This window comes from Notothenia rossii, assembly GCF_949606895.1.
Source record: "Notothenia rossii genome assembly, chromosome: 5".
Classification (NCBI taxonomy): Eukaryota; Metazoa; Chordata; class Actinopteri; order Perciformes; family Nototheniidae; genus Notothenia; species Notothenia rossii.
The window spans coordinates 16,843,605-17,131,962 of record NC_136903.1 but is presented as its reverse complement, the minus strand read 5'-3'; the positions used below and the strand labels follow the sequence as shown (position 1 = coordinate 17,131,962).

At 40.0% G+C, this 288,358-nt stretch overlaps 12 protein-coding genes and 1 long non-coding RNA gene across 18 annotated transcripts in view; 7 read left to right on the top strand and 6 right to left on the bottom strand.

The window, feature by feature from the left end:
* The window catches only part of sema4ba (sema domain, immunoglobulin domain (Ig), transmembrane domain (TM) and short cytoplasmic domain, (semaphorin) 4Ba), a 54,070-nt gene extending 458 nt beyond the window's left edge, over positions 1–53,612 (bottom strand). The window contains exons 1-16 of one of the 3 annotated variants that reach the window (XM_079682797.1): positions 53,476–53,612; positions 50,354–50,433; positions 22,963–23,368; positions 11,834–11,994; positions 11,585–11,647; positions 10,879–10,977; positions 10,251–10,362; positions 9,909–10,025; positions 9,466–9,623; positions 5,136–5,317; positions 4,588–4,738; positions 4,052–4,262; positions 3,841–3,956; positions 3,294–3,451; positions 3,099–3,190; positions 1–2,886 (exon numbers count right to left, since the gene is read on the bottom strand). The exon at positions 1–2,886 is cut by the window's left edge and continues 458 nt beyond it. In XM_079682797.1, coding sequence (XP_079538923.1) covers positions 2,114–2,886; positions 3,099–3,190; positions 3,294–3,451; positions 3,841–3,956; positions 4,052–4,262; positions 4,588–4,738; positions 5,136–5,317; positions 9,466–9,623; positions 9,909–10,025; positions 10,251–10,362; positions 10,879–10,977; positions 11,585–11,647; positions 11,834–11,994; positions 22,963–23,080 — 2,511 coding nt within the window. In that variant the 5' untranslated portion in view covers positions 23,081–23,368; positions 50,354–50,433; positions 53,476–53,612 and the 3' untranslated portion in view covers positions 1–2,113. Of the gene's footprint in view, positions 2,887–3,098; positions 3,191–3,293; positions 3,452–3,840; positions 3,957–4,051; positions 4,263–4,587; positions 4,739–5,135; positions 5,318–9,465; positions 9,624–9,908; positions 10,026–10,250; positions 10,363–10,878; positions 10,978–11,584; positions 11,648–11,833; positions 11,995–22,962; positions 23,369–39,500; positions 39,807–46,884; positions 47,264–50,353; positions 50,434–53,475 lie in introns of those variants that run through there. The other 2 variants (XM_079682796.1, XM_079682795.1) reach the window with 2 other exon arrangements.
* A 30,971-nt stretch (positions 53,613–84,583) lies between these two features.
* On the top strand, positions 84,584–91,584 carry znf710a (zinc finger protein 710a). The gene is made up of 5 exons (XM_079682338.1): positions 84,584–84,716; positions 86,680–88,236; positions 88,953–89,144; positions 89,231–89,405; positions 89,810–91,584. The coding sequence occupies exons 1-5, from the start codon at positions 84,672–84,674 to the stop codon at positions 89,977–89,979; spliced, it is 2,139 nt and encodes a 712-aa protein (XP_079538464.1). The 5' UTR covers positions 84,584–84,671; the 3' UTR covers positions 89,980–91,584.
* Positions 91,585–91,630: 46 nt separating this feature from the next.
* On the bottom strand, positions 91,631–103,141 carry idh2 (isocitrate dehydrogenase (NADP(+)) 2). The gene is made up of 11 exons (XM_079682340.1): positions 102,897–103,141; positions 98,493–98,584; positions 97,769–97,934; positions 96,089–96,249; positions 95,805–95,948; positions 94,931–95,067; positions 94,531–94,682; positions 94,263–94,375; positions 93,903–94,000; positions 93,730–93,822; positions 91,631–92,012 (listed from the first exon to the last, which is right to left on the bottom strand). Exons 1-11 carry the CDS (start codon positions 103,009–103,011, stop codon positions 91,928–91,930), a joined length of 1,356 nt encoding a protein of 451 aa, XP_079538466.1. The 5' UTR covers positions 103,012–103,141; the 3' UTR covers positions 91,631–91,927.
* A 42-nt stretch (positions 103,142–103,183) lies between these two features.
* LOC307039899 (retinol dehydrogenase 13-like) lies at positions 103,184–114,601 on the top strand. Of its 2 annotated transcripts, none has more exons than XM_079682342.1 (7): positions 103,184–103,312; positions 112,012–112,152; positions 112,234–112,425; positions 112,498–112,659; positions 112,786–112,902; positions 112,993–113,197; positions 114,023–114,601. In XM_079682342.1, the coding sequence occupies exons 2-7, from the start codon at positions 112,041–112,043 to the stop codon at positions 114,117–114,119; spliced, it is 885 nt and encodes a 294-aa protein (XP_079538468.1). In that variant the 5' UTR covers positions 103,184–103,312; positions 112,012–112,040; the 3' UTR covers positions 114,120–114,601. The 2 variants fall into 2 exon arrangements, with proteins under 2 accessions (XP_079538468.1, XP_079538467.1); XM_079682341.1 differs by lacking the exon at positions 103,184–103,312 and adding an exon at positions 111,028–111,249.
* A 146-nt stretch (positions 114,602–114,747) lies between these two features.
* Positions 114,748–118,074, bottom strand: ankrd34c (ankyrin repeat domain 34C). Its single transcript, XM_079682339.1, has 2 exons — positions 117,845–118,074; positions 114,748–116,932 (listed from the first exon to the last, which is right to left on the bottom strand). Exon 2 carries the CDS (start codon positions 116,880–116,882, stop codon positions 115,302–115,304), a length of 1,581 nt encoding a protein of 526 aa, XP_079538465.1. The 5' UTR covers positions 116,883–116,932; positions 117,845–118,074; the 3' UTR covers positions 114,748–115,301.
* A 34,409-nt stretch (positions 118,075–152,483) lies between these two features.
* LOC307041304 lies at positions 152,484–154,182 on the top strand. The gene is made up of 2 exons (XR_013808721.1): positions 152,484–152,637; positions 153,123–154,182. It is a non-coding gene; the product is annotated as an uncharacterized lncRNA (long non-coding RNA).
* A 4,905-nt stretch (positions 154,183–159,087) lies between these two features.
* rasgrf1 (Ras protein specific guanine nucleotide releasing factor 1) lies at positions 159,088–181,074 on the top strand. Its single transcript, XM_079683235.1, has 27 exons — positions 159,088–159,774; positions 163,884–163,990; positions 164,262–164,409; positions 166,364–166,456; positions 166,543–166,796; positions 167,559–167,638; positions 167,731–167,924; positions 169,442–169,551; positions 169,985–170,103; positions 170,616–170,776; positions 171,644–171,707; positions 172,012–172,154; positions 172,289–172,371; positions 172,457–172,705; positions 173,733–174,103; positions 174,199–174,315; positions 175,286–175,456; positions 175,631–175,737; positions 176,138–176,250; positions 176,341–176,401; positions 177,023–177,126; positions 177,220–177,304; positions 177,395–177,592; positions 177,687–177,766; positions 177,845–177,962; positions 178,049–178,117; positions 178,661–181,074. The coding sequence occupies exons 1-27, from the start codon at positions 159,499–159,501 to the stop codon at positions 178,751–178,753; spliced, it is 3,768 nt and encodes a 1,255-aa protein (XP_079539361.1). The 5' UTR covers positions 159,088–159,498; the 3' UTR covers positions 178,754–181,074.
* A 1,519-nt stretch (positions 181,075–182,593) lies between these two features.
* ctsh (cathepsin H) lies at positions 182,594–186,179 on the top strand. Its single transcript, XM_079682337.1, has 12 exons — positions 182,594–182,947; positions 183,106–183,137; positions 183,323–183,428; positions 183,524–183,594; positions 183,687–183,791; positions 183,998–184,084; positions 184,203–184,258; positions 184,351–184,432; positions 184,535–184,603; positions 184,690–184,796; positions 185,572–185,697; positions 185,786–186,179. Exons 1-12 carry the CDS (start codon positions 182,881–182,883, stop codon positions 185,853–185,855), a joined length of 978 nt encoding a protein of 325 aa, XP_079538463.1. The 5' UTR covers positions 182,594–182,880; the 3' UTR covers positions 185,856–186,179.
* Positions 186,180–186,364: 185 nt separating this feature from the next.
* On the top strand, positions 186,365–194,505 carry blm (BLM RecQ like helicase). 2 transcript variants are annotated; one of them, XM_079682333.1, is made up of 22 exons: positions 186,366–186,770; positions 187,753–187,813; positions 187,904–188,462; positions 188,567–188,693; positions 188,883–188,986; positions 189,098–189,212; positions 189,292–189,944; positions 190,346–190,522; positions 190,626–190,744; positions 190,833–190,946; positions 191,057–191,155; positions 191,247–191,395; positions 191,476–191,582; positions 191,745–191,905; positions 192,018–192,213; positions 192,467–192,657; positions 192,754–192,898; positions 193,025–193,224; positions 193,305–193,500; positions 193,590–193,712; positions 193,815–194,013; positions 194,129–194,505. In XM_079682333.1, the coding sequence occupies exons 1-22, from the start codon at positions 186,676–186,678 to the stop codon at positions 194,319–194,321; spliced, it is 4,083 nt and encodes a 1,360-aa protein (XP_079538459.1). In that variant the 5' UTR covers positions 186,366–186,675; the 3' UTR covers positions 194,322–194,505. The 2 variants fall into 2 exon arrangements, with proteins under 2 accessions (XP_079538458.1, XP_079538459.1); XM_079682332.1 differs by having other exon boundaries at positions 186,365–186,770; positions 187,753–188,462.
* Positions 194,506–198,177: 3,672 nt separating this feature from the next.
* frmd5a (FERM domain containing 5a) lies at positions 198,178–256,733 on the bottom strand. Of its 2 annotated transcripts, XM_079682334.1 has the most exons (14): positions 256,368–256,733; positions 213,340–213,444; positions 212,257–212,299; positions 212,003–212,081; positions 210,238–210,335; positions 209,363–209,486; positions 208,019–208,106; positions 207,782–207,870; positions 207,127–207,190; positions 205,512–205,603; positions 204,515–204,589; positions 203,573–203,641; positions 203,267–203,373; positions 198,178–199,723 (listed from the first exon to the last, which is right to left on the bottom strand). In XM_079682334.1, the coding sequence occupies exons 1-14, from the start codon at positions 256,467–256,469 to the stop codon at positions 199,143–199,145; spliced, it is 1,716 nt and encodes a 571-aa protein (XP_079538460.1). In that variant the 5' UTR covers positions 256,470–256,733; the 3' UTR covers positions 198,178–199,142. The 2 variants fall into 2 exon arrangements, with proteins under 2 accessions (XP_079538460.1, XP_079538461.1); XM_079682335.1 differs by lacking the exon at positions 203,573–203,641.
* A 2,394-nt stretch (positions 256,734–259,127) lies between these two features.
* On the bottom strand, positions 259,128–266,741 carry malt3 (MALT paracaspase 3). The gene is made up of 15 exons (XM_079681701.1): positions 266,597–266,741; positions 266,297–266,367; positions 266,068–266,192; positions 265,363–265,501; positions 265,047–265,222; positions 264,791–264,887; positions 264,328–264,363; positions 263,991–264,194; positions 263,061–263,238; positions 262,815–262,889; positions 262,516–262,643; positions 261,184–261,333; positions 260,481–260,635; positions 259,818–259,934; positions 259,128–259,692 (listed from the first exon to the last, which is right to left on the bottom strand). Exons 2-15 carry the CDS (start codon positions 266,337–266,339, stop codon positions 259,369–259,371), a joined length of 1,947 nt encoding a protein of 648 aa, XP_079537827.1. The 5' UTR covers positions 266,340–266,367; positions 266,597–266,741; the 3' UTR covers positions 259,128–259,368.
* A 1,030-nt stretch (positions 266,742–267,771) lies between these two features.
* Positions 267,772–279,913, top strand: alpk3a (alpha-kinase 3a). Its single transcript, XM_079680785.1, has 14 exons — positions 267,772–268,075; positions 268,373–268,646; positions 269,226–269,347; positions 269,683–269,800; positions 269,922–271,221; positions 273,824–276,242; positions 276,629–276,776; positions 277,275–277,402; positions 277,503–277,538; positions 277,623–277,897; positions 277,995–278,083; positions 278,182–278,399; positions 278,513–278,561; positions 278,647–279,913. Exons 2-14 carry the CDS (start codon positions 268,507–268,509, stop codon positions 278,972–278,974), a joined length of 5,370 nt encoding a protein of 1,789 aa, XP_079536911.1. The 5' UTR covers positions 267,772–268,075; positions 268,373–268,506; the 3' UTR covers positions 278,975–279,913.
* Positions 279,914–280,462: 549 nt separating this feature from the next.
* On the bottom strand, positions 280,463–287,099 carry slc28a1 (solute carrier family 28 member 1). The gene is made up of 18 exons (XM_079680786.1): positions 287,024–287,099; positions 286,707–286,786; positions 286,559–286,632; positions 286,115–286,206; positions 285,828–286,017; positions 285,452–285,593; positions 285,074–285,187; positions 284,417–284,491; positions 284,239–284,319; positions 284,051–284,131; positions 283,751–283,876; positions 282,381–282,511; positions 282,132–282,300; positions 281,576–281,773; positions 281,367–281,448; positions 281,187–281,285; positions 281,009–281,108; positions 280,463–280,834 (listed from the first exon to the last, which is right to left on the bottom strand). The coding sequence occupies exons 1-18, from the start codon at positions 287,025–287,027 to the stop codon at positions 280,717–280,719; spliced, it is 1,956 nt and encodes a 651-aa protein (XP_079536912.1). The 5' UTR covers positions 287,028–287,099; the 3' UTR covers positions 280,463–280,716.
* Positions 287,100–288,358: the final 1,259 nt, after the last annotated feature.

Here is a 288,358-nt window from a genome sequence, read left to right as displayed (position 1 = left end):
TGATTATAGCCGACCAGTCTTTAAAATCCACATAGTTATATCTGCAGTGCCATTTACAAGAAATGTAACATAATACTAATACCTACCTATAATTCAGTATTTTTATAAATCAGCCAGTGGTTATTCATGTGCTACAGTTTTAGAATAAAATGTAGTCCCTGACTAAAGTTGAAGCCACTGTGAAATAAAAAACAAACAAACCTCATGACAGTATTAAATCACATGTATTCAATGTTTTAACTCTTTTTTCTGATCATGGCCAGTCCTGTCACACCTACAGTGTAGCATTTGACTCACAGCACTACTACCTGGTTAGTTTATCATCCCAAGAGGCACGTCTCTTGATTATTGTCTCAGAAGGCATTATCCGTTTCAGATTTATTATCAAATCCATAACCTGCATTGTACTAAGGCTTTTCAACATCATGTGCAAATCCTCTGCATTTTGACTCGAGCAGTATGCCTTCCTGCATTTTGTGGAATTTTAATTTTGCTGCCCGCATTACAACACTTGAGCCAAACTCAAGTATCATATTGTATAAAAATGCTTTCAAGTTTTTCCGACATCTAGCTCACAAATTTGGTGGATCATATGGATTATAATTCATTATTTTGGATTAAGAAAATGGCTAATCAAGATAATTAAAAAGTACAATTCTACTAGTTGAAAATGAAAATTATTACTTTTATGTTTGTCTTTCAAACCATTTAAGCAAGCAGAGGGAGATTTTTTCCATTCATTAACTTCCATGAATGAATATGTGTATCAACTTGAGGCTATACAGATGTGTGTTATTTAAATCAGATTATGAATAGTTGTGATATTTAAATATGCTTTATTATTTCCCTTTAGGAATAGCGATAGATATTTCTAATATTAAAGAATGTCTATGAACATGTTCTCTCTTTCTCTAATAAAAAACATTTGACCAATCTTCCGCACTAAAATACACAAAAATGGCTAAAATCTCTTGCATACTCAGATTTAGTGTGATGATGTGAGTGTGTGCCTGGGTGGGTGTGTGTGTTTGCAGTGCCACTGATCCTAAAGTAATGAACAGCGGCAACACCTTTGTGCTTACTCAGTCTCGAGGTGAGGTTTTCTTGGTGTTTCCCTCACTTCACATTATTTCGTTTGCATAGACTGCCTATCTCATGAACAGCATGAAAATACCTGGAATGAGATTTTTCCCTTTTTCACATTTGGTGAAAGAACCCCCTGCTGAAAGTCAAGCTTCCACAGAGAAATATTTGTATCCACTAATAATACAATACTTTACAATAAGAGCATAATGTGTCTTTATTTATGACTATATAATATTAATGTTTTTGGTGTGAAGTGATTGAGGTGGTAAGAGTTTCTACAATATTTCTATGAGGTGATTCCTTGTTTGTGTTTTCTTTCAGTTTCATATAAAATGGGTGCTTTTTTTTATCAAACTTTTCAGTCTATTAGTACAAGTCTCTTTTAATGTTTTCTCACTTTCTGTTATATTCAAGCCTTAAACAAGGAGTATACTTCTGTGAATGCACACTGACTTCTTTATCTTTTTTCTTGCCTGCTACTGTATAGTTGGTGTATACTCTGGTGTGTGTTTACCTTGCTACGGTACAGTACATAGTGCATAGCCTCTGCAAAGGGTAGGCTTTTACCAAATGAGAATGAAAATATAACAGCAAAAACTGTTAGCTGTTTGTTAGTGGGAACATTTCTGAATATCTCTGTACCTTCAAAGCATTACCAGTAGATAATCTGGACGGACTGTGGCAATGCTATGAAATCTAATCTGAATTATACTTGTGACGCCTCCCCCATGCTTATTACATTCCTGTGAGCTGTTTGTGAAAGCGTCAAAATCCTAAAGGCAAAATAGTACTTCTTCAGTGTGTTTCAAATGCACTTCAATAGGGGGAGTGACAGGAAAATCAAATGAACGTGGACCACAGGGACAGAACGAAAAAGAAAAGTGCAAAATCTGTGTAATGAAAAGTCTCTCCACGAAGAGTCCGATGAACCTCAGTTTTCCCTCGTACAGGGTTGTGTCTCTCTCAGCAAGTGCACTCTTTTCCTTAAGGTTTAAAATGAGTCTCTCCGCACATCATGAAGCCCGCCTCACACTATAGAGTCTTTAATCTCAGAGCCCAGTCTGACTCGTGGTCGTGGGCAAGTTGGAGAAATCTCTACTCGGCTTTCTTTCAAGTTCAGAAGCCTCTTCTCGGACTCTGAGAAGCTCTTGCTGTTGTCGGGCGACGAGCACTCGTGCGGGGGAGTGCCGCAGATGTAGTTGTCATTGAGGGTCTGGTAGCCCTTGTGATCTGACGCTGACGGTGTGACTGCGTTTCCGTTTAGCGGCAAGTTCTCCGCCGGTTTCCCCACTATCCTGGGCTTCTTCTGCTGCAAGTTAGGGCACTCTCCCTCCTTGAGTATGGACTTCATGTGGTCGCGGTTCCTGTAGACGACAAACAGAGAGAAGACCACCAGGGAGAAGGCCAGGAGGGCACACACTACTATCAACTCATTCCAGTAAGTCTTGGTGTTGATCTGCGGGGAGCGGGCCTGTCCTGGCAGGATGATAAACTCCTCCTGTGAGACCTGGGGCGTACGTGAGTGGCCTCTCAGGGTGGTGCTCTCCAGCTTGGCCTCGCCCCTCACACAGTAGTTTGCCAGCAGCTGTCTGAAGCCTTCCTCCACTGACCAGCACTCGTAGGTTTCCTGCTTGTCAGCCTGAGCTACCACTACCAGCCCCCCCTCTGGGCTGGGGTAATGGAAGTGACCTGAGCCCTCACTGAACTCCCACTTCCTTTCAGCCAAATTAGAGCGCAGCTTGCAAGGGAGTACTTTGAACGTGTTGGCTGGGATAATGATCACCTGGCATGAAGACATTTCTGTGGGAAGGCAAAGCAGAGACTTAGATAGAGTCAGACATGGCATGTAATAAGCTGTGCCGCCTTATCTTGAGCAGGATTCCGAATAATAAGTGTTTGACGCAATGAACACATTTGTAATCACGACTTAAATTGAAAGGCATAACAGAAAAAATCCAGTGCACAGTTGCTGGTCTGTAAATCTTTGACAGAGAAAAAAGGAGTTCACTTACTTGAAGGTGGAGATTTAGCAAACCTTGGGCTTGGCGATGCCTTGTCGCAAATAGCTGATGTATCTGCATCGTCTACATCCTGCTGCCAGGCACTAAAACACATATATTTTTTTATGAGAAACCATCCAAGAAGAAATAGATTGTCTTCAATGAATAAAAGTGTTTGTCAGATTATTGTGCAGAGGGGATGCATACCTGCTTGGTGGAGCCTGTCTAACATCTACACACTGCTTCCCGTTCCAGGCACAGTAAGGATCCCTGGAGAGGATGCACTCCCCACAACTCTGATAATTAGTGCAGTTAGCTACTGGGACCTCCACCAGTTCAGAGAAAGAGGAAACATAAAGCTGACCCTGTGGAGAAGAGATGACAAAGCAGGGAAGTCCCCAAATACAGGTGGGTTACTAATTTCATCCAGACTCTTCCTTGTTTAATAGTTGCACTTTTCTTAACAACAACAACGTAAAAGTTATTTATTTGCTTTAATGTACTAATCCAAGCACAGAAACAAAGACACGTTATGATTCAAGAAGTTCACAATTAGCTGTTTGCAGATCCCCTGAGAGACATGCATGTAATTAGCTGAGCATGAGGTCTTCTTTAGGCTGTGACTCTTAGTGACAAATGGAATATTTAAACAGCCAATAAATGCATTTCCAGAGCATGTTTTCAGTTCACACAGTGAGAAAGCTATGTGGAACAAACCGGTCTTATTTATTCTTCTCTCATCACTCCACTATACCTTTTCAGTGTCCAGCTCTATGTGTTGCACTGGTTGGGAATCACGGAAGAGCGTCATCTCCTCAATGATGTGCATCTTGTTTTTGACATTAATGGCTTTGTGAATCCTCCCATCATCTAAAAGACACAGAATCACTTGCAATTAGATCAACAAATTACACAGAATGCTACAAAAGGGTAGATGAGTTAGTTTGTGTGCAGGAAACCATTACCTGTGCCAATGAAGAGCACATTATATGCCTTTTTGGCTGCCTGGACTCGATGGACAGCGATCTGCGTGTAGCGAACGTTACGTTTCAGCAGGAGAGGCTGACTTCGGATCACGCTGTCCATCAGGAAATGATCTTTGACAAAATTCAGCACCTTGTCTGGCATGTGCAGCGACGACGAGATGCCCTGTTCTCTGGCAGCATTTGTAATACACTGTGGAGGAAAAATCACGAGTCATTTAAAAACATTCACACACATACTGTAGGACAATGTCTGACACATAATGCAAGGGCTTCAATGTTTCATTTTTTGATTGAATCAACTCTGATGAGCTTGCCAGGAAATGAAAGTGGCAGTCATTTGAAAATAATAAGGTGAGAGGTGAACAAGCTCAACAGATATCTGCTTGAGCCTTAATCGTCAGTAACACTCAAGGACGTGGCTGATGAGCAGGCAGTCACGTATGAAACTCGTTCATGCAGCTGACATGGATGTTTCTAACTGTTTCTCCAGCAGAGGGCAGCAGGTGGTTACTCACCACTCCAGGCCGAGGCTCAGGGACCGGATGATTGTAAGTGTACCACTGTTGAGTCTCTCGGTTGACTTCGCGGTATCGCCCGTTGAAAGCCTTATCCACCTGGTCCATAGTGAAGGCACACACTGCAGAGCTTCCAGAAGCACCTTTATACCTGAGAGAACATCACATTGGATTTAGAGGTTGGACTTAAAAGTTGTGCAATGGGTGCATCAGTAGCTGTGTCTTTATATATACGTGTATGCAAACTCTGTGTGTACGCAAGACACGTGTTAACATGTTAATGTGCATTTTTAATATGCAGTATGTATGATTTTTATACTCTACAGAACTTCAGGACAGAGTTCAGAGCAAATAATTTAGAACACTTTCATCACCTCCTATGAAAGTAACCCCTCTATTATTTTGCATTTGCACTTTTGGTTTTAATCATTTATAGTATACCTCAGATAAAGACTCATTTTATTCCTCACGTGCCATATTTGTTCAAGATATCTGACAGTATAACAACATTAATTTTGTGACATGTTGCAGTGAAAGTTGGAGCTTACCACTGAGAGGTGAAGACTCCATAAAACACAGTGTTCTTCCAGTCGTCGGGGCTGGGTGTCAGCACAAACATGTCTTGGATTATGTTGAAGGGGAACCCATCATCAGGCAGAGAGCAGAGCAGCTGAGCCTTCAGGAAGGTCGTCCATTTCTTCTGCAGAACCCTCTCGCCTCCCATGTCGCCCTGCAACACAGATATCGCAGGGATGGAGCAGTTTAACATGTGGGCAGTAGAGGGTGCAATAATATAAGATTGACATCTGTCTGAGCTGAGGCGGTTGACAATGCTTCAGGAATAACGGTTTGATGCACAGCTGTGATTTGATGGGATGTGACAGGCTTGTAAAAGGCATGAAATAATGATGTGCACCGTATGGCATGTTGCCACGGGAAACCTCACATACCATAACATACAGTATATTGTATGATATATTATATTAGGAAAATAGTTCTGTCATCTACTTTCTCCATGACTAAAAACAGAAACAGAAAAAAAGCGCTGTGTCCAAAGGTGAAGCACTTTGAATTGAGGTAATTGGAAACGTTAACCTCATGTAGTAAAACCATAATGAGCTCAATCACTTGTGCGTGTTACACAGATACACCCGGGGGCAGCAGGCTTTTAGGTCATGAAAACAATATGCATCATCACAACTGGCTTTGACAAGAAAACAAGAAAAAAAACACTTGGGGCTTTGAAGAGGGCAAATGCTTTTAAATGAAAAGAAAAAAGAGGCTTTGCTCCCCGTCAATTCTTCTTCACTAACACTATGGCTCTGATGCAAAGCCTTTGGCAATAGCCTTCAAAGTGATGTGTTGCATAGGACCTCCTTGGCAAACAGACTCATTTGGCTACATCTTTTACCCTCAATGATTTAAAGTATGTGATGTATGGCGGTATATTCCACAAGGAGTTTTGGGTCTCAGAAAAGTACACTAACCAGGGGCTGTACTGATTTTTACAAAAAAGACATGACATTTAAAAGGAGGATAATAATCATACTGTCTATTTTACATACAGTTCATAGTAACAATTATTCCAGTCTTCTCCCAGGCTTAGATCTACAGTAACAAGATTAAAGTTGGCTGCCGGAAGAAAAAGCATTTTTTTTTAAAGTGCAGAGGACCAAAGAGAAATACGAAATGATCTAAAATACATAGGACCTTCTAACATGAAGCTTCAATTGATTCCACTTAAGTATTACATTAATCAGAGTAAAAGGCAGCGCTGGATGGGGAAATGACACATGACCAATACTGAGCTTCTGAAGCAATTACTCTTTGCAGTAAGCCAGGCAGATGATTAGCAACATACAGTACAGTATGTTCTCTTTCTGCCGAACGCTCGTTTCATAATGTAAATGCCACTCTGTGCTTAAACTGACTTCTGAATAATTTAACTAAATGCATCCCATTTATTAATCCCTTGTTAAAAGCATCCCTTGTTCAAAAGGCCGTTTAAAACGCATGAACATGGCAGGCAGTAATGGCTTCTTTCTGGGAACTTTATAATCCGGCTAACTGAGAACATGCTTTGTTCTGTTTGCTCAGAGCAAAAAATGGTTTACCATTCCATAGTTAGCCTCTATGAAGTGGAACTTGTGTACTAAACACCTGAATAAACAACAAAGAGCGGACTGCTGTAGACACAGTACGTCAAACAAGGGACTAGGGAGAAACGGATTGGATTTAAAGCAACTATTTATTTGAACAGGAATCCCTGTATGGTATTACTTACAGGAACTGACACTATCTACAGGACTGTCTCAGAAAATTAGAATATTGTGATAAAGTTCTTTATTTTCTGTAATGCAATTAAAAAAACAAAAATGTCATACATTCTGGATTCATTACAAATCAACTGAAATATTGCAAGCCTTTTATTATTTTAATATTGCTGATTATGGCATACAGCTTAAGAAAACTCAAATATCCTATCTCTAAATATTAGAATATCATGAAAAAGTATACTAGTAGGGTGTTCAACGAATCACTTGAATCGTCTAATTAACTCGAAACACCTGCAAGGGTTTCCTGAGCCTTGAAAAACACTCAGCTTGGTTCAGTAAACTAAATCACAAGTATGGGGAAGACTGCTGATCTGACTGCAGTCCAGAGGACCGTCATTGACACCCTCCATCAGGAGGGTAAGACACAAAAAGAAATTTCTCAAAGAGCAAGCTGTTCACAGAGTGCAGTTTCAAAGCACATCCACAAAAAGTCTGTTGGAAGGGGGAAATGTGGCAGGAAACGCTGCACAACCAAGAGAGATGACCGCAGCCTTAACAGCATTGTGAAGAAGAGTCGCTTCCAGAATTTGGGGGAGCTTCAAAGACAGTGGACTGAAGCTGGAGTCCAGGTATCAAAAGTCACTGTTCACAGACGTGTCCGGGAAATGGGCTACAATAGCCGTATTCCCATGGTCAAGCCACTTCTGAACTCAAGACAACGGAAGAGGCGTCTGACTTGGGCTAAGGAAAAGAAGCACTGGACAGTTGCACAGTGGTCCAAAGTCCTCTTTTCAGACGAAAGCAAGTTTTGTATTTCATTTGGAAGTCAAGGCGCCAGAGTCTGGAGAAAGGCTGGAGAGGAGCAAAATCCAAGTTGCTTGAAATCCAGTGTGAAGTTCCCACAGTCAGCGATGGTTTGGGGAGCCATGTCAGCTGCTGGTGTTGGTCCACTGTGTTTCATCAAGCCCAGAGTAAATGCAGCTGTGTACCAAGAGATTTTAGAGCACTACATGCTTCCGTCTGCTGAAAAGCTCTATGGAGATGAGGAATTCATTTTCCAGCATGATCTGGCACCTGCCCACAGTGCCAAAACCACCAGTAACTGGTGTACTGACCATGGCATTACTGTCCTCGATTGGCCTGCAAATTCCCCTGACCTGAACCCCATAGAGAATATGTGGGGTATTGTGAAGAAGAAGCTGAAAGACACCAGACCCAACAATGCTAATGAGCTAAAGGCCGCTATTGAAGCATCCTGGGCATCCATAACACCTCAGCAATGCCACAGGCTGATTGCCTCCATGCCACGCCGCATTGATGCAGTAATCCGTGCAAAAGGATTCCCAACCAAGTACTGAGTGCATTAATGGACATTTTCAAATGTTTGATTGTGTTTTGCTGTTATAAATCTTTTTTTTTTACTTGGTCTGAGGAACTATTCTAATTTTTTGAGATAGGATTTTTGAGTTTTCTTAAGCTGTATGCCATAATCAGCAATATTAAAATAATAAAAGGCTTGCAATATTTCAGTTGATTTGTAATGAATCCAGAATGTATGACATTTTTGTTTTTTTAATTGCATTACAGAAAATAAAGAACTTTATCACAATATTCTAATTTTCTGAGACAGTCCTGTATATTCAAATATTTTAGGAAGCACACTCCCAAAATTAAACATGTTAATTACCTCCTAACTAAAAACGAAGCATGAGTCAATATTTATATAACTGCGTTTTTAATTGGATGTATAGAAAAACTGAGAGTATAATTTCATAAATATTTGGAAACGTAACCCTTAGGCGGTCCCGACTGAACCATGTCTGTGATTCACGGCTGGGCTTTCTATTATAAATGAATATAAAAACTATACTGGATCTCTTCATCGGAGTACAAAACAAATAACTAAAACATTATCAGTTTGCAAAAAAACAACAGGTCTTTAGAGACTCTGTTTTTTTATGAGAAAATCTCAAAGTCTCAGTGAATATTTGTCATTCTTGTACCTCGATAAACATGATTAAAAGACAGCAGTCTGATCTGGAGAACGGGTTTTGCAAAGTTAATGATGTTTACAGAAATGAGAAGACCCTCAACGATGTTAACAAATGCTGTGTGAGGTCTGTATCTCAAAAGCCCTGGGTTTAAGTATTTCAGCAGGTGATAATCCACTTCTGTGCATGGATCTTGAGCTACAGTTATCCAAAAGACATTTCGACTTGGCTACAGAGTCCTGTCTGAGCACAAATATTTATCTGAAACGTGATAAGATTTGAGGGAGGAGAGGATCTGGAGAAATAGAACAAACAGGGAAACATGCAAGAGGAATGTTTTTCTGAAACAAGAGATCCTGCGTCACTGCAGAGAAAGACTGTAAGCTACACTCATCATAGTCAGGCTGTAAGAAGCTTTCAGAAGGATCCTGCTGTGTGCTTCTGTATAGGAGCATGTACTGTCTATAAACACATGAAATGCACAAACACACAAACAAGCCCTCTCCCTGGTCTGATAGACCCCTATAGTAATGTGAAGGGGTGTCAGGATGTATAGCTAAAGGGGGAAAAGGCCCCTTTAGATGGACTATCTCCCTTCAAGCATCACTCACCTTACACACGCGAGCGATGCGTGACACAATGGTGTTGTCAAAGAAATCAAACTCCTTTCCTGCTTCACTGAAGAAGAAGTAAATCTTATCGTCGTCGCCCACGAGGTTGCCCTTGGGCAGGCTCTCCTGTATGTAGGCAGAGCCAACAAAGGCCGGATCTGAAAGAAAAATGACGCAAGTCAACCGACAGTAGATGAAATTCAGGCGTCTAGAGACGGACGTTCTTATTTCCTCTGACATCAAAATACTAAATGGAAAATTCAATTGCGACAAGGACACTTTGCATCTGTATAATCTCGAATGGTGTCAAATACTATTCGCATGCAGCATATCTGGCATGAACAGTTTGAGAATGTCTTCTATCTTATACAAGATATGATATCAAATGATATATTTCTTTATTAAATGACAATTTAATGAAAAGTATTGCCTTCCAATTGTACCTTGAAGCCAGTTGAGTGAGTTTTCTGTTTTCAGAGCAGTTCCTTGGCTTAGACTCTTGTAAATGATGGGTTCATTTCCTTGGAAATTACTGACTGTTCCGGCATACAGCTCCCCATCTGCAATGCAATGAAGAAGACCAGAATAATCACAGTGTGTTACCACAAGGGAATGGGCTTCTGCGTCACACACAGTAATGAAATACAGAGGTTTTACCCCAATTTGTACATATTAGGCACCTGTATCTATTTACAATACTGGTTCTCACAGTGGTTTCAGTTAATTTAACAATTAAGGCAAAACATTAAAAAAAATACTCATTCTATCAACATTCTTGGACCTACCAGCCATGATGGCAGTGGACTTGTATTCAGGGTTAAATGGACAACGGCTTCTTCCATCTTCTGTCACAATCTCACCGGTATCACTTGTGACAAGGGAGAAGTCTGCAGAGTTCTGGGGAGCAGACACACATCACATGACTCTTACAGTAGTTGAACAGTAGAGCCGTAACCTGCTCTGACAGTGACCGCTGCCCGTCCTCACCCTCCTGAAGTGAGGAGGAGCACCGTCAGGCTTTGGGCAAAGTTGAAGCACAGGCCATGCCTGTGTGTTTGTTATGTTTGTTCTAAGTCTTTGAAAGATTTGTAGAAAAGGAATGCAAACTGGGTCCATTCTTACATAATCTGATTACATGCATTGAATATTTCCCTTCGGCACAGGAGATAATAAAATAATGTACAGACATTATACTGTGTCTAGCTGGGCATGGGCCTCAGCCAGACTGCTAAGTGTGCTGAGAGACAGGAAGCAGCATGCGTCAGAGTTTAGATGCTCTTGAATTTAATAAACAAAAAACCACAAAGGCACCAGGGTAATCAACTTTTGTGGAAAAACACAACATCTAGAAAAACTGTGAATGACACAGCTTTTTAGATCCCCAATACAGTGACTGATCACACAAACACTTACTATGTAAGCACATGTGGGGCTGAAGGCGTATGTTCCACACACGTACAGATGAGTGCTGTTCATTTGTAGTAAGATCTTGATGTAGTTGAAGCAATCCGTCTGTTTGGGAAAAGATTTGGGAACATTTTCATTAAAAAATTTGTAATTGTCTTTACAGCATACAACATACTTTAACAATCCGGCTGTGTTCTCTGCCATAAACCAAGCTGATTAGGCACTTTCTCCAAAACAGGTTGTATTTTTATCTTGTCATTCAAAATGTATCTTATTTCCTGTCTAAAGACACATATTAAGTAATTAAGATAAACATGACAACAATTGATCTGCAGACTGCAACACAGTACAGGAATTAAGTTTGAAAAACTAGTGTGTTGGTACCACAAAAACTTTTATTAAATAAATAATGTACTCCCTCTTAAAATATATATCATCAGAAATGTACGAGGTTCTGGTCCGTGTGTTTGCATATTAAAGTGGTAGTGGAGTAAGGTAACAAAGAAAGATGGTTATATAGGAAGTTTGTTTGAAAGGAGGGAGAAATCCATTGTAGAATGGAAAGTTTTCACTTGACAGGAAATTTCCAGGGCTGTGCCCTCAGCCTGTTTCCAAAGTGCCCTGCAACAATGATCAACTTGAGAACCTGCAGTCATGTAAATACAGTTAGAGCCCAGAGTTACGCTACTTGAGCTTTTACACCAACACTTGCCTGCAGGTCTTTTCCTTTGAAACTGCACTCGTCTCGCTTCCTCTCTGGAGTTTTCCACGTGAGCTGTGGGAGAGAAGCACAGTGAGACTCATCCTGAGGTATAATTCATGAACTTTTGGGATCTAATCATACTCATATAACCATATTCATATTGTACCCCTGGGATTTTATTATAACTCCATTCATATTGATACAATATACTGTGAATACTGTATATTAATCTGCAGTTTACAATAGCTTGGCTCTTACATTTCTATGTAGCTTGACTGCATTGATATCCGTGAGGTTGAGAGCAAAGAGAATCTCCCGAGCGCCGACATATAGCGTGTTGTCTTCTTTACTGAGGAGGATTGAGGTATAGTTGAATACTCCCGCAACGGAAAAGCTTCTGGTTGTCCTCTCCTTCGCATCTGGACAAAAACAGACAGATAAAAGACTTAGTTCATGAATCACCCACAATAAGTTCTTGCAGAGAGGAAATGCTAAAAAATAAACATTTTGATGTTTTGAGTGTGGTCATAAAATCTAATGCACGCCAAAGGATTTAGATATTCTGAATTAATTAGACACATTAGCACCATATGATAAATGATGAAAATTGAAAATTACACAGCTCAAATACATATTATGTGGTTTATTGTTTATAAAATGGTTTGACGAGTTTGGATTGGAATAAAGATAAACCCAATAAACGTCTTCCCATCATATTCCTATTCAGAAACCTTTTCAGCACCTTTTTCTGGCCTTCATCAGACATTACGCAGTACAGAGCTGACAGTAAACAAGAACATTGGGATGGACGTACAACTAAGGTCCCAGTTGAACTTGAATAAAGGATGTTGCAAGTGCACAGCCAACTTGTCAGACCTCCAAACAACAAGGATACTCCAGAAACCTAATTTCTGTTGAATATAAACACTGAGGTCATTTCAGTTTGTTTCATTACTCACACTGTTACTGGACTTTGACTTTGGAGAGCAATATACCTCCAACAGGCGAGCTACCACACAGCTAAGGATCTGGGTCTCATGCAGAATGCAATATACCCCAGAAATCAAATCCAGATGCCTGTGATCCTGTGTGTGTGTGTGTGTGTGTGTGTGTGTGTGTGTGTGTGTGTGTGTGTGTGTGTGTGTGTGTGTGTGTGCAACATCAAGTTCTAACTCCTGTCAGCTCCTCATTAGAAAGAGACAAATAGGATAGAACATGAAAAGAAATCTCCCAACATTTCAGTACAGTAAGTAAATGATTTGCTCTGACCACATTAACGCTGCAGCCAAGGGTTAAATCATCCACCCTCCTAATCACTGCTTTAAAGGCCCATGTGCATCTCAGAGTTGCAGCAGCCTGAGGCTCTCACTGCTGGCCCAGCCTGAACAACTTGCCTTAATTGCGTGCCAGCATAAACAGAAGCAGCAAGCTGATGGAAACTTAAAGCCACTGAAGCTCCATAACAGGAGCTTGAAAAGAACAGACCTACATTACTGTTATTGAGGAAGCTCTGCTAATATTTGTTATTTTTAATGATTTGATTAGATTTTTATAGAGGAACGTTGTCTTTTATATATTATTTACTGCATAGCTCTAAGAGAAGGCACACAAAGGACTGAGATGGGTTGCAAGCTGAACAATTTGTTTACATTTTATTAAAGAAAAAAAAAGAGCGCAAGGCTTTCTCCAGAGATCATGATATTTTCTTCACACCTGCCCTGGGTTGGAATAAAAAACAACAATCCCCTCCCAAATATTTTTGAAAAGACTGCTCAACTCTTTTAATTGTATCATATTTAATATAATGAAAGTACACATCATTTATGATAGTAGAAAGAAGATTTATACCACAATATCTTATTGGAACAATAGAGCCTAGCATAAAAAAAAATAATAAAAGAAAAATCCCTTGCTTGCTTTTCCAAACAAAATCAGAACCAGCTTACCTTCAGCAAAAAGAAAAACACACACTACCCTCTCCTGTTTCCAACTTCCCCCAAATCATTTTTTGTAAAACTAAATATACATAAAACTTGCGGTTCTTCCAAACTGCAAGTCAACAAAAACATTGCATAAAGTCAAAGTAAGTTTGACTTTCGTAAGAAGAATATTCACTTTTAAAGACTCAAAAGATCCTCAGGCTTGGCAGATTCACACTGGATTACAACAACCATGCTGGTGGTAACTTCAATTATGGCACTTCCCGGCATAAAACTAGTCCAGATAGAGTAAGGTGTCATTAAATGGACCTGGTAATAAGCACATCATGTGGTCTGTACCCTGTAGTACGTGTGACCTGGTGTAACCTCAACAGGGAGGAACAGGAGGCTGAGACTTCCTCTCCCTCGGGAAAACATCATGTTAATAGCAGTCCATCACCTTGGCAACAGAGAGCCAAAGTGTAGTTAAATCAGTCTGTAAAACCACAAGAGGCTCTGCTCTAGGTACTGTACATGGACCCACTCTCGCTCCTTCTCACCATCATCACAGGATAAATGGAGAGATGGTAGCGCTCCCCCTCCCCTTTTTCTTTCCCCACTGAGTCTTAAGAACTTTAAAGGTGATTTACAGAGAGAGAGACACAGACCAAAGCCTGAACCGAAACAAAAGCTTTGGGGGAATTTTCTCAGGGGTGGATATCTACACAAATGTTCTCCGGAGATGATCACCACCGTCATACTTAGCGACCACAGCTGATGAAGAAAAACAACAAGGCCCCTAATTGAGTATCACTTAATGTGCTGTTTACACGGGAACAAAACGGGTTGTATCTGCTACTTTTCTCTTTCGTATAGCCCGTTCGTTCACACGAGGCCGTAACGGAACCGCGGAAACGGACCCCTAAAACGATAATGGGTCAAGGTGGAGAGATCTGCGGACGGAACTCTCTGGGGGGCCTAACGGCTCCGTGTGTACGTCCTATACGATAATTTTCCTGATAACGATGAAGCCATAGCCCCGCCTCTCCCCACCTCTGTTGCGGCATGGTCAGTAGCTACTGCTACAGATGTTAGTGCAAAATCTACAGCTCCTCTACCACAACCATCAACAACAAGTGGACATGGAGAACTACATGAACTGCATGTTGCTAAATCCACCGCTGAGAATAAACAGAAGGGGAACCAGGCAACCATGGCAACCATGCTTGGGGGTCTTCTTCGCTGCTTTTGGTGTATTTTGTGGTGGAAGTACAGCGCCACTTACAGGCCCAGCATATGTACTACAGCCTCTCCAGCGGGTCGAGCGGTCTCGTGTGAAGGGACACGTTTATTCAGCCGTATCTGTGTGAACGGAATACTTTTTTGATATCGAATTCGGTTTGTTTGCGTTTCTGTCTAAATGGGGCCTAAGATCAGGAGGAGTTTTGCAACCACACAAACCTTTCCATTCACAATTTCAGGAAAACATGAATCTTATCTCATTAATACTTATTGGTTTACAATGCGTTATTCCTCCGAGGAGCAGGTTATTGTCAAATAGTATATTTAACATATTTGCCTGTGTTCTCTATCAATAAAAAGGTATGCTTAAATAATGAACTGGTCAGGCTTGAAATGACAAATTGTAGCAGGTGGTTTAAAGCTGCTCTAATCAATATGTTATAGCTTCAGTCTAATGTGATTAAGGAAGAAGCCTTCACTAAGCCTGTCCTACTCATGTTGGAGATACCATGATAATTCATTATGGGTTTAGAACAGCCTGACTGGCTCCTTCAACTTTTAACAATATTAACTTTTGACTCAACTACGAGGTAATTCATGGAATTAATACAGCATTGTATGGTTACTTGGAACATACCAAGAAAATATGTCAAACATACACTTGATTCAATGGGAAATGTTTCAGAAACGGAATTTGTAGACACTGAATACCTGAGGCAGCAACATAAGCTTAAAGCAATGGAAGCAACACAGTCCCGAGACCACAAACCCCAGATAGAATAACTGCTAGAGTTCGAACAGCGTGCAGACTGTAAACGATAGAACATCACGACCTAATGAGTGTATCCTTGGTGAACTTCTTCTACCCTCCTCTCCAACAATGCCACAGTCTCTGAAGAAACCCCGCTATTGTTGTTTGACTGTCTGAGGTTGATTCCTTAGGGGCCAATTCATGACAATGCAGCCCTAGAAATGTTGTGGTGTTTCAGAAACAAGCGGAACCAGACAGGACGGTTCAGAGGAAGCACTTAAGAGAGGAGGAGCAGCTGGTATCTGCTGCAGCCACAGAGACAGGCTGTCAGGGAGGGCAGCCAAGTGACCATCAGGTCAACTCCTGAGGAGAGGCAACACACAGCAACACTACACAGTGGGTCATCTTCGCTTTGTAAGACCATCTTGTAGATCTTGATTTTTGTCTTGTAAGGGAGAATTCAAGAGTTTGGGAGATACCGCTTCAGGATGCCATGAGTCTTTTCACAATGACCATAGAGGATATAAGTTATGTGTATGTAACTTTGTTAGTTGTGGAAAAAAGATTACTTTATTTGCGTAGTCACAAGAGACCTTTTAGTATTGTTTAATGGTTATATTACCCAAATTACAAAAGCATAAACAGACAAAACATAGGTAGAAATGGATAACTTCCAACAATAGATGCCACAAGGCTAAAGTAACATATTATTGCATAACTTTTTTTGGAGGGACATTTTAAATGATAGAAACTTTCCATAACCCTAGCCCTACACTTGGAAAAACTCAACAGGAGCCTAACTTTAAAATAACCAAAGACATTTGATAATCAACAGACCTTGATGTCTACATTTTTCACTGGAACTTCTTCAAACGTCTCAGTGGTCCGTCATGTTTCTAGATTATCTGTACATTTTCTGGAAAATTATTACCAACTGTTCAAGAGTAATTTCTATTCCTCTGAACACCATAAATACGATTTTATTCATCTCCATTTTATTCGGGATTTCTAACAACTTTCAGAGGTGGACATCATAAAAAATCAGTGCATACAATTGCAACTATCTACATGAACATACAAATAAACTATTATAAATAACAACAAAATAGATAATTACAACTGATGTCTATCTTTTTGTTCTTTGGATAGGCAGGTGAATAATGCAGTAAGTAACTTTAGTTTAGACAACGAAAAACTAAACTCCTGTTCACTCTGCTGTCTCTGCCTGATTGATGTTGAAACGCATGTCAAAGGTTAAGCAGGTAAAGGACCCTCTGTTTACACCTCACAAAGAGGGGGCCAGCAGGCAGAGCTGGAGGACTTTACACCTCTATGTTTAACCCTTTTAGAGATCTCTGATCCAGAGAGGGCAGCTCTGTCTGGTTCAGAGCACTCCTTTGACCCTTTTTTTAGAAGTGAACACAAACAGCATACTAAGTGGTTCAACCTCTGGCAGCCGTAAGCAATAAGAGATCATTGCCATTATTATGTAATTGGACTAATTTCTGCAAATGATCCTGCTAAATGGATTGGAATACTCGCCCGGACTGGCTTGCTAATCTATTGAGGGGGAAATTAATTATATTTGGCTTAAAGGAATCCTTCTACATGTTTTCAGCTGATTTCCTGATCGGTCTGAGTCTAAAAAAAGTAGAAGGATAATTAAAAGCGTGGAACATCCCCTCTAGAGGGGAACTGTGGAGTAATTTGTTCTTTGGTGACAGAGATCTAAGTGCCTTCTTTTGTAGGGCAGCTATAACAGGCTGATTCAATCAGTTCCCCCCTTAAGAGGGGTTTATCAGCTTGTACAGCTGTATGTTTAGGAGTTCAGACAACTGCATACCTCATTTAAAGCACCTGTTTTTTTTTTGCTTTCTGCAAAACTACAAGAAAACACTGTCACAACAAATGTACTGTGGGAGAGGAAGATTACTCTCCACATAACTGAATATAAGTAGATGACCTGGAATAAATGACCACCCCTTTTTATTGAGATCAAGAGCAAGTACTATACTCATTATGTGTCATCTTTAAGAGACGTTAGATGCCCCATTTCCAGTCGTCTGACCATAAACATGACCTACATTTCCATCCCTATAGGATTATAGGAAGAATGCCGGCAGGGAAGAACATAAACTGATGCATAAACTGCACCTTCATCTATTTCATTAAACCAATAAACCTGGCAATCGAGACGACATTATGTAATGTTTATCTGACTTCACAATATCACATTGGGAGTAGTAGTATTTTTTAAATAAACGCTTCAGGACCATTTTTTTGTACCTTTCATGAAGGCATGCAGAAAAACACTACAATTCATGGTAACATGGAGTGAGTAATTAACATACAAATTATAATTTTCAGGGTAATGTATTCCCATACAGCCTTTGGGTATTCCTTTTGGGGAAAACTGTTCCTCCTTAATTAAAGCAAATAGCTAATTTTTTTCCATGGCACCAGCATTCAGAAATGTATCCCTATGATCCATACACATCTGAACAAATACCTGAAGAGGTGATGTTGATTAAAAAGAGTGAGGATTAATAGATGACCTGGGATAACTCAAAATTAGAGTAAACTTGAGACAATAAAGTATTAGGAAAGAAATGATATATTAATGCTGTAAGGAAGAACCTGCATAGTCAGAGTGAACTGACACCAGGGAACCTTCTCTTTTTCAAGGACTTTCGAGATTGAAAAGATGAGCCCTAATAATCCAATTGCTTTCATAAAAAGGGATTACGACCCTCTGCAATGAGGGTGAATGAATCTCATTGGGTGGGCGTCAGATCCACGCCATGGATATCTGGTGACATCAAGACAGAAAGCAGGCCACACCGGAGCGCTCACTCAATTATCCCAAGTCATTTTAAACTATAGCTATTAAGAGCTGCTGCTGAATGGGTAATTGTGTGGGAGAGTAAATCTGGGAAGCTGAAGGACAGAGACTGAAGCATCTGGAAAGCATTAAGACAGCAAGCCATGAGGGTCAATTCAACAGGAGATTCATTAGGCAAGCTGTGAGCCTGCTGTTTGTATTGGTAACTGGCGGGGCTGCATCTTGTTAGCAGGATATTGTCTCCATTGCACCATGCTGATGCTGAGATTGGTGGCAATTTTTAACACAGCTTCAGGAAACAAGAGGCTGGAAAGTCATACTGTAAATCGTGCACATACTGTAAATGCCTAGGAAATTGTAAAGAGTGGAGATGAAGTATGTGCATTACGCATCCACACAGCAGGGAAGAGCTATAACAGGATTTGGAGCTGCAATTTATTGAGGGGGGTAGAAGCTAATTAAGTGTTAAAACACCTTCCTCCAAATCTATTAAACTGGTGGTTTGTAAAAGAGGCTGCACCTCAGCTCTAAAAGGACCATTTTCCCATGAAGGAGGTTGACACTGGGCAATCTTTTGGTCAGGGAGCAACACAAGCTGACCTCGGATTATCCAGAATAATGTAAAGCGGCTGTGGGTTTATCAGGAACTCACCATGAACCTCTCGTCTGAACAAGGCAGAGCATCAAGAGGTCACAACATGTTTCTGTGTGTACAGCAGCACTCTGACCTGACTGACCCGACTCCATGGTCTGTATTTACACTCGGAGTGTCCTCGCAACACCTTGAAAATAAGCGTGGAGGATTAGACATGGATGGGTGTCTTACATTTCTGCAATATCAGGATCAATGAACTGTCATTTCATGATGGATTGAAAACAATCACTGAGATGGGGATCAGTCGGTTCCAGATACAGAACAGCCCATTACTGAGTATTAGAAAATACATGGTGCAGCATTGTTAAATATGCACCTGTTGAATTTACTACTGCATGTTTGAATATAAATATAATTTTTCACAGGTGGAATCTTTACATTACTGTTTTGTAGCAAAATGAACGGTTGAGTAATTGAAGGATAACGTATGTTTGGTTTTGTTTTCTGTTTTACATTTTTATTGAAATACTTTTATTAGCCATTTGGCAGTAAGCAATCCACGTTTGGCTAAGAAACTACAAATATTTTTCTTACAACCAATTATTAATAAATAGTTTTGACTGATTTGTGATCCAAAACTAAGATATATTAACTTTAATATTTAATTTACAAAGCAAGAAATAAAATGTCAAAGGTGGATCGAGAGGATTTTCTTTACATTTTTAGTTGAAAAAGTGTTTTCTACTATTAGTAGATAATTCACTTATTTTTGTATCATTATTATTGTTTGGGCTCTGTTGAATTCGGATAAGTCTCTGTCTTTTGCAAATATATTGTTCAATTGAGCAAAACAATAAAAAACAAACAAGTCATCAAATAATATCTGTGACAGCTACAATGACTTTCCACTTTAATAGGAATTTAACAAGTGATCTAGTCAAGTGTGTTGAAGCATGCACACCATCAAGAACTGCTGTTTAGCTATGTGGCTACAATATTGAAAAGCTGTTATCTTAGAGAGTGGTTTTGTGTGGTCCGAACATGAAGGCCTTTTAATTTAAAAAAAGACTTTGCTTCTATTATGGCTTTGAATATAACTCGTAAATAAAATTAAAGCAGCACTGTCCCCAGGCATGTTTAACTGAGGGCTACACGGATCAACACGCTGCACATAAACGGCTTAAAGGTGTGCCTTTAAACGGTGTCCCAACACACAAAGCCATTCAACATGGTCTGCATTAAAGACTGGAACAAAAGCGGAGAGAAAAGCAGATGCAGACTCGACTCCCTGAATCCATGATCCGTCCTGATAGGCGCATAATGAGAACCAGACAAGTGTTCACACCATAACACATACAAATCCCCATTCATTATTCATGGGGGATTAGGCTCTTCATTAAGGCAGAGGCGGGGACCAGGGGACACAGAGAGCAAGAGAGAAGCAGAGGAGAAGTCGGTTCACCAAAAGTCTTACAGGATGAGAAGCAGTTAAGCAGCTCCCGTCCGCTTACACTGCCGAGGCGTGGAAACCGTCAAGCTAACTGGCATCCAGAGAGGACAGATGACCAGAGACCATGACGAGACCAGGCGGATTCTGCCGTATAAAAGTTCAGATCCCTGAGGCCAGCAGCTCTGCATTCTGCTTTGATACAGTACACACAATGTGACAAAGCCCTTCTGAGGGAGGCTGGAAAATGCAATGTAGCAGAACTGCCTTTAAAACAGAAAGACATCTTCTACCACCAGGCCCAGCTTACCTTCATCAGAAGGATGAAGCTTGTTTTATCGGCCTTGAATCACATTGTGAAACCTAAGAAATGGTCTTTAAAGCATAAAATCTGACACGGACTACAGTCTTTTTAGATATAATTGCCCGATTTAATAAACGGGCAGCTAGTGCAGAGGTGGAATGTACAAAGTACTTATTTATTGCACTTAAGGATACATTGCAGTTACTTGCACTAACTTGTACATGCGTTATACTTTGAGTCCACTATATTTCAGAGGGAAATGTTGTACTTCTCTTTCCACAATATTTGCTTAAAGCTAAGTAGCTTTGGTTTCTGTTGCAGTTTTGAAGGATGAAGTGTTCCCTTATGCTTTGGGTTGAGAATATGTTCCTACTTCTCAAGCTCAAGAAACTATTTAAAAAACATCTTTGACCACCTGGGAAATGCTTTGTCACAAAACTGAAGACACAAGTAGGTTTTTTGAGCTCATGAAATGTCCCGGTTCTCACAGTACAGCAACCTAACACACATATGAGGAAAATACATATACAAATGCATTTTGGAGATAATACTTCAATACTTTTTACTTGAAGTGGAGTATTTTCACTTTTTCAAGTGAGGTATTCGTACTTTTACATCAGTAAAAGATCAGATTGCATATTACAGCACTGCTAATACGTTCAAAGTTACTATGAGCACTTAGCCGTGTAAAGACCAGGTCAGATTACCTGATAAAATCACTCCCTGGCTCCTAACTACCTCAGTTGTTAAAGCTGTGTTATTTCCTCAATGACCCCATCCCCATGGAAAGGTCAAAGCTTATCAATGTGGTTAATGTTACAGCGACATAAATGCTATTACAACAAGCTGATGCTTCGCTCCTTCCTTGCTTAGCCTCAGCTATACTAAATCAATACCACATCTATCTGGTTAGTCTAGTATACTAGGCTTCTGACAAAGGGGTGTTGCACGTTTTATGGTGGTGTTAACATTGGCTACACACCCTAAAAGCAAATCTTTCCATCAAAACAGGGAGAAGTGTGAACGTGAAGCTTCTTTTCAGTGAGCGATTGATGGTGTGTTGTTGAGAAACGCTCCACCAGGGCCCGGGCTGTGGGCTTTGTTGAGGCTGGCAGGTGAAAGAGATTACCTGTTGGTATAGAGGTCCAACATGAGGGAATGCACAGGCTCAGACAGGAAAGATGGAGGACCTACTTGAAAGCTTGCCTGGCTCAAAATTAGCACCATACTGAAAATGTTATCCATGTCTATAATAGATTAGTAAGAGAGATCAATCAACGCAAACCTCCATGACATTAAGACTCTAATGATGCCTGAACATGAGTCAGTAAACGCAGTTTAATCATTGAAAGCCGGCATTGATCTCATAATCCATCATATTTTTTCATTATTCTATTGACATGCTAAAGCACAATTCACCTTTAAATCCAACTTGACATTGGTACATCTTTTCAGTAATGATACAAAATATTTCTTGGCACTAGTGGCCATGGCACCATCTTCATCTAAGAGAGCACAGAAAATATTGATGCACAAAAGACCAGCACGAAAGTCTAATTGAACATAATCCCCAACGTATTTCGAAGGGGAAACATTTATACATTTTTTTTGTTTATTTTGGAGGAAGATGGAGGGTGTAAAAAAATGTTGCAAGAAAAAAATAAAAACAGATTAGGATATATAAGAAAAAACAACTCGTCACACTGCCTTCGGTAAGTCTGGGCACAATAGGCCTGTTCATTTTGTAATTATGTCTGACCTGTAGGTACTTGACAGAGCCACCCCGATGGAGCTGCCATTCACAGTGCGGATTTACATGGATTTTAAGTCATTATGCTGGAGACAAACAACATTTCACCTAAATCCTTTTAGCTCTTACAATGGACACATATGAAGTGTATTGATTCGTTTCACTGAACTGACTAAATGAACAGGGACACCACTGGGAATTACATAATCAGTCTTGAAGGCAGGATGTTAGAGTAGGAAAGGTGTTGTACACTTTGTTATAATCCATAACTACTCAATAGCTGCTGTTTCTTCTGACTGTTCGTGCGATATACAAATTCCTAGATTATGGAGTTGTGTCAAGTTTTACCTTTGACCTGTTTTGATTCACTGGAGCTTAACCAAAGAGCTCAAGAAAAAACACGTTTGCCAAGTGCTACTGTTCATGAGGAAGGATCTTAAAAAGCCTAAACTGGACCCCCAGGCACCATTAAAGCTCACATCACCCTTACTGCAATATAATCTGTAATTCTATAGTTTAGAAGTTAATAAAACTTACTGTAGGAGAAGGCGAGGCGTGGAGTGACATCACTTTCCGTGACAGCTGTATGAAAGCAACCAACAAGGAGGACAGTGTAGGCTGGGACACAGAGCCAAGCCATGCTCATTGTCCACATGCCTCCTCAGGACCGCCAGCCAACTTGCAGTATTTGCCTTTCAGGTTTTTGGGGAATTCATGAAGAGCGTCTTTTTAAAAGCTGTGTTTATTTTCTCTCTCTCTTTTCCTGTAGCTCCAAGCTCCTTCAATGTAAAGCCTGTGCACTGTGGTAGAGTCGGGGCACTCTTTTGGGCCTGCAGAAGGTGATGCTGGTTTATAAAAACAATCTGTGACCTCAGAACAAGATGGAAAGTCTCCACCGATCAGCCTCCATGCAAACGCAGCACCGCCGGGTCTCAGCTGAGATCTGTGAATAAGAAGAAACAATATTCAATTTAGTGTCATGTATAAGCACATTGCTGGGGTTTTGTATTGGCCTGGAAGGCAGGTGGATAATGTGATTTAACAGTTATTAAGAATTTGGTTTATTTTGCTGATTTTCTCTGTCATATGCATTAGCAACTTTGAACAACCATACAAAAACGACTTAAGATGTCGCTTTTGAGAAATGAGGTAACTATATTGTGGGGTTTTAAAAAAAAATCTGATTCCATTAAAAAAAACATGATTGCAGATCAATAATTACAATTATTGTTAGTTGATCGTTGGTTACCTATAATTAGTGTATTTTACACACCAGCCTGTACAATAACATCTGTGATTCAATGATACAAGCACTTCTTTAAGAACATGCCATTGACACAGGGCAAAGTCTCTATCTTGACAACAAAAACCATAAGGCTACAAAACAATCATGCAACATTTCATTTGAAAATGTGTTAAAGGACAACATATGTACTTTCTCCATGTATTTGGCTAAAGCTGACCCCTGAGCACACTGATCTGAGGTTTTGCTTTTGTTTCTGTTCAGAGGATTATACTGTTATCAGTGTGGTGATCATTAACAGAATACTACATGAATGAGCCTTGATAGGTGACGTGTTTGAGCACAATGCTCAGGTCAGGTTCATTTAATAGTGTCAGCTATTCACAAACAACCTAACACTCCCAGAGCTCTATATCTGAACTGCTCGGACCTGCTCTATTGTGCAATGCACAGGAGAGAACAGGAGGGAGAGATTTATTGATAAATCTTTGTTAAAGCTTGCAAAACAATGAAAAGGGGTGACACCCCTGTAAACTCATATTACAGGAATTACAGTTTAGAGTTTCTCGCCCACAGTTCTCCTTAGTTGAACTTTAGTTGACATGACTTAATGGTGAGATTGTGTTTGTTCATTGTACTCACAGATACTTTAAGTGTTTTGATTCCTACAGGTCAGAGGGTTTTAGTTCTGCCTGCTCGTAGTTCAGCGAGGAATTTATGGAGATAAGTTTCGAAAGCCATATTGGTTAAATATTTACATAGTTTTACTGTACACTCTATAAATCAATACAGATCACCACAATGAAATATGTTTTACTGTCTTTGCCACTTTCACTAGAAAACCCTTATCCACAATGTCTACAACAATTCTTAAGAAAACCTGAGAACAAAGCCACAAGACAACCATCATACCAATAACGCTGATTAACTGGACGTAGTGAGGCATGAAAGGGAATTCAATACGGACATGCCACTTACAACTGCAAACGCTCTATTACAGCTGCCACAGGGAGCTCCTCATTAAATGCAACCAGCAGGAGATTCAGTTTCATGTGAGCTATTGCAATCAATAGCAACAGATAGCAAGGGAAGCTATTTCTGGTTTCTATCAAGGGGCTCCTGACTCTTAGTCAATAAGCAGGCTGACGCTTGTTGCAAACATAGACATCTTCAAATCTGAGCTGGGAAGATGACATTTGAAAGAGCAGGAAGAGAACAGACACACACAATACATGAATATGATATATTCACGCATGCTTTATTCTGTGGATTTAGTTCCAAAAAGGTGTTTTAAAATGAATAAAACAAAGCACAAAATTTAGTATTTTTCCCCGAAGTAAAGTTGTCTGAAATAGGCTCATCGAACGGTTTGATTTAAAGTCTGAACAAATTAAAATAGAGCTAATACATCGTAATCCATCACTTCTCGTACCACGGGTGCAAAGTTAGAGTAAAAGCAGTAAAAGGAAATATAATCAAGGATGTCTGGGTTGAAGATGTTCCACCTACAGCAGCTGGACGATGACTCTTAATTACCGCGATGACAAAAAGCAGACGAGGTTATGAGCTTCTGTTTATTTAACTCCGGGATGTGTCACCTTCTGAAATATTTGGGTCAATGCCCCCTGCCAGCAGCTGACAAGTCATGTCAGTGGACTGTAACATGTTATCGAAAAGCAGGGCGGCCTTACGCATCATTAGCCTCCATTGTGTGGAACAATTGAAAGAGATACACCACTCGTGAAGGTAACATTAATTCTGGGTTTGTGTGACAGTCTGAAGAAGAGCCCTGCATGCATGAATCCAAATCCATCTTAGGAACGTAGAGAGAGCTCGACTCAGCATGAGTGAGAGAACAAGGGCCCCTCTGACAGCTCAGAAATCTATATGCAACTCTGCACTTCACTGCTCTCTCCTGCATGATGCATAAAATGAATCCTCCCTTTCACTCCCTACACAGACCTGATAGTGTGCTCTGGTTCTGGATGATACTCTCCCATCCTTCTGTCTATGATCTCCTCTTAAATCTAGCCTTAGTCTCTTTTCTATATCCCCTCTAGCAACATATCTGCCTTATCAGATGGGTTTGACATAATCATTGTGCACATCAAACTTTTAAAACAGATCATTAAAAATTGAGGGTCTAATAAAAGGTTTTGTTTGGTGGGAGGACAGAATAAAGACTCAGGTACTTTGATCAGACTGAGTGAATGCTATTTTACACCATGCATAAACTACTAATTCATCATTGAAGGCAATTGACACATAATGAAAGCATTCATTGATGGCAAAGAAGTTTACCGGGCACTAACCATTGCTGACAAAGCTTCATGTTGCTGTAAGTGATGGGTTATAATAACTGAAGATTGTATTACTAATCGTACCAAATAAGGACTTCCTTTACCCAGATTATCAAGCCTGGAAAGGAAATGTGTGTGTAGCTGACAAATTAGGACTTCCCTAGTAGAGACTGAAGTTTGAAACTGAGTGTTGAGCTTTTGGGTAGGAAATAAGTGGCACAAAAGTTGTCACTTTTTGACATATGGGATTTGCTCACAAGCCCATCATCCATATAAGTATCAGCAATAGTTTTGACAGCTCATGAAGTAAGGAAGGGAACAGAAATGTAAAAGAGAAGTAAGAGACTCTGCTTGGGAAATAACACCTGAATCACACATGTGGTTGTTATATGTTATAAGAATAAAAGTCCCATGAATAGGCAACTCTGTCAAAACGAAACTTAGTTCAACTCAGTTCAACATGGTGCAGAGTCAAATTCACTTCATAAAACTTTAAAAGTAATGAGCATTTCCTGTACTGGAACATTAATCTTTCAACACTGTAACAGTTCTTCACAGTAGAGTAGAGCATGTCAACAAAGAGGAAATGCGTTTTAGATTTAACCAAACTGGGAATTCCCAGCAGTCTTCATCAGTCATTTCCTGTAATCCAGCTCCTGGTATACAGTCAGCTTTCCATTTATATCACTGAATGGCAAAGACTGACCATTGACAGTACTACTCATAAGACTGTGTGGGCATTATAAATAGCATCCCTGCGTATGCTGCTGTAACAGGTGGCAGCAACATTAGCATTTGCCATCCGACTAGAGGAGGAGGGGTCAAGGCTCCCTGGATGCCCCACACAGCCTGTTGACTAGAAAATAGGACTTCTTGGCATGCCTGTCATCTCAGCAAGCCACCTGTACACACACACACACAAACACAAACACAACCTCTGACAACTCAGGTCACATGCTCCCAGATGTGGCCTTCAACCTGACTCGACACCTCCACGCTGCTTAAGGGCTCTCGGAGGTGAAGGAGCAGATGTGCAATGTGGAGGACATCATCTGTTATGAGAGGCTTCACATGGAGGAGCACGCTGGCACATATGCAAAGAGAGACTGATTCACCAGGTGAGTGGTGTGGGAGTACAGTGTGGACACCGTTTCTACAGCCTCTCAGGTTTTATCTCAACAGCTCGTCCAGATCTAAATATACCCATCTATGAGTAAGACATTACAGCACTTCCCTCACAGTGACAAATCACAGCCACTTAAGGTACGTTAGAATAACTCAGTATATACTCATCCCCACATTAAAAAACAACCTCTAGTTATTTCCTAGAGATTCATTCTCAGGAAATGTTGCTAATTATTTCCCAGTAACTTTCAGGTGTAACTGCTACATAGCTTATTTGACTTACTGCCAAACTACAGTTGGCTTGCGAATAAACGTATGATTGGTGTAGACTTTAGTGTCATCTAAAATAATGTCTGCGCATAAAACTTCACACAATTTCTTTTTGTAAACTGGGAATACATCATGCAAAAAACAGACAATGACCAAATCCACTAGTTAAACAAAATCTGATATTTCCTACTCACCCTAAAATGTTATGAATATTAATAATTCAGAAAAATATATTAATCTATAGATTCAGATTAAAAGTGATACCTCAGTTGACCAAGAATTGGAAATTAAGTTTATTGATGATGACTTTATGATTTGCGCTCGTTAATAGGTGACTTGATTTATTTTTAAATTGTTTAAATTATTTCCTAGCAAGATATGTTCTTAATACTGAAGTCTCTATTATAACACATTTCATTTTGCCAATGTAATACTTGCTAGTAGCTATGAAAAACTTAGGAAGGACTTTAGGCACAAACTCAGTAATGGATTTAAGAATAGCCGGTGTAACCCGGCCCGGTTCCCCAGCTAATGGGAATTCAGAGGTCTGTATTTCTGATGAAGTGACGGTGAAGTGTGAAGAAATACCCTCTCTTTCCAACTCGACCCATTTTAAGCCCAATCCCCAGACCCAGCAAAGAGTAATTAATGGCTCATTCATCCCTGAGTGAACCATACAGCAATAATTATGACCATATGCTATTCCAAAGACTTTTAATTGCCTAATTAAAATCTTATTAAACTATTGAACAGAGATAGGGGACATTTTGAACTCAAGGTTCAGGGGAGTTCAATTCATCAAGCTTGCTTTTCCTCTGGGGCTTGTGACACACGGTCAGAGGTTGTGAATTTATCACAAGTTCTGACTTCTTACATTTTGGAGCCATCAGGCGCTAAGAATGTATTGATAGATTAGGGTAATATGTGGCTGTGAAAGTAGATGAGAATATTTCATAACCTCTGTCTTTGAAACCTTTACAAATGCCTAAATCAAACCCGTTTCAAAAGTGAAAATATCTGAAATGATATTCCATTTCATTCCATTTCCCTTTAGTGCAAATTTCCATAACAGATGTGGAGCCAGCAGAAGCAGCTTGCTGATGAAATGTAAAGTAGCAGAGCAGGTTCTGTCGTCGGGCCTGCTATCACTATCAAGGCCGAAGTGTGTGAAAGAAGAGCAGCAGGGGCTCTGCGACAGACTGAAAGGTGCTTTAATACTCAGAGGGGGAAAGGATGACAGCAAATTGAAATTCTGCAAATTGAAAAAAAATGAAGCAAATTGAAGGGCAAGGGGACATTTTTCCTCACCTCATCAAAACTCAAAATGTAATGTAAAATTAGAATTTATATGAAGATGGAAATCACCTGAGAATCACTAATCTTGACTAACACATGATAGATTCAATGAGATCTTTCCTCCTGTGTGAGTCATTTGGCTTTGGGCCCTTTTATTCCTGGCACTTCAGCCAAAGCTCCCTGTCAAAACACATTACACAGAGCATAAACCCGGATTAAAACTGTTCATGTGTTGTCGTTAATAAACCCTCAAACAGGGTAAACACTGAGTGATTGAGGAGAAACTGGCAGTTAATTGTACTTTTCTCACTCTCTGCACTCTTTCAGTTTCAACAATCCAGTGTAAGCTGATCCACTTCTAGGAAGCAGCCTGCCCTGTTGGTTCTTGCTGAAATGGCCTATTTCTTCTCTACAGTCTGTTGTACTTTTGTCACACCCTTTGCTGAGGAAACAGAACACCTTTGAGAGTATTATCATTCGATACACCTTCCGACACTAATGTGAAAGGCATTTTAAAAGCTTTAAATAAATGACTGGAATGATCTTTTTAATCTACGGTAAAGCTGTATTTTTGATAAACTGTCTAGATATTCTACTGTTTTAGTGGTCTAAAGTTGAAAGGAATTTGATGGTGACATTAACAACTGCATCTGCTACTGATCTTTATCTCTGAAAGAAAGAATGTCTTCTTTACTGGACTACATAATAGATCCTGACATTTGCTATAGCAGCAGAGCAAGAGGCGTGCAGGTCTCTGCTGCTCCATGATAGTTTTCAGTATTTTTTTTTTTTTAATAACAATTTGTACTGTAAGAAATATAACATATACAATGGTGAACAAAAGTGCTCTGTAAGCAATGGCAGAGATTCATCTTTTAATACTGTTGAATGTTTTTACAAGAGTAAAACAATGTTTCAAAGATAAATAAGTGTCTCCATAGTCCATTTATAGGTTTTACCCAAAGACTTGTTTACTTTTTTGCAAAACCCCTGCCATGTAAATGTATTATAAACTCTAAGTGTTGAACGAAAACTTGCTGATCTAACATCACCTGATGCAGGTTAAATCTCTCACATTCTCAGCTGCTACTGGAAAATTCAAATCACCTCATGAACAAAAAGTGACCATCTCACATGTGTTTAAGCTGTCCATTAGGATCAGGGGGCCTTTTCGTAGGCTTTCTTAAGTCAAAGTCTTCTGTTGAAAACGAATACTAGTTTCACAATGGGTGATAATGAGATTAACATATGATTCTCTTGCAATGAAATAACAGTATGTGAGCAATTTTCCATTTTCTCTTTTCCATTTTCTCTTTTCCATTACCCACATGGAGCAAATGCTTTCAGAGGTTAGAAGAGGTTGCCAACGCTGTCTTTTAGGGAGAAATAACATTTAAAATATATATCAGTGACAATTTGTTTAATTCATGTAAAGTTGTTACTCGATTATGTAAAAAGGTAGATTTTTAACAAAGAGCGTTTTAAAAACTCTTTCAACAATGAGCTGATCCTCTACTAACGCATCTCTAACTATAGCATATTATACACATAGTGTAAATGGGCATGGTGTCTTGCTACTGTGAGTATAACCTACATCTGAACAGAGGGATTAGTGTCACATTTACAGTATATAGTCACTTGGTAGTAAGTGGTGCAGCAGCTTGGACCAGAAAAGACAGTGTGACCATTGGAGTCCATTGCAGTAAAAAGCAACTATTTTACGAGAAATAAAAATCATATAATATAAAGCAATAAAATACAGTACAATATTGTTCAGATCACTGTTTAAAATATCGTGGGTCTGTGTTTTACGAGGAGTCCTGGCGTCTGCCAGACAGGTAAGGAGCTGTTTGAGGCCTGGCTGCTGTAAGTAGGTCATGCCTGTTGAAACACTCACTCCCATTATAAATGTCTCCACTTGTTTGCCATAGTGAGTGAAATATTGACCCTGATAGAGCGAGCTCTGATAACACAACATGGACACAAGGCGCTTTATCTCGCTTGTTCTTGTTTTTTATTTGATATAATAGATACGTCTACAATACACACCTACCATGATTGTTTTTTTTTTATTCCAAATATTATGTTAATGTGTTATCTTAAAGGTGGGGTAGGTCATTTTGGAGGAACCAGCTTGAGTGTGCTAGAATTTGAAAATACACAACCGGAAAAAAATCTGTCACTTCCTGACAGAGCACCTCCTCCAACACACACGAACGCGCACATGACCAATGAGGGCACGAGATAAATTTGTGCACAGATGGAAGGCTGACAGGCAGGTAGGCCATCCAGTTATTTTAGCCGGGCCGGCTAAAATGATTGGTCGTGCTTTTTACAGCGCTACGGCTTCCACAGGTGACATTTTTGTATGGATTTTTTATCAAAGCACTTCAGATATTCATTGCCATCGGGATGTTAAGAGCATTCCATGGAATACAACAAAAAGTGTATCTCGAGTCGGTTTCTCAAACTTACCTACCCCACCTTTAATTTCAAACTCTGAATTTGAAAATAAACCGTTAAATCAAGAAAAAGCTGTCATTCTACGTTTTGCTGAAAAAGTCTGAGGGATATAAATGAAAAGCAAAGATAAAAAGTCATCAGAGCATTGTCAATTCACACAGAAATAAATAATGGTGTGCATTAAAATGTGCTGCTCACTTAGATGCATGGACCATTCAATCAGTAAAATGCATTGGAATATTTATCCTCTTTGAAATTGATTAGGCTGGTGTGAAATCCATGAAAGGCCGTAAACAAAGCAGCGTGGCTGTTCTCCCTTGATGTCCACAGCAAGAAGCTGCACGCATTCCAGTAGCTTAGAGGCTTAGACAGCAGCTCCGGCTATAGGCCAATGGGCAAAGAGCCACACACATCCATCACTGTGTGAGACCGATAAAAGGCTCAGAAGGTCCACTTCTGCACATGTCCATCAATGACGCAAACCCTAGACACGCCTTAATCACAACTCGAGGTTTTCGAGTGTAAAAGCACATTTCAGACCTCAAGATGTAAGCAGCAGGCGAATAACTGCTCAAAGTTTCACAAGTCTCACTGTGGAGGTGTACTCTGGAGTTAGTATGCAAAACATGTCGTTTACATTCAGTGTTACTCACCAAAACAAATGTGATGAATGTATTTCCTTCCTTATTATATAAAACACTTGCCAATGTTAGACATTAAAGAGGTGTAACTTTATGGAATAGTAAAACAACAATATTAATTGTGTTACCCAAATGCAGGTGTGCATGTGTGCCACAAACAAAACCACCGCCCACTCATGTATTTTACTCTTTGAAAATCACAAACAAGGATCAATGACCCCCAGAGTGGTGTGTTCATCTAAGCAGGTGTAATCAGGTTCATGGTCAATCTTCAATCATTTAAAATGGCACCTGTCAAAACTGTTTAAAGGCTAATCCAGGTATGTTCAATAGCTATTTTTAAATGACGATGCCTCAGGCTCGAGTAAATGTCTAGGATAAAGTGCAAGACCACAGGGAGCAATGCGAAACTTTTACTGTAATATTGTGTATTCAGTCAAATGTGAATTTTTGGTTTGATTAATTAAATTGCATATTACTGAAATTCCATTTTGTATGCCCTTCAATGTAGACGTCTCTTGATGTCACATCACACTCAGTAACATTGGATCCTTCTAAGGGCTGCAGATGGCATGCCTAGGTTTTTCAGACATTTCAAGGGAAATTCGCAAAAATATTATTACAATGTAAAGACTGGCTTTCTGATACTCTCTAAATCTAGTTCATGAGATATTGTATACCAATGATGAAGAAATGATCCTCAGGCAACACATATAGCACAGACACTTTCTTATGCCTGTGAACTATTGGTTCATCTACTTCTCATCTCTAGCTACGACCCTCAACATGTCTGAAAAGTCGATATCATGCCAAAGAAAAATCTTCTTTATTTGACCTCTTTTTTTGACCACATTAAAAATTCTTTGTGGGGGTAGTCCGACCCCTCTATGTGGGGTCTTAGACTGGGGCAGCTGCCCCCCACACACACTGACCTCACTTAGTAAAGATCAATAGTGAGCTGCACATTCCTCAATCCAAGTCCTCAGGAGTCACTCAGGCCTTGGTATCCCAGCCATGCAAGTCATCTTGTGAATCCTTCAGCAAACTGATATTTGGGTTGAATTCCAATCATTGACATCCAACATCCAAGACGACCAGATTTGACCTGCTAGGGCACGATATGCGGTAAACCATACGGGGGAGGAAAGCTCTTGTCACTCAGCGGTATCCCCCTATAGACCATGCTAATGCAGTCACTCAAGGGCAAATTTGTCAAGCTGGCATTGCTCAGTTGAGATCTAATTTTACGTGTTTATACTTCACATTTTTGCCCATGCCCTTTTTCATTTCCCCTTTAAATCACACTGTACACGACCTAGTGCACAGCAAAATTATGGGGCCCACATTGATCCCAAGGCTAGATGATTTAATGGTTGACTGACTGTTCTATTTAACCAGACAAGCATAATAAGGGGATTAGCAACCTATCAGATGACAGAGTTCAGTGTGCTTGGCTGCAGCTATACATCCTATATCACATGATTTGTTAAACACTTTGGAGAAAGTATAAATGAGTCCAATTTTAGGTAAGTAAAATGTTTGAAAGAAACTATAAACAAGATTGAAATCCAAGAAAGTGTATGACATTGTTACTGCAAAATTGTTAGTTAAGAGTTTCTTAGGCTATAACATTGTGAGGAATTGGAAAGGACCCCTGAGGTTCATGTACCGCTTTGTTTGCAGTGTAAAACCCACACTTGTGTGTTTGAGATGCAATCACAGTGCTGACACGTCCATACAACGCCCCGGCCCCCACAGCTGGATGTGTGCAGGTGGGGGCTGATGTCATGGAGAGATGGAGGTGAAATGATGTGTTACTAGAAAGCTGAGCCACTTCACTGTGATATCACAATGCATGTCAGGCATCTTTACATACTTTAACAACTTATAGGAAAGAGGTTATCATTTTGCAACAAAACTGAAAAAGAACACTTTATTTTATACATTTAGATGTAATTTATAAATACAATCTAAAACCCCAAAGGGTAAGACATATTCCAAGAACAGGCCCATTAAGGTTTATTTGTATGAGCCTTGAAGAGAGAAGACAACATTAAAATCATGTTGGCAAACATCTGCTTTCCGATTTCTCTCAAAGTCCCTAAATTCCTACCATCCCAAAAGGCTGCTCTGACGCTCGCATGGTCTTCTGGCGTCACATGGTTACAAGTGATGATCACAATATTTATAAACTATAAAATGTAAGGTCAGTGATTTGTCCCTTGAGCAGGGACACAGAATAAATAACACTTGCTATGATTCTATCAAAAACTAAACATGAGGAAAAGCAGACAGGCCGGAATCCAAAAGCTGAACCCTCCGCAGTGAGACTTGTGAAAAACAACAGAAACGTTACAAAGAAACTGAAAGGCAGGACATTATTATTTCATATACAGCATATTTTCTCTGTCAAAGTAGAGGCAGGCAGGATAACATTTTCTGAGTTATCAGAAAGCATTTATCCTCTCTCTCTGTCAGCAAACCCAGTAAGCCCCACTGACCACATCAGAAGTCATACTGGGGAGGAAAAAGCATCAACAGCCTTGGTTCATGTGAGCTTAAACGGCACCTGCATGCTGAACAGTTTCATCCCTCCAGATGTCTGGAGGCCTCTCTGGACCCGGAGCCAGCACATCTATAACGGTCTCCTCCACAGCCCGGGCTCAGGTGGATAACTGCCAGAAGGAAAGCAGAGATGGAGGGGATCTGCGCCCTGCAGCCACTCACACTGAACAAAAAGTGCTGAAAGAGGCCATAAGATGGCTTGTGTGCTGCTGTGTCTTAATATATCACATCTTCACTCCCATCTGATGAATTATTCAGACGGTGCTATCTACTGTGCCTCTCACCTAAAACATCTGCCCTGCCAGCCAGCCTGTCTGCCAGCTCTGGCTTCCCTCCGTCCTGCCACAGGAAGCTTTTAGTCTGCTGCTGTCCTGTGGTCTCTGTTACAGTTAACCCCCTTCCTCTATCTCCATTTCCATCTCTTAGACTGCAGGTATAAAGGATTGAAGCAAAGAGATTGCGTTACTGTGTCAAGGATCCATTTTTACAAGTTTTGGAAAAGAAAACATTTAGTTTTTGCTACTACTGTGCTAATCTCTGTGTTGTCAAGAGTGGGGTTAGCTCGAAACATACGAAGTTCGTACTTTTGTAACTGAAGGCAACAGTGTAAGTTGTTCTCAAAAGAAAACCTTGGAAGGCACAAGAAAAGATTGTCTTCCCAAACATACTTGAAGTTAAAACTCTGCTTAACCTCTACTCCCAGCACAACTGGCTATGTGTTTCTTCAAGAGTTTAGAATGTTGGTTTCATAAAGTTACCCACATTTTTGGAGGCTGCCTCCATTACTAGAAAGGTATGGGGAGGGGGGAGTTTCAGACGCTGTTTGACTTCCTGACAGGCACTTCAGATAAAGTATACAGACCCATACGGTGTCACATGGACACCAAACACTAGTCAGACTTTTCCTATTTTATCATAAAAAAGTCAGATAAAACTCTTTCACATCGGGGGGATAGTTGCATTCCAACTCTGGGCTTCATCATCAAGGGGGAGACGCCAAACAGAAAACACAGACCAGAGCATGTTGCACTAAATATGTTCAGTCCATTAAAGTAATGAGTGTACTTGTAGGATAAAAGGTGCATGCTCACCTCCCCTTGTACTGTTTAGATCTTAGCAGAGCATGAAATGGCTAAATACCAGCATTGCTCCTCCTCCATTCATTACTTTCAGCAGGGATGTCTGATTGAAAAAGCACCCATCCCTATTTGTGTCCAAGGTTACAGAAGAAAAACGTTGTCTGCCAGTCAGAAGAGTGAAAGGTGTTTTATGAGACCAGGAAAGTGCATCAAAGATCTCACTGCAACCTACGTCCGAGTACATTTTGATATAAAATGAAATATCATGTTGTTTACAGTCAGGCAATTAGACGTGTCTGATGAGAGAGTTACGGCAGGAATGTCTGAAAGGGTCCGCAGCACCATTAAAGAGTAAAGGGCACAACCCGGAATGCTCAGAGATATCAAATCACAGCGGTGGGGGAGGGACAGGCAGCTAAACAAGGCTCGGTCGGAGGCTGATCCCATTAATCAGTCCACCTCTCGTACTCATGTCAGGAAGCAAACAAACATATCCGACCACTACCAACAACCTGATGCACGTTAGCTGCGAGTGGAACTTTAAAGGCGACCCTTAAATCCCGTGTCAGACGTACACATAGCTACGAGTATTGAAATAGAACTTTATAATTAAACATGCGAGAGGGACAGGTGTGAGGTGAAGGGTGATGGAAACACACCCTGAAAAGACAACTTTGCGATTCTCACACCAACACATGAGAAACGCTGACATACGTGTAAACATACTCCACATGGTTTGCCAAAGCGGTTTCACAGGCTTGTGTACAGTTAAAATAAGATACTGGAAGAACAAGGCGATGCCGCGGAGCGCTTCATACGCATGTGACGTGTTTTGAGGCATGTTTCATACTGGTTAAACTCAAGGCCTGTGGGACACTGGAGGAAATACAGAGATCTGGCCACGTTCCATGTCCGCAGTCATTTCCCACATCGTGACACAGTGTTGGACTGGGAATAAGTGGAGAAGCCTGCTGTGCTCCCAGAATGCCTGTTTGCAGAGTTCCCATCAGTGAGTACACAGTAATAGGACTCCCTGAAGGCCTGTATTTAACCTTTAGGTTACAAGTGGCTGGCCACACTAAATCCAACCCCTCCTCTGCCTCAGCAACACTGTTAACCCTTTTCTAACTCATTATACTTAGCAGAAAGAGAAACACTCAGATTACTAGATCTAAAGATCGTGATTGAACAACTGATGATGGAAAAGTCATGTGATATGATGCAAAGCTCCTTGTTGTCAGTCTCATTCTGACCAAGCTGACATAATGACAAAACTCCAAATCCCACTACAAACAGGATGTGAAAACATTATCAATGGAGCTTTGTAAGTATATCACAAGTGGCTTTAGGCGAACCAGGTTGTTTACATTTGTTTTCTATACAAAAAATGTACTATTTCGATCAATTTGAATATGGTGTGGAGGTTCCTACAAAGGTTTTTACATTATCTGGCTCATTTGTGTATTTCAATAAGCATGTATCTTTGAGAAACTGAAAGCACACAATGTTTGGGCTAAAGTTGAAATACGTTCCTTGGATTTATTGAGAGAAATACAAGCTCCAACTCTAACAGCTATGCACTTGTCACATCAATTATACTGTATCTGCACACAATCTTTGTTTGAACTTGTGTATTGGCGGGACATCTAAACTAACATAAGACACGATACCACAATATGGAGAGCAAAACAGCCCATAAAAGAACATCCAAAAAGGAATACTACTTCTTTCTTCACATACTGTACAATGACAGGGAGAGAGTCCTGAAGAGAACCTGACTATACAAACAGATGAAGAAGAAGGATCAGAGTAGCCTAATGCTGAGAAAATGCCCTTGGGATATGCTGACAAAATGGAAACATGTGCATATGGGGCCAGCATAAGGGATTAAGCTGTGATAAAACAGTAAGGCGCAGTATGATTTATTTCTTCTTTGTCTCTTCCGCTCTAAACAGATTTAGTCATCTGCAACAGGTTGCTCACTGCTTTGAGCTGCTTTACAAGAAGAACCATTTGATCCTTTTGCTTGTATTCATTTCGGCAGACTTGATGCAGAGCAGCACTGCATCAGATAAGTGATCACTCAGCAAAGGAATGTTTCAGAGATCCAGTTAAAGTCTGCAACACTGATATACTCAGGCTTTCTCTGCCAGTGACTGTCACCCTGTTATGAAAGATATTTTTGTGAAGAAAGCTGGATTTGAGGTATTGATTTTACAGGCACCATGCTTTACCAACCAGCCAAAGCTTTTCTGACAGCATCATACAGGCAGTTCATTGTCATGGCCGCCGGTAGCCAGAATGCAACTGCCAGCTGTTTTCTTTGTGGATCAAACCAAAAGAAAACAGCAGGCCAAGGTCAGCACAGACAGGCTTTTCTCCTACAGCAGACAGATGAATCTCCATATACAAGGCCAGAAAACAAAACCTCTCTCTGTCTCAAATTAGATAGCGCAGGCGATTATATTCCACCCTCTTGTGGAAAAAACCAACCATCCTCAAAAATGAATGAAAGCTCCTATTTATTCCCATTTATCCCCCGTGTTGAATGTTTGTTGATCATTGTAGGAAATGTCTGTAGGTTGGATTCCATTCACCTGGTTTTATATGCACATTTTCCACCTTAGTGGATAAGTAACATAAATCCTGCAAATAGCTTGGCAGATGTAGAAAAGTTGGGGTATTGACAAAAGCAACATTTAACAAAGTGCAATGTAACTGAGACTTATTCAATGATTTACGACCTAATGTACAGTATATGAAGCTTGTGACTTGATTATCCTGAAATTCTATTGCATATTCATGGGTTTTAAATAAGGTGGAAACATTTGTATAAATATATATGCGGATCTTGAAATATAACATAAGCAAAAAAAGACTCTAATGGTGTAAATAACATTTTACTGTTGCTATAAAAGCACTTGCTTTGTCAAACGCGTTGTTGTGGACAGAGCTTGAGAGCTATCCAATTAAAAAGGTAGTTGGCAGTGCACACTGAAAAGTAAGCAAAAACATTCAAATACATCTTAAGTTGACCTCATTGACTTTTAACAAACTTTTGCATTTATGGTTTCTAACCATTAACTACCTCCCACATCTATTTGGCATTAGAATTGATTCTACTGGAGGCGGTGTGTGGGTGACAAACTTGAATTTCACAATAACACCTGATGCTTCTGTCTTACTGGCAGCATCACATCATGAACCGCTAAAATACTCCTCAACTACTTGACTGTGCTGACTCTCAGCTATCACAAGCTGACGCACCATGACAATTAGGACTTGTTGATATTTATGTTGCTGTTCTCGCCTCTCAGCTTTTCCTCAATCCTCTGGGTTCACACACAGTGTGCAGGCTGGGAGAGGATGTGTGTGCACTGGCTGCCACATTCACTAACTCCTATCTGTGGAAAGAGGCCCCCACTCACAGTCACCGGCTCACTCATGATGAGTTGTGCCTCAGCTTAAAAACTAGGAGCCATCCTCTTTTTTTTCCTCCTCTGCATCATTAAAGACACTCACACATATGCCAGCAAGCCTTAAAATACGATCACATCCCGGTAAATAGCTTTGTTTCTATAGGACAAAAGTCCAAGACAAACATCTGTTAATGCAAGGGTAGCTCCTACACATACAACATCTCCCACGAATACAAACACAAGACACACACACACACACACACACACACACACACACACACACACACACACACACACACACACACACACACACACACACACACACACACACACACACACACACACACACACACACACACACACACACACACACACACACACACACACACACACACACACACACACACACACACACACACACAAGCTTGCACTCAGACTGGGTCTTTAATGACCCCCTTTGCCCTGCTATCACCTTGCGATAAAGACCTACTGGAGAGGGCGGAGGGCTGTTTCGTGTCTGCTCACACACACTTTTCCCTTTAAAGAGAGAAAACTAACAACAAACTCCACACAGGCTTAGTCATAAAAAGTTTTTTATACAATTCTCTAAAAGGGAAATGATAGGGTTATTCTGGCATCTTTTCAATAGGTAACCAGAACTGCGGCATACTCACATCAATGATTCATGAAGCCACGGCACCACACAGTTAATGAACACAGGGGTTGTCTCTATAACAGCCCCACTTGCGTTCGGACCCACTGAGCTGGAACAACAACTTCCTTCAGATGTAGGAACAAAGGTTTTCTTTAGGTGACAAATATTGATCCAGGAAGTGCCAGAAGAAAATCCAGAGAAACGACAGAGTTTAAAGCTGTAGTAGATGACAGCTGGTCCGCAGGTCCATAGTCTCTCTGACACTGTGTCATACTACAGCCTGCCTCTGGCCGCACACACTCTGAAGCTCCTCCCATCACACAGCCAGAGAGGGAGGGAGGGAGGAGAGGGGAGGGACATTTCATGATGATCTTGACTCATTTTTCGACTTTAGACAACAATGTGCAAGTTTCACTATGACTCATTTGAGAGTAGCGGAACAATTACATTTTATGGAATAGTTTACACATTGAAATTAGGAAAGGGCTTATGGCTGGGAAGCAATATACTGTAGACATTGACTTTATATTGTCCTTTTGTTGTTCTATTTATGTTTTTATGTTTCATGTGGAACTACTTGAGCAGGTCTCCCTTGAAAAAGAGATCAATGATCTCAATGGGATTCATCTGTATAAATAAAGGTTTGAAATGAAATGAAATATGAGAAAACAGCAAAAAGAAAGACTTTTATTTGCTTTTTATGATTTTAATTCTAGTGACAATAATATAAAAGCAGGTTAGGGCTTTTTTCTTTTGATTCACATTGATTTTTAGTGTTACCTTTGGGAAATGCGCAATTTTCTTGATTTCATTTCCACCTGTGCAAATAGATTTAAGAAACCTAACTTAAATGTGTTATGTTGTTTCAGGTCACAAAACTGCAAATGCGCTTTTGGAAAATCAATCCCACCAAAGCAAAAGCAACTTGTTGAGCTTACACAAGGAAAACGTTTTTGCATCATACCATGACTAAAGTCAGTATCATATAGAACAAAGCTTTAGAGCACTTCATAGAGTTGTTTCCTTCTTACGGACTGCAGATGTTTGCCTCTCAGCCAACTGCTTGCATCCATATAAAGACTGCCTTTAATGATTGTAATTACCAGTAACTTCAAGCTACCGGAAAACCAACAAAACGTTATATACCAAATCACAGTCATCAATTAACCGCTTTTTATGTATTCAATGTCTGTGAGAAGTTCGACATATTGAAAGTTCAACTCAAGGCTAGAATCAAATCTTATTATTTTAAGTGTATGTAAACTTATCACAATGGTAAACTTCAAGTCTGCTATCAGATGCTACTCACTTATTTACTAACATGTCAAATTCAATGATGCTCACCATTTCTTTTACTCTCTGAGGTACAACAATGTGTGCCTTCAAAATTACAATAATGTTGTATTATTTATAGTAACTGGAAATATAAAACCTACAACTACTGTATACATAGTGACAGAGGTAAGTTTGCTACATTAGTGTATATTTCAGGCTTTAACCATCATTAAAATATTATTTTTGATGGATCAAATTATACATCCTTTATGTGCCCATCATGGTACATCTGTGAAAAATGTTCTTGTAACTATAAATATGCGCTTTAGCAGTATGCAGTTTGAGCATCTTTTCATTTCCAGTAAAACAAACAGTGTATGTCCCCAATGTTGCAACACTGCCCCCCTGCTGGCATTAAATACAACTAATGCTTTAATATGTTTTCAATGACAAATCCAGCAGAAAACTCTCGTAGTGAGAGCCGGATGGTGAACAAGGGCCTACGTTTTTATAAACAATACACATTCAATTGGCAATGAAAACAGTTTTCAGGCTGTGACACTGAAAGTAGAAAGAAATCTCAGAAGGAGCAGCTTCATGATATGGAATATTAAAAAGGGGGTAAGCGGCTCGCATGAACCTTATACTGCTCTTGATGTTTAATCAAAAGGAGTCTGTATTTTTTTGGTTACCAGTAACTTGATATAATTAAATCTCAATGATGTTATAAGATGTAAAACATGTATTCAAATAGCAATATAGAGAGAGAAAAGGAGACATGATTGTTTGAGTATATTCCAATGAATGTACACCAAAAAGTGCTGTTAAAGTGTTACCAAATAACTTCACATGCCTTCTCCAAAAATAGAGAGAAGTGTAAGATAGAAGTGTTGAGACGGGGACGACAATTTCTAAAATAGCAGATGCTAATTATATACTTTAGGCAACTGCTAAGGACTGAGGGAGACACGATGCCAAGTTTGAGGTGTTGGGATCCTGAATGTCGGCTCAGTGTTTCTGTGCAGAGTCAAGATTCCTCGCGGTTACCTGAGACGTACTTATGCCAGCACAAGGGTACTCAGTGGATGTCTTATTTACAGCCCATGTCATTCAGATATTCCCTTCCCTGTTGGACGGGGAGCACACCTCTTGTTGAGCCGGACCATCTGCCACTGCCATCCAGATGACCTTTTGTAAACAATTCATAGAACATAGAGGAGTCCTGCAGCAGACGTCCAAACACGTGGCTCACACCAGTCAAACACACTGCCCTTGTTCATTGCTTGTGACCCTGTTGAGGTGGCTTTTCTTAAAGTGTCGCTTCTTATTGCCTCCATTCTCCCTATCTTTACACAAACTACAGCCGACTAGTCACAATTAAAACAGAAAAGGAGAAATACTCTTTTATAGGAAATTATGGAAGGGGTCAATCAGACATTTTAGATGTTAATCATACGCTATTTTTGTAAATCATTCATGGTTATCCGTATATATTAAGAGAGGTAAGACATTTTAGTACAGTGCTTAAAAATGTGGTTTGAGAGTGTCCAGAATTTGTTGTTTTGTATTGAACATGTAATTCAACCTTTTTATGCAATTATAAAGTGCTGAATAATATTCTGAAAAGACGGTTTTACTCTTTTTATTTCTGTTGCAATATCCATATCATCTCAAATGTAAAAGGAAATGATATTAGAGTAATTGATGATGATGTTATTTTGTACTGTATGGTGATCCAAGTCACATGATGACAACATGTATATAATCCTTTATATATCCTTTATATATAGTCTATGATATAATCACACTGGAAAAGCAGCCAAGACACCAGCCTGATAAAGTCAAACATGTTTGGACCACATGAGAAAGTTGGATTGTTCTGCTCAGGATGTTTCACACTCAGCTGGCAGAAGTGTTGACAGGTCATTCTATAGAAATGAATAACAGTCTGGGCATCATCTTCTTGTTGTCACTTCTGTGTTCAGCTGTTACTCTGTTTGACTGTGTCATCCAGACCAATCTAGGTATTGCCGCAATAACGTTTGTGTTACAGTAACACAGCACTGTCCAATGTGTTGAAACGCTGTTATTTTGTGATTCATGTGACATCTGACTGATAATAAACAACATAGTTCCTTCTTCTTCTTCTTTATCATATGAGCTCTTTATTATAAGGAACTGCCCATTTGATATCAGAATCAGAATCAGGTTTATTACCAGGTAGGTTTACACGTACGAGGAATTTGACTAATAGAAACAAGAATTACAAACACAGGTAGAGAACTAAAAAAATATAAAAATAGTTAAAAACATAGTAACATATAACAGTAGAGGGTACCAAGATCTTATTAAGTTTTCAGCTCTAAAAATCATTGTTTACAAGAAGTGAAATATATTTAACCTTTTAGAAAAAAATGCTGAAAGGCACTTAAGCATATGTTCATTACTTAGGTAAGCATCTGTTCATTGTAACAGCAAAAAAAAAGAATCCCAGTAAGCAAACCATCTCTTAAGTTCTAAAAGCAAAATAGCTACCAAAGTCATAACCACTCAGTCAAGGTCGCACCTCGTCCTCACTGCACTTATGTTTGTCCTTTGGCCTGATTTTTCAGCCTCAATGTGAAACCAGGACACTGTAAACACTCCCACTTCTGTTTCGTTATACGTATACAGTGATTGAATGTGAAACCCCTTTATATACAGTTCTGTAAAAGTTGGTATTGGGCAATGGCAAATTATAATGTCATCATGATGTGTTCAAATCTAATCTTGTGAAATGTCATTTATGATGATAAACTAAATACAGTGGTTTAAGGGACAAGTTTTCCTGGAGCCTTGTACGCCAGCTTATATTGTTTGCTGAACCGATGAATGATCCGAGCTGTGACTAAGAACAAGGACCGGTCCTTAACCGGAATTTTGTAATCCATTGAACCCCTAGATTCAGACCTAAATCATGGTATGTCTTATAATTTTGATGAACAAAACCCTGAATTTACAATGAATAAGATACATGTTTAAGCTTAATTCAATTATTTGTAGTATAGGTGAATGATTTCTCAATTACCATCTGAGGTGGCAGTGTGACCCACATTTGAGCTGAGTGACTCATTTTGGCATTGAGTGTGACTGGTTCAGCATGTTGGATGGTGTGTAATAGACCCAGCATATGATCAATCACGCTCTTGTCAGATGGGCTGGGGTATGCATGTGAGATGATGAGGCTTTTCATCCTGAGCTCTCTCTGTTTGGGAAAAATTGAATCTGATGGCATGACTAGAGCAAAGGTTTGGAGCGATGAGTGCCCTCTGGCAGGGAGGTGATGCCAATGAACAATCCCTGGAGAGTGTGTTTGTGTGTGTGAGAGATAGGGCTGTATAGCCATCTACATGACTCACCCCTGGTCCTTTCATTAGACTGTTGCATACATGCTCATTTTTCACCTTACTATCTCTTACTCACTAGTTTGAAACTGCATACGTTCCCAGTATCACCAGTCACATGTCTGCTACATCATCATGCTGTGTGTGCAATTGATCACATCATGCCCTTTGCCAGGTGTGCGTGTTCTGCATGTGGTGGTGTTTCCCTCTGCCCTTCCTAACCTGTGTTATCTTTATAAAGAGGAATATGTTAGTGGTCAGTGTCTTTGACTGCCAACCTATTTATTGGATTAACGATTTGTCAGACCAGAGCCAATGGCACAGCTCCAAAGAAAGTGGGCCTGCTTGATATTCACCATACAGAGCAAGAGGAACAGCTTGATGCTCCTCAGGTGGCCCTCTATATCCGTGGCAGCAGCTCAACTTTCCTGGATTTACTACCTTAAATCCCCCTCCCCCACGCAAGCGCCCCACTACCACATACAGCTACAAGCATGTCATCTGTGTAATAGAGAGGGAATTTAAATCAAGCAATTATTTATTTTTTAATTGGCAAAAAATGTGATTCACCAGTCCAACAACATCTACTGTATACACCTTATCAAAGCTTTTTTCAGAGTAACATGGTGAGCAATAGGACTGTGATTTAATATTTCACTTATGGATAAATAATAAAAAGTAAATAATAAATTGACTTGGTGTAATAGAAACAAGAATTACAAACACAGGTAGAGAACTCAAAAAATATAAAAAATAGTTAAAAACATAGTAACATATAACAGTAGAGGGTACCAAGATCTTATTAGGTTTTCAGCTCTAAAAATCATTGTTTACAAGAAGTGAAAGAGATTTAACCTTTTAGAACAAAAATTGAAAGGCACTTAAGCATCTGTTCATTGTAACAGCAAAAAAGAATCCCAGTAAGCAAACCATCTCTTAAGTTCTAAAAGCAAAATAGCTACCAAAGTCATAACTACTCAGTCAAGGTCGCACCTTGTCCTCACTGCACTTATGTTTGTCCTTTGGCCTGAGTCAATAAATAAAATAATTTATTATATTTGTAGGAAAAAACACTGTTCTCATATTTGAGAACTTTCTGGATTGGAGTAAACTGGAGGTAATTTAACATCTTGAGTGTTTTTAGAAGACAAAGCAATGCATTTAAGTCGCCAATGGCTCCAGGAATTTTGAGGGGCATTTTTTTTTAATGTTCTAATGCTTAATAAACCAATTGATTAAATTATTTAACAAAACATGTAAATTGTAAGTTGCAGGCCTATATGATACAATAATATATTACATATATGAGAAACAAATCAACCATCACCACAGGAGATATTCAAGCCACTATACCCGAAAAGATCTGACCAGATTCAACACTTTACACTTAACCTATAAAATAAGTCATTTTGCAATTACTTTAGATCTCACAGCACATTTAACACAATTTATTACTTAGGTAGTTATAGTAGACCTTAAGGTCAAACACAATCTCGCCCAATGGGCAGTTTCATTCCTTTATAACACTTCACTGATGAGGGGACATTACCTCGTCCTCCTTGAGAATATCATGAAAGTAAAAAATCACAGCAGGAGATTTGCTTTCAGTTTCAGGCGTAAATTAATTACAGACATGCTGTGGCTGGATAGCCTATTTTTCAGGAAATGCAGAAGAATAATGGCCTCAAGGATAAAATGCTGTGTCTGCTGAGTCCAACAAACCAATTACCTTCACTGTAAACATGACCCCTTCCCTATGGGGAAATCCTAAAAATGACCCTTAAAGTATCACATGGTTTCTGTTGACTTCATCCAAGCTAGAGAAATGTTATAGTCTTAATCTACTGAAGGACATGGACTTATGCGATGAGTGGATAGCATTAGACAAAAGGAAGTGGAAATGAGTGACGACTCAAACACAGGGAAAATCCTGAGGATGAATTAGTGATAAGCCCATCTACATGTGGGGCAGACGAGCATGAAATATTAAGTTAGCATCTGATATAGAGCAAGAGCTAAGGTTAAACAACTCCTAAAAGAATCAGCTGTTGTAGATTTACAAACAACCCTCTGTGGTCCTGTGCTAGAACTACACATCCCATCAAAAGACAATGACGAGGAAGAAAAAGAGTTTGACTAAGCATCTACGTAACGCACCGTAAAACCCCTACATTTCTGAAGCACTCCAAAAATCTGCATGCAGATAACACCCCCCGCATCATTCAGCTCGTCGACATCACTGTCATTGTACACGCCCAGTTTTTTGGGGAAGTGAGACATTTGTTCCAGGGAAGTCAAATAATGATATACCAAATGAAAATCCATACTTTTTTCAAATAAAAAGTATAACAGAGCTAAAGGATTATCATAGAATTGAATACAAAAAAAAGATTACTATAATCTCTAATGAAAGACGCACAGAAGATGAGAAATCACTTCACACCAAAAAGGTAATTGCAGCTTTCACGACACATGCTGAATTACCCCTGAGCCAGCACGCGATCCGTCTCATCTTTACCATGGAAACCAGCACCATACTACAGTTCATGCACACACACTGAGAGAGCAATTATCATGGCATCCAGCGCTGTGGCGGCAAGAAGCTTTCTGCAACCAGACCAATTGACTCCACTGGACACTCAGTCAAACCTCTGCCCATCACTCCCTATTACACTCCTCCTCTCTACTACCTTCCTGCTCTCTTTTTTACAAAGAATGTTTTTTGTCATGAAACAGAATAATTACCTTTTATCAGCAGAGGACAGGGTCTTGCAGTGCCCAAAAGGAGCGGCTCTCTGTCGAGTGAGGACAGAGGAAAAGAAGCTCTGCAGGGATCCCGAGAGATGCCCAGGGATGCAGCTGAACCGGCACCGCACGCACGCATCCACCACCACTATCAACACCAGCGAGGGCAGCAGCAAAAATCGGAAGGGGAGGGGAATGAAATATAAAAAGGCAGGAGAGGGGGTTGCTCTATCAGCAGCAGAAACATTACATCATAGGCTGGATGTGGAAGGGTGGGAGACGAGTGGACGGAGAAAGGGAGGTGCTCCTTGTAGCTGCACTCTCTCTGTCACTGCTGAGCTTTTCAGTGCATGTACAAGTCCAAATTAAATATTTATGATCTGGTAACTGTAAAATGCCCTCAGTGGTTAGAGCCAGACCTATGAAATAATTAGATAAACTGCTCTTAATTGTGTGTGATCTCTGGAGTTTGGTGTCAGAATGGATATAATATGATGGGCTCTAAAATGTGGCTTATCCTTTTGGGGCGAAGGCTGTGTGTGTGTGTGTGTGTGTGTGTGTGTGTGTGTGTGTGTGTGTGTGTGTGTGTGTGTGTGTGTGTGTGTGTGTGTGTGTGTGTGTGTGTGTGTGTGTGTGTGTGTGTGTGTGTGTGTGTGTGTGTGTGTGTGTGTGTGTGTGTGTGTGTGCGTGTGTGTGTGTGTGTGTGTCCAGAAGAGCCCACAGAGTGTGTATTCTGTTTGGTAATTCAATTGCACACCAAGTGCTTTTTTTACCAGTACTCAAAAAGCATGTTGATATTCAACCTCTGAATAAGGTCATTGGAGATTCCTTGGGGCAGTGTTTGGATACAATTGTTTGGACAATGATTATATTTAGAATTGGCTGTCACAATACATTTGGCAAAAGTGAAGATGCTGATGCTTTGAGCACATTTGGGTGACAGAGTCCGACCATAATGGGACGGATGTAACAGCTGCTTTTTCATCCAGTGGTCAGCCACCTCCACGCTGGAGACCCACAGACCACCACCACGGCCAACAATACCTACAACAATGGTTAGTCAGAACCACATGATCCCAATGCTTCCTAACACATGCCTACACACACCCGCAAGTATGAACAGTACATGGTGTCAAAAGGACACACATTCCTGAACTCAGCTGAACTAAAGACATTCAAACAGCAGTAAATAAATACCACATGTTTTTCTGCCCGTTTTTGTGAGCGGAGTACAATGTTTCTCCATCTCATTTGGACTTTCCCTCCTAAGAGAAATGTGTTTTTACTTTTTCTCCTGGGTGTTAACAAAAACATATATTGTCTTTAAATATTACATATCTGGATTTTATTTATCAAAAATCCCATTGTATATATACTTTGTGATGCACCAAATGACTTTTTGGAAGAAAAGAAAAGATTCAAGAAATGCATTTCCTCCATATCGCCCAGCCCTGCCAGCAGGGCACCAAAGAGACAAACTGTGGCCGAGCTGAGACAAACAGTTCTGTAATGGATGAAAGTCTGAAACCCATCGTGAATGTAATTACTGTGAAAAACTTGCTGTTATTACTCCTGATAATGATAATTATTCCATCTACAATGTATAATGTATTCAGTGGCACAGCAGTCGATGGATAAAGTAAACAGACTGTAATACATTGTGTGAATGGACTGCAGCTGTGTTCTCTCATATCGTGTGACATCTGTCACAACCCAAACAATTTACACTAGCTATTAGATAAATGTGTTTCAAAGAAGATGTAGATATGTTGTTCATAGCAAGCAATGTGTTTAAGTAAACAAAGAACATCTTACTCATCTGTATATTACTGTAGCTCTCTGTAAGTGTTAGTTATACTGTGAGTCTAGTTCAGGTAAGCAGAGTCTAAATAAGCTTTTTTAAGAGAAGACTTTGGACAAGCTAGGCAGGGTTCTGGTGAACATCCAGTCCAGACTCTAAACTAAAGCTGACAGGTCAGGAAGAAATACTGTTAGGAGCTTTAGAAGCTAGATACCGATTAAATTAGCATCTTTAAAAGCTCCTCCCTTACTTATTTAGAATTGACATGGGCTACAAATATATACAACAAAGAAAGAAAACAAAGTTATCGGTTCGTGCAAGTTTGCACAGTGACAGCTGTCCCAGCGTGAGTTGGCAGTCCAGCCCCGAAAGGCAACAATGACAGAGCACAGAGAGCTTTAATGTAAGGCCTGGTGGCAAGCTAAAGAATGAAGCCTGACCCTTATGGCCAGTGACAACTCACATCCACCATCTGTAAGCTGTACACCGCGGTCTGCACACACAAGAAAACTATCAAGAGGTTGTTGTGACTGACATCATGCAATGTGTGTAAGCCTTCCGATTGCAAAATAAATAATTAGGCCTAAATCACAGACCAGAAACTCGGAACAAAGATCTGCCATTACAACTTGCAGATGTGACGTTCAGTAACAATTTCACAATACACTCAAATAGAGAGAGAGGAGATAAAGAAGCACTGTACTGTATGTGCGGCAAAGACCTTAACAAGTGTGACGGTGAAAGAAGAAAATCAATCCAACTGCTCTTTTGTCCGTCTCTCTCGTTTTAAAGCGGAGCGTACAAGATTCCTCACATACCAACTATTGTAGGTCGGCTGGAATGCCGATTGTACTCGAAGCAGGCTGTGTGATTTCCAGTGTGTGACAGTATTCAGTGGATGCGGCCTGAGGAAGGAGGATACCCCAGAATGTAAACAGCACTCCAGATGGATCTGACCTTTGCTAACACAAATTGGCTGAACCCCTTATGGCCACAGGGGACAACAGCATTGAAATATTATTGCTGCAGCACACAGAGCATCATTCTACTTCCAATGAAAAGCCCATGAGCTGTTCTCTTTCACTTTTGCAAAGCAGTATAACAATACAATGACAGTATTGAGAGAAAAGAGAGTGACCTTGACTTGAGACCATAGCGCTGTGGTGGAACACAAAAAGTCATTTCTGTGGTTGCAAATATAAATTGTAGACGATATGATGAATGTAAGCACTATAAAACAACCGAATGTGAAAAATGGAAAAACCACTTATAAAGAAGAACAGATGTGGTAACTCTTTGATTGATGTTCACAAGTCCCCTTAGGAGCTCCATTGAATATATTTAGAAAGTATTTATAATTTATGTACTCAATCCGTAGCTTCTACTAGCAATGCAAGCTTTGAGTGAAAATGTCAAGTTATAGAATATGTTGCCAGACTTCTCTTAACACTGCTCCTAGTCACAGCACTATCATAACTACTACGAAAAATGTACACTTATTACGAACAAATCCAGTTTTACCTCTTATGCTATTGTATATATCCAAGCAAATACATGTTCGACAGCCATAGAGATAATTTTCATAATCCAATTTGAGAAAATATCCCTTAAAAGGGTTAGATGTCAATGAATTATTAATATTTCACACATGCAGGAATAGACGGTCACCTGTGGTAGACGGTGCTGATTGATCACACTTGCTGCAGCATCGTCATTCCTTGCTCCCCCGTGGGCTCCAGAGACTACTTCTGAAATTAAAAGGTCAGAGGTGATTGGCTGTTTCCCTCTGAAGCAAATGAACAGCAGCAAGATAATCAACTATCATGACATACATGCTCATAGTACCAGTGTGTCACATGCAGTAATAGAGGGTGTGGAAGTGAAATTAGCATTAGTGTAGCAATATGAAGCTCACACAGCCGTTACTGGTTTACACAATGCCATTACTGGTGCGAGGGTTAATGCGATGCTCAAATTCCACTGCTTAAGTGAGAGGGGTCTAGGAAGTCCAAGATAAAGATATAAGTGAAAAATCTCATATTAGCGACCAATCCAGTTTTTTCATTGCTGATAGATTAAATCAATGTACCCTGACACTATACACCTACATTCATGGGCGCGGGAAGGGGGGTGCTGAGGGCGCTGCAGCACCCCCTAGCGGCAGGCAGGGGGTGCGGAGCTCTCCTGTCTGAATTTTTATTTGACGGTTATTGCTGCTCCCGCTGTGCATAATCTGTGTAATATGTAGCCAATAAATTCCACATTGTTGGTAAAATGATATTTTGGCCTGCCCCGAATGTTTTTTCTGTAGCCCCGGACAATTCTACCTCAATAATATAATACATTAACACTAGAAAGGACGGCAGGCCTGTAATTTCCCGTGTTCAGTGAATGCAACAGAGGCAAGACACCAGACCAATCAGAGAGTTGGATGGAAATAAAAGTGTGCTTGTGTCATTCAAGCTCGCGGCTCTGTGTGTGTGCGGAAATAGCACATTTAGTGTGTGTGAGAGAGGGGGAAAGAGAGAGGGACCGGTGCCAGCAGCAGGGACCGTGTTGTTAGCATCTGGTTAGCTAGCTGCACTAACGGACATACGGAGCTGTTTGTTCCACAACAAGCTGGAGGAGAGCTCTCCTCTCAGACTGAGAGGCTCAGGTGAGCTAAAGGACTCTCTGAGTGTTTAGATAGTTAACTTTAGTCTAAGTTATCTCAGTGGGTCTCAAACGGTTTGGTAAAAAATTATTCAAAATATTATTTCCGCGGCACACCTTCATATGATCATTATAGTTATAAAAAAAATAAGAGAATAAAGGAAAAACAATTATGAAATACTATATGGCAGTAAAACAAGAATACAGTTTGAAAGGGGAGTGATTTGTAAAATATCCATAAAGAAAAAGAACATCTGCTTACAGTTGTGTTTCATCTGGGTGTTGAGAGATGTGTCCATAGATCTCTTAATGTTGCTCTCAAAGTGCACCAGATTGATGCTTTTAACTTCAATATTTAAAAAAAATCTTCCCGGGGGAGCATCCCCCCGGACCCCCCTAGAGGAGGTGAGGTCCGCTCCCCACTCGTAAAAAATAGCACTTTGCCCCTGCCTATATGCCGTGAGCTGATTATCGAGCCTTCATTGTAACAGTCGCGGGTTTACTGTGTGTTTGCGTGTGGGGAGTTTTTTTATGCGTGCTCTATAGTGCCCGTAATAGTGTTCACTGGAGTCCAGCACCTCAGCACCCCCACTCAAAATACCTTCCCGCGCCTCTGCCTACATTGTACCCTATATTGGTCCATTTTGAAACCAACAAAAGATCGAATATAGTCAAGATATTTTCTCTGGTGATAAATGTTAGCTATCTCAACAGGTGATATTACTCTGGCTTTTGTCCACTAAAACCATAAACACATGACCTGTTAAACGTCATAACACATAGGCAAACAACCAGGGCCGGGCCTAGACTTTTGGGGGCCCTAAGCGAGCTTCGGCAACCCCCCCCCCCCCCCCGCACGTTCTCACTACACACAACACGAAACCAACTTTTGTCTTATGATGTTAGCATAAGCACACATATTGTATAAATAAATGGTAAATGGTAAATGGACTGTACTTATATAGCGCTTTATCCAGTCTTTAAGACCCCTCAAAGCGCTTTACATACTACATGTCATTCACCCATTCACACCCATTCATACAGAGCAGTGTACCTTACTCTAAAGGACCTAACATTCACACACATTCACACACCGTTGGCCATGCCATCGGGAGCAACTCAGGGTTAAGTATCTTGCCCAAGGATACATCGACATGTTGACTGCATGGGCTGGGATCGAACCCACAACCTTCTGGTTGAAAGACGACCACACTTCCTCACAGCCACAGTCGCCAAATAAGCATGTAAACACAGTGGACCTAACCTCCTCTAGGGGGTTCCGGGGGCATGCTCCCCCGGATTATATTATATTATTATATTATATTATTGACTCAAGTGTGTTTTTTAAATATTGAAGTTAAAAGCATCAATCTGGTGCACTTTGAGAGCAAAATGAAGAGATCTATGGATACATCTCTCAACACCCATATGAAGCAGAACTGTAAACAGATTTTTCTTTATGGATATTTTACAAATCACTTAAACTGTATTATTGTTTTGTCATATAGTATTTCATAACTGTTTTTCATTTATTCTCTCTGGCTGTCCATCTCATAATGTTCACATAGAAACTAGCTGTCAATAGGAATATCATTCAGAAGAAATATAATTTCTTGCAAAAATCTGTCACAAAAAGAGGTTGCACATTTAAATTCAGGTGTTGTTATGGCAACGTCAGTGGCCAAACAGCCACATTTACTGCTGCAAATACTTTCAAACATGCTGTTGACACGCAGTGGCAACTATGCCACCATTTCAGCTGACTTTTTCTAAGAAATACTATCACATAACATCCATATATTTCAGTGTTAGGTTGATGGTTAGCTAAGCTAACTATGAAACACTTGAACTGACAGGACTCCGGATCAACTGTGTACTGTAAGGTAGCTTCTAGCTTCATGCCGAACAGTAAGTCAACATTTCCCAGAGAGCTTTCTTTGAAATCACCAGGTAACGCTAAAAAACATAACATTTAGATTGTATTGTATGTGTTTATTAAATATATCTGGCTAGCTATAGCTACTTGCTAACGGTTTAGCTTACCCCCGCGATTCAAAGTAACGTCAACGTAGCTGTAATTTATGCTTTGCTTACACGTTCGCATAACTTGGAAGTTTACTGACATTTACATACAGTACCTTGTTTACCTGGCTCAAGTGGTGGCTCTGGGGTTGTTGTGTGAGCTACCACTTGAGAATTGTCATATTTTGAAAGAAAAAATGTTCTTATGTCCATCTTCAAAATCTCTTGAGTCCGACTGACAGTTTATTTTAAACATTGTCACAGCTCACAAGATAGGTACCTGTCAGCCAATAAGACAGATGTTTATTTCCATTCAACTCTCTGGTTGGTCTGGTGTCTTGCCTCTGTTGCATTCACTGAACACGGGAAATTACAATCCTGCCGTCCTCTCTAGTGTCATGATGAGGTTCAGGTAAAGCACGGTTAATGTATTATATTATTGACTCTATAATATAATACATGACTTTGAGAGTAGGCAATCTAGGCATATTAACACAATTAATTAAACATACTTATCACGGCGACGGTGTATTGAGATTTTGTTTTTTTGTTTTTGCTAGATGGCCCCTAAGCGGCCGCTTATGTCGCTTAATGGGTCGGGCCGGCTCTGCATACAACAGCATGAGATAGAGTACCACTAGTTTAAAAAACAGTGTTACTCCAGTGGCCTCTGTGAATATACATGCTTTATCTAAACCTCTTGTTTTTCTTAACTCTGACCACATCCTTGTGCACATAACTATACTTCCTTTCTTACAGAAATATTACAAACGGACATAAAGTGTTCGTTTGTTTATTTTAGCTCTATAGTTTATTTCTAAAAGGGTATTCTGTGCAGATGCCGCCGTCAGTAATGAGATGAAGTGCAGCAGTTGCATCTTAATACTTTGTCTTTGAATAGTGATCTTAATCCCCGGCATATAGGGTTTACAGCTGAAAGATAACAGAGCCCCGCCCTTGGCACCCTTCTCCAGTCCAGGGTCTCAGGGGGCTTTGGTACGGCTGCTCTGAAAAAGCTCTGGCAATGTGGAACATTCAAAATATCCCTTCATGCCACTCTTTGGTATTTGACCATGTGCTTGAGTAAGTATCTGTAGAAAACAATCTATAAACATGAATATAGGGCTGGTGTTTATGATTCATATCATTGGTTTTCTCTTTTGTGTTGCTTAAACATTTGAAACAGGTCCCTTATTTCTGATGATGGTATATTGTCACATAAGTTCAGTTATAAGTTAGCAAAATCAATCAAAGGTAAATTATGCTTGTGAGTGTTGGCAGCTTATCCCTTAAAACAGGAGCCTCAGATTGATTATAATGAGGAGAAATAGGAAGGGTGTATTTCAAGCTTGTTATGTAAATAAGTCATTGGGCTTTTTTCTTAGCAACTAAGATATGTTAGAAAATGTTTCCAACTTGAATTGACTGAATTTATTTTAAAAGTGGTCTTACTAAAGGTGGGGTATAGGTAAGTTTGAGAAACTGGCTCGAGATACACTTTTTGTTATATTCCATGGAATGCTCTTAACATCCCGATAGCAATGAATATCTTAAGTGCTTTGACAAAAAATCCATTAAAAAATGTTATCTGTGGAAGCCGTAGTACTGTAACAAGCATGACCAATCATTTTAACCGGCCCGGCAAAAATAACTGGATGGCCTACCTGCCTGTCAGCCTTCCATCTGTGCACAAACTTATCTCGTGCCCTCATTGGTCATGTGCACGGTCGTGTGTTGGAGGAGGGTCTCTGTAAGGAAGTGGCAGATTTTCCCGGCTATGTATTTTCAAATTCTAGCGCACTCGAGGTGGTTTCTCCAAAATTACCTACCCCAACTTTAACACATGAATACTACTCTGTAATATATTTAAACATTTATATCTAAGAAGTACAATATAAGACAAGCACAGGTTTCATTTGTGGGCTAAATTCCACTATACTTTTTGAATTTGCTGAGGACCGATTCAAAATGGGCCGCGAGCCGCATTTGGCCCCCGGGCCGTAGTTTGGACACTCCTGGGCTAAGAGAAGTAATGACACACTGTTATATGGCACTAGACTTTGAGGCAATGAGAATTTGCAGACGGAGAAAGTGTGTTAAAGAAAATCAACATGTGGAAAGTTACTTTTTTTGGGTGTAAAATATGTATTAATCTCCACCCATATATGGATTGAAGGAAGTGAGAACAGCTATGACACAATTGTGGAAACCCCTGATACTACTAAAACTTTACAGTAGATGCATCTCCTGTGCTGCTGATCAAAGAGGCTACAGGTAACCACTTTCCTGTTACTCCTTACCAGTCACCTTGTGTACCGACTCTCACTGCAGTATCATGTTCTACGTTACCGTGGCAACACAGCGATTAAGTTCGCCTCTCTTATTCACGGCCGACTTTCGTCCCTCCAAGAAAAAAACACTCATCTTGTCACCACACTGAGTTGACAAAGCCGGCATGATACAATAGGCATTGTTAGAGTTATCTAAAGAAATCTCGAGCCCCCAGGCAAGGTGAATCAGGCAACTTCAAACAGATCACTGTGTCCGTGGATTTAGAAAAATATGCAGAAATTGAAACAGATTTTTTTAAATTTAAAGCCACATGACTGAAAGGCTTAAAAGTTCCTTTAAACATTAACATGTGAATACTTTAATAGAGGTTTGCTTTTATAAACTATAACCTCATTTTTGAGCCTATATTATAACTGATGGAAATGTGAAAAAAATACCCCAAAATACACAATTACAACGCCCTACTTTTCTATATACAAATACACAGCATACTACTATTACTACTTTACTGAATAAAAACATCAGCTGTTTTTCACATAATGTGTATACATATTTTGATTTAAAAGTTCATAAATGTAAAAAATGTATGCAACCATTTCAACCAATCTAATTACACCCAGAAACAGCTGAAATATTATGTTATGCAATACATAATATGTCATGTGAATCTGAAAAAGAAAAAGTGATGACTATTTGTATCTATCCATCATTCCCCGGCATGAATTAAAACCAGTTAGTATCCTGTAGTGTCACATTGTTTTTTGGGATGTCACTATCCCTCTTTTTTGCGCAGAGGGATTCTGCACTTCTCACTGATAGCTCCTGCACAGACTACATGTTATTCTATTTTTTCTGTCTCTGCCTAAGGTGAGCTGTTTGAGCAACGATAATTTGAGGGCTGTTTGTAAAAAGCAGGTATGTCAGCGCCTGTCTGCCGCACTCCTAACAACAGGGTGTAAATGCAATAAAAAAGCAGACCAGCAAAGCAAATTTTGAGACAAAGATCAGAGGGGGCACACTTGTGATCCACACCTAGGAAGTTTGCTATCTGCTGTTTGAAAAGTTAAAGTACACTTATCATAATCTATGTCTGATATAAGGATAAAAAAAGTGAGCAGCTGTGTAACTAAGAATCAAAAGCTGAGTTTAAATACACATCTGTACTCAGACCTGCAGAGTGACATCTCCTTTTGCACCTCTTAGACAGTTAGCTGATCAACTGAAGGCAAGTATAATTTTCACATTAAAGGAAAGTTGATTATTATGAAGCTTGGCAATAAGTTGTCTAGCATCTCATCTGTTACCAAAGGGTCTTTGCATTTTACGATAATAAAAGTTATAGATACTCACAGTAGTTTACAAGTAGCCATTAGGCTCCACAGCAGAGGCGTGACCCCTACATAGATCTTTAATGACTGTGTACCTACTTTGGACTCACACCTGCACATTGACATGTTTATTTATTGATCATATTCATAATCTATATACACTTAAAACAGTTTTACATATTTATATTGTTGTCATTTTAATGTATAGCTTTACCTGTATTTTCGGATGGTATTAATAAAGGTTTATTTTATCTCATCTTATCAAAATCAATCAAAACTATGGTCAATAACTGTCCTGTCCAACTTCTATACATATTAAACCCTGTCATCCATTCAATAAAATGTGTCCGGGAAAATATAAAGGTTCATAATAAGCAGAGGAAAAATGATATAATGATTCAGTATATAAAGCAGCAGAGAGCTGTAGGACTCTTCAGAGGGCCTGAATAAGCCGTAGAGTGGCGTCATTTCATGAAATATTTAGGATATGATGCATGCTTACAGAGGTGAAGGCACAAGTACATACTTCAGTCACATTAGCTTAGCTTGGAGTTGCATTTGAGAAGAAATGAGGGCATGTTTCACATCACTAATTCTGCCGACTGGTATGTTTCTGCTGTCAGGCCAAACATTTCAGAAGTAAAAATAAAATCCCTTCAAAACTACAGATATGATTTATAATAATATGTAGTTAAGCAAAAGATAACACATGTACAGTAGATAGCAGAAAGCACAAGATTAACAATTGGAAAGGTGTAAAAACAATGTACCTTAGTGATGAAATGTCTGTCTTCGCCAATTCATTTCAAACAATGGGCTCAATATTGTTTTAGTGTGCAGTACAGATTTATCTCTGTTGAGTTGTTGTATCAACATTAATGTTATGTCTGCACTCTGTGTATCAACACCATAAAATCTGTTAAATGCACTCACAATCGAATGAGCTCAGAGGATGGACGATTGAATAAGAAAAAAAGCACTTAAGAGATCCAAAACCAATCTCTATTTAAAAAGCAGCCCTTCCACTTCATGTCACAAACATTAAGAACAACATAGTGATAGCTTGCTCAGCCTTAGAAATGCTGATAAGCCTTGCTGCCTTTAAGCCATTGAATGGAGTTTTTGAGAGTATCAACCCACAACATTGCATGGAAATCTGCATACATTCCTTGACATGTTTTGATTGGTAACAATATTATCAGCTTAGTGTTGTTTAGCAAACACACAATGCTGAAGAAATGTTAGATGTATTTTGTTAGTGCAAAACTGACTTGAGTGGAATATTTAGTTAATGACACTACAGTTTTTAATGTACTCTTCAACACTGGGGAAAATAAATATATGGTTCTTATGCATCATAAGAAGAACTGATACGAGATTATCCTGACATTTGCTGTAACCATTACAGCCTCCTATTACAGCATGATGGCGACAGAAGTGCAGCAGTGAAAATAGCTCCATGTAGTACATGACAGTCATTCCAGAGGATTACAGATTTAGAAACTATATCCTGTTCTAGTATGTCCTTCATTCATGAAAAAAAAACAAAGCTATAAATCAACATTACAATTTTATTTTTCAACTTGGGAAATTACCCAAAAAATTCCATAAACCTTTCTTTTCTGATTTGCACGCACAAACCAACAGTAATTGTATATTTACCGAGGTTAAGCCTGACACTAAGTTGAACTATGCGCAAACTTCAGTCCAATGCGGGGCCTAATAATACACTGACAAGAACATGAGGCCTTCCTTTCTGTGCCTCGCCCAGAAATCCTCTCAGGTCACTCCTCTCTGTGGGCTCTAAACTTAGCTCGGCCCAGAAACTGCCCAGATCAGAGGCTGTCTGCCTGCCACTGGGTCGCGTGGCAATCTCTCAAAGGGTCCAAAGATATGCGACAACTGCTCACTGATCACCACGGACCACGTGGAACCACAACAACAGTTTAAATACTCACCCTGTGTTACCTTGAATTATTGAGAAAAACGTAGCTTTTTTTAAAAAATGCCTCCAAGGCGAACATCAAAAACAGAAACAGCAGAACTATACCAAAACATCTGTTCACACTCTCTCACACAACTTGTAAACTATAATCCAAGACTCATTATCCAGTCATGTGGTCACTGCCTCAAAAAAACATGCCATCTATATGCAAAGATTTATTTTAGAATTCAAGGTTACACGGGGTCAGTCACTATTTTTGTGGGTGAAGTATTTCGTTAACCATGGCATCCCTGTTTTAAGGAGAACTACAGCATACTGAGGTTATCATAGCTTCCAGGCTAGTTGAATACCTGGTCAATACTAGAGATTTGATTGTAACACAGTTTCCAGCAGATGAATGGGCTTTTGCATGCTCACTGACTGCTGGTTGACATTGATCCCGCCATTCTAATTAATAGTGAATCATGTATCTAGCCACGGGGAATTGTATTGGTTGTTGTGTGTTAAACAGAGTGCATGACTCTGTAGTAGAGGGGAAAGATTTTTGGGCACATGATACTGTAGGTCAGATGTGTGCACTGGATAATGTGCTAGAATATCAATGGTGTTGCCCAGTTACAGCATCTGTATACATCTCCAGGATCAATTATTATGCAACAACAAATTAAAACGGCTGTGCACATGTTATTTCAGGACTCCTATAGTTAATGCGTCAATTGAGCAACTGGGAGATTACAAGTTGATATTTACTGTTCTAAGCAATGAAATGTATTTATGTAGTAAAGAGTGTATTGTACATACGTTCTCCACAGGATTACCACTAAAGATATCAGAAGGAGATTGTCTGCGTTATTTCAATCACAATGGTCAAGATTACTGAAGTCTTAGCTAGGAATGATCTTGCCAAGGGCATCAACACTGCCATGGCGACCGGGAGTGTGTATACTCAGCCTTAAAACAGTAAAGGAGCCCTAGATTATGAGTTCAGACAGTGAACATGAATCACGCAATTAATTATAGAGACTTTGTCTGTAAAACCGAGACGCACCTGAATGGTGGATGGATTAAACAAAAAATAATGACTGTTCACATACAGGTGATATCCATTGAAGTGTGACAACAGAAAGCAGACGGCACCTTTTCCTCTGCATTTATGGTGAGATGGAGCTGCAAAAAGCAGTGCATGGCCCGAGTCTGACCTCTCATTGGTTGTTAAAATAGATGCACTTACTAACAGACAAACATTAAGAGTTTACAGAAAGGTCAACAAGCAAGCTTTTCCTTGTAGTACAACCAGAGATGTATTATCATCAACTACGCCTCCACTAGGACAAAACAAATGAATAACCACTGTAGGTTTAGACATATGTTTAGGTCTTAAGTGGTTTTTCTGTACATCTTTACCTGACATACATAGTAAAAAGGACTCTCAAGGGATTACAAATGTAATCTAATGAATAACATGCTTTTGTGATGATTGAATCAAATAAATCAATATTTGCTTAGAAAAGCCCCTGAATTATGTTTGTTTTTTTATTAGTACATTATCAGGGCACAATAGTGTACAATAATTGAATAGAAATAACAAAACAAGGAAAATAAATAAATAAATTAGGAAATCAATTAGTTGTTTTATTTTTCAAGCACTTGCCTACGACGGGAGACCATCAAACGGATCCACTTTAGTTATACATTAATCTAACCAATTTGTTCAGCTCTGATGCACAAATAAAAATGCTCCTCTTTTTCTTTCTATCTAAACTGTCATCATAATTAAGACCTGTCAAGCCTTATGGGGATCTTGGGCATACATGTAAAAATACAACAGTGATTTACTGGAAATAGCCCAGTGCCTCTGAGTTTGAAAACGTCTGATCCGATGAATGCTACATCATTTGACAGAGGGGACAGTGGAAGCCCCGAGCTGGCATGCTGTGATTTAGCCTGGTCAATCTTGTTCATGACCATCTGTCGTTGAAGCTCCTTCTGATTTTAGCACCTCCTGTGCACATTACCTCCGGTGTTTATTAAATCCCTCTAGGATGCATTCTTTGAAAAGATGTATTTTCACAACACAGGACTCAACCTGCATGGATTACTTCAGAGGATTGTCAGGAGGAGCCTGGAGAGATGATTTCCGAGGAATCCTTTTTCCTTTTTTTTTTAGCACCACACAATCACTCTAATGACGCTGCTGCAGTAACTAATAACTAACTAACTAACCCTAATACATACAAGCCAATCTTTTCTTTCTCATTGTCAAATATTATACTTTACAATTTAACGTAACTCTACACCTCAAGTCTTTTGAACAAGGTTCAAGTAAGGTCTCCCGATCAAGTAAAGTCAGATATCTTCCAATTTGTCAATGCTTGTGTAAGAATTAAAAAGGGACAATGGCCAAAACACACTAAATACTTATTTTTGCTATTATTCGTAGGGTTTATTATTAAAAGCTAAATTCCTCTCAATCTGAATTTAGGGTTTTCTCCATTGTATGCTGTTGCCAACACTTGGTACTAAAAGCATTATGTTTTGGAGCCGATGTGCGCATCCTGTTTCTGTTTTTAATCATTTATGTTTGTTTGGCAGGCCACCAAAAAAGACACATTTTGTCAAAATGTATGTGTCACCAAGTCAGGCCTAGACAATTTCAGTGACTTCAAGTGTTACTTTGGAGTATTCAAACATGGATTCAAAAATCTGTTTAAAAAACTAGTAATGACACAAACGGTCTAGTCTGCTACATACTATCAGATCTACTAACCAGTCCTGAATGATGTCAGACCATAATTTCCAAATAAGAAACCTAAACCTGGAGCCAATTCCATAACAGACAGTATTTCTACTATCAAGTCATACATGGGAAAGCCACATAGCCACAACTACTGTACCATGGTCAAACCAATTTGTTTTCTCTTCTCAGGAACACCTTGATAAGTTGTAAAGTGAGAAGAGGGTAAAGTCTAGCAAATCTTTGATAATACCACATCAATCACTAAAGTGAAGCCCAAGTGCATTAACTGTACAAAGGCCAAGCACGGATCCAGCTGTGTGATCAGATAGGGGTAAAACAGGCAGCCATGAAACCAAATTCACTTCAGGTATATGGGCTCTTCTCTTTAAGTCCAGAAATAAAGAACAGGTGTCTAAACATCTTTGTTCCTGTGTGAAATAGTGGAACAATAACAACTCTCTGATAAAAATCTCAGTAGCTATATGAAAGCTTATTTCATACTCTTAAGCTTATCCATGAAGTGGCTTTAAAAGTAAGCTACAACATCAACAGCACAGCATAACATACTCCAAAGATTTAAGAAAGGTCTAGGATTTAATAATCTTTGGCAAACCGCTTGACGGAATAAATAAGAAGATGATTTATATGAAAATAAATCACTTATCGCTGAATTATATCGTCCTCTGGGCCACCTGCAAATCCAATGAACATTTAAAAAGGTTTCAAGTGATCCAAAAAACATTTTATATGTAGGCCTACAGGCAGACAGATATTATTAATTTCCAGCCAACACGATGAGGCAGGTTACACCCCTGTTAGTAAATTACTCAATGTGCATCATACAAAAAAGGCTTTGCTTCAATTTGATGTTACATATATTTAACATTTATATAACTGCCAAAACTGAGTCATATACAATCAACAAAAAATGGAAAAACATTTCACTGAATGTACAAGAAAAAGAAAGCAAGTAGAGTGCAGAAAACTGAGATGTATACTTAACAATGAAAACAAAAAGCGTTAACATTTTATTTGCAACTTAATGATTTGCCAGGAGGGTACTACAATTGCACAATCAATACTTTATAAACAGGGATTAAACAGGATTAACACGGTACAGCAGTCCCATTTAAACAGAGCCATCTTAATCCTGCATCATCATTGTTTTTAAATGTAAGTGCTGAACACTGTCCAGGTTGCTCTGTAATGTGTCGTAAATCGAATGGACTTTTATTCTTGTGTCCTAAGGCTATTGCAGACTGAAGTTATATTTCACAGGTTAAGATCAAATTTCTCCCTTCAATGTACATTTTATGACAGTTTTCCTTCCATGAAAAAGGACCACTGTTACCTTTAAAAAGACTGTCAATAACCATCAAGAGGAAAAAGGGGATTTTACTAAGGATGACAAAAAGTGAAACCGATATATTCTGAGGTAACTGAACACCTTATCAAAGCCGAGGATTAGGCCCGCAGCACAACATCACACATGGCACAAAGGCCTATTGACTATCAGTAGCCTGAAGGGGCCCTGTGATGGAGCTTTAGTCAGAACCATAGTACAAAGTACAACCCAAGTACAACACACTGGGGGACTTTTGCCTTTAATCTCTGGTTGTGGATTTTGGATACAGCACTTATCCACTTACAGGGTTGCATTCAGATCAAACAAAATCGTTTTTGTTTGACCAGACTTCAGGCACACTGACAATGGCCAAGGTAAAGGGAGTTGAAATATATCCTGACCTTCTTAGCGTGTGCCAAAAAACGAAACAACTATACGTCTTTCATGCTTCTAGACCTGCCTGTCTTTCTAATGAGAACATTTACAAGATGAAATGTGTAGTGTGAAATTAGCACAAGGCAATTCAAAGTGCTTTACAAAAATGAAAGACATTAAGAGCATTAAGGAACATATTATGAAATGACATTTAAAAACACTCATTTAAAAGCAAAGAAAAATGAATAAAAGTTACAGTGCAGTGTGAGATACACACATCTGAAATGTTTAGGTCTGACTCTCCATCATTGCTATTTATTATTATTTCAAGTGTGTCATGCTAAACTAACCCCCCTTTGGAAAAGTCCTTTTAGTTTTCGCCGAAACTATTCCTCTTAGCTCTTGCACTTTTTTTTAAATGCACATGTTAAGTGTACCTTGTCTTTCTAGGACTTTTTAAGTTTAAAACATTTGAAAAAACGAAAACTAAAGAGCACTTATAACTGATGACTAGATATTATCAATTCTTAAACTAAATCTTAAAATCAACAAGCAATTTATACGTTTTGCTCTATATTTAGACTGAGATTAATCTTCACACGTTGTCCAAAGATACAATATTCTTTTGAAGCCCACAGAAAAATAATCTTGATTTGAAGCGTCCTAGCTGTGTGATTTATTATTTATTATTTTCAGGTCATGGTCTGCCTTACACACAGCAGGAACAGACTAGCGTGATCCAGTTTAAATGTATCCATATAGCTTCTCCATACTATCTTAGGAAATAAATAAGCTAAGTCAAATACTTATGGCTACCCTTGGAGCACAGATTAGAGAGTGCATCAAAGTGATAGCATCAGATTTTGCATCAGTGTTAGACACACACACATGCACACACATACACAGACCCGTATATCAAAGGGCCCTTCTTGAAGCTTTGCATAGCAAACAGGTGCTAGATTAAATCAGAAGGGTAGAAACAAAAGCTCTGTGTCTGTTACTTGGCTTTTCACCACAGCAATCAAGTCAAAGCCTGAAACGCTTAAAGTTAGACTCGTGCTTAAAAGCATGAGAAGAGAAAAGACACACGTGATTGCCAAACAAGTGTAGCAAATGTGATTTATAGCGCTCCATCAATTTGAAATACGCCAAAAATATATTGCGTGGTGTATTGTGTATGGTACTCAAATAGCAGTAAATATAATATTTGATTTGATTAATGTACAGTTTTGGTACTTGCAGGTATTTGAGGCAGGAGGACAGAGAAAGCGGGTTCATGGTAATGATGATGGAGATTTTTGGCACAGGTGAATCAACTATATCAGGCTTTGGATTTACAAGCAATACTTGCTATACATTTACTTTTGGATATGATCTTTTCATGGTATTTGTTTGCATTAAGTATATAATGAACAGCTGTATCATTTTAAGGCACTTTAAATTAATGTTTTAATAACTGTATTACTATGATACTATCCTAAATCAACACATTGTTTTCTGCCAATGATAGAAATATGTTGGTACTTACACATTAGATATTTCAGTATATATATTATTTTTTTATACATTTATTTTATGTCCCATGCATTTACAAAGATTTAGCAACTAACTTTCCTTTTTTAAATGATTAAGCATTCAAAATATGATTAAGTGATCCTTATAACACAAGATTGCACACCAAGCTTGTGATATTTGCTGTGTTAAATGTTGATATGGCCCTACCTTACCTTTTTGCATGTGGGTTCACTAGCCCTTCTACCCTGATGTGTGTAGTTGGAAAAAAGTCCCTGACAGTGTGATCGTAAATATTGCATAAGGTTTAAGGCACTATCTGTTCTGGGAACAAAAGAAGTAAATCAACAACAACGTCATGTGCAGGACGGGCCTGCACCTGTGCAGCTCGGTGCTGCAGGCCATGACATCACACACAGAAACACAATCCCCAGACAGCTCAGTCATGAGCAATATTCGCCCACAGAGGCATGGTCATAACAGCAACAGTAAACTAAATATTCCCATTTTCTTAAGCACAACATGTTTTCTGTTTCCTTGTGTCCAGTGCTTTTCTGTCAAGGTTATAGTCACACTTTCATGCAGAGCTGCATCTAGAGAGGGGCCAAACCAATGCATTTTCTTCTATATCCTGCCTCATCTGTTCAATGTCAGTCTCATAAGAAAGCCTCCCTAAACACATCAATCATGAGAAGCACACAGAGGTTATCTATGACTGCCTGTATTTGTAGATGCAGCTAAGGAAAATTTGAATTATTCACCCCTGGTTTTCTGGATAAAATGAATAGGACGTTTCAAGGATAAAGCAAGCACATGCTTTTATCCACAGAGTTACAGAGTACCTGGAATATGTTTAAAGGACTGGGTGACTGCAGCCATCACGCACTAAAAGCACAAAAAAACCAATGGCTGAGGTAAAACTTAGATAATTTAGAAAAAAAATTACTCTCAAACAAGTCTGAGGCAGGAAATTAACATTTTGACATTAAAAATGGCTTTCTAAAAACATTCAGGATAAAGTAGAGCAAAATGATTAACTCTAATGTCTTACTCCAAACTGTTCCAGATTATCAATTTCATGTGCAACATCCTCATCCTTACCATAAACGAGTGACATTGGTGTCACCTTTAGGTATAGATGGAACAACTTTGCAATGTCAAAATCATAGCGCCAAATTAAATACAAGAAGGATGTAAAATCTTATGGTGAAGTCTTTGTCAGTGAGGCACTTTTTAACTCTGGGGTTCTTAATTGAATTCAACATTTGCATTAGTTGTGATTGAATTGCCTAAAGATTTTGCTTTTATTGTGTACACTGCGAGATCTCACCATCTTACTGTGCACCCACATCCCAAAGTAGACTGCAGTAGATGTTGCCATATGATGATGGATGGGGTTCCCCCTAGTGGCCTCCTACACACACCTCCGTCAACATTCTGGAATACTTTGTGGAATGAACCAGATCCTGCAACACTTGAGAATAATACAAAATATATCAGATCAGTGTCATGCACTTATCAGAAGTCAGAAATAAATAAGATGTTTCTTCTCCACATAAAAAGGTGTTTAGTTTACAATCCTCAATGGAAGTTTTTTTTAATTCATAGCACTTGTTGCACTTACATATATTAAACCCAGGAACAAGAGGAACATACAAAACAATTAACAAATGTATGTTTTAATTTGTCTCACTCACTTTATCCACAATGTTTATGATAGAGTGAAGTTATCTTTACAACCACTATCCAGTAATAAAAACCACGCGCGGGCAGCTTTTCAGTAGCTCGCCGCTCGCGGTCCACAGACCGTGTAGAACAAATCTGACGACAATAAATGCATCTGAATCAGTCCGTGTCGCTGCGGCTCAGACACACATGGATTTATGTTTTAAAAATACTCGCGTTACCACCATGTCAGGTTTTTGGTGGATTTAATCAAGTCTTGGATTGCAGAGTATGAATGTCCTCTTGCTATTTTCAGTTGATAAATACGTCTGTAAAGTTTGTGAAGGCAGGAGGAAAAAGCTTCCGCGATCACCTCTGTTCCTCCGATCACCGTCTCCTCTGTTCCTCCAAACCCCGCCCCCTCCCTAAAAATAATGAGTGACAGGCTGATAGTAACCTTCTAAAGAAGAAGATGGCTGAACTGTTCAGTGTCAATCCTGTGGAGATGGAGATTGAGGTTATAAATCTCCAAAATCATGTTCAGTTTAAGTCTCGGCAAAACTCACAATATTTCTGGAGCCTTGTAGACCCAGAAAACTATAAGAACATCACCAAGCAGCACTGAAAATGTCTGCTTTATTTGGCTCTACCTTTGTGAAGCAGCTTTTTCTAACATGAATGTCATGAAATCTAAATACAGAACAAGACTGACTGATGAAAATGTAAATGACTCTATTAGAGTGAACCTAAGTGGGTACACTCCAGCATAAACCTCTGGTGGACTCCATGCAGTGCCAGTCATCTCACTAACTGTGAAAAAGAGTGAATGCCACTTATTTTACACGTGCCATAAGATTCTTGTAAGGTGGTGATTAAGGTGTTGTATTTTTTTCTTGGACCCTTGTATTGCAATTTCATACGTTTACGTAACTTAATTCAACTGATGAGTGCTCGTGAATAAATGTAAGCGATGTGATGCAGGTAGCTCTTGGCCACTTTCATTTTTTCAAAGTAGCTCTCAGATGAAGAAAGGTTGGAGACCCCTGCTTTAGACCATTGGTGAAATAAAAAACACCAACGACATAGCTGTGGGCTCTTACATTTCTCATTACAAAAATTAAATGGTTAATCACCTATTTTAAAGAATAATCAAAAGATTAAATCAATAAATATCAATGTCACTCATTATACACATTCTCAAATGTTGTGTAATTTCAAAGGTATAAGGTCTATGAAGCTAATTACATACCAGATCCAATGTATTAGTTTGTAATAATAATACCAACTGACTGCTCCACTTTCTCTCACTTAATTAGCCTATTAAGATAAAAGTGAGGGGGGGTAAGTGGCTGACCCGCCTGTCTTACTTCCCACCACACACACACACACACACACACACACACACACACACACACACACACACACACACACACACACACACACACACACACACACACACACACACACACACATAGAAAGTTGACTGCAGGCAATCCTAACAGCACAGTTGAATGTACAGTATTCAATTAATCAAAAGATATTCATCAGGAAATTAATTAAAGCAAAACGTCAACTATTTGCATGTACCAGCTTCCTAAAGGTGGGAATTTCGTCTTTTCTGTGTTTATATTTCATTATAAATTGTGCTTACATTCTTATTTTTGGAAACTAGGCAGCTTTAGCTTTGTTTATTGGTGGAAATCCTTTTAAGCAACCATGCTCGTTTCACTACGTGTAAAGCACACGTCATGTGGCAAGACTACATTAACGTGTTGTGTTCGGGTCTCCCGTGACCCGTTTCAAGTTCAAATTATATAATAACTACGCTCTAGTTTTGTGTATCGGAACAAGGCTTCATGATATCCCCTATAACAGCTATATAAACACTACAAAACAGATTTTGACCATTTTAGCCAAGTCTGAAGCAAGGTCTCTAAAAGAAAAAAATGTGTAATTTAGCAGAATTGTTTTGGGTGACTCTGGGTCAAATTTGGCCCAATCAAGATTCATCTTTGACTTTAGACTTTAAATTACAACAGGATCGGTTATGAATGCATAATAAATTAGTTATGATGTAACTGAACATCCAATATTGGATGATAGTCATTTTCTTTGTGTGTTTTGAACTTAAATAAATCATGGGTCAAAATTGACCTACGGACACCATGAACGGTAACAGCTTTTGAACACAACACAAAGGACAAATGTTGAATGCAGTCGGAAGGCACGCCAGTCAGGAATTGAGGTGAAAACACATCCTCGGGTTAAAATGGTTTAATTTAAGTGAAACATTTACTCGTGTTCTCACAGTAGGCCTATTATGGCTCATATCTAGGTAGTGTGCTAGCAAGTTAGTTCAGTGAATGGCTAATAAGTTACATCTGATATGGATTCATTGGGGAAATAGGCCTAGGGGTGAATTTTAAGTTTGAATGTAAAATCAACTAAATGTTTTACATAGAGAGTAGATAAAGGTAACATTAACAATACCACAGCAGGCCTACATGAGTTAAGAGTTAGCTAAGTTATAAAACGGGAAAATATTGATCAAAAATGCTTTTAGCACAGTTAAAGCCTACTACCTACATTAGCGTTATATTTTACGTTTTGCTTCTCTGTTGTTTACGTTAACAACAGTTCAGAGTTAACATTAAGCATCTGCGACATTTTCAGGATCCTCGTAGAATCTTCTGTCCCACTGGCTGGAAAAATACTCGATATTAGAGGGCATCTAGAATACATTCTTTACTCTTGCCACGCTTAATCTCCATCTAATAATGGGATCAAGGGGAGTAGTTATTAATTTTGTTATGTTGCATGCTGACCATTAAGATGTGCATCCCCTAGTCTGCCGAGTGCCGTTTTTAAAACAGTGCACCAGTGCCATCTACTGAAATATGTTTGAAAACGCATGATCACATCAGGCCCCAGTACAGTGACTCAAAACTGAGTTCAGGCCAGTGTGTGCTGCCTTCACTACTGTCATCACAGACAAAGATAGGCCCCAGTTTATTTTAATCATTTTTTTCCTGGCCCTGCTGAAAATAATTTAACTTGTCCTACAAATTAAGTAAAGATGGGTATTTTAGGTGCTATGTAAATATACCACTGGCAAATTATGGAATTGGTTTGGATTCTGCATGTCCTTCAAAATATTTGTCGACTGTCATTATCTTTTTATATGGATATACACATTTTTGTCAGGGTAAAATGGCACTTATAGTGGCTTCATGTTCAAAGCTGAAAACATAAGAACATTTGCATATACCTTTTACTAATTATTGCTTTAATTGAATTCGGGCTCCTTTAATACAAAGCCTGAGAATAACAGCAGGGATGGTGGAATTACTAATTCAAAAAATCAGAATGAGAAGAGCGGTGCGTTGAATCCAAACAAGCTACGAAACATTGAAGGTCGACAGAATGTAAGATGTATATGATCCAAGGTGTACAGAATAGGCATCTTTATCTCTGTAAAATCATAAATAGCTTACTATAAGGTATGTTCAAGCTCTTAACATCTCTTTCAGATCTAACATAGCAGCAGACCCATGTTACAAATAATCATTTTGGAGCCTGTGTGTTTTATCTTGAGGGGGAAGCATGTTTGCAGTTCTTCAAAGAACTAATCTCCAAACCCCCCTTCATCATTACTTCATAGAGTGAATGACTACACCCACTAAGAAAATGGCTAAAAATGCACATGACCCTCCTGGAAACAGGAATAATGCACACTGCACCTTCCTTTGAAGAGGCTTGTGTTTCAGTCTTATTTCATTGGCTTACAAATTCCCAAAAATCTCTTAGCAAAATAATAAACATTATTTCTCTATATTGAATCGTATATTAAAAAAAGAAAATGTAGCAAAAATGACTAAACAATTATTTTAAATATGTATATATATATATATATATATATATATATATATATAAGAGGATAAATGCTTGGGACTTGGTACAATAATAGGGTATGCATTTTAATTTGGAACATCGTTATATATCATTTTCAAATAAAATACTGCAGTCCCCTATATTTTGTGATTCTCTGCATGTACAAAAGGCAAAGAGCATGAGTGGGGGATCTAAGCCGTTTGGTGTATCTCACACTCAGTGGGTGAGAGTTGGCAGCCCTGTCATGTTCAACCAAAAGTGGAAAAGTTTTTCTCTTTTTCTTTCTTTGTGTGACTCCTAAGGGACTAGCACCTCTCTGAGGATGCATTGGCTAAGCGGAGAAGCTCTGGAGGGCATCCGAAACAGATTATGCACGGACAGCGCTTAATGACCTTTGAAAAGTAAATCAAAGAGAAGGTGGCGCTGGTGATTCAGTTTCATTCATTAGGCTTCATGCCAAAGAAAACAATCTTTACTGCACCTGAACAGGGCTTGCTTAAACACTATTGTTAAGTGCCAACGTAGTTAATGCGTGTATTACCTGTTGAGTGCTGATCATCATTCCTTTATCTCATGCACTCATGTTGCTTTCCTTTGTTCAAAGTAAGATCACAGTAATATTAACAAATCAATCCTTTAACTGCATTTAAAGAATCAAATTAGCTAATGAAAATGTAATGATAATATTTGAAGTTTTTCTTTATCTGGCTCACATCATGGAGAGCCATGCAGTTCCCGAAATACTGTTGGTATTTTTTGATTGACATGATAATTATTTAATGGCTATGCCACAGTGTTGTTGTGTAGAGTCAAAACCAATATGTCATAGAAATATGATGAATCATGCGTCAACCTGTGGCTCATGCATAGTTCAAGCATTTAAGTATACTGTATTGGAGAAGACTGTAAGGGCTTGACAAATAAAGGTCAATGTATACTTAAAGTGAAAAAAAATTAAACATTTTAAGACATCAAACATCAAAACATCTTCGCAATTTAGCTGGCTGGAAATACGTGAGCTCAAGTGGAATTTATTTATGTTGCTAACCAGGCAGAGCATTTATTTCCACAATCCAATCATCCAGTCAGTTCTGTCATGGAAAAGGTGTACAGGATATTCTTACTGCACAAGACTGTTCCAATACAATTGAATAATTCTGGGTTTTGCATACTAAACTCATTCACATTGTAGCTTTAATTTCTATTTGCTCCTTTCGTGCTCTTTGGTTCTCCTTTTTCCTGTTGGTGGGTATTATTGACTCCCTGTGTTGGTTCCCTAAACTGTTCTGTTGGTCCACGGGCCCAATAACATGTTAAAAAAATCCCCAGCTGGGTATTAAATGGGAATGTTGCTGTTCATAGTTGTGCCCTAAAGGTGAACTCCACCAATTTTATGCAAGAAATTAGGGTTATCATTTCTTAGGGTGCATTGCATTTGTGACATAAAAAGTTGGCTAAAGCTTTTTGTGGCTCCAGATGAAGCTGCAAGCAAGCTAATGAATGCTTGGGCCGGAAACATAGATGAGTTAGAAAGAATTTCGGTTACCGTACGTCTGTTGCCTGCTCCTCTTTGCTTTAGGCTATATGGCTCAAGGCTAAATTAGCCACTACGAGCATTGAACATCCAATTCTATGATCGTAATGCTGGCAGTTAAGTTGCATTGTAGATAATGTGGAGTGTGTTTTGAAAAAGTAGAAAAAGTCCAAGTTTGAAATTCTACTAACATATTATTTGTCTATTAGCCTACGTAAAATCGTAATGTTTTCGCATTGCGAAGTATGTGGATTTTATTGTAAATTGTGAGTCTGAAAATGTTATTGAAGTGTATTACCAAATTGGTGCAGTATTATTTTAACCCTTAGGCCACAGGGGCCCCCACATACTATCCAATCTTTCAAAAGTGCTTGCTGATTTTTGAACTTGAACTTTATTCTTTCGCTTCAGAGAAGTCTCAAGTAGCATACGGTACTTCATCTTCTCGCTAAACTGAAGAGCCTGGGTTTCAGCCAAGTATGAGCAGTAATCAAAGCATCTTGCCTGCTAACCACCCGAGGGAGCATAAGAGGGAGTACGTCTTAAATCCTCATCAACCCATCATAGGGACAGTATCCTGCACAGTTGTGAGAACTACACAGACACAGCATAGCCTATGTAGTTAGTCTGAACTAAAGACTTGGTATTGTGGCATACAGGGCATTTTGTCTGGTAAAAGGACCAGTTTGACCAGTCTCTCACTCAGTTTCAGTCTTCACTGATTTTGTTGCTGATGAAAGATTTGAATAGCTTGCATTTGAGCCTGGCCTGCAGTCAATCACCCGAACAGGACCTGCAAGACTTCATATCCTTGGTCAGCTATATCAGGTTACCCCCTCTAGATATTACATGTATGTTGAAATCACATGTCAGTTTGGTCTGGTTGCAGAAAAACAACACCCTCATGTTCCTCCTTTCTGCTTCCTGTTTCCAAGACTATTTCTGAGTTCCCCTCTCTGGGGTTCCTCCTCAGTATATGGAACTAAAAAAAAGTGTTTTCAAATCTCTAGCCACACAGACCATTAACATTCTCACGGGCGCATCCACGACTCATCGGGAACCTATGTACTGCTGCCGTGTGGTCTCCGTGAGAGTTCCCAATGGGCCGGACCCCCCAACACAATTGTCTCTTGGTTTTTTAGTGGCCACCAATGACTAACCAGGCATCCAAGACCACAAGGAGCATTTTATCTCAGCCCCTGTCCTGATCCACTTTGGTCCAGCTGGCCAGTTTGTGGTCATATGTGATATTCCGGATATGGGTGTGGGAGCTGTCTTTTTTTATTATTGGATGCTTAGGCAAAGTGGTCCATCTATGTTTTTCTTTCCTATGAATTTGGAGAAGGAGCACCTCATGGCTCCAGCCTTACCTATCTGAGCATCAATTGCGATATCCAATCGGCAATTTGAATTGAGTAATTGAGCACCTTCCAAACATTGGGAATAAGGGCGTTGTAGGGTTTTTGTAGCTTACAACAATTAGGCTTTCAGTACTGTTAATCCACTGTTGGCCCCTACTTTATACAGCATCTGGCAGGTGTACACGGGGGGAAAAGTAGGCATGGTTTAAATACTGAAAGTATCCTTTTTCCTTCTTCACACAATTAGCCCTCTCCCATTTGTGTGGGAACAATTGATAACAACACCAAAAACGCCTTAAGGAAGGGACTTCTGAAAGTGTGAACCCTTATTTATATCAACCCAATTCAAAACACGGTGACTATTTCTGTCTTTATCTTCTTCTGCCTTAATCTTCAGGAAAATGCAGGTGACGTCGGGGTAAACCACAATATGCCATGTCTCCTGCAAGCTACCTAGGCGCCACTGCCTAAACCAAATGGAATATTTCCACTAATAAGAAGGCATCTGACACGGACAATCTCTTGTTGTGTGCTACTTTTGTTGAAAGGAAACTCCGGATAATGTCAAGACCTGATTCTCGGGACATTATCTGGAGTTCATAATAGAAAATATAATTTTTGCCTCAACTTCCTATGTGGTACATTGGAAAAGGTATAAACACTTCCAACTTAGACCTAGTTTGACAACAAAATCCATCAGCATACTGAATAATCTTTGGGTTAGTATAGTCACTAATCTATTAAGTGAACTTGATCCTGCTATGAAAAATAAAAGTGAGAATAAGCTCAACATTAATGTCTATTATATTAATAATATAATTCAGAATGCATACCTGCTTTGTATGAATTAATAGTGGATGATGTCACATCACATAAGATCTGGAGGTAAACTTGACCTTCTGCTAACTATTGCCCAAGATAATGCCAAATCCTTTCAGACCCAGATGAATCCTCATGGTAACTTTGCTTCTGGCTGTTAAGCCAACTGGTCTCGATGAAGGTCACTGTCTGATTACAGATAAATGTAGGATTGGACTATGCTGTTTTGTTTTGTTTTGTTTTAATTTTAGCTGCAATCATTTAGAGGCATGTTACAGTTTTCAATGCGAATAATAGGATACAAAATGTATAACTTACTGGCCACCAACTCCACTGGCTGAATGTCTTTTTAATACAGATGTTGGTGAGATTAATTATCAATTCTGGTGTTACTAGTGTATTGATATACTCCTTTTGGAATCAAACAGACAAATGGGCCAATTGTTGTTCAAGTTCCCTGAAGTTTTGTAAAGTCATGAATGTGTGTTGGCTATCCAGTTGCACTAACTGCAAAATGCTAAAGCTTCAACTTGCAAAAATGGCATCAAAATCCAATAATTTAAATTGATCTAGTGTTAGCAGTTACATAAGTTTCAGCAATTTATGTGATAATATAAAGGTAGGATTGGCCCTTTTACTCTCATTATCAACCACTGCTATAGATGTTAGAGAGGATTTTTATATGTTATTCTGCAAAGTGATAGTTAAACTCTAAGAACCAGTTAAATGCACTAGTACAAAATAATTGCAATTCAATACAGCAGACCTTTTATTGTATTCCCTTCTAGTGCAGTCATTTGTGGAAATGGGAAAGGAGTTTTAGTCTGGAAAAAGATGATGTACACCAATGAAGATTAAGGTGAGGCCACGGTGGGTGTATGATAACCAACATCAGACAACAAACCAGGCAGTGGAAGACCCTTTACAATGTAAACAAACATTCTGTACATTTCCGTGCGCCCTTTGTTCCTTTAAATAAAGAGTATGTGGTATGCACTGTCTATTGCAACCAAGATGAAACAATCTGAAAACTAGGTTATTTGATTTAAGGTCAATTAACAGAGTTTACTTGTCAATCTCTCAAATTAATCTTGACATGTTTATCCATTAATCTGGTTTCTTTGTGTGTTCTGATTTGTGTCACAAAGGTAACAGAATCTGTATTTGAAAAAAGAGCAGCTAGCTAACACTAGTAAGGAAACAATGAGCTTTTAGGAGGCAGCAATGAAACAGCATACATGCTTCAACTAATGCCTTAACCACACTTACATTAGGGTACAAACAAATCAGAAAAGATACAAATAAACAAAAAATATATATATCAATTGTTTGTATTTTACAATTATATTCACAATTATTGGAGGCTAACACACACCCTACCACTCTTGTTACTTGATATTATTATTGCACAAGTCCATATTTGATCAAATACATGTAAACTCAGTTGGGTCAGGTTAACCTTCGTCAAATTAATATTTATTTGGTTTAAAAAACAAGCATATACCTCAAAATATTTCAAAGAGCATGCCAATCACTGAGTCCAATACGGCGTCCTTTGTAGCGCCTCATCCCTTTTTGGATGATGTCATATATTCTTCAAAGTGGATAAAAATGAACGTTAATGTCTGAAAATAAGTCTGGATTTGACTTCCAGAACTCATTTAAAAAGCAAACAAAGCAGCCTAATCTTTACCTTAAATACATTCCTGATCCTCACTTTACTATGAATCTATTATTTATAGACAGACTAGCCTGATGTATTACAGTAATATCATCTGTTACTTTTGATATTCTTTTTTGTTTGTTCATGAGTTTCATTAATTAAGTTAAGGAATGCATGAATCTCATATTTATTCTGAGATGCCATACAAATATGAATTAAAGTAATCAAGGCGTTATGTTGGACAAAAAAATCTGATTTGAATGCAGAAAGTGCAGATAGCTGAAGCCACTCATTACCCGATCTTTCATATTGGCCAACACAATTATTATTGTTTGTCACATGCATCTTTGCTAGAGTAGAGCTGGAAGGTCAGTGTTTTCAATTACAGATCGTATTGCTGATAGCTAGTATCAGATCCTTGATCATGACATCACTGGTGCCAGTGGACAGAATTAACCTCCTGCTGGCCACGCTAACTGAGAACTAAGCGCCGTTACTAAATCCATCAGATGGAAGGGCTGTACTCATTGTAGTATTGTCAATTAGGGAAATTATTTGTACAATTCCCCAAAAGCTTATTGTAAGTCAAATCTTTTCAATTCCGTTTTATGCGTTTTCTGTTTTATAAATTGCCCATTCTAATTGTTGTGAGAGAATAAAGGAAAAATCACCCTTTTGTTCCAGCCCAGAAATAGATAAAGGTTAAAAATGTTTGTTGGTGTAACCTTCAAATGTACAGAATACATCTGGAATATTTTTTAAATTAAAATTTTAATAATTATATTTCATGGGAAAAATATATATATGTGATTAAAAAGGAATTTAAGTTTTGATGGAATAAATAGATTGATATTCAAACAGTTTTTGTTTTTTTGCAGAGAGCTCAATGAAAGACCAACTATTGTATGTCTACACACTAAAGATACTGTCAGCAGCTGCTTTGCTTAGCACAAAGAATTGAAACAGAAAAATCACCTAGGCTGTGGTCAAAAGGTATTTTTTACTTAGGAAGGACTAAGAGAATAGACCCGTGGCAGCCATGATAAGAGCTGTTCAAATTCTGTGAATGCTAAGGAAAGGTGCTTCAATGTTTTCTTTCTTATCTCCTTTAGATATACCGGACCATCCCCAAGGAAACGGAGATAATGCTGTACCAAATGTCCTTGCAGCAGCTACATTTAAAGTGATGCCCAATCTGCTGTAGCTGTTTAATTGAACTCAATGGATAAATACCAAATATCCTTCTTAAGAGGCGTAATTGTGTTTTGGATAGGAATCGTTGACTGGAAATTTAGTTTTTCAAGTGCTATAATAACATGTGCTAAAAAATGATTAAATTGTATTAAAAACCTCCGTATGCCATCACTTGCTTATAGTTGCTTTTGGCTGTATAGCTTTATATTTCATGTATAGAATAATAATATAAATGTTGCCATCTAACCCTCAGCTACAAAGCAAATAAACACATTTGAAATATATTATGTTATTTAAATCTTGAAATGGACTCTAACCAATTGTGGATTTCATATATTTTGAAAGTTGTAAAAGGACTGATTGCCTACTACTATCACATTTACATATATCCAAGCAAACACAAGTGTAATCTATATAATATGATGTTTAACAAATGCTTCGGCAAGATAAACTACACAATTGGGTCCAAACGAAACCGATGCAGACATTATGAAAATGAGGATTTTGTGTACGATTGTGTTCAGTAAATGACGGTTTACTGTTTTAAGTACTGTAGGTTAATCTTTCGAATGCAGTAAGTACACGTTTAAACATTATTTATTTCCTTTTATTTCTGCAAAATACACAGTGCCAGACATCCTATAGTGTAAGCCCTCCTTTCTTCAATAATAATGATGATGATATCAACAGAGTTCTGGCAGATACACTGATGAATAATGTGAAGCAAAACACAGGGAGGTCAAATTAGTAAATTGAAAAGGTCAAATCTGTTTGGTTCTCTGTTTGAAACGAACAGTTTCTAATGTTTAAAGCATGTGTATATATGGTTTATCTGCTCTTTGTAAAAAAACAAGATATTCAGCTAGTCTGATTCAGTCTTTAGTATTTGCAAAATCTCTTCTGTAATTAGTGATTTTTCATTTCCACATAAACCTTTTCCTTTGCAGTATACTGCTTCCCTCATTTCCTTCTTAGAATTTATTTCCACTGAAATGTTCCTGTCTTTCAGAGCTTTCAGTGTTTTTTTCTCTGTTTTTTTTTTGCGATGCTTTTCTCTCCCTGCTTTATGCTCCTTTTGCTCTGTATCTTTTCCTGTCTCTCCTCCCTCTCGCTGTCCTTCTTTCTCTCCTTCCTTTTTTCTTTGCCTGCTTTTCATTCTGTTTTCTTTCATTGTTTTTCTTTTCTTTCTCGCCTAGGGACCCCATTTTTTCACTCTTCCTCTATTCAGGTTTTCTTTATTCTCTTTTCTGAATAGTTGTGGTACTTTAAGGGGAAGGGGAAAGGGAAGGCGAGGGGAGGGAGGTTAGTTTCAGTCAAAGCTGCAGAACAAAACTTCCTCCCACACCACATGCAGTGTCTCTTGGAATGAGTTTGTCAGTGACTTGAAGACACACTCCCCCTCTTATGTATAACGCCATGGATGACAACCCTACAGTGAATTGGTGTTAGGCCAACAGACACACACACACACACACACACACACACACACACACACACACACACACACACACACACACACACACATGTTCTATAGTGATGATTGTCCTCTTAAATATCAATGGAGCATGCTGGGAAGAGCCTCTGCGTCCCAGCCTCTGTTTGTGGTTGAGCGGTGTTGGTACTGTGTGCAGTATCACATGGTGACACATGATGTGGAGGTGCGTTAAACCAACCACAACTGTGTGTGAATACGATTATCTCCCAACTGAGGTGCATGGAGGGAGGCATTTGTGTTTCACAGGAACATCTTCATCACTGCGGAGAAATGACATACAGGCTACCTTACAGGAGGCAGCCCCGTGTCGAGGAGCACTGCCTCCTCAACGGCTTCGCTCTCAGTGGGAGTCCACTCAGATAAGCTCAGTGTTGTCCACCATTAAATCAAAAAATCATAAGCGCCAGTCTGTATATGTGTTGATTTGGAAATAGCAACAACAAATATATGTGGGGGGAAAAAAATCCATTACTGCACTGCTGAAAAACAGAAGCACAGCAGCCAGTTAATCTCCACATATCATGACAGAAATCATTCCTCTTCCTTTATGATAGTAAGAAGACTACAGCCTCCTGCACCTTTCAGTCTCACACACACACTCACACACTCTGCCCAAGACAATTTAATGCATGAGTCAATGGCATTGAAAGTGGGTTGGATAAATTGGAAATGATTAAAAATGCAGAGTTGACAGGGAAACCGATAAAACTTTCTCTCTATAAGTAAGAACCAAAACCAGCATGATGGAATGGCAGGCTTGAAGGGGAGAGAAAGGTGAAAGACAGATGAAAGTGAAGAGAGATAAAAGCCGGAGTGAGGAGGGTGTGGGATAAAGCAGGAGGAAGGGAGGCAGAGATGAAAGCAAAATGAGAAAGATAAGAACAGAGTGAGAGAGACAGAGAGGGAAACGGAGGAAGAGATAGATAGTGTACAGAGCAGAGAGAGAGGTAACCATGGAAACAGGAGGAAGGTACAAAAGAAGAGATAGACAAAGGGTTTGATTTAAAAGAATGAAACTTGGACGAAAGAAAAGTAATTCCGACTGAAATGTGTTACCGGGAGGTGGTGGAATAATACAAAGGAGTGACGGCCATAGAGGGACAGTGGCTGTGTGTTGTGGCCCAGGTTGAATGTGGTCGCCTCTAAGCAGCACATAAGGCACTCCAGAGACCTCTAGTGTTAATAGGCTTCGGAGGTTCATTGTGGGCCTCACCTTGAGTAAATCTGGGGCCATTTCACTACATAGGACACTTGCATCCACATTGCGTGTTTTTTGTATATTTACATCTGTCTGTTGCACACATACCCCGGCACCTACACATTGGAAATATGCATGCTGAGGATGTACATTTTATAAGCATACTTTTCTATGAATCACAGAGCAGGAAGAGACTTCAGAGCGACTAAAATAGGATAAAGTGCCTTGGTAAAATTCCTCTCCCACCTTACTGCAATGAAAAACTGCATTCCTGATAAGAAGATATGAGTTCTCCGTGGTCCTACACTGTGTTCGCTGACTTATTGAATGAACTTGAGGTGCATGTTGAATTCTGCACTGTTGACTATCCCTTTTCCCGTTGAATAAATGCAATGCGCCCATATATTAGTATTCATATTTGTATATCTATATAGAGTTACAGACAGAGGCTTTTTATTCTGTGGTTTTTGAGTCTCTTGTGGCTATTCCTCTTTCTCCCTTCCCCCTCTCTGTTTTTCTCTCCTCTCTGTCTTTCTCTTTCGTCCTCTGTCTCTGTTTCTTTCACTCGCTCCCCCTCCCTCTTTCTCTTGATCTCTCTCTCCTCCTCTCTCTCTTGCTCTCCCATGCCCCCCTCTTTTTCTCGCTCTCTTATGCTCTCTCTCTTTCTCTTTTTCCTTCCATAGCTCTCTGTCTCACTCCCTCGCCCCCCTCTCTGTTCCTTTTATATCCTCCTTGCTGAATGCTCTTCTCCTCTCCTCCCTCAACTCTGTCTTTTCTCCTTTATATTCCGTCTTCTTTTTTTTTCAAGCTCTCCCCACACTCCTTTCTCCAATGTTGTCTCCAAGCAGAGCTATTTCATTGCTAATATTCTGTCTTTCCATTTAGTACCCCCACTACAAAATGGGGGGGGGGTAATCTTTTATTTAGTTTTTTTTTTGCTTTGGCCATCTCTGCATCCTGTCTTGAGGCTTTTGTTAGTGTGATTTGTTGAGTGAATTTAAGACTTGATTTGATTAAATATACAGGGAGGAAAAACAAACATGCAAAGCCAACGTGGAATGCATTAATATCGAAAACAAATGCAGAATATGCTGCAGATTAATGTTTGTTTATTTGCTTGAAGTTGCATGTGATTCACCTATAGTCTACCTTGTCTAATCATATATGCCTCACATCTAAAGTTGCTCTCCTTCAGCAGTGACTGAGGCAATGCTGATAAAGACTGAAGCTTTGTCGTTGTGTTTTTTACTTTGTGTTCTCCTGTCTGTGTGTCCAGTCTGTTCTCACTGACCTTAATGGAAGAAGCTGGAGGCGGGCGACTTGGGTGTGGCTGCTTTTATACAGTTGTGTTATTTTCCATCTGCATTTCTTAAATGTAAGCAGTATGAGTGTGTACTGTCAAAAAGCCTGCTGTTGTTTTGTTTTTTGAAAGCTTAATTACAGCAGCTAATCATGCTTGAGACTTACTATTATATCAGCATGCCGTGCAGAGGTGAGGCGGATCCGGATCTGGAAATAACAGAAGGTGTGTGGGTTTGCTGCCTTAGACACGGGTCTGAGAGGCATGGCCGTCTAAAACATCAGTGCAATAACTCTAAGTTCAAAACGCAGAGCAAACCGATTCCTCTCTTTCCTTTTCTCCGTTTCTGATCAGAAAAAAAAAACCCTCACCTGAACGCTGTAGCTATAACAACCCTATACACACACACACCTACAAAGCTCCCGGTTTGCCTGACAGTGAAAGGATGTTGAATTATAGCCATCGCCTAGCACAGCGGCTCACACACAGTCAGGTTGAACTCGGGCTGTATGCAGGCTGTCACTGGGCTGGATGAAGAAACAGCACTGACAATGTGAGGGTGTGTGGATATAGAGCAACTTGCAGAGGATATACAACTAAATGTACCAGGATTATTGTCATTTTGCCTTCCTAAAAGTGTGTTGTCACCTTTGTTTTAACCTAAAAAAATCAAGAAAAAAGGGAGTTGTCATCAGCCCTGCAGTTTTTTGATTCATTGAGCTTTTCTCAGGGGTAAAACAGACAGCTGTAAGCTAAATATGTCCCCCCTCTTTCTTTTTCTCTCCCTCGCTCTCTGTCTTGCTCTCTTCCTCTTTCTGAAAAAAAAGAAGTTATAACTTTGACCTATATCACAGAGAGGATGTGACACTGCATGGTTGTCCTCCTATAGATAAACAACACACAGAACAAGGCCGGGGTTTAAAAAGCGGTCAGGGTGGTAGAAATACAGTAAGTCGTACGGACACGGGTGTCAGTAGTGTGTTGTTTCAGGGCTGGGGGGACTGAAAGCCTGTTGGTGTCAGTGGTGTGTGTGTGCTTGTCCCTGATCTCAGACATCAGACGAATGCGCACATGCAACCGCGCACAAACACTCATTTGAAATCCCAGTTGAGGGTTATACTCTCGAGAGCATGGCAATGGTTTACTTCCCTTTTACTCTGTCTCTTTCTCTATGCTCTTAGGAACCTGTATAATCTAAGAGGTGACATTTAACGCTCATTATCCAGCGTAGCCTTTCCCGCTATTAGTTTTCCGTGCCCCCCCCCCCCCCACCGCCACACAGACACACACACACACACACACACACACACACACACACACACACACACACACACACACGCAAATGTACCCCAAGTAAATGGACAAGCGAGCAGGTTTTTGCTGTTATGAAGATTCAGGCCTGGAAAGGAGCCAGTGTATTTCTTCCCCAAACTTTTGTTGTCTGTGTCTTCTTCATTTCCCCCATAGGCTAGTTCTGTGTTGTTTTATGTACGTGTCCCTTGTTGTTTCTTCCATGTGGTTTCTTTGTCTTTCAGCCTCTTATCTCTTTGTTTCTTCCCTTGCTCTCCTTCTATTTTCTCTCCCATTCTCTCCCTCGACTTCCTGCTATCTCTCCCCCTCACTCACACCCTCACTCAATCTTTCTCTTTTCTCTCTGCCTCCCCTCCCTCACGCTCACTCTCATTCCCTATCTCTCCCTCCTCCCCCCTCTCCGCTCCCCTTTCTCTCTATCTTTCTCATTCTCGCAGCACTCCCAGCCGCTGATGATTGATCAAGGTTTTCAAGGTTTGCCCTTTCCTGTTATTTAGTAGGAAATGTTTATGCACAGTCCTCAGCCTTACAGTCACAGTTGGCATGTGTCCACACAGTGTTTGTCGCGCTTGCCTGCACCTATACACTCGTTTCTCAAACACACTTTCTTTTTGTGTTTCTCCCCTCACATGTTTACTAGTTAAAATAGTAAGGTGGGCTGTGGTACAAAAGAATACCTGTCTAATGATCAGGATCATCTTCAGTACTTAAGCACACAACCTGTACTTAGCCCGCAGGTACTCTGCCGCACTGTTCCTCAACACAGGCTGAAAGAAATCTGGAAGTTCAATAGTTAATGTCTCCCCTTGCTGTTTTTCCCTTTCCTCACTCTCTCCGTCTCTCTATCTCCTTTCCTCTCTTCATTCCCTTTACTCTCCCTCCCTCCCTCCTCCTCCTCCTCTTCTTCATTCTGCACCCCCCTTCCTTTTTCTCTTTTCTCTTGCTGATGGACTCTTCTTTTTTATTTTCACACTCCACCATCCCCCCTTTTTTTTCTTCTCTTTTTCTCTTCTTTCTTTTCACTGCATTTTCTTTCAAACCTTCCTCTATCTCTCTTGCCATCCCCAACCAGCCTCCCCCGTCTCCACCAGCCCCCTCCCCTGCTCTTTCTTTTCTCTCTCTTTTATTCTTTCTTTCTCTTTCTTTTGCCACATCCTTTCTTATGCCTCAGCCCCCCCCCCTCCCCCGTCTCTCCTTTCCCTTCTTCCTCCTTTTTTGCTGCATTCTCTTCTTCCCTCCCCCACACCGGCTCTCTTTCCTCTTTCCCTTTTTCTTTCTGTCTCTCTCAACCCCCCCACCCCTACCCCCCCTCCTCCTCCTCCTCCACCTCTTCCTCCACTCAGCTTCACTCCCCCTCCCTCTGCTTCTTTCTTCCTTATTCTTTCTCCCCCACGTCTGTCTGTCTCCCTCCCTCTCTCCTAACTGCTTTTCTCTCCTTTCTTTCTCCTTCTCTTTTCTTTTGTCACTCAATTTTTGTTCTCTTCTTCTGAATTTCTCAGACAGTATACTTCAGGCTGTCTCAATAGTTAATTAGTTTGAATCAAGAAATAATGGCAGCTAACTACACGGTCTCAAGAAAGTTAAAATGTTATTTCTCCGAGATTATCTGTCAGACTGTTGTGCTGCTGACAGACACACCCCCACCCATAGTCTCTCTTAGTGTTTGTGTGTGTTGTGAAAGTGTGTACGTGCCTCTATGTGTGCCTGCATACATACATATAAACATGTTTGTGCGTGCGTACATATCCGTGTGCACGCACAGCGAGAAATTACTGATTAGATTTTTATGGCTGTTTGTGCGTTTGAGCACACGCTCGTAGAAAAAAGGAAATGCAAAGTATAAAGTGTGATCAAGAAAAGATAGAGCTTGTGTCTCTGTGCGCCTTCAAGAGAAATGTGTGTTGAAGGGTCATGCTGAATTGTATGTAGTGAGAAAGGGAGATAAGATGTGTGTGTGTGTGTGTGTGTGTGTGTGTGTGTGTGTGTGTGTGTGTGTGTGTGTGTGTGTGTGTGTGTGTGTGTGTGTGTGTGTGTGTGTGTGTGTGTGTGTGTGTGTGTGTGTGTGTGTGTGTGTGTGTGTGTGTGTGTGTGTTTGTAAGAGAAAAGAGGAGAGAAAGAGAAGTGAGATGGGAAGGAGAGGGTGGGAGGAAGAGAAAGAAATGGGGTGATGCTGTGTGTGTGTATATGGCGGGGTGGAGGGCTGGTGGAGGGAGGAGGGGGGGGGGGCAGGCATAGTCAGTTCTGATAACAGCAACAGTAGGAGGAGGATGAGCCGTGGGACCGCCCCACTCTCTCACAGATATAAATAGGAGGAGGATTTTTTTACTCCACTCATTTCTCCTGAAGGATGAGATCCCTGAAACACCTCAAACATCACTCCAGGAACAATGTGGTGAGTTTGTAACCTAAAGATGTGTTGCTGCTGAGGGTCTGGAGGGGTTGGTGGCTACTTGTTGGCAGTTTAGTTAGTTAGGTATTTACACACATTTGTCTGGTTGCGAGTGTGACGGGAAGTGAGATTACTTTTCACATTCATATAAGTGGTGCTGCAGTGGGAACATCTTTTCAAAAAGAGATAAGAGTTGTGTTTCTTATTTCTGCCGCATGTCTTCTGCCGCTGATCTAATTGTTTGTCCTTAGGTGTCTCTCAGATGCAACTTTAAATGTGAAAGTACAGACTCTTGCAATTACTACCTTCTCTTTCTCCTTGTCATTTGTCTCTTTTTCTTTCATTTTGTCAGCCTTTCATTTTGCTGTGCTTTTTCTTCTATCTCCGGCTTCCTCTCCTTCCCTCCCTCCCTCCTTCCCCTCTTTCTCTCTCACTCACTCAGTCACTCTGTCTTTCTGTCTTTCTCTGCCCCCCCTCCACCACCCCCCCCGGCACACCCCCTCCCTCTCCTTTTCCTTTCTCTCTTCCCTCCTCTCACATGCTCACTCAATCTCTCCTTCCCCTCCCCTCCCCTCCCTCTCCTCCCCTCTTTCTTTATCTTTCAGCCCCTCCATCTCATTTCTCTCTCTGTCTCCCTCCCTCCACTCCTCCCCCGCCCACAGCTCTTTCTCCTTCTCTCCATACCTCCCTCCCTCCCTCTCTTTTCTCTCTCACACACACATGCTTTCAAATACACACCCAGTCTCTTTCCTTTTCTTTCTCACAAACACACAGTCTGTCTCTGTCTGACTACTTTAAAAGCAGTAATTATAAATGACGTGGTTATCAGGGCATCCAGGTCTACTCTCCTCTCCCAACACAGACACACACTCACACCTTTATTCCTGCTCTATCTCTTCTTTTTCTCTTTTCTCTATCCACTCTTTCTCTCAGTATTGTGTCAGAAAAAGGAAGCAGTTATTGCTGGTGCCTATTGCAAAGAGTGAAGATCAGAGTGTAGTCTGACAGAAAGTAGGGGTCAGAGAGGTTCTCTTTATATATTTCCTATAGCTCAGATCCATGCTAAGAAATAACCTGAAACAAGTGGACTACAATATTTGCTTCTCCTTTATCACAAACAGACAGACATGTTGTATAAAAATGTCTTCCTCTTAGTTTCACTGTTCCGCTTTTAAAGGCGGTGGTGTAAACATGTGCATTTGGGTCCGAAACACTTCCCAACCATACAATTATGTTAGCGAGTCTTATGCATCGGTCTGGAATATAGAGTGAGCTCGAAGCTCAATCGAATGTCTGTTATGGATATGAGATAGCCTGGTAGCATATATCATCTTGTTAAGGAAGCCCGGTGTGGCGGGCATGTGAAGTCGGCTACGGTGAGTGTGAAGCTGAGCCACTTTGCTCCTCATGAATGGGACATATAGCACCAGCGATGAGCTGACTTGGGTCAGCCCGGCTGCCCCGGGACCCCAGAGGAAGTGCTGAGGACAGTCCACGGAAGTCGACTTCCTGGCTGGACCTGCATCCCTTGTTGTGTTCTTATTATTCTAAAGCCTGTCAAGGAAGGAAGCAGGGTGCTAACACAGATCTGCCTTATCTCCTCAATCAAATGTTCAGTGGATTTAGAGCAAAGAAACAAGGCATGGAGCGAATGCGGCTGAAGAAACATTACCTTTATACTATTTTTGAGTCTTAGGAGAGGAAGATTTTAAAGCTTCTGCTGTAAGTCTGGATTTTTAAACATTGAATCATAGGGTAATAATTCCAAAATTCTCAAACATAAAAATCTTTGTTGGTATTAATAGGAAGCTTACCAATATCATGAAGCTACATCGGGGAAATGAGGTTATATGAGGAAACATTGTGTAAGGCAGGGTTTGTAGCAACTGAATAACAAAAAAAAATGCTGTAACATTATTTCTCCAAGATCATTTTAAAAGATGTGTGTTCATGTGTTTTCTTCTAGGAGGAGGAGAGTAGCCGCTTGGTGCGGACCTACCCCAAGATGACTGAGGGGACCTATGCCAAGATGACTGAGGGGACCTATCCCAAGATGACTGAGGGGACCTACCCCAAGATGACTGAGGGCCACAACATGGATGTGGGCACACAGACGGAGCCTGTGGTGGTGTTATCTCTGGCTCAGGCTGCCGTTCTGGGACTCATCTCCCAGAATGAAATCTTTGGGGCCACCATTGCTCCTAATGGCTTTTACACGGGGGAGTCCAGAGAGTGTCCCCCTCCTCAACCTGAGGCAATGGAGTATGAGTACGCAGATCAGCTAATAGGGGCCAACGGGGACTACCTGGCTGAGCCTGCTGGGGAGCCGGAGCCCCAGCCGCACTGCAGCGAGAGAAGAAGGCCTGGGCCCCGTGGGAGGACCAAGAGGCCGAGGAGTGAGGAGGGTCACCCACACAAAGTAGCAAGTCCACAGGCTCAGGTTAAAGGTGAACGGCTTGACTCTGACACCCCTCCTTCCTGCATTCACATGAACAGCAGGCGAAGTCCTGGCAATTCTGAGGAACCAGTCACCCAACAAGCTTCTTTAAAACAGGAGCATGCCTGCGGAGACTGTCGAACATGTGTAAGAGATACACCCAGGCCACGAACAGAAGAACAGCCAGAACAGGAAGAAGAAGAAAACACTGGTCGAGAAAGCGAGAAGAAGGAAGAGAAGTTGGTGGTGGAGGAAGAGGAAGAAGAGGCACTTAACCTCAAGACTAGTGGTGACACTGGCAGTCCTGTAGAGGGCCGCTATTATGAGTCCAGTGAGGTGGCATACGAGTCCTCGGACATGGCCCTGCCAGGAGAGTATGAGGACAACGGCCAGGCCATGCTGTGGTCCGACCCAGAGGGACTCGCCAGGCGAATGCAGATTGACAGACTGGACATCAACGTGCAAATCGATGAGTCTTACTGCGTAGATGTGGGAGAGGGTCTGAAACGTTGGAAGTGCCGGATGTGTGAGAAGTCATACACATCCAAATATAACCTAGTCACTCATATTCTTGGCCATAATGGAATAAAGCCCCATGAATGTGTACACTGTGGAAAGCTCTTTAAACAACCGAGCCATCTTCAGACTCACCTGCTCACCCACCAGGGGACCAGACCTCACAAGTGCACCGTTTGTGAGAAGGCCTTCACACAGACAAGCCACCTGAAGAGACACATGCTGCAGCACTCGGACGTAAAGCCGTACAGCTGCCGCTTCTGTGGCCGAGGTTTCGCTTACCCCAGCGAGCTGAGGACCCACGAGAACAAACACGAGAACGGTCAGTGCCATGTCTGCACCCAGTGTGGCCTCGAGTTTCCCACCTACGCGCACCTGAAGCGCCACCTTGCCAGTCACCAGGGCCCCACCACGTACCAGTGCACTGAGTGCAACAAGTCCTTCGCTTACCGCAGCCAGCTGCAGAACCACTTGATGAAGCACCAGAACGTTCGACCCTACGTTTGTCCTGAGTGCGGCATGGAGTTTGTCCAAATCCACCATCTCCGACAACACGCTCTCACTCACAAGGTAATGGCAGCACTGAACTGAAAATGAGGTGACTTTGTCAACCAGGGTATGTGTTAAAACAAATCAGAATGCCTAGCCACATGCCACTGCACATACTTAACCTATATTCAAAATAGAAATTGTCATTTTAAAGACATAAACATCTATGTGGTGTTAAGGCAAGTACTTAAGCTTAACTCAATCACAGCCCTCTGTATGAATCCTCATAGGAAAATGGGAGGGTAAATTGCACACTTGCGCCACAGCCTTTCCTCTAAAACCAGTTGCTTTGTAAACATAGCCTTCAAAGGCCTTAGTTTTTTTGTTTGGCTCAACCCCCGACTTGCATGTGTTTTGTGTTGTGTGTAGTTTGCAGAGCTACTTCCCCTTGTGTCTGATGAATCACCCTGGTTTTTCTCTCCATTTCATTACACAATCTGTTTTATTCTATAGGGGGAACAACAAATACATTTCCATGGCATTTGCTTTTGTTCAATATTAAAATGTAAGTTAAATAATACATGTTGGGGAAAAAGTTTATTCTTTCCATTTATTTGACTATTTCCACTCCGTCTTTCAACACTTGGTGGGGCTAATGTGATTTACATGTGTTGGAACAAAAGCCAGAATGCAAATGCTCCTTGTGTTTTTTCCCTATGACTCATTCTGTATTTTCCTTTGCACAATATATTTAGCTAAATTAATTAAAAAAGCACAAACACTGTTTGTTCCCACAGGGTATGAAAGAATTCAAGTGTGAAGTCTGTGCTCGAGAGTTCACGCTGTCTGCCAACCTAAAGAGACACATGTTGATCCATGCCAGTGTCCGGCCCTTCCAGTGTCACGTGTGCTTCAAGACATTTGTCCAGAAGCAGACCCTAAAAACGCACATGATCGTCCACCTGCCAGTCAAGCCTTTTAAATGCAAGGTGAGTGAAGTAGAAGAGTTTTACTTTAAGAAAGAACTGTGTTCGATCGTGGACGGATACTGACTATTTTCGCTGTTGTTTCTCAGGTGTGCGGAAAGTCTTTCAACAGAATGTACAACCTCCTCGGCCACATGCACCTCCACGCTGGCAGCAAGCCCTTCAAGTGCCCTTACTGCAGCAGCAAGTTCAACCTGAAGGGCAACCTCAGCCGACACATGAAGGTCAAACACGGCGTCATGGACACCTCAATAGACAGCCATGGTGAGTATCTCCATTGATTATCCTTAATTACACCCTCTGCTTTGAAATGAATGAAACTCCTCTATGACATTTGAATTTGTTGATGGGTTATGTGTGGCAAATGTCCAAGTGGGACTGCTCTGTGGGCTTCATGTCGCATTATTGTCACTCAGTCTGCCCCTAATGCACTTTGACTCAGCATGTACTGAAATCTAGTGGCCAAGTGTTTTGATGTTTCTCTGTCACTTCCTCCCTGTGTGTTTAGTAAATATAGCAGTGCCTGGATTAGACATGCCTGTCTCTATCAGTAGAGACTGATACTGAGGCAGCTGTCCTCAATGAGACCATGTGTCTTTAGGAGGACCTGAATGTGTGTGTTACTGAGGACAGTGTTGGATTATATGTGTATTTGCTTCCTTCATCAGAGCCCCCACAAGAAGTAGAAAGCCAGGAGGACTACGAAGAGGAGAGCTTTGAATTCAGCGAGCGAGAAAACAGAGCTAACAACAACAACACACCAGACATTGCCAAACTATCTCAAATTGAGTATTACAGCACCTATGGGAAGGGCGCAGGGCGTTTCAGCTCCGCATGAATCATTGAAACGACCCCAAATTAAATATCATTGTGAACTCAAGAAAACAGGATTGGTTATTTTGCTTTTAAAGACAAAGTGCTCGGGTTGTTCTTCAAAGATGTGAGGAAACCCAGCAAACTGCACATTCGTATGCACTGGAATCATTTGTAATGCTACATTTGGAAATGTATACTTTTTACCTTATAACATCTTTTTCATCTCTAAAAACACAGCAAATCTACTGAATGACTATATTATATTCGAGCAAAGTGGACTGTCTTAAACAGGAGCATTTAGATACAAAAATGAATAAAAAACATAGATGTTGTCAGCTGCTTAAAATCAGGAACATCATCTGAGCCAAATAGAAAAAGCACATGTTTAGCTGAAAGCCTGGTGATGTTTTACTGCACTAACTCATTCAGACAATCCCGGTGTATCTCAGTCTGCTGGGGTAAACTAATATGAAGGGTTAAAGAAGGGAACAATTCATTTCGCTTGCCAAAGCTTATCAAGTTGCAGAGGTTAATGATTCACTTTGATTCATACTGTGATACATTAAATGAAGCCTGCAGAATGAGACGATTCAATTGGAATTGCAATTTGTGTTTTATTGTATATTATTGTACAGAACGTATCAGTCCTCTTGTACGTTGGCTGGTACTGTGATCAGTGCGTTGCACTAAGGACCAATGTGTCGACTTTCTAGGTTTCTGCATTAACAACCATCAACCTGTATTGATCTCTAGTCTATGAATGTAAATGTTTCTGTGGAATGTTTTAAGACGCTAATGAAAACAAAATCTAAATACCTTTTTCAACGGTAGAACCCCTTTACCAAAGAATCACATCAAATGTTGCAGCTGCGGAGACCAGGTCTGTTTTCCTTGCTGTTGTGTTGAGCAGGGACATTGGATTTCTTGGGGTCCAATCGTAGACCTCATGAAATTACATTCAGACCCTCCGTCCCCCACCCGCCCATCTGTAGATCTCCGCAAAAGATTACCACAGAGAACAGACTGTGGTACAGCCTCTTTTTCAACAGACCTCACCATTTCCCCCCCCCCATTCAGGCATTCAGGAGACAAGACTGCAGCATTTTCTCAAAGGCAATGCAAACCCTGCCTTCAAATTGCAGTTCTGTTTTTCTTTATGGATGAATCTCAACAAGACATGTCCCAAAAAAAAAAAACTCAAGACACAAATATTAAGTGCCCCAGTGTGTCTGCAAGAGCATGCCATCCATCATGCTGTACACTGGTCTCAAGTGATGAACGACAACCTCCCAACATGTGACAGGGCCGCGGACCTTGTGGAAAATGATTTGGGAAATGCTCAATATATTCAGTTTCCCAGTGCTTAGCTTTTCAAACTGCAAAAACAAGGTATCCATTTGCGATGTTGATATAGCGCATTTAAAATAAAAATGCTCAATTTTGTGAGTTTTTCCGCTTCGGTGTTCATTCCATCACATTTTTAGTGATGATATAAAAAGGGGAAGATATTCAGCTTAAATGGCTTTCTGTAATAGACATTAGTGTGGAGATAATGTTGATAGAAATGTATGTACAATGTTGTGTACCAGACAATACTGTAAAATAATAAATTTATTTACCTTTAAAATTGCTGACATTTATTTGCTTGCAGACAACAAAAACAAATACCAATATTGGGTCAAACACTGGTTTTTATTGGCGAATATGTTTGATCAGGTCTTCAGTCCTGCACAAGGCATTACACAATATTGAATACAGTACTTCACGTAACAAAAATAAAACCTTGCAAATAGTTGGACATAGTTAGGCAGCATCAGATGAAAGCACAGCACTATTGCTCGAACAACACTATAGACAGTACTTCAGAACAAAATGCGAGTGTATTTTTTGACCTTTAAGTTCAAAATGAGGTACAAAACCGATGAGTGACATTGCCATCTCCGAACTAGCTATATTCTACCAAGTCCTTTTTACTTGCCGAGGGCTTTATCCAGATTTGACCTGATGGCGTCGAGGAAGTCTGTGGTATTGACGTAGTGCTTGTTCAGCTTGACACTGAAAAGGCAAGACAAGACAAAGAGCACATCAGAAAATCTGTAACATACTTTAGGAAAAAAAAGACAATACTGTAGCAAAAAAAAATACATAACCTTTATTATTATTAATACTATTGTTTTGGTTAATAACAGCATCATCATTATTATAATAATTTAAGCATTACAATAGGCACGATGCAGGACATTAGCAACTTAAGGCAGAGTTTGCTTGGTACTACATAACTACTGTAATAAATAAATAACTGATGTTCTTTATTTTTACATGGAATATTGTCTTTATTGTCAAAAATATCAATATATAATAATGTCTCATGGATGAAAAGTGCATGAAAGTAATGTATGTAGTACAACTGCCGACCGTGTGCAGAAATAAGTTAGTGAACAACACGGCACCTACCTCCACCAAGGCTATGAAACCCTTAAGTAAGGGTTCAATCAAATAATTAACGCTAGTAAATCTTTCATCCCTACTTGGATCTAGATGGAAAATAATGCAATACACGTGTAGCCTGTTCTTCATCAATCATTAGGAATGAGCAAAAACGCACCCTTAATTAATATTTCACAATGTTATGAATCCTCTAAAATGTACTGGATGCACATTTTCATCTCGACTGAAACAACGGCCTAAATCTCTCAACCTCACTTAAATAGTTTGGAGTTTTAAGATAAGATACCCTGCTAAATTAAAATTAACAAATTCTGTACAAAAAATAATACTGGCTACAAATCTTACATATAAACACAAACTGAGGGCGTGTTTGGGGTGAGGTTTTAAGTTCCTGACTTAACACATGCTTGCAGTTCATGTGTCAATCTTTCAGATGGAGGTGGTTTAATAAAAAAGGGAATAGTTGCAGTCAAAGATATGAGAAATAAATCCTCAAATATTCATTTTTGGATGCCATTAAAGGCTTAATGTCCCAAAACAAAATATTCCCCAAGAACTTAATGGGTACATAATTCAAAATAGGTCCCCAACTAATGACGTTTAGTATGATTGATTCAACTGCAGACCATTTTCTTGTATTTTTTGGTGCATCAAATGTCAGAAAAACTATGAAAATGGCCATTACAATTTTCAAAGTCATTGTCTTACTCAAATGTAGCTCATAGTTTAATAATATACTCATTCATCAATTTTAGTTTGTCTTATTTGCACTGACTTAATAGTACCAATAAACATGTTCCGGCTGTGGGAGGAATAAAGAATTTCTGATTCTGATAAATCAAGATATTTGCAGATACTTTCTTATCAATCAACTAATTAGCTCAGCTATGCATCTTATTTCCCCCTCATGTATTACATAAAACACTTGAATGTACCAACCTTACCCCATCCTAAAGACAGAGAAACGTCCATAGCCATAAGGGATAATAATAGTTGCACCTTTTGTTCTACATATCTTAGGGGTGAAGTCCCACAGATAGTACCGTTCCTTATTTTTAGTGCTCTCTGGGGCCGAACCCTTCCTCACACCTTCAGAAGCCTCGCCTGGAAAAACATGCTGATGCAACCATAAAGGTACCTCCAGGACATTTTGGTTTGTTTTAGTTCAGAGAAAAAATATTTGAATCACCGATGACACCATTTAAACACAGTATGGGTTGGTTTGAGTCAGGACAAGTGCATATCTTCATTTCCTGTAAGTATAAGTGTTCTAAGATGTAGTTGTGGATGTAGCTCTGAGCATCGACACACAACATGGACTTACTTGGGCAGGCCGTGGATGCAGCCTGCGAGGTCCTTGGTCATTACGCCACTCTCAACAGTATCGACACAAACCTTCTCCAGGGTCTGGACGAACCTGCAGAAAAATAAAGACATTTAGAAGATGTTTCCGCCCAGGGTATGTATGATTCATTCAAAAACAACAACATCTCTTACTTGATCAGGTCGGGGTTGTTATCCAGCTTGCCGCGGTGCTCCAGGCCTCTGGTCCAGGCAAAGATGCTGGCAATGGGATTGGTGCTGGTGGGATTTCCCTGGAAGTGAAGTTGACGATAATGTTATAGTTTTTGGATACTACACAGTACTAGGATGTTGTTTTTAATTCTCATGAATTTATTTATTTACTATGGGCATCTAAATCCCATTCACAATTTTCACCACATGGTGGCAGTATAACCCCACAGATTACAGAGTCTGTTTGCAGGACCTTGATTTGGCTTCCCACATTTTCCATTTCAAATTCGTATGTTTTGTATATATAGATAGATGGCGCCGTTGATAATGATGGCTGGTTACCTTCTGGTGCTCGCGGTAGTGCCTGGTCACAGTGCCGTGGGCGGCCTCAGCCTCGACTGTCTTTCCGTCAGGGCACACAAGGACTGAGGTCATCAATCCCAGAGAGCCATAACCTATGACAAAAAGAAAGCAAAATTACACAAACGCTTATTTAATGCAACCCACATATTCTTAAGAGAAAACTGCCAAGTGCTGATTCAGTATTTTATTACAACAAGTTCCCAGGAATTCCCCAGAGAGTAGTGCTGTTGCTTTCCAAATATCTCACCCTGTGCGATGATATCGGACTGAACGTCTCCGTCGTAGTTCTTGCAGGCCCACACGAAGGCTCCAGAAGACTTCAGCACTTGGGCGACCATATCATCAATGAGCCTGTGCTCATACCAGATCTTCAGCTTCTCGAAGTCTGGCTTGTAGTGCCTGCAGGAAGCAAATACAACATATCACACTAACTGGCTTATTATCGTACTTTACATGATTTAGCTTTTTTTTAAATACATAATCTCGATCCTTTCCTAAACTTGCAATCATTTTGTAAACCATAAAAAGTACATTTTCTTAGTTCAGAAATGTTGACTGCTTTCTAATTAGCAATGAAATGCAAAAGGGTAGTTTAACAAAATCTCTTACAGATGTATACCGGTGAATAAAGAACAGAAGGCACTTACTTTACGTAGATCTCCTCGAAGATGTCTTTAAATCTGCCGTCATAGGCTTTGAGAATGGTGTTCTTTGTGCTCATGTACAGGGGCCACTTCTTGCCGATGGCGTACTGGAAGCAGCTGTGGGCAAAGCCAGTGATAGACTGTCGGGGGAAAGAAATACAAAACAGCTCATGACTACTGAAGCATTTTATCAGCAGTACAGAGGTTAACAACCTTCACCTTGACAAGTTCAAAGTCATCTACTATGACCTCTCATGTTGTTAAATCAAACAGACCTGTGCTGCTGAATGCAAACAAAACAGAAGCAAAGCCGGTTGAACAGAGAGTCGCTACTGCCAAGACAATTCTACTACAGGCCTTAGGCAGATTTGAACAGCAGTTTCCTTTAAGCATGAAGAGTTACACATTTTGGAGATGAAGTAAGGATAACAATTTGTATTCTGTATTTGTGTCAGGGAAAATATATTTCAACAAATTCAATAGAACGGGTCGTACACACTATAAGCTTTCCCCTGCTACAAAAAGATCTCTGTTGCAAACCAACATTTGTATTCTGACAAGCATCGTATCAAAGACTGTTTCTTATCTTTTATTTATAGATTTAGGAGAACATTTTCTATCAAGATTTCTGAATAGGACCAATTAAAATGTTGTGTTGTAGAATTTGAAAGACGTTAAGCTAAGTCATTTCTTATTGTAAACAATTCCCATTAAAGAGATTGGAAAGGTTTCTCTGTATCATAGAGCTCTCTAAAACAAAATGGGGCAATGGGGCAGACAAAAACCATTGGGAGATAAAGACAGGCGTAGTTGCTGCCTGTTTTTCTGTTGTTAAAGGACTTTGTTGACGTCAGCCTTATCAGAAGCGCACACTCACCTCATCAGTGTTGTACATGCCCATTCCACAGCCACCAGCGGGGAAGTCATAAACCTCCCACTCCTTGCCTGTACTCCCATCAGAGGGGGTGAAGATCATCTTGAATTTTCCGGGTTTGTCCACAACAAAGTCAGTTGCTCTGTACTGTAGAAGAAACAAAGTACACAAATGTTTGATCAATCCTGAAAATGCCCGGTTTGTTGTTATTTTGGGCACAAGAGGCGAGAGATCTATGACTGTAAACCAAAATGCTACAGTCATTTCAGCATTAAGAGGAGACTCACCTGATCACCGAAGGCGTGTCTGCCAATGATGATGGGCTGCGTCCAGCCGGGAACCAGCCTGGGAATGTTCTTGCAGATGATTGGCTCACGGAAGACGGTGCCGCCCAGGATGTTCCTGATGGTACCGTTAGGGCTCTTCCACATCTTCTTCAGGCTGAACTCTAAATACAAAAACCCAGAGGATGTAAAGGATATTTGAGATAGTGTTGGTGATATGAGAGTTTTCCTAACAATTGCATGCTTTAAATGTATTGGGCTGGATATTTTCCATCTAAGGAAACTATAGAACGGTGACACTGGTTCGATACATGTCCTTGGCTTTTCAGTTCACTCTCTCAACCTACATTCATGATATGTATGATGATAAAAGGTGAGAAAGTGAACTGCAAATAGCTAATATTTGTGTGAATGTGGCTCTAGTAGTTTTGATAACCTTTCATTTTAACATTGCCAATTAAAAATGTAGCATGCTCATTAGGGTGGTCCTTCGTGAGAGGTACATTTTTTAAATTTATTTATTTTAAGCTCCAACCACCGGAATTCGTTAGTCAAGAAAAGTCTCCGGGTGAATTGTATTCAAATTCAAACAACATTCACCCCTCCCTCATCAACCTTGAAGTTTAGCCTCACGTAGGGTGGTCCTTAAAATTGAAAGTCGGAAAGGAATAGAATGAATTCTGGGGGTTGGAGCTTAGACTTTCCGACTTTCAATTTTAAGGAGCACCCTAATGCTCATTGTATAAATTGTTGTTTGGAAACGGTAAGGAGGATGGACATTAAACTAAAACATCTCTGCAAAAATAAATACTAAATTGGACTTTGGGTACCCCGATTGTTTTTTTATGCAAATATTGTAAAACCAAAATCCAGAACAAGGTTTATAGAAGGTTAAATGAGATTTAACATTTATCTTATAATAGACTGTTTTAGAAACAACTAAACTAAGCCAGACTTTTAGCCATCATCAAGCCTTAGTTCATATTTTAAAAGTTAATAAACAGTTAAGATCAGCCCTGTGTTGCAACAAGAGACCCTCTTGACTACACCTTTGATATTGCTTTCAATCTAGGCCTGCAAAGCCTTTATCCAAATCAATCAGAGTTGTCTCCAATTACCAAATACTTTTTTTTTGCTCAGTGAAAATCTCCCAATTGGACTCTCAACAAAGTACTTTACAAAGTGCAGGCAAAATAATTAAGGCTGTGAGTCGATAGTACAAGTAAATGCTAAACTGCTCTGAAAGTGGACTGCTCCGACTACTACAATAGGTTGATTGCAGAGTCTTAGGCGGTGTTTACACGATAACGCTAACGGTTGTATCCGCAACGTTTCTCTTTCGTTTAGCCCGTTTGGCCACACGAGGCCGTAACGGAAACGCGGAAACGGACCCCGCAAACGATAACGGGTCCCAAGGTGGATAGATCTGCAACCGGAACGCTCTGGGGGGTGAAACGGCTCCGTGTGTACGCCCTATACGATCATTTCCTGATAACGACGAGCCATGGCCCCGTCTCTCCCACCCTAGGCTGCTCACTGCTGTAGCATGGTCAGTAGCTACTGCTACTGCTACTGACCATGCTACAGATCTGATGTTCAGATCAGATCAAAATCTACAGCTCCTCTACCACAACCATCAGCAACAAGTGGACATGGAGAATTACATGAACACTATTTACATACCTTCCACTCTGGCCTCGTCGGGGGTGATGGTGGCGCATTTAACAGCCACATTGTACTTCAAAGTGGCCAGGGCAGAGTCGATGGTGACCTGGTCGTCAGTCTGATCACGGTACGGCAGACCCAGGTCATAATACTTCAGCTCAACGTCAACATTGGTCAGGATGAGCTGAAAGAGGGAACAAAAACAGAATTAGCATCTGCATTTAACTACAGCATCTTTAATGTTGTTTTGTTTAGAAAACTTTATAGATCAGTTGAAGAGACTACATCAAATGACATTGAACTGAAGTAGTGCCTCCAAATGTATGAATAGTGTGTGTGTAATTTTCAGTGTTTGCATATGATTTATGAATTACACTTGCAGTGTTAGAACAACACAACTCGAAACGCATTCAGGGATTTTATCTCATGATTCTCCATGTTTTCTCCCGAGCCAAAGCGCCATCTGCTCTCACCAAAGGCAATAATCGAGTGACTGAATGAAACAGCTGCAATCCCCCCCCCCCCCACACACATCATCATACATACAGAATCTTACACATAACATTCCCTCACATCCACGTGTCAGTCTGTGATATGAAAATAGGAATCAGACAGCTCGGGGGACCTTCCTCTTCTGAGAGTCACCAGTGTGTGTGTGTGTGTGTGTGTGTGTGTGTGTGTGTGTGTGTGAGTGTGAGTGTGAGTGTGTGTGTGTGTGTGTGACTCTCCACAACTTCATCACCTTCTCTTTGATGAACTCCCAGATGATCCTAGTCATCTCATCTCCGTCCATCTCCACCACCGGCTGGGACACCTTGATGCGTTTGTCGGCATCTGCCAATCACAAATGGAACAGTTCATTCACAACAAAATGCTTATTTATTTATTTAAGGGTCAAAGACTGCCGAGCAACAAACGGGAAACATTGATTTGAAAATAAAGGTAGATCCTGTTTCGAGGATATCAGCAGAGGACAGACAACAGCGTTTTCTGCTTCCTCTGCATTTACCCAATAGTCTTTGTGCCTCAGGAATAGCACTGCAACTATAATCTCTTTCTCAATGTATCTACAGAATAGCATTTAATCAAATAATTGTTGAGTCAATTAAGCAGGGGGTATTATTTTATGTCAACCAGTAAATATTCAAATTTGACTATGTACTCATTTTATTACCAAAGTGCTTTTTTAACTGCTTTAACTGATATCATACCTGCAAAACTGAACAGCATATGGCTGGTACATTCTCAAAAAATACTGAATAATCTTAATCTCAGTCAAAAGAGGACATCTTGAAATGTCTTGTTTTGTTCCAACAAGTCCCTAAACCAGAGGTATGACGTTTTTTAAAGATTTTAAAAAGTTGCAGATTTTTTGAACATTGTAGAAGTTACAACTAGCAATGTTTGAGATGTTTGCTAGAACAGTGACCGATTATGAATTGCTGAAATAGTTTCCAATTAGCTTTCTTCTGAATAAACTGTATAATCCTTATTTGGAAAACTCACTTTTATTACCGTTATATTATTAAAATCATTTGAACTGGTCATATCAGGATAAAAACAACTGACATTCAACTTTTTATTGTCAAAAAAACACATATTTAATTACTTATTTATTCGAGCCAACATTGGCATTGGGGAGAATGGGCTCTTAACTTGCTTTTCAGTTGGTTTGACGTCGATTAGTATCTCTAATCATATCAGCTCTCATTGAGCTCAGTGTGTGTGAGTCCTGTCAGCAGGACACTGAGTGAATAGCAAAAGTTCAGGGGGAGGTGCCGAGTATCAAGTGTCTCTCATATTTTCCAGCCAAGTTAATGCTCCCCCACTGCTACCAAATAAAATAATGCAAGTTAACATAAAAGGAGTCTGGTAGAATCGTTACGCAACAAACATTTCCTTGTACTAAATATATTTAATAGAATGTAAAAAAAATCCATGCAGATTTATGGGGACATTTTGATCTTGTTGAGATTATGAAGCCTTGGCAACACCTGTCAAAACAGACTTGTGCTCTGTTCACATACTCCAAACGTGATGAGCCATGCCAAGTGCAGATACATGGTGTCCATTAAGGTCTGAAAATAACCTCATTCAAAGACGGTTGTGACCTCTATGTCACGATTGAGTTATTGAAAAGCATGACACGAGCATCAAGGTTGTATATTCCTGGTTGAATGTACTTATTGTAAGTCGCTTTGGATAAAAGCGTCAGCTAAATGCAATGCAATGTAATGTAATAATGTAATGACACAGATATAAATAATAAAATGTTGTATCTGGGACTAATGAGGTTTTTTGCAACCCTGGTTGATTGTTGACAGTAACTATTATGTATAAACATTCCGTCATTGGAGATGAAAGGGTTTGTTCATTTTTCAAGAAAAGATGCCAAATGTCCCACCATTGTATTATCAATTAAAGTTGTGCTTCTTTTCTTCATGAAGTTGGATAATCTTCAAAATAATTGTCTACCATTTGCTAGACAAGTAATCAATTTTAGAGAGTAACTTTGTGTTAAGTTTAACAAAGCTAATGGGCCGTTTCTTACCATTTCATAAACTTAATAGTAAACTGAGCAAGGGATTGGCAGATTAATCAACAGTGAAAATAATCATTAGTGACTGCCCTAGTTGTCATAAGCATGTGCTGAACATGGTAAAAAAAATCCAGCATGGTATGACCGACGAGCGCCTGTTGTGAGGTAATTTTCACAATACAGTCTCTTCTGCAGTGCATCCTGGGTGAATCTAACAGCTACTGTGGCTGGCACATTGTCTCTCATCTAACCTAAATCTGCTGAAACAGGCTGCACCATCACAGTGACGGGGGAGGGGGGCGCAGGAGGGAGCTGAGTTGGTTATGTAACCTCCGAATTCATCACAAACCGGGCGCTGAAGGGTAGGGTGAATAAAAGTCATGTGAATCCACCTGCCACATCCTTCACACATGCAGCCGGGATATTATAAGCCCGCCTCGTTAAAACAGCAACGTATTAAAAAAGGTAGAATTGCACAGGAAATCATACCTCCATACTAAGCTTGGCATATTGTCTCAGTTTTAAACAATATAATAAACACAAGAGCAGACTCAAAAGTTTGAAAACGAGTCAACAGCTTCTTTCAGTCTGGGCATTATCTTGACAAAGATGTGATACCATTCAAGTTTTGATACTGGTTAAAAAGCAATGCCTTAGTTTCAGAAACATTACAATATATTTGACTCGAGTACTATATTGCAATTATTGTACTTTTCTGAAGCATAAGTATTGTGGTTTTGACTCAAACAGTTTAAAAATGTGGCTAATTGCAGTGTAAATTGATCCATTTTAAAAACAGGAATTATCTGTTGAAAGCCTGAGTAAACAATACAATCTGAGCTACCATTCACTGCCAGCTTTCGAGTGTTAAGAAGATTTAAATACACTGTAGCAGACGGTATTTAAAACTAATTTGATAAACAAATTGTGTGAGGTTGGTAAATGACACTTTTTTTTACTATAACTTGTGCAATATAGTGCATATAAACTAGGGGCAGGAGGCCAATTATCATCTAAAACAATGTGTGCCTTGACAAGATGACCTCAATGACCTTTGTCCATGTCGGTTAACTTTAAACAAAGGGAGGCCAGTCTTAAACCCCTTCAGTTTTAATCCTATGCCAACGAAAGGCATTCACTACGTAAACAAAGTGACTAAAACCGAGCTGCAGACGAGACGTTTCTGAGAAGGTCAGTTAATCAACTGTTAAACTGCACTGACAAAAACATAGGAAGTTAATGTGCAAGGTCACAGAGTTCACAAACTAAAATTGAAAACGTACTAGTGCATTATACTTTCTCTTTGTAAAACTCACAGCCAAAAGGAAACGGCATGTTGGGCACTTTTATGAGGATTGTAAAACTTAAAAAGGGCAGGATATTACAGCAAACAGCTTCCATTAAAGATAATGCAACTTGTGACAGCTATAAAAATAAATGAATAGTTTTCGTTTCAAACCTTTGTACACTGATTTGCTGAGGACTTTTGAATTAAAACACTAAATAAAAACAGTGACAATGCTGCCACAGGTGTGTAGTGGGTACTAAGAAAGTGTTACCCTATAGCAGGAATCTGTAGGAGTGTAGGGGTTTAAAGTAGTGGAACTACACCTTTGTATCTACCTGAGACAATCCTGGTTGTGCAAACTGGGCTGCTATCATTCACCACTGACAGCTTGGTACACTACAAAGCTCAAATGACTCTTGATTCAGTCACACTCCAGAGACAAAGTGCCCTTCACCTGACCAGTTGCTGTGTAAAGTAAACACACACTGGTGTTGCTAGTTTGGGTCTCACAGTGACATTTGGAAGGAGTTAGAAAGTCCTGCTGTATATAAATACAAGGGTCAGATGTGGTAAAATAAATCAGTTTACTATGCTGTGGATGTAACCCTGATGGAAAACATTATGTTGGACAGCCGGAGATTCGGCAGCCATTACTCTCTTTAGCTGAGTCTCGTATGCAAAGCTGACCTTGGCAAAACTTTTGTAAGTCAGTGTTGCACTAATGACATGATGGCTGAAGAACAGCTCATCATTTTTTGGAAGGAACTTCGTTTTTGCTTGACATGGCTGCACTAAAACCCGCGAGGAGAGAAGAGCAATAAAATGTCCGCACCTACAAGGAAGAATCTTATTATTCATCCGTTGCCAGTTTTTAGCATTGCAAATTTTACTTTAATGGTTTAACTCTGCTTACAGTTGCCATGACAGCGATGGTAGTACTTTTTACCGTTAACGTTCCATTCATTTAAAACGTGAAAAGGCTGACTAACTGTTATTCAAACTTTAGGATGACACGAAGACAACTCTTTCCGGCTGCTTGTTTTCGGCCATTATCTCGTCGTTTTCAGCCACCGGATTATGTAAACAACTGGCATTAAACGACCTGGAAGCGTTTAGGCTCCTTTGCCCCAAATATTAATAAAAATTACGACTATTTATAGTACTGGCGTCTGCTAACATTGCTCCGTAGCTCGGTTCTCGGCTGTCTGGTGTTGTTAGCGACATTAGCCGACCAGCTACATTGAAATAAAATACACCATCTTAGGTCAAAGTTAACACAAATATGCCGAGGGTGACCCTGTTGATTTCTCTTAACTCACAGTTTCTTTGTTGCAAAGTCTGGCAGTTCGCAGCCGGAGCTAGAACCGCAGGGTTTCTGGAGAAAGCTGCGGCGGACTTCGGAAGAGAGCTGAGGACTTTCAGATATCCAGCCATGTCTGTTTGGCCCGAGTCACTTTCTGAGATTGACACTCGAAGAAACTGCGAGAAAAGAAGGGGCACAACGCTTCCAGGCTCTCTGCAATATAGCGAGCAGCAGGAGCAGCACCGCCCTTCTTTCCCTGCCGGCGGGACACGCTGGTTGCTACGTCAGAGACGCACACAGACACAGAGGAGGGACCGAGAGCAAATAGCGGATAAAGCTCTTTCGTACTCGAGACAAGAGCCGGGTCGGGTGAGGTGAACTCTGAGCTCCTCTGGCAGGATGACTCCGGCCGAAGGTCACCGTTATATCAAAGTAACTAAGTACATTTACTCAAGTAAAATGTTGAGGGGCTTGTACTTGTCTTCAGTAATTCAATTTGTTGCTACTTCGTACTTCTACCCCACTACAATTCAGAGGTAAATGGTGTACTTTTACTCCACCAAATGTATTTAATACTTTTAGTTACAGATTTGGACTAAGTGGGCGCTTTCACACCGCATTGAATTATAATCAACACTTAAATAAGACTTTAGTTACACCTGGAGTAACATTGACAAGCTACCCTGCTGCATACAATGTCATTAAACTGCACCTATACCAGCTTTGATAAACACATTCATTGAGGACTGAACTTATTTTTAATCAAAAATGTTCAAATTGCACACACAAAATATATACTGTATATATAAACATCATTGTACACACAGTTATGTAATATTACATATGTATAGTAACCCATAATAACCATAACCCATAAATGCAGAAGCATTTTGATAGAACAGAGACAAATATCCTAAGACAACATATTTAAAATAGGGCAATATGAATGATAAGAGATATCATGACACAATTATGTGTTAACAAGTTAAAAGACACTGAAAACGATGCACACAAACTCAATGAAGCAGGTCTGTATAATCAATACATACTGTACGAATGAACAGTTAGTTTAGGATTCAATTGATATTTACTTTTAAACTGATCAAATATATTACATTTGCAAAAACGGAACTAAATTTAAAGTGCAATGTTTACCTTTCAGACAAAAGTGCCAACATGCAAATAACTGTGTATTGTTGAATACACTTTGTTTGACATATGTTTATAGATGTTTAAGAAACTAATTTCTGTGTACAACATTGCATAAGAATGTCTACAAATATGCAGTGCCTTCAGATCAGAAACTGCAAACCGATATTTATTATTTGCCAACATATTTTTGTAAGAACAAAAAAGAATGGCGAAGCAACAAGAGAGACATTTGTTGGGATACCCTATCATCTGCAGGAGTATACTCATATTCCAAAAAGACTCGGCAGAGGGCCCTCTAATTTTAGCAGGGGAAGGTTACCATACTGGGAGTGATTGTACAGTGCAGTCACATGAAGGGCCTGGCGGTAAGCCAGTAAAAGAGACAGCAGGTCACCTCTGAAGTACTTTTCATTTGAGCCAAAGGGCCCTGTTTTTACAAAGGCCAGATATGTAAAGACCAAATAAAAATGTCTGCAAACATACAAAGTCTTGAAGTGGATTTAAAGTATAACATACCTCAATTTGTGTTTATAACATTATGGAGAAGGTCTGCTGTTTTATTACTTGTGTGTGTGAAATGCACACTTTTTCCCCTGCACGTGTTTTGAGAGAGTTATAAGCAGGTTACTGAGGTCTGACAGGGAACAGTAGTAATTATATAACCTTTTGACTTTCTTCATTAACCTTTGACCCTTTGGTATGTAAATCATTTCCACAAGCTGTCCACTTTCACAGACAGTCTCAAGTGTGGCCCAGACCCATAAACCACTCCACGTGTTCTGAAGTTAAAAGGAAAGGGGTGACTTTGCAGCCACATTAAAACTGTACCTTAATCGAAAAGCAATCTATAAAATGTGTAGTCGCTCAACTGTTGCTCTGATGAGGCTTTGATTCAGAGCTGAGCGTATAATGCTGTTATTACTGTCAACTTGGTACTGCTTCGTCTTTTGTGTTCCATACAGCGGGAGAGACCAGCTTGAATTGCTCGTAGGAGTTTAGGATATCATTTGATCCTATATACAAAGTGCTTTCCCAGTGTTCTTACTCGATATCCCTGGATATAAAAATGAATCGTATGGTGTATGTGTTCCACCTTCTGGACTCCTCTGAGGCAGTGAGACTGTTAGTCAGCCTACAGGGACCTCTGCTGGTGGATTTGTATGTATCTGATTTGGGATTGGATTTGTACATTTAAATTGTATGGCAATGGCAATGTTATACAAACGTTTCAAATTCCAACTTTAACTTAAACATTTGCGTGTTTGTTTATTGTGACAGGAAAACATGAAACCTGGTAAAAGCACATTATTGAATTTTATTATTTTATTATTTTTAACAAAAATGAAAACATCAATAGCAAAAACAGAATTAACTGTCATTAGTAAACCACTCAAATAAAAAGATCAAAAGTGGTTTTGTTTTACATATATTTTAAGGATAATATTTTCAGGCGTGCTGTTTTGTTTAGATAATTAACATCTGGAGCTCTTTTAATGTTCTTTTTGATTATTGTTACACCAGGTCTTGTCAAAACCTTTATTCCATCAGAGCTCAACCATAGACTGTATATAAAGCTCAACGCTAACTTTTAAAAGTGGTTGCCAGGCTGGCAACCAGGCATCAGCTTTTGGTTGCCAAAACTGAATATACGGTTGCCATTTTTAGTCACCTTATATTTTAAATAATTAGGATACTATACAGTTATACATCAACTTAATAATTAAACTGTGACACAAAAGAATGTTCAAATGCTTTACAATAAGTAATTAACACAATTATTTGAAACTAAAGTGGTAGTAAACTTGTAAACTTCACATATCCCCCAAAAATGAATTGAGCAAGTCGCTAGTTTCGTCATCCGCTGTCTCCCTTTCAAATGTGGGTTTTCTTGGCCTTTGTGCTGACCCCCACCATCCATTGGCCCTTCAGCAAGTATTGGATTGGCCATGATACATTTCTAATGTTAAATAAATGAAAACCATTCACAGTTAGGAATGAGATAATGCTGTAAGTTACCTTAAATTAATATGTCTAACTATATTTAAAATATGTTACCTTTTTATAGAAGTAATTATATTTGTATGCCAATATTTGCCAATGGTAAAGTTTCGTTTTGCACTTTTATTTTGGTAGTAAGATCGGGACTCTTATTTTTGAAGGAACGTTTACCGGAAGTGAATGCACAACGGAGCACAACAACATTTCCTCTTTGCTTTTTTTCTTTTTCGTTAAGAGTTCATCTTGCGCTTTATCACTTGAATCACTTTGAACATTCGTTTGAGATGTTGACGAGTTGACGAGTTTTACCGCACAGTAGAACAACTTAATTTGCTTCGCCCTTTTTTGTAAAACAAACACACGGCGCACCTATACAAACAAAATAGCAATTCTACTCCACTACAATGGTATTTTTACTCCACTAAATGTATTTTAGTTACTTTGCAGATTCTGATTAATGATGTGAAATATAAACAACCCTTAAATAAGGCTTTAGTTATTCCGGAGTAAAATTCAGGGAAGGTGATTGTCAAGTAACCTAACCTACTGTATGACCAGCTGGACCCAGGCGAATAGCACAACATTAAGGCCTATCCTGTCACTTCACAAACAAGCTCTCAAAGTTTTGGACAGAAAACCTAAGCTATAACACCCTTGCAAAATCCTGGACAAACATAACCTGCTCAGCTGGGAAAATATTTTAAAACACACTGATGCATGTCTCATTTTTAAAATTCTAAACGGCAAGGCACCCCCACCACTCTGCACTTTTATACAGCAGAAAAATTCAAACAGCAGAACCACAAGGTCTGCCCTAAGAGGGGACTGTGTAGTCCGTCTTAGGTCCAGTTCCTTTGGTAAACACTGTTTCTCTGTGAGGGCACCAACACTCTGGAACACAATACCAATACAGATACAGAATAACACCTCCTATTATACATTTAACCACAATTATAAGAACTGGCTTTTAAACAATCAAAAATGTAAACACTTTGAACTGTATCAAGGTGATATTTCATCTGTTTGCATCTTTGTTTTTTCCTCTCTATTGTTGTACTGCTGTTCCTATTTATTGTTGTACTGCTATTTATGTATTGTTGTACTGATGTTGTCTGCTGTACTCTATTTAATTATGTTTTTATGTTCTAGTCTTGTTGTGGTCATTTAACATCTTTCCAAGGACAACAGTTGAAAATTAGCCTGCTGGCTAATACTGGCTCATTTACAGCAATGTGAATTAATGTGCACTGTCCTTTAAATAAATAAACAAACAAACAAGCAAACAAACAAAGTGCCAACAATCAGGCGAGATATTTGTTAGTTGGTGCTTGAGAAGACTAAACATTTATCTGCAGATCCCTATAAAGTATATTCATTACTTGTTATTCTCTACTAATAGTTCATTAAAGACTGTATATAATGGCTATTTTGCACATCCCTTTCAAGATTTCAAAATTTTCTAAGGTTTATTGACATATTATATACACAACTAATTCAATAACGTGCTTTAACCACTAGGCGGTGCACACAAGGTATACACAGCCATGATCACTTTGTATTATTAGTGTAGGACACTTGTGTATGTGTAACATCTGAAGATGTGTAGTTTTATTCATGTTTTCACATAATTGTACAGGATATTGCTATATTATTTCACATGTTTTACTTCTAATATCTGATTTGTAAAACATCACAGACAAAAAGGTATCCGGAATTTAACAGTAAGCTATTGAAATTCTGAATCCACAGATGTGTCTCCCATCACCCAAAACCCCTGACTATTCTCTCAACTCAGTATTTACATTCTTATATTAAAAAAAAATCAGTAATATCTTTAAAAACTACAAGTCCTTTTATATCAGCTGTGCACCGTTATGGTGTAAACATAGGCCTAACCTATCTACCAATTGGATCAAATATGAAAGTCAGCCGAATTAGTATTGATACTGCAAGAAGACGTATTGTGTGGAGAGAAATGTAAGATGTTGTTTAATTGCTGATATATTTATGATCCACGTCACGTTTTCAGTTTTGGCGGCAGTTCTTCCTGTTTGTCTAGAAGTCTTCTCATCAGGGCTCTATAAATAGAGAACTACGGAAGATATGTAATATTTAATGCAGCCAAACCGTGTATTACAATGCCGTTATGTGATGTCTTTCAAAGAGAAAAGCAAGCACACTCGGAATGAAGTATTATTTTATTTTTAAAAAAGGTTTTCGGATTTCACATCGCATAAGCACCATTTCCCAACGTGCATTGCGGCTAAACCATCGAATCACCAAGCTGAGGATCTTGCCTACGTCTGTTTCCGGTATTGTTAATGACGGATGTATTTTGTTATACACACATTTCTTCACATTTAAATTGAAATGTACATTAAAGTATTTCGTGTGGCCTTCTACAATGTTTTTAAATATAACTACGGTTCTAGTTGAAGAGTTTGTAAATTAACATGAACCGAAGCTGTTGCCTGGCAACGCAATCGCACAACGTCACGTCCGTTAATTCCACATCCACACACATGGATTAACATCGATTTAATACATTAATGTAGCCTTTGTTTATGCTAAAAGAGGTGTCGACCAGCTGGGGCAACAAGAAAATCGGCGAAATCGAGTGTGACTATTACAAAATAAATCATTATTATATTAATATTGACAATAACAACCGACAGTCGGAGTAGCATTTGCTTGGCATTTCCAACGAGTAATGAATATACTTTATAGGGATCCTATTAATATTTAATGATACAAATTATGAAATTCAATAACATGCTTTAACCACCAGGTGTCCCTTTCTATCAGCTGTGCACCTTTATGGTGTAAATACAGCCTATCTACCAATTGGATCAAATATAAAAGTCAGCCGAATTAGTGTTGATACTGTGAGGAGACGTATTGTGTGAAGAGAAATGTAAGATGTTGTTTAATTGCTGATATATTTATGATCCACGTCACGTTTTCAGTGTTGGCGGCAGTTCCTCATAGTCTTCTCATCAGGGCTCTATAAATAGAGAACTACAGCAGATATGTAATATTTAATGCAGCCGAACCGTGTATTACAATGCCGTTATGTGATGACTTTCAAAGAGAAAAGCAAGCACACTCGGAATATGGTATTATTTTTATTATTTTTATTTTTTTAAATGTTGACGATGTGATGTGAGATGACCACCTTGGTAACAATGAAAACGTTGTATAGACACAATTTCCTGAAGTAATCTTCGTAATAACTAGCAAACTAAAGATCATGTACATTCACTGCACACATAACCTGAAATCAAACTAATATTTCTAGCATCAAATGACATCAAAACGCATTTTAATGGCCAAACTAACTTTAAAATAGGTTTTCCATCGAGAATAAAACGCAGGGATCCTACAATTTCAGAGGCGTTTTTGTAGAAATACTACGTCCTACGGTGTGGACCAACGTAGTTATTACACGTTTTTTTGTGAGACTGGGTTGAAACGACCAGTCAAAATCGAAGTAACCAACGTGTTTTTAAACGGAGCAGAAATAGAACTAGTCTCCCACTTCAAGTATCTTGGAGTCATATTGGATTCGAACTTGACTTTTAAGAAATATATTAAGAAAGTATCCAATACCATTAAATTCAACTTGCAACATTTTAAACAAATCAGACCTTTCTTGACTGTCAATGCTGCAAAGTCATACCTCCACTGTATGATTCTATACATTGAATACTGTTTTACAAACTGTTCCTTTGCTTGTGCCGCAAACCTGAAACCAATAGAACAGCTGTACAAGAGGGCTATCAAGGTGTTTGACAGAAAGCCAAATCCATACCACCACTGTACCATCCTTGAAAAACACAATATCTTAAGTTTTGACCATTTTAAGTCTTTTGAAAGTACGTGTTTTTTTAATAAATGTTTACATGGACTGGCCCCCCCGGAATTCATCCACAAAAAAAAACACTGAACGCTGCACTAAGTCAGAAACCAGAGGAGACTGTGAGGTCCACCGTAGACAGACCACTTTTGGACAAAATGTCCTCTCCATTAAAGGCAGCTCATTGTGGAATAGCCTCCCAACTGAGATACGGGATTGTCCCACTCTCAATAGTTTTAAAGGTCAACTCAAAGAATGGTTGAGAAACAAACAGACGTGCAATCACCGCTAAATGCACTTTAACACAGGGGTATCTCCTCTTGCACTTTATGTAGCTCTTGTATCTTCTCTTGCACTTTATATGTCGTTGCTGCTATATTATATTACCATTTCATAAACACTTATGTATGCTGCTCTTGCTCTTTTGTACTTTTTGCATATCATGTATTTTGTTTTTGCTATGTTTGCTATTAAAATGTAATTTTCTTAAATGTTTTTTGTGAGGGACTGCGGATGGAAATTAGCTCAAAGCTAAATCTGGCATATTTACACTTGACACGTTTTAATGTTTTAAGTGTTCATCACTGTGCATTGTCCCTGCCAAATAAACTATTAAATGAAATGAAATAAAGCATCTATACATATTGTGCCTGACGAATTGGTTTATATGGTTCAAAGACAGGAAACAAAACAAAGATTCACAGTGAATCTGCTTTCTGTAGTTCTTGATCCAAAATGTGAAGTCATGAGGAAAGCAACATCATTTGTGCTTTAAAGATGTAAAAACATATTGTTTTAAATATTATTTATTAAGTAATTCCTTCAATAATTATTTTAACTCCTGCTCAATATTAAAAACTCTTATTATTAACAATAATAGCAATATTAAATAATAAACACAACAATAATAGTATTGTTATAACTGTTCCAATTAATAGTTGTTGTAATAATAATAATAAAAAACTTTACTTTTTATTTATTTTTCATTTATTGTTTTTATTATAAAAAATACACACAGTGCTAGTAAATTGTTAAATGTAGTATCGCCATTTTTTAAACTGTATAAAATATCTTCTTTAAAGATAGAAGATGAAGAACCAATAGGATTCCACAGGATGATGGTGGGCGGGACTTCCTGGAGGAAGACATTGTTATGTAGCTGTTTATCTGCAGCAAATGTTTCCCTCGTTTCCGAATTGTGTAGCTCATTCAAAAGGGACCGTGTTTTAACTGAAATACAGTGGAGACGGTTTAATTTACGTGTATAACAGGGTCAGGATTAACACGACAATGCAGAACCTTACAGCGATAAAATCGTTTGTTTTCCAGTATCCTAAAACTATTGCTGTGATCACAGTAACAGGTAATACTTTTTCAGAAGAAACAACAACTAACATCTTAGTGAGTCTAGTGTGTACACTCACGTAGTCTACCTTTACGCTAGTGCTTGATAATATAAAGTGCAGTCTTTAATGATTCAGTTGAGAGACGGTGGTCCTGCAAAAACTGAAAGTGTTTACTGGTTGAATTCATGAAAATAAATGTGATTGCATGCTTAGAGAACTGACGTGTCTTGCAACAAATGTATAATGCTAAAAGTTTCGCTATTTAAAATAGCTTTTGAAAATGGTTTGACAAGTCCCAATGTTTGCTCTGTTGTTCTGTAATTGCTGCATAGGACCACAGCTACACAATCATTACATATTTACTAACCCATGGTTTGAGTAAATGGTGTGAGCCTTCATTTTAGTTATACAAATGAATGATGTATTATTGCCTCTATTGTTGTCTAAATGGTCCCCTGATGTGAGCTATGATAATAATAATAAAGGGATGTATGAATAGACATACATATTGAGCCTATTTTACAGCAATTAAGGTACATACAAGACATTCCTGATGAAACCCTATTCACTGTGATGAACAAAACGGTATATTATTATGTGTTCAATCATTTTCTCGAGCCAATTTTTAGCGTATTTGCTTGAAAACCATTAACTGATTGACAAAATATGTGCCAGTATTTTTTTATTTAAAACGTTTTTTATATGCGAATATATAAATACAACTGCAGATCAGTGAAGTGTCAATGATGGAGACGTATTTTAACTTATTTTTCCAACAGGAGTAGGACTCTTTGGAGTGAAGAAATGGATGGCAGGTGGAGTTTGTCGCAGTAAAGCCTCACTGGAAGGAAAGACCGTCCTTATCACCGGAGGCAACACTGGGATTGGCAAAGAAACCGCTGTAGACCTGGCTAGAAGGGGTTTGTGGCTTATCCAGTTTTGATGTTGTTGCATTTAAGTATTTCATTTGAAAACTAACAAGATTTGCTGCTGCATTACAGGCGCAAGAGTCATTCTGGCCTGCAGAGACATGGACAGAGCCAATAAAGCTGCAGCAGAGGTGATGAAGAGGAGCGGAAACGACCAAGTTGTTGTCAGAAAGTTGGACTTGGCGTCTCTGGAGTCGGTGCGACAACTAGCCAAAGACGTTCTAGATAATGAAGAAAGGCTGGATGTTCTCATCAATAATGCAGGTAGATATAAATCACTTCTCACCTCTGATGTCTGTGATATAACACCTTTCTTAACTTTTTATTTAATTTTAGGTATTATGAGCTGCCCAGAATGGAAGACTGAAGATGGCTTTGAAATGCAGTTTGGTGTGAACCACCTGGGCCACTTCCTTTTAACAAACTGCCTGTTGGATCTCCTGGAGAAGTCGTCCCCGAGTCGCATTGTCAATGTCTCCAGTTTAGCTCATGAAAAAGGTGCCACTTTTCTCTTCTTTTAGTTCAAGAGATGTAGATAGACTTTTATTCTCTCACAAATGTTGTCCCTTCATTCATATTTGTATATTAAATGATTCCTCTGTGAATACTGCTTTCCCTCAACAGGTCAAATCTATTTTGATGACATAAATCTGGAGAAAAAATACCACCCTTGGAAAAGCTATTCTCAAAGTAAACTAGCTAATGTCCTCTTTACAAGGGAGCTGGCTAACAATTTGAAAGGTATTAACATATTTTAAATGTACACCAAACATTATGCAGTTTTTAATAGACTCCTAGATTGTGTGAATGACACATCTTATCATTTTGCAGGGACCGGAGTAACGAGTTACAGCCTGCACCCTGGGGTCATCCGTACAGAGCTCGGCCGACACATGTGGCCCGAAATGCCCCTGTGGAAGAAAGTTCTATTCGCACCATTCATGTTCCTCATCAAGTCTCCAACAGAAGGCGCTCAGACCACCATCTACTGCGCTGTGGAGGAAAGCCTGCAGAATGAAAGTGGACTCTACTACAGGTCAGTCATTGTGAATCAGTAGCTTCATTATTAGAAGTGAGACAGCCACGTTCAATACAAGATTCAAGGGGAACTTCATTGTTCTACAGAGTATTTTGAACACTTAACATACAGTACAAAGGAGACATCGACAGCAGTAGCGAATACTCCAAGTATATAACATAGGTTGGGTCATTAACTATTCTTTTGGCTTATGTCTGACATAATACACTCTGAATCAACATAGGAAATGCAGTCGTGGTTGTCTTCTGCTACAGCTATCTTCTATTTTATAAGATACACTGGCAAATAAGTGATGGGCCCAATGTGCTAGCAAACAATTATCTATTTATCAAGCAGACAAAATGGTATTCATTTGGGTTTCATGTTCCTTTCCACCCGATAATTGACGCTCTTTTTTGCTCTCCAACTGAGTCATGAGGGAAAAATCTGGCTTTTGTTGATGGCCAGGTATAATACAGTGTGCTTATCAGAGCTTTTTTAGAGAAAATATCTGCCTGCTGCACAGAAGAGATTGATTTAAAATAGATTAAAATGATCCATAGAGCTGAGTGGGGGCTGCAGTGGCGGGTCACAATTAGTGACCACCTTCAACTACATCACAGTTGTCATTGTTGTATAAAAAAGGACCCAAGATCGGTCAAAAAACAGGACTCAACTAAAGGCCATTATCAAGTCAGTGAATAATACCAAACTAAATAACCATGAATCAAATGACCACAAACCAATTCTTATTCATCATGAGCATTTTTACTTGTGAGTAAATCAGCATTGTGGAAATGGACCAAGTCACATGTCTAACAGTGAATTGTTCACTGATTACAGCGACTGCGCCCCTAAAACCGCCGCCCCCCAGGGCCTGGATGATGAAGCTGCCAAGAAGCTGTGGGATCTGAGTGCGGCTATGGTTAGCCGGACATAATCACGGTGACATCGATGATGCTCATCATCATCATCATCATCATCATCATCTTCATAGTACCAAAGGACTAACAAGTGGCCTGAGGACAGACTGATGCTCTCTCGAATGAGCATCTGTGTGGCCACTATCAGCTGAGCTCCTACTTAACGTGACAAATAAGTAAACAGACAGCATTCACAAGAGATAGACATTTATTCAGAATATTCAACAAACTACTTGCAAAAATACTATGGATTTCAGTTAAACAGAAGCAATGCTTCACAGTTAAGTAACATGGAAGCTGTATGATCTTTAGTTTTGATTGCCATTAGCGTGAAATGACATTTAAAGTGACAAAATTCAACAATGTCTGTTGACTGAGGGGTTGAATGTCATTTAATGTTACTTGATTTAATCATATAAGGATTACGTGTGCTTGAAGGTTTGTAACACTGTTAATAGCAACCTTTTTTCTCCTGGGCAATAAAGTGCTGTTATACGTAGCCCATGGTTGTACCTGTTTCTTAAGGCATGTTTTTCATTCATACACATCACGTATATTCTTTGTAGTGTTCCATATGAGACCAACAATATTGAAATAAAACACATTTTGGTTACATCATCATGAATTACAAATGCTCCTAATACATTAAATGTATCTGTCCATTTTTTTTTTTTAGGTTTATTTATCTGAAAGGCACTTTTTACAAATTTGCTACAAACAGTCACATTTCATCTTACTCAAAGCTACATCTCAGACAAGTGCATCACAATTTTCTTTTAAAAAGAAAGCCCATTAATGGTGCTAATTACATATGCACAATTTGCACCCATGTGGCCTGCTGGCTACAAGTGGACCCTGTATGTTCCCTACGCAGTACATTATTCTGTAAGAGAGCTAGTTCAGAGGAATAGTACCGTTACTTGGCATTTACATTCAAAACTGTAATACATATACAGCAGATGCTGTGTCAAAAGATAATAATCCTTCAGGTTGGGTTTAACACAGGGAGGAAGTCTATCTATATTGCTCAGTTTCAATATATATGTATATGTATATATATATATTAAATAAATTATACATTATTCAACATCTAGATGGCTGTGAGTCTACACAGCTGAACATATGGATGTACATCCTGACAATTTATGGTGTTCACATTTCTAAAACAACAATATGCGCTGCATTAACACCACTACTAACTAATGAGCCTGCTCATCAAAATCAGAAAGTTGCTTCATCTGCTCCACTTGCATAGAGTGCCTCCTCACAAGTTTCTTCTTGGACTTGAGGCCGCCTCTCTTTGGTGTGTTTGGTGCTACTGGAGCTATAGATCTAATCCCTGTGGCCAGAGGAGAAGAGGGCTTGCTACTCGCCCCAATGTCAGGAATGGGAGGGTTGGGGTTGATGTTGAGAGGGGGCAGTTGTCCGGGCCTGGTGTGGGAGATGTGGTCCAGCAGCAGAGTGCCTGAGCCTCTCCTCTCCAGGAAGCCAGGTACCCTCCTGCGTGCTGCGCTGGGGGAAGACGGGCTGGTGTTGCTCTCTAGAGATTCCCTGGAGCTGGTCAGAATCGCTAGTGGAGAAGTGTTTAGTTTCCTTCGATCCCCTGGGATCTTCGAAGAGTCTAACATGGCAGAGCCTGAGTAGAGCTGTGAGTCTGAGTCATAGTGGTCGTTCCCCAGATGTCTTATATGCATTGTGTCTCTCAGACTGCTGCTGCAGCTGCTGCTCTCCTCTGTGGGCACAGTACTGCGCCGGGCCAGCAGCTGGTGCTGGCCTACAGATCTCTCATATGATACTTTTGACGTTGGAGGAACTGATATCGAGGTTGTCATTTTGCAGGGTTGTTCGCCCACCAGCGGGAACAAGCTGTCCTTCCCATCCACACTGCTCTGTCGAGATAAAACTGACCTCTTACTAAGAGAGAGTCCGTTCACCCCTGCGACAACATCCTCATCAGTGCTGGCTTTCTTGCTCTCATCTTGGGCGGCGGTTGCTGCAGCCAGGACTGAGGGAGCGATCAGCCCCCAAGGCTCTGACTGCAGCCTCTTCAGCTGAGGCAAACGTGCACGCTTGGGATTTGCAGTCCGGCGTGTTGGAGACGTGGGCCCGTTGGCTAGCTTTGAAGCAGAACTAGAGGTTTTTAACTTGGTTTGGAAACTGAAGACTGTGTTTTGTTGCTCCTGCTCAGGTGTGGGAGATGCAGTGACATTAATGTCAGACGGAGAGGTGCAGTACTCTAGGGAAGACCTCTCATCCAGCTCTGGTGATGGAGGGACATTTAGGTACTGCTTGGTAGTTTGAGTGCCAGACGGGGATTTGTCCGTGGTGATTATGATGACCTCCTTGCCTTTAGCCTTGCATGCATCCAAGAGCAGCTTTAGTGTTGCCTTGTCACCTGCGTTGATAGCATAGACCAGCGCTGAGGCCTTGCTCCTGTCCTCCAGACTGGGATCAGCTCCATTGCTCAGCAGGTGGTCCACCACCTCATGCCCGGCTTTGTTGATGCAGGCGTGCATTAGAGCCGTCCTGCCAGCTTTGTCCTGTATGTTGGGGTCTGCCTGGTTGTCCAGCAGATATTTCAGAAGCTTTGACTTGCTCACACTCTGCTGGTCACTGTGTGTGGACATGCAGGCCACCATGAGGGGCGTCTCTCCACGTTCATTGCTCTCGTTGATGTATGCACCTCCTTCCAACAGGAGCCTAGTTAGTCGCAAGCGCCTGAGCCATACCGCCTTCAGGAGAGAGTTTCCATCTGTCCGCAGCTCGAGTATATCTGCCATCTCCCAGCCAATCAAAGGTATTCTCAATGTTGCACTTACAGCCGACAAACCTTTGAAGAAATCAACAAAGAAGTTCAGCATACATTGCAAAGATTTTTTTAAATAAGATCATATTTTTTGTTTCTCTAATGTTGTTGCTAAATAATCACTACCAGCAGGTGGCAGTCAGTTATAACACAAGGGTTGTAATATAACTTACTGTCACATATTTTCGATATAGGAATTATACTTTTTACATAATAATTTAGATGATGGTAATGTGCAAAAGATATATTTTTACAAAGGTGAAACTAATCATGGCCAAAAATCATGCCAATGCTGGAGACACATAGCAGCACCTGTTAGATTCACAAAGACAAATACCGATTGATGATCATGATATGTTAATGTTAAATATCAAAGTTTATATTGTTATCTTCGTCGAGACAGGAGATTGTTTGTGTTTTCATATTTATAAAAGCGACTATTAAAAGCATTAATCAACCTCAAGTGCGCAAAAGCACCAGCCTTGTTTGCAAAAATGCCTATTAGACTGTACATAGAGGTGGTTTTCAATGTATAAAATTAAGATAGGGAGAAAAATCTGCATGTAGAGGCGAAATCAAATATCGGCACCATGTGAGCCGTAAGAGTCGCTGTCCAAGGTTATCATGTTGGAGAACTTGCGACAGAAACGCGCTCCATTACACAATTTGTTGGTCGTCTGTTCGTCCGTTAAATTCTGCATTTGAAATTGTTTCCTTATGTAAATATGAAATAACATAATATAACATTGTACACACATCGTATTGTATTTTAAGTAATGAAAAGGTTAATCTTTTTTGTTTACCGTCCTCCTCTAAGAAAAAGAAAGCACCGACGCAAGATAACGACATTTGAAGTTGAATGAATGAAGCCTCGTTTTCATTATTTTGTAATTCGATAATTAACCAAACATAAAGTTGCTTTGCTAATTGTCTTACCTGTTCAGATGAGAGGTTTTCCATGCTCAAAGTACCCATTGCTTTCTGATGTAAGAGTGAAAAAATCGTGGGAAATCAATTATTCAAAAGAGAAAGTTTGTTGCAGTATTTCGCAAAATCCCTATTTTTATAGATGCGACTCTTTCTATCTACATTACGCGTCCTGGTTTAGGTGTCAGGGCGCCGTCCCTCTGTGGCACCATAGCACATGAGCGCTGTGGCTTTTGTGATTCAGGCTCACTACATCAGTCCAATGGGGAGTATTCCTTTCACTGCGCACTCAAGGATCACAACCTGGAGATGCTGCGGGTTATAAATAACTTACTTCTTGCTTGTTGAATGAAACGTGTATTCTCTTGACGTCAGAGTCGACTAAAATAAATTGCGTCTGATGAAAACCTATGTCCTGATCTTCATACGTGCAGCTCACAAACACATGTTAATGTTCTGCGTGTGGGTATTATATTTACATCTTTTCAAAAAGGATAATTTTCAAATGAAAGCAGCGGACACTGCTGGACCCACATGAAAAGAAGCAATTCGCTGGTTCTTCTTTTATACTTTTTTTACATTTGTGAATCCATCTCTTAGATTGTAAACCTGTTCTATAAATACAATGTAATCTGTCTGCAGTGTGGAACATCAGTGCCAGTTGTTAGAATAAAGACAATCTTCCTATCTGCCATGTAATAAAGGGCACAGCGAAGATCATTGATCTCAAATATGACAAAGCAGGAATCTGTTCTTGATCCACATCACACTGCTTCCTGAAGGAAATGCCAATATGTAAAACGTATGGGCTTCTTAAACCAGATATCTTGTTAGATTTCTTATAAGCAGTGATAAATATGATATAACATCAATAATAATCAGGGTTTATTTATGCATATCTCCAACCAATGCGTCTCGGATTGGCTTGTTTCACTGCTCAATAAACGAAGAGATGGAGCACAAATATTCCACACCTATATATATTTATTGCACAATTAAAGAGGCCAAAACTTGCAGCAGCCATCACAGCTATACAGCCTAATAGGGACATTTCTATTTTTAGGTTGCTATGAGACAGCACAGAAGCAGTTTCTAATGAGAACAGTGACGTTCTCAGCCCTGCAAAGAACAGGTAAATCAGACAAATAACATTCCACCGTGGACCGCCAGGCTTTTGTGGCATTTACTCAAATACTTTTTAGATTGTGCCTGTTTTTTTTTCCACTTGCACATGTAAGCAGCCACCAGGTTCAATCATTAGCCCTCTGACCCCTGCTCTTTTCCTCTGAGACTGGAACTAATCACTTCATGACCCATCCAAACACTTGACGTATCAGGACTGCAGTCGTCAATGCTGCCAGTGATTTCTCACCTGTGATTGCCTTCTCAGCCCCCGGGGATATGTTGTTTACCAGGCACATGGAGAAAGTGGTTTTATAAAGCAGCACATACAGTTGTCATCCAAGGCAAAATAATGGGTTCCTACTATCCAAGATAAATTGCAATAGAAATAAGCAACAGTCTTGATTTTTAATGGAATATTTGTGATACTTTACATGTCAAATATTGTTGCTACATCTTTCAAAGTGCAGAACTGAAGTTACCTGTAATTGTTTGGTTGTACCTATGCTTTTGGGTAAATATAACCTAATGTGCTACAGTTATTATAATTGTGTAGAATGTAGGGTTTTTGTGAACTTGACATTACCTGTATCATGGACAGAGCTGCTGTCCACAGAGAGATGATGGACGCGGCGGCACAGACAAAGCCAAGGCTCAATGGTTTGGACACATTCATTAGCACTGGGAGCAACAGGACGTCAGCAGTCCTCATGCAGCGTGATCTTTGCCCTGAAAATGCTGTCGTCGGCGGTCTATTAAAGGGGAAATAAATAATTAAGGTGGATAGAATAAGCGCTGTCACCCCTGGGAGCAGTTTCCATTTTCAGATATCTTACATCACAGCTGCTGCTCTTCCTCCCCTTCTTTCTAAATATAACCTTTTCTTCAGTCTGCATTGGGAGGTTTATATTCAACAGTCTTACTGTAGATCGGAGATTATATTTATAGATCCTTTCGAAGTTCATGTAAAAAGTTTTTAACAATTATTAATAGTGATTTCGAGTCTGATAGCAATGAATCATCGAGTAGTCAGAACCAGTAATCATTATGTTGGGCCCCAACCAATGTCAGTGTTTCAACAGTCAAGAAATACAAAATAATAAAGTGTTGTCAGGTTTTAAACAAGTCAAACAATGTTTTAAGCTCTCAGACTTCAGAGGGGTTCAAGGGGCAACACCTAGAATGAAAATAAGTTATGAAAGCATGATAACAAAAAGATGAACACAGGCCATTGAAGAATGGGACACAGCCAGACTGTGCTGAGCACTAGTTGCATTGACTGCCATAACAGCCTAGCTTAGTATAAAAAGTGAAAAGAGGCTGCTTCTGGCATGCTTTATAGTAACCATACGGATCATAGGGACGCGTTTTTGGCATTTGACTGAAGAGGGTATAGCTAAGTACCCTCGAACGCTGCTTCAACTAACTTGCATGAATTGAGCACATGTGATGGTTCAAAGTTAAAAGACCAAACACCTGCCTGTTAAAATCAATGTAGCCCCGCCACAATGCATACTCTACTGTCTATTTCATTCTAGATGGGACCATTATTGAACCGGCTGGAGGGCAAGGTACACAGGACCCAAATGCAGAAGATTGGTTGAAATCCAAAATACTTTTATTGCGGAACTAGGCCAGGCAACAAAGTCAGATAAGGCAAGGCAAAACGTAAAAATCCCTCAGAACAAAATCCTTCCAGCAACATCAAGAATCTCACAAAGACTAACAGGAAAAGCAGAACCTAAATGCAGTTGCACACAGGACTAATCAAACAAACAAGACACAGGTGAGGAGGGAGGAGAAAACACAGGGGCACAATCGGGTAATCAGGCAGGAGGGAACACAGAGACAGGAAGCAACAGACAAGACGGGGGGTGAACACTTTTCAAACTAAAAAAGGAAAACAAAGATAGATCTAGACAGGACAAAATAAAACATAGACAGATCGTGACAATTATTTTCCAATGAATATCATGCTGTATTGAAAAATACTTGATACCATAGCGATTGAGACCATTATCCTTTCAGGATTTAAAGCAATTCATCAAACAAGAATTGGAGTCATTTTCCAATAGACTTCTATGTACATAACAGGATATTTGTTGGCATTGAGGAGTCGATCCTGCTCTATATTATAATGGCTTCACTCTAAAGCTGGTAGAGTGGTTGGTTACCAAGCCTTTACAGTCAACTTGTCGGTGTATCCTTGGGAAAGATACTTAACCCCAAATTGCTCCTGATGACATGGCCAATGATGTGTCAATGTAAGTTTCCCTGAGCTGAGATGGCACCTTAAATGGCAGCTTCTATTCTGTTCAATTGTTTGTGAATTTGTTTACGAAGAAGCGCTTTACTGAGTTTGTAAAGACTGGAAAAGCACATTATAAATTCAGTCCATTTACCATTTTTTAAACCTGGAGTTTTCAGCTAGATACAGACATAATATTAATCTTCCCATCTAATCTTTGGCAAGAAAGCAAATAAATGTACTGCCCAAAATGTCAAACTTGAAGAGCTGATCTGAATCTTCTTCTAAAAAAGAAATCTGCTGCTGTTATTCATGAAGATCAAAATTGTTTTTATACAATTATCTCATGAGGGACATCTTTGTTTATTCTGCCCATCTTGACAACTCCATTTGCATTTCGACACAGACGTAGATTTTTCCACAGCATATATCCTTTGTTGTTGCGGTGCTTGTTTGTGATTCTTCCTCTGTGCTGGTTGTCTCTTTAAACACTGAGTTTGACATTCTCATGGCATTTGGTGTCACTGCGATTGTATCAAGCGAATGTGTGGGCTGCGACAGCGATGAACTGGCAGGAACCCCGCTGCAGCTTTGCACCGGACTGCTCCATGCCTCCCTCCTACCTCGGCAGATTTAGGAAAAAATGCCTTCAGTGCAGCTTAAAAACCTGCTACCCCTCACATATGCTGCAAGTTATTTTTTCTACTATCCACGCATGATTATGTCCCATGAAGTATAACACATTTTCAGACACTTTGATGTTTTCATATTGAGAAGCGCTACTTTTTTTCTACTTGAAGTCTTGGTTCCACTCCTCCTCTGCCTCCTTCATCACTCTTTCTGTTCTTTCTCATCTCGCGGTGCAAACCAACACCTGCCCTTCTGGTGAGCAGTAATTGAGTAGAGCATTATTCAATAGCATTATTCAAGAGCATTATACAGACAACAATTTTGCTGTGTGATCATTGTGTATGTCTGCTGTATCCTAGGAGATTGATGCATATCTAATTTTGCAGAGTGGGCACTTTGATGTCCTGCGTGTTGAATTTTCTGTTTAAGCTCAACATCCTGCTAATGAAGCAGAGGGCCTGACGCTTCAGAATTGGTTGCTTATCAACTCAATGCCCCACTTATTAGGAGTTGTTGTGGAGCTTTTAATTGGATATCGGAATTGGAGGCGCCTGAATGGCCTGCCAGTAATCAAGTGCTCAAGATATATCCACAGATGACAGTAGTGTTAACATCATTACGAATTTTACCTTCAATATCGAAAAACCAAACACTTCCGCTTTCTTCTCTATATTTCATGATCGCCTTTTCCTCTTTTCCTATAAATGAACAAGTGTCCCTACGATTTAGCTTGCGTACTTTGGGATGCAGAGTTTATGATTCTGTAAAGCCGTCTCACTAACGGCAGAAGTAATTGGTGGTAAAATTGATGTTTTGGAAGGATCTGTCACACCTCTGTTCACACCACCAAATCAAAAGCTTACCAATGTGTCTGCCCCTCATGGAGCCAACAGCAAACACTCTCCCTGAAACACTGGAGACAATCTGAAGCCATCTCTAAATGTATACTGTGTGTCAAGATTACTGGGCCTTTTACACCTTGTTGTTTAAAGATGTAATTCACCTAAAACGTTTCATAATTGCATGTTGAGTGTTTTATATCTTTATTAGATAGATTTGTGGAACGGGGTAGAAGATTTTGTTGTGGCTTTAAATACATTTCAGAGCGAAGAGTGTTTTTTGCGCTGTGAATTCATCTCACACTGTCTCAGAGCTGCATCTGTCAGACGTTTGGGTCTGTCAGAGTATGTGGGTACATCAGTGTGGATGAGTGGATGTTCTGACAGCGAGTTGGAGAACTTTAGTTCTGCAGTTCACACCCGTGAGACTGTGACGTCTTTGACACCATGGGGCACTCTGACCGAAAATACACCTCCTCTGCAGCACAAGGTGAGGAAAGCTTTTTCAGTGTCTGTTGTAGGGTGACGTCAAATCATCCCTGTCCGTCCTCGAGGATGTCAGGGCTCATCTGCACAATCAGACATGACAGGACCGAACAGGATCAGCCAGGCTTCTGCAATATGAGTCCTCTCTAGGTGACAGAACTAACAATAGATCTGAGGCTTCATCAACAACATGGCTGCAATGTAAGGCAGGATATCCGCCATCTATTCATTTGCGACTGAATCATGCTCTACTGGGTAAATACATTATTAGTCATCGAGGAACGGATTAACCGTATCAACCTATAGAAGGCTCAACTTGAAATCTCTTTTTATATCCTCTCTAATACATGTTACCAGTCATATTCCTCCTCCAATAAGAAAATGAATGGATCTTTTAATCCAAGATGTGATTATTCTTCAGGTTTCCGATAAGAGAATGTGACAAGAAGATGGGACACGTGTGTTGCAGCTGGGTCTGATCAGCTGTGTCGGGAGGTGGGAATAGCTGGCAGGCCCTGGAGGACAAACACAAGTCAGTAATTATTGCAGGGTGTTAAAAGAAAGAAGCTGTGAAACACTGAAAGCTGTCAAACTGAATGTGGTCCAACCCCTCCTTTGCATCCAATTTAAGACTGAAACATGCCATACAGTATATGGTTATAGTATGCACTTGAGCTAAATGCTGACATATAAACAAATGTAATGATACGCTGATCATTAGCATACATAATGTTTACCCATTGTCATTTCTAAAGAGGACTTGCATCAGTGTTGGGGGTGGAAACACGTTCATACTAATGAAAGTAAATACACAAAGCCAAAATGGTTTGAACACTATGTGATGAAATTAAGACATGTATTTACATAGAGTTTCAGGAGCTACTCATTTTAAGGACATCTTTTTAAGTTTTCATACCTGGGAAGTTGATTCAACCAAAAAACATATTTTCCCCTGATTAACAGATGTCTATATCCCAATGTAAGTCTATTGGAATATTTTGGGCCCGGCACGGACTACAAAGTGCTTGAAAGGCTGACGTTTACCATGTTCACCATTGCCACCATAGTGTAGCATGTTAGCTTGTCTGCATATGTTTAATTATTTTTAGAAATAAATAAACATGGATTTATTTAGTTGTAAATAATGGGAATGTCATACATTTAGCAGATTTGTAGTTATAAACTAAGTATGGAAAAAAGTTATGCTCACGTGATAATGGCGCTAGATGGAGAGCTAAGGGATGACATAAGTTATTCAAACCATTAGCATGAAGAGAGATTAGCCTGAAGATAATTCGTACATATATGTGTTGAGGCATTTCACTCAAAGCATGCACTGACCTCATGGTGGCGCCAGAGGAAACATCAATGGATCACCAAAGTCAGAAAGATTCAATGACTGGGAACCATGAATCTTTGTACCGAAATGATGTCAATCAAAAGTAAAACTGAGAAATTTGACCTGCTGGTGGCCATAGGAAAAGTCAATAGGACTGATCATATGAATGATTGATGTCTGCATAAAATGTCATGTTGATCTATTCAAAAGATGGATATTTGAGTTGTTTTTTGTATGCGAAAGGACTGCATATACTGGCAAACAGAAAGATCATTCAGCGCCCTGGTGTTTAAAGCAGAGCATCACCTGTGTATCTCTCACGTACTCTCTCATTCTCTAAATCTGAGCAGTTTAGCTGACACCATCGCCTGTGTTTGTATCCTGCTGTTGCACTCACAGACCAGACAGGACTCATATCAGAGTTTCCAACAGGAGGTAGAGCGAGCGGCAGCTTTCTCAGCTTGAATCAAAACTCTGCTGGCTTTTAAACCCTCTTCCTGTCTGATTTCAATTCAAAACAGGCCTGACAATAATGCACTACCACCGTGATATGGCTGCTTGCCTGTTGGCAAAACCACTTGGTGCGAGGTAGATAATAGACATAATTAAAATACACAGGGCTCCGTTAAAAGAAAAGAAGATTTATCCCCATCTGAGTTCCCAGTGTGCTTGTGAGGCCCAAAGCACTGAGATCTCTGCTTGTGTTCCCGTGGGCCCGGGGCTCACATACCTGACTGAGCAGATCGAGATAAGAACCAGTTATCTTTGCCTCACAGCCCTGCACATCCCAGAGGGAGAGCACCTCCTCTCTAAGCAGAGACAACAGCTAAGGGATTCAATCAAACCTGAATAGTAGCATTTACTCAATGTCATTCTCACTTCCATTTACTCTCACTTTAAAAGCACTGAAATGTCATTAAGAAGATTTAGATGCCTGCATTGAAAGCATCAGTTATATAAGTCTTTCCAAATGGCCAGTAGGTATTAAAAAGATGCAGCTTACTGTTTATACCTTTTAAGGTTTTGGACAGTTGCTTATTTAAACTTCTCAGCAACATTTTAATTCATAAATTAGTGCTCAACATTCAAAAAACAAAAAGTATTGTATTTGACACAAATTACGTACTAAGGTCTAAACCGCAGTTGAATCTGATGCTGAATAATGTAGAGGTTGAGCAGGTGGAGGAAACAAAACTCCTGGGACTCATCCTAGTGAACAATTTATCATGGACGAAACACTTAGATTCAGTGGTGGCAAAGATGGGGAGGAATATATCTGTCATCAAGAGGTGCTCAGTGTTTTTACCACCGCAACTGACAAAACAAGTCATTGAGACTCTAGTCCTTTCACAACTGGACTACTGCTCAATGATCTGGTCAGGGGCAAACAAGACGGACCTGGGAAAGCGGCAACTGGTTCAAAACAGAGCAGCTCGGCTTGCCATTAGGTGTACACCAAGACATAATGTAAACAAAATGCATGTCAAGCTCTCCTGGACATTAGTCACGGAGAGGCTGATGGTATCACTCCTTGTCTTTTTGAGAAACATAAATGAGCTGAAACATCCAACCTGTCTATATAAGCAACTTACACCTAGCTCTAAAATCCATCCATATAAAACGAGACATGCCACAAGAGGTTGCTATCAAATCCCTAAAGCCAAAACAGAGTCTATGAAGAGCACAGTGCTGTATAGAGCTATGGCTGCATGGAACACACTGCCAGATCAGATTTCTAAAGAAACAACTAAAGCAAGCTTCAAAAGACGATTGAAGAGGCATCTAGAAGCCCAAAGATTGTAAATTACACAAGCAGCAGACAGTTTATGGTAAAACATACAGCAGCATACCGATTCATATAGGTTTTTTAAACACATGCAGTAATATGGCACTTTCGCTAACACAGACACACACACAGCCTTTCACAGTTATGATTAGGATTGTATTTGTTTAGTTTGTTTTTACTCTAAAAGAACATTTTTTGGGAATCAGAAAATAAGCTGTATGTGATGGTTGATATGAAAGTCACTGTTTGAAGGAAAATTGACGCCGTACACGATTTGTATCATTGTCTTGTAATGTACTGTCGAATGTCATGTTTTATGTTATTTGTGGACCCCAGGAAGATTAGCTGTTGTTATGCACCAGCTAATGGGGATCCTAATAAACTCATAATAAACTAATAAACTCATAAGGCGTCATGTTTCTAACCATCTGATGGTCTGATTCACATCACACATACATAATAATATGATCCACTGTTATAAATAAAATTATATTATGATTATTAAGTGTTTTTTTAGTGACTCAGCAGACGGAGGATGAACTGCTGTGGGCTCTCCCTGTGTTTGTATAAAAGGAGTCAGTTCAGTTTGGCTTGAAACTCAGAGCTCCAGTTGGCACATTTGGAGGGATACAATTTGTGTGGTCAGATAACATCCTTTTGGTTTGAAAGGTATCCCACATTTTATAGAGCTCAACCAGGACATTGCAAATAAAATCTGGGATCAACGTCATTTTTGCTTTGACCTCAAAATTGGCTTCAGGAGGAACTCAAAATTCCTGCTTTGAGAAAATTGTATGTTTTCCTTTTCTGGGCTTACTGATATTATTTACATTTCCGCTTTGTTATTCATTTAAATTTGAATTGGAATGTAACTTTACAATCATTTTCAGGATCTTATTCTCAAGAATGTGGGCTACTCTTTTATTTTCAATCCTTTTAAACTGCCTTTGTGATGATGTCCCGTGGTATTGGAGACATCCAGAGTTCTGCTGGGGTGATTTTCATGACACAACAGTTCAGTATCACAATGTGGTGACTCATGTTTATCATCTTCTCTCCCGTTGCGCCTCCTCCTTAAAATGTGGAACAAATAGTTTAGCAATATGTGGGTTTATTGACACTGTAATCCATACGTTCTATGAATAGACAAAATGAAACTGCGTAGTAAGTAATTTAAGAAAAGGGATATTTCTATTGACTATTATATAATGTCTCCTCTGGCAACACATTAGCTGTGTCGCCCTCAGACTCAACCTGCGGCACTGCTCTCTATTCAGTGGGACACACTGAACACTGAATGGAGCGGGAACCTGATTTGGTTATTGCTGATCAAAGGGTTCACCAAGCTTTTCATTGTACAAGTGTTCCTTAACAAAATGGTTACAAAGCATAATCAGTAGCAGCTGTGCGACAAATTGGATCCACACAAAAAGCACAATAAGTTGTGTTTAATAGGAAATAATGCAGCAGTTAAGGCATTATTGAGCCTCATGAAAACATCTTTGACCAACGTACGTACAGAGCTATACAGAGTTCTAGGTACAGAGCAAGATTCGCCAGCTGTGGTTGCCTTTGCACTTAAAATGTTAAGTATTAGAAAAGGAGATTTTGGGTCATCACTGGGAAATCAATTACATACTCTGCTGTTGCTCTGCAACAACACAGCTCCAGACCTGCGATTTATCAAAAGCTACTTGCTCTAAATGGGGCCACTGCAGAACTTTAATCTATTCACTGCTGCTGGAAGCTTGACTATTAAACCTTATCTCAATATTGGCAACATTGGCAAATGCATTCAAGTTTCAGAGGTTGTGAGCCTTTCTATGTGCCAACATGTTGCATTACAATTGTTATGCAGTCCTTAGTATAATGATTAATATGAGGCTGTTTTACTGTCACTGTTAATACAGGCACAGATGGAGGGGGATGTGCCCTAAATAAATATGTAAGTAGCCATGCTGAGTTCCTGGTCCTCCTGCTGCTCCCACTGATGCTATTGATCTAATTGCTCTTTTAAAGCCCAAATGCCTCCACTGAAATGCTCCTGGGTCGTTCAGGGCTCCTGGCTGTGAGCTCTTTATTCTGTGATCATCCCTTTCAGATTCAGAACCTCTTTCTCAGAAAATTATGCTATAGATATTGTTAATTTTTTGTTATGCATTGATGAAGCTATAAATGTTAGCAACAACACAATTGCCATGCACTTTGACGTCTAAGTCACAACTATAACTTTTTACACTGCATGTTTTTATGTAAGTTTGAAGAATTTAAAGATGACAGAAGTGAACACAATTAGAAGTAAATGTTTCCAACACATAATTATCCTATTTATCAATCCTGCAAAATTAAACAATTTTCTGTGTGTATTACGGTTTGTCCATTTAGAAAACCTTGTTCCTCAAAACACTGCATCAAACCTGTTTCTACTACAAAGTTATAAGAGTACCAATACAGGATTTTTTACCTTTGCCCACTGACCCTTAGTCGGATTGTTTCAAAAGTAAACATGAAATAAAATTCCCTGTAACAGCTACTAAACACAGAGGAGCAAACTGCATTCACTTTTTTAGGAGTAACACCCAGAAGAGGATTGTTTTGTGTATTTTTAGGGATAATACATGTGATTCCCAATCCAGGACAGCTGAATACACAGCACTATTCATGAGGGACTGTGGTTGGAACTGAATGGGGTCACCAGAAAGAAAGAAAAACTTAAAATGTAAATGTGCAGATAGTCAAATGCTTCTCTGCCTCTTGTACTTTGTTTTTAAGAAAATCATAGATTCTTCTTTTGTTTCAAAGACAAGTTCTGAAGTCAACATTAACATATTGTCATCTTTAAAGTAGATATGTTGAACTTGTTAGCTTTGGTGCTTTTGTACACACCCAGCCATACTAGGCTACTGAGAATATTTGATTCTTTCTTGTGATGACTTCAGTTTGTTTAGGTTTTTGCGCACTTTCTGAAACAACATTGTCGCTTGGGAGTCCATATAAAAAAGAGAGACGGTCCCTGGTGTTGTTCATATTTTCTTTGGACCCTTGACTTCATATCAAACATAAGAAACTGTGAAATGCAGCCACATATCTCTACCTCTGCAAGCTTGGATTTGATTACTAACAACTATCAAGATCTATGTCTGTGCTTATGTTCAAAACTGACATATTGGTCCATAAATGACTCTTGACTTTGGCGAGAAAATGAAACCCCTGTTACAGGGACATGATCAATTGCACACACAGAAACAGTGTCCTTTTTGCTGTATGTGATTTTTCATTATCATACATTAAATGAGTAATTCACAATTAATCTTACAAGGTATCAAAACAAAAATGTATTCACATTGTGTTTAAATGATACATTTTGCAGTGTCCTTGTTTCTTGTTAGGTCTTTGTTTAAAAAAGAGTCTTCAAGATTTGTTAATGCACAACATTTCAGATTTTGTGTGTGTTTAAACATATCCTGCTATCTACCCTTTCTACCTTAACATTGGCTTTTTGTGCCACTGACATTTGACAACAGAGGTATGATCAGCACATTCAAAAAAGAAGATAAGACATTTGTTCTGAGGTGTTCAAGGCCCGCTGCCTCTACACATTGTTAGAAGAGATTTGGCTCGATCAATGTGATCAGCCATGCACAGCCAGGTGTGGGGAGAAGCTCAGTGAGGCACAGGGACAGGGTTTATAAATAAACCAAATAAAGGACGATGCTTTCAGTGACCCTTGAGATGTGGCTTTGGAAGGGGTGGAAAGGCAGACGTTTATCCTGAAGAAACTAATAAAGCACTGTCTGTCAGCTGGGAGGTGAGTCAGCCCAGAATAGCATCATTAGAGAGAAGCAGCGCTCTGATCATTTCTCCGAGGGGAGATGACCACCACACTGCACCACACATCCAGCCGAGACCACCGAGAAACACGCAGCTCACAATACAATCTGTTCCTGCAAACAGCAGCTCTGCAGCGCGCACGTTTCTAAGATAACGAAACACTTATGGTGTTACAGTCAACTGTCATTGTGATACTCTCCAAATAGAAAAAAAAATCATTCATCTTATCAAGCTTCTTTTGTTGGATAATGATGTGTTTGCTCACCAAAGCTGTCATTACACCTCTCACACAAATAGTCATCTAAAGACCCTTTTACACGAGAATGTTCTTCTACCTTTCAAATGAGACAGCCGGCAAATAACGAGAAGATTGCTGTTCGACAAACCATTATTATTATTGTTTCCTAGAAAAGAAAACAAACATATAATTATTGATCTACTCAATGTATCCTTCCATATACCACCACATGAATTTCAGGTTTTCGTGTTCATTTCGATCATAGAATGAAATCAGATTACACTTAAAAAAATTAGAAGTTTTTGATCAAATGTAATTTAAACTTATTAATTATGTTTGACAGGTTTTTTTTTTTTATATATATATATATATATATATATATATATATATATATTGTACATTTTGATACATTTTTAACTAGATTACAAGTTTGATACCACTCTCATGTTTGTAAGTGAAAATGACGCTTTAGCTAGCAGCTGGTTAGCTTAGCTTAGCATAGACACATGAATAGAAGCAGGGGGTGGCGGCCTGTCTCTGTCCAAAAGTAGAAACATTAAATTCCCATATTCTGCTTTTAAAAACTAAACAATTAAGATATTCATTGAAATGTTTTTATCATTACAAAAAAACGATTTTTGGAGAGGTTGGTAGTTTCTCCTAGCTGCTAGTCTTCGTGCTAAGCTAAGCTTTTCACCTACTGGCTTTTGCTTTCATATTTAGCGTATTACACTTAACACTTGACAAGAAAATTATAATTTGTTTTGGTAACATTGAATAGGGTTTGTTTTTTTATTTCATAACAAATACCACATCTCTAATGATGTTGAAATGTCTCATACACTTAGACATCAACTTTGAACATGGCTTTATTCACACTGGCAAGACTGCATATGCTTACAGGTTTTATGTGCAGGGCTGCAGTTTCTTCAAAATACCAGGCGATTTTCCAGCAGTCTTCAAGTGCTGATACATTTCTTGGTGCTGATGAGAGTCAGAAAAAATGCATGCTACTGCAGATATTCAGAACAAAGAAGAAATAGGAGTATTGAGGGTGTGCAGATTTACTTTAGGTTCCTCCACAAAGCTGCCCTTGAATGTGACATTGACATTATGCAGAGGGATGAGTTTGGGTCATGCTGGATTAAACGTAGAAGATTATGTAAAACTGTTACGTTATTGATGAGCTGAATGTATTTTACTCATGATTGAAGATGTTGGGATTTGCACTGATTTTATTTATAGGCTAGTTATCGTTTGAAAGGAAAGGAGGAGGTGAGCAAGTTCGGTGCCAACACTCTTCCCAGTGAGTTACTTCACAACCAAATATGACAAGAAATGATGAGACCCGTTATTCAATTTACATCTGGCACGGTTTAGATTACCTTGTTGTTGATGACATTTTAGCATGCAGATCTGCTTGAATCACATTTGTTTACTTTGTGAAACTTATATTTATTTAGGATATTTATATATATATATATATGTTTTTTAGATGATATCCTATGTTTTTAATATTATTTTGAGATGTTTAATACCTGGCAGAGTAAAATGGTGGCGCACAACTGTCATCATCATCCAATTAGTGTATACCCTTAGTTTATCAGCTACAAATAGCTGTAAGTAATGCGGTACAATACTAATACAACAGTACAGCAAAACATCCTTTCTTCGTGAAGGGTACGAGTCTCAGCTTTTGAGGAAGGTGTTTTAGAAATGTGTTGATTCAACTGTATGTTTTTTTTGTTGAGGATTTCATGCTCTCGAATTGTGATGCATTATACAGAGATGTTTTTTAAACAATTTTCCACCCCATTTATATCAATGAGGGAAGGGTATACCTCAAAATGTATGGTTCAAGTTAAATAAATGGGGATTATGCAACATTTGAAATAAGATAACACAATTACACATTTTAAAAAGTATATATTAGAATGAACTGTCAAGTAATGTTTTTTTATTTTTGCTACTGTGACATTATGTTTTAAGTTATCCAAGGTTTGTTACTTGTTGGCAGCTGCAGGAATATCTACTCCTTATGTTACCCACTGCAGAAATATGTGTGATGTGAAAAATAAGCATTTAAGCTTATTTTTTTTTCTGTATTAGGATTTTCTTACCCAATTTGTTCACCTGTCCTGTGTCTGTCATATTGAACTGTAAGGGTCAATATATTCCTGCTTTTGGTTTGTGAAAGTCAATAAGGTGAATGGCAAAAGCAATGCATGCTGGATGGGAGACTCTTTGGTCTATGACCTTACTTAGACTGTTCAAAAAACACAATTTGGAGAAGTGTTTTTATTTAAAAAGATCACCAGAAATCCAATTGAAGGAAAAGCTGAAACTTTTTTAGTTATTTTTAGTTATTCCTCTGCATTCTTGTGTGGTGGTGGTGGCTGATCTTCGGGTGTAAATTCCACAATACCTTGTTATGGTTTACTGGTTGGTGGCGTATGAAATAATATTTGGCAAAAATATGCTCATGCATGGCAGCACATCTCTTATTAGCACTTTGCCAGCGACCTGTCAAGGCTGATGCCTATAGAGGCATGAAGATGTCACCTGCAGACGGCTCTCAAGCCACCTTTCACAGGTCTTGTAAGCATCCTTGGGCATATGAAGGAGGGGAAATATGCAAACCCAGTGTCACAGAGCAGCAGGGGACCACTCCAAATCTCAGTTATGTGAACAACTTTAATGAGGTAGAGAATTTAACAAGGAGTTACTCGGTTTCAAATTATTCACCTGATTCAATGAGTTATGGGTTGATTCCTACTCTCGTGTTTGTCCATCTCATTATATACATGAGATATACGTAAAGGAAAGGCATTCTGGATCAACCCTAAATTGAAATTGTTAAGTCCCAGTCCCACAAGCCTATCTTCGGGGTCATTGATTCCTCCTGAGATTGCAGCAATTAGAGCCTTTGCGCATGTCAAGCCATAGTAACTGCTGAGCACCAAGCAGATGGTAACAAACCAGTCTCAACATGCACAGTGCTGCTCTCCAAAAACTGATTGCTGGGCTTCTTCTCCGGTGTCCTGAACCCACCCTGGGATTGTTTCAATGGGATCCGTCATTCAGCCTACCCCCTATGGTTGGCTGGGGTTCGGATGATGCAAGTCGGAAAGGGCTGGTTCTGTGGCACTGTGGCATTTGAGACAGTGGATGGGTAAACACTTAGCACATGGCAGCAGATGGTGGTGAGGAGCTCTGAGCTGCAGTGGGAGGTCCGCATGGTGTTATAGCTCGAGATGATAGGGATGTGCTACCCACTCAATTTAAGGTGTGCTTAATCTCACCCCTCTTTAAATAATTATGAGCAAGACATTTTTCATGTCTTCAATATCCTGGACGTACTCATATCTCATTAACTGTTCTATATTTTGATTTCCTTTCAAAAGGACATCATGTGTCACGATGTGGTCGGATTTGAAGACTATGTCGAAATGAATTAGCAGCACATATTAATAGGAAGCCGAGATCATATCACAGAATTACAGCCAAATGTATGGTGATATGCAGTGCCCTTTCTGCTTCCAGAGATGCACACCAACCCTTCCTCCTTCGCCTCTGTCTTTTTATTGTGTCGTCATGGTGATGGGTTTTCGTCTTTGTGTCTAATTAGAGAGCTTTAGATGTATTGACTATCTCAGATCACAGCACACCTCTCTCCCAATACCTCTCCTCGTGATGTCATCAAACGGCCAATCTTTCATTAGAAAACACGCACATTCAGCCACGAAGAACACACAGAGAACATGTGGATAGAAATCAGTGGTGTCAGAAACAGAGATGGCCGTTGCACTGTTATTTAGAGAAACTGTTATTATCGCTGATTTACTCACGCTTTGAGACAGGGTCCTTCTTGCTGTGAGGAACAGTTTCACAAATAAACTCTGTGTGACCTTTTCTGACAGACACTGGTATCAGTAAACAGCATGTGTGAAAATCAAACAAAAAATGTCCAGAGAGTCAGCAATCAAAATCTTATTCTTAATTAAAATACATAGTTTCCATAGTTACCCAGAGAATAGGAAAAGCATGAGCCAAAGAGTTCCAGTTTCAACATGGCTTTTCACGTCATCTTACCCATGGCTCTTTTTAAAGGGAACGTTATGTATGACTGTGAGTGTTAATAACGGCTCTGAAGTCTATAGATAGAATCACCTTTGTAAATTATAACACATTCTTTCATTTGTTTTAATGCTTCAGACATTCTCCATACTCAAATCTTTGGAAATATTAGGCGGTATCTCAACAACTGAAGGTACTATAAGAGGGAAAACTCTTGGTCAAAGATAAAAGAAATGCATCAGTGGTTGTTATGCAAATGTAATCACAGTTATAATTTCCTCTAAACTTCAATAAATAATGGCAGCATGATGATAGCGGAACAAAAAAGAAGACTTCAAAGCAGATCACTGTTTTGTGCACATCTTTATTAAAGTGAGGCTTTGGTTTTCCTAGAAGGTGTATTACACTTTCATCTTTAACTCCATTTAGTTGATCTTTGCAGGATACATAATCACACAAAGTACTTAAAAATCCCCCATTCAAGTTTTATTTTTCAAAGATGCACACAATATACATCTGTACGTAAAGTTAATATATAAAAAAACAGTTTTTAGGACATTCAAAAGCTATGTTCTGTCCATCATGGCAAGCAGAGTGTTCCTTCAAAGATTTGCAAACAAATCAGTCAGGAGGGTCCTTCACTTGGCACGGAGGATGCTTAAAGCACAGGTTAATAATCCCTGTTCCACGGAGCAACTTTAGGTGACATTGGCTGACCTTGCATTTTGACATGATAAAGGGTCATTGGATTAGATCTTTCCAATCTAAATTGATTGCATTTTCCCTTCTCAGGTTTATCATTATAGAAGCTTGCAGGTCTATCATTGGTGTTTCCTGAACATCCTCTACTGCTGTATCCTACTAACCTTCGATGTGCTCTGCAAATGTAGAGGAACAATACCCTCTTGTGTCGACAGAGGCAGCTGCAGCTCTGTCATCCACGTCAAATAAAGAAAACACAAAGTTACCATCATTCACACACACTCGACATTTCTGATTTCATACAAACTGATGGAAAATAACTTTGTATGCTCAGAGTGACCACTGTCTACGGAACACATTAACCATTGAAACAAAGTAAGAGTGTACAACATCTATAGAAGGGTCTAAAATCTCAGTCTCTCAAATGCAAAATTCAAGAGAAAAGTTTTGTGTTATTGGAATCTACCTGCCCCCCCCCCCCCGCAAAAAAAACAAAGAGTATTAAACATTTTTTGAATAAAAGGATAAAAACAAGAATTTCTGTACATAAGAAATATTAGATTTATGAAGTGTTTCACAGGAATGATACATGGCCAAATGAAGTTGATCGGTTAATATTCTTTAAGAAAAAAGTTGAACTGGTTAAGGCCCCAGTCATTGGTTCATATAATGAACATTGTTTTTCAGCATATTGTGTCCAGTTATCAGTGATGGAAAGTGTCGGACACATACCCTTATCAGTTCTCCGTCCAACAAATATTAAATAGATAGCTGGGCTGGAAAAGTGATAAGGAGATGTGCTCGACAACATTAGAACCTGAACAGCATTTTGAGGTAAACCATAATGAAAAACATAAACTGACCTCAGTGAAAGTCATAGAAAAACCTACAAAAACAGATTTGAAAAAGTCTCACTCAGTCTTATGTTACAAACACAAAAGGGTCATCCAAAACTTATACAAAAGTTTTTTTTGTCCGTATTTAGCATTGATGAACACAAATGTCCTCCGAGGAAGCAGGTCGCTGCATCACTTCATCATCAGAAACAAAATTCAGTCCAGCTCTCCACTCGCAGGTTCTCGCAGCTCAGAGTCCTTCAAGCATTCCTCTGCATCCAACAGGCTGACTGACTTTGAGGACACGTCCCTGAGCGGTTTTATGTCACTGGCCCCACCTCAACCCCGCCGCTGTCCTGTCTCTCACTGGTGGAAAATCCGTCCTGAGATTATCTTTTCACTCCCTCCTTTAAGCTTTGTCAAGCTGACTCTGTCCTGTCCCAGAAAAGGATGATAATAGCATAAAACAGTGAAAAAATTATTAAGCAATACATGTTAAACAATAAGTTAGAAAGAATAATGTGAACATTAAATAACACACAAATTACATTATTCACAACTAATTATAATCTGTCTCGAAAAAGCTTTAGAAAAGTGTTTTAGAATAATTTTGTATCAGCTTAAGAAGATGTTTTCTTCATTCCTATAAGAGGCAGCGAAGTCTTTGACAACATTTACATCACTTTTACATTTGACTGTAGACACATAGTGCTGAACAAAACAGGAATCAGTTGACTTCAGCGATGGAGGGCTTAGTGAACTACATGAAACTAAATTAGTTGTTTAACTATATGTTGAAGGTTGTATATAAAAAACTATGTTGGGCCTTAGAAAGAAAGGAGTTTTTGAACTTTTTCAAAAATTTGACTATTGCTTTAATTGAACCCCCTTTGATCAGCCTGCCCCCTCTTTTTCATCCTGTGCCGTGTGAAAGCATGTCCTGCCAACACATTCATAATAAAGCAGACAACACCAGACACTTATACTATGCAAACACAAAGCTGACCATCTTTGCACTTTCCCATGAATAGTGGGGTATTTTATCTTGGTTCATGTGTGAACAAGTCGGCACACTTAATTTAATGGTACGTGATTTTGTTATGTCATAATTTTGTATCACTTGTAGCCTACATTTTCACAAAACAGTTTGAACCACTATTTCTATAGGTGGCTTTGCTTGAACAAACTAGATTCCCCCCCAGCGTAGCTTTGCTGCTGTTAAACCTTTTCCTGTTGAATCAAAGCAATGCTTTCAAACTATAGCTCCCCCCTGCACTTAATCCTAACGTGTCATCATCCTGATATCATCATGTTCACAAATGGCTAATTATGATTCTATCAATCTGGTGGATATCAATAAAGACAGCTTAAATCCACATTCCTGTACATCGACAGCTGCTCTTTGTGTGTAAATATATCAATTTTTTGTAATAGTCTCTTTAACGTTTGGTGTTCACCTTTATTCATTACAACATAGACCCTTTTAAATGGTATCTAAACAGAATGGCTTCACATCCAGTACACGAACAACCTCTGACCCTCTGCCTTTTATCTATAGTCTCTCCTGAGCATGCTGTTGGAAGAGAGGAAGGACAGCAGACATCTCTGTATGCTTTGGTGTCCGTTATCTCTCCCCTCGGTGTGAAAAGTCCCATGCAAATTAAACACGGCTGGCTCGCTTTCTGATCCAGTTCCGGATTTCTTCTCCACACCAGCCGCCAGCAGCAGTCACACGGATGAGGGGAGATCTGCCAAGCATCTCCTCTGCAGTGCTCTGCTCTCCTCTGGGATTAGCTGCACTGCATTCCCACCATCAGCAGCGCCGGGGTGCACACACACACACACACACACACACACACACACACACACACACACACACACACACACACACACACACACACACACACACACACACACACACACACACACACACACATACACACACACATACACACACACACACACACACACACAAACACACACACACACACACACACACACACACACACACACACACACACACACACACACACAGATAACTCGGTGTAGGCAGGGCAGGGCCGTCTATAAAAACAAACACACACACATGCAATCCTTTTCTTTCTCTTGTCTGTCTTTCTGTCTCCCACAGACTCCCCCCCCACCCACCCACCCTTACAGGACAGAGACCCTCTCCCTCCCTCTCCCCTGCCCTGGGGACGATGGATCAGATTGTATGAACAAGAGGTCAGCGCACACATCATCACAAATCGCTGGGAGGTTGTAGCACTGCAACGCAAAGCAAAATCTTTCATGTCTGGACTCAAACCACACACAGCCACTTTAAATCTACGATAACTTATTTTGAAATAAAGAGTTGCATTTATTTGTAACCATAATGCTGCAACATGTTTTATTAACAATGCAGAAATCTTATAGAACCTGTATGTTTTTAGTCCTTAACTGATCATGACACTCGTCAAAAGCAAAGGCCAAAAGCTTCCAGATTCCCACCACATTAAGTGAAACGAATTAGCTCCCCATCCAACCATTATCACTACTTATCTTCCCTGTCTCTTCCTCAGTCGCTGTAAAGAGGTCGCTTCCCAAAAGAGGGTGCCTGGAGTGACCTTGCACCCCCACTGCTTCCTCCTTGGTCATGATTGCCAGTTGTTAAATAACAATAGATGATTAGCCTAAGACAGAGGGGGATTTCCTCTATGCTACTTTGTCTGCAAACAAAAGAGGCACTCAGTTTAGTGGAAGCTTGATTAGGCTTTTCCTGGGGAGATCAGGTAATTCCCACTAATGACGCCCTGAGAGAGAGAGCAGGGGGAGCTTGGAGATTGGCTGACTGAACGATGATGCAGGCATGCATGTGGGAAAATGTCTTCATGGTGAAACAAGCTTGCCTTCAACGTTCACACAGACACAGCTGATCAATGCAGCAATGTGAAATTAAAAGTGCCAGCGCTGTGATTGATTTTTAAAGAAGCAAACAGCATAGTCTTGTGTATATGAACATATCAATGATCTGTGAACATTCCTGCTGCATTGCTTGATGCTCAAAAATGCAGTACAGTGCACGTCAGTGGCTCAAATTAATCTCCAGCAGAGGGCATCATGGATGCTTTCTATTTATAGTAGTTGACTAAGATTTCTAAAGGGGATTAGAGGCTTCCCGAGGATGCCTTGCTCTGTTTTCAGGGGAAAAGGCCTATTTTCTCTCACTGAGCACTAACAGGAGACTGGCAGCCATTAATAACAGTGATAATGCTCATGTTTTTAAACAGTATCACTGTGGAGGCATTTAGCATCATGGTGTTTATCTGACATTACAGCTGCAGTGTTTTATTTAGATTTTTGTCAAGCGAGATGCTGTTAAGTGCATTTCATTCTGATGATACTTTAGTGTTGAATGTGTAAGACTTGTGTCCTGCTAGATAAATGTGCCATGCAAGAAGCTGGCATCTTATCCACATATCTCACATCTCAGAGAAGACTTTTGCCTAAACCATTTTTGGCAGCACTAAACTTGACTCAGTTGCTATGGACACAGATGATGTTTTCTTTTTTCTACCTTTTTTTTTTAATCTGTGTCCATGACAACACAATGGCTGTTACAGGAAATGGTATGCATTTTAACACGAAAGAAAGAGAGAGCGGGAGGAAAAGTCTTTATTAGTTATTACAATTGATTCAGTGATTTATACATTTAAACTCATACTAGTGTCTGTAACTTTCCCAAATGCATATGTGACCGTTCAGAAAACATAAACTAAAAATAATAATAAGTTCACAACTGTCACATCCAAAGAAAAAGAAACAATTATAATCTATATCTCATCTTTAACTTCATACATATTGTGAGACCCCTATTCGGCATTTAATGATATAGTTTTAATGAAGTGACTGTTATTTTTTATATATTGATTGTTGTGCTTTTATCTTAATGTGTGCATTGATATAAATGTGTCTATTGATTGTGTATATATAGGATATACATATTTGTATTGTATATGTACACACAAACTGAAAGATTGACAATAAAGTTGACTTTGAGTAAGAAAATATAAGGGAACTTTTGTTGCATCCTATAACTGGTGAATAAACAGTTGTGAATGGGAGCTGGTACTCAACTATTTTATATGTATATATTATAGATATAATGTAAACTTGATGTCACATTTGTATTCACAGAGTTCTAAATGCGTTAAACGCCCCTGAGAATGATGACATTGAACAATGTGCATACACAGAAAAGGCGTTACAATTGTTCCCAAATAAATGCATGATTTAAAAGTGCTTCATCATAGTTATATCCCTCATGTACAATATGTACAATGTGTTATTAAAGGTTTATATATACAGTACTGTGTAGGAGTTATTAACATGTTAGTTAAGTTAAGTTAATGTAACAATGTAAAAAAGCTGGTTTTCAAATGAACTGTTCAGACACTGTAATAAAAATTAAAGTTGTTGCCTTGACCAGTAATAGACATCTCGTTATTTGAGACTGAACACAATAAAAAAATGTAATCCTGTAGGAAATTCTTGTGATGTAGAAAAAAGTATAAAGTGTTACTAACTAGAGTGCCTAACCAAATAACAATAAAAAGTATGATATATATTATTTAAAGTATGATTGGCGATAATATTGAAACTGACACTGGCAGTGATACGGAAAAAGTATTGTACAAATAGCTCTCTATGAGGCTCACCTGCTCCTCCTGCTGGACCACTAGATGGCAGCGTCAGGTCATCAGGAGCCGCTGTGTGGTCAGGATCATTATTAGCACATGATGAGGCTGCACTTCTTCAGAGAAGCAAATGCAGGCTACTGGATGAATATTTAAGAGAGATAAGAAACGCTCTGTAACAGTGCAGCAGCATTGGGTTGTTCATTTCTTTAAAAAATATTGTCACATTTACTGTTCATTATCTCTTACTTCAGATAAACATGCTTGTCCAGCCAAACTAACATTGTTGATTGAATGACTGTTGATTATATTACACACATGATTTTGACTTTGGTTTAAACAAATAAAGGCAACCATATATCAACGCAAAATGCAAATTTGAGCTACATGCCTTGTATAATACAGTACTGTGTGTACTGAGGCAGCCAGGCAGTGCAGTGGGGAAACCAATAGGCCAAGTTTCTGGCAATTAACTGGATTTGGATTTTCTCGTTAATGATCATTTCCATATGACACTTTGATGACAGCAGAGGATTCATTTCCTGGTAGTTGTGACACAAACACATTAGGGGTGAAGGTGGGAAAAACACACACAAAAACACACACCCAGAGAAACGCATTTCCACAAAATACTGCAGCCAAAAAGGGAGAGAAAAGGGGGTATTAAAGATCACAACCTCAAATATCAACTCTGCACAGTGTTGCCAAGTCTTGTTGCTATGGAGATTGCATCCTACTGCAGGTGTGAGTAACGATAGAGGAAGTCAACTGTGCTTCCCTCTCTGTGTCTCTTTCTGCTCCTCTCTATCTTACATGGTCCTCACGGCATGTGTGAGCGCATGTGAGTGTGTGTGTGTGTGTGTGTGTGTGTGTGTGTGTGTGTGTGTGTGTGTGTGTGAGTGTGTGCGTGTGTGCGTATGTTTGTGTGTGTGTGTGTTTCCACCTCAGACACGCTAATAATCAGCCTTGAGGATGAACCTTGATCATAAATATGCACTTTTCAAACTTTCAATGATCTCTCTGTGTTCGACAACATGAGATAAAGGATTCATTATCTTCAAATTTGAACATATTGTCTCATTGTGACAAGGAGGTCTCTCAAAATGTGACAATGAAGGACCTCTGAACTGTGCAAATGTAATTAGCCCTCAGGCAGGGTGTGCTGTAGGTTGAAACAAACAGATGCATGCGTCCAAACACTGCTAGGGAGATCTCCAGTGAACGAGAAGGCATTGCTTTGCGTCAACGCTATTGGGATAAATCCAGTCTGAAAACCCAAAAAATATTTGATCTGGCAATATGTCATATATATATTTCCAAATGTGTTTTTATAAAATAGTTTGACACTTGTTTTTAGGATGTTTATGTACTGAAATTCACTAAATATTTGACAGTTTATTGATTTGTTTGCAGGGATCAGTCCAGTGTATCTCTTCTCCTGCTTGAGTAATCAATGCATTAGCTGTAGATTTATTGCTTTGTTGATCAACAGAAAATTCCTCAGGATTTGTTTTAATATAACATTATGATAAATGTCATATTTTAAGCGAAAAATAAAAATAAAAAAACCAACATTTACTCAGTTTTGAAGACTGCTTAAGTGATGTACAGTATGTACTGTTTTCTTCACTTTTGATTGGACATTGAAGGCATCATAAACTTCTAAAATAATTGTGTGCATTTTTACACAATTTATTAACACTTCAAATGATTGATCAACCAATCAAAAATAACAAAGAAAAATGAATCTGTTGTAACCCTTCAACTATTCAGAATAGTCTAATTTTAGTCATGTACAATGCACAAAGACATTACATTTAAATGGAAACAGTGTTTTTTTCTCCTCAAGAATTATACCCTCACATTGAGTTGTCCAACTCTATCAGATTTGGAGCTGTTGTTATGCACTGCAGGCGGCTGCTGCTCGGCTTCCTAGTGGCTTTGTGGCTTTGAGTCTAACCGAGGCAGACTGAGAGAGGCTTATTAATCCCAGGGCTGCAGCTTCACTCTGAAGGCCACAATCAGGAGAAAAAAATCACTCACTGTGTGACGTAAATAGACTTCTAATGTTGATCATCTAAATATACAGGATGAAGTGCAGACGTTAAGATCCCACATACTTGATCCAGCATTGTTATTAATAGGGGCTGACATTTTCACAGTTCACAGCTCAATCACTCTGTGCAAGCCTTGGTGAGCTTGCACATTTGTATTACGATGCATAAAAGCTCACCCAAGTGTCCAAATGTGATCATGACTGCATTTTGAAGTACAGATAAAAGCTAAAGATAACTTTCTGCAGTGAGAGAGCACAGGGAAGTTTCTGCTTCCACGATTACTGCTGCTAAAACCAAACCCAAAATAATGGTTTATTTTCAGTTTTTCATCATTAGGCGAAGAAAATGTTTCAGGCCTACATGGGTGTGAAAACAAAGTGACAAATAAATGACAAACTGAACACCTTGTATCTCATTAGCAGCAGATAGGAAAGGGCATAAGTATGATAAACAAATATCAATCAGAGATGGCAGGCCAATTCTTTTGGCAGATATCATTTTAACTCAGAGGAGTTTGGTGTTAGAAGTTCATCACCATTTTGCTAGTTAGCTAGTTGTAGAATCACAAAAACTAACCCCAGTCGTCCCGATCACAACGTTTTAATGTGCTCAGTAGTGTTCTTAAAACAGCTTGGAATACCTCTATTAATATTACACATGTAATGCTCGAGTGAGTATTTGCGGAAACAGGAAAGTGTATATGAGATTTATTTCATGGGCACAACCATGCCTAATAATCTTACCTATTACCAGATATAGTTGGAATAATTATGCTAAAGTGATTGGTATCCCGGCATCTTAATGTGCAAAGGTGAAAATATTACAAACAGGTGAAAAGATAGAAGAAACAAAAATAAACAAAAAGACAAATACTCTTTGGGATTTTAAAAAGGCCAACATATCCTAATAATAATTCAATAACTCAGTGATACTCAAAAACAAAAATACATTGACAATACAGCCAGGATACAATGTCTTGAGTCTAATGGGTATTACCCGCTCTTTAACAAAACCAAACTGACTTGTGAACCTGTAACCCCTCCCACCAGTCTTTACCTTTACATTAGGAAAAACAATGTCAATTGTACAAAACAAATAAAAGCGTTTAAAGCCACTAAACCCCGTACCTATAGCTACACATAGGGGATGATTGAGTAATACAACAACAAAAACGTTTAATTAATACAATACATTTGAACAATTATAAATAAATCGATAATTTTGCAACTCACGCGATCCTGAAATTACGCGAGAGGATGATGCGCCTCTGTTGCGCAAACCTTAGCTGCAAAGACGGCGGTAAATCAGCTGCACACTTCCAAACATGTAAGTGAAAATAACGCTTCTGTAAAGCTTTCTCTAAATATAAAAATGGTCTGCAGCCATGATCGCGCTACAGAAAAGGGAAAGTTAAGAAGGATACTAGTGTGCTTTATTAAAACTATTTATTGAGAATGGAAGTGAGCAACGATGTTTATTTGTTTGAGTTCGTGTAGCGTGTATACTTGCGGTCCCCGCAGGAAGTGAAGGCTTAATGTGTTTCTCTATGGTTTGTAACTAGGCTTGTTTGAGACAAGCGAGACCTGCGCAGACCTGCGCAATTTCGATCAACGTCTTGCTAGTGCGTTGCATGATGGTTAGTCATTTTGTCCGACTTGCTCTGGAGGCTCGCCTACAAGAGACGTTGAAATCTCGCGGGACAAAGACGCCCGCAGCCTTGAGAGCGAGGCGCGGCGAGGCGGCGCAGTTCATCTCCACGGGCTGCGGAAGCGAAATGCTTGATGGGAAACGACTCGCTGGTATCTCGAGCTGAGTGCTCATTGGTGGTTTTTACCACGTGCTGGTGATGAAACTCTCCAATTGGCTTGGCAAAAGTTTGTTGTTGTTTTGTGTCAGTTTTACCGCACTTCCATTCTCATTTTTCATCATTGTTCCACAATGTTTATCATCATGAAATTAATATCTATATATTTTATACTATACTTGGAGTGCTTACCGTTTTCATACTTTATATATCTTAGCATATTCATACACACTGTTAATACTGCTCACAGGCTGCTGTGTGTATCTAGTGCAGGGGTGTCAAACTCAATTTCATCGCGGGCCACATTAGAATTATGGTTGCACTCAAAGGGCCGGTGGTAACTTTAAGACTATATAAATATACATAGATAAATATACATAATACATATAAAATAGTGTATTATTTTACAATATTTCCTCTGTATTGGATTATTATCGGATAGGGTAATAACTTCATTATGAACTACGTCTGAAAGCAGAAGTCTAGGGAAAATAATTGCAAGTCTCTTCATTGCGCATGTCACAAAATAAGATGCATTGTGGGACATACACTTTATGGGCAACGTTCTCCTTTAAAGCGGCACGTAACATTATAATAAACTTATTATATTCTTTGCAAGCTCTTGTGGGGCCACATAAAATGAAATGGCGGGCCGGATTTGGCCCCCGGGCCTTGAGTTTGACACCCCTGATCTAGTGTATTCATACTTCTCACTGTTTATTCATCATTCACTTCATTCTATCTTTTATTCTGTAGATTGTGTACATTACTTTTCACTTTACTGCTTTGTGCCCTCCTGGTTAGAAGCTTTAAGCTACACTGCATTTCGTTGTCTCAGTAACTGTAATATGTGCAATAACAATAAAGTTGAATCTAATCTTGAGCAGGAACAAATGTATTTACTTAGTAAATATCTGACATCAACGATTAAACACATTTGTGCATTCTTTATAAATGCAAACCGAGTCAAGCCGACTCCGGAGGTGGCGGTATGCACCTTAAAGTTGTTTGCAATCCGCCAAAAAACCGAGAGAAGAAGAAGAAGAAGAAGAAGAAGAAGAAGAAGAAGAAGAAGAAGAAGAAGAAGAAGAAGAAGGAGCCGACTCCGAGCTGTCCGACTTCAGGCAAGCTTTTTGAGACCTCCCCCGGCTGCGATCGGCTATTCTCGTCTACTTTCGAGGCGAGCCGCAGCTCGTCTCAAACAAGCCTACTAAGTGCAGCTAGACTGCTTAAAACGACACCCATTGGTCTGTGGTAGACAGTTTTCATCGTCAGGTCTGTTGTTTTAGTTATCGGTTTTTGTTACTCAAGAGGGTGGATCCAAGTAAAACCAAACCCTGAACAAGACTTTTTAGGCCACTCAAACGTTACAATAAACTTTCATGAATTGAAACACAGTGAAGAGTTAAAGACAGTAAGGCCCCCCAAACCAAACAATGCTGAGGTGGTATCCATGAAATCATAAAGTAGCCCGGCCCCAACGTTTTTGCTTCTTTTCTGTCTATTCTACTCTAAATGGCACAATAATTACCAAAATAAACATCATGTTGTATTGAAAATAACCTTTATCTAGCAATTGAAACTAAACGTTTCAGCAAAAATGTTTACAAAGTTAACACATCAGGTGAGAAGTGGGGTGATTTTCTTATAGACTTCTAAACAGTTTTTGCAACCAGTGGAGTTACTCCTTGCTTGACATCAGAGTTGATTCAAGTCTCAGGCATTTCAACATTGGCTTCATTTTTCAGAGCTTCAGGTTGATGCTTGGTTTTTGGATAACAATAACAATTTTTGGCAAGAAAAAGAAGCGGAAGATGGGATCATGATGTGTGGCGTGATAGTGTAAAAGGAGATGTTCATCCACTGCAACAGTGAAGATGATAGTGTTTTTATTGAGAATACTCTTCAATAGTATTAACCTTGCCTGGGCCTGGTGAGCACTGGACTTTGGTGTAAGTGATGGCTCTCTGCCATGACCTGACCATTAGGGCTCATTTGTCCCCATTGATAGCCCACACAATAGGCACTCTGAAAGGAGCCAGCCATGGAAAAGGCCAGCGTATGGATCTTAATTTGACCTCACTAACCCATTGCTGATCGGCAGCATCTGGAATCCTTGGATTTAATTGAACAGTGATTGGGTGTTGCGGCCACCATATTGGCAATAACCCCTGTGAATTGCTTGATAGCCCTTGTTCCTTCTGATGAAAATGTGCGTTATGGCACAACGGTCACCAGACGCTATCATCCATTAACACAATTGCTTAACGATACAAATACAAGAGGTAGGTGACCTCAACTGGCCGCAGTAATTATGGCGATGGCAAAAATAGAACGTTTGGTGACTAAGTATAAACACCTGTAAAGTCTGCTGATTTGGGTGGGTGAAATAATAGGAACACCAACGTCATTTGTTTATATTTTCTGGGATCCGTGGATGTCCATAAAAATGTTGCGCCGATACATCCAGTAGATGTCAAGCTATTTGATTAAGATACACTCTGGGCTGGTAGTGCAGCTAAAGAAAGAGACATAGAGTCACCAAAGTCATCTTGCTGTGTATATATACAGTGGGGCAAAAAAGTATTTAGTCAGCCACCAATTGTGCAAGTTCTCCCACTTAAAAAGATGAGAGAGGCCTGTAATTTTCATCCTAGGTATACCTCAACTATGAGAGACAAAATGAGAAAAAAAAATCCAGAAAATCACATTGTCTGATTTTTAAAGAATTTATTTGCAAATTATGGTGGAAAATAAGTATTTGGTCAGTAACAAAAGTTAATCTCAATACTTTGTTATATACCCTTTGTTGGCAATGACAGAGGTCAAACGTTTTCTGTAAGTCTTCACAAGGTTTTCACACACTGTTGCTGGTATTTTGGCCCATTCCTCCATGCAGATCTCCTCTAGAGCAGTGATGTTTTGGGGCTGTCGCTCGGCAACACAGACTTTCAACTCCCTCCAAAGATTTTCTATGGGGTTGAGATCTGGAGACTGGCTAGGCCACTCCAGGACTTTGAAATGCTTCTTACGAAGCCACTCCTTCGTTGCCCGGGCGGTGTGTTTGGAATCATTGTCATGCTGAAAGACCCAGCCACGTTTCATCTTCAATGTCCTTGCTGATGGAAGGAGGTTGTCACTCAAAATCTCACAATACATGGCCCCGTTCATTCTTTCCTTTACACGGATCAGTCGTCCTGGTCCCTTTGCAGAAAAACAGCCCAAAGCATGATGTTTCCACCCCCATGTTTCAAAGTAGGTATGGTGTTCTTTGGATGCAACTCAGCATTCTTTCTCCTCCAAACACGTCAAGTTGAGTTTTTACCAAAAAGTTCTATTTGGTTTCATCTGACCATATGATATTCTCCCAATCCTCTTCTGGATCATCTAAATGCTCTCTAGCAAACTTCAGACGGGCCTGGACATGTACTGGCTTAAGCAGGGGGACACGTCTGGCACTGCAGGATTTGAGTCCCTGGCGGCGTAGTGTGTTACTGATGGTAGCCTTTGTTACTTTGGTCCCAGCTCTCTGCAGGTCATTGACTAGGTCCCCCTGTGTGGTTCTGGGATTTTTGCTCACCGTTCTTGTGATCATTTTGACCCCACGGGGTGAGATCTTGCGTGGAGCCCCAGATCGAGGGAGATTATCAGTGGTCTTGTATGTCTTCCATTTTCTAATAATTGCTCGCACAGTTGATTTCTTCACACCAAGCTGCTTACCTATTGCAGATTCAGTCTACCCAGCCTGGTGCAGGTCTACAATTTTGTTTCTGGTGTCCTTTGACAGCTCTTTGGTCTTGACCATAGTGGAGTTTGGAGTGTGACTGTTTGAAGTTGTGGACAGGTGTCTTTTATACTGATAACGAGTTCAAACAGGTGCCATTAATACAGTTAACAAGTGGAGGAGAGAGGAGGCTCTTAAAGAAGAAGTTACAGGTCTGTGAGAGCCAGAAATCTTGTTTGTTTGTAGGTGACCAAATACTTATTTTCCACCATAATTTGCAAATAAAGTCTTTAAAAATCAGACAATGTGATTTTCTGGATTTTCTTTTTCTCATTTTGTCTCTCATAGTTGAGGTATACCTAGGATGAAAATTACAGGCCTCTCTCATCTTTTTAAGTGGGAGAACTTGCACAATTGATGGCTGACTACATTCTTTTTTGCCCCACTGAATATACTTAACTAGACAACTTAAAGGTCTGTAGCACATTTCTCAACAATCCATCTGGGATTTTACATTTTGAATCACAATTTTCAACCTCTTGGTGGTGCTAGAGAAAATTCAGGGGATCACCAAAGGCTGTGGTATTCATCCTCTGGGGACCATGATGAAGTAATGAGGTAGCTAGACATTGTTAACACCACAGGAAGTATTAAATTAGACAACTTCAATGATTTTCACACTGCGCTTTAGCCAGTGAGCAGAGCGAAGACATGACAGGGAATGGGTGTGTAAAATAAGAAAGATTCAAGGAGAAAGGGACTGATTATGTAATGGAGGGACTTGTTTATGTGTCCCCTCTGAGTTCATGTTAGCTGAAAGAAGACAACCTGCCTTTGCGGCTCTTCTTGGGCTCTGTCACATTGCATTAATGTCTTTATTCATAGTGACTGGTAATTGACCTACTTTGAAGCGAGCGTTTGTGTCTCATGTAGATTGTACAGTAAGGAAAAGGGATGGAAAACGCTCTCTGAACATTGCACTTGTTTTATTAAAAATATCCGAGGAAACATGTTCTAAACCTGTAACACAAAACAAACCTGAGGACCCCAGCCACTTCAGTTCCTACTGCATTCATTTTTTTTTCGCAACAGATCGTATTCATGTGCATTTATGTATGTGTTCTTTGTTTTTAGAATAATCTTTATTGCTATCTTGCTTGCAAAATTGCCTTTGTGGCTGTCTTATTAGTTTTAGAATATTTATATTCAAACAATTTTTTGTTCACAGCTAAAACACATCCTCAGAAATGCATAATTCCTAACCTTTACAGTACATTCTTCTGATTGACTGACATACATTTCACACATCAATATCTTTTTAGTTTTAACATTTTTGGTCCAACTGAACATCATTCTTTAATGATTATCTATAGGTAAACGTGAAAGACAATTGCCACTTGTGTATGTTGCAATGAAAGTTAATAGTATATATTTAGATTTGTAGGGTTAAAGACTCAATAAGTAATACTAAAATGCCAAATTCCTTTTTTATAACTGCTGTGAATGAAGAGGAAAAGTTGAGAAGGACTGTGTGATATGTTAAAAGTAGGGCTGCACGATATTGGAAAAAACTGACATTGCGATTTTTTTTACCCCTGCGATATATATTGTGATATGAAAACATACAGGAATCTAAGAAAATACCGTTTTTTTTCCCGCAAACCATCCTTTCTTGAACTTTAATACTATACAATTGATATTTTTTGTAACTAGAGGACTGTCTCAGAAAATTAGAATATTGTGATAAAGTTCTTTATTTTCTGTAATGCAATTAAAAAAACAAAAATGTCATACATTCTGGATTCATTACAAATCAACTGAAATATTGCAAGCCTTTTATTATTTTAATATTGCTGATTATGGCATACAGCTTAAGAAAACTCAAAAATCCTATCTCAAAAAATTAGAATAGTTCCTCAGACCAAGTAAAAAAAAAAGATTTATAACAGCAAAACACAATCAAACATTTGAAAATGTCCATTAATGCACTCAGTACTTGGTTGGGAATCCTTTTGCACGGATTACTGCATCAATGCGGCGTGGCATGGAGGCAATCAGCCTGTGGCATTGCTGAGGTGTTATGGATGCCCAGGATGCTTCAATAGCGGCCTTTAGCTCATTAGCATTGTTGGGTCTGGTGTCTTTCAGCTTCTTCTTCACAATACCCCACATATTCTCTATGGGGTTCAGGTCAGGGGAATTTGCAGGCCAATCGAGGACAGTAATGCCATGGTCAGTACACCAGTTACTGGTGGTTTTGGCACTGTGGGCAGGTGCCAGATCATGCTGGAAAATGAATTCCTCATCTCCATAGAGCTTTTCAGCAGACGGAAGCATGTAGTGCTCTAAAATCTCTTGGTACACAGCCGCATTTACTCTGGGCTTGATGAAACACAGTGGACCAACACCAGCAGCTGACATGGCTCCCCAAACCATCGCTGACTGTGGGAACTTCACACTGGATTTCAAGCAACTTGGATTTTGCTCCTCTCCAGCCTTTCTCCAGACTCTGGCGCCTTGACTTCCAAATGAAATACAAAACTTGCTTTCGTCTGAAAAGAGGACTTTGGACCACTGTGCAACTGTCCAGTGCTTCTTTTCCTTAGCCCAAGTCAGACGCCTCTTCCGTTGTCTTGAGTTCAGAAGTGGCTTGACCATGGGAATACGGCTATTGTAGCCCATTTCCCGGACACGTCTGTGAACAGTGACTTTTGATACCTGGACTCCAGCTTCAGTCCACTGTCTTTGAAGCTCCCCCAAATTCTGGAAGCGACTCTTCTTCACAATGCTGTTAAGGCTGCGGTCATCTCTCTTGGTTGTGCAGCGTTTCCTGCCACATTTCCCCCTTCCAACAGACTTTTTGTGGATGTGCTTTGAAACTGCACTCTGTGAACAGCTTGCTCTTTGAGAAATTTCTTTTTGTGTCTTACCCTCCTGATGGAGGGTGTCAATGACGGTCCTCTGGACAGCAGTCAGATCAGCAGTCTTCCCCATACTTGTGATTTAGTTTACTGAACCAAGCTGAGTGTTTTTCAAGGCTCAGGAAACCCTTGCAGGTGTTTCGAGTTAATTAGACGATTCAAGTGATTCGTTGAACACCCTACTAGTATACTTTTTCATGATATTCTAATATTTAGAGATAGGATATTTGAGTTTTCTTAAGCTGTATGCCATAATCAGCAATATTAAAATAATAAAAGGCTTGCAATATTTCAGTTGATTTGTAATGAATCCAGAATGTATGACATTTTTGTTTTTTTAATTGCATTACAGAAAATAAAGAACTTTATCACAATATTCTAATTTTCTGAGACAGTCCTGTATATTCAACCGGATTAAGGATTTTAGTCACGGACGTCTGGATCTTAAATGATCAGAGCAACAAGCTGAGCTAGCTCGGTTAGCAGCGTCGAACTGCCCTGGAGAAACACATGAAACAACTTTATTCAGTGTTTTTATCTTGCTTTGGAGATTTGATTGTGATTGGTGGTTTGCTGTGCATGCAGAGCCTGCATGTCACTCACTCAAGTACCCCTGACATGAGAGCCGCGCACGTTTTCCTTTTGTAGCAAGCAGCAAAATAATTGTAACATGACGTGTTTGAGTTAATTTACCGTATTTAATATCACAAGTCCTAAAAATTTTTAAAAAATACAAATGTGATGTGAATATCGCGCATGCGCATATCGCGATTATCGTCACGACAGGATATATCGTGCGGCCCTAGTTAAAAGGACACCATTTATTGTTCAAGCACATTTCGTCACACGGACGGATCCCTTCAGGCTATGTTTTCATCCCCCTAACACCCTAAACATGGCCAAAGACCTTACCTTACTGCTTTACTGTATATTGATGATTTTAATGCTCGCGAGGAGGAACTACGTGTGATGAGGCGCTACCTGCAAAACCCAGTAAAAGTACAAATGTCCTGTGCAGTGGGACAAAAGGAGTTCCATCATGGTTAAGGCTTCAGTAACTGAACATATCACATCCAGATAAAGGCATACCTCTAGCAGGTCAAGGTCAACCCTCTGAAAGTCGGAGCATAATATGAAAGTTTTCACAGTTTTCTCACTCTACTTTCTGCATTTATATTTTCCTCCGTAGTTCAAAGTGTGTAGAGGAGCTGAGGCGCGTTCTCCCTCATCACGATCATTCTCAAGCATTTCAAGATTGCATTTACGCACCTTGCAGAAAACACAGTTAAGCTGACTGTGACATGTGTGAAATTCAATTACAGACCTGCTGCGGATGCTCTGTGTGTAACTCAGGGAGATGGGAGGTAGCGACAGCCTCGTGGCGACCCTGCAGGCAGCGGCAAAATCACAATGGCCTGGGCCGCGGCCAGGAGCTGGGATTCTGCCATCGCACGGCCCACCAACACTGCAAGAGCAGCTCATGGTCAGTCATCATCACAGACACTCTCCACGCGTCTCTCTCTCAGTGCACTCGGGTCAGTAGAAAGGGAATGCTATACACATTGTTGGCCACTTCGCTCTATAATTCATGTCCTGCTGCTAAAATAGAGTACTCGAACAGTACGCACTGTTTCATCGGTGGCGGCAAAAATAGAATCATGCATGTGGAGTGAAAAGCTGCATGTTTTCAGATAAATGGGGATTATATTTATGTGCACATTATACATATCATTTTGTCACATGGATTGTCTATATTGGATTTTATTATGTTAGTCTTTTCTGTACGCACAACACCTATTGCATGCCTGTCAGACTGCAGATGCTCTTCTTTCATTTGTGTCCATTTTCCTCATTTGATCGTTTTATTTTTAGTGACTGTAAAGCCTGCCACGGCAAGTGTGTGATATTAGACTATGTCAATACTTGATATTAACAAATAACAGATCACTCTTTATTTTTATTTAACAGTCTGATGGCTCATTGTGGTCATCTGTGTACACAACCAGACGTCAAACCAAAGTGGGATTGGCTGATGTCAGCAGGGTAAACTGTAGAGAAAAGGGAAATCTTTCTGGTCGGTGAAGGCTCACCCAGGCAGACATGAAATTTGCATGTGCGCAAGCCCAGACTTCCTACATGTGACCAAGACTCAGCGGCCCCTGGGGATCCTGGAACATCTCTGTGCGGTTACACAACGGTTGTAAAAGCGATGGGAGTGTCAGCGAACAACAAAATGGCCACAGCCAGCTCCGATAACAAGAGGTAAAGAAGAGTATTAGTCGTGAAAATGTGATTTATTAAACACAGGTAATTTAACAGGTAGATGCCAGGGCCAGAAGTATCACAGTACTGCCCGTACATAATGCAGCCCAGTGTCTGGTGGGTCCAGTTTCTCCCACTCCCCCACTCATGAGCTGTGAGTGGCAGGCCGGCTAACCGCTCTTGACACAAGAGAATCAGCCTGAGTTGAGAGTGAGCAGCCGTGGGAGCAATGCCTGCCTGCCACATCGGAGACCGTCAGCAAGACATGTCAACCTCCATTCCTGTTAAAGTCCCCAAACCCTGTTGTACTGTACTTAAAGCTAGGCCTGTAAAAAATATGAAACAAACAAAATAAATAATACAATTAGTCCATATGTTGATGGCAGTAAGACACATGCAGGATGTTTGCACAGCCTCTAATTCAGCCACAGGTGTTATCTCTTCCAAGATTCATTGAAATTAACATTCATTCATTCAATCATTCATTCAGTGGACCACTCAAGGGGTGCTCGAGCTGCCCAAGTGCTCCCAAAAGTGCCCTCTGGTTACTTCAAGTGGCACTTTGATGCGGCCTGAGGGTAAAAATGAACCATAATAAAGCTTAAGGCTTTAATAATGTTAATAAATGATATATTAATGCTCTGGTAAATGAGCTGCATTGCTTCCCGACCAAAATGAATGTATTAACAATAACAATTTGCAACTTCAACTTTAGAAATTATTGTTCAAATATTTGATTTGTCACATTTTGAACTTTAGCCTTGTGGGTCTATTGAAAAATGGGAGCTTACCATTTATTGGTTATTTTATGGTAACTGCAGCACTGATGACTTTTTAAGTATTAAGAGCCATTAACCTGTTATTGAGGAGAATGAGCAGCAAAAGTAATTTTCTACAGAAATTAATTTCTTAATTGAACTATAACTGTTCAGCTTTATGTGTTAGTAATATATAATCGGTGTAACGACTTTAAACCCTATATGAGAGAGAAATAGTGTCCCTAACCTAGTACATGAATTTTCACCTCTGCCGCTCAGAGTGTCTGTGCACTCCACTGTCCGGAGGTTTTCCCATCATGCACTGGGCAGGAGGTATAAAGCATCACTGACTGGGATTCATCTTGGGAAGATGTTTTTTCTCATGCCTTATCATTCACATGGATCTATTAATTTTCTGTCGAACAAAAGCACACATGATGGTCATTTGCATACAGCGTGTATGTGGCTCCATCTATTATTACCACCAGGGTATTGTGTTAAAGTGCGAACATCACTGAGAAGAAAACGTTGGTTGCCCCCTTTGAAGAAGTTCTCTTGGCTCTGACTCTGATATTTGTCCCAACATTACTACATTGCAGATTCCCCCCCTCACATCTCTTGTTTTATTTTATTCCTGTCTACAGGTCATCTGGATGGTTTAAAACAACATTATGCTTTTAAAAGGATTTCAGGTGTCTGTATGTTTGCCCTCTTACTTTCAATCAAAAAGGCTGTGACTGCCTCAAGAGCCAACTTGTTTGTTTCTACATGGCAATGAGCATGATGGAGCCTGGATCAAATTCAGAAAGCTGTTTCTAAAAAAGGAAGGAGTAATTAGTAAATGTCATTTGAGAGGAGTATGGCGAATTAGAAGCCTGGTGGATCATGTAATTAGGACGGGAGCCCTTTCATGGGCGGCTCAGGGAAGGACGAGGACACCACCGCTTCTCTGCTGAACACTGACAGTATACGAGCTGTTACAGAGAACACCATTTGACACACACACACACACACACACACACACACACACACACACACACACACACACACACACACACACACACACACACACACACTTTCATAATAACAGAACCACGTTACTGCACACACTCACACCAGTGCAGATCACAATGTCAACCAAGACTGACAGTGATGCATGACTGTTGTATTCTTTTTTCCTTGTTCACATATCTGACTAGATGTGTTGATTGTCAGTGAAAAACATGTGTATACATAATGAAGAAACATAACAGGCTTGAGCTTTTAGGAAATATTTAGATTTTACATATCGGATTTTACATATTATGTAATATTATATAACTTGTGAAAATAAAATTTCTATTGCTATTTTGGGGTTTGACCTTTTCTGCGTTTTTCTTTTTCAATAGAGCGGTGCAGTGACGAGTCCAAAAACCCGGAAGTGAGTTAGCATTTTACCACTACCGGTTCCCTCGTCTCAGAGTCAATGGGATTTCTCCATAGGATTTTGGAAAATAGCTCGAAATAAGGTCTGTGGTTGACACACATTTAACCCTCGGATGCATGAGTGACTGGACCCTACACTCTTCCATAAGTGGGTCAATAAGGAACCGTATTAAAATAATGTGTTTTTAAACTTTTTATGCCATTTTTGTCATATTGGTTAAGAAAAATCCCTTATATATAATATTTAGTATTAGTTCACACTAGAAATATTTTATATTAAATTTTTCACTATTTATAATTTTAGACATTTTCTTTACATTGAAAAAAAACTTTTTCCCATAGGATTCCATAGAAAATGCATGCGGGTCATTTTTGACCCACTTATGAAAGCTTGGGGTATTAATACAAAAACTACAATTTCTTAAAATTTAAATTTAAAATTTGAATGGCATGATATCCAAAACATGTTTTTTGAGGAATAGGGGGAATATTTTATATGATGACAAAAAAATATAATTCAAAGATACTTCAAGAAAACCACCTCACCGGGTCAAAAAAGACCCACTTATGCATCTAAGGGTTAAGAGACAGATCACGTTTTGTTCTACGACATTAAATGCATCAGCAGAAAAACGATGGTTGTTAACAAGTGGCTGTTGTCGAGGACGCTGTACGTCATTACGCTGAACTCGTAAACACTCCCGCTAAGTTTGTTTGACCTGTTCTGCTTGAAAGCAAGCACCTGCGCTCTTGCAAACTCTAACTGTTAAAACAAACGCTTCAACTTGTACAATTTTGAATCTATATTTTTGAATATGGATCTTAAATTGGCGTAACGTTGAAGTCATGCGACCCTGCTGTACTTAGCTGTACTGTAGTTCGTTTATAGCATAACGTTAGCATTTTGCTTCTGGCGATTAGATTTATGATTTGAAAATTCTAAAAGTAGGGTAGACATGTGGAGATTATTCAGCTGAACAAAATGTGGATTTATCAAATGGGTTCGTTATCCACAGACCTTTTTTCGAGCTATTTTCCAAAATCCTATGGAGAAATCCCATTGCTTTTTTGTCGAGGGAACCCATGCGCAGCTTACTTCCGGGTAAATACGTCATCCCTGCATCCCTGCACCACTCTATTACGAAAGAGAACACATTTAAATAGGTTAAATAATGGCAAAATACAATCAATATTCACAAATAACCTAGACAGTAAAACCATTTCCCATTTTAATGAATACATCCCAACAAGTGTCCAAAAGGTTTGTTTTTTCTAAAAGTCAGTTTCCCCAAGTGCGTTTTTTAAAGGTTTTATTTAGTGCTGACAGGGTTAGTCCATTAATAACTTACACAATCTTCATAGCAACATATGGCAACTAATTTACTGACTCTGCTTATTAAATGTGCTCCTCTTGTTTAACTTTAGCATTTTATTAGAACACATTTCTTTAATCTGAATTGAAAACACTGTCTTCATTGCCACAGTTCTTAAAAATAAAAGAAACTTGATCTTCAGGACAAGTGAACAACACGGGTGTCAGCTCTTCTCATTTGAAATGAAATACAACCTTATAAATCATTATGGACCAAAAACACACAGCCTCCCTCCTAACTAAATGTTTTATCATTGTGATTTAGATCAATTTCAGACTTGTTTATTCAGTCTGCTGCCCTCTTTAGATTCAGTGATCCACAGAGCAGGATGGACTGAAAATCCCCAAATGAAGCACAGCACCCTGTTGTGTTGCACCTTGGCTCACACCGTGCAGACCAAAAATACCCACAGTGTTATCAGCCTCTCACATGTGTGTCTATGCAAATGTATTCAAAACACGGCAGCCTTATTTGCCTAGTCACAGCACATGTAGCTTACATTGCATCAGTTTATAACAAAACAAATAATGTGCCAGCCTCGGTTTCACTGAACACCTGTAGTATAATTATTATTATTTGGTTATCTAACTAGAAAGTAACTAATTCAAGGAAACTGCTGCAGATTCTACAGGGGTTTATGTAAGAATAGATCAGAAAGAGCACAGATAACATCAGAGATAGAGTAATAAATAAATCTCCTCCCTGAGAAGTAGCCGAAGGACTGACAGCAGCAGATTAGAGTCTGTGCCTTTTTAAACAAATTGGGTGCTCAAAGAGGCATATTAGCTGTGTGCTCGAGCATGTTTTATTGTACAGCTCTGTGACACTGAGACACACAGTTCAAACATGTCAACATGGTGCGGTTCAAACATGCTCGTGCTGCTAATTATTTCATTGCAATTACCCTTTTTTACTAATTGACCCTCAACTGTACTACAGAAGCTGAGAGTTCAGAGCCAAGGTTAACGGTGTAGTTACATGAAACCAAACCCAAATTAGTTTCTTATCAAGGAATTGATTTCAACTGCTAAATGTTTTTTAATATTATTATATAACTATATATGTTTTTTTTAATGCTACTTTGAAATGTAAATGGAACACTATAAACTAACCCTAACCGTATAGGTCCTAAGTAATTGCCCTATAAGACAGACATTTTTAAGTAAGGTATGTTTAATGACAGAGCCATGTGTGTCGTAAAATAAATTGATAAAAGAATAAAAAGGAGGATTCAATTCTAGAAATGGGGTGTTTTTTAAAATCATTCTGGCTCAGCAAAAGAGATACATTATTCATATTAGTAACACCTGTGATCATTCATGTGACCGCAGAATTCATTTTAAAATGAAGACTTAATGTTATTGTTATTTAATTTCAGTGAACACTTTCTAATTTCATCCGAGTTGTTGATTAATTATGCAGTATAATTCTTATGATTTATTACATAATGTATAACTGAATTCAACCTTAGAACCTCATCATTGTATAAATAGTTGGCAGTAATGTGAAGTAGTTATAATCTTTAGTTGGTTGTGTAAGTGCATGATCCTTAATGTTGAGTGGATAACAATTGTGTTCTTATCTTTACTTGTTTTCATCATGGAAGTTCATTCTTGACCTTGAAATGTGACTCAAAAAGAAAAAATGCAAGGTTTATGACCGGATCCGAGGTTAAAAAGGTCTGTCAAATGCTGCTCAAAGCTCTGAATTTGTCAGAAAGTGATTGTCGAATTTAATGTGAGGTTGATTTAAGTTATTGTTTAAGTTGTGGACTAACAATATTGTTATCTGGTGCTGAACTGCACCAAAACAAGATGTCTCCTGAGATTTATGAAATGTTGTGTTTTATGTAACCATCTCAAAAACTCATATCTTCATTGATTGCTTAGTTTTGTCGAGAATAATGTGCTAAATGGTTAAAGAAAAATTGGTAAATCCTGTTAAATGGCTGATTTGAATAAAAATATAAATGTATCTCTTGAATATTTTTCATTGTTCAGTTTTTCTCTTGTGTCCTCCTAAGTCTGTAAGCTTGAGAGAAACTGAACTTCCGCGGCATCTTATTGCAACGTCCCTGTCCAAGGTCCTAAAATCTGCTTTCCCAAGCATGCGTCATGTGACTTCACCGAGCACTGCCTAGCTCAGCACCAAGCCTGCTGCTTTCTGGAGATTTCATGTGAGAAAAGGACGAACCCCGAACCCCTTTCCCTCTCATCTTGCGTTGTTTAGACTGTTTTTTTCGCCCCCCTCCTTTTCGTCTTTTTCTATCGGATAATGTGGACCTTCAAAGCCCTCGGAGTATGACAAAAGATTTTAGGATGCTGGACTTGTGCTGCTCGTTTCGTTCCTCTCTTTTTACTCAAATGCCAACACGGTGAATGCGTCGGACAGAGTGGACAAGCCTGCTACTGGTCCGCATTCAGAAAGTCAACATCTTGTCTTTCTTGATATTATTTTCCTCCTGCAGCGACTTCAGAAGGATGTAACGAGCGATCCACCTTGCGCAGCTGAAGTCTCCTCGTCAAAATGCAGAAGGGAATACGACTTAATGATGGTCATGTCACCTACCTGGGGCTTTTGGCGAAAAAGGATGGTACAAGACGAGGGTGCTTGAGCAAAAAGAGCTCAGACAACACGAAATGGCACGCGAAGTGGTTTGCTTTGTTACAGAATATGCTCTTTTATTTTGAGAACGAGTCCAGCTCGAGACCCTCGGGATTATACCTGTTGGAGGGATGCATATGCGACAGGGCGCCTTCACCGAAACCTTCACAGTCAGCTAAGGAGAGTTTGGAAAAGCAGGTATGGAGAGCGTGCGCACACACACACACAAACATGCACGCATACACAGACGCTCTCTCTCCCTGTCTCTCTTTCTCGCACTGGTTTATTGTTTTTCAGGCTTCATGTTAAAATATTGACGAGGTGCAACACTGAGTGTACAATTTGCTCCTGCGCCGCACACGCCTTTGAACTATTTTAGTCGCGAACAAAGCAGTTTTCTTTTCTTATGCGTATTTTCTTCTTCTATCCAATCGCATCATGACCTCAAATCCAGCGCAGCAGAATTGCACGAGGTTCCAGATTGCTGTATTGCACGTTATGTAATCCATGCATGGCATTAATGATGAGGTAACAATATTAACACCTAATTATATCCCAGCAGCCCTGGCACTGGGCTCTGCAGTGGTTTGCTCTAGGTTGCACCAAACCCGAGCCTGATCGCTTTTTATATTTCTTTCCTTCTGTTATTATTAGTGGCATAGTTTTCAGTGGTGCAGGGAATGTAAAGGGATTTCTTCTTTTACCAGGGCCATTCATTTGCATCCTGGTCGGTCACATCTGTTGCTTTTGACTTTAAGTCATCATTTTTTTGGACGGGTGGAGTGTGATATATCTAATGCTCCTTCCAATAAAACATGCAACAAAATAAATAAAGAAAAGTTGTTGCCTCAGGGTTTCCATCTTGTGGCCAAGTGATGAAATTACAGCTGAAGCAGAAGAAACAGCAGGGTGCCAGTGATAAGTCAGCTCTGATCTAGATGACCTGAAAAAATGAATCTGTCTTATTCTGGAATTTGCATTTGCGTATACATGGTAATTGTGTTACCCCTTCTTATAGGTGGTATACTTAATTAAGACTCAATCACACATAGTTGGTGTTTTGCAGATACATCAGAATCAGAAACAGGTTTATTGCCAGGTAGGTTCACACGTACTAGGAATTTGACTTGATGTCATGGTGCATACATAAAATATAAAAAACAAGAAATCTAATATAAAACACAACATCTTTTACACCGTAATAAAATAAAAATACAGTTAAATAGCAATACAAATTAAATAAAGCAGTAATTTACATGGAAATAGAAAGCTATGAATGAATTTTAGAATATAAACTATGACATTTGAAATAAGAATATGTGCATCTAGGAGTATGAACCTTGTGTGCATTAATGTAATGCATATAGTCTATGATGTGGCAGAAGTAAAGTGTCAGCGGGGGGGCCGGGCCTTCTTTAAGAGGCCGGTAGCGTAGCCAGGTACATGTTGCAGGATACACTTAAATTATATCTGCAAATGAAGTATCCACTTGAACTTAAAATATGTCCTTAGAATGATTCTCAACTCAGCTAAAAATTAAAGTGGGGAACAGGAAGGTTGCCATGTCTGTTGACATTGTTATTGTGAATTTAACAGTCGAGGAACATACTGCTTCACTGCCACTGGCGCTCCTATCCTCTCTCCAGGCTCTATGCCTGACTCTGTCGGCAGGGCTGCAGTCCAAAGTGAGTCCAGGCTCTTCCTGTGAACAGCTGCCTTTGTGCTGACGAAGCAGAATGCAACACACTGGCTAATGTTCTGCTCTCACAGTTGCTTTAAAGGCTCTTAAAAAAAATCTCCCCGAAATCATTTTGATTCTTTCTATTTATTTTTTGTCAGCAGTGTTGTTTCCTCCGCATTGTGCTGTATTAAATGTGAAAGCCTGATGGACTGAATTCATGACCAACTTGAGGGAAAATGCTTGATGCACTTTGTTCTGAGAACCCTGTTAGCATAGAGCGAAAGCCCTGGGAGGTACACGAATAATGAATGCCTAATGCGACTGATATGACGGGCTGCTGAAGAGTTACCTCTCATTGTAAACAAACCAACATCCTTAACAAGGACGAATAAGAGTAAGAAACGTCCCCTCTATCTCGTATCCCCACCTGGATTTATGATTCTGTGCAAACGTTCTAGCAATCCACCATAATCCCTACATTATATTTATCCTCAAATGCAGTTACTGTGAAAATGATAATGCCTATGAGCCCAAGGTTTCTATGGCAACTCTTATTTGCATCCTAAAGAATGATACAGTTGAGAAAGGCGGGGTAACGGAGAGGAGAGAAGTAGTGTGTCGCATCTCTCCTATTAATGCGAGCGCTATCTGGGCTAAATGTGTTCCTTGCAGTACCTTGGAGGGGTCAGTGTCCATTTATAGAAAAACACAGCTCGCTCTCTCCGGGAAACAGCAGCTCTTTGACCAATAACATCGGAAGCTCCAGGAGCAATAGATGGTTGATTTGGTACAAATTGTAGACTAAATCTAAAGATCTGACAAAGATGTACCATTAATGGCTGATGTCCTGGTGGTGTTGATATGGAAAGGTTAATGTTCAAGCTCAAACTTCTCATAAAAGTTTAAGTAGATGCAAGAGTAATGCAAACACTTAGTTCTGTAGGGAATATATTGCATAGATGATATTTTATGATTCAACAGTCCTTTTACATTACTGCTGCAATAAAACTGAACTGTTTATCAGTTAGTATTTACAATTAAACAAGATGTTAGAATCGTACTTCTTATGTTTAATGAATTATTAGCCTCTCTCTCACGTTCACTGCAAAGCCAGACTGACAAGTGGGTGTTGCATAACAAGAGAAAATAGATTTAGGGGCAAAGGACACTCATGGATCCATATGATTTTGTCAATGATTTATCAATCTCATATATCTCCTGTTAAGATCAGAAATTATTTTAAAGGTGCATGACTCAGCCATAAACATGAAGCAGACAGAGAGCTTAACATCGCCTCACACCAGACACTCAGCGCGCTCTTAGAGAGATCATGAGGGAAAACTACAACCATTCCAACAATAGATTTTCTTTGACGGTAGGGTGAATACCTAATGAATGTGAAGATGGAGGAGCAGCCATCCATGAATAAGGATCAGTTGCAGGTTGATAGGCGCCTGTTGAACATCTGCAGGCCAAAGATTAGAGTCTGTTCTCCGTCAGCACGGCACAAAGAGTCCACAGAAAGATGACATTTCACTTCTGGGAGTTGTGCTATCGTTTTATCAAGGCTCACTTTCTGAGTTCTTGGTTGCGTTTGAAAATAAAATATACAGTATGCTTTATGTAGCCTATAGATCTAATGCAAAATGCCTTTTTTTTATCATATAAAACCTAGAAATGTTATATTTGAAATTCAAGGTAAATTGCTTTTATGCAATTGATGCATCAATCTCTCCTTACTATCAAAGAATAACTTTCCCTATTTTTAAGATAGTTTTAGTAGCAGTTTAGACACTTATTGTTGGGTTAAACGGGTTAAACCTATACTTGCCCCCTTTGCAAAAAGAAAAAATAACATCACTTTAGATTTAAAGGCAATGTTTGTTTCTTTTTCAAATAATAACTCCATTGCGTCATTTTGCAGTGATAGCTCAAGTGTTGAATCTTAGAAAAAAAGAGCAATATTCTTCAAAATCAACAGTGATTACAAAAATAATCAAGTAGGCTATTAACCCTAAAAGTGCTTTTTAGTATCAAAAGTATTCAGTATTTAGTAAGCTCCTTACATAAGAGGAAATTCCAAAATTATACAATTCGAAAACTGAAAGTATTACCCTATCAATGACCCATGCTTAATTTCTGAAACTTAAGTAAATGTCCTAACTAATAGAACCATTTAAAATGCTAATAATAAAAACAATAATAATACATTATTTTCAGTTGAGCTTCAGTTGCTAGGAAACAGGTATTGCACAGTTATGTAATTGGCCATGGCTCGATCCTCCACGTCTTATGGCATTTCCTCCTGGGAACCAGAGACATCCCAGGAACTGAGCTGGGGGAGGCTTCCCTCAGCGAGAGCCATCAATTGCACTGGTGGGCGAGGAAGATGTGGCTTCCCCAGGCCCTGTGTGGTTTTAAATCACTCGCTTGATGTCAGCAGCTGCGAGGCAGTGGAACACAGACAAAAGCGGTGGAGAAGCTTCAGTTAAGCCACTACATGTATATAATAGATTTATCTAGGAGCTATGCAATAATGCATGCCCATTTCTGCGCAGGACATATAACATGTCAGGTTAAGGATAGCCTTATAACACGTATTCCCCTCCCCCCTTGTTTGTTTCAGTACTATTTCACTGTCAGCTTCACCCATGAAAACCAAAAGGCGCTCGAGTTACGCACAGAAGACGTAAAGGACTGCGATGAATGGGTGGCTGCGATATCACACGCCAGGTAAAGGCTCTCAACAGAGAAATGTGCAGACATGGCATGTAGAAGTTTAATTAGTCAGTAGCAAGTACTGTAAGTAATCCTGGACTGCTTCGTCTGTAGGGGATGTTGCTATGGTTTCATAAGTGGGGTTAAAATATGAGTAATGACAGAAAAATGCTTTGTTCACAAGAAAAACCTGATTGCTCTGATGTAAGATGAAACTACGTACACTGATGTGAAATGTATCACTCGTTACAATACAAAACTGTGTGTGTGTGTTCATGTGTTACAGTTACAGAAACTTGGCCAACGAGCATGAGACCCTCATGCAGAAGTATCTTCATCTGCTTCAGATTGTGGAGACGGAGAAAACAGTTGCTAAGCAACTTCGACAACAGATAGAAGATGGGGAAATAGAGATTGAAAGGCTTAAGTCAGAGGTAATACTCACTGTGATGCCTTTACGCGGAGGAATAGGGATGTAAACAAATACTAATTCATTAGTCGGTTTGAGCAGACACAGCTTACACATTTTGAAGTGGTATTCAATCCCCTGTCCCTCGCCAACCAACATTATTTTTTGCCAAAACATAATGGCTCTTCTTCTCAGAGTTTTGCCTTGGTTAAATAAATAAAAAAGTCTTGATACTATCAGCTTAATTCATCCTTAACAGTGATAAGATGCCTGCTGTCCACCCCGATGTCCATATATCTGTTTAGAAATCAAAGAAAAAAGAAGCTGGTAATAATTTTAGACCTTGGCTAATTATCTTACATCTTTCTTCATTATCTAGGTGATTGATGTCTGTCTAGTATGAAAAGGAGTTGCTAGTCGACAAACCAGCATGGTTTTCCTGATGTAGATGACTTTTCTCCATTCCTCACCATATTTATTGTGCAGTTCAGGAGGAAGCTTGACTGTTTCTTTACAGGTTTAAATGTTACCCATGATTTCATATTGAAGCCTAAATTGAAGTGAGGTATCGTCTCAAAAGTCCATGCTAATAGGCCTGGAAAGCCTTTTAGATTTTTGTCAGTAGCTTTCTAATTTTGTATCACTTTTATTATCTTGATAATGATAAGAAATCATTTAGCCCATCAACATGTATTTTCCCTTTGTTAAACCTTCAGTGGCATTTCCAAAAGCCAGCTATTTTATTATTCAATGGGTAAAATAATATGTTATTTTGTATATTTCAATGTATACGTATGAGAAGTAAATAGTAGTTGGAACTAGTTTAACACTGGGGTATAGATGAAAAATAAACTATATTTGATAGAGGTGTGTTGCGCAGTGGATAGAGCCTTGGTGTTGGGATCAGGGGGTCACAAGTTTGAACCCCACTGCAGTCAGCATGTCGTTGTGTCCGTGGGCAAGACACTTCACCCCAAATTGCTCCTTTGGGGATTGCCCACAGTATTGAGTATGTAAGTCGCTTTGAATAAAAGCGTCTAACAAGTAACATGTAATGATAGCTAAACCGACACAGGTAGCTCTGCATTTATTTTAGCCTTCAGATGGTGGATATTTTACTATTGAAATATCCAAGATTTTGTCCTCTTTGACCAAACCATAATAATCAAGAATAGCAAGATTGTTGTTCCATAGACAAATGTGCGGCAGCCTCTCACGATATCAGTCAGACCTGCTGTAAATAGACTTCCTGAACTGACACAATAACACTAAATTACCACTTCTTCCCGCAACGCACACTCTGAAATGTATCTGTGTCCCGTTCTCACTTCTCATCCTCAACAAATAACAGCTGAACCAGTGGGGAAATGATGGATTATGCTGATTATTGTTACGTTTCTCTCGTATGTGTATAAAGTAGTGTGAGAGGACAGAAATGGAAGCAGAGAGAAACGTGTTCAGGCCAACCACACTCCACTTTGCATCTCCTCTCAGAAACAATACCTCCAATAGTGCTGTATTCTTCAGATCAAATAGTCATTTTACTTTAATGTGCAAATGTGATGCTTGAAATTAAATGATGTGCTGAATATGCATGAACACGGCTTTATATTGCATCTCTTCTATGAAATGCAATGACAATTAACTCTCACGTTCTGCAAATTAAATGGAGACACTTAGCTTCAAACAGTTCAAGGTGGCTGTAGTCTGTCTATTTTTATTGCCAGCTGCCTGCTTACCTCTTGTAAACATGCAGGACAGTTTGGTACATATTGAATTTAAATTACCAATGTAATTAAATATTGATGCTGAGGTAGCAGCCAAGTGAACACAGCTAGTTTAGTCAGGCTAATGCCTCAGTGTTGACAGTGCTCACAGGTCCTGTCCTGTTGACTCGTCACTTTGTTTACATGCCACTAGAGTAAGTAAGGAGAAGAAGAGCGTGAGTGGGAATGATTAGTCTTTCTGTTGGTTACCAGATCTCTGGACATCTCAAGGACAACGAGAAGATCAACACCAGCCCTGCAACAACCCCCACCGATGACGACTCAGAAATCAAGAAAATCAAAAAGGTACATCACATGATTCAAACCCGTCCCTTTATTTTAAGAGCATCCTAAGATTTTGGGGGAATTAACCACTGCCTTTAAAATGTCAGGTCCAGAGCTTCCTGCGAGGCTGGATCTGCAGGAGGAAGTGGAAGACAATCATCCAAGATTACATCCGCTCACCACACGCAGAGAGCATGAGGAAGAGGAACCAGGTGGTGTTCAGCATGTTGGACTCAGAGGCCGAGTACGTCCAACAGCTTCACATCCTGGTGAACAACTTCCTGAGGCCGCTCCGCATGGCCGCCAGCTCCAAGAAACCGCCCATCACCCATGATGATGTCAGCAGCATTTTCCTAAACAGGTCTGTTTTTTTTTCCTATAGAGCACTTCTGCCTTACACACAAAATCATGTTACAGGTATCCTGTGAGGTTTTTGGAGGTATTACAGGTTGATGCTTGCTTTGTTTATTTCTTGTGCACATCTGCTATTCTACTTATTGCCAATTGGTGGCAGTAATTAAAAAAACTCCAAGAAACGTAACATTAGACTGTACCAAGAAACAGCATGAATAGTAGACTGCTAGCTGGCTAAATGGACTGATTGATATGGAAAATGTAAAGATTTTAATATAAATCCTTCAAATGTTTTATAAAGAAGGAAACACATTCAATACATAATGATTTCAAGTCTAAGTTTCTAAAGTCTACTTTATCAATGAGTATAGTAATATTTAAAGGTGACATTAAGACTAAATTATGCTGACTTTATTTCAACCTCAGTATAAACAGAATATCTACAGGTATATTACTATAAAGACATTTCATTTCTCACCATGTAAACTGAAATTACAAGATGTGTGTTCATGGCTCCAGATTGAGTTTTGTGTCCATTCTGATAAATCTTTCCAGGAACACAGATAATATAATAAAGACAGTAATCGGCTCCCACCCTCATTGGCCTTTTCAAAATCCACAAATACACTCACCCAGGCATGCTAATTCCCAAAACCTACACACTGCCTGGTGTCAGGATTTTTCTTTATCACTGGAAGATGGCAGAACTATGAACAAACACTCTGCATTTGTTTGAGAAAAAATTAATATCTGTTTTTTCTTTTTTCAGTGAAACTATCATGTTCCTACATCAGATATTCTACCAGGGGCTAAAAGCCAGAATAGCGAGTTGGCCAACATTAGTGCTGGGTAAGAAAAGTTTCAAAAGTTTTAATTACTTTTTCTATAATGTGACCACTGTTCGAAGTTGTAACAGTTTGTGGTTATTAATCTCTCTATAGCCGACCTGTTTGACATCCTGCTGCCCATGCTGAACATCTACCAGGAGTTTGTGAGGAACCACCAGTACAGCCTGCAGATCCTTGCTCACTGCAAGCAGAACAGAGACTTTGACAAGCTGCTGAAGCAGTACGAGGCCAAACCCGACTGTGAGGAGAGGACTCTGGAGACCTTCCTCACCTACCCCATGTTCCAGGTGAGCTAATTTGTCTCACTGATATACACAAGCAATAAAGGCAGACCCATTTGTTTGCTGCAGAGCTGCAGCCTGGAGCCAGGTTATGTCATTAATACTAAGCTCTCGCAGCCATTCTGGGCCAAGTTCTTCCCTCCATATAGTGTTACCCCCATAATGTTACCCATGGGCCGTATAAATCACCAACTTAGTACTAGTTTGATATAGCTATGCCAATGAAACCCAGTTGTAGCTGTCGGTAAAGCAGTTGGCCACTTTGTTTTTGGCCTATTCTATAGATGTATCTTTAAGACCCTGTCTGTGATCCAAATGTAAATGAAAGGGAAGCCCTCGCCCAACATACAAAACGTATAACTTGATTCTGCGATGACTCCCAAAATAGCACAGGTGTTCTCGTCTACAAGTTTCAATGTATATAGCCAATTTATCCTGCTCTCTTCTGAAGTATCTTTGACTCTTAATTTATTTTCGTTTATAAACCCACTTCTCATTCTCATTCAACGCCTTCATGATATATTGTATATTCACGGATGACCTGCTGATTATCCTAAATTCAGACATTGAATTGCCCGCTTCTAGACATCTATTACATCGAGTTTAATGTACCTTATCATCAGAATCAGAATCAGAATACCTTTATTAGTCCCACAGACGGGAAATTTGCAGCGTTGCAGCAGGAAAGAGCCACAGATAGCTTAGTGTTGCATATCTGAAATGCGTTTTTTTAAAAAAAGAAAAAAAAGAAATCATCATTCATTTTCAGGTGTTATGTATTGCCTTAAAAGCATATCATTAAGTTATTTACCTAATTCCAATTACATTGAGTTGCCCAACTGTAAAAAGCACAGTTAAAGCCAGTTTATTTTCTAAGGCTCAAGAAAAAAGACCCAAAGATACATCTGTAGTCCCACAGTAGATGTCCTCTGCAATGTGGTTGATGAATGGTAGCGTGTTGTTTTGTACTACACATAGGATTAAATAATAATTGTAATCAATTTGACTAGTTTCCACTTCAAACAAAGGAATATTTTCCGTCATGTGTGCCGGCTTTTGTTCGGCAACTATGGCACAGTCGGCACTTGGCTTCAAAGACCCGCCTCCTTGTTGAGCCCTCATTGGCTCCTTGAGCGATGTCCCATGTTGTAGCATCACTGATCAAGAAGAGAGACAGCAGGCATTTGTCTGCTTTAGCTCCGAATATCCCTGTAATGTTTTTCATGTCTATAAAAAGCGGTTGTTTTTTTGGAGCTCAGGCTTTAATAATGGCTCCTTTCTGGCAAGGCACGCAGTTTCCCGACAGTCCACTCAGCTGGGGCCTACTGCAGGCTGTGCTGTGTTGATAATACATTTAGCTGATGAGTGTAGATTGTGCTCTCCACTGATCTACTTCTCATTAGTGTACGTGCACATTGGCCCGTGTTTATTCCTGTGTGGGTATCTTTGTGTTGTTCTTACATCTATGTATGAAAGTGAGCTCTTATTTTTGAGTGTGACTCCAATGTTATCTGTCTCTCTAGATTCCTCGCTACATTCTTACACTCCACGAACTCCTGGCCCACACACCCCATGAACATGTAGAAAGAACCAGTCTGGACTACGCCAAATCCAAGCTGGAGGAGCTTTCCAGGTACTTTTGTATAAAGACATTTAAATCAAGACTTCAACTGAGCGACACCTCTTTTCACAGCATACCGGTCAAATGTCAGGTCTTTTAAACAATAAGAGTGCATTTTATGTTATGCCACACATTTGTAGATAGATACATTTACATCTAGCAAATAGTCACACAAACGGTAGTATAACCAAAATAAATATCAACTGTATAACGTCAAATTGAGTACATACAACTTGCATTACTGAAGGCAACTCGGATTACTTTATTAACTTTCTTACATATCATTTATCTTTTTCAAATATTGGCAAATACTGTAAATGCAAATCATGCTAAATTCATAAGATTAACAGCAAGAATTACTGTGGTTATTCTCATTTGTTTGTCTCATTTTATTCTGGATTTAATACAGATTTAATGAGATTGATTCAATGTTTCTTTTCCCCAGAATCATGCACGATGAAGTGAGCGAGACCGAGAACATCAGGAAGAACCTGGCAATAGAGCGCATGATCGTAGAGGGCTGTGAGATTCTTCTTGACACCAGCCAGACGTTTGTAAGACAAGGTAACTCCTGCCTTCAAGTACTGTACTTCAGATCCCAGTGAGGAAAAGCAGGATCTCAGCAGAGAGGATTGCCTGTCCCTCCTTACCTGTCTGACAGCCTGATCTCACACCTCAGCCCTGTATTGAGGGGGAAATTCTCATTCTTAGAAAAAAAAGGCCAATCCCTCTCTCTCTGGGGAAAAATGTACTCCTCATGAGTCTTTAATTTCCAAGTGTAATTAGACTGTTCAGAGGCAAACTGATGATGAAACTGGGACTGTAAATGTCAAACGTCCCCAACAGGCCTCGACGGGTGAGCAGAGGGAAAACAGAAATTACATTATTTAATCCTTAGTGTCTCATGTGACTCTGCATGTATTCAAATGTAAGGGAAGCAAGACAACCAGTTTTTTAAAAACATTTTCTTCCATTTCTTGTCATTGCCTCTTTTCCACTAGCATATGTGTCTTTCTCCCTCTCTCTTCCTCCTGCCTCCTTCTATTTACACACATTCTTTTTTTTCCCACATACAGGGTCTCTCATCCAGGTGCCGATGAGCGAGAAGGTCAAAATCACCCGTGGGCGACTGGGTTCTCTGTCTCTGAAGAAGGAGGGGGAGAGGCAGTGCTTTCTCTTCTCCAAGCATGTAATCATCTGCACCAGGGGATCTGGGGGAAAGCTTCATCTCACCAAGGTGGGCCTGCGCTGCTGAGCTAGCAGTGGAGTTGCTCCTTATTTCAAACATCACAACCTTAAGGCACCGCAAAAAATGAATCTCTGAGCTAAATTGAACGGATTAACTGACAGGAGATGAAAGCTCAAGGGTTAGTGATGTCGTGGCTTTTATCAATGGCGATGACCGCTGACGCACTCATGAGCACACACACACACACACACACACACACACACACACACACACACACACACACACACACACACACACACACACACGCACACACACACACACACACATACACACACATTGTACACATATGAAAGCAGCTGCTTGATGTCACTTTGATGTGTGTTATGGAGCGGTGGCGTATGATTACTCCACATTACTCAACATTACAAAGGGCGATTTATGTTTGGGGTTCAACATGAGAACAAATAAAAACACCTCTCCTAAAGTCAGAACAAGAACATTCTTCTTCTGAGATGTTTTAGAAATGAAATGCAATGTCTGATTTCTCATAGACTCTTGGCGGTAGTGGAATCAAGTTGTACACAGACATTTACATAATTGATTATTGTTTTGCTAAGAATTTTCGAGTTTAAGTTAAGGACACCTTGCCGTTTACGCTTGTTACTTTGAAAGGAGTAAACTAAATCAACAAATTAACTTCAAATAAATACTTATAAGAAAATATGTATAACATGGTTAACTTTGAATGTAAAATGCTGTTTTCACCATCACATCTGTACTTTTAATTTGAAGGACTTAGATTTATAAATCAAATTTTGACAGAAAAGCAGTGTAAAAAGTTTGGTATCTTCAATGTTAAAGCATGTTCAGTTGTTGGAGTCATGAAACTAAGTATATTTTGTATGTTGTATCCAGAATGGAGTAGTCTCGCTTATAGACTGCACTCTTTTGGAAGACCCTGAGGGGACAGATGATGAGGGTGAGTGTTTTATTCATACAGCAGTTTACATAGATATGCATCATATGTACTATGTGTGCTAATGTATATCATGTATGATTACTAGTGTACTAATATGTATTAATATTTCATAATAACTATTTAAAAAAGAAGCTCCTGCACAAAATGTAAAATTGACCATTACTTACTGTAGGTATTAGTTTATGTAGATACAATTGAAAAACACTGAAACTGTATGCTTTAAAAAAAAAATCTTATTATACAATTCATGAGAATGTATTTATAGAGAAATGACTTCTAGTTATGTCTTTGTATTTGTTTAAAGCCAAATCAGACAAGAGCGGCCAGGACATGGAGCACCTGGACTTCAAGATTGTGGTGGAGCCAAAGGACAGCCAGTCATTCACAGTCATCCTGGTGGCCTCCTCCAGGCAGGAGAAGTCTGCATGGACCAGTGACATCAGCCAGGCACGTCAACATGCATCAGAGTATCTAGCATTCATACGAGAGGCCGAGCATGTTGGCAGAAAGGCTGCACATTGCAGAACTCACTAACATTTCCTCTGTCCTCTCTGTTTGCTTCTATTGCATCTGTCCCACAGTGCATAGACAACATCCGCTGCAATGGGCTGATGATGAACGCCTTCGAAGACAACTCCAAAGTCACGGTGCCACAGATGATCAAGTAACCCTACATTTTGTATATGCAACTCTTTGCAGCTTCTACTTTTCTCAGAATTCACTTCTAATGTTGTTGTTTTTCTGAACAGGTCAGATTCAAGTCTGTACTGCGATGATGTAGACATTCGCTTCAGCAAGATGATGAACTCCTGCAAGGTGCTACAGATCCGCTACGCCAGCGTCGAGCGCCTACTGGAGAGACTGACTGACCTCCGTTTCCTCTCCATCGACTTCCTCAACACCTTCCTGCACTCTTATCGCGTGTTTACCACCGCTGATGTGGTGCTAGACAAGCTTATCACCATCTACAAGAAGCCCATCAGTGCCATCCCTGCGAGGTGAGTCATGTGACATGTGGACAGATTTGAATGTTGCAAGCTTGTTGACTGCATTAACGAAAAAAGAACATCTTATTTGATATGTTTGGCATGCTTTACACTTTACAATTCTGCATTAAGATAAGATTGTCATGTCATCAATGAGAGGAAGTGCAGTAGCCAAGGAGCATGAAGGTTTAACTGCAGCTACAGAACTAGTTTCCTCCATTTATAGCAATAAGGCTGATATCTTTATTCATGTATTCCTGTTTTACATATAAGGTACATTTTTACAAAGCTTTGTTCAACTGTTGAGTTTTGTTGGTAAATGGAAGCACATAGATTGAGTAGTAGAGGAAGGCAAGCTTTAGGATGCTCCACTATCACGGTGTGTGCGTGTTTGTGTGTGTATTTATGTGCTCGGTGGTCGAACGCAGTAATTGGGTCCAGTCTTTTACTGCCTGTCTGGGAGTGTCTCAACCGGGCTCTGTCGATCTATGGCAACCAACCTCGGTGCTGCAGGACCCCACCCTCCCCTCCCTCCCTCTCTCCTTGTCTGCAAAAGATCCATATTGTGAAATATTGACAGAGTGTTCGATGGGGCCAATCTCACCGCTCCGCAGGCCTACAGCGAGGGCCCCACTGTGGGGTTCAGATCACGGGGAGCCCCCCATGCCCACGCCCTGCAGCATGCTCTCCATGGCGCTTGTCATGTCACTGTGAGACACCTACACTTGGCTGCCTTTATCAGCAGTGGCCATGCGCACTATCACTCGCTGTGCTATTTATGGGAACCCGTGAGGTCGCCAGGAGGGTGGCAGGGAGTGGGAGAGGTTTTCTGCAACACTGCAGCTTGTATTCTGCTCTAAACCGACGAGACGCGGCTGCAAAGAGACTTCTTGCTGCTGTGCTGACTTGGTTGGCATAAATTATTAAAAAGGTGTTGTGTATTTAGCTAAGCTCTTAAAACAGAGAATGGTTACCAACTATCAAATAAACATATTCCTGTGTTACTAAATTCAAATGCATATATCCTCCCTTAATGCAGGTCCCTGGAGTTATTCTTTGCCAGCAGTCAGAACAGTAAAGTCCTGTATGGAGAGCCTCCCAGCTCCCCCAGGGCAAGCAGGAAGTTCTCCTCCCCTCCTCCTCTCGCTATGACCAAGAATTCATCACCAAATCGCCGGCGCAAGCTGTCCCTCAACATCCCCATCATTACTGGGGGCAAAGCTCTTGACCTGGCTGCCCTCAGCTGCTCCTCAAATGGCTATGCAAGCATGTACTCAACCATGTCACCATTCAGCAAGACCACCTTAGACATCAACAAACTGTACGTGTCCAGCCCTGTCTCCAGCAAAATCCCTGATGAGGGGGAAGACAAGAAGGACAAGGTGGAGGACACCACAGTGAGCAAACAAGGTAAGTCAGGAGGAGCTAATCATCAGCACATAATCCCAATTTTGACTTGCGGGAATCATGTTTTCATTGATCTGTGAAATGGTGTCATGATACAGATCTCTCTGTTCGAGAAGAAGGTGACAACGATCCGAACCAGAGTGATGACGGGGACGCAGAAGCCTCTCCCACCAAGTCACCTACCACCCCGAAAAACATCAAAGGCAAAAACTCAGGTACATTGTGTCCTAAACATGTGTGGTAATGTCATATTCCACTCTTTACACAACCAATCCAATCCACCAGCCAATTGCACTCTTCTTAGAGCCATCTTCACTGTTTTGTTGGACCACAGCAACAGGCTACATTGTATGAACAAAGCTTGTATCTGAAGTCTTTGGTTTGTCAAAAGGCCACAAAGGATGAATATTGGAATACAAAGGTTTAGATCTCTTTTTATGGTAAAGTTCTTACAATTTCTGGTGCAAAAATATCTTCGAGTGTAAAGCGTTATTCATATCAGATATAAATTGGTCATCATTGGTAATGATCATGTGAGGAAATCCAATGCTTGGCTTCCTTAGGTGTAAGGGAAACTTGTGTCATAGCAACTACATCAGGAGCAAGTTTTCCTGCCGCCCCCCAGTAATGAGACAGTTTCACTGGAGCCAAGATTATCTGTACCTTCTAAACCTTCTGACTAAATCACACAATAGGTTTTAAATGAATCTATTGAGTGAATTAAAGCATTATCTGAAAGTGTGAAGCAGTGAATGTCTCACATGGTGCAGGGTTCTTAGCTGCTTCTGATCCGTCTATGTTCCCAGGATTTAAACATAGCAGACTGCAGAGAATCTGTTGATTCCTCTGTTATGCTGATATTTGGTGGCTATATTTAGCTGCAACCATCTTGAATATCAAAGCCTCTTGTAAAGGAAAGTCTGGAGGGGAACTGGTGTGTGGGCCTGTAGTGCCCCCTAGTGGAAGATTTGAAACAAGAAACAGGTCATACTGCAGTAAACAGTCAGTTATATAGTCAGTGACATAAATAATAGTTCAACAACAGCTCTCTGTTCATTTGAGTAGATGATCATCTTTTACAACTCTCCCCAAACTGACCACCATTTTAATTTGCTTATCACCTAAATCTATATCTAGCAAGTTTTCACATGGTTATTTTTCTCCTTCATCTTTTCTTCCCTGTAGAGTTCTCTCTGTTTTCCTACAACAATGGCATGGTGATGTCCTCATGTCGAGAGATGGATAACAACCGCAGTGCCCTGTCTGCCGCCTCCGCCTTCGCTATTGCTACAGCTGGAGCCAATGAGGGCACACCTACCAAGGAAAAATATCGACGGATGTCCCTCGCCAGTACTGGTAAACCCAACTATTTACTTTACCATTGCGTCTTAGCTCCAGTTTAGTTGCAGGTTAACATAACCAGGCTCATATCAGATTAACGGATCCATATTTTGTTGCCAAATGTGCATGTATTATATTTCATAGTGATGAGAGCTTCATTTAAAATCTCACTGTATTTGTTGTATGCAGGTTTCCCAACAGACCAGAGAAATGGAGACAAGGAGTTTGTGATCAGACGAGCAGCGACCAACAGAGTCCTGAATGTCCTGAGGCACTGGGTGTCCAAACACTCTCCGGTAAAACTCCCAATCACATGAACAGCTGCTTAATAGTGAAGTATTACATAATTGTAAATAAATCTCATAATTTATTTTTAGTAACTTGATTTTCAAAACTAATTTGAATTGCATACAACATTGCATTACTGCCAGTTAGATCAAATAGTACATAATATATATTGCAAACAGAGCTCCTTCTTTGAGGAATGCTGAAATGTACTTATGTTGTCAATATCGGGTAAAGAAGTAGTTAGAAAAACTGAAAAAAGGATCTGAGAAAAATAAAAATAATAATTGTCTCACTAAAGAGTAGAATTATTTTTAAATAACCTCTTATAAGCAAAACATGTCACAACTTGATGATTTATGACAAATATACCGTTTTTAAGTTTACAAATGTGCTGTCTGTGCCCTCCAGGATTTTGATAATAACAATGAGCTGAAGACTAAAGCTATTGTGTTCCTGGAGGAAGTGATGCATGACCCTGAGCTGTTGACCCAGGAGAGGAAAGCAGCGGCCAACATCATCAGGTACTGTTTTGTGACTACAATTCATTATGTAATCCCTTCATTGTACTGTTCATACTTCAGAGTTTGACCTTCACTTTTATCGTTTGACAGGACTCTAACTCAGGAAGACCACGGTGACAATCAGATCACCCTTAAAGACGTAACACAACTGGTGAGTGAAGTCAGTAGCTGCTGTTGATAAATGTGGAGCCGTTTTGAGCTGCACGAGGCAAGATATGTAGTCGCACAATGTGAGGTTGTGATGGAGTGGAGCACTTTCATGTTAGAGCTGCTTATTTTCGTTATTGATTAACCAGATATTATTTCCTCAATAAAAAGTTAAATCTTAAAATCCCATGGGAAAACATTCCCAGTTGAGAATAAGGAAGCAGAACATCTAAGGGATTTTTTTCTTGCAAAGTTAATTCATCAACAATTTTCTGTTGCTTGGATTAAGCTCTCATCAACATTAAATAAAAGGTTGGATTGTGCAAATAAAGTAAAATTCTATGGTTTTCTATGTCTAATTCTGTACTATGAAAAGTAAAAAATACAACTTTTGTGAACCGTTGCAAAGTACAAAGAATATTTAAGATACAGGCCATTAGATACGTTTGCTTCTCATTATTCTTGTTGTGCATTTAGGAAAAAAGCATCCCGCATGTGCATTTTGATGTTATTTACCAACATCAAATTCATTTTTGAGCATTGTCTGTGATTTACTTGCCTGCCACTTGTGATAAATTGCTCAGTACATTTATAGTTATTTTTGGGCTGTTTCGTTTCCTCCCAGATTGGAGAAGGGAAAGTGGAGGCCATTGAGAGTCACTCTGCGTTGGAGATCGCAGAACAGCTCACTCTGCTGGACCACCTGGTGTTTAAGGTCATCCCATATGAGTGAGTGTCAACACATCTCAGTCGCACGTGTTTGTGGCCAAGAAAAACACACGGACCAATTCAGTGTTTTCCTTTTTGTTCATCTGTCAACAGAGAGTTCTTTGGACAAGGCTGGATGAAGAATGACAAAAATGAGAAGACGCCGTACATCATGAGAACAACAAAGCACTTCAATGATGTATGTTACAATCAACAAGCCCCTGATACAAATCCTACTCTGTAACGTTTAGTGATTGTAAACCATTTGTTTCTCTCTTTGCCTTGCAAGATAAGCAACATAATTGCAACAGAGATCCTGCGCTGTGACGACGTGGTCACTCGGGTGGTGGTCTTAGAGAAATGGGTGGCTGTGGCGGACATCTGTCGCTGCCTCCACAACTACAACGCCGTGCTGGAGATCACCTCGTCCCTCAACCGCAGCTCTGTCTTCCGCCTCAAGAAGACCTGGCTCAAGGTTTCCAAGCAGGTGTGTATCTTCCCATGTAATGCGCCTTATGATTTTTCCTTATAATGTGCCTAATGTTATCATTAATTGTGTTCTTGACAACCTTTTCTTCCAGACAAAAGCATTGATTGACAAGCTGCAGAAGCTGGTCTCATCAGAGGGGAGGTTCAAAAACCTGAGAGAGGCTTTAAAGAAGTGAGTGAGACACAGTGTTGTTCTGGATCAACAAAGCAAGCGTGCAGTACAAGTGTACAGTGTTTTTTTTCTCACCAGTTGTGATCCTCCCTGTGTGCCATATCTGGGGATGTACCTCACCGACCTGGCTTTCATTGAGGAGGGAACGCCGAACTACACCGAAGACAACTTGGTCAACTTCTCAAAGATGAGAATGGTGAGATGTCTAATCACATTTGAGACTTGGCGCAAGGGTGTGTTTTACGGTCAGAATTTCACATCCTTATTCTTGTGTTTTTTCAGATTTCTCACATCATCAGAGAAATCAGGCAGTTTCAGCAAACAGCATACAAGATTGACCTGCAACCAAAGGTAAGTCAATCCTGTTTACATGCAAGCCTTCTACACAGTTTGTAAAGACTATTGTGGCCAGTTCAACTCAAAAGAGATTTATCGTACTTAGTTTGTTTTATTTAAATACTTTTGAGAGGCCTGAAGGAATAACTCATCCCATAATTACCAATAAAAAGGCAAACAAATGAACAGAATATGAAATCAGGAACAAATATTATAGCACACAAAATTACATTCATTTGTTCTTACTGAACCATTCTTTTCTTTTCTTTAAAAAGCTGGGTAGTTTTCTTCCACACTATAACAATTATTTTAAAAGGGGGGTAAAATGACTTATTAGTCAACCTGGTCTTTACCTTTAGACATGTGCTACTAGTGATGATATGTCATGTGTAGTCATGTTTTTTCTATTAAAGAGGTCACAAACCAACAAAAATAATAAAACCGACTGATTGAAAACGAACAATATTGGCTTCCTTATCTATTTTGTGATGTTTGAAAATTGTAAAGCTAGATTTCAATACAAGAATATTTCTTAAACACTTTTTTTTTCTGTTGCAGGTAGCCCAGTATCTACTGGATAATAGTTTTGTTCTGGATGAAGAGAGCATGTACGAAGCCTCACTCAGAATTGAGCCCAAAGTGCCGAACTGAAGGGGAAGTTGGTCGTCCACATTATTTTCTCTGTTAATATTACACATCAGTAAACATACACATTACCTTTTGTATAGTTGTACATGTTTAAGATATTTGCTCTTCTGTACAGTAGATGTTTAAGGTTGTTTGACAACACAAAACCTTTCAGTCTATATTTTTTGTTTGTTACAGTTGCCACCTGCTTTTCATTTTATTTTCGGGAATTTTAAGCATAATAACAGAGGTCCCTTTGGTTGTGCACAACTGTGTCTTCTAGTGACCAATGACATTATTTTGCATCATCTCGTAATGTGTTGACTTTGCACTTTCTGGAGCACTCCTGCTGCCAGCTGTTGTTCTCTTTGCTTGAGTTTTATCTATGACTGAGTTTCTCTGCAACCAATGTAGCATTGTAAAAATGTAAGTGCATCAAATCAGGTAAAAGAGCACAGAGAATACAACTGTATTTAAAGATAAGGCACAATGATCAGTGTAGATGACAGCAAGGTACCTGAAGCATTAATGTCTCTGTGCTTCCCAAACCAAAATAACAGGGATTTGTTTTCTTCATTTCTGCTCAGTACTCTAGAGTCAGAGGTTCCCAACCAATCTGTGGCTCTGCGGACTGTTTTCATACTGACAGTGTCGTTCGACCAGTGGTTAAACCTAGATACTTATAAAAGTGAGGCTGGTAGTGATGTTTTTTTGTTTTTCATCATAACATAATTGACCAACTTATTGTTTAACTTGATGATAACGCTAGATGAAAAGTAAGTGGACTACAAAAGTTATTTTTAATTCATCCTAAGTAGTACATAAATACAATGTTTCCTGGCAATCCAACCAACAGTAATTCCGACTTTTCACTAGAAAACAAAAATATGTGCATTTTATGGTGGCACCAGAAAGAAAGTCTAGTGATCACAAAAGACAGGAGCCAATAGTTAGTAAATATCAATCAAAATGAAGTTGAAAGATATCTAAAGCCATGCTACTAGCACGTCTAAAAATCCATACAACGGTGGTGAGTCCATGTTGGGTAAGAAAAATGCTGATCATTTATTGTTTTTTGCAGCATCAGAACGCTTATTTGTTCCCCAGGGAAGGAATTGGGAACCTCTGCTTTAAGATACATTTCTTCACTAACCTAAAATTAACACGTTTTAAAGTGTTTTTTTTATTTGTTGTAAAGTGACACACTCTCCATCGAAGCCTTTTGTCACAGATGCCCAAACTCACCTCAATTTACTTATAATCTGTGTGAAAACACACAGTGATAAGGAAAAGTTACATTTCTTTTGATAGCTGTGATTAAAGGTTAAGCATTCATCATCAGAATTTAGCTTTACACTTAAAATAAACATAAAGTATACAGTACAGTGAGTTCTACCTATGCTCAAATAATTTCATGTTTCTTGGTATTTAGTTTAACTCATAAAAAAAGATCACATGCGGTGGAAAGTGTTGTACCTTCAGGTTTGGCGATACTTGTGTAGAGTAAAGGTTGTTGCTCTTCTGTAATTAAAAGACAATCTGTCCTTTTTGCTGTTCCAGTGATTGTGGGACGTGACTGTATATCACTCTGTTATATGCATTGCTGTTTAAAACTTATGATAAAAACGTATGTGAATGACCTCTGCCTGCAGCATTCAAACACTATTTTTGTAGTAGTATAAGAGAGAGTTACCTGCTCTTTATATGAACATGGGAAAGTATTTTGTACTTTGTTGTTCACCTCACTGAGATGTGATGTATATTTTGTACATGCAACCCTGCATATTTCTCAATGTGGAACCGTGTAATCCTTTCAAAAAAAGAAAGTTGTATCTCAAGCTTAAACATGATACGCTAAAACAGTGTGGTTTTGAAACCATGACTTAGAGGTAGGAGATAACTTCAAAGTGTTTTGCATTGATACTGTAATCCTGTCTATAACCATTTCTGTTAGCAGGAATATAGTAACGTAGTGCTTATTCTGTGAATATTTGTATGTATTTTTACTATGTATGTACAGTACACTTTTGAAGCTCATGTGGCAGGCATGCAACACCTTCACAGACAGAATAATACTATATACTTATACTGTATACACTTATACATGCACATACTCTTATAAGGTATATAAACAAATAAACATTTTGCTGTTAGCAATACCCAGTGGTATGAAAATTATCTTTCAACCCTCATGTTTCCACACCTTAAAAATATTCAGTTTTGTATGAAAAAAAATGAAAAGACAACAAGAAAATATACATTATGATTATGATAATAACGACAAATATACACAAATATGTTTCCCAGTTACCTCTTGCTAATAAATCCATTTTATATCAGGGGCATTTTGTCTCAAGTGTTTTTGTAGATCATCTCATTTCATTTCAAACCTTTATTTAACGAGATTGGTCCCATTGAGATCATAGATCTCTTTTTCAAGGGAGACCTGCAGCATATAGGTTCCACATGAAACATAAAACAATAAAGGACATCATACATTATATTTACAGGATACATTTACATAGTTAGACATTTACAAGTGCCCATAGTATTAACAAGCATATCATTTAGCCTAGCTTTAAAAACATGCAGAGGAATGAGACTGCTCAGTTTCAATTCTTGCTGAAGATTGTTCCAAGCAAGTGGAGCTGCGCACATAAAAGCTGTCTTACCTAAGACAGTCCTTGCTGTTGGCACATCTAACAATACTACATCATGAGATCTCAGACAATAGCTGCTTGCAACTCTCTGTTTTATCAGAGAGCAGATATAATACAGGAGTTTACCCAAGAAAGCTTTATAAATAAACGTGTACCAATGACTGAGCCTCTTTACAGTAAGTGATGGCAAACCTGCCTTGGCATACAGGGTACAGTGATGAGTAAGTGCTTTACAATTTGTGTCAAATCTCAGTGCGCTGTGATAGGCGGCATCTAACTTGTTCAGGCAATAGGCAGGTGCATTCCCATACAACAAATCACCATAGTCCAGCACAGGTAAAAAGGTCACAGTGACTAGCCTTTTCCTGGCCTCAAGCGAGAAACAGGAATTGTTTCTGAAAAAGAAACCTAGTCTAACCCTCAGCTTTTTAAGCAGGTTATTGACATGAAGTTTAAAAGTAAGACAATCATCAAGCCAGATACCAAGGTATTTGTAACAGGTAACCACTTCAAGTACTTGTCCTTGCATAGTAACAATATCTAAAACAGGCTCTTTTTAGCTTTTGAAAATAGCATTACCTTGGTTTTCTGATCATTGAGAAAGAAGAAACAAGAACTGCAAACAAAAACCTATGTTAAAACAAAGAAAAAATACTTATAGTTTACATGATTACACAAATGATTTGTTTGCAACTTATAGTTTTATTTTTGAAATTTATTTTATTTTGCTTGACTCAGTTTTTTTCTTCTTTTGAACTCATAGTTTTGCTTTATTTTGAGAAAGTGTTGCTTTATCTTTATGATATAAAACTAATCCCATAGGATCTGTGCTCTGTTAGTGTAATCAACCTTTAGTGCAATCAACCACCATTATGATGATTAAATGATTAGATGTGAAAGTAGGATATTTTGGTGGTGCAGAATATATGGTCACGGCAAAAAAAAAGAAGCTGTTTTAAATAAGATAGTTACCAAATTCACTAAGGACATCAATGGTCTACTGCTGGCCAGAAGTGATTTTTGTAGCACAACACTGTACTGTATAACACGGAAGATTAATTTTGTTCCCCCAGCTGTCGTTTCAGCATTGCACTTTGTAGAAGGTCCCTGAGTACTCGCCCCCCCCGCCCCCCCCCCCCCCAGTCTTTGTTGAGACCAATTAAAAAAGTTGTCCAGCCCGGAGGACCGCACGTGTATTTGCTTTATTACAAATATATAGCCTAAATTAGGTTGTAGCTTGTTGTTTACCTTACTCGCTTGCTGTGTTAATGGACGTCGAGTTTGTATGCCTTATTTATCTGCTTAGTTCGAATCTGTTCTAACTTTACCGAACTGAGGATTCGTGCATTATGCTTGCCACTGATTGGCTGATTTACCCAGTGTTTATTATGTGTCAGTAGGGAAATTTGATCAGGCTGCACTTCAACTCGTGACTTCTAATCGCACTACTTGATTTTCCCTCGCTTCCTCGGTGGTTGCTGACTGATCAAGATGATGATCTCTTTGGTATTGTTCGCTTTGCTCTCAGCAGCCTCAGCTTTTCCCCTGTCTGAAAAAGGTAAGCTGCTGTGATTCTCTGGTCTGTTTCGTACTGAAGAATTTTTGTGCCCAAAAAAAAAATCTTTCACTTTCATTATCTCAAATGGAGTTGTATCCCTTTGTTCTTGTTATTTAATTATTTGTATTTTAAACTTTTTGACTATGGATTGTTTTCAGATGAGTTTCACTTCAAGTCATGGATGGCACAGGTAGGTACAGTTTTCGTTATACATTTGTTATGTAACGTCGTTTACAGTATGGTTAAGAGGAAGTGATTTGTAAGGACAACTTGGCTACATGATTTCAGCCATATAAGTTGACAACAATTTATTTCAATAACTAATCTTATACTGTAGACTAATATTGACAGCAGAAACCCCTTCCCCTTAAACAGTACAATAAAGTGTACAGCATGCAGGAATACCATGAGAGGCTCCAGATATTCACAGAGAACAAGAGGAGGATTGACAAACACAATGAAGGAAATCAAACATTCACAAGTAAGAGCGGCCTCTTATCGATTTTACTTTTGAGATTTTATTTGTACAAGGTCTATTGTGAAAAAAGTTGAACAATGTCTCCTCTCTTCCTGCAGTGGGGCTGAACCAGTTCACAGACATGACATTTGGGGAATTTCGAAAGTACTTCCTCTTGTCAGAGCCACAGGTAACGCCAACCATAAAAGTAACAATGATTTGAAATGTTTGTATTGTTTTGTTTCAACAGGGAGGGCATTTTATGCATACTATCTTTTACAGAACTGCTCTGCCACCAAGGGGAACCATTTCAGCAGCAAAGGACCACTTCCAGACTCCATCGACTGGAGAAAGAAAGGGAACTACGTGACAGATGTGAAGAACCAGGTGGATTTTGCATGCACTTACAGCAGATTAAAATATTTACTGGGGATAACTGATAACTCCACATGTAACAGTCAATTATGTTATAATCAAATGGGTCCCAAGCTGAAAAACAACACCCTGTGACATGTCAACCTGTTTTCTGTGAGGACCACAATTCTGATTTATTTCATAAATCGAATATCTTATTTTACTTTTTTGCACCAAAGGCAGCCTGTGGTAGCTGCTGGACCTTTTCCACAACTGGCTGTCTGGAGTCTGTTACTGCCATCAACACTGGGAAGCTTGTGCCACTGGTGACTTTCTTTCACTTCTCTATCAAAACTTCTGCTCTTGTGGAGAAACACAAATTCAATGTCATAGTAGGGTCAAGAGTATTTACTGTATTTGTTCACTCATTTTAATATATTTTAGTCAGAACAACAGCTGATTGACTGTGCCCAGGACTTCAACAACCATGGATGTGACGGGTAAGATTCATCTTATGATAAGTGAACTTTAACTACGACTGTGTGCGTCACCTACACATCCTGATAACTAGATCTTATTTTGTCTTTTTTAGCGGCCTTCCTAGTCAAGCATTTGAATACATCATGTACAACAAGGGACTGATGACAGAGGAGGACTACCCATACAAAGCTATTGTAACTAAATATTTTGCAACAAATAAACTAAACTACATGATAGGTAAAACTGACATTGATGTCACATATATTTAAGGGCTTTTAATGTTTTTTTAAAATCAGGAACTTACTTGTGTGTACAAGCCAGAACTAGCAGCTGCTTTTGTGAAAGATGTTGTGAACATAACCCAGGTGAGTGAAGATCAGAGTATATATATTTATCCAGATATATAGTCTCTATTAAGAGGCCTGTGAGTGATGACGCTTTTATTTTACAGTATGATGAGAAAGGAATGGTAGATGCGGTTGCTACGCTCAATCCTGTCAGCTTTGCCTTTGAGGTGACCTCCGACTTCATGCATTACTCTGGGGGAGTGTATACCAGGTGAGCAGAGGTCACAAGTTTGTGTCATGAATGCTACTGTAAATATAGAGTAACTTTCCATTTAAAACTGTTCAATAAAAATTACAATATTCACCATACTGAATGGTAAGTTTAAAGTTTCAGTTTGTATCCTTTAGAGCTAAAAATCTAATTTCCCCTCTTGTATTCTCCCTAGTTAGTCCAAACATGCTGCTGAAACCACACGTTTTAATGTCTTATTTTAGTAACAAGTAAGTTAAAATATGATGTTTACTTTAACATTAAAGTATATTTTACAATTTAAATCTTACTCCCTTTTAAGACTAGGGAGAAATATTCTCTCTTATTCTCTTATGTTTTTCCTTAAGTGACAATTTCCCCCAATTATCAGTAAATGAGGGAACTATAACCATTGTAAGAAAAAGGCCCCTTTTTCTTCAAGTAATTTAATTTAGTAACATGCAAACACATAAATAGTGTGTATTTTTATTTGTGAGATCATCAACAATGCACTGATCCTTAATTGATTAGAATCAAATACAATCAAATATCCTGAAATGCAACCAGCCAAACTATGAGTGGTGAGGGAAAAGCCACATTTACCTCCAACTATAACTGTCCCATAAATAAGGATTTGGAAATTATGTCCTGTAAATGTCTGTGCATATAAAGCACCAAAAGCATTTCCTGTCAGTTAAGTTCCTGTTTGAGCGCAAAATGTTTCACTTCCTCCTTATTTATCAAAACAGTCTTTGTATTAAGATGGCTCTAACGCGCTTATCTTCCTTATTTTTAGCACTGAATGTCACCAAACCCCAGACATGGTGAACCATGCTGTGTTAGCAGTAGGGTACGGACAGCAGGACGGCACCCCTTACTGGATAGTGAAGAACTCATGGGGATCCCGCTGGGGGATTGACGGGTAAGTATTTTATTTAATCACATGAGGTAAAATATAACTAAATGTATACTAAACAGAGAATGATATCAACAATGTTCTCCTCTAACAGATATTTCCTCATTGAGCGTGAGAAGAACATGTGTGGACTTGCTGCCTGCTCGTCTTTCCCAGTGGTGTGATTCCTGCATGAAAGCAAACTACAAAAGGGCTGAAAAGGGAGCAACATATTTTTTACAATACTTTAATAGTGTTTTAAATATAAATCACTAGCTTACTGTGTGTCCATGTACAGTGGGCAAAATGTAGTAAATCTTATGCCCCAGTGAAGTACTGTGATAAATGTAATCTACAAATCAAAAATGATCACTTAAGCATCCATCATTTAATTAATTCTAATAATAAATACAATATATTGCGTTTGTTTTGAGTCTTGTATGACTGTTACATCTGTGTGCAAGATGTTAAAATATGAAGACTAGTAATAAAGAAACTACAACAATAAACCGTAAAGGGAACAATCTGTGATTACTCAAAACAACTCTCAAAGAGAGTGCATACATTTATAACACACAATTGTTTTAACACTCTCTTACACAAAATAATCAAACTGCTGTTTTTGAGTTTCACTTCGACTTCTACTATTTGTTTCCAATAATTTAGGAATGGATTTTAGGTGCCATGTCGTAAGCCTGCATTTCCCAGAATCCTCATCTCCTGCGCGACCTCGACCAATAAGGAGTCAGTTCTTGAATGGGCGCAAAATCTGTTTGTCTCTTGTCTACACGACTGCTGCAGACAGTAAACGTAACAGTACATTTAAGCGAGAAAACGGTGTAGTTTTAATGAACGAATTACAACCAACCTGGAAGACAAACTCACCGCGAGCGTGCTGCCACTTGTCTCACCCCGTGTCGCGAGCTATGTTGAATAAACTAGCTGCTGCTATCTTGGTGAACTGAGCTCTGACTGCTGTGCTAGCTAACACTCGCTAGTTCAACAATGTCTAGTCTTCCACAAAATAACTTGGAGGAGCAGCTTGCGAGGCACAGCACTGCTGCTCAGAGCAAGCGGTCTCTGTCTAAACCAAAACCCGGGTAAGTTTACCAGCCAACAGCTAGCTTTGAGCTGTCAGCTCTGCTAACACATAGACACTGTTAGCATTAGCATGTTTTCAACACAACAGCAGTGACGTTTTGTCATAGCTCTGTTACTAATGAAAAAACTGTATATAGTGTTTTAAAAAATGCTCATTAAGTTGATGTATCCAGAATTAGTAGTTTCAGAGTTTCAATTCAAGGCATGTTTCATACAGTATTTCATTATCTTACAAATAGCGAATGGAGGATACTAAAATGGTTAACTGTGTGAAATTAGCATGTTTCTAGCATGACATGCTGCTACATAGAGTCCAAATATGATTTAAGTGCCTCTGTTAAACTAATATGTGTATTGCGTCCTGCAGATGCTAACTCATAATGCAGACTAACTGAGCACCTATTAAATATAAAACAAATCAGAAAATTATTTACATCTGTCCTCACTTCTGACCTCTGATCTGATCTAAAACCCTTTGGCAGAAGCTCCCTCACCTGCAGTGTAAAGTAAGGACAAATCCAACATGCGAGTCTTTGGATACTCTGTCTTAATATGTCAATGCTTAAACTAATACTATTGTTGAACGGTTTTACTCTCAGCTGTTATGTTTATCAGGAATTGAGATACAAAGAAAAATGGAGAAAATTGATTTTCAAAAGTTTCCACATATAAGAAAAATATGTGACAACACAAAAATATAATTTTGTCTATCCTGTTAATGCAAGCTTGAGTTGATCCTTTTGGAAGTGTAAGGTGGGTGTACCGAGAATACTAAAGTAAAAAGGCACATTTTTTCATTTTACTTTGCTTTATTAAATACCCATGTGTGTTTGTGTGCTTTAGTCTTGTCTTGTTTACACTGTCATGGTGTGTAAGTCTGTGTATGGACCCCTGGAATGAAAGCTGCTGCAATGCTGTAGCTAATGGGAATCATATTAAACCAAATATGTTTTTATATTTTCACACTGGTTTATTTTTCAGGGCCTTCTCCTTCAAGAAGAAGTCTTCATCAGGTACAACCAAGGTGGAAGTGCCAACTAAGGTAATCAGCTCTAATGTGTTGGCAAACAGGAATGTCAATGTACCTGATAACAGTTTGGTGACTACATCTCCTTTGACATTTTCAAAAAAGCTTGAGAGACCTCAAAAATCCAAAATCAACAGCTTCTTCCCTGTAAGTTCAAAAGGCAAGTCGGACTCCATCAGCCCAACAGGCCAGACCTCTCCAGCTGGGTCTGCTTTTAAGGTGATGACAGCTCCCACTAAATCTGACAATCAGACAAGTGGCACTGGAGGCATTCCCGCAAGTCTGGATGCTTCTCTTGGATTCCCGATGGATGACTGGGATGATTTGGATGACTTCGAGACACCTGTCAAAGCAAAGAATGACTCTTTTAGTTCAGAGATGTCCGGGAAGAGCGCAAATCCACCGTCCTCCCTAAGTGAAGAAAAAAGTTTAGCGAACAAAAAAGTTTTTTCCAGAAGTGAACAAACTCACATGGAAACAGATCAAATGGAGCAGAGTTTGGACCAAACTGCAGCTTCACCAGGACCTGGATCCCCAGAGACTGAATACAAGGCCACTCCGGTTAGAGTGACCAGAAGACCACCTCACGCTCATCGGAAGTCTGTGGTTAGTGACAATGAAGAGGACAGCCAGGAAGTGCTTGAGCCCTTTCAAGGAATGTCAGGTAAGAAGCTGTGTGATGCAGCATTTGGATTTCATTGGAACATTGTGGGGCTGTTATGGGTCTGGAAAGCATAGAATTATACCAAACGCCTTTTTATCTTTTAGGCAATAACAACAAATGGATTGACCCAAAGGTAATAAAGATTAATGACTCGGAGCCTGACGATGATCTCGATTATATTCCCCCGTCTCCGGATGAGATCTTTTATTCTACCTCTGCATTGGAGACCAGGTCAGTGTGTTCACTTTTTCGTTTTTTCCTCGCACATAATGTTTTTACTTGTGGGTATTTTCTATGACCTTATATTATTCAAATATTCACCTTAAGTGCATAATGCGTTTTGAACATAGATTTAAGATGGATTTCACCTGAAAGTGAATTAACAAAAAGAAATGCATAATTTAGTTTTATTTCACACAGGTCTAAATCAGCTGCTGCTGTAAGCAAAGACCGTCCTTTGCCATCAAAGGGCCCCAGCACAACACTACTTAAACCCTCCAACACCCACTCAAAGGACAATACAAGTACGTGTTTCACATTTCTGTTGTGTCTAGACTTGTGCATATTTTGTTTAGCAAATCAACACCCTGTTTCTAATTTCCATTTATTATTTGTCTTCTTTCTTTGCCTCACAGATGAGCAACTCCTCAGTATCATGCAGTCCATTTGCTCTCTGGTTGACACCATCCCTGATAATGAACTAATAGGTCTGTCCTGTGGAAGTGAGCTTCTGCTGAAGAGGGCTCAAAGGTATGTACATTTGAGTATCAACAGCTTTGTTCTTAATCGTGATATTAAATATGACTACAATCATCTGCCTCTCTCACAGGAAGAGGATTATTGTAAATAGCGGTGGCAGTTCCTTGACGTTCCAGCAGCCTGACAGCACTGTGACTTTTGAACCCAGCTTTAAAAGAAGATTGTCTTTGAGCTGTGAGACGTCTAGCGTTATGTCGTCCAACAGCTCAGCGCCCGCGGACCCTCAGATGCCTTCTCAGCTCAGGAGATCCTCACTTATCTCTGGGGACTATGACTCTGATCACTCTGACAGTATTATCAACCAGAAGGCCTTGCAGAGTAAAAACAGCGGGACAATAAATGTGAAAAATCAGAGTTTGTGTGAATCTCCATCGACCTACAGCCTCGCAAGCCCAGCATTTAATATCTCGAACCAAACGAGCACAGACCTGGATGGTTCAGATCTCTTCTTCTCTCCCAAAAGGCCAGAGCCAGTTCAGAACAAACCTAAGACGCCAGCAGCCAGCACAGCTGCAGAAGACATGGAGCACGATGACTTCTACAATGACTACTTTGACATAGATGATTTTAATGAGTCAGATATCCCTGATTACTTTGAAGAACCTCAAAACTCCAGCTCGGTGACAGCAGCAGGGAAAGAGGGGGGACCCAGCAAGTCTTCATGGGACAAAAAACCAACAACACCTGCCCCCACACCGAAGACTCCAAAGATCTCCTCCCCTGGTAAATCTCCACGGCATGATATCATGTCCTTCAACAATGAAATGTTTTTGGTGGGAAATCAACTGTTTCCAAATTCTCAGAGAAATGCATTTTTGAATATGAGTTAGTAATCTATCATTCTTTGTACTAGTGTTTAGGTCGAAGAATGTGTCCAACAAGCTTTATAGAAATAACTTAATAATCTTTGAATATATTATTGCAAACTTAAAACGGCAAGAATTGATCTTCCTCTATGGTGGTTGCTTTTGATTATACTCTTTATAAATCCAAGCAGGCATAAGGACCCTTTGCTTAACTCCTAGCATTTTTCCTGTGTTTCAGAAATGATGTATACATGATGATGTCATGTGATGATGATGTGCTGCATTTGATTCACTCACTATGAATGTTTCCCCATTCAGAACCCACCTACAGAAACCCAGCCCATGATCGCTTCAGAGGGTTCAACTTCCCCCACTCACAGGAGATGATGAAGATTTTTCACAAGCGCTTTGGTCTTCATCAGTTCAGGTTCAATCAGCTAGAAGCAATTAATGCGACAATTCTCTCTGAAGACACGTTTGTTTTGATGCCCACAGGTACGTGGTGATCTGAAGTTACAAATGAAGTTTATCTCTGCAACATATTTAGGGTAAAAACAGAACAAATGCCCACATTTCTCTGTGAATTATGCTTTTTTAGGTGGGGGTAAAAGCCTGTGCTACCAGCTGCCTGCCTGCGTGTTACCAGGAGTCACTGTGGTCATCTCCCCTCTCAAATCACTCATTGTAGACCAGGTCCAGAAACTCACTACTCTTGATGTAAGTATGTTTGCTCCTGTTGATCAACTAGATCCATATCAAATACTCATAATGTGTACTAAGTATTTTTTAACGTCTTACCTTTCAGATCCCAGCAACAACCCTGACTGGTTCAATAACTGACAGTGAAGCCGGAAGGATTTATATGCAGCTCTCACGGAAAGACCCCATCATTAAACTTCTCTACGTCACCCCTGAGAAGGTGAGAAATTGTTGATTTTTTGCTCTCAATTTTGTATAATTTCTTGCTTGTTTACAATAAATGGAGTAGTAGCTCTGATGTTTACTCATGATGATTTTTTATTCCCAAAGCTGTGTGCGAGTAACAAGCTGATCTCCGCCCTGCACAACCTGTACGAGCGAGGCCTTCTGGCCCGCTTTGTCATAGACGAGGCCCACTGTGTCAGCCAGGTGTGTGTCAGCTGCCTCCTACACCATCTGCAGTATGCTTTGATCTTTGCAACAGACATTGTGTATCAACCTGCGACTTTGAACATTTCAGTGGGGTCACGACTTTCGCCCGGACTACAAGAGGTTGCATGAGTTGCGGCAGAAGTACCCAAAGGTCCCGATGATGGCGCTGACGGCCACTGCCACCCCCCGAGTGCAGAAAGACATCCTCAACCAGCTGAACATGACGCGGCCGCAGGTGTACGTGCTCCTCTCTGCCTCTGTCAGACTTTTAAATGGGTTCTATTTTAATATTCATATTGTTTTCTATGTTTTTTTAGGTTCACCATGAGTTTCAACAGAACAAACCTCAAGTACACTGTCCTTCCCAAGAAACCCAAAAAGGTTGGCGAGGACTGCACCACGTGGATCAAGAAGAACTACCCACGTAAATAATTAAGAAGTACTTTTTGTGATCCTGGTTATTTTTAGAAAACTGACATCACTGTCCTGGTGAGAACTATTTGTCTGCGAACACACTCTGAGGTCTGTCATATCCAGTTATATAAAATGTCTTTTGTTTATTAAGCTGCATTTCTGCCTGTTGCAGGAGACTCTGGCATAGTGTACTGCCTTTCCCGTAAGGACTGTGATGACATGGCTCAGAGTCTGCAAAGATCACACATATTAGCTCTGGCCTATCATGCAGGCCTGGGAGACAGCGACAGAGAATACGTGCAGACCAAGTGGATCAACCAGGACGGCTGCCAGGTGAGTCACTGATACAGCCTGAAGAGCACTAATGGATACAAAGCAATGAACACTTTTCAAGTCTTAAGAGAGCAAGATTTAAAAATGGACATTTTGTATTCTTGTGTGCCAGGTCATCTGTGCCACCATAGCCTTTGGCATGGGCATTGACAAGCCTGACGTGCGCTATGTGATCCACGCCAGTCTGCCCAAGTCAGTGGAGGGTTACTACCAGGAGTCAGGGAGAGCGGGCAGAGACGGAGACATCTCTCATTGTATTCTCTTCTACTCCTACTCCGACGTGCACCGCATCAAGAGGATTCTCACTCGTATGTTGCAAAAATATAGACCCCTCGTATTGCATGCAAAATGTATGTGGATGTTTTTTTACATGTAGAAACTAAGGTTCTTCTCCAGCCTATACAATATTTAAGGGTGTTTTCATGTTTACTTTCCAAATGACTATCTATTTGCGCATTAGGAAAAGCGCTATCAAAATCAAATGTATTATTATTATTATTATTATTATATATATATATTAGTCATGTTGACTCGTATTGCTCTTTCTTTTTTAAATCCCAGTGGACAAAGAAGGGGACAGACAGGCCAAGGCGACTCATTTGAACAACCTGCACAGCATGGTGCACTTCTGTGAGAACATGATGGAGTGCAGGAGAATCCAGCTGCTCGCATACTTCGGGGAGATGAAGTTCAACCGAAGCTTCTGTAAGGAGCACCCAGACGTCAGCTGTGACAACTGCGCCAAACCCAACGTAGGAGTCATTCATTTCTTCATTTGTTACAAATCCAAACTCAACTCTGCAGTTTTGTCTAATCCAGCAATATTGTTTGATTATCCCCATGTACAGCAATACAAAGTGAGAAATGTCTCTGATGATGTGAAGAAGATCGTGAGGTTTGTCCAGGAGAACTGCGAGAAAGTCGGACAAAGGTTTGGCCGCACCGCTCAGCAGAACAGACTAACACTGAACATGTTGGTGGACATCTTTTTAGGTAAAGCGCCGGCCTGTAATGAAAGCCATTGGGCCAGTGAATCCTGCACGGTGTCTTGTGAAGTTTATACTTCAGGTGGCGGGAACTGGGATTTATCTGATGCACAGAATTGTTTCTCTCCGTCAGGGTCTAAAACTGCCAAGGTGCAGACGGGAATGTTCGGGACAGGAGGAGCCTACTCCAGGCACAATGCTGACCGACTCTTCAAAAAAATGGTTCTGGACAACATCCTGATGGAGGATCTGTACATCACTCAAGGCGGCCAGGCTGTGGCGTATATCTCTGCCGGAGACAAAGCCATGAACGTGCTGTCAGGAAACATGCAGGTGATCTATAGCGACTCTAGAGAGCTAGATATGTAACATTTAAACACTCAAAACACTAAGCAGCACATGTCTGATCTCAGGTGGAGTTCTACGAGACGGAGAGTGCGTCGAGCATCAGGAAACACAAAGCTGCTGTGTCCAAGGACGTCTCCCAGAGAGAGCAGAAGGTGCAGGAGTGTCTGAAGGAGCTGCTGGATCTGTGCAAGCAGCTGGGGAAGGCCTTTGGCATTCACTACTACAACATCTTCTCCACCGCCACCTTGAAAAAGATATCTGGTAATTTGTGGAGCAACTGTTAACACTGTGCTTTAAATCTGTTGTATGATACCACAAGCATTTTCTAACTGGTTGACATTTTCCAACAGAGAGGCTTTCTTCCAACCCTGAAGTCCTCCTACAAATTGATGGCGTGACGGAAGACAAACTGGAGAAGTACGGAGCCGAAGTCGTCCAGGTGCTACAGAAATACTCTGCGTGGCAGCAGGAGGGTAAGAGAGCCATTTCAAGTTTTTACATTTTTAAGTTTGTTTTTAACACATTTACTTTGTGACTTTTTCTGCACATTGATCCTACTTCTGTCTCTGTAATAGAGGAACCGACTGACACGGCTGCAGACGGCTGGATAGACACGGCACAAGGCCGCTCATACGGAGGGGACGGGGAGGACGCAGAGTCCTCCACCTACTTCGGCAGTCAGTCAGCGCAGGGGCAAAAGAGAAAGAAAGCGCCATTCTTCAAATACGCTAAGAAGAAGAAAGCTTATGGAAACCAAAGTGCCGGCTCTAAAGGGTCTGTATTGTGTTTGTCTCACATTCTGTCATGTAGCTGAGGATCGTATTTAGCACTAAGCTTATCTTTACAGTTGAAACTTATTTCCTCTCGTCTTGCTGTGTTGCGGATTCAGTCGCGGCAACGGCGGCAATAAGACGTGGTCATCGTCCAACTCCAGAGGGGGTTATAAAGCTGCTGCAGGCCGGGGGGGCAGAAGCTCGGCAGGAGCTGCATCAACAGGCCGGACCCCGGGGTTCATGGCCGTCCCGACCCCTCAAACCTACCAGAGACCCTTCCTGAAACCAGTCTTTTCACACCTGGGCTAGGACTGGCCTCTGGATCTGACGCTTTGAAAACAGTTGTTGTCAGTAATTGTTGTAAAGTGTTTACCTGTTATGGATAATGCTAAGGTTGTATATTTATGCTTTGTACAGTTCTTTTATTGACTTTTGTAATTCTCATTTTGATGGAAATCCTTCTTTTTTTGAATTAAAGACTAATTTAACACTTTCAGATGATTTTCTTCAGTAGATAAGAGCAAGCTGTGCTGAATTTGTGTGGGTACCACAAAGCCACAGAGCCATAATGCATTTTTTTTTCAATGTTTATTTCAAGTTTGAATAGTTGAATTGAATGGCACCAGTTACAAGAGAATATTGGAGAGAAACAATATTTTATACTGACTTGTACAGGATGTAACCTACAGTACAAACATGGGTTCGGAATGGATCGGACTGGACAAGAACTGGATTTGGCACATGGATTTATATATTTATATATATTTATACTGGTATATATAATGCAATTAAATGATCTACACTCAGGATAGAACAATGCAGACCACATAACACACCACCTGATCTCAATATGCATATACATTAACTGCAGTGATGTGTATGCACTGTGTGAGGGTCTACTGCGAGCTGATGGCCAAAAAGCAGATTCAGATGTCTTCAGTTATGAACACTTCCAAATGTCAACCCCTCACTTCTACATGCATCATCCAAAATGATCTTGCAGGGATTTTGGCCAGGAGTTAAATCAAGGTAACCAATTGTGAATAAATCATTTGATTGCTATCGTATTAACTGGATTATGTTATAAAAAGAAATCGACACCTTAGTAACAAAGATATTAAAGGATGACCAATGAAAATCTTCCTTTGTCATACATTGCCTATGTTGGTTTTTGAGACTTTTATTAAGATTTCAGATGATTGCTATAAATACATAGGGAGTGGCCATATAACAAAAACACCTCACAGTACAACCTTAGAAAAGCCCCGTAACATCCCTTTGACACGCCTTATGAAATGTTATAAGTAGGGTCTGTTTCTTGTTTGTTACATTATATAATGTGGGTGTTTCTGTTATTTAGTCTATCCCCTGTGTATTATATCCAAACAAGAATCAATGCATCGTCTTCAACGCACCACATTGTATTGGCAGGCTGTACCTTCACTGCTGCTTTTTTAAGAGACGGGCAAGTTGTTTCTGATCTGTAAACCATGGATGACAATAACACTTCAAAAGTCAACATCTGATCAGAACTGCAGACATATCCCATGAAGTAAAATAACAGTAACATAATGTAAACGTGACACTGAAACTGAAATGTAAAATGAAAGCTTTCCTGTGAAAGGTTTTTCAGAGGAAAAAGGACAAATTAAGACAGACAAATAGTTGCACACAGATGTGTTTCCCTCTCGACGTGGGAGATTTAAGAATGGCGCAGTCTGTAGTACAGTTGTGAAAGATGTTGTGTCTTTCATTTCTCCATTCCTTCTTCTTTGTCACTTTGGTAAACTGCAGTTAGGATCCAGGCACAAGAAACACTCACTGTCACTTAATGAAACATCGAAGAAAACAGCAGAACAAACATCCACACAGAGGTTTTTAAGGAACATTTCTTTTTAGAAAATGTTATCCATGACCGCAACAGTAACTACGTGTCTCAGCGGTCACTTCATTGTTAGAGCACAACGGCAATTTGGTAAGTGATTTTCTAGAAACAGAAAGGATGTATTTGACTTACTAATTTTCAAACATATGTTTGTATATCCTCGTACAGCTGATTATTGCTCTTTGAATAATGCTGCCTTTTTTTTACACTGTTGCATGTTCAGAGGGACCACTAAAGCTACATAATGCTGATCAATGTATGCACCTTTGCAGACTGACCTTGAATATGTCCTGCTAACAACTCATCCCCTTGACCTGTATGTCAGTAAATAAGTAATAAATATGAAGAATGAATGTGCACAAAGAAGAAAGCCCACCCTTCTCCATCCCGTAGGGAAAATGTGCTTCATCTCCACATTGCTATTTATCTGGATGTATCCAAGTTACACATTATTATCTTGACATAAATAAGCTCCTACAATGTATGTATGACAGGTTTCTTGCCAACATAGCTCTAATGATTTTATATTCCCTCTAGCGTCCCGCTGGGAAATGTCGGTGCTGCTCACTCGACCACAGATAACTGGTGGAGGATAACAAGCTACAGGAGTGGATCCAGCCACAACGCCAAAGTGCATGCTACTCTGTGGTAAGGACTACAACTCAGCCCCGGACGGACACGCTCCGATTACTCAGGAGCAACAAGGAAGGTAGCACCGTCGGGACTTCAGTGGAGCATCTGCTGGTAGGAGAGGGTCGGCTTGGAGATAGCAGGCCAAAACAAGCAACCCTGTACAGCCATTGGAGTGATGACTCACTGAGTGCCTTTCATTCCTAATCTGTTTCTTAAATCACATTTTTAAAGAGCTTCTCCCAAAGGCCTCTGATATCTCTCAGTCTAATCTACCTAATTTCATTTCTTCCCTCTTAGTCCTTCTCATGCTCTTTTTTACATGTTTTTATTTGTACTCCTCTCCATCTAATACTACCACATTGAGCCCTGTTTCCATTCCTACACACAGACAGAGTAACACTTACACCTGCACTTGGTGCAGGAGGTAGACACGCAATATAAAAAACAGATTTTACCCAGAATCCAGCAGCCTTCGCAGTTATTGCTTCCTGGAGCTGAGAGGCAGAAGCGCCTAGAGCCTGACCGACAAAACCAAGGGCAGATATGCGCTTTTCAGATATGTTGGTGCCTGATTTAGTTTTGGCTGATATAATATTCCAGGAAAGTAATTTAATTGCATTATTCAAAAAAAGAAATCTGCACAAGAAACCTTTAGAATGTACTACTTATATTATGCAGTTTCCTGCCTGGCCCATTTCATTATTAATTATCAGTCTTTTAGTGACAAACTTTTGTTCGGGGCAACAACTAACAATTATTTAAATAACGCTTCATCTGTCCATTCTTTTCTAGTTTAATTGATTCATTGTTTGGCCAATAAAATGTCAGAAAATAGTGAAAATCTCACAACCAACAGCAATATAATTTAAATAGATTTCTTTCATCGTACCTACTGTACAAAACCTAAATAAATTCAATGAACAATAATGGAATAAAAGATATCAGAAAATCTTCAAGATATGTTTTTCAGCTCTAGTAATGATGTCAATATATATATATATTTTACTTTTACGTTGAGTATAGGCCATGGGTTTAAGGAATAAGTGAAAAGACTCGGTATCGGTCAGGCTAGAAGTCATCTCTTTAAACTCTTCAAGTAAAAAATACATATTGTAAAGTTATGAAAGGTGGAAATGTGCTTTTGGATTATTTGGTATTTGTGGTGTTATAATGATATCTGCAGATTTCCTTTCGTAGAGACATGTTCATTAACATTGCTGAGTGACTGCTGGTGGAGTGATGCGAGGTGTGAGCAGCGTTCAGTGGATCTGGATAAAAACCCTGTTCTTTAGTCCCCACTTCCACATTTCCATAAATACTTCTGACCTTACACAGCGCTAAAAAAGGTATAATTTAATCTTCAATAACAAAATAACATTTCAGTTCTGTTAAAATATACATGGAAAACCTGTCAATATATATTAGGAAACAAACTAATTTGTACAAAAAGTACATCATTATTCTTATTCTAATAATAATAATAATATATAGTATGTTACATAAACCTAAGAGCTAGGTTGATATGAAACCAAAATAAATCATAAACTCTTCATACAAAGAAATTGTTGAAATTCATCGAATTTCAACTAGATGAAAAAATGCAAATCAAATTAATTGGAGAAATAAGAAAACAACTGAACAAATGAGCACATTCAAAGTACTTCATTATTCAAACCATATGAGCATTGCACTTCTATCTAGACTATAATCTATGGTGCAAGCAAATCTTTCTGAATACTCCTCTAACTGCTTCTGACACTACTGGGTCAAATAACACTATTGGTACTGGTTTATTTGACTGTATAATAAATGTTAGAAAAAAACCCTTGTTCTTCATCAGTTTACTTTGTTCACCATTGTATACTAAAGTGTAATGGTGTCTTAAAACAACTTTCAATCATCAACATCTTCTCAAAAAGGCATTTGGTAATCATCCCGTCTGCTCTCTGTTTCATAAACCTTCATTTTTATTCCCTTCAGATTGTTCTGTTTTTTCCCGCTGAGTTGAATCTGCCGTTTGTCTAAATGCATCTGATGGGGATGAACCAATATCAAACGATATTATAATACAGTGCCTCATATATCCTTCAGAGCAGTATCGACCCTGATATAACTCACTTCCATCTTCATGTAATGACAAATCAACTTCCTCGATTGCTGTTTATCTCTTTCCCTTCTCTTTCAAATACACGTTTAAAACAATAAATAATAATTGAAGGCAACGCTCATCGGTTGCAACTCTCCAGTCCTTGTGATAGGAACTGTTTAAACATCTCCAGTCCTTCGATTCCAGTTTTAATTTTTTTCCTTTGTGTTATTTGAAAAAATAAAATACCTGAAATGAGTTGAAATAAAAAAAATGCAAAACATGTCCTCTGGTTTTGTAGAAAAAAAGAAGAAGAAAATAAGCAAAACGAGGAGGTGGTTGGGTGGTGGGGGGGTTAAATCAAAGTAGAGGAGAGGAGGAGAGATCCTGCCTGGTGAGAGGCTGTGTCTGCAGGAGGAGGATGAGGAGCAGGGTTCATGTTGGGGCCGAGGCTGCCCTTCATCGCTCCGGAGTCCTAACCGTCACCTCAGACCCCGAGCGGGCTTACGAACTCTACGACCTCCCCTCACTTGTTAATGAGCAACCCGCCCACCCAGCGGAGCTTGCAGGCAAACCACCGCCTGAGGGGACAAAAGTATTCGAAATGGAACTGCTCAAATTCGGGGGTCTGGCGGATATCACGTAAAAATGCAATGTCAAGGTCTGACTCTGTGAGGATGATGAGGAGGAGGAGCAAGACAAAGAGGAGTCCGATGGTCACAAGGAGCAAACGCAGGACGCTTAAGACAAATTTATTCACCTGTTCCACCTCGCTGAGGGTCGAGTCCCCCCCAGCACCCTCCTGTGCGGATTTACCCTCCGCACCTAAATCTCTCCCATCCCCACGCGGGGTGCCTGCCTCCGACTCCTTCTCCTCCTCGATGCTGCAGGGCGCCCCGTTGTTCTGGCGGGAGGTGGACAGCTCCGCGCTGTGCTCGGACACCGAGGTGGGAAGCACGCTGTCGGAGGGGCTGTACGCCTCATCAGAGATCACCGCAGTCCTCTCACTGGCGTCTGTGGCCTGGCTCCGGGAGCGTGGCATGAAATCCCCATGGGACACTGAACGCACCGGCGTGGAGTGGGCACTGTCCCGCAACGACTCCAGACCTGAGGGAGGGGTTCAGGGAGGAAGAGCGGGAGGGAAACAGACAGGAAGAAAGGAATGTTACACATGTTTTATAGCATGATGAGTGTTTTATAAATGTAGAATCTATAAGCTACTAGTGTGGCGTTCACTGACACGTTATACTGTAAATCTGCTTCTAAATGCTGAGAGGTCAATTCTGCTGTTTGTGCAACTGAGTACAGACACACAGTCTCTATAGTAGTTTCATAGAAAGCTCATGAGCTGATGTGATGCCTTATCATATTTCCCTTGTACTGGAAGTGTAGAGTTTAACCGCAGAGAATACAAGTTAGTTAAAAAGCTAGTTAAGATAGCCAAAATCGTCTCTTTATCTCGACTAGCTCTATCGGAGTCCTTATCCTTAAAAATAAAAAGAGGTTACAGCCATGATCCTACTTTAGATATTAGATGACTTGATATGTCTCGGTTGTGTTAAATACTTGTAAAGGAACGCTTGACCTTTAAACAGAGCTGCAATTAAACATACATACAAACCAGAAGGATCAAGGATATGCTTACATACCATTCTGTATTAAAACCACACTGACAAGCCCTGTTCTAGAGAAACAAATATCACAATCTTTTTTTGACCAAATAGCTTGATATCGATTTTGCAAAAACATTGCAGGGTTCACTCTTGTGCTTTGAAGAAATATTTTAAAAGCACAAAAATGGGATTTTTGATAAATAATCATCAGTAATTATGACATAATGACTAACTGGGAAATAATTGAAGCACTAGAACAGTCTGCTAAATGTACTAAATGAATTCACTTTACTATATCTACATAATATAACAATATCTATATAATATTGACGTAGCCATAACCTGTCAACATTGGCTGGGAGGACATCCCTTTCCAATGTTATTCAATATAAAAGGAGAGGGGTTCTAAATCCACAGTCTTGTCAATTTTTGCAATGTCCAGCTGAAATTATATGACTAAATATATGTGGCCTGCAAACATGTTTAACAGAGCTAGTTAGCCGTAGTGTTTTGCTTAAACACTGAGCAGTTGAAGCAACCAAAAATGGTCAAGTGGCTGTTATTTTAAGAGAGACTTAAAAAAGGCTTTTACGCTTTTTGAAAAATGTAAACCAACATGCTTTCATCAACACCAAACAGTCAAAGACTATACCAACCAAAAGGAAATGGCAGGCAAACATATTTTAAATCCACAAGAATGAGCTAGATAATATATTATTTTACTGTACAGTATATGCCATTTGATATTGTGATGAAGGAAAGTCTGTATATGGATAAATAGCAAGACTGGTATAACTGTTAAGGCCAATTGCATCAGATGTAACACCCAACAAATCAAAATACTTCATGAAATTGAAACTAAAATCATACATAACTTAAAAAAAGTCATAAAACAGTGACGCTTATTGACTTGCAACATTTCCAACAAAGATGTTCTGATACTGTAGATATCAAAGGGAACTTCCCATGGTAGAAATGGTATGGTAAAACCTGAAATGTATATCTGCATATGTACATATATCTCTGTACAGTCCCATCTGCAGTATGAAGTGACAGTACAGTATGTGAGAGAGAGCCTCACTACAGTGTACATGTCAGTGAGGATGAGCCCTTCGCTGACCCTATCACATTCTCCAGAGCAACACCACACCTTCACTTTAATGGAAAAGATTAAAATTAAACTTTTGTTGAGGAAGCAAATCATAAAAGGGACTTTTTTTAAAACTGCAGGAAAGGTAGGACCGATTATGTCCGGTGCCTAAGCTTCTGCTGACTTTAAACTCCTGTCAGCTAAAAGGAGGCATAAAGGCTGAGTGACTGTCAGCGGCCATCTTTACTCAGTGTTGATCTGCCACTGCTTACATTAAGCTTACCACAGGAAAGCAACAAGCTGAAAAAACATGACCTTTTTATTTTTATTTCACAAGTTGTTTTAAGAGAAATGCCAATAAAAACACTTCACCTCTTAATTGTTTACTGGTTGAAGCCAAATATAGCTGCAAGATCAACAAATAATTAAACCAACAAACAAAACAAACTAAAAAAAACGTTTTTTTATAGCCCTCCAAAAGGCACAGACACACAGAGGAATGGTGTTGCTCCCACACCACCATTGCTGAGGCAGAGACTGATTTAAACCTGAGAAAGCCATTGCCACTTCCATGTAAAGCACACCGCTGGCTAGCTAGCTCTGGGATGACTTTACCTGGAGGGTTGCTGGGTTGAACGGGGGGCAGTGGAGTGCCAGCTAGAGGGGTGACGCTGGCGGACTCCTCCTGCCCCATCAGGGAAGGGTAAAGGGGGAGGACGCCAAGGGCCTTGCCCAGCATACGGGGCCCGAGGCTCAGTACGCGAACCTTCACATCCCGAAAGCAATGGTTGATCATACGCAGGTGGACATTCACCCGGGTGGTGATACGGATCAGACACTTCACCATGGCTGCAGCATGCACGTGTTTATTCCGTCCTTATGGTCCCTGTCCCGGAGTCCAGGCCACAGTCTCCCTGTGTGTGTGAGAGTGTGTGTTGGGCCAAGGGGATCAGCCTTAGTTGCGGTTAGCGGAGAGGAGTGTGTGAGGTAAAACGGTGGCTTTCTGCAGCAGTGCTACAATCGTCACCATTGGTCTGGCCTGCTTTGGCCACACCCGGGCCAGTGACATACATGGAGCAGAAGACCCAGGCTATTTTCAGCTGGGGTATTAATACCACTGTAAGACATCCAGTCAGCACACACTGGGGGTGGGAAGCTCTTATGTCTCTCTTGAACCAGCAGCAAAAGACCCTCAATATACACAGTACACCTGCTCCTGACATCTATTTTATCTCCCTGTACAAAGAGGTACAGTATGTACTTGAAGGTAGAGTCTATTGGTCTCACTGCTGTTTTTACCCAGAGCCATGGAGAACAGTACGCCTGCTGCACTCATCTCAATGAGGCCACCTGTTCCTGTTTGCAGGTGGTCTGAACGAGTGAGCTGCCACTGTGTTGGCCCATCAAATAAACAACCACTAAAGTTCACACACACAGCTCTGAAACTGTGCATTGAAGTGGAGCAGGCTGACGTACACACCTGCAGCGTGTCCCACCAGGGCCTCAAGCATCAAGTGGGCCAAATGGCTCAAGTTACGGCATGTGTGTGTATGTGTGTGTAGGCAGAAGTATGTTTTTTCAAGAAGGCGGAGGAGTTGGCACAAATTGGACTAAAGGCTCACTAATACATTAAAGACTTTGGACCAGCCAGTTGTAACGCATTATCAGTAATTATATCTGAAGAGTGAGAAAATAACCGCTGCCAGGAAGACTGGTATAACTATTAAGGTCAATTTGATCAGATTTAACACCCAACAAATCACTATACTTCACTACAATTATAGATAAATTCTAAATAATCATAAAACAGCAATGTCTGACATGTTTCAGTGTGTGAGGATGACTGTGTGGGAGGCATTTACGGAATACATGTCTTGTAAAACACACATTTGTCCCCAGCAGGTAAGTGTTTAGGCCTTAAGAGAAGGAGTGCAGCTCAGTTCTTACCCTCCATAATAGAAATGTGCACGGCTCTCCGACGTGTGCGCGGTACACTGGTGAGGCGAGGCCCGTGGGTGATGGATGGACAACTTCTGCTGGGCACCAGGCCAGCCCTGCGGAGAACAACAAAGATACAGATGCAGTAATGTAACTGCAGAGAGATCACTACAAGTGGAGGTAACTCATACTGTAGCGTGTAGGTGTTGTGGATTTAAAGACATCTACAGTAGCTTGGTGCCTAAGAAAATAGAGGAAAACAAAACAAAAATCTGATTGAGGACATTCTGAGCTCTCGTGAGTTTAAAACTCTACCTGTGTATTTCTGGAGGTTCGCGTTTGATTTTGGCACTCTGCTCCATCACCTCTTTTGCCACTCGTCCACTGTTGTAAAGCACAGAGACGATGCTCAGGATGAGTTTCACATACACACACATACACACACAGACACACATTCACACACAGGTAACTGGTGTCACCCAATGCCATGAAAGCCATCACTGCAGTGGATTAGTACACTGCATGAGCATCATGATTGAATCAACCCGGTGAATTCAGCTTTGTGAAAGTGAATTACCGTCAGTCAGACAAATGCACACACAGGCAAATAAATCATAACGATGATCATGGTTTTCCCTTCAATAGTAAACTCAAAATGTAACCTACTGTGACTATAGTACACTAACAGTTTCTTAAAATTACTTTACATCCCTAAAACACAAAAGGTCCATTTTATCTAAATTAAAATCTATTTTCTCATTTATCTCTAGTTCAGGTTTTGAGATATCCATATTTAACTAGGGCTAATTGTATTAGCATATAGGAGTTCCAATGAAAAGCTGGAAAACAATTCTGCACACCCATGGTTAAAACATTGAACTGTATCTACAACATTTTTTTAGCTGGATATCTCAAAATCTGAGCAAATAAAACAAAAACTGTAATACCAGGCTAGAAGATAAGTGAGAATTAAAAAGAAACATATTATTTATGTGACCTGATCCTTTAATAAAAAAGGACAATGACTTAGCTATACAGCCAGGTGATAATGCTTCATGTGATCTCTTTGGTTTTCCCCTCTGTGTCCTCTTGTGAGATGTCAGTACTATCCTCTGGGCTAAAGAACGCTGACGTAACAGCACAGAGGGCCAGGAGGCCACGTCTTCTGGGAACACTTCTATCCACTTCCAGCTGGGGGTGTTCTGCAGTGTCCTCCCCTCCCTGTCATCAGTCATAGTGTCTTGTTGTGTACTCTACCTGAAACGGAAACGACTGCCCTTGAAGAACAGGTTGCTGCTGGACACCGTGCGAACCTGACTTGACTTGTCAAGCCTGAAAAAAGAGAAAGAGAAATGAAGCCTACTGCAGCTAAACAAGAAAGACAGGAAGAATAACTACAAGTACAAACTTAAAATATAAACAATTCCTGACTGACTATTGCAAGAATATGATCCTACAGTTCAAGAGTGAATATATGGACTTCCTGCTTTCTGGATCCCAGGATCAAATCCCCTGCTGTTAAATTATGCATGCCCTCTCCTCGCAGTATAGGCTGTGTATCCTCGACTCCATACAGAATTCAATATGTTTATATTGTCATAGTAAGTGAGACATTAATGTTTCATGTTTCATTTTGCTTTCAAGGTATTTTTGTGCTTCTCCGAAAAGACATCTTTATCACATGTCCTTTTGCCTTTCAGTTCCTCTGACTCCCCTCAGTATGGTTTTAATGAGTGGGAGGCTGATAATCATCACAAGGTCACATCACATTAACTTTAATATGGGTGCTAAGCTCTGCCCTTCCCATGCCCTCTCTCTCTCTCCATATGCTAACCCCCCCTTTGCAACCTTCATCACCTGAGCCATCAGCTCAACTTATTACAACACCACTCTGAAGCCAGCCAGCTCACTTGTTTTTTTGTTTTTTTAAATCACCTTTCCTGAGCTGAACATAGGGGACCTGCACTATTATTCATGGCCCGAGACAGGGGGGCATATCTCAGAGGGGGCACTGAAGTGCTTGCAGTCTCGTGCCAGCGAACACTCATTCAATAAAAGGTCAGGGGCAACTCACACCTCATTTTCCCCGCTCACAAACAACCCTAGGGGATTGGGCTTTTAAGGACAGCAAGGTACCGTGATGGTACACAACACGACAGCGCTCAAAGATGCAGAGCAGGCAAATAAATCATGACAGTGCAGGAGAATAATAGGAACATTGAAGATAAACAAAAGAAGAGATTTGTTGACTTACTTGTAGAAAGCTTGGTTCTCCACTCCACACTTCCAAAGATGCTTGCAGGCCTCCGGTGTGGGGGCAAAGTATGTCAAGATGATCTTTTGGTCCTGCACATTGAAATAAAGAGTATTTGCAGGAAAATATAACACACTGAGACAGAAAACCACACTCATTATGCAGTGCTGTGTTCCAGGGGCGGCAATCTATGGGGGGAAAGGGGGGGCAGCTGCCCCCCTACTGTAGAGCCTTGCCCCCCCAGCTGCCCCCCTAATTTTTGTGTCCCTGAAACTGTACTTGTATAAACAAACCTACACTATGTCCACAAGCTTCTCAAGCAACGAAACAAGCAGTTCATTAATTAAAAGTGAATCATTTTAAATATCATCTTAGGCCCGTTAAAAACGCAGCTACGGCCCTGCATTAAACTGCGGAGCAGCGTTCACAGACCACGGCTCACACCGCTGAAGAGAGGGAGCGAGCTGGATCAGCTTCCCCTGGGAGCAATTCCCCTTCCACTAGTTTTGTTTTTACTAAAGACGAGAGCTTGAAACAAGATATTAATAAAACGCTGCCGTTTGAATCGATAGCGTTTAACAGGCGGCCGCTGTTTGGGGCATTACCTTACAAAAATGCTACACAGACAGCGCTAGCTGGGAGATCGATCATTTATTTGCTAAACTATGCGGTACTATTAAATCCACGTAAATTACACATCACAGCAATGAGGCCAGATAAATTAAACCAGGATACATCCTTTACCGTCAAACTGGGTCTGAACACAGCTGCCTGTGTGCGTTTTATAAATACTTTCAGATTTTATATTTATTATCGATATGCCATTAGCTACTTATTAGCTACATGACCCTAACGTGTAAAGTTATACAAGCATTTGTACCAGTGCGTTTCACAAGTAGACTCTTGCAGGCCAGAGTGGCTGGAGTGATTCAACAACAAAAAGACATATCTGAGAAGTGATCAGGACGAATAGAAGAGGAAAAGGGAAAGAGAGTACACTGAAGAGACAAGGAGGGTCAGAGCAGGAGAAAGCCAGGAGGAGATGAAGACATTAGTGAAGAAGAAGAAGAAATGTATGTGAGGAATAAAGATGAAGTGTCAGAAAGAGGGATAGAGGCAGGGATCAGGAGGCAGATGAGACTCCAGCTGGACCACATGGTATGTTTTTATTCTCCTTGCATACATATTCCATAACAGCAGCACAATCTAGCGGCTCTTAGTATTGACAAATATGTATTGAAATGTGTTGCTGCACAGGTCACCTTTAGCTCTCTGAAGAGATGGGTGATTTAATTTGTGTAATTATAACTTAGTACTTTTACTGTACTTACAGTAAACAGAATTCTAGGGTATCATGAGTATTTAGCCGTTTTATACTATATTTTAGTTTGTTTGTCTGAACACCTTGTTTCTCTTGTGCATTAAGAACACTTGTGTTAGGGCATGATTTAACAATAAATAGGTTATATACAGTATAAAATACCACGTACTGTCCGCCCTCCCATGCCACCCTGGCATGACCTCTTGCCCCCCCTTTGCCACCCGTGTAAAATGTTCTAGAACCATAACTGCTGGGTTCCCTCTGCCCCCCAAATGCAACAATACTTAAACTCACCTCCTTCTGATTTGCATAAACGTGAAATGTCTTGCCTTCGAATTTCAGTTTGGTCACCTCGTGCCTGTCCAGGAGAGACCGTCACAGATGAAACAAAGCAGAAACAGAAAGCCACAGAGCATCTTTAAATATTCATGACAACCACTTTGAGATCACATAAACAGCCACGGAGCTCTGTGTTTGGCTGACAAAACAAATAACTGATAATATTCCCTGCAGACTGGGAATGGAGAATGAGGGAAACCTGAGCGTGCTGAAGGCAAACAAACAGAGCCAGAATAAATACTGCAAACATAGTAAGTCTGGTTTCATTAGTGTAACAGGGACCTTTTCAGTTAAAAGCAGAAAGCTAAAAATAAATGCACCATCTTGTACATATTTTCAATTCATCAGTAAAGCAATAGGCTGAATTCAAATCAGTAGGCGTAAACTGTTGTAATTAGCCATCTGTGCACATACTAACTGCGGGCTCTTCACAGGTAGAGGCAGATGGATTAGCTTTGTTGAGTGTTATTGTACAACCAGCTGTAGTGCACATGCTGTTTAATGCATATTATGCCTGTATGTGTTGGTTTGTTTATCTAACTTCCTGCAACTAGGAGGAGGAGTGCTCTGTCTCTGGCTCACATGAAACAGTTTTGCATGTTTGGCTCACCATTTGAGAAAATGAAGCCTCTTGTTTCCCTGAAGCACCACGAAACCAAACGGCGTGAAGGCGAGGAAGGCTGGGTTCCCAGACACATCCTGGAAGAGAACAAATTCAAAGTATAACTTGACCACACACATTTCTACAATGATTAAAGAAAATGATACTCCATATGTTTTAGCATTTGCTTTATGTCTATGTTTGAATGTTCACTATCTAAAAATAGTACAGCAGTGCTTGAAAAACCTTGCATGGATGTGGATCAACGCCATATGTCTCCAGCATCTGGGCTTTCTGCAGGAAATTTCGCTCTGATGTTTCAGGTAGTTGTCCACTGAGGAAGAGCAACAACACACCAAACATCTGTGTCAGTCTTGAAAGAGGACACATGAACAAGGCACAAACAAGTAATATAAAACAGTTGGATACATTCATTTAGAGACTGGAAGTAATCAGAGGAAATACAGATTATACATTATTATAAAGACCAGTTAAGGTCAAATTAAATATGTCATGATATATTTAATAAGCAGTTATTGTGTATCTGGCTTTAACTCTGGTTTAATCAGGGTGTCAAATCAATGTGAATATTCATAGTGAAGCACTGTTTACTTGGTGGTGAAGCAAGAGGAAACCACTAGTGGGCAGCAGAGGCTCATGATGTTTGTCATTATGCTCCTACAGCTTTAAAAACTGAACTTTGTTAATGTCTATGTGGAATTTTACTGTACATCATTAACACAGAAGCGTATTCACATTAGGAGTGATAAAACACTCATTAGTGCAAATAATAATCAGTTGGATTGCACATGTGAGAGTAAACATGATTTCTGGTGTGTGTTTGTGTGTGTGTGTGTGTGTGTGTGTGTGTGTGTGTGTGTGTGTGTGTGTGTGTGTGTGTTTGTGTGTGTGTGTGTGTGTGTGTGTGTGTGTGTGTGTGTGTGTGTGTGTGTGTGTGTGTGTCTGTGTCTGTGTGTGTGTATGTGTCCTAGCATTACTATCCTTGTGGGGACCTAAATCTGTTTACACAGTCACGTGTGGGGATCAATAATTTTAGGGTGAATACTTGGTTAGGGTAGGGGTTAGGGTTAGGGATGTGTTGGTTACGGTTAAGGTTAGGATAACTCTCCAGGAAATGCAGGTAAGTCAATGTAATGTCCCCTGAAGTGATGTAAACATGGTGTGTGGGTGTGTGTGTGTGTGTGTGTGTGTGTGTGTGTGTGTGTGTGTGTGTGTGTATGTGTATGTGTGTGTATGTGTGTGTGTGTATGTGTGTGTATGTGTGTGGTCTGTCTGATCACTTTCATTATTTGACTCTTCTACTCTTTCAGTTAAAGCTGGAACTAGGACCCATCTGACTGGCATAATAGACGCCCGTCAGAGAGCGCTTTTCCCTGCTTTCTGCTCATATAAGCGACACTCTGTCCAATTCACTACAGTAAAAATGGTGCCTCATTACTGCACCTAATGACATAAATGCCACAGATAGCCTGGTGTTTGTTTAGCTGGTATACTGTAGGAGCGGGATCGGTATAGTTACGTGAAAACAAGGGAGAAATTGATTGCATGGTTTTATAATCTGGCTCTTACATCAGCTCTGTCTTGTGTAGGTCTGCAATCCGGCGCTCCAGCTTCTCCGAGTGTTTAGGAAAGAACTGGAACTTGGAGCTGTAACCTTCAGGATGCTTCCCAGGGTCGTAATTTCCAATCTCAGCTAGAGGGAGGATAAGAAAAAGTTAAATGTTTAACACATTCACACACAATCATGGGGAGTTAAAAAGATGACTTCATTTTTCAGCAAGGTGGGGTGATCTTTTGGGGGTGAACATAGATGATTTGTGTTCCTTCGTGCCACACTGCACTCCCTCAGATGACCCTGATGCTGATTCTCTCTGCGAGGAGCTGACCATGCAGCCCATCTTTAATTCATCAGCCCCTCCTCAGAGGACCTGGCTCTCCTTATCCTCAAATGCTGTGTCTTCTGCTAAGCTTCCACCATCATACTTCATGAGTGTTGTGTTTGTTTATGTTTATATGTGAGGCAAAAGATGATAAGATGCCAGATAATGACTTCAAAGACTTCATAAATAATCATGGGCTCTTGTTCATTAAAGACTGTGGAAGTTATGAACTAATTACCATACAAAGCACAGAAAAGCCTTTTACTTTGAGTTTCAGATTCAATATCAGTATGGGAATTAAATTTAATGAGCGTGAAATGCTTAGTACATGCCTTAAAGCGTAGACAATCTTCTGTGTGCATAAAAAACCCTGCAGGCATTTCCTTTGAAAGCTGTACTTTCTTCATCACCTAATTCAGCATCTTTCCATAAAAAAACATATATAAGCTTTGCGAGCAGTAATAATCAGAGAGGTGACCTACAGAGCACGGCAAAACAGAGGTCGTGAACACAGTGTGGAGCGGAGAGTGGTGCAGGTCACTTCCGTCTGTCACCCTCCATTACCTTGAAGTATGTGGGCAGCCAGCATGGCCGCGTCCGAGGTTTTACACAGCAGCCGACCGTGGTAGAGGTCTCTCTTGATTTGCATGAAGACAAGATATCTACAGAGGAAAGGACAACAGTGGTATGACATTCTAATGATATTCATAAATACACCAAACTACTTGTACAGTTCTCAGTGAAAAGAAAGGTAAAGACACAGCAGTCTGTTGAGTTCATATTCCCTATGGGAGGATTGAATATTTCTTTTTGATTTAACTGAAATGAGGGTTTTGTTTTGGGGAAAGGAGGAAAGGAAGGCCCTGAGGGAGAGGCTGCTACAGTATGGACGCTGCTGTGCTTCTCTTACAGCTTCCAGCCTAGTTTCTCACCCAACCAATGAGATCCTGAAGCATGCAATTTACTCTGAGGTAACATCTGCAGCATGTTGGTGACGCCGACGACTGATTATTAACATTATTATCACGATCACTATTCAAGGAGAACTTATTACATTTCTTATTTTACAAACCCCTGAACCACGATCTCGTTTGTTTTTCAGAATTAGCCAGCAGACCTGTTTTTCTCTATCTAGGCCATTTCCACAAAGACTAACACTGCTTTCTGTGCAGAGAAACACATTAACAAGATGCTTACACTTCCCACATTTCTCACTCAGCACGAAAACCTTTTAGAGGTTTGACAAATACAATAAATGGAAAATAATTAAACTGCCATTTAGTGTTAATTGCTGCTGATGAAGGCACTCACAGATAGGCACATTTGCAGAGGTATATTCACCTTTACAGATATAACACTAAGGTCAGTTTAGAAATCTGAAATTGAAACAGCGCCATCATAAATGTTACCAGTAACATCTGTGCTTTTTTCTACAATGACAAGTCAGAAATATTTGTTGAGAAAAAAACATCATAATCATTGTTGGGAAAAGCTGCATTTTTTGGTGTCTATATTATTTATGTGGCATTAACAATCTGTCCACGATAAATCTCTGCACAGTATGATGAGTGGAAGCACCCACTGAATGAACCTTGTATGTGATTGATTATTTACCCTCTCCCGCCCTCTGCGTTCTGCCCTCTACACACTCTCATCATCATGTATCACACCGCCACCCCCCCCCCCCCCCTTTACTTTCACTCTGCATCAGCACTCTACATGTGGCACACATTTCATCTCATTACAGCACAGAGAGAAAGAGAGAGAATGTCACCTCTCCCTTATGTCAGTAATGAATGTATCAGTAAACATGCACACACACACACACACATCGCTACTCAGCATTATCTGGTCTGGAGGCAGTGTAAACTAACGGCTTTTTACACCTTCCATTTGTCCGTTTCAGGTTTCTGGTAATTTATCAGGACCTAATTTAGGAATAATTACCATGGAAAGAAAGTGTTTGCCTTTAAAGTTCTGCACATTGTCAGCTACTAGTGAAGTGTTTTACTCTCCTCTCCGCTTCACACTCCTCTCGAAACTGTGTTCTGTGTCATATTTATCATAAGCTTTTAGACAGTAAAGTACTCAGGCTTTTTAATTATGAAGGCCCATAAATAGATTTAGAAAGACCAATGTGTTCTCCGCGTAAAACTTTTAGAGCACTATCTGTACTACAGGAACATCTAAAAGAACAACAAGGACGAAGCACAGTGGTTTGACAAATTGTGGCAATGTTTCTTCCTTTTGATCAAACTGGAACAAAGGTAAGCTGGAGCAGAATAAGAGCCCTTTAATCTAAAGTGAAAGCAACAACAGCCGGTCATACCGAGTGATTTCCTCCTTTAGCGCAGCAGGTTCAGGAGGGTAGAATTTGACTCTCAGACACATGGTGAAGGGAGGCTGAGCTGCAGGAAACATAAGCAAAACATTTAGGAAACATGCAGAAAACCTATTAAATTAGGTAGGTAAGTTATAAAAACACTCAACAGGAGATCGAAGGAGACAGCAGGACTGTTTAACACAAGCAGATTAATATTCAATCATCCAGGATTCCTCTATATAAACGTGAACAGTACTTACATTTAATTTGTTTTGCAATTGATTTCGAACACTCCAGCCAGTGCTGCATTGGAAAGGAAAAAAAAGATCAATGCAAAATAACAAAATACACAAAATATCCTCTCTCCTCCATCAATCAAAACATTCAGGTGACAATTAAAATATCAGTTGTCATGGTGATCAGCTGTTATTACTGACAGTTTTCTGGGGAATCCTAGTCAGGCCGAATAGGATGTTAAAACTGCACTGTGAGAGAAATATGCAATATGCAAAAGTTGCTTTGCACATTCATATTCAGCAGGGTTTCTTTTGAAAATGTGACTGTGGAGGTCTCTTGAGACACAGTTGGAGCAGGAAGGCTCATTAGACAACAGGTTTAGACTTAACACTGAGCTGCTGGTGATGACAGTCCAACACTCTCTGTGTGTCCGCAGCCAGATAAACGTTAGCTTTCTCTCTGGAAGCATATTTTCTCTAAATATTTCTCGTAGGTTGACTTCTTTCCAACCTCACCCACAGTGTGATAGTGAAATGCAGCATCAGCCGGACCTGGCCGGATGTCTGTGAACATGTGAATACTTCATGAATCCAGCAGTGCTACTACATGCCTCACAGCAGAAGAGCCTGACGGAGCTACCGTCCGTCGGAGAGGCGTTGTGAATAAGAGAAGCTGAAGAACACAGCTTTTCACTTTGGCAGTCTCATTCTTCAAAATGAATCAAAGCCAATCCATTTTTAAAAGTATAGCCACACATATGATTTATATATGGTCAAGAAGTAACCCAGTTATGTGGGTATGAAGTCATTTTAAGTACACATATTACCTATTCTAGCTTTAACACATTGGATGCAATGGATAACAAAACAAATTGCAAACTTATGGTTTCAATTAAGAAATGAACTATGTAATTGTATTATTAACAAGGCACACACACTATAACCCTGGATAGTAAAGCCATAATATGTTAGTTAAATATAGCCCGAATACAACTGTGTACTATTGAATGGATATGCTTCTCTTTTCTTAATCATTTAAAATGCTTTATAAAAGAATGAAAATATTCATTGGCAAATGCATTTAAGCACGCATACACACACACTTACCCGCTGCTTGTCTGGATCCACATATCTGATGCCAAAATAGTCTTTCTCCAGCAAGTTGAGATGGTGGCAGATGATGTCAAACAGATACGATCCCTTTGCGTCCCGCTGTAATAGAAGAGGAGAAAAACAAAAATCAGCAAGTATACCCACAACAACAAATCAAAAACATATTTGGATATGTGTCCAAAAAAGATACAACAAAATAAAATGCATTATCTATGAGAAATCATTCCTGCCAGCAGACGGTACTTCAGATTTATTTAAAACCCTGGCAGAGATATCTCAGATTCATCCAATATTAATACACAGGCAGCTGAGGCAGAGCTATCCGAAGTGTCTGGAATAAACCCCTCCACGGATTAAATAAAATGAAATCTCAATGAGATTTTGCTAATACTCTGCATTCCCTTCGAGAAACCCTAGGGTTTAATGCAGCACAGAAAAGCCTAGACATCCTTCAAAGTGTCCAGTAATTATCTGATACCCTATTCCTGCTTGCAACAATGCAACTGCATCACAACACCAACATATTTGCATCAGATTATTGTGTAGAGATCCAAAAGTAGCACTTCAAACTGTTCACTACTAAAACACTCCTCTAAAAAGATGGCTGGATAAAAACAAGTCAAATGCTGCAACACAATATAATTGGGATGAGCACATTAAGAGTGATGATTATAACGTGGCGCTTCCCTGCAGAGAGTTTGGTAGAGTAAGTGACAGCTCTGCGGCTAATCAGAAGCTGCAGAGGTGTCACACAGTTCAAATCAGTGTCAGTCACTGTCAGGGGCTGGAATCAAGTCTGAATGTTAAAGACAATGAAACATGACAACCTGTCAAACTATAACATCATATCTGAAGCAACTCAGTATGCAAAACTGAAATGTTAAGCAAATGTATAAGACTGGATATCATTACCTCAAAATAGCCTATATAGCCTATATAAAATGATGCTGTTTTGTGGCAATACATAATTGCATCTTTCCAGTGAATCAAAGGGGTTAGACAGAAGGTGGTTGTGATTAATCAGTATCTTGAAGAAAGGAAAACATTCACTTTTCAGGACTTTTCCTTTTCCTTTTATCCTTCCAAGACAGAGAAACACCTGTCTATGTGTTTGGCTGGTGAACATAGTAGAGCATTTAGCAGCTGAAGAGGCAGATATTTCCCTGAATTGTTGGTGGAGACCAAAACAGAGCTAAAATACACGACTGCAAATGCTAATATCACTCTGCTGTAACTAGATACAGGTTATAGATTCAGAAGGTGTTAATATGTCACTGTTGTGTACAAAGGTTGTGGCCTTACCTTTAAATGTGGCAAACCTCAATGGCTATTCAATAAATAAATAAGCATTTTCAAATTGACAAATGTTTGATAAGATTAATAAACATTTTACAGATTCTTTGATCAGATATTTTCTAATCTTAATTTGGAATATTTTGTTCATTTTAACAGTACTTCTAGATTTATCATACAGCCGTTAGTGTTTCATGGTTTTGTAGATAAACATGTTGAGGTTATTATTGCTTGAACCAAGGCATTAGCATTTGAAAATCAGTCCTTTTCACAGAATAAATTACGTGTGAACTAATGTCATGGTCATGGTCACTCAAGTTTCCGCCTCCATTACGGCTCATGAGGAGGTCAGCTAAGGTCAGCAGGCCTGGTCACCTCTCTCTCCTCCTTCCACTCTCTCTCTGCTCGTTCGCCCTGTGAAGGCGAGTAGAAGTGTCACTGGCAGCACTCTCCTCCATGTCATTACTCATGCTGCAGATAAAAGGCACTTCATTAGGACAAAGGCCTGTCGATGCTGGGCTTGTAGCTGAACCGCAGTGACTCTGTGTTCAAATGCGGAAAGGATCTCCGCTACTGGAGATAACTGACCTTTCTGTAGCGAGACCGAGGAGCTCCATGGGTGCTCGTTGCTGTCACTTCAAGATTATTCCCTCGTTGTTATATTAAAAACCGTTATGACATGCCTACTAATTTACAGTGCCTTGATAAAATGATAGTCTATTAGATAGTACAGAAGATTGACAGGCTGGATTGTTATGGTGTGCTCAAAACACAGTAACATATGTAAATGCATTTTTAAGAATCACACACACATGCATAAACACAAAAATCCATTGTGAATTTTGCAAACTAGTAGTAGTTGTTATATATAATCCTCTTATTGAAATGCTCTTAAGTAGCCAGGTTTCAACGGTTTCAATAAGCTTTTCAAAGTAATCAGATTACACAAAACCTGCGAAAAACAGTCTTTGAAATCAGGGTAGAAGATTAGACACAATTTTACAGCTAGATTTATTTTGGTGAAAGGTGATTTTAAGTATACAAGTAAAGATATACATGTACAACAATCTGCCTAATCTAAATATATTCAGATTATATGCCCTTACATTTCAAAATGGATACAAGAAAAGCTAAATATATCTTAGTTTTACGCTAATTTAAAATGTAAAGCATACTTTCTCCTTTGGGTTTATCATTGGGCTAAAAGCTAGACGGAGCAACAAAGGCAACAACAATTTAAAAACGGTCCTGCATGCAGAGGACACACTGAATCAGGAAAGACATCTGCTCTATTGTTGCACGGAGAGAGCAAGTTTGTTAGTATTCAACAGCACTCCCACCAACAACCCCCCATCCCTGTCTCCCCCTTTTTCTTGTTCCCCAGTGCCCCCTACCTCTTCTCTGCCCCACCCTGAACACAGCTGTATTATTCCCCAGCTTGTCCCACTAATTAAAGACTGAGGTGATTGCGAGAGAGAAAGGATGTCCTGAAATGTCTAATTAACACTAATGAACCTTTTCCGCGCCTAGATTGGCATCTTAATATAGCTCTACAGGAGCCCCGACAGATTTACACAAGCGTTTATTGGTTTGACCTGAGTTTTTAAACAACCGTGTTGGACCCTGTTAACAACATCCATTCCTGCTGTGTTGTATTTGTTGAATCAATAACACCGAAACATCTGACAAATTATGAGAAGAGACACATTTTTTGAATGTTAAAGAGGATGCATTTGTTCACTAAGTAATCAGCTGTCACCAATAAATAATAAATACATCTGAAATGGCCTTGCCATATAATGTGTTGCTTGGTGTTGAGAAAACAGAGGATAAAAGGTTATCAACGATAGTCACATGAGAATTAAAAAGGACTTTCTGACACGCCTCTGACTGAAAACAACACGGTGGTTCTCTTACTTCCTAAATGGCCCCCAGTGCACAATGGGCACTTTCCTTTCAGATTAATCATTAAAATGGTCTCCATGTCAACGCAGGAGCACAGACCATTAATAAAATATTGTATCACTTTATAGTGAGAGGAGTGGAAACATAATGCCATCGACTGAGACGGACTTTGTGTGTGAAGTGTAAGGCTAAAGGTACACAGAACCCTGAGGTGATTTATTTGGTTTTATAAGCGGATTACGTTTTTTTTCTCCCAGGAGACTGAGTGGTTGCGCTGGTAAATGTGTTGGAGCGTTTCAGAGTCCTAGCGCGCTGCTTGGAGTCATGACCCTGCTGCTTCAGCTAGGAGCCCCATAAAGCCAACCTGCAAACTCTTACAGTTAACATGAAGCTCTCTTTGCTGTACAACCAAATGTGTGTTTTTCAATAAACTGAAATGCCTGTGTTATGGTTCAATCCAGTGCAACACAAGGATATTTTGTAGTTACGTTTAAATAGAGCAAATTATTCGGTCTACGCATTTACAACAATTTTAGTTGTGAGTCATGTACATTATTATGCTATTCTCAATACAGAGAGGCAGGTTGTTGTAGCATTTAAATAAAAATGCCCATCAGTGATCTGAATAATCATGTTTCAGAAGTCCAATCGGTGACAATAAAAGAACTGATGTCCCCTCATAAAATAAGTTTTAAGCTGATAGGAGCAGGGGAAAAAATAATTGTCTACAAAAATCAATGGAGAAAGACCTACTACAATGTCACAGAAATGAAACACGAAGCAGGTTTTTTGATAAACCAATTAAAAGGCATGCTGCTTTGTTATACCAAATTTAAAGAGCTATAATATTTGTGGAAAAAACATTAAAATTAAGATCAGCGCGTCAAGACACAAAACACTTAAGTTATTTTTTAGATTTCCCAATCTGATAATAAATGCCAAGTAATGTTGTAAAACACAACTGTAAAATCACACATGAGAGGACCATAATAAACTGCATTTATGGGGTTACTTTTCAAACTGTCAACACAATACTGCAAATACACTTCTCAGGATAATGCCAGTGGCTAATGGGGTGGAAACATGGAATAAAAGAGTTCTGCATATTAACTATAAAACTCTAAAAACATTTTCTTACATTAATTCAAATCAGCCAGCAATTAAGTAATTAGCTGAGAATGGCAATATAAGATTTCTGATACAAAAAAACATTATTAAACAGCATCATCCTCACAGCAATCCACTGGACAGAGTAAAATATGATAACATTCACTGCACGCAGAGGTACAGTATCTAAAACAAATGGTGAGGCCAACTATTTCATAAAAGGCAATTAGGCATAATGGCTAAAGTGGAACCAATCGATTTGCACATGGACGGACATTTGCCGTCATTGTAGTAGCTCAATGGCAGCTTTTAAATAGGGTTATTAACTAATATGTAACCCTGGGCGATGGAAGGAGACACAGCATATAATGGAAATTGACACAATATCTTAAGAGTGATTAAGACACTCCAATGTCAAAGTGAGGCCTCGAATAACTACACAACATGACGTGCAAAGACGAAGCATTTGAAGACTGAGCTAATATTGACCCTAAAAAGAGCAAGCAAACGTACGTAGAATATACATAATATTTAAAAAAAGATCTAAAAAGGAAGAGGACTGGTTTGATAGTAAACAAATATAATGTGAGGCAGTTCAATTAAGTCTTCGTAAAAGATGATCTTGTGAGCCAGAGAAACAATCTGCACACTCTCACAATTTGAAGATGGGCCATATTAACAAAGTAGGAAAGTGCAAGAAGTTAGCCCAGAAATGTGAGAAATAAGAAAAAAAGGAAAGCAAAAGATAGCTGTGGATACAGGCGACATGGATAATTGCTTTTAAAGCTTCTCAAGAAGATCTGAATATGTGAAAATGTGAGTTGGCATTTATGATTAAAGAGGACTTTGTGAGAGGGACTGAGCTAAATGCCGAGTCGGCTCAAATCGTTTTTTTTTCATAATTGAGATGTTTAGTTGTAGCCATGCTATGTCGTGGCAGGGCTTTTTAATAAATCAACACCATTATGACCAATGTTATTTGTTCGTCAACACAAACATTAGCTGAGAAGAGTCGATTCAGAACTGAGCTCTACATTGTTTGGCAGGGACACTTTTGGAGGGAGCTTCATTAGTTACGTTATGTGAGAATAGGATTCAAACCATAATACTACTACAAACTTGGCAGTGTTCGCTAAAGCTTTAGGCTATGGGATGTTTGGTAAAAAAGTCAAATGAAGACTGATAATTAACTGTATGATGAAGTCAGTTAAGGAAACGCATGCGGTTCAACACGATTAGTAACATTAGTCAAGACAGCAGTGTGTCTCTTAGCTTGGGGGATTTAAAAACGGATTGCAACTCAAACATAACTTGTAATGGATAAACACCTTCACCTTATGCATCATTAAAATGCATTATGCTAAGATTTGGAAGTACATTGCATTTTTACCTGATGTAGGCACTTAACGAAAAGGATCACCAATCTAATTGCAATTCATCCTCTGGGTTGCATTAATATACTCAATACTGTGGACAATCCCCACAGGAGCAACTTGGGGTGAAGTGTCTTGCCCAGGGACACAACGACATGCTGACTGCAGTGGGGTTTGAACCTGTGCTCCCCTGATCCCAACACCAACACACTAGTTCACTGCGCCACACGCCTCCCCTTGTATAACATTGTAATCCATCCAGCATTTGTTGAGTTAGGGTTATGGTGCTGAGTGGTGGATCGATGAACAGATTGACATTCAGTTTATCGAGGAGAACAAAATCCTGTAAAGTCAATACAGGTTTGAACAAGGCTGGTTGAACACAGTGTTAGCTGCATTTACCATACCATACAGTGTCATTACTTTAAAGTGAAGCACAATCAGAAGGGCATTCACTGTTAATAGTTAGCCATTGCAAACTGCCATCTACATACAGTAAATTACTACTGAGATACAAGCTGAATGTAGAATCAGCACCTGCAAAAAGTGACTTTGATGAGGAGTTGTTTGTGAACTGTGCTTTAATGATACTGCACCTTCCTGCTCGAATGAGGAACTAAATACGTTTCTCAAAGAGGATTTCTGAGTCATTAGTCCTTCAGCCCACAGTGATGGATTTCGCTGCCTGCCTGGCTCTAATAGCTTTTCTGTGACATCTCGTAACTGCACATACAGCTGAGCATTGGGGCAGCAACTGCATCCAAACATTTCCTGTATAACCCTGCAGAGCTAGGCTTTACATCTAAAAGCAAGGATAACACAATAACGCATACAGACATTAGATTGGTCTTTTGTTGGCCAGCTAAATATGTTTTTAAATGCATTTTTACTAAACTTATCCCTAGTTACTATACATTTTAGTGAGCTTGGAGTTGTTCCCCCCTCTGTACAACAGTTAGGTTTTCTTACTAAAAAGTGTGACAAATACCCCCCAAAACAGAATGAGCAGCACAATTGGTGTCATGCTTGGGATTAGCATATAAACAATGCTTAATTATTTGGCCATTTGCACAGCTTTGGTGGTGACGCGCCAGTTTAGTCTCTCCCAGTGTATTGAAAGGCTGTCGGGCAATGACTCAATGTAACTAATCCAGACTGTATCAGCCCCTCAGACCTGACATTTATTCTCATGCAACATTAACCTCAACATGAGATGATTACTGTTTTACGTCGTGCGTGCAGTGTAACAATAACCCCACCAGGGTTTAGACCTCGACATGACGAGAAATGCACATTTGAGTTGTTGTCAGAGACCCATTCACACGTGGAATCATTTATGTTATTTATCAGTGCTATAGCCAAAAGCACTGTACTATTAGATTCCTTGGCAGCTGTTAAAGCCCTTTAGCCTTCAGTGATTTTTCATCCATTTCATTATTGACATTTAAGAACATTAGACCCTAACAGAAACTACACAGGTTCCTTTTTCAAAGCTGTAGTACACGATTATCTCATCGCTCTCAGGCTATAACTTCCAGTAAGCATTATTCTTTAAACAATGGGCCGAAAAGTTCACTAAGCTCCAGTCTCATCCTCTTTCCCAAAACCCCTAAACCCTGTCAGGAAAAGGCAGCCTGAGCTTACCAAGCTGTCTTCACTACTGGCTCTTTCTCTCCAGACTGCCATGTCTAAAATATGCCTGACCTGCCATTGGGCTTCATTGTTCCACTATCATTACATTACATTTAGCTGACGTTTTTATCCAAAGCGACATACAAATACAGAGACACTCTACCTGGAGTAACTAAGGGCTAAGTGCCTTACTCAAGGGCACACTAGTGGTGATGTTCCAGGCGGGATTTGAACACGCAACCTTCCGAACTTCAGCCCACCTCACTATCCATTAGACCACCGCTACTATCATGATACCTTCTGTCTGGCACCAATCATCTATACTGGGCTGATAATGAGAAACCTCTTTCTTTGAGAGCACACATTCACTGGTTTCCTCTCACAATCTTCTTCCTGACTGTACACTGATTGCCATTTTGTGTCAGAGCATGTCACCTGCACATTTAGTTATTCAACTATCCATTATCCACACTTTTTTTTCTTCTGCTACTTAAAGGTCCCATGTAATGCTTTTCCGGTTATTACCCGTCCCCTTGTGTGTTATGTAGCTTTTTCTGCATGTAAACGGTCTGCAGAGCCAGAAACCCTCGAAGTACACCCTGTAGCGAGTAAAACTCTAACACAGAAAAGACCTGTCTATGCTGCAACAGAACGCCTCTTTGGAGATTTTTCCTTTACCATTTTTGTCTTCCTGAGTATGGTGACGTAACCATGCCCAGGTTTAAATTGACCAATCCGTGGAGCTCCTCATAAACACACACACTCAGCCTTATATTTTCTCAGCTGCGGCTCCGCGGATTTCTCGGTGTCTTGCTGTCTCGCAGACCCCACGCAGCAATCAGGAAACAACCCCAGTAATCCAGCTCACACTGTCTGCAGCAGTGAGCCCCGCAACGTGCCGCCAACACGGCACCCAGACCTCACGCAGCATTCTCATCTGTTTGTCATTACTGGTGTCATTTTCTGGTTGCTAACGCCATTGTAACACATAATCACTAATGTTCCGCTGTAACGGTGGTGGACTCGTCAGAACGTGGGCGAGCTGACCAATCAGAGACCAGTGAGCTCATAGGGAGGGGGGGGCAGGAGCTCCAACAAGCCGTTCAGGACAGAGAGTGAATACACATACTATACAGAGATGCTGTATGAGAAACCCAATGTGATTTTGGAACATTGAACAATGTAAATATATTCTAGTAGACCTCAACAATGGAATTATGATCAGTAGAAATGGCCATGTCATCGGACCTTTAAAGAATTTGTTGACACAAACATAAAAGCTGGTTAAATTTTTGTGTCACCTTAAATAAACTACTGCTGTCAGTTCTTAAATGAAAAAAGCAAGACTGCACAAGATAGAGGGCAGAAAGAGCTGGGAAGGAATAACTCAGACAAAGTTATCTTTTAACTGTCAAATTGTAATTTCCCTCCTGAATTCTTTGACTTTTTCTATTATTATTGAAGTGGGATATTTCCCAGCTGCAGCCTCTCCTATTTTTGTAAAGTAGGCTGATTGAATGAGAAGTCACAGGAGAAAACAACAGTTGGGAACAACCATTTTGCCATCTTTTCAATAGAATCACATTGAATGCTGAATAAAAGACCAGGATAGCAAATAACTTTTGTTCCCAGCAGTTTCCTAAAAATACAGAACAAGTGCTTAGTGTTCTGTTTGGATACCTGAAGAATAGTTTTGTACTTCAGAATCGGTTGCAGGGCATTAAAGAAGAAGCCTCAGGACTCCATCTATGGAGATGTACGTTCTTGAGATTCCCTCCTCTGTCACATTGAGTTAGTCTAACGCGAGGCTTCCTTGTCTGAAACAGTCAGCTCTTCTGAGAACCTCGAACCAGCTTTGAACAGAGTGGAGATGACAGGCACATTACTTAGTCTAGGGGTGCTTAATAGATGGCTTCAGAAGTCCATAATGGAGTTAAGATGAGACGCGTGTATATCTTGTTTCATTGAAGGTGCGTGGATTTAGATAATGGTGCAATTATGAGGCAGACATTCCTGAGGACATCTTTTGTTGCCTGAATGAGCTTTGGTATCATCGTTTGTATTGTTTGCTCAGGAGGGAACGCATTAAACAAATCGAAAAGCTTGAGTGACCGGCTCCTACAGTCCATGCAGTACATTGACCGATGGCTTTAGAAACATAATAATTGCAGAACAAAGCACACCGAGGCAATTATTTGACGAACGCAAGTACATTTCCCATGGAAAACCACGATAAGATTGCTGTTGCAAAGTCATGCAGCACATTCAAGTGAGCAAGAAGAGACAAAGGCAGCAGAAACCTTTTGAGTAAAGCTTTTCTGTAGTGAGTGGGCAGAAGCTTGATTTTTCTGGCTCTGCTGATGAACGCACTTCCTAATGGAATATTTGTTTGCTCTGCAGAAACACCTGTTTTTTAGAAAGTGAACCTTCTGAGTAAGTCTTTGTTAGTCAACCAAAAAAGACTTAGCAGGCTTGCTCATTGATCTGCAACAATCTTCACAATTGCTCTTAAATACAGAGAGATAAACAGTATGGAAAAATTGTGAAATAATCGTGACGAAAGCCAAATCTGTGTTGTATTGCCCATTCTGTTCATAACATACATACAGTACTTCAAAGTCATCTAGGTTGAAAAAAAACGTTTAATCTCGTTGTTAGCTGGACACCATGAGAGCATGCATGGAGAGGACTTCACATGACGTTCTGCTATGCTTGTATTTGGAGGATTTGTCTAAAGTTCTGGATTTCTAAATAAAGATATTGCCATTTTCCTAAAAAAGACAAATGGTGTGAAGCAACGCTTCTTTGTAAACCACATTCAGAAACCCCCTCACTGTAGTTATGCCTGCATTTCCCTCAGTGAGCCTTTAGTACTTATGATGACCTCCCACATATTGTGTAGCTGATTCTGATTCCAGCATGCCAGAGGCACTCAGCTTTAAATCCAAGTGTGTTATCGCCTCTGAAGTAAACCACTGCTTCTGCTAAATGAACAACAGCTAGCACAGTTGGTTGTCTGCTTGATGCATTTGCTGTAATGTGTATGAATCTGAATATCTGTAAATGAGCAGTACTTGTGTGACTGGCAGAATTGCTGCCTAATTGAGTGGCAGAAAAACCATTTCCCAGAGTCGGCCCCTTTGGCTGCTATAAACATCTCCTGCTGAGCAGAGGGGCCCCTCCATGGTGCCACTTCACCCTCTGCATTGTCTTCAGAGCCCCGGGTAAGATCTTTTTCCAGTGGTGAATCCAGCCATAAAAATTCAGAAAGCTGTTTGGCCCCGGAGACTTGCTGCCTGTGCACAAAGGCGTGAAAAGCCCACCACTGTCCGTGTGTCAACGCTCTAATGGAGGCCCAGGGGAGATGCAATCTTCTTAATAAATGATTTAGAGAGACATGGTTTTCGTTGAATGCAGTTTCACCTACTTAAAAAAAAAGGGGTGTATCTGGCTGAGGGTGGGTTAGTAAAACTTGCTGCTACTGTCCCTAAATTATGTATTGAAGGGTGGGAAAGACTATTTTTGCCTTTCAGTGGGGAGCAGCAGATCAGCACAGAGAAACGACAGAGTTGAGAATGATATGTTTAGGTAGAGGCTGGAGAAGCCTACTGTAAGATTTTAGTATTTATTTAAATGTTTCAAAACTTTATTATTGTGTGTAACAGAGCAACATTTTTAAATATATCTGTATTTAAATCAGCACCCACCTACTACCAGACATTATGCTAACTGAATCTGCAAATACTAATCAATCAATCAATAAGGCAGTCGACAGACATGATTGGTAACAATTCTGATAATCACTTAATATTTTAAGGGGATTTTATCAAAATATGTTTAAATATATCAATAGCTTTAGCTGCTCAAATGTGAATTGTGGTGTTTTTTTTGGAAATAAGCAAATTGGTCATGTCTGGTTGGGTTACTAGATATTGCAATTGGAGGTTTACAGAATAAACAACTACAAGTCGGAAAAATTATCTACATTTCATGATAGTACTGTATTACTGTATGTAGTAGTATATGGGCTTGGACATAAGGTCTATTTCCATCAGAGATACAATATTGTAAAATAACCTTCGTATTGGTCACACACAATTGGATCGCCTACAGGGAAACAAAAGGCAGAGTCTTTGAAAACTCCCAGAGGACACAGCAAGTCCTTATTGTGTGTGAGAAAGCTATTAGGCCTCTTTAAACCCACTGTCATGACCATTTAACATTTGTTTTATGTTTCTTAGGACTACAACAACAGCAAACATGTGATCAAGTAAACCAGATGCTTGTTCTAATTAGAGAGATACACACTTTCCTTCGATTAACATCACATGACCTCTCTACTTTTAATTCAGATACTGATATCACTACACTGAGGAGGCTAAAACGAGCTATTGAGCTGTTGGCTGGGGATTTGGGGTGACAGCCTATTTCAGAGATTAACTGTAGTGTCACTTATGAGGCTTCAAGGATAGAGTCTCCCTAATGCATAATCCTTGCCAGTTTTATAGCTACATTTGACACACTGGAAATGTTCTCTTTGATCAATGAGGACAGAAGTAAACAATGTGGCCATCCATCAAATAAAATGAAATAACTATTTTGATCACAGTTTTTTTCAAGCTCCTTTTGAAAGGACACAACATGACATAACACCCTCTCCACCCTGAAAATGTGTTTTGATGTTTTCCAGTCAGGATTTAAACCACAGCACTTGTCAAGGTTAAACATGATATGAACACAGAGTGGAAACATTGCAGTGTTGGTGATGATAGACCTCTATTGGTTCTACATTCAACTTGGTAAACCACAGCATATTACTAGATAGAGTGAAACTGGTTTGGACTTTGTGACACAGAAAGGACAGGGCCTACAGTACTTTGAGTCCAGTCTGAGTCAATAAATAAAAATGTGGAGTTCCCCAAAGCTCTATTCTCAAGCCTCTACTGTACACGACTACATGCTCCCTCTAGCGTATTTTAAAGAGATAGGATTTATATCACGGTAAGGGCATATTATGTTCCCTTGTGTTTTGCAAAGAAAAACAGGAGATGGCTGGATGTTACAGACACTGTTAATGATGTGTAAATCAACTGTATTGAGTGCTTCACACAGATTTTCAACGAGCTGACATGGCTTCAGCTTGTTCACTTTAAACTTGAAAGGCTCATGAATATCAGCACAAACCCTTCTGCAGCTAACCTTGTCTATAAGGTTAACCACAGGGAAAAACAAAGCATAACTTAATAAGATAAGATAAGATACTGTCGTACTTTATTGATCCCAATTTGGGAAATGTTTGCGTTGTAGCAGCAAAAGAAAGACATGGCATTTTCAAATTCAAAGACTATAAATAAACAATAAAGTAGCTAATAGTTCATGTTGAATTAAAAAGGTGTTATGTATACATACGTATATGACCGATGGAATATTTAAATATCATCAATACTCCACTTTTTTTAAAAATTATTATTTAATGGGTTTGCATGCTCAATTAAAAGTTGTTATTTTGAGAGCAATCTCATTGTACAGCTTAAATTAAACATCTTAGGATGAATCTACAGAAGTGGAGCAACAATGAGAACTTTCAAAGGCAGCAGTGAGAACTGTTTCAGCCTTTCTGCTCCTGTCCCAGGCAGCTTAGCTCCTTCTCATCAGGGGAGACATGCTGCTGATTGTCTTGTCCCACAAGGACCGAGAGTTATAAACCTCCCATGCGATCATATGAGATCCATCATTATTTGCTAAGAAAAAGAATATATTGTGTCTCTGTTCTTTCAAGCTGTTTTTCAGCAACAAAACAACAAATTGTGGGGCAGCAGGTAAGAGGAGCATGTTGAACAAACGGACACACTGAAGGGATTAACTGCAATAAAGCATTGGTTTGTTGTCATGTGACCCTGGGATTTCCAAAACCATCACTGATAATTGAGTATATTCTCAAAGAAGCTTCCTTCAACATCCTTACACAAACCCAGAGGGACACATGTGGCCCTTTCTCTCCTTGTTATTCATGCAGTGTGAAATATATCCCCTCAAACAGCTGATCGGACAGCAGTCAACAGTGAAAGAGAGAGGAGAGGAGCTGAGAACAAATCCAACAAAAAACAGTAAAGTGTACTTTCACAGCACTGCCTTCATGGGGATACTATTGCTTGTTCATAGCAGAGGGCTTAGCAACATGTCCGTGCACTCCACCCAAAGTATTAAGTGTTAAAAACATTCAAACTTTTCTCAAAAAAGAGCTTTGATTCAAACCCGTTTTCTGTCTCATAGCAACAGCAGTATCCGTGAGAAGCACTTCTTACAAGCCTCTCTTACTCAGAGCCTTACTCTTCAATGCTCTTTGAATGAAGGTAGGCTTGCAGAACACACACAATGTAAAGATAGCACTCATTCTTCTTAAGTAACAGAGTCTCAAATTCATCCTCAGCTGTCTCCCACGCAGCTTACATAAGGTATTGATTTGAGTGTGCCAGACTTCAAATGGAAAAACAAGTGAGTAAGACGCAACTCTTTATAGCTACGGGAATTAAATATTTAAATCTTATCAAAGAAGATCTGTTTGACTCGTAATATTGCTTTTAACCTCCCTGTTAAATTTCCCACGCATAATGTGACACCAATAAATCTTAACATTGCAAAAGCCTTGGATGCGAAAACAACGTTTTAAAAGTGAAAGATACTATAAGAGACAGGAACATGGTCACCTGCTTCTTTCATTTCTGCAAATTCCGATCATTGAATGGATATATATATATATATATATATATATATATATATATATATACACATATATATATACACATATATATATATATATATATATATATATATATACATAATACATACAAATCACATTATGCCAAAGAGAAAGAGTGATAGTTTGACACGACCCAACCTGTCAACGGAAGATAGTTAATTGGAAGAGTTACACATACTGTAAGGAGGAATATTATTATTTTTCACCTTTTATCTTTCAAAAAATAACTTATACTTGCTTTACAGGGCCGTGGTTTTCTTTGTTCTGAAGCAGAGAAAAGCTTCCCTTGTAACCTTAAAAGTGTCTTGGGGGCTCAAAAGCTTTTTTATTTTTGAAGGCTGAGGCTTTTTGAACACCTCATGTGACTGAATCAGGCCAGTGGATTGATGCTGCAGGTAGAAAGAAATGGAAGTCCACTTAAAGATTGACTGACAGAGAGTGGAGATGTGCCACCAGAGGGCTAATGGGAGCACAGGTGCATGCTGGTCCAGACTACCCTGTCCAGACTTCTTCAATTTAGCAAATAGCATTCTGGCCCTGGAGCATCCTAAACCATCAGGAGGAAGGTAAACTCAGAAAATTCAGTCAATGTAAGTGAAAGCTTTCAGCTATTGTTCCACTTCTTGCTAACAGAATCCACATTATCAAAGGCTGAGGCTTCAGGATAAGACAACAGATGGGATGTGTGAGTGACACTGCAAAGCCAATGTAATACAATTAGATTAGGTCTAACTCCTGTTTATTGGAGTAGTTGAGGTCTGAGAATTTGATTTCATTGTCCTCTCCCGGGCATAACATTTTAACATCATTCCAAGATATTGCATTTAACTTCTTCAGTGTAAAATAACTGCAAGTCGCTGAAAGGTATTTTGATTAGTTTTTCTGGTCACAGAATCTTTGATGACATGGCATCAGCACCTGGTTTTCATCACATGTTACCTTTTTAAAATGTTAGTTATTACATTACAAGAACTTGAGACATTTTGTCATGCATTTTTAGATGTGTTTTAACCATTTCAAGGCAACAGCTTTGTTGTACAATAAATACAAATGTACAATACTAACTGCTCACACCCTCAAATTCAATGTCACTCTGATTTGGAAGAATAAAACAGAGCGACTGTCTTCAGCTGTATGAAGGGTTGTCATTTCCAAACTCTGGCAGCTTGAACAGAACTGCTCATCCGCTACAATCATTTCTGCTCACCATGCAATACCGAGGGCAAGAGTTACGAAAATTGTAATCAACTGTGATAGATGTCACAACCATTAACCTCCATTTGTGTTTCGCTTTCAAGGGCCATACACCATGAACATCTAAATCTCAAATCAAACCCACACTAAAAACACTGATGCAATCCCATAAAGAGGAGAATACAGTTTATATCAGCATTTATGCCAGATGAAGAGGACCAAGCAAAATCGCCGTTTGCTGGTTGAACGCTGCACAAACCAGCAAAGCTGTAGTGAGGAAAAGGCTGGGTCACTTCACAGTGAGCAGCCAAGAGGAACAGATTGCTTCTGCTCTGCATGATCGCAGTAGGGACTGGCCTGAAAGGGGTCTTTGTTTGCCCAGGGGGAAGCAAGAATGGCATGGCTTGGCTGCACAGGGTGGCATGTGGTCTGGGGTAACTGGGACCCGGTTGGCGTGGGAGACTGCACTTCCCTTTCCTTCTGTCTTTCCAAACTCTCCTCAGTCATGCAGCAATGCAGGCAGCCTCCCTGGTGAGTCTCACTAAAAAATACTACTGCAAAGTCTGAGATTTTACCATGGGCCATTATATGAGGGTGGGACAAGTCCCCCCCACCTTTTAAAAATGATTAGTTAACTTTAGACCCCCCCACTTTTACCATGTGGAAAGTCCGTGCATCGGTCTATCCACTCGCCACTCTTTGTAGAGCGCTGTGTCAGTGCTTCATTATCAAACCCATTCCACTTGCTTATTGTGAGAATGTCCAAATCAATGAAACTCCGTACCATGTTTTCACTGCTACTTTGTACCAAGGCAGAATCTCAGAGCCGTACACATGAGCTCTACACATGCTGCGTTTTTTGCGTAGCTGTGTCTTTAGATGTAAGCCCAGTGGCGATCTGTTCATCTGTCATATCATACAATAAAGCCATCAAAAAGAATAGGATACAGCATTAAAAGTTATTCTGGGTCTTTGTGTGTCATAGCTCGGCTGTGTGTGGCACGACGAGCGCATTTTGTGTGAGCGAGCGAGCGAGCGAGAGAGAGAGTGAACGAGAGAGCACTAACGTAAATAAGGAGTTGTTTCTACAACAAGGAGGAGGAGAGCTCTCTCCTGTCAGACAAATCTTATAACGTCAGCTCAGGGAGGTAAAGGACTCTTGAGTGTTTAGATCGTTGACTTTAGTCTAAGTTATCTCATGTAAACAAGTATTTCCAAGGCACACCATGATCATTATAAAAAACAAGAGAATAACAGATATGAAATAATTCCAACTCATACTATAGGACAGTAAAACAAAAAATACAGTTTAAAGGGGAGTGATTTGTGAAATATGCATAAAGAAAAAGTAAATCTGTTTTAAACAGTACTGTTTCACATGGGTGTTGAGAGTTGTATGATATCCATAGATTTAGTTCCTAACTTTGCAAAAAAAAAAAATAGAGAAGGTGAGGTCCACTACCTGCCCACACCCCCAGTCAAATTGTCCCACCCATATTGAGGATGCTTCCTACGCCCATGGATTTTACTAAAATGTTCCGGTGTTTATTCCATGTGCTTTATGCTTGACATGAATACTTGTAACAATGCTTTACCATGCAATAAGGAGAATTTGCCTAGTCATCTTTTATGTTAATTTGTGAGGTATTTGTGCGCTCACATGCATAAACCTTTCCCCTCAAATCCCGGAGGAATATAGTCTGGAAACAAATTAGCTATGGCCATAAACAGAAAAATGCAATGTGAGCCATGGAAAATAATATTTGCATTTGAACACAGTATAAGCATTTTTGAATATTGGACACATCTCCTAAAAGCAAAATCAAGAAGTGGGTTTGGTAGAGAACATCCATCGGCTTGAATAAAGAATAAAGTGGACAGAGCACAGTGGTCCCAGAAGCAAAATGTGTTTCTCAACATTATCATCACCTTCTTTGCCCTCTGTGCTGCTGCTGCTGCTGCTGCTGCTGTTCTGCTTTAGATGGATGAGCTGTCGTAAAATGAAAATCGCACAGCCCATAAAATCAGAACTTCCCTGGTCAGCAAAGGAAAACTGCAACTGGGAAGTATGCTGATAGGTTTGTCAGCATACCTGGATTTATGCCCCTGGAGGATTTATACTATATACACCATCAAATCGAAAGGGAAAGGGAACCACTGTGATGAAAGAAAAACACATTGTACTTTAAGCCTGGAAACACCTCGAAATTACAACGCTGACTCATCTGATCGCAGTTCAATAAATATGCAACCTGTAAAGGTTGATGGATGGTGACTTTCAGGACTTGTTCAGACAGCTAGCCCAGTCGTGCATAATGACTTTCTAAATTGAATAGAGCAAAATTGACACAATACCAAAGAAACAACACACAACGGCCACTTAATCTGCTCTAATCCTTCCAAACACGGCTCTTGCTTCTTTTTGACTATCCCTAAATAATAAATACTTAATCAAAGTGTAATCCTCTATATGGGAGGAATGAGGATGCACACAGCCATTCATTCAATTTCATTATGTAAATGTTTTAACAAGAAAGAGAAAGACAGTGCTCTAACTATGGGACACACACACACACACACACACACACACACACACACACACACACACACACACACACACACACACACACACACACACACACACACACACACACACACACACACACACACACACACACACACACACACACACACACACACACACACACACACACACACACACACACACACACACACACACACACACCATGTGTAACTGGCTGTCTGCTCCAGTGATATTGATGAATGAAGGTGCGCTAAGGGGGGCCTCAGAATGAAGCATTGCCTATTTAAAAAACAATTTTTTCGCTTAAGTTATTCTGTGATAACAATAATCAAAACAAAAGAAACATTACACAGATAATCATTCACTATATGGTATTATTAGTATCATTATCGTAATGAGTGTTCTTTGTACAGAGCTTCATAATTTCTAAAGAGAGATTTGTCCTCACAAACTTGCCCTTAGTTATAAGGCTTGGTGGTTTGATCATGTGACTTGTTCATATGTCGCACTGACCTTGAGCAACACACCGAACCCCCCAGTTGTTCCCAATGTGGTTTTGTGAGGAGGAAATGTAATTTGTCTTGGCCAAAAAAACAAGACAAATGTTTTTTATCTAATAATGTAGGGATTTGGTGCTGTGATCTTGGTTAATGAAGGCAATGTCAAAACACAATATTCCAAGGTTATCAAATTCCCCTGAGAGTGCCGACCTTGAGTCAAATTCACACAAAAAAACCTTTTAAGCGCAAAAGTCCTCTAAACACTGCTTTAGAAGCCCAGAGAGGACTATGAAAACCACCAGCCATGAGTGCAAAATGTTGATCTCATTATCACCATGTAATCAACCTTTTTAATGATTAGCCTCCCTCTGATCACTTCATCCATCTGCTCTACTGGGACTCTGGCCGACTCTCCTCGCCCTGAGCCCACTGGAGCACCAGCGCTGGATTAGCAGAATGTGCTAATGCATCACCCTTCGGGCTCTAATTATGGTGCCAGAACAAGCGGATTTTCATCCACGGGCTGTATAGCTTAATGTGATGTGTCGCTGCCTGCTTTTGTTTTCCAGTCTTTACTGGAACACTGCTTTTGTAAATAGACGAAGGGAACGCAGCATTTTGAATAGAGAGTTAAAAAGAAAATCTAATATTACAGGTCTGGTACCGTTCTTGCGTGCCAGCTATGACAATGACTCATGGATTGGGGGTAAGGGTGAGAAGAAGTGAAAGCTTAGCGTAAACAAAGGCTGATTATTAAATTATGAATGTAATAACATCTAGCTCTGTCGTAATAAAAGCACAGTGTTATGTGAGCTGAGAGAGGAAGTGCACCATGAGGTGGGACATCACTTCGAGCTGAGAGATTTTGGCACACGTTACACACAGCACACCTGGGGAGCAATGACGAAATGAGCAGTTTCCATGGTGACGAGGTGCTTCAGCATCCCAGAACTCCAAGGAAGTGGAAATGTAATTTTCACTTGGCTGCCACTCAGGAACAAGACAAATGAGTATACAAATTTTAAGAATGTATTACAGTCGAGGAAATCAAGAAGCATTTTAATCTTTACCTTCCCTTCTTTCTTGAACAGTTACAGATACATCTCCAATAATGCCTTGCAAAGCATTGAACCAGAAGGATTATTATTCACATACGACAGAAAGTAGGGCCGCATCTTAATGGTTAATTGGACTAAATTCTAAAAGCGGAATGTTTTTCTATAATCCTCTCAGGCTAGTGGTTACGTAAAACATCTTGATTGAGAAAAATAATCCACTAGTGGATATCAAAACAGGGTCACAGAGAAATAAAGCTACAGAGTGGCTTTGATCTACACATAAAGGTCTGTGAGAAGGAGTTACTGCAGATGGAGACTCAGAAGCAGCTAGAAAAACCTGGATTAGACCTGCACAGCTGTAATCCCTCGGCTGTGTATGACCTAGGAACACTATTATTATATCTTTATGGCTGAGATGAAGAACCTTCTACTACCAAGGACAGGATACACAAGATAGATGAAGCAGTATGTTATAAGCTTTCAATATCAATTACATTTAGTTGTCTGTGAATTATATTTCTTCTGTCTTTCTGTGACCTTATTTTCTAAAAGGAATGAGGCATCCATCTGCCTTTTCTAGTGTTGACATAATGAAGGATTCGTGTCCGTGCTTAAATAATATTATATTGTTGATCTGGCAGTCTGTTCTGCCCACTCTCCATTTCTCTCAATTCCTCCCCACAGTGACTCATCAGGCAATAACCTTGACAAATGACCTTCAACACCCACATTCAGCATGGCAACACTGACAACATTTAGGATTGGCCTTCATTTACTTCCATCTGTCATCCACAGAAGGATATATGTCTCCAACGTTTATAAATGTATGATTCATGTTCTGAAAATGATGCTAATTAAATCAAACCTGTGGGTTGGGGGCCTACAGTATATAATATTTCTGGACACAGAGTACATTATTTGTGGTAATTTCATAGCATACGGGTGAGGTGGTCCAATCTTGTGTATTTGGGTATCACACAGAATGGGGATTTAATTTCTAGTTTCTCTACATGTGTATAAGTGCTTCTCTCACTCATGAGGAAAAACAAAACCACAATAATCTGTGGTGGAGAGTACGCAAGGAGGAAAAGTGGAGCAGTGCAATATGCCAAGCGCCGCCCTGAGGGACAAATGCAATGTGCAACATGTATATTACTGCCAAAAATGCCTGTGCCTGTTTCAATTGGGCCAAAGAGATGTGCTGTAGTTTAGGTGAAATGCATTTATTCTGAAGACACCGTTTTGAGTATAAAATAATCAGTAATGTAGGTAGAGAGAGATCTTCATATTACTTTCAAATAGCGTAAACTGTGCCAATCGAGTATTGCATCACTATACTACCGATCAATAGCTGCTCAGTAATTACAGAACAGGAGCAGAGTGCCTCAAATCCATTGTCTTTTGCACAGATATAAACCAAGTCTCCATGGCAAGTCATTTTAATACAGAATACTGATCTACAGCTTACTTATTTGCAAAGCGTCCAGAAGATTTAGGGTTAAATAACAAAGCTATGCATCATCGGAATCAGAAACAGGTTTTATTATAGAAGGTAAACACATGGACTTGGTGTATATGGTGCATACATTAGCACAGTCAAAGAAGATCATTTGTAAGAAAAGGACCCAAAAATAAAACAATTATAAAAAACAATTTTAATTGAACTATTATTACATAAAAATATATCAATATTTACATGAAATATTTATATTCCTGTACAAAAATAAAATGTGGAAAGCTTGCAGATATAAGGTAGCTTTGTGATATAAATGGGTAGCTTTGTGATACATTTGTGATACATCACACATTAATTACCTCAATAGCCTACGAGAGTTCTGTGGACCGGCAATCACAAGCCTGGTACCAAAAATGGCGCTAATGCACACACATTATGGGAGGAGGAAGTGATGGAAACCTTTTCAGCAGAGGTTATTTGCTGGCCAAGCAGCTTTTACTGGAATGGAGATAGTACTTGGTATAGCTGCTTCATCTAATGTTTAATACATCCATAATGTACATCATAGAGCTATGACCTTCTTCAGCAGAAAGCCTGAGGATCTAAAAAAGATGTGATGGGATGTGTGTTGTTGTTTGGTAACAGCTGTGTCATTGAACACAACAGTGAAGCTAATTCAGAAACCCCTTCCACTCGACAACTCTAAAACAGTAGGTGTAACCATACGAGAAAGAAAGCAGGTATAATTATAGAGCAGTGGTACTGACATGTTACACACCTGGCATGTTATGCAGCATTTATTAATGTTGTAAGTCCCACCTGTGACTGATTATTAATTCAGAATGTGCACCATAAAAAGTTTGCCGTCGTAACGGACAAACAACCCACAAAAGAAAATGGTGCTGACCCTCAACAGCCCTTGTGTTGTGTGCTTTGATTCTGAGACAAGGATCTTAGCGCTAAATCAAATCAAGTTGATGTTTGCGGTGACTGAAGTGGGCAGTAAAGTATTCACTGCAAATTCTGACCAACTGTCACAGAGCAAACAGGGCCTGACAGCTGGGTGGTAATTGCGCCTCCATTCGCAGAAGGGCACAGCCTTGGCAGAGAATCACTTACTTTGCGCCCGCAGTAGAGTTCAAAAGTCAGGCAATATGCTGTTTTCTTCCAAATTAGCAATAACATACTTTGGCTTTAGTCTTGGAAGGAGTAGCCTACATTCAGTTGCATTCATGTAAGAGGAAAGTGCATTTTCACTGTCCTAGTTAAGCATGGCAATATCTGAATGAAACATCCACAGTATTCCGTAGAAAATACATCATTCATATGCACTCATCTATTATTCAGTCGCTGGCGACTTTAAGAGACTGGCTTAGGCAATGATGTAATTGATGCAACATAACAAAGCAAGCATAATTTAAGGATTTCATCACTTCCCCGGTGGCTGAGAGGGTGACAAGTCAAACACGCTTTACTGTTGTTTCTTCTAAGCCATGTGTACAAATCATGACTTTTCCATTGTATGACCAAGAATCAAGATCAGAGATACTGCTGATTAAGGAATGGAAAGTATGGAGTTAAAGACACGTAAACACACTGACAGCAGTCACACTAGATAAGTAGCTATAACGAAGAATAATGTGAGCTTTATTGTACCTCCTACAGACAGCAGCCCTGACTGTCACCACACTACATCATTACTAAACCAGCAGCCGTTAGTGACTGCTCCCACCAGAGAGAGGGGTAATGGGATGTTCTGAAGGGCACTCCTGGGGTCTTTCCATAATGCTCTGTTGCCAGTCTTCAGTTTGTTGCCCTCATTAATTATAGAGGGAAGTTAATGCCTAGTGTATTTCAGGAAAGCCCAATGGAGTTACGAGTGGGAACTGTGGTCAATGAAGACATTGCAAGACTCAGGAGGGACCAAACTCTTCTCCCTGCTGAATGCCACACTGAGAAGATATTAGCAATAGAGGTAAAGACGCAACACAGATAAACGAAACGCCAGGTAAAAGATTAATCTGAGAATTATTAGCAATTAATATTGCTTTGAAAATGGTTTGATTTCCCAGCCAGAATGTATATATGTAACGTTATTACAGCAATCAATGCTTACAACAATTACCATACCATAGAATGAAAGTCCTACTCAGAGAATAGCAATAAACCAAAGCAAAAAGAGGCCCAATAGCCAAATCAAAAAAAACAAAAAAAACAAATGCAGGAAGCAAATAGAGAAACACTGCTGTGGCAGCGGGGTGTGGTTTGGGCGCTGGCTGCTGGAGTGAAGGGAGTGGCTCGGCCGGAGGCCAGACAGCTGATCGGAATCAGGTAATCAGTGCGGGAAGAAAAGCATGTCGTAACCTGGTTCTGTTCTGTTATGCAGTAGGCGGGATCCTGGAAGGTCACCAAAGGACCTGTGAAGTTTCCCACCCGGGCAACGTTTGAGACCCGCGCATATTATTGTTTGGAGTTAATAAACGCCTGTGTTCCACCAACCTGCTCTTTCCGTCCCGATTTGAACCCTGTGTGAGCGGAGAGGCTCGCAGTGGCGCCTGAACAGGGACCTGATGTCGGAAGGAGAAACCCCGCTGGGTCAGGCCCTCCAACGTCTCGCTCACATGCAGGAGACCACCACAGCATTACAGCGACAGCAGAGCGAGGCTCTGCTCGGGATCGCCTCGAGCCAGCGCGAGGACCGGGCTCTCCTACGGGAGCTGCTGCAGCGTCCGGCCGTTCGGGAGGGCGATCCCGCTACCAACCCGGCCCGACCGCCTTCAATTGCCCTCCAGAAATTGACGGCAGAGGATGATCCGGAGGCATACCTGGACATATTTGAGGGCACAGCGGCGGCGTGCGGGTGGCCGGAGGAGGAGTGGGCAGTGCGGCTATTGCCTCTGCTATCTGGGAGTGCGCAGCTAGCCGCCCACAGCCTGCCAGCAGCCTCTCGGCATGTGTACCGGCATCTGAGGAAGGCGGAGGCCATCCTGGACCGGCTTGGCAGCACGCCAGAGGGACATCGCCGCCGGTTCCGGGCCCTCCCCTTCGAGGACGCTGACCGGCCCTTCTCCTACGCGCAGCGGCTCCTGGATGCAGCGAGCCGCTGGCTGCAGCCGGGGGTGCGCTCCGCTGAGGAAGTCGTCGGGCAGGTGGCGCTGGAGCAGTTAATCGCCGGCCTGCCATCTTCGACGGCGAATTGGGTCCAGTGCCATCGCCCTGCCAACCTGGAAGCAGCCGTCGTCCTTGCGGAGGACCACCTCTCGCTTCCCCGGCGGAGCATCAAAGAGGAGCCCCGACCACCAGCCGTCTCAGCGGGCAGACCCGTCCCAGCCCCGAGGAGAAGGTTTCCTGGAGCAGCTGCCCTTCCCTCCCCACCCTCACACGGCCCCAACCCCGCAGCCCCGACACTTTCCCCCCTAGCTCTACCTTACCCTCCTGTTTTTATCTCTCCCCAGGGTCCGGCCTACGCTTCTGGTCGTCCGGCACCACGGGGGGCTCCTCAGACGTCAGGGCAGGATTGCTGGTGGTGCGGGCAGCCCGGGGATATTCACCAGTACCCGGAGGTGACGCTGGAAATTTCTTATAAGGGGAAAAAGCATAGAGTCAGGGCTGGAGTTAGCACTCGCCTTACTTTGGGAACAAATTGGTCGGGGTTTGCTAAGCTAGCGGGGGCTATGGGGGTGCGTTCACGGACGGCAGGGAAATGTGAGTTGTGTGCTGTGTTTAGTGGAGAGTCGGAGGCGGCTGACGACATCGAGGGGGAAACGGACACGGAGGGGGCCGCGGAGGTCCCTCTGGACCCGCTGGTGTTTCCCGTGGAAGATTTCCCCCTCGAACAGTCGAGGGACGAGACCCTTCAGCACGCCTTCGGCCAGGTGGTGAGTATTGATGGCTCCCAGCTACACCCAAACGCAGCACTCACTCACCCACACTTTACGGTGGTTAGGGACAGGTTGTATCGTGTAAGCCGTGACACACAGACAGGAGAGATAAATACCCAGTTGTTGGTGCCAAAAAGCCGTCAGGAAATGGTTTTCCAGGCGGCTCATTATAACCCCATGTCAGGTCACCTAGGGTACGACAAATCACTACACCGGATAATGGCCCGATTTTATTGGCCGGGCATTTGCGCAGATGTGAAGCGGTGGTGTGCATCTTTCGGTGAATGTCAGCTGGTTAACCCGCCGGCCATCCCCAGAGCGCCTTTGCGCCCATTACCATTGATTGAGGTGCCTTTTGAGAGAGTTGGAATGGACCTCATCGGGCCATTAGACCGGAGTGCACGGGGATATCGCTTTGTACTAGTCCTACTGGATTATGCAACGCGATATCCCGAGGCAGTGCCGCTGCGTAATATCTCTGTAAAGAGCGTCGCGCAGGCACTGTTTCACATTATCTCCCGAGTCGGGATCCCGAAAGAGATCCTGACTGACCAGGGCACACAGTTTATGTCACGCACACTACGCGAGCTGTATGAACTATTGGGCGTCCATTCAATACGGACTAGTGTTTACCATCCGCAGACCGACGGCCTGGTGGAACGGTTTAACAAAACACTAAAGAACATGGTTCGTAAGTTCGTTCACGAAGATAGCCGTAATTGGGATAAATGGCTAGATCCTCTGTTGTTTGCAGTGCGGGAGGTGCCCCAGTCCTCCACGGGATTTTCTCCCTTTGAGCTGTTATTTGGTAGGAAGCCCCGGGGTGTTTTGGACCTAGTTAAGGAAAACTGGGAGGAGGGTCCAAGCACCAGTAAGAACGAAATACAGTACGTTATGGACCTGCGAGCAAAACTCCACTCACTGGGGCAGATATCACGGGAGAATTTGCTCCAGGCTCAGGAACGTCAGCAGCGCCTGTACAACAGAGGGTCGAAACTGAGACAATTTTCACCGGGAGATAAAGTGCTTGTATTACTCCCATCCTCTAGCTCTAAACTACTCGCCAAGTGGCAAGGACCCTTCGTGGTCACACGACGAGTGGGGGACGTAGATTATGAGGTGGTGCGTTCTGACAGGGGGGGAGCAACACAGATTTACCACCTTAACCTCCTGAAAGCATGGAGGGAGGTGGCGTCGGTTTCTCTGGCCACCACGGTGATTGAGAGAGATGAGTTGGGACCGGAGGTCATTAAAAGCAACAAAGTAGCCCCGGTCTGTTGTGGCGACAATCCCTCACCGGGCCAGAGAGCAGACGTTGCTTCGTTGCAAAGGCAGTTTGCCGACGTGTTCTCTACGCTGCCAGGGCGCACCTCTCTCATACACCACCGCATAGAAACGCCCCCGGGCGTGGCCATTCGTTCACGGCCCTATCGGCTGCCTGAACACAGGAGGAAAATTGTTCAGGCGGAGCTTCAGGCTATGCTAGAGATGGGAGTGATATAAGAGTCCACCAGTGACTGATGTTGCCCCGTCGTGCTGGTACGTAAGTCCGACGGGTCAATCCGGTTCTGTGTGGACTACCGCAGGGTGAACGAGGTGTCCAAATTTGATGCTTATCCAATGCCCCGGGTCGACGAACTCCTTGATCGGCTAGGCACTGCTCGCTTTTACACGACGCTGGATTTAACCAAAGGCTATTGGCAGATTCCCCTTTCTCCAGAGTCTAAGGAAAAAACGGCCTTCTCCACTCCGTATGGTTTATACCAATTCATCACACTTCCTTTCGGGTTGTTCGGAGCTCCAGCCACCTTCCAGCGGCTCATGGACCGGGTGCTGCGTCCCCACTCTGCATATGCTGCTGCTTACTTGGATGATGTCATCATTCACAGTGAGACATGGGAGCAGTATATGCAGCAGGTGGGGGCGGTGCTCGAGTCCCTGAGGCAGGCGGGGCTCACGGCCAACCCGAAGAAGTGTGCGGTTGGACGGAGGGAGGTACGGTATCTGGGGTACCACTTGGGCGGCGGGCAGGTGCGGCCACAGATAGAGAAAACAACCGCCATTTCAGCCTGTCTGGCGCCCAAGACGAAAAAAGAGGTCAGGAGGTTCATGGGGCTGGCCGGCTACTACAGGCGGTTCATCCCGTCCTTTTCGGAGCTGGCCAGTCCCCTGACCGACCTGACCCGAAAGGGTGCTTCAGATCCGGTCCAGTGGACGGAGCGGTGTCAGCTGGCGTTTGAGAGGGTTAAAAAAGCCCTCTGTGGTAAGCCGCTTCTGTATTCTCCTGACTTCTCTCTCCCTTTTGTGTTGCAGACCGACGCCTCGAACAGTGGGGTGGGGTCCGTTTTGTCCCAGCACGTAGAGGGGGTCGACCGCCCCGTACTGTACATTAGCCGTAAGCTCGCCCAGAGGGAGGTGAACTACAGTACGGTGGAAAAGGAATGCCTCGCCATACGGTGGGCGGTCGGCGCCCTGCGGTACTACCTCCTGGGGCGCCCTTTCACCCTCTGGTCGGACCATGCCCCGCTCCAGTGGCTCCACCGCATGAAGGATGCCAACGCTCGGATCACTAGGGGGTATCTGGCGTTACAGCCTTTCAACTTCAAGGTGATCCACAGGCCGGGTAACCGGATGGTCGTGGCTGATTTCCTCTCTCGCTCGGCGGAGGGGGGGGGGGAAGAGTCAGCTTGCGGCCGGCGGGATCCCGGCCTGAGTCGGGCGGTGGGGGTATGTGGCAGCGGGGTGTGGTTTGGGCGCTGGCTGCTGGAGTGAAGGGAGTGGCTCGGCCGGAGGCCAGACAGCTGATCGGAATCAGGTAATCAGTGCGGGAAGAAAAGCATGTCGTAACCTGGTTCTGTTCTGTTATGCAGTAGGCGGGATCCTGGAAGGTCACCAAAGGACCTGTGAAGTTTCCCACCCGGGCAACGTTTGAGACCCACGCATATTATTGTTTGGAGTTAATAAACGCCTGTGTTCCACCAACCTGCTCTTTCCGTCCCGATTTGAACCCTGTGTGAGCGGAGAGGCTCACACTGCGTTGTCTTACACGCCTAAGTTGAAACGCAATCAGAATTCCAGAGATAAAGAAAACAGACGGTCAATAGCTTAAATAATATTAGAATATATTATCATTATCATTAATTTACCCGTTTTTTGTGGGGGTTTTATATGCTTTTGTGCATTGGTGTGAGCCTTCTTTCGAAGAAGGAGGCCACAAGCTATTATTATGCAATGTAGAAAACTGCTTTGGCCTGAAAGGCACTAAATCTGTAGCAGGGTATGAGCAACACAATCCATCCAAGACTTATCACTGAATCTTCCCTGAGCGTTTTCAAGCGGGGCACCGACAGATCAGATGATGATAGTCACAGAATGTGTTCATGATTCTTTTTGAACTGTGCTTGAGGCACTGTGTGGGCGGAGGTGGGTAGGCCGACTCCTCTGTAGAGTGTATTCTCTGTACCTGCTCTCAGGAATGACTTGCTCTAAAAATAGCTAAGATCAGCAAAAACTGGACCACAGCATGATCAGCATCATCGATATAGCCGCAGCCCAGAGGATCCTCAATTGATCCCTGTATTGAGTGGACTGATCCAAACTTAATTGCATTTCTGTTAGAATAGCTCAAAAGCTTAAAAGCTAGATTTTTCGCCTGCTCCGATAGTTTTAGAGAATACTGTGTAAACAGTAACAATTGTTTCATACTGTATGAAACTGAAGTGGTTCCTCCCCTCTTGCACTGTATGTGCAGCCAAAGAGGCCCGGGGCAAGCAATCACTCCTCCCTTACAAATGAGTTTGGAGACTGACGTGCTGGGGGGAGCTGTGCAAACAGCCCTTTATTCCCGTCAGCGGCACCTGTCTCACACCCTGGGGACAGAGGGGAGCTCCATGAACGCCATTTATTGAGAGGGAAGCACCACAGTTGAATCAATCCCCTCCAGACTGCTATTCTGCTGCCATATGGCACACCTCTGTCTGTGTACGCAGCCAAAAACAAAGACACAGAGCTGAGACCAAAGCCAGAAATGATTTCCTACGGTCTTTCTTTGTCCAGAAATGTGCCACAGATTTTCAGTACTACCACAGCTCATATCATATACGATCAACACATAAGACAAATAAAGAAATGTTTGTCTAAAAATTATTTTCTCAAATATTACAGAAACAAGGATCCTTTACGAATCCACAATTTGAGGCATTTTATAATATGTAAAATGTTGTGTCTCGTCAAATGTGTTAGTTATGTTTATGTATTTTGTCTGTCATTTCCTGTTTTATTTTGTATTTGCCTCTTGTCTTTCAATTCAGGCCCTGTTTTCTTCCTCCCCCTGTATGTTTTTCCCGCCATCATCAGTGTCTGCCCCGCCCCTGATTGTTTCCACCTGTTCCCACTCACCTCATTTTTAAATAGCTCTGTCCCTCCCCTGTCCTGTGTCAGTTTGTCTTGTTTGTTTCCTCAAATGGTCGTGCCAAGCCTCAACTCAGAAAGGATTGCTTTCTCTCATGTCAGGTTTTGTTAGTTTATTTTGTTAGGCTTAAGTTTTTATTAAGTCCTCTTTTTGTTACGGTAGTTGTTTCCTCCTTGTGAGCGCCTTTTGTTATTTCCACCACCTACTCTGTTAAGTGTTAAGAGGGATTACCTGAACTGTATAAATAAATATAACATTTTTTATATTCAAGACTTTGTCTCTGGGTCGTGCATTTGGGGTCATCAGTTTGTGTCGAGGTCCTGACATAAACATTTTTTCTTAAATCCTTCTCTGATGTTTTCATTAAAGGTTCAGACATTGGAGAGTTATTTTAGAACGTGAATGACTTAAAACAATGGACTGTGAATTAGCTCAACACTAATTAGATGTACTGAGACAAAGGTTTGTACAGACATTCATGGATCACATGTTGTGTCCTCATTAATGCTCTAAATGTGATATTTCATTTCAGAGACTAATAACAGAACAGTAGACAATAGCAACGACTCATGTCGAGGGCGACTGTGGCTGTGAGGGAGTGCGGTCGTCTTTCAACCAGAAGGTTGTGGGTTCGATCCCAGCCCATGCAGTCAACATGTCGATGTATCCTTGGGCAAGATACTTAACCCTGAGTTGCTCCCGATGGCATGGCCAACGGTGTGTGAATGTGTGTGAATGTTAGGTCCTAGAGTAAGGTACACTGCTCTGTATGAATGGGTGTGAATGGGTGAATGACATGTAGTATGTAAAGCGCTTTGAGGGGTCTTAAAGACTGGATAAAGCGCTATATAAGTACAGTCCATTTACCATTTACCATGTCTAGTTGTACATAAGAGGCAAGAGTGCATCTGATGGCTCAGAGAATGTCAGTACTCTATTCAGTCACTCCTGACACAAACACCCCCCAGAGAGACAATCACTGTGACAATCTGCAACGGTAAAATCCTAAACCCATTTCCCTACTTGGCCTGAAAACCCATCACCTGGGCCCAGGAGTTCAAAACTTTTAATCCCTATCTGATCAGATCAGATTTGGATTTTGGGGAGTTCAAAACCAAAAAACAGGATTAGGATCACTTTGATATCCGACCAGATCAGGAAATCCAATCCAAGCTTTAATCTGGATCAAATTTTCAAAACGGGTAGTTCAAACCGACAACACAGGATTGGGATCAGTTTGATCCCAAAAAACTGGATTATCCTGATCCCACCAGAGGGGTGGATTTCCAGTGGATTACCAGAGCAAAATTGACTGTACCATTTATTTAAAAATATGTTTCAATATAGATAAAATGGCAAAGTTTGTTAACTGAAATCATACACAATCTTTAGCCTTCATGGCAAATCAATTTTATTTTTCATTTTTTGGTCACGTTTGTGGTGGCCTATTTTGTTTTCAACCAAATGTTGATGACATAAATGTTTATGCTCATGAAAGTATCACAACAAAGATTGTCAATCACAAATGTAATTTTGATTAAAGAAAAAATACCTTCAACAAAAAAAAGTCCATCTGTCATCACCTTTCAAAAGTAATTGCGGACAATAGATGTCTGCAATGTGGTCTCTTGTCTTCCTTGTATTATTTTTCATGTCCACTAGATGGCGATCGGTAGGTTTAAAGCACTGATATTCAGGATCTAGTCATCTTGAAAAATCGTAATCTGGATCAGGCTGATCCTATCCTGAATTGCTTTGAACTCCAGGGACAAAATCTGGCCGACTTGTCTGATCCTGGATCACAAAAAATGGGATTTCAAAATCTGATCGGATCTGATTGAGATTAAAAGTGTTGAACTCCTGGACCCTGGAGACAGTGGTGTAGTTGTTCAGAGATAATGCTTTTCCTAATGTTATTTTCCTGTGCTACATGTGGAAATAGTCTCAGGTTACAATTACAATCATAATAGGGCAAACAAAGGAGTTATCCATACCAAATGAACTGAGGATAGGAAAGGAGAAACCTCCATTACAAGTGTCCTTCTTGGCTTGTTGTCTAATATATCTAGACATACAACCTAATGAACCAGGAATAATGAGAATGTTTCTCCTTAAGTGATTTCTAGCAGCTGGTTAAGGAAGGAAGACACCTGGGTAATACGTTGTGACAGGCTGGGGTTGTCATGGTCATTGAGGCCATCCAGGCTTGTTCCCAGGTTGCCCTGCAATTACAGACTGAATAGATGATATAGAAAGACATTCCACAGGACAGATTCAGAGACGTAACATGATAAAGGCAGAAATTAGCCATGATTTATTGTTGTAAAGCCATTAGGTGAAAGCTAGACACTAGCCAACTCATTTCCATTGTCAATTTAATAGTTAATGCTAGCTATTTTTTCATTTAATTAATTACTATTTTCTTTCAACTTCCAGAGCCAATCATCCATCTGCATGTTTCCCTGGACAACAGCCGCAAGACTTAACTGTGAAATAAACAGTACAGCCAAGGTAAAATATCATGTAAAATATCAAGTGAACATGTATAACATTAAAAAGATAAGTTATTATAAACTGGAAATAACAATATCTTATTTGTTAACACTACTGTTACTGTTTGAGCCTGAACCTGCTGTGGACAGCTGGCTTTGTGTGTGTGGCTTGTTGTGTGTTTCACTGGCCAGCCTCTTTGTCTCCTGTGTGTGTTCCTCTCCTCTCCGGAGACACTCATCTCTCCTGACTGCTGCGCTGACACACACACAAAGGGGAAGGAGACTGATTGCACGCATGAATAGCTGTTAGTGTAATCAGCAGGCTCAGGTACAGCTGGAGCGACGGGAGCCGGGCCTTTATTTGATTCTAAGATGGAATAATAAAACAATGACTAATGCCTAGGAAGTAGACTATATGCACACAGGCCAAGCATAACACAGAAACAAGGGCTCTCAAAAAGCAATTCAACCTGTCATCTGTACCTGATGGAAAACTCCTTCTCTGGAGAAAAATATCCAGCGTGGGTAGAATATTCGATTTTTTAATGAATTACAATTTCAAAGGGTGTTTTTCAACTCTAAAAGTAAATACCACAAATAACAAATCCGCCTCGTCTCAACGTCTTGTTGCCCCAGTCCTCACGGCTATCTTTAAGCTCCTTTACTCTCTCCCTTTCTCATTTCTGTAAGCGGATTTGTTCCAACTGTGTGCCGTCACACACCTGAGACCGAGGGACAGCGTGCCGTCTATTGTCATTCTTTTGAGCAGAGGGATAAAAGACAGTAAAGGAGAGCAGGAGTGAGACCCGCAGAGAAGAAACAAACCTTGTACTCTCAGTAGAGCCTAAGTGGACCTCTTCACAGACTCCTAGCCACATCTGTGTGAAGATGGGAGGATCTTGTGTTTCTCTGAGAGCCAGGCTCTCGTTTGAGAGACAACAGAGGTTTCCTTAGTGAGCACTTTTAATATGATGCTCACCTTCCTCCTGGTAAACAGCACAAATATGCCGTTGCTTTACAGGAGATAACTTTTTTTCAATCCGTATTAATAAGCAGTAGAACCGTAGACCAGTGTTTCACATACATTGATTAATTTGTGGTGGCCGCCACAAATAAATATCGTCCGCCACAAAGAGATCTCATTAAAAAAAAGCTATTTCTGTTTTTGTTGGTGGTCTAATGGATAGTGAGGTGGGCTGATGATCGGAAGGTTGTGAGTTCAAATCTTGCCTGGAACACCACTACTAGTGTGCCCTTGAGTAAGGTACTTAGCCCTCGGTTACTCCAGGGAGAATGTCCCTGTAATTGGTCATTGTAAGTCGCTTTGGAATAAGGCGTCTGCTAAATGCCTAAATTGCATATTATGTTTTTGGGAGAATAAACCCCACAGATCCTCAACTCCGGTGTGTTTCACTCATTAACAACGCAACACAGAGCAACAAGAACGTATACAGTAGCCATGAACTTGCATGTATTATCTTATTTGAGGGTGGGTGGATGCGTGGACCACCCGAATAGGTTAAGGGGACCTTGGCTTTTCCTCCCGGCGGGGGGTGCGGTGCGGTGCCCCCACAAATAGAATGTGGGAAACACTGTAGACTGTATATATAAAGTAGAACACATTATAGCAGGTTAAAGTAATTTATAACGATTATAAACGTTGTCAAGGGTGTTTTTATTGTTATTGTTTTAATGGTGCACTGGTGTTAAAAACATCAGAATTTGGCACTAAACAGCTTAATGTGCGCCAGCAAAACAAGTCCCACATGACATACCAGTTAGAATCAGTGTTTAATTTAGTCCTCTAACTTTAAAGCAGTATGTGTTCAGACACCTGGATTTGTTGCACCACATAAAGTATACTTGTTAAGTATGACACATCGGTTTCCACTACCAGTCACAACTGGGTACTTTTTTGTGCGCCACAGCAATACAAATAACCCCACTATGTTCCAAACAGAGAGATAAACAGAGACTTTAAAAACTCAAGTATCAGCAGAGAAATAGTTCATCCCTTGTTTAGACAAGTCCTGCAATCTAAAGCTCTCAGTAGTTTTATATTCTAGTCCAGGAGCGGAAACTTCCATTGTCCTCTCCAGCTTAGGTTGACACGTCGTGCATTCTGAGACTGCTTTATGCAAATCACTACTGCACCAAGCGGTCAATTGAATAACCTCTCCTATCACTGAGGGGCTTTTGCTGACATCTTGCTTTTTGTTTATCGCCCCTCTCTTGGCAAAATAATATTGTGCGGCAAATCTCAGGACACAAGCCATTTCTTAGATGTCAGCAGCTGGTGCATCGGAAAGTACCGGTAATCATTATATTACATTAAATATTGGTTAAATCATGGAACTCATGCACCATATTTAGTCAGCTGGTAACATCTCAGCTGGTCTGCAGGTTTTTTTTAATGTCTAATTTATATACGGTTTGGTGGGGTTAACTCTAAGAGAGTCCGCTCTTACATTCACTCATTTATTCTCTTCATGTCACAAACATGCTTTACTATTTGAAAATAAGCTGTTACAAAACAGTAATTCTGCTAAACTGCTAAACATAAAGCCTGCAGGAACTGACAGCTCTTCGTTTGCGGATCTTTTTACCTGGGACTGTATATTATTATCCAGGCAGCCACAAAGTCATCATTCCAGTCAAATTAATACACTGTGAGTAATACCTCTATCTTGTGAAGTTAAATCCCAGAGGATCCGGGAACCGAGTTGCCTTATACACATATCAACTGAAGCATTAATCCAGTTTATATGTACACAGTCAGTCTTGGAATAAGCCTTTGCATGAACAGGTATATTGGCACAGCTGGAAGACCGAATTAAAATAGTTATTTTACCCTTTAAATCATGAGGCTATCCTGAGAAATTATTACAGCAACCTATCTGTTCCTTGAAAAGCAATGACCAAACTGAAAACGTTATAGTGGAAAGATCAACAGAGCATGCAGAGTAGGTCAATTTGCTGAGAAGGCAGACAACACACGAGACACTTAGGATGGAAATAAGGGAAAGGAAGATGGAAGAAGGAAAGGGAGGGACGGCAATCCTTAGCTCAGAAAACCCTGCAGTGAGGCAGTGTGCAGCAGAACCACAAGCCTGATGGTACAGACGGAGGGAAAGAGGTTACCCATGGAGCAGTTGAGGGGGGGATAAAAGAGAGAAACAGCAGGAGGACAAAGGGGAGAAGGGAGAAATACGCCTCGTAAAAACGACTCTTTTTGTTTTGAAAAGGCTTCCTCGTAGGACATGAGAGTGATATGCTGCAATGAGGACTGAACTGAGAATTGAATAACAAGTTACCCTCTCTATTCCTCTCTCTATATTAGTAATTTTTTTGACTTTCAGTGCTCTGTGGTCCAACACAAGAGTGTCACGGCTGTGAGACTGCATCTGATTTCAGCTCAGCACCTGTCCCAAGAGTTGATGACACACTCATTATTATCAATTTCCATCACAAAGCAAGTACTGTTGAGAGCAGGACCAAGGATTATTCACAAGGAACACCATCATCTCACTGACGGAGATTAAATATATATTAGCACGGTCAGTGATTCAAAAATTTAATAATAATCCAAATGCACCAACATCTCTCAATTTTCAACCTGCTGTTGTTCAACAATGTGACCAAAAAGTGCTGCTCTGTGGTTTTTCACAGTGAGTGTGGCAGTACGAGCATATGCCTGTGTTTCCTCATTAGTCTGCAGAGACACAGGGCCTCGAAGTCCACACTGAAACAAAGGCTGGATTCTCTCAACAAGCAGAGAGCCATCAGGACAAAGTAGAGTCCTGAGAAAAAAAGTTTGACTATGGACAGTAACATAGCAGCACAAATAGAACAAGCACACCATAGTAAATAGTAAACAATCAGAATAGAGTTCAGTTTTCAAATTGCAACGCTGACATTTTTTTGTTGAAATGTTTTCCTAAAACAACACATTCTCTTTCTTCTTTTCTAAATGTGTATGTTAAGATATCAAGGAATTAATGAGGCAGAAAACATATTACAGCTCTATCACAACTGATATCAAATTAAGTGTTTGAGTGCAAAGTGGCAATTCAGCATGCTATGGTCCTAAAACAAAAACATTAGGGCTGTTACACAACAGAAATTACTCTGCACGAAATTGTGTCTCATAATTAAACACAGCCCAATATCAACCATGGCCGTTATGTTGTCCTGCTACAGCAAATGTTGAGCATTATATAACATGCAATTAAAATTCAGTTTGATACCGAATTGTGTTTACAAACTTTTGAGGTCAGCGTTTGAAGACTGACTCTCATCTGATTTACTCTGGCTTGAGGGGGTGCATCCCTCTTGTACATAATAAATGCAGATTAGAAACATTATTATCTGTAACTTATCAAAGCTTAAAGGTCTCAGAAATATACAAAACATGCCTCTGAAGTGTTTGGCTTGAAATTCCAAACAGATCGTGCATTATAGCATCCCATAAACCCCTCCGTTTCAGCCCTGTTTTAAAAGTGTGGATTCTGTGTCTGTAGCTTTAAATGCTAATCAGCTGCAGATCTGTTTGTTTAAAAAAAAAAAAGACACACACACAAAATTGTGCTTTAGGAGGATATTCAGGTGATAAGGTGGTCAGGTGTTACCTTGATCATTATTGGCCAATGGTTACACAACCAAAACAACAGTTGTGATCACAAAGTAGACAAATCTGATCAGCTCATTTTCAGACAGGTTTTTAGATAGATGGATCAGGACAAAAAGAGAGAGAATATTTGTTCCGGATGCTTTCCAAATCTCACAGCTCCTTACAATAACTGTGCAATATATACCTGGCAGCTAAATCCTAAGAACTGTTACAGGGTGTGAATTTTGTAAATTGTGTAACTTTTTATTTTTATTATATTTTTTATTAGAACTTTTTTTCAACTTGATTACTTTTTTATACATGTAACATATGTGACATTAAGCTGAATGTGGCTCTTTTTCTGCTGTAACAACGTACATTTCCCCTCTGACTAAGAAAGGTAGGTCCAAGTATATCAATATCAACGACAATCTGTGCAATCTGTTTGCATTAGTGCAGCTGCTGGCCATCTAAAGTGAACCCGGCCTGATGGTGGAGAAATATCATCAACAATGCTCTGCTCTTGTCCTCATCTCCTATTAGAAGAGCATTCACCACCACAGGAAGATATTGCTCTGCTACAAGACTTAATATTAATGCCTCCAGGTTGAGCATAACCTCAGGCCCCTCTGTGTTTCTCTCTGTCATGCAATACATCCAAGAGAGCACAAAGGAGGGATCAGCAGACTGCTACCGACACACTGACAGACTGCTCTCCATCCAGCACTCACACACATGCACTGACACACACACAAAGACACACTGGGGAATATGAGAGGGCCATTTGCTGACACAAACTCAAACAAGCGCTGCAACCACATTTAGTGGGTTCAGCATCTCGATGGGACAATTTGAGAAAAGTGTTTATGTGTGTGAACTTGTTTTTTAATGAGTGCATAGCCAAAGAGACATTTGGCCTCTCGTCTTCAGCTAAGCTGGTTCGTGAATCTCAGTAAGCTAATGCAGGTCAGGCACAGTTTAATTTCCCAGTTATACCCCACTGAAATATAAGGCTGAAGATTAAGGGCAACATCCAAATGCAGCAACAAAGCAGCAGCCCTCTGTGACCTTGACACACAGCACCAGCTCTTTCATTAGAAACAAGACGTGATTGATAAAACTGGCAAGTGGCTTCTCCCTCATCCTAAGTGAGATATTGGAGGGTGCTAATAACTGAGGCTGTCCTGTACTGCTCTGCTGTATGGATAGACGATTCAGTGATGTAATCCTTAATCTCAAGCAGCCATGCGCCACAGGTTCAGCCAATCGTGACGTTGGTGCGCGGTGATGCTGGTAAACACAAGTGACGTTCTCCTGGAGGTTACTCCTCATGAAACATTAAGACCTAGCACACATTTTAATCATTCATATGAAGCATAGCAACAGTGTGTCAGCCGCTGTGAGCTCAGAGCACACACACCTGCTCACAGACAGAGAGGTATACACTCTTTCAACTCTAGATGACTTATTGCAGACGAGGCACAGGACACTTCTGAAGGTCCAGACAATGTGAAGTCAGCTAAAAATCTGCAGTCACCAGGGAGCTGAAACTGCAAGAACTTTATATAAAAAAATCATTGCTCTGAGCTGGCTATGTGGATAGATGAAGACTTTGAGTAATGATCTTTTGTCAGATAAGTCTTAGGTCACTTTGTTGTTTGACTTTAATTCGATACAAATACTGAACACAAGAAAGTCACTGTATACAAGAACAGTGAAAAACGTAAGAGCAGCTCGTACACGTAACCCCAAGTATCAACAAATGTTCAAGGAACCAAAATGTGAACAGAACTACTTGCTTTGCTTTGTCAATAAAATATTTTATTGACCAAATGTTCTTGTTTTGTCTATCACTTCTACCCCTTAATAAACGGATTATGGAGAAATTCAGCATTACAATTCTGGTCATATTTGCAACTTTATTTGGGGATTCTTTGATCACACGTGACTGTTTTAGTTAATGAAAGTGATTTTTAAGAAATCCTGCTTATACTTCTTTAAAAGACGATAACAAAATATATGGTTTTGGTTTATTAGAAGGAAAGAACAGGTAAAATTGAAATGATACATGAACACTGGGGGCTTGAGAAGAAAAGAAAATAAAAAGGCTTGGAAAAGCAGCAGAATATTTTAACTGCAAACTTTTGAACTAACTTGATGGCGAATGATCTGTCGCCATGCCAACGGCATTTGATGACATCCCATAATACGCTTCTGTGCGTTGATGGCTGCATCAAGTTTTGAGAGGAGAGCATTTTCATTGTTCTGAATGAGAGATAAACCTCTTACATGTGAACGTTTTGTTGAAGAACCGTAACAGATATCGGTGACATTTCAAAGCGTGAAGCATGTCAAGGAACTTGATCATCTGAAGTGTACTTTTTGTGTACTTTCGGGTTAATAATGTGGCCTTTTTGGCAGATTAACTAAAGGTGTGCGGCTGCTGTGGTGGGGAAAGATGAGGCTGAACTTACAATGGGGTTTAATGGAGACACGTTGAAAGTTTTTGTCACTTCATGCCCTCAAGAGGCATTTTGTTTAATTATTTTGTTTAATTTCTTTCTTTTTTTTTCAAGCTACGAGATGTTTTCCTACAATTGTCATGAAAAATTATGTCTCAGGAATGTAGGGTTTGGGAATTATGACAGGTTTAAAAGAAAATATGAAGGCAAAATTAAATCTGTCCTGCACTCTGTGATATCATGCACTCTAAAATCTGAAGAAGGCCTCTTTACCAAGGTCTGAACAATGTTTAATATCTCTAAAAGTACGAATCAGATTTAAAAGTTGTGTTACACGAATAATGTCAGAAAGATTTGTGTGTGACATTTTAAAGTTGGAATGAGGTTTCTGAGTGAAAGTATGAAGGAGCAGTTAGCAGTTGAAGTTGCATGAAGATTGTTCAAGTCTGAAAAGTTTCTCCATTGACTTCCATGTTAAAAATGGGATGAATTATGGGATGTATCTCTGGAATTATGAAAGTTATGAATAAGAAAAGTAATAGCCATCGATTCCCGACCGAGCTGAACGTTTTGATGTTTGAACGGAGTTTCTGTGATGTGGAATGTGGGAGAAGAAGAGGTGCAAAATAACCCGGCGGAATAATAAAGAATTTTGTGCGTAGCATAACAGATAGTTGGAATGCTGTATCAGCATTCCCACTAAATAAGTAACAATATTGATGGCTCTGTTACATTCAATTACCCATGAGAGTGAGGCAGCATGCACAATATCAGGACCCTGAAACTGAGTTAGCCTAATGGCATGCAGCCATCATTAATTATATTATGTACACCTGTGCTCTACTGTGACACTTTAAGTGTTTCTATGAAAAAGGGCTAATCGTACCAACGTTTGATATTGTTTCTATGCTAATGTCTCATAGAATGACAGTTAGCCTTAAATGCAATTTTCCAACCCATCCAACGATAATGGCATCACAGGAGGTACGAGACTGAATGTGTGTCAGGGAAACAATGGGACTGTCCCAATAAGATGGCCCTGGTGGGTGTGGGCATGGCAGCAGTCACCTCACCACCATTGTCCTCCAATGGCATTCAGGAAATAAATTACCTCCCTGTAGGCGCTAATGGCTGAGTGCTTGTCGGGACTTTTAGGAAGGGAATCGTGACTAGAGTTACTACATTTTGTTAGGGTAACTGTGGAGTCAGCGTAGCAACAACTGAGACCCTGGCATCATGCTTCAGAGTAAAGCACCCCTAAACACACAGACAAACACACACACAGAGGTCCCCTCCCCCCGCACTCTCCTCACCAAGACCTCAGGAGAACTTGTTCAGAGCGGATTTTGGTCACAGCAGGAGAGCAAGGGTAAAGATTACTATGCCTACTCTTTATCTTTTAGTACAGACTTCAGAAACCATCTCCATTTTTGTTTACATGTTACCCTGACCTGAGAGCTGGTGGTTGTGTTATTAGCAAAACAGTTATTAGTACACCGCAGGTTTCACAGGGTGTACGCTATAATTAACTCTGCATCTGGAATAGAGTGGCCAATATCACTATGCTGCCAGCAATTCAATAAATCTTTTATTAATTAAAAGCAGAATGACAAAACACTGCAGGTTTTCAGAATGCGTAACAGATTCGCTCTAACGAAGGAGAAAATAAGTAAGATCTATGCGATACCACAAAACACCTTTTCTTTGGAAGCATTTGAAGAAATTATTATCAGTAAAAGCACAGGAAAATTGTCAGAAACAAGAAGCCTAAACATAGCCTACTGTTTCTTTTACTTTTCACAAATCTGAACAATGCTTTCAGGGATAAAAAATTGTTTCCCTTTGTCTGTCATTCTCACTCTCTTTTTGCCGAATCTCCCCCTCACAAAATCTATTCATTGTTTTACTGTTACAACAGGCATGCAGACACTTTAAGAAAAAAGATGCAGAAGAAAATATTGGGAAGTGACGGTGTGAGAGTGGCATATTTGGAGCTTCTTTTAAATGCACAATCTGGAAGACTTTAAAGGTAAACTGGGGATAAGGGATAAACAAACTGCATTTAGATGTCTCAGACTCATAAATATTGCATCTGAAGGAACTAAATTAGGATAGTGTTTGAGTTTCGCTTCAGCAGCAGACCTTCAAACACAGTGTATGTTGAGTGGGTGACTGTACTTGGTCTTTTCTTTAATCATCTATATAGGTTTTTTTTATTTTCATATGGTTTGACAGTTTTTTCAGACATGGCACATACATAAGGCCCTGTGAAGACTTGCAACATTGCATTAAAATCAGAGAGCAGCAGAGGCCTCAGGGCAGCAGAGGATTTCAGGCGCTTCCATCAACCTGTGACTAGATGAGAGCTTAATCTACAGGGCTGTGTAATGATGAGTGCTCACTTTTTTCTCCTCCAAACAGAGTGGAAAGATCCATAATTCATCAAGGCAAAACATAAGTTGATGCATTAGAGCTGCCACTGCTTAAAAAGATGGACACATTTTCTGCCCTCTTTTTAAAAGTGTTTATTTTTAGCTGTGGTAGATGCATATTTTGTGTTGCTAATTTTGGAAGATTTTTGCTGAGGGTAGCTTAATGGAACTACTGTAATTACCATTAGGATGTCATTGTATAGGTGGATACCTGGTTTAATGTCAGAAGAAATGAGGAGGCTGACGTAGGCCAGGAGACAACCTGGATTTGTGGCAATTAAATATTAAGGTCTAGCGGGAATACATTTACAGCAAACTGGAAAAGGATAAGAAGGTGGCAGAGAGAAACAGACAGAAAAATATGGTGGAATAAGAAACTGAGAATATATGACCTAGTTTTGCCTCTTTTTTTTTACTTCCTCAGTTTAGGTACTGTTGTTTTTTTTGGTTATGGCAAGCAAGAAGCCTGGAGGGCAGGAAGAGCAAAGTTTGAAGTAAACGAGGAATAAACTCCAGCAGTGTGGTTATTCAGGTGCATTAGCCTGATCCCTCCCACAGCCAGGTTAGACAGGTGATAGTCAGGATGCCAGACAGTCAAAGCAGAGCATTCTCTTCTTTCACTCCACTCTCTTTCCTCCTGCCTGCTGACGTCAGCCACCCAGAGTACACAACTCTGCTGCACACACACCTGCTGGCTTCTCAGTCCACCTGGCCCAGATCCATCTCTGGCTCAGCTCTACGAGCACAAACACAGGTCTGTTTACAACCTGGGCACACAGTCACAGCCCTACAGTAAATGCAGTATCTATTTCATGCTCGCTGCTGAGAGAAAATAGGAATGCCTGCAATATGGCCTGCTGCTAATAACACTATATCATACAAGAATTGTGCATGTCTTATTAATGTTTAATTGTTTCACATTGCAGGTTAAATGTTTCCTTGGTGTTTCCGTGGAGCGGCTTTAATGCCTCACATGTTGCTGACAAGGAGAATTCTCCAAGGATTTCCTTACACCCCCACTACAACTGTACAGGATCCACAAAGGGAACGAGTTTGTATTGTAATTGATGTGACAGGCTCTCTCACCTACTTGTTATGAAATCAGCAAGAACGTAAAACTGCACAATCATCAAAGCAATGCTTGTAGTGGTGGGACAAAAAGGCAAAGAGAGAGAGATTTTTTATATCAGGGCCTAATTCTGTTTTCATCTCCACAAGCAACATGAAACAACTGACAATATACTGTGGTAAATAATAATATATATATATATGCATACAAGCAAACATAGGAATACTGCTTCAGCAAATGAGAACATTCAACGCATCAAATGGCATATTTGAGCTATGCTTCAACCAGTCTGGATCAGTCAAAAATAAATTAACTTAGTAGGCATGTCCTCCAGAGGAGCAACACAATAGCCTGTTTGCAATATTGATGTCAGAGGTTCAAGGCAAACTACATGAGCAACAACACTAAATGATGATAATTAATACCAACGAGCAATAATCCAGCAAGCAACACTACCTCAAGCAAGGAGACACACTGACACATAGCAAAAAAGAATCTCTTCCAGTTTGAATTTCAGAGTGTAATGTGCTTTAGACACCCCATCAACCTCTGCTGGAGGGGAACTGCTATGTCTGTCCTACAAAGCTCCCTGAAATAAGCCCTGCCACTAAATTCACATAGTAGGTCACGTGAATGAGAAAACAATACGCAAGTCCTGTGTTATTTGAAACGAGAGAAATTGTGGTGTGTATTGTCTCTTGGTCGACACTAGCAGCGGGAGATGAAGGGCACTTGCTGTCCCTCTGCTCAAACACTCGCGTTTCCGTCTGCCAGGTCAGACAGAAATGCATCGCTATTCCCTGCTCTGCGGAGTGGAAACACTGTGGTCGACAGGTGACTAACCTGAATGGTGCACGTATATTCCGTATCATCCAGCAGTCTCACGGTGCAGCTGTATTCCCGCTCAAGATTCCTGATGCTGCCACTCTTGAATCGGCTCAACATCTTCTCGGAGAATCGCTGCTGCTCTGCGTCTAGGACCAGAACAATACAACTCAACACCAGCGTGCCAGTGAATGTCACATTGACCACAATCCCCGGTCCCCTAAACGACCAGCAGCCGGCGAGGCGTGCACCATTGTTGTTCCGTTAAGTTTTCGTGCTGTGGGCCCGTGTTAAAAAGAGCAGAATCCAAGGATGCCCGCATCCAGATCCAGCAGGGTAGCTCTGTTGTGTGTCTGCTGTGGAGCCGAGAAGGATTATCTCTCACCATTCACCGTGGCCACTTGAGCAGGCGGGCGGGTCCCAATGAAAACTGACGTCAAAGTGAACCAACGGGGGTGTTTGGTGTTTTTTCTCTGCACTTTAATATATTCGTTCTTACTCCGCAATTTGTCCAGAAAATATTAAAAGTGGCTTCTGTTGGTTAAATATCAACTAGAGATTTAAAATAAATAAAAAAGGCAAATTTGTTAAATGTTTATTGACAGCAGGTGCCTTACAGTTTAACACGTTATGATAACGTGCTTGCTATCTAAAGATGTTTGTGATTCATTATGGATGTGACTAAGCTTTAATACCATTTATTATGAGGTAAATCTTCTGAAGCTATAGCCTACCATATGACAAATCTGTAGCAATGTGTCCTGGGGGTGGGCTTACTGGCTTTAAACAATGCCAGCACTACCTAATATTAATGTATTGAGCTCAGGTCATAGCACTCAGGTTGGTTTGATAACATTTACATATTGTTGTTAAAGGTCCCATGTCATGGCCATTTCTACTTATCATAATTCCATTGTTGAGGTCTACTAGAATAGATTTACATTGTTTAATGTGAACCAAAATCACATTGATTTTCTCATACAGCGTCTCTGTATAGTGTATTCACTCTGTCCTAAACGGCTTGTTGGAGCTCCTGCCCCCCCCCCTCCCAATGAGAAAATATAAGGCTGTGTGTGTGTGTGTGTGTGTGTGTGTGTGTGTGTGTGTGTGTGTGTGTGTGTGCGCGCGCGCGCGCGTGCGTGTGTGTGTGTGTGTGTGTGTCAGGTGGGACAGGTGGGTGTTTGTGTGTGTGTTTTATCTGATCCGTATGCTAATTCCTTTTCTTTATGGCGGTCATAAAGAACACAAAGTTGACAAAATCATCCAAAAGTCAATGAAAGTGGTGGTCAGCAATGATATATGTTCAAATGTCTACTGTGAGGGATATCATAAAGCCGTAATGCAATCGAATGTAAAACAAAGAAATTATGATTGATGAAAAGTAAATCGGTCAGATCTGACCCAAAGACAACAGGAGGGTTAATGTATTCTACTGCCACCTGCAGGCCAGTCATAGTCAGTGCGTTTCAAGTACTGTAGACAGTGCAACTGTTTGTATGGTGCATAGTGTAATCTATGGCAGTGGTTCTCAACTGGTGGGTCGTGACCGGGTCGCGACCCAAAAGTGGCTCGCGGACCCGTTTCGAGTGGGTCGTGGATGTGTGAGTGAAGAAAAAAAAATTGGAATTATTCTTTTTTTGGTGGTGGGGGGAAAAGTCAAAGTTTTATTTTGAAGACCCGATTTTCTAACGCTTTGCATGCAGTCGGCGTTGGACTGGAAGTACCGGAGAACATAAACGGTTTTGAAAACTTCTGTGATCATCTTCTCAATAAAATATCTTTGCTGATGTTTTTTCGAGTCTTCTGGCCAATCAGAGTCAAGATTGTTGCCGGAAGTCCCCACGGAGATAAAAATGAACACATAATGAAATATGACCCCCGGTTTGATGATTGACAGGTCACAGAACAATAGGAGCTATCTACCCTTACCCACAATTTAAAGTAAGTCACACAGATTATCTCCTCTTTAGTCTTCTCGCAGCAAGATGTCAGAACAAAGTGAAAAACAAACAATGGCATAAAATATTATTAATATGTCGGGTATAGATTTATTTATTTTCTTCTCAGATTGTACCAGAATGCATAGTTTGTTAGTACTTCTAAAAATCTCCTTGGGGAGAATCCCAATAGACCCCATGTAAGGTGATAGGGAATTTTCGCTATAAGTATTTTAATATTTCTACCATTCAATTTTGACCTACTTCTCACAGCAGTTGACCACATTTTTATCAGGAAACCGTTATTTTCTTTGATATGAAAATCCAAGGTATGTTCTACAGCTTACCAGGTTTACCATAACATAGGTATAATTGTGTTTCAGCGTTGTAAATATTGTAACACTCATACAACGAAAATCCAAAAGATCTTTCACTCCCTGCCGTGACCCGGATTCGACCGGGTTGCTGCGGCCACAACGCAGAGTACTAACCACTATACGATCACGGCGAGCTATCAGGGACTGGTGCTGCCATCGAATACTTTAGCTATTAGTAGTTGTGAAATTTGCATATATTTGACCTTGGTTTCGTATTTAAGATTATTGCTTAAATATGTCCCTTCGTAACATTACAGGGTAAGGGGAGCAAGAAAAATGTTCATTTTATTCACACACATAGGCTACATATATCAGAGAAACTGATAATGCTGCACTAGTCTATTATTATTTTCCAGAGCTGTATATGTAGTCTATTCAATGTTAAAACGTTGTAATCCATTTAAACTGTTGATTGTAAGATGTAAATAACAATATACATTTTTAGAAAATGACAACAAAAAAGGTTGAAAGTAGTGATTTTTATTAGATATATTATTAACAGTAAATGTTTTTACTCTTTGTTAGGCTAGCCAGCTTGCCACAAATGAAAAAGTTATAAAAAAAAAAAAAATACATTTATTAAATTAAGTGTTAATGTTTTTTCTGTGTTGAGCTAATAATTAAAGGCTGGAAAGGCCAACCAAACACAAACCTCAGCCATCCACTCACTCATTCATCCTCCACAGACTCATTGACAGGCAAATGTCAAAAAGTAAAGTCTTGCAGTTCATTTTCATCGTTCTCTTCAGGTTCGTTGCCCCTTGTTACTGCAACTTTAGCAGCACACTCTGCCTTTCTGGTGAAAGGGCCAGCCTGAGTCTGATGCAGCCGTGGTTTGCTGCTTGTAATGTTGCCCATACTTTGAGCAGAAGCACCTTCTTTTTTCTTGGCTGGTGTTGTATGATTCCTCCTGTGCAGTTTACAGGATGCCACCAAAGGCTTTCCTATGTCTACTTGTTGGCTTTCTGTCTGGCGCAGCTTACTGTCCCTATCAGTATAGTGTAGATCAACTTTGATGACCAGCGATTCCTGACAAAGAGAAATGATAAACACAATTTAAAATTGATTGTATATATTTTCTTGTAAATACTTTCTCTGTTTTGTTTTTCAAAAACATTGTCAGGATAGAATCACACACATTATAGACTACATACCGTAAGCTTCTGAAGAGCACAAAGTCGCAGTGTAGAGTCCGTGTTTTCAGATTTGGTAAATAGTAAAGAGTCCATCTCCTCTGACCTGCCAGGCCCGGAAAAGATGTCTTCCATTGGCTAAAGATTTAAAGCATATAAGATTTTGTCAGTATTATCATAATTGTCCTGCTTTAACACTGGCCAGGCAATGACTGGCTGCTAGAAATGCACCTTATGATAAAACCTTTCATTAATCAGCCACTAGATGTCAGTATGGGCAAGGATTCTGAATTCATCTAATAGGCTAAAGAAGTACATATGTGCAGATGACTATCACTACTTCCTTTTTCTTTGTCTGTGGCTGCAGTAGAGTGGAAGTCTATATATGGGCAGAACTTCCTCCGACATGTTAAACGTGGGGTTGTTTGATCACCATTGAGAAATTCTGCTTGCTCATGGAAACTGACAGCCCTTGTGGAATTTATGATGCAGATACAACTTGTGTAGTCATATTAACAGAAAGTCACACTTTAGTGTATACCGTTTACTTTTGCATAGTGTGTTTTTGTTTCTATAAAGAAGAGTGCCTTGTTTCAAACATCTCACTGTATAGAGCTCCTGTGGCTCCTAATTTGATGAGAATATAACTTGACAGGATAGTTTTAAGTAAAGATAAATATTTACAGGTATGCTGCTCAGGGTGACGGTGCAGTCCTGGGTCCGGGGGCCTTTAGTCTTTACAGTGGCAAAAGCCATCAAGACATTAGAGAACAAAGCTGAGAAGCTGACTTCCACTTCAACCCCGCAAACAAACATCCGCCGCTTCTTCCGTGGTAGTTCTGAAAGGAGATATGAAAAAGGTTTATTATCAAATAATGACTTAGGTTAACATATTATTATTTTGATTTGACTGTACATTTACACATTATGGTATACAATGATTTAATGATGGAGCAGCTGATCTGATCATTTAGACCGCAGACATTTTATAATTCGTCTTGTCTAAAGTAGATGACATTGTAATATGATCTTTTATCATTCAAAAAGGGGTCAAATTAATTTCAGGAAGTTATGGTGCCATTGAAAAATATATTTTCAGTAAACCAGTTCCCCTTTCTGATTAATCAAAAACAATGACTAGGGTTTTTGTATGGTGCTGAAAATATCCAATTAAACCACAATGTCTGTCGGCGCTTGGTTTGTCACATGTGCGTAGGAGGTATTGTAAAAAGAAAATAGAGCAATCTCTCTCACACTATCGAGGGCAGCAGATCAACAAATGGAACTGTGGTTTACTTGATGTAAAATAAACTGTGTATGTTTTAACATCAGCTCTTGAATGTGATTCCACCTGGAAAAAACATGTAAGACTGTTTCCTCAACTCACTGTTTGCTTGTCTCCAGCAGGCATCGCGCAGATGTAGTTCTCTCGTGTGTCCGGCAGTCTGAACTGGGTCAGCAAGAGATCGAGGTTCCTTCAGTGTGTGTTTGATCTCCACCTGCTGCTTGCCTGTGACTAGAGGGTCTCTGCCTAGATCTGGTGTAGAGAGGGAGAAATATACAAGTAAATAAAAGCCTGCAAGACTCTACAGCAACTTCACATACACATTTCCAGGGTGTTTTCCCCATATTTCACTCAGTCTACTTTGACCACTATATCAACACTGCACTAATTACTAGGGTTAATCTTTAGCAGATACAATAGGATTGGAATTCATACACTCATTGCTCATGGGACTTCCTGAGTTTTGCAATAGCAAGAAGGAAAAGTTCATCAGCTTCACATGGCTGACTTTGAGGAACCTTGGGAAATTTGAAAAGTGATTTAATCTTCACAGCAATTACATGGAAGTTTGGAAAACCCATTACATTGAGTACATGCAAACATAGGAATCATAAATAGGGTGGACTAACCACTAGTAAAAGCCATGTCGCAAATATCTAATATAGATTTATGCTTGACTTTTGAGAATATTTGGCTTCAGGGATATCTGGGGCGAGCTGTCTTCACTATAATAGATGAGCAACCAGCCGCTCTTCTTCCATTTCAAAGAGTACCAGACAAGATGAGCGATATCAAAAGCAGAGGCACAGGAATGTTTAAGTTACTGCCTATATTGTTCGCTTGAATAAAAAGTACAAAGAGATAAAAAAGTGAAAATGGATCAAACCTGAAAAATCATAATCATGGTTCATTTGTTCATCTAAACACGTTAACATACACAAACCCCGATACACAGAATGCTGTCAGCAGGGAGTCCTGTTAGCTCATGAACACCGTGGCATGGGTGCCTAAACGGCAGAGCAGCTGTCTTGCAGGGTGCAAGCTCTCAGGTTTCCTGCTGTTCTCTTGCCAACAGTGTGAATTTCCAGAGAATGAGGTCATATGCTAATGATACCTTGAAAAATAAATCTCCCAGACACCCATCAAGCAGACAAATATGCTCTCAGGAAGGGAACATTTGATAACTCCCACCCCGCCAGTCACTGCTATACTACTGTCCTGAGTAAACAACACTAAAATGAGTAGCTAACCATTATAAAACGTCTCGGTGACCCAGCCAGCGCACCCATGAGCAACCTGTTCCCTTTATATCTGTTTACCCACTGTCAACTTAATGAACGAGAAAAAACAAACAAAAAAACTGATGAATTCATTATCATACTAGAATTTGCTCACATACAAAAAAAAAGAAACAGTCCCGTTTGAAATACATACCCTCTGACACTCTCTCTAAGACATGTGTGACTTTCTCGGTCTGTAGGATGTGTGCATTCAAGTACTTTGTGAAGATTCCAGTACTTTTCCCCCCGTCCTGGACCTCAAAAGCCTCAGCATCTTCACATCTGCATCGGTTAATACAGGAAATGTTATTCAAAATAATCAGAGAGCAAACTATTTAGTTATTCTTTTTAAATAAACATTACTTTCTACAGCATGTTGACTGAATTGAAATAAAAAAAGGTTCTTGAATTTGCAATTGAATATGTATTAAACGGCTCATAAAAAGTACATACGTGGCATAACCATAAACAGTGTTCCCTGTGGGTCCTAAAGGCATAATACCCGAAGGTATGCAATCCTGGTTGTACCTGTATGAAGTAAAATACAGTTTAGGGTATTGAAACAATGCATATTATGAATAACATCTAATAATATGTACAGAATATAACAGTTTGTTTAATAATCATTTAAAAAATAAAATATGAAAATATATGCGTTACTGTCAGTTTGTGAAAACAGAAATGAAGTACTGCACCTACCATTTTCTACATGTGTCCAGAAGCATTACACTCAGTGCAGTCTGTTTCTCCTGCATACTGCGCATCACTCTCTGCACACAGACACAGTTTTCAGGTCGGTACGGTTGTGGGGCATCAACAGCTACCAAGTAATTCCTCCCAGCATGCTCATATCCATGACCCGCATAGTAGAAAAGGCCTGTTGAGAGTGATCAAATATACATCTAATTACAGCGGCAAGACCACAAAAAATGTAATCATCATATTTTCCACCTAACATGAAAAAGTTATCTGATTTCAGTGCAGTATGATATGTTTGCTTCCGTCTTTATTTCGTTATTAGCCAGAGAAAGTAGAGAATAGTAACACACAGTATCATTCTGACAAAGCAGTTCTCTTATCCTTATTTTGTTTGATCATAAACATACTTTCATATTACAGCTCTCATTTCATTACTGGGTGTACAGTTCCCCTTAACAATATGACTTATGCAGCTGTGTGCTTTAGTTATTAATAGCTCCAATTTTTCATACGATGAGGGGCCACCTTTCTTTTTTGTTTAACACTGTGGATGTGATACACAGAGAATGTATTTGCCTGATTGTGAATTACCCTCTCTCAAAGTGCTTCAGGCATAGAGGAAGTGCCATATTTAGCATATGCTGTTACAAATGCCTATGCTTATTTTTAACCTTATCTGCTCATTCAACCACGAATACATGTAAAGTAAGATATTGGTACTGTAAACCAAGCGTGACCCATGACGCATGGACAACAAAAGATAATAGCCACAGAACAAAGCAGAATAAGTTACAATGTTATATCTCAGATCCAACAAAACAGTTTTTTTTTGTTGCAGAATTTGTCCAAGGACAGAAGGTTAAATCATGAAACAACAGAAATATGTAGCTAATTTAGAAACAATTGTATGTAGAGACAAATTATAATCACCATAAACTCCTCTGTCAAGGAGCTGAATGAACTTTTCTATTGCGGCTAGCATCTCCTCTCTGGTGAGGTCCAGCAGGGAAACCACTCTGAAGCCAAGCTGCTGCAGGAGGTTGGCCAGCTGATGCACATCCATGATGGGGGCCATCAAGGCCGGGTGGTGGGAGTAATTCAGGTTGCCAATAAGGAGGGCAACTTTATCAGTGGCTGCAACAAAGATATAAGTTACATTCTAATTAAAGCAACGCAACCTAATTCTCATACATACTGTGATTGTTTTCTATTAAAATCACACTAAAACTAGCGAGGATTGACACCAAGTTTCTTTCGTTATGCGTACCTGTGGTTGCTGGAGTAGGAAGCAGATCCGTTTGCACTAAAGAAGTGTGAAAAAGAGAAGCACAAATCAGTTTCTTCAAACAAAGATCTGATCTTAAGTACTATCATTTTATCAAGAGTGTACAGAAAGGGTATTTAAAAAAAAAAGAATTGGACGATATTTTGTGATCCATACTCTACAAGCCACAACATAAGTCACAAACAGGAAAAACACTGCAAGAGCTAGTTTCACTTTACACCTCTTTCCTGTTGTGTGTCTAAGGCTCGGATTATGCACTATTTTAAGTCCTACTTCCTTTTTTGTCTGTAGAAATGGGAAAGTACCTGCTGCATAATGGAAATAACTTCTAAGTACTAAATTAATGGAATGGAAGGAATGTTTTCTTCACAGCCTTTTCATGAGAACTGGAGGAAGTAAAGTAAAAAAGAAAGACTTTAAACTGTGCATAAAAGTTATGACTTACCAATGCCAACATCCACTGGTTCAGTCCATGTCTCTTGTAGTATGTTAGATATGCAGCACAAGTATGATCCTTCATGTTCGGCTGTTGCATTGTCAATCTGCAGGTATTACAAAAGATTATATTCCTATCATTGTTTGTCTTTGGCAAAAATGTCACCAAAGTGCAGTGATTCATACCCAGTGAAATGAACCAGTAAATACAGAACAGTGTAAACAATCACTGTCAGCACTGAGCTAAGTAAACACTCCGTTCTTACCTGTAGCGTGCCAGTAGTCGTATCCTGCAGCGGCTGTCCATTTCTGTACCACTGATAGTGTGGAGTGGGGATGCCAAAGGCAGCGCAGTGGAGAGTGAGTTTTTTGCCTTGTCGGACTGTCTGGGGTTTAGGGCTCTCAGCGATGTGTGGCTCGCCTTGCCAGTGAATGGACAACCCTGATAGAATAAGATAAAAGCAATATGCTTAAAACCTATTTACTGCCAACACCCAAGGGCTATGTTGAAGTAAGCAAAATAACGGGAAAAGCAGTACACTACTACAATATAAATTAACATGACAATGGCACAATGCATACCTGATTTATCAATGTCCAACGCCTTCACTTTCACCCAGTCGCTGAACACGCAGTTACAGAAGTTGTCACTAACTCGGCAGATGTAGAGCTGAGATTTTTTAGCTTGTATGGTCAAGTCTTCTGTATTGCCCGCAAACACCTGGAAGTGAAAAGGGAAATTATCATTGTATTATAATTATCAGTACAATAATGTGTTCATCACTTTAATGTTGCAGCTGATAAAGGTGGAGCTTATCATTTTACTGTAAAATACAACTATTTGTTGATTATATCTTGTATTATAAATCTGAATCTCAAAATTGCCTAAAGTTATCAAATAAGTTAAGCCTACTGGTGTAAAAAGTTCAAAATGTATAAGAAGCATAAAGTGGTATCTTTGGAAGTTTTTCCTTGTCTGTTGTGAGGGTCCAAGGACAAAGGGTGTCCTTTTCATATTCTGTATAAACTGAATAGTTGACTGAGACACACATGTGTGATATTGGGCTATATGAATAAACCTTGATTGATTGATTGATTGATTGATTGATTGATTGATTGATTGATGGTATAACAAAATACATACTCCATACACACAGATATTATTTGCACATTACATTTACAGTAACAAACGCTATTTAACACGCTTGAGTATGGTTGTAAAACCTTAAAAGGAACGTTTTCATAACCCATACACACAAGCACAGATGAAGAAGACTACGTACGTACCTCTTCATCATCTTCAGTGAACCACTGGTAATGCAGCATTCCTTTGCCCTCAGCACGGACTCTTAGGGTCACCGTATGGTCCGCAGGTACACACACAGAGAAAGGGTGCCGCACTATGAACAGTTCTGTAACAAATCAAGGGAAAATCTCATTAACATGAAATCCAACTGTGTTGTCAATATTATTTTTTTAAAAGTCACACCATTGCTGTGGTAAAAACACAACATACCGCTGATCATTATTCGACGGGATTTGGTACGGGATCCAGTCATCAGTGCATTTTCTTCTTCTTATAACAGACTGTAGGAAGTTGAGTCACAGTTTAAATTGAGTTAGTTAGCCTATACCGCTCCCAGATCGAAAAACGGCGAAATCACAAGAATATAAGGAAACGGCTTTAAAAGAGAAGTTATAGGGGCATTAAAAGTCTAGCATCAGCCCATTACTTCTCTTTTCTATCGCAATTAGCAACACCGTATCAGGTAGAAATGTCCATAATCAATCAATAAGGATGTAAGTGTAGCTATACCTGCTGTAGCCATGTACCAGTGGGTCAGCTGTCAGTAAGTGTATGTTTTCCTGCCGTGAAACTTCATAACTTCACGTACAGCTAAAAAAATAACTTCCCTTTACCGGAACGAGACAGCATGCACACATATTACCGACAAGCCTATAATACCGGGGCATCTCAAAGAACATGACATGTCTGTCACCTTTGTTTTACCGACAAAATGTGGATTTATTTTGTTTTGAAAATGAATGTGTGCTTTTAGTTGAAAATGTTTGAAGCAGACGAACTCTACGCCGGTTAAATCGATGGGAATCATTTCAGGGGATATGCATGTGGAGACACTTTTAAAGACATTACGGTAACAAAAAATCTGGCCCCTTTCCAGGTGTTGTAAAATGACAGAGATTAAGTTTAGGAACATACTGGACACTCACAATGTTTTTCACTGATATAGAGAAAATATGGACTGATCTTTACAATTTTTTAAAGCATCTAAATTAAATATATTCAAATAGTATGCCAACTAATGTTTGTACATTTATTGTAATTGTTGTATAATGAATTACTATATTCTGTATAATATGCTGATATTATGATAAGCATCTCCTTTACGACTATTGTATTTGGCCTTTTCGCATAAGTCTGTTAGGTTTAAATATAATATATGTAATAATATGTTTGCCTACTTGAGTTAAGTTTTTTTATTTTTTATTTGTTAAAGCATTTGTATTTCCTTTTATCAGGAACATCTTAAATCTCGTTTTCAAGTGTGTCTTAGCCAAGATAGAATAGTGAGTTGAAAAACAATATTAGATACAAATATAATTATACAATTATAAATACAATTTGCATCCAATTGTATAATAGGTTTCATCAATAACAAATTCAATATTAAGTAAAGCAACTCAAAATATGTCAAAAACAATAAAAACACTATACAGTAACTAACACAAAAAATGGCTATACGTTGTTAAATACAATTATGTAATTTGTCAGCTGACCCTGTTTTTCTCAAATTGATGTGAAACATGAGCAGCAGGTCTCCATGTTTTGACCATGTGTTGCAATACAAGGTGAGGGGTGCTGTCGTTATGCAACTCTTGGGCAAAGCAGGACATAGAGCATTTGTTTCCACAAGCTACCAACACAGACATGTTTTGTAAGTCCACATCCACTACAGTGTCTCAAGATGGGACACCCTTTTTCCAACCTAATTCGATTGATCAAAACAAAGCAGGGAAAATGTATTGCACAACCCTTGTTGATATAACATTTTTGGGGTATTTGCTCATGGTCTAAATGGTTAGCTTTTACTTTAATTTCAATTTTTAGACTTCTGTCTATAGTCTAGTTTTGGAAAAACGTATGTGCTCTTGCAACTATTTGTAGAGCTGCTATAAATAGGGCCCTGCTGGCAACACATGCGTCTATGATAGGCAGTTACAGAGACTTTCTTCACAGACTGTGGCTCCAAAGCAACATTGACAACATCTAATGGTAAGTTGGACATTTTACCTAGTTTTGGGGTGACTAAGAAACACCTGAATTGTATTCCTAACACGTACAAGTCAATAGCATGTCTTTGGTTTGTGATTGACCACTTACAGCCCTTCCACAGTCTGATAGCCGGTCCTATTTATAACTTGCTCCATTGCAGTACTTTGCTTGGTCAGAAAGGACAGGCATTGAGTCTGAACGGTGTGTTTGATGAGCAAATGAACCTCTTACTATATTTCATTAACTTCCAAGAGATTCTGGTACCATTCTGAACAGTATCTTTTTCTTCTTCTCCAGGGGCTTCCACATGGATAACACCATTACATTTGTGCCTTGAACACAGACAAAACTTGGACGTGAGCGCAGATCAGTTCTGTGGTACTGTGGGTGATACATTTCCCTCGGATTTTGCACTTTTGCTTCAGTGGACGATGACTTCCAGAAGACCAATGGCCCGCTCTGTCTCTGGCAATGGGAGGACAAGCAGCTTCAGTGAAGAGGAGGGCAGCTCTTCCAATGGCCGCTCGGAAAGCCGCAATCCTTACCTCTCGAACGTTAGGCCTGAAAACAGGTAGACAGCCTCATCTATAATCTATATGACATGTGTTTCTGTTTTAAACCCATGAGAATAGAAGTGCTCCTTTTGTTAAAGAAGAGGGACATTATTAAACTATTTCATGTAGGTGGGTTATACACAGAACTCAAGCACTGACATCCTTTCATTTGCCTTCTCTCTGAATAGCTATTCAAGGTATTCTCACTACAGGTCACCGAGGTAATCTTTACTTTAAAAACATTCCTCCCAACTAACAGCTTAACCACAAAAAACGGTTTACCCCAAGAATGAAACCTACACACGTTTGAACTGTAATGTAAGTGTCCGGTTTGTCCAGTGTTGCGTTGATAAACATCGTTCTAAATGTTGGATTGACAACCAATGTTTGCTTGACCTCTCACAAGTCTTTGTCACTCCTTTACACTCTCGTCACTACCAGAAATCTCCATTAACATCCTTTTTTCCCTAATTAAGCAAGTTATTGGAATGTACTGCACAGAGGTGAAGACGTCCCTGGTATAATGCTGAAGTGTCAAAACTGTCTATGATTTAAAAGCAATACATTGACTCTAATGCATTCGTGTTTGCTTCCAGGAGCACTTTGTGCAGCGTCATGGCTCAACTGACCGAGGACATACAGCCGTCCTTTGAGTCCACCTTGAAATCGAAGGCAGTTTCAGAAAACTGCAATGTGAAGTTTACCTGTGTGGTATCAGGTACGTGTGCGTTCACTTGCATGGCTTAGTGTGGGATTTGTTGGAGTAACGGAAGCATTTCTGTATGTTAACTAAGAAAGGGTTTACTGTTGATTGCAGAAAATAACAGTTTTATTCTTCCTGAACGGCTCTTTAAACACAACAGCCAATATCATCTTCAAGCTTTTTCTTCTGGATGTTGTGTTTTTAGCTTCAGGCAGATACTGTAGGATAAGTGGGCCTGTATAACAGCAGCAGCTGTTCCTGCAGTTGACACATCATAAACTTGATTCATAGCCTAAAAACATGTCCGTGCGAAAGCTTCTATACTGTATGTTTACTACCCATGTCTTTAGGTTACCCAGCTCCAGAACTGAAATGGTATAAGGATGATATGGAAATGGACCGGTACTGTGGACTCCCAAAATATGAAATTCATCGTAATGGAAAAACCCACACCCTCCATATTTACAAGTATGTAACGTGACCTTGTAAATTATTATAAATTCAGCTTCTCATTTGTTTACTTATTTGTTTAATTGTTACATCGTTGGCTTACCTATACTATGAGATTGATAAATGTGTCTGTTTTCAGAAGCACATTGGATGATGCAGCCATCTACCAGGTTTCAGCTAGCAATAGCAAAGGTATTGTCTCCTGCTCGGGAGTTTTGGAGGTCGGCACCATGAATGAGTACAAGATCCACCAGAGGTTCTTTGACAAGCTGAAACAGAAAGCAGAAAAGAAGAAGAGCGAACTAGAGGGAAACACTAAGAAGGGGGGTAAAGAAAACGTTGAGAAAGAGAGACCGCAAATTAGCCCCGAGCGTCCTCCAAGGAAGAGGCATGTCCCCCCACTGGAGAGGAGGCCGGCGGTCAAGGAGCCTGAGGCTGAGGAACAACTGGGAGCTGCTGCAGAACCTAATGGACCTGTGGCATCCCAAGTCCTGGAGAAGAAGATATCTCCACCTGAGGAAACCTTGGCCAAAAAGAAAATAAAGATCACAAATGGTATAGATGCTGAGGTCAGCAAAAGCAGCTGCAGCAGAACCACCAATATGATGGGTATTGGAGGAGAAAACTGTTATGATGGAGGAATTGGTTTGGCACAATTCCTGTCAGAGACTCTCCAGGCCACAGAGGAGAAAGAGAACTCATCCAAAGGGGAAACCCCTGAAGAGATGGATATACCTATTGTAAGTGTCAGTAAAGAGAGCGAGCAAGAGATGATGCAAACATTGAGGGAAAAACAAGAAAAAGAGGAAGATTATGTAAGGGAGAAAAATAGAGCGGCGGAACTGGCCACAGAGAGGGACAAAGAAAGGGCAAGACAGTTGGAGATGTCGCATACACTACCAAACACAAAACATGGTTCACATGCCAGACATCACAACAAGGCTCATAAGGATCAGGACCATCACAACATGCAGGCTTCCTTAACCTCTGTTCTTCACTCAGTCAAAGATTTCTTCTTTGGTAAGACCAAAAAGGACTCTCATGATCACATTGAGAACAAGGAAGGGGAGCTCAACCCTTCTCCTGTTTCAACGCCACCATCATTTCGGTTGCAAACAGGGCAGAACCAAGTGGGCAAGTCTCTCCAAGAGGACGTTGTGCCTATGGAAATGGATCAACCAAAGGAGCCTTCTAAATCTGTGGATATAGAACAACAGTCAGCGTCACTGAAGCCACATGAACATAAGCATGAAGACAGCGTCCAACACACAGTCCATCCACCAGAACATAAGATACCACCTGAGAGCATAGAGCAGCCCAGGCGGGAGAGTGTGAACGCAGAGGACAGTCCTGTGGAGGTCATGGAGGTCTCTGTGGGGCCAGAGATCATTGGTCCAGGTGGAGAAATGTCATTATCGGGGCTTCAAGTTCTCACTGAGGTACGTACAGAGGTCTTGGAGGACAGCTGGCTGCCACTTGAGTGTTATATATAGGCTGCATTTGTGTGACAAGATAAAACAAGATAAGCTACTTCAGGGCTGAACCCTGAACTATGTCAACTATGACACAGTTTAGGATTTGAACTGCTGCTAGTTGAAAATGTGGTTGATAAGAAGCATATGATGACTTATTGTTATGTTATATTCGTGGGTAAATGTGAGACAGTCAGGAAATGCAGCTGCTATGAATCATGTGGTTGAAAATCATCAGTGTTCAACCACAGGGGGAGTGAGTCGTACTGTGAGGCTGTGGTTTTACTGCATCTATATCACTGAAGAGTGACAAGCCCAACAAGATAGTGTGTGAGAAATAGGGAACTATAAGAACCGAGCAACTTGCACTGGATATGTTTGTGGGTGGGGGATGTTGTGGATTTATATTACACACTGTAAGTTAGGATAGCGAATATCTTAATATGTTGGCTGCAATGAGTGGGACAGGAGTGCGTCAGAGATCATGATGAAACTGAATGTCAGAAGGGGTTCTCACGTTTCAAACAGGCCTTTGCATGACAGAGGGTCTGGCTGAGTGGGAGCCGAGCGGCAGGTCTCTGCATGAAAGAGGGACCTCGTCACATTGGACACATTCCTCACCGCCGCCCCGTAGTTTAAAATAAACCTCTTCCTCGTCTACAGAAGAGGCAAGAAGGCAGCACTTCTGTCATCTCGGGGGTCAGCTTAAATAATTGCTTCATGAATGTCATGTGTGACGGTCATGCTATGATTTCCACTTTTGCATTACATTGATCTAGTTCAGTTTAATCTTAATCTGCTAATACATGACCAGATCTTCCCAGATTTTAAACAAAGATATGCAAAAAAAGCTTCTCAGATTTTACCTGAAACTATTAGAGGACCTTTTGAACAATCTCTGTCGATCCTAGAGGGACACTAACTTTTGAAAAGCAGTTGCCAACATACAATAGCTTTTATTGTACATACATGATAAATCATTCAAATGTATCACATTTTCCTTATTGCAGAATAAGAAAGTTATGAAGAAATGTTTTATTACGATTATTTATAAATGTTCCTTTGGTTATTTAAATCCATCAAATCAAAACGTTCCTTAAAGTTAGATTTTTGTATTACTGATGTTTGTATGTAAAGGTATTCGGAGTTAACCTACAGTATTGCTTTGTACCTTGAACCAGCAGATGAATGGAATAGGACATTCACATAAAATGTTGTCGTGCACAATGACATGTGGAAGAGGAAACAGAAGTCTAAGTTTAAACGTTGTGAATCTGTTCACGTTTGTTCGTAATTTGGAACAACAATGGTACATTTCTAGGACGGCCGCATTTACTATCTGACGTCATGGATGTATGAGGAAGTCAAGTGCTTTGTCTGAACAGTGTTTTTTCTCACCTTGGTGGGACACATGTTTTCACACGGAGGTGTGCTTCATTTTTAGACTGAATATGACACCATTTCCCTTCCATCGAAAGCAGCAACTTCTTTTTTTGTTAGTTCTCTCTGCTGGCCAACCATCTTGTCACGTGGCGCAGGTGGCTTCATTACTCTTCTGCATTTATTGTAATGGTATGAACAGCAAAAAAAGGGGCAGTAAGGGGAAAAACAAAACTACAGCTTGAAGCTTTATTCATAAATCTTCTCTTAATGCTATCCACACTTAAAGAAGTATGTTAAGTTTGATTGGTTACCTCAACAGCTTGATGATGACAACAGATATATAGATCATGCATGTTATGACATGTCTTTTGTCAAGATACTTGACAAGCAAGTTATTTGTGTAAACACCACATTGGTGCCAATCATGTGGGAATTTCTCTGTGCGTGTTTCAACATGGAAGACAAAGCACAGAAACACTTTCAAGCTCAGTGTAATTGTTTTATTCAAAGACATAACATTTTTACATCATATTAAAATCAATAATTGAAAGTTAGAATACATTTTCAGCTAAATTCAGACAATTTTTAACTAAAGAAATATCATCCCTAATTGTTAAAAAACATTGTATTGGACCCTTGTATACGTAAACACTTGGTTTCAGCCATCTTGCACGTGACATGAGGTAAAGAAGGGCCTAATAATAAACTGACATGTCATACAAGACAAGAATATCTTGACTTAACTGGAGTTGTTCCGCATTTTTTGTTGAACAATTTATCGTTTACCTATCAACTTGTAATGAATCAACTGATTCACACACTGATCTCCCTGTTCTTCTCCTCTGTTGGGGAACGTCACTCTGCATTGCAATATCATGTTTGCCAGAATATTTCACTGTTAATGCTTTTGTTAATTTATGGTAGAGAAACATTTCTCAGTCTAAAAGTGTCACAGTGTCAAAGGTCACTGCAGTAAGTCTTCTTTAACAAGCATCTTAAAAATACCTATCACTTTTTTTCAGTAGGTTGTGTGGTCTCTATGCCACTAACACATGTTACATGCATGCATAGGCAGTACCAGCAATGTGAGGCATGTGTGTTTCATTGAGTTCATTCCAACAGAGAAACACTGCAATGGCTGCAAATGCCCTGAAGTACTAAAATGATTTTTTGTTTCCTTTGTCAGGCTGAAGAAAAATATTCTCAGATAGTATCAGCTATCAAAGAGGACTTCGTTCACCAGCAGGAGCCAGATCACCTGGTAGTTTCACCTCAACCGTATCAACGTGCTTCAAGAGAAGAGTCCTCACTTAGGGATAAACCAACTCTTTTGTTACAGACCCACGGCCCTTACGAACAGGAACGTTCGCCCGTTCCCCCTGTCAACGTTATCTCAGAGTCAAACAGCCAATGCCTTGGAGAAGCATCCTGTGAAACGTTACAGGAACAGAAGATAAGCAGTGCAAAGATGGCTACAGAACCTGACACAGGGGAGTGCCATTCCTCCAATAAGTCATGTGAGGATGAGAAAACTGAAGTGAAATCAAACAAACAGCCTTGCTTGGATATAAACAGATCTGAGATTACCAAATTAAGAACAGGTTCACTGGAAGAGAGAATAGAGCCATGTCAATTTGACTCACCAGGTCAGGTGCTTTCACCTCTCCCTGCTGTGGCTACAGACAGTGTAGAGAAAGATAATGTTAAAGAACAGACAGAATGTACTTCACTTATTCAGGAAATGAATGTAGGCTTTCCGCTTACTGTAGCCCCAGAGAGTTTAGAAAAGGTTGACCTAAATATGCAGCAAGGATGCACTTCTTCTGTAGTAGAGGAGAGCACTAAAATCCACAATGTCAGTGCAAAACAGAGTTTAAACACAGGTTTGAGAAGCAGTGAAGAGGAAAGCAAATTGAAAGAGGTATTGATTTCTGCTTTAGATTCAGAAGTGAAGTCTTGTAACGATCTTAGAACCCAAGAGGTGGAGGCAATTTTAGAAAGTGAGAGCACTGAAGCAATGAATGAGTGTGTAAAGTTAGAAGTAAAGACTGAAAAGATAAAACCAGTGAAAGCAGATGAGTTTGATGAATCAAAGAGCCTTTTAGTAACAGAAAACAAGAAACACAGGATTGATTCACATCAAAATGGCTGTGTGATTAAGCAGGGCCAGCCTTCACTGAAGATCCCAGAGATCAAAATATCTAGTATTGAAGACATCCCAGATATAAATCCAACTGTGGCAGGCGTAAACCCAATGGAACATTTTGTAATTCCAATAATTGAAATAATCGAGCCTGAGCTCAAAGAGCCCACTCTTCCACTAACTATTCTGGCACCAAACAAGGACGAATCAGAGCCTCCCACTTTGCAAAAACATGATACAACTCATGTGTGTGAGGTAATAGAGCAGCATTTGGATAATTTTCCAAGTTTGCTGCCCACACACAAAAGTATGCAGAATAACAGCAACCTCTCCCCTACAGATGTAATAAAGGAAGTTGCGCAATTAGATGACAAGAGAAATATTTTTGAGCTGGAGCCAGCACACAAGAAGAGCAGTGAACAGCTCCCCCAGATGAATCATGCATCAATTCCTGTTATAAGTGTTTCATGCACTGATGATAAGGAGGACAAGGTATGTGTAAAGGCACGGCAGACTGATGATACTCCAACAGTGTCTTTGTTTGTGGTGCCGCCAATATCCATCACTTGTCATGAAAGTGATTCTGGACTCACACTGCCAACTCAAAGTGAGTGGACAGAAACAGAAACTTCAGCTGCTCCGCAAAGGGGAACCAAGCAGGATGCTGATGATGAGAATAATACAACTGCGGCCGAAAAAACTCAAAGTGGCAAGCAGAAGCAAGTAAAAACTTCAGAAAAGGGTATTAAAGAACACACTATGCTATATGAAGCTCTGATTCCAAAAGGTGGTGACAATGTGCTTTCCTTCAATAACATAGCCAAAGACAACATTGTACCTGAAGTCTTGAAGGTAAAAAAAGAGGCAAAGATAGAGAATACTGTGTCTGTAGAGGACCTCCAAAGAAACAGACCATCTGTTGAGAGACTCTGCTTTAAACCCCCACCACACCCATCATTGAGTCCAGCCAGTCTTCGCAAATTCATGTCCAGAGCTTCTCAAGACTCAGACATATTAACTAATGACAAAACAGATGAAGATTTAAGTGGAGGCTCAACACCCACATCCTCCCTGTCCTGTGAGAGCAGTCCCCGTCTGAAGCGCAGAGACAGTCTGACACTCATACGCTCCGCCACGCCTGAGGAGCTGGCCTCCGGAGCTCGTCGCAAGATATTCATGCCGAAACCTAAAGAAGATGGAGAGGGAGCAGTGGTAGGTGCCTTGGATACTCTAAGCAAGAAGGAGAACCCTTACATGTCACCCAGCCAGGCGCGCAGAGCAGCATTACTACAAGCTCCCACTGGACAAAACACCCCACCAATGGAGAGGCGCTCTCCTCTGCTGAGCCGCAGGAAGGCCACCTTGGAGGTGCCAAAGGTTGTGGAGCAGACTCTCACTGTGGAGCCAGTCAGCACTAAACCAGAGGAGAAACCTGCTGAAAATAAGCTAGACCCTTTGAAAGGTAAAGAATACATCAGTGTTTACAGATGAAGTTTGTGAATATGTTATGTGTATGTTTCCAATGAGAGCTGTATCAACTTGTAGGCACAATATGATATTACTGTATGTTAACACTATAACTTTTCATAATTTTACTTTATTTAAAGAAAATAGAAAAAATATTCTCAATTTGGCTCAATACTCAATTAGCAGTTCAATGCCTGTTCATTTGACTTTTTTGTCTGGTTTTTCCCAAAACATCGTAACACGAGTGGCTATGTCAAATAGTTAGTTTGTCAACACTTGAATCCACTAGTCTAAGTACTCGAGGAAGTGGAAACATTAGAAAGTCTCAACTCTCCAGTAGAGTATATATTTACCTTGGGCCCCTCTCTCATACACCACCAGCTCCGCAGGTCATCCGTAAGATCCGGGGGGAGCCGTTCCCGGATGCCTCCGGACACCTGAAGCTGTGGTGCCAGTTCTTCAACGTGCTCAGTGACTCCACCATCAAGTGGTACAGAGATGAGGAGGAAATTCTAGAAGTGAAGAGAAGGTAAATCCCCTTCTTACCTTACAACAACACAACTTGAACCACCTGTAACACAAATACACAGCAGTGTCATATGGTGCTTGAGTTGTTGTATTACTTACTGCTGCTATTCTTTGGAGCATTTACAGCTGACATGTCTGGTAAAAGTGGCCAGGTTCCAAAAGTGCGACAATAATGCGTCAAGGATGAACAGGATTAATTTTGGCCTCTGAGTTCGCCCATGGCTTTCTGTCATTCTCAAATTCTCACTGCAGCTCATATGACTGAGAGCCCCACAGCTGTGACACAGATGGGTGAATCTCCGGCTAGACACAGACGCTGTAACCTGACACAATATTTTTCCCATCTCCAGGGGGCATTAAACGTCTATATATGTCCTATGGGCTGCTGTGTCAGCACAGAGTAGCCATCTATCTCACAGTGACACCTTGTGGGTTGTTGTTGAATCTTCATCTAAAATGGTTTCATGATTATGTGTTTTCCCCCTTTTTTATCCTCAAGTGGAGGAGATGAAAGCCAAGTAGCACTGGCTGTTGTTTTAGCATCCAGCCATGACTGTGGGGTATATGGCTGTACGATCAATAATGAATATGGGACTGACACCACTGACTTCCTGCTCAGCGAGGACAGTAAGATACAGTATTCCCTAACATTCTTTAGTGTGAAATCTATTTCTAATACGATATAAAAAGTCATTTTATGACTCATTCTGTATTTATTTGTTTACAGTTCTGTCTGAGATACTACTAAAAGATGACTTGGAAGGTAAATTCTTTAGTTATAACATATCAGCCAACATTTTTCTGTTAATTTTGCTCAATGTAAATATGTGTTTCTGTTCTCCTTTAGTTGGAGAGGAAATCGAGATGACCCCGCTGCTGTTCAGCAAAGGCCTGGCGGACTGTGGCAGCTGGGGTGAAAAATATTTTGGCCGCATCATGACCGAGACTGCGCAGATTGGAGAGGGCTGCGCTCACAAGGCCAGCAAAGTGAAGGTCATTTATGGCCTGGATCCCGTCTTTGAGTCTGGAAGCGCATGCATCATCAAAGTTCAAAGCCCCATCGCCTATGGGAACACACAGGAGAGCAACCTGCCAGACAAAAATCTACAGATAACTAAGCAAGTGAGTTGTGGAGTTTTGTGTAAATTGCTTCCAATCATTCCTGGTGATTAGATTTTCATGACATTTATCTGCTTTATTGAATTATTTCTGTTGCTAGGAATGCAAAGTCCAAAACATGATGCGAGAATACTGTAAAATCTTTGCGGCTGAAGCAAGACTTATTGAGAACTTTGGCTTTTCACTAGAGTAAGTACCACACTTATTATACAGTAACTCTGATAATAAATTCCTATCAAAATCTAAAACACTGCTTGTGATTAACCCGCTTTTTGTGTTTCCCAAAGAGTGATTCCTCAGTATCTGATGTACCGGCCTGCAAACTCTGTGCCATATGCCACATTGGAGGCTGACCTTAAAGGTGAATTCCTCAAGTACTGCAGGATGGATCCTAAAAGCAGGCTGATAACACAAACCGGCTCTGAGGTGGAGCAGAAATGCAGCACCTTCCAGCATTGGATCCATCAGTGGACACACGGCAATATGCTGGTTACTCGTCTGGAGGGTAAGGCCCACATCATGCTTACAAGTGCAATCATTTGTCTATTTATTTAAATAACAATAATGATAATAATAATAATAATAATAATAATAATCTTCTGTGATTTATATTTGCAGGTGTTGAAACAAAGATAACAAATGTTGGAGTTGTGACCAAGTCAAAAGGGTTTGTATCTACACCAGGGCATGCAAATGTAAACGTAGCTTTCTATCAGAATAGCTGGAATAAAAACATTTCCCCTTTATTTCAGATACCAAGGACTAACAGAGCAGGGCTCTCCCGAGGTGTTCGAACAGTTCCTGACACACCATCAGTGCAACTACTACTGTGGACTTCTCGGCCTACGCTCACTGAAGTCTATCGACAGTCAACCCACCAAGATAAAGGGCTCCAGGAGCCCCCTGCTCAACCGCAAGCTGGGCTCTAACAGCCCACAGCTGCAGAGGAAAGGACAAAGCCCTCAGACGTCCCGAAAGGCTAGCCCAAAGGTGACTAGAAGAGTCCTGGAGACAGAGGATAATAAATCAGGCGCAAAGCCCAAGCCTGCAGTAACTGTTGATGTTCTTGAAGTGAGGTAGGGAAGATGTGCCTCTTCTGTGTCAAGCAAGATTTGATTGTTTTAAATGGTTCGGTATTACATTTTCTTTCCAGTAACGAAAAACCAGCAAGGACAAGGAAAGAGTGAGTCTAAAAAGGAGTGTTTTGTTGGCCTGACTTGTCATTGAGATTGCTGTGAATTTCTCAGCTTTCATTGCAATTATATTACATCTATCCTCCAGCTACTGGCTGTAGTTGAAAGGTTGGTAAGAATGTCAACAGCTAAAGCATTGTATTAACTTTAACAGAAGCAAAAGAAACACTCGGTCAGAGCAGAGATGAAGTTAGCTATTGGATAGTTTGAAACACTTGCCTTAGCTCTACGAGTGGATAAATAATTCTAAAAAGTAATAATACAAAAAACGTGATCATTGAAAAATTAACCTGACATACCCATAAGAGATGATGGTGTGATGTAGAGAACTATTGATAATAAAAACCAACGCCACAGAGCGGGTTGAGGGTATTCATATTAATGCTGCATTTTCCTCTGTGATGTACAGTATGAGCGTAGGATATAACGTTTATTTTAGAGACTTTATTTTTGGCTTGCATTAGTAATGCCTATGCAGCATTTTTTACACAGCAAAGTTGAGCTCATGCTGTGAAATGACATCTTTTTGAGGTCAAATATTTGTGTGTGCACTTTGTCTTTGGCATAACTTGTTTTGTAGTTTTTGAATACTTTTTATCTGTGTCCTCTTTGTCAATTTCAGTTCATTTAAATATATGCTGGTGAATGCAAAGCAATGAGGAGCGAGGGGCTTACCAGTCAACTCTTTAACTATGGTATGCTCATGCTCATTGACATGAAAACACACGGGTGTGTTCCCAGCAATGAGGAAAGCTGCTGAATGAGTTCCACAGAGTAATTTGGATCCGACCTATGGACTGTGGGATAAAAGCACACTGAACAAAAAGAGCAGGCTCAGCACTTTCAGAAGCCTATTAATCACTAAGTAAGGCTCCCTGAATGAAGTCTGTCAAGTTTTACAGCAACTGGCAACCACCTTCCACTGAACAAGAGAGCTGTGAGTATTTCTAGTGCAGGTATTCAAAGTTAAATAGTAACTGTAGTCACTTGCCTTTTACGAATAATAAAGACCTGACATGAAATCCTTAGGAATTCCTAAAAAAGGAATCAATGATCAATGAGAGTTTTCAAAGCTGCCGTTACTTAACATCTCTGTAATTACATGATTCTTTATCATATATAAATTATAAAAGAGGTTGGAATAAAGTTGAAACATCGACCAGTGGATGATGGGGAAATCACTGTAATGTTAAGGTGTGGTGTCGTGTTAAACAAACTGTACTGTGTTTGTGTACATAAAGTCAAAGGACTGATTATCTGAAGAGTGATTGAATGAGTGATTAAGAAGAATAAGTGTGTGTTTACCACCTGTGCTTTTTGTCATGTCAAATCATGTCAGCAAATGTTTTTTTAAATAAAAATGTTTAAAATGAAAAACCTTGTGACATTATTTAATCACTTAATTTAATTTTAAATATTCACACTTATCAAACTGTTGATGCCTGAATATTTCACGAGGTATATTTCTTAAGGTGTCCTTTAAATCCTTTAAATACAAATTGCATAAAATTACAAAACTATACTGTACATGAAAGATACATTCATCTTGTGTCAGATTTGTGTGATACAAATATACAACACAGGAAGAGAAGACCCGTAAATAAACAACACTGATGCATCTTTCCTCTTCTAGAAACAAACTGGCACAGAGAGGCCAAAGTACTGACAGCATTTAGAGAAAAATACAGTGGTGTTTGCTACTGCGTTCCACGGTTCTTCAAATGAGATGGTCCCGTTGTTAACAGTGCTGAAAAAAAAACAAATTGTAGATGTTAGTCCAAATGTAGATATTGACAGATATTACTTAACTTAATTGATCACAGCTATACAAATGCACATTTTAAAATCTATTAAACCTGTGTGGGCCTGATGCCTTTCCTTTACATTTTTTAGTAATTCCTTCTAATAAAAATGTACTTACCTTTGAAAAAGGTCTTGGCAGCAAGTTTGTATATTTACATCGGTGGCATTGAAAGCTTCAAACAGCGTCACGCAGTCCACTGGGGTAACAACGAGGATCCCTAAGAAATGAAGTGAAAAAGCTTCTCAGTTACAGCACAACATGAAACTGCACCCCCTGTTCAATTCAATCATCTCACCTGCAACACAGGCATTGATGAGAGATACACAAGTTGCAGTGAGCATAGCTCTCAACACCATAGAGGAGATGTCACCTCTTCTGGAAGGGCATATTGAGGCTTTGAGAAAAGAAAAATCATTATTGAGAAATTATCCTGTGGCAGGAAAAAACCATGACGATGGGGTGAAAAAATACTCACACAGGCCTCCAATCATAATACCCAGCGAGCTGAAGTTGGCAAAACCACAAAGAGAATAAGTGCTGATTATTTCTGACCGGACCTGAAACAAAACAAAAATATAATTTAAATCATGTAATTTTAATTTGCCTTTCCAAAAATAATTTCCCTATAATTGTTTTCTGTGTTAAACACACCTATACAAACTCCAACTTAGAAAATGTACTCACAGATAACCATTGTAATTCTCCTCCCACAAATTGTTCAAGCCCATTGAGTCTGTTGGTCTTCAGTGCAGATAGTGTCTGATAAGCCACAAACTCATTGAGGAAGAGCTTTGTCCCAATGAGTTTAGCCACAGTGAAACTCTCCTTATACGGTATTCCTATCATAAAAGCCACCGGCATGAATACATAGGAGCAAATCATCTATGAGCACAGGGAGACAAATGGTTATTTATTTGGATATTGTAAAACTCCGTAGTTAATCACAGGAAAACTGAACAAAATCTGTGTAACGTCAGCATAAATAAATACATGTCAGTCCAACAATTTAATAAATGATAATGTAAATAAGAAATCACATGATCAAAACAAATATGAATTTAAATGTTTCTTTATTTTACCTCAATACTTTTTTTATTTACTACTATGTTCATTTCTTTCTCTTTTTCTAATCTTTTTTCATAGCCAGCTATTTCTGAGTACCTTTAACACATTCAGATTTGTTTAAAAAAACATTATCAAAATGTCAAATTTAAGTTTTCTGTCTTGTACTAAAACATACTTCAAATGTGATATCAGGACGTCCCAGCATACTGCCAAACCAACTCAATGCTTCATTTATGAACCCGAGTATGGCTAGGAAGGCTATCAAATTTGCAGCAATGTTTGCAACAAGACCTATTGAAGCAGACGCTCCACTGCTAGCAGCCTCCAAGATGTTCTTTTCATCACTGTAGAGTTAACAATTGTATTTTTTATTATTCATAAAAATCATGAAAACGTACGAGAATTTAAGGGACATAATACACACCCAGAAGAAACTTTAATACTCTTCTCTGACTTTAAGGCACTCTCCACTGTCTCTGGGTAAGAAAGTTTGGAGATGGCCAAAGCACAAGGAGCAGCCATTACAGAGGCTGAAAGCAATGCAGACGCATCAATCTGCAAAATAAAAGGAAATGTAATTTAATGCAGGTGTTAGACTTTAGAAGGAGTTCCTGCATTAATAAGAAACAAATACAGTGTTTGGTATTCTGCAATTGAAGTAAACAGAGCCACTGTCAAACGTAAAAAAGTCTAAATTGCTTTTTTATTAAGCATCAACATCAGTGTTATACTCAATATCTAAATGCAGAGCATTTGCAGATTTGTACAGAGAAAGAGCACCATTATGAGGTACACAAATGCAAAACTGATGATGTTAGTCAAACCTATCCCTCGCCCAACCATTATCTTTTCCTGTTTTAATGTTGTTGATGTTGATTTTCTCAACAAATATGGATTGCTGAGACAAGGGAGTGGCTTGAATATGACCTGCTGGCACCTTTCTTCATGTCATCCTCTTTTTTATGTTATTGCCCAGGAGTCCATTGTTTCATAATGTCAACAGGTTTCTCTGCTAATTAATTCATTAATAAGTTATCATAGCATATCAGCTTTTTGAGGATGTGTTTTGGGTGCTTATCAGCAGAACTACTGCAAATGATTAACTTCTCTTTGTTGTTCAGTAACCTTCAAAACCTGTTTTTGTAGATCTTCTTCCGGGACACTCTAGATGGCAGTAACATGAATCACTGCAAATTGCGGTAATTAGCCCGTTAGTTCTAACCGGTTTATCTTGAGCTATTCGACTTTATTGGCTCCACTTAAAAAAGTAAATATTTTTGTGGTATGTCCCAGGTTTTTCATCCTGGGCCCCATTAGTTTCCGATCTGAGCCTTGTCTAAAGCCTTGCACATTTTTCAGAAATAGCTGCTCTGTAATAGTTCACAAAGCATAAAGACTGCTAGCTTGCTTACTAAAAGATCTCTTAGTAACCATAACGTTAGGATAATGAATTGGCAGAGAATCTCAAATGTCTTCTCCTTGGAGAAGCACTTGTTGGCCATGTACTATTTGGCCATTGGCCCTTTTAAACTTTAAACCTCTTAGTGTTAGTTTAAGTTTAAACTGGATCACATTTGTAGTTTAATTTATCTACTGTTTTAAAGAGAGGTATAAATGTTTAATGTTTTTTCTGATATTCTCATCATGAAACCCGCTTTAACCTACAAGCCTTTACATTGATTTACTCCCATACAAAAGATTGTTATTCATGTAGTATTCATATAGATTTTTTTTTTCTTAATCATTATTTGTGTATTAACCCTGTATCCAATGGCAATCAAAACGTAATCTCACCCCAAATGAGATGAATGCCCCCATGACACTGCCTGCAATGGTGGCAAATCCACCAGTCATAACAGCATGGATCTCAGAATTGGTCATGTCGATCAAATAAGGGCGGATCAGCAGAGGAGCTTCAGTCTAAAGCACAAAAAAGGTAGAGCAAAAGTAAACAACAGAGAAACTGTAGGATGCAGTTAATAATATTTTGTATTCAGACATGAAACTTGAATCCCAGCTTTCTATGATGTCAAAACGTAATCAGTCAAATGTGAGAGATATAAGTGCAAAGAAATCAAGCGTTGCTCAGACTACCTGCCCAACAAATATATTGCCCGCCACACTCAAGGTCTCTGTGGGAGAGGTTCCCATCGTTATCTGCATAACCCATGAGATCTGCATGGACAAAAACACATTGCTCTCGTTCATAATATGATTGCAGGCTTAAGTTATACAACCCCAGACCTTTGCTGCCGTGAGCAATACGTTTAATCTTTCTTTACCTTCAAAATGAGCCACTGCATTATTCCCAAATAGTAAAGGATTGACATCACACTGCTGAAGAACACAACAATGGGCAAAGCCTGAGGAAGAAATCACCAAATTAAATTATAACATGTTTGATTTTAATAAATTGAATATTGGTTTAGTGCCAATATATAACTCAATGTCACCACTTACTTGAAAGGCAAAGATGTTATCGATCAGATCCCCAAAGACAAAGCGTGACCCTTCTTTGGTATAGTCAAGGAATATCTGTAAACATGACAAAGAAAACATGGGTTGCATTATTTCAAATGACTGTTTATTTTCTCAATCCTTTCATCCACTCTTAATTTTGATTTGGTAATAGGAAGTCTTTGAACTAATCGGGCAACCACACATTAAAAAGTGACATGCCTGTCTCACATTGTGCTGATTTCACCCTTAGATGACCCAAAATGAGGCTGAATAGCACCATAAAGTAGCTCTAAAGATAAGCATATACATTACATTACATTACATTGCATTTAGCTGACGCTTTTATCCAAAGCGACTTACAATCAGTGCATTCAACCAAGAAGATACAAACTTGAATATACGATCCACTCAGTAAAAGAATAGTGTTTCTTGGTGGATAAGTAACGATGTAAATACATGAAAAGACTGATGGGCAAACCAGGAGTGATTTCATAGTAACACTACTCACTTATGAGTTGAAAATAAACGTTTTAGGATGTTAGTAAAATGTATGGTATTTGTATTTGACATTTCTGATATAATACTTGAGAAAGCAAGATAGGACTATAAACCATGATGAAGCCACACACATCTACAAAGGTTTAAGGCTTTATATACCTGCACTTGATTTCCAAGCCATTTGAACGCTATGCTCCCAGGCGTTGTTCTTATTACAAAAAGACCAATGCAGAACTGCAACCCGAGACCCCAAAACACAGGCCTCCATGACACCTAAAAGATTTTCAAAAAGGAAATGGTTAGTGACTGTATCAGGGAGTTGCCAGAAAACCTTATTATTATTATTATTGTTATCGCAAGAAAGCACTTCTGCTAAACCCTAAGATGATATGGGCACAAGGCCAATTGATATCAAATGTATCAGCAAAACAGACAGAGATAACTTGAGCAATAACTCCAGAGCATGTTTCGAAACAGTTCTCAGTGACAATGCATCCTTGAGCATAAATTCAGTGGTTGACTCAATGCAGAACTCACCGCTGTCCTGTGTGCTGACAAGAGATACAGAAGCACGACGAGCAGACACAAACCTCCTAACGGGATTAGCTCCTCAGGGCACTCCCACTTGTCAAAGGCGAGAAACAGAACAAGCAGGGCCACAACTGCTAAGATGAAGACCCTATAAACACAATAAAACACACCGTCCCTCATAAACAGGTTTCATAATCAGACACACACCTCCTAACAGGATTAGCTCCTCAGGGCACCCCAACTTGTCAAAGGCGAGCCACAGAACAAGCAGGGCCACAACTGCTAAGATGAAGACCCTATAAACACAATCAAACACACCTTCCCTCATAAACAGGTTTCATAATATGTAGCTTCTTCAACTGAAAACAAGACGTCCACTCACCATTTTAGCCATTTCAAGTTAGATTTGAAGCATTTTACAGCGGGGCGGAAACACTTAACGATGCTTTCTCCTTTGTACTGCTTCACAAGTTCATATGATTTAATGACAATAGCTAAACTGGTGAGGACTACAAGAGCGATGGCCCTCTGGAAATCCAATAGGCAGGCTGCGATGAAGTACGCCACATAACCTGCAGGACAGAAAAAAGCATTTACAAGACAAAGTTTTATATATATTTACTGATTACTGCACATTTTTAAGACAAATTAATAGACTTTCAGTATTACCTGCTCCAAGTATGCCCAGCACGACATATTTGAAGGTTTGGGAATGTGCCTTGATGTAATCCTCTGAGGCATTTAACGGCTTGGAAACTTGGCTGAAGTTCAGGACCAATGTACACAAAACATAATTCTGTTTTAAACAGTATTTTCTTGGGTAAAAAAAAAAAGGTTTTTTCACATGATCATAGATTCAAGACCTATTAATGGATATTTGCCCAAAAATTTAGAATTGATAATAATGTTACAGTTTACAATAGCACAGAAAGAAGCTGCAGATATTCGGTTGAAAGTATATTAATTTTGCACATATACAGTACTGTACATTTACATATAGTATAATCAAAATGAACATTGCATAAGCAGTCAACCTGCAGGGATAATTGCACCCAGGAAAAAACAATTTTAACAAAAAATATATAGAAAATACAATTACTTGAAGTGACATACCTTAAGTATGATCCCAATCCCTTTTTAGTCCCTTTGGTCTGGCTATTGGAGCCGTTAGTATCAGTAATGCCATCCTGAAAAAATAAAGGAATATTTTTTATGACCATGTTGTTTCATTATCTTTAAAGAAAGGAAATGTGATACATACCTCTAATTCGAAAGCCGGGTTGTCCTCGCCATTTCCTTTAGCGCGGGTTATTTTATCGAACTGGACACCGTCAGTTTCCGCTGAAAAAAACAAAGAATCTTTGTTCAAGCTCATGCAGCAGCCTTTGGTAGAGCAGTTTAAACTTTACCAGCCAGGAATGCCAGACAAGTAAAAAACTTTGTTTCCAAATTATACTATGAAAAATAAACTTAAAATAAACTCCACATAGTCTTTGTAGCTTAATGGTAAGCAAAATAACTGTTCAGATCTGCTAAACAAATGGCTTCATGGAAGGAAAAGCTGAGCTAATGGCTTACTCATTATGCGTCGTCCTCAACCTGGCAGTGAAATGCTGTGATGTGAAACACACTGCAGGAAAACATAGTCTGCCCAGGCTTGGAATTTCGTCATTTTAGGGGCAAGGCCATTTGGCCTTTGGTGTCACACATTTAAGGGCGCAAAGGCCACATGCCAGGGCACAAAGGCCACTGAGTGAAACATTTGGATTTGGAGCTTACAAATACATAACTTCACTTTCTGATAAGAAAAACACACAAATGACATGGGAAACAAATCACTGTTTTAATATCAATAATGTCAAACATTATATCATCATATAGGCCTATGCCTCCTTAGTATTACCGTATATAAAATAAAATACTTTTCTTTGAATAATTAGTGTTTGGTTTGTTTTCCATCTACTACTTCTCCCATTCACAAATCAAAAATCTAATCTAAAAATCTAAAATTATATTAATATGTAACAAATATATTCAATTTCAGAGCAGAAGAAACAGCCTTCAAGGGTCAAACTCTGCACATACATCATTCAGCAGTGCACAGTGAAGTGTGTGTGTGTGTGTGTGTGTGTGTGTGTGTGTGTGTGTGTGTGTGTGTGTGTGTGTGTGTGTGTGTGTGTGTGTGTGTGTGTGTGTGTGTGTGTCTGTGAGAATCTATGCATCAGCTAAATGCAATGTAATGTAATGTAAGATGATCGATGGCTATGCCATATTTGCCTCTGAACCTTGAAAAGTGCATGTTTCAGGCTTATCACGAACAACAGGAGGGGTCACAGACATAAGACCAGCTGTTAAATAAAGCTCTTCTGACCTTAGCTGGCATGTGGGTATATATTAATGCTGCCCATTATGGGCACAAGCAATTTTCACCCATGTATTAATTATATGTTTTACATTTGAGTGTTTCCTATCCTCTAAACCTCCAGGGATGTACACAGTTTAATACTGGCAACTTCTTATTATGGGAAATGAAAACGTGTTTTAAAACTACAATTCCCAGTAGAGACGTGCCATAGAGCATGTTGCAAAACACACAATAGCCAGCATGTGTAGTTCTGGGGATGGGAAGGGGGCGACGGGGTGGACCCGTTCAAATGCAGTTTTGGACAGTCTGCCGTGGTTCCATCCCATTTCAAAGTGCTGTTCGACGCTCGGCGTAATCCTCGGCGCACACTCAAACATCCAATCACAGAGCTTGAGGACTATCACAGGGTTTGTCAAGCGAAGCGGAGAGAATACTTACTTCTGGGTGTAAAATTCTCAAAAGCAACTAGGCTACTATGAGCTGCTCCGACCCTCGGTCCTGACGGACTCCAACTTGTGTTTATTAATCAAACAAATAAATAAACACAA

Bases quoted from the DNA above. Each gene is read 5' to 3' on its own strand.
- znf710a (XM_079682338.1), top strand. From the start codon at position 84,672: ATGAGATCCCTGAAACACCTCAAACATCACTCCAGGAACAATGTG. The intron at 89,145-89,230 runs GTGAGTGAAGTA...GTTGTTTCTCAG, and splicing joins TCAAGCCTTTTAAATGCAAG to GTGTGCGGAAAGTCTTTCAA. The intron at 89,406-89,809 runs GTGAGTATCTCC...TTCCTTCATCAG, and splicing joins CACCTCAATAGACAGCCATG to AGCCCCCACAAGAAGTAGAA.
- idh2 (XM_079682340.1), bottom strand. From the start codon at position 103,011: ATGGCTGGATATCTGAAAGTCCTCAGCTCTCTTCCGAAGTCCGCCGCA. The intron at 98,585-102,896 runs GTGAGTTAAGAG...TGTGATTGGCAG, and splicing joins GACTTTGCAACAAAGAAACT to ATGCCGACAAACGCATCAAG. The intron at 92,013-93,729 runs GTAAGTCCATGT...TTGCCTTTTCAG, and splicing joins TGCATCCACGGCCTGCCCAA to TGTCAAGCTGAACAAGCACT.
- LOC307039899 (XM_079682341.1), top strand. From the start codon at position 111,177: ATGCAGAACCTTACAGCGATAAAATCGTTTGTTTTCCAGTATCCTAAA. The intron at 111,250-112,011 runs GTAATACTTTTT...TTTTTCCAACAG, and splicing joins TGCTGTGATCACAGTAACAG to GAGTAGGACTCTTTGGAGTG. The intron at 112,153-112,233 runs GTTTGTGGCTTA...GCTGCATTACAG, and splicing joins TGTAGACCTGGCTAGAAGGG to GCGCAAGAGTCATTCTGGCC.
- ankrd34c (XM_079682339.1), bottom strand. From the start codon at position 116,882: ATGGCAGATATACTCGAGCTGCGGACAGATGGAAACTCTCTCCTGAAG.
- rasgrf1 (XM_079683235.1), top strand. From the start codon at position 159,499: ATGCAGAAGGGAATACGACTTAATGATGGTCATGTCACCTACCTGGGG. The intron at 174,316-175,285 runs GTACATTGTGTC...TCTTCCCTGTAG, and splicing joins CATCAAAGGCAAAAACTCAG to AGTTCTCTCTGTTTTCCTAC. The intron at 177,305-177,394 runs GTATGTTACAAT...TTGCCTTGCAAG, and splicing joins CAACAAAGCACTTCAATGAT to ATAAGCAACATAATTGCAAC.
- ctsh (XM_079682337.1), top strand. From the start codon at position 182,881: ATGATGATCTCTTTGGTATTGTTCGCTTTGCTCTCAGCAGCCTCAGCT. The intron at 184,604-184,689 runs GTGAGTGAAGAT...TTTATTTTACAG, and splicing joins ATGTTGTGAACATAACCCAG to TATGATGAGAAAGGAATGGT. The intron at 184,797-185,571 runs GTGAGCAGAGGT...CCTTATTTTTAG, and splicing joins TCTGGGGGAGTGTATACCAG to CACTGAATGTCACCAAACCC.
- blm (XM_079682332.1), top strand. From the start codon at position 186,676: ATGTCTAGTCTTCCACAAAATAACTTGGAGGAGCAGCTTGCGAGGCAC. The intron at 191,156-191,246 runs GTGTGTGTCAGC...TGAACATTTCAG, and splicing joins AGGCCCACTGTGTCAGCCAG to TGGGGTCACGACTTTCGCCC. The intron at 192,214-192,466 runs GTATGTTGCAAA...TTTAAATCCCAG, and splicing joins CATCAAGAGGATTCTCACTC to TGGACAAAGAAGGGGACAGA.
- frmd5a (XM_079682334.1), bottom strand. From the start codon at position 256,469: ATGTTGAGCCGATTCAAGAGTGGCAGCATCAGGAATCTTGAGCGGGAA. The intron at 210,336-212,002 runs GTATGACCGGCT...TTTCCTCTGTAG, and splicing joins CTAAAGGAGGAAATCACTCG to ATATCTTGTCTTCATGCAAA. The intron at 207,871-208,018 runs GTTTTTCAAGCA...GTTCTCTTCCAG, and splicing joins TTGATCCACATCCATGCAAG to GATGTGTCTGGGAACCCAGC.
- malt3 (XM_079681701.1), bottom strand. From the start codon at position 266,339: ATGACTGGATCCCGTACCAAATCCCGTCGAATAATGATCAGCG. The intron at 265,502-266,067 runs GTACGTACGTAG...TTTCACTTCCAG, and splicing joins TCACTGAAGATGATGAAGAG to GTGTTTGCGGGCAATACAGA. The intron at 265,223-265,362 runs GTATGCATTGTG...TTATTCTATCAG, and splicing joins GTTGGACATTGATAAATCAG to GGTTGTCCATTCACTGGCAA.
- alpk3a (XM_079680785.1), top strand. From the start codon at position 268,507: ATGACTTCCAGAAGACCAATGGCCCGCTCTGTCTCTGGCAATGGGAGG. The intron at 269,801-269,921 runs GTATGTAACGTG...GTCTGTTTTCAG, and splicing joins CACACCCTCCATATTTACAA to AAGCACATTGGATGATGCAG. The intron at 271,222-273,823 runs GTACGTACAGAG...TTCCTTTGTCAG, and splicing joins GGCTTCAAGTTCTCACTGAG to GCTGAAGAAAAATATTCTCA.
- slc28a1 (XM_079680786.1), bottom strand. The intron at 286,018-286,114 runs GTAATACTGAAA...TCTGTCCTGCAG, and splicing joins GCTGGGCATACTTGGAGCAG to GTTATGTGGCGTACTTCATC. The intron at 283,877-284,050 runs GTAGTCTGAGCA...TTTGTGCTTTAG, and splicing joins GCAATATATTTGTTGGGCAG to ACTGAAGCTCCTCTGCTGAT.